Here is a 288,358-nt window from a genome sequence, read left to right as displayed (position 1 = left end):
GTTCCATAGAGTCGGAGCCGCATGACTAAAAGCTCGACCCCCAGATGAATTCCGGTAGATTCTAGGTACTGCTAAAAGTCCTTCATCTACAGATCGCAGTAATCGAGTGGGGCAGTATGGGGTCAGAAGCTGTTTCAGGTACCTTGGGCCCTGGTCATGTAATGCTTTGAAACTCAGTAAGCCAATCTTGAAGATGATTCGCCATCTTACAGGCAGCCAGTGATGGGAGTAGAGGATGGGTGTTATGTGGCTAGAACGGGGCCGGTTGGTTAACAGCCTGGCAGCTGTGTTTTGCACCAGCTGTAAGCGTTGCAATTCTTTTGCTGGGAGACCAAGGTAGAGGGCATTACAGTAGTCTAATCGAGATGATACAAATGCATGTATGACTTTTGGCATATCATCTGAGGGAATTGTTAGGATCTCCTGTTCTGTACTGCCACGTCGCCATGGCAACCGGGAGGCAAGTGTTAGCGGAGTAACCTGAGCGCAGCTGTTACTCCGGTCCGGGTTTTTACTGTGTAGTGGTTACAGGCTCTGTGCACGGCAGGGAATCCGGCGCTGGTTTTGTGCTCACAGTCTGTGAGGTCTGAGTGGGGCGTGGACAGCACCTGCTATATAAACCATCCTCTCAGGCTAGGCAAATGCTGCTGAATCTTTGTTTGTTAGTCAGTTCCAGAGAGTTATTTACTTGTTGCTTACTGCGAATAGGCCTTGGGATTCGGTACTTCATTCTGCCAATCCGGACCGAGCAGTAAGACTGGAGTCAGTTGTTTAACCTGCTGGGGTTCTTTTGCTATTCTGTGAACCCAGCAGGTTTGCGGCTGTACTCTCAGACCTGCTTGCTTAATCCTCCCTCACTGTGCGGGGCGTCCAGGTGTCAGTTTAGTGGCAGTAAGCTGAACCTGTGCCCTGCAAGTGGGGGTTAGGATTGTGGATACTCTCCTTGTGTCTATATTTCTATCTCTGACCAAGGAGTTTATTCCCACACCCGTTGGTAACCCTTTGGGGTTTTTCCTGTTGCTCTTAGCAACATCATTTTGGGTGCTCCACATGTTAAATCACTACATCTCGCTTCATTGTCCGCTCTATTCCATCTGAGCATTCCTGACACTAGGGAGACACCCAATTCCTGAGCCTTTGGGCTTCCCCGTTCATTTTGTGTTTATTAGTTATTCCATCACCTCCTGTGTATGTTGTGTTATACTGTCTGTGAGTTCGTTTTGCCTCGCATCACTCTCTGTTCATACACCGGTATACTCCTGTTAGCACTGGTGTGCGTAACATATTCAGCAGCCCTACTCATGTTGAAATTTTGTGGGAATATGGAGCATACCCCTCAAAATACTTTGCAACAGGTGGTCGATCAGGTGCAGGTCCTGACTTGACAATTTAATGAGATGTCCATTAAAATGAACACCCCGCAGGCCGCTAGCGGAGCTCCCGCAGCAGCAGCGGCAAGTTTAGGGGATAAGGAGCCGAAAGTAAATCTCCCGGATCGTTTTTCTGGAGATCGCTCGCAGTTCTTTTGTTTCAAGGAGAGCTGTAAGCTATATTTCAGGCTTAGGCCCCAGTCTTCTGGGTCGGAGATTCAGCGGGTGGGCATGGTGATTTCCTTGCTACAAGGAGACCCACAGGTCTGGGCATATGGGTTGCAGCCTGACTGTCCGTCGCTTAAAAGTGTTGATGCTTTCTTTACGGCACTGGGCATTTTGTATGATGACCCTGACAAGATGGCTTCAGCCGAGGCTCAGATTATGGTCCTTAAGCAAGGGCGACGGCCAGCTGAGGTTTATAGTACGGAGTTTCGGAGGTTGGCTCATGATACCCAGTGGAATGACCCAGCCCTGAGAAACCAGTACCGAAGGGGCCTTTCTGACCAGATAAAGGACCAACTGGTACAATATCCCTCGCCTGATAGCTAAGATCAGCTCATGCAGTTATCCATCCGGGTGGATAGACGGCTGAGAGAGCGTAGGCTTGAAAGGGAGACCGCAGTTTCCTTTTTTCCCAAGGGAACCTCAGACTCTGAGGAATATTCCGAGGAGCCTATGCAGATTGGGGCTACCCGCCTCTCCTCGCGTAAGAAGACGCGGAGGAGACAGCAGGGTTTGTGTTTGTACTGTGGGAATAAAGGTCATGTCGTAGTATCATGCCCAGAAAAGCCGGAAAACTTCAGGGCCTGAGGGTGATGGGAAATATCCTGTCAGGCCAGAAGTCAGATTTTCCCAAAAAGACTTTTCTCATTCCGGTGACTTTGGAGATCCTCGATCAAACTGTCAAGACTGAGGCCTTTGTTGACAGTGGGGCCGATGGGGTTTTCATGGACCGTCAATTCGCCCTGGAACACTCTGTTCCCTCAGTACCTTTGGCATCAGAGATTGAGATCTGTGGGTTAAACGGGGAACCATTGTCCCAGGGTAAAATTACCTCCTGCACCAGCCAAATTCCTTTGTTTATTGGAGCCACACACTCTGAAAAATTGTCTTTCTATGTGACTGTCTGTTCTTTTGCCCCATTGGTTTTGGGGTTACCCTGGTTAAGGGCCCATAACCCTCAATTTAACTGGGTCTCTGGGGAGATTCTTAGTTGGGGTAGTGATTGTTTCAGGAGTTGCTTGAGCCTTCCAGTCAGGCTCTCGCAGCTAAGTTTGCCAGGATTGCCAGGATGTTATGCAGATTTTGCGGATGTGTTCTCCAAAAAAGTTGCGGAGGTACTACCTCCCCATCGCCCCTATGACTGTGCCATTGATTTGTTGCCGGATGCTAAGCTTCCCAAGAGCAGGTTGAACTCCCTGTCACGTCCTGAGACTCAGGCTATGGCAGAGTACATTCAGGAGAACTTGGCTAAGGGATTTATCAGACCCTCACAGTCCCCAGTTGGGTCGGGGTTCTTCTTCGTGGGTAAAAAGGACGGTTCGTTGCGACCCTGCATCGACTTCAGGGAATTGAACCATATCACGATTAAAAACTCGTACCCACTGCCTCTCATTTCGGTTTTGTTTGACCAGCTTCGTACTGCCACCATTTTTTCTAAGATTGACCTACGCGGTGCTTACAATCTAATCCGAATAAGAGAGGGGGATGAATGGAAGACTGCCTTTAATACCCACTCAGGGAATTATGAATATTTGGTGATGCCTTTTGGGCTCTGTAATGCCCCGGCAGTCTTCCAGGAATTCATGAACGATGTGCTCAGGGAATATTTGGATAGATTTTTAGTTGTTTATCTAGATGACATCCTAATCTTCTCCCATTCCCTGGAGGAACATCGGAAGCATGTACGCTTAGTCCTCCAGAAACTCAGAGACCACCAGCTTGGGGCGAAGCTGGAGAAGTGCGAATTTGAAGTCCAGCAAATCGCATTTCTAGGGTATATTATCTCCTCAGAAGGTTTCCAAATGGAGGGTTCTAAGGTACAGGCAGTCCTGGATTGGGTGCAGCCCACTAGTTTGAAGGCGCTTCAGCGTTTTCTGGGCTTTGCGAATTTTTATAGACGGTTCATCGCTGGATTTTCGTCTATAGTGGCCCCCTTGGTGGCACTCACTAAGAAAGGGGCGGATGTTGCTCACTGGTCTTGTGAGGCCAAAGCGGCCTTTGCCCGTCTCAAAAGGGAATTTGTCTCGGCCAAGGTGCTGCGACACCCAGATCCAGAGCGTCCTTTTGTGGTAGAAGTGGATGCCTCTGAGATAGGTATTGGGGCAGTGCTCTCTCAGATGGGGGTGTCTGACAATCGCCTTCATCCCTGTGCTTACTTTTCCCGTAAATTTTTGTCTGCTGAGATGAATTATGATGTGGGTAACCGGGAATTGTTGGCTATAAAGGATGCACTCGGGGAGTGGAGACACTGGCTTGAGGGGGCTAAGTTTGTGGTCTCAATTCTCACCGACCATAAGAATCTGGCATATTTAGAGTCAGCAAGCGGCTCAATGCCAGGCAAGCACGATGGGCTTTGTTTTTTGCTCGCTTTAATTTTTTGATAACATATCGCCCTGGGTCAAAAAACATCAAGGCTGATGCGCTCTCGCGAAGTTTTGCCTCAGTCCAAGAGACCACCGAGGAGCCATTGCCCATTGTGTCCCCATCATGTATTAAAGTGGGCATTACCCAGGACCTCTTGTCATTAGTCCTTAGAGCACAGGAGCAGGCTCCTCCAGACCTTCCGGGAGGTCTCTTGTTTGTGCCTCCTAGGTTAAGACATCGAGTGTTCCTGGAATTCCATGCCAAGAGGTCAGCAGGGCATCCGGGTATTGCCAGAACTCGGGAGTTGCTGTCTAGGGCGGTGTGGTGGCCCTCGGTGGCTAGGGATGTGGATCAGTGGGTTCGGGCATGTGACGTTTGTGCCCGAAATAAAACTCCTAGAGGGGTTCCTGTCGGCCCATTACATCCACTCTCTATTCCATCTAAGCCATGGACCCACATTTCCATGGATTTTGTGGTGGACTTGCCCAAATCCTCGGGGATGACAGCCATTTGGGTTGTTGTTGACAGGTTTTCGAAGATGGCGCATTTCGTTCCACTGGTTGGGTTGCCATCGGCCAGACGCCTGTCTGAGTTATTTATGCAGCATGTTGTGCGCCTCCACGGGTTGCCACTTGATGTGGTCTCTGACTGTGGATCCCAGTTTGTGGCCAAATTCTGGAGGGCATTTTGTTCTGATCTCCAGATTTCTATGAGCTTGTCGTCAGGCTACCATCCACAGTCTAATGGGCAGACGGAGAGGGTGAACCAGTCCTTGGAGCAGTTCCTCAGGTGTTATGTCTCCAAGTGTCATACTGACTGGGTTGCTCATCTGTCCATGGCGGAGTTTGCCTATAACAACGCGGCTCACTCTGCTACAGGGATCTCTCCCTTCCTTTGTGTGTATGGGCATCATCCTAAGGCCAATTCTTTTGACCCCCTGGATTCCACCCCTGGCGGTTCCTCTGTGGTTTCGGCCCTTAGGGGTATTTGAAGGAAAGTTAAGAAAGCCCTTGTGTCTGTGTCATTAGTGACCAAAAGGGTTTTTGATAAGCGGAGAAGACCCTGCAGCTTTAAATTAGGAGACTTTGTCTGGTTGTCCACCAAGAATTTAAAGTTGAGACAGCCATCTCATAAGTTAGGCCCCCGGTTCATCGGCCCTTATAAGATCACCAGGGTTATCAATCCGGTGGCATTTCAGTTAGATCTGCCCCGTTCATTGGGTATCAATAAAATATTTAATTGTTCCCTTTTAAAACTGGCGGTTAGTAATCCTTCTTCCAGTGGAAGACCTTCTCTTCTGATACGGGGTCAGAGGGAGTTTGTGGTTGAAAGGGTTCTTGACTCCAAGATGGTTCGGGGTCGGCTGTCATTTTTGGTGCACTGGAAGGGGTATGGCCCGGAGGAGTGGTCGTGGGTGCGCAGTTGTGATCTTCATGCCCCCAGACTGATACGCTCTTTCTTCTCGCAGTTCCCCGATAAACCCGGTGGTAGGGGTTCTTTGACCCCTCGTCAGAGGGGGGGTACTGTTAGGATCTCCTGTTCTGTACTGCCACGTCGCCATGGCAACCGGGAGGCAAGTGTTAGCAGAGTAACCTGAGCGCAGCTGTTACTCCGTTCCGGGTTTTTACTGTGTAGTGGTTACAGGCTCTGTGCACGGCAGGGAATCTGGCGCTGGTCTTGTGCTCACAGTCTGTGAGGTCTGAGTGGGGCGTGGACAGCACCTGCTATATAAACCATCCTCTCAGGCTAGGCAAATGCTGCTGAATCTTTGTTTGTTAGTCAGTTCCAGAGAGTTAGCTAGTACTGTGTGACTTTGTATTTACTTGTTGCTTACTGCGAATAGGCCTTGGGATTCGGTACTTCATTCTGCCAATCCGGACCTAGCAGTAAGACTGGAGTCAGTTGTTTAACCTGCTGGGGTTCTTTTGCTATTCTGTGAACCCAGCAGGTTTGCGGCTGTACTCTCAGACCTGCTTGCTTAATCCTCCCTCACTGTGCGGGGCGTCCAGGTGTCAGTTTAGTGGCAGTAAGCTGAACCTGTGCCCTGCAAGTGGGGGTTAGGATTGTGGATACTCTCCTTGTGTCTATATTTCTATCTCTGACCAAGGAGTTTATTCCCACACCCGTTGGTAACCCTTTGGGGTTTTTCCTGTTGCTCTTAGCAACATCATTTTGGGTGCTCCACATGTTAAATCACTACATCTCGCTTCATTGTCCGCTCTATTCCATCTGAGCATTCCTGACACTAGGGAGACACCCAATTCCTGAGCCTTTGGGCTTCCCCGTTCATTTTGTGTTTATTAGTTATTCCATCACCTCCTGTGTATGTTGTGTTATACTGTCTGTGAGTTCGTTTTGCCTCGCATCCCTCTCTGTTCATACACCGGTATACTCCTGTTAGCACTGGTGTGCGTAACAGGAATGAAGTGCTTGATTCTGGCTATGTTCCTCAGGTGAAAGAATCTGATTGTGGCTGATATCTGATGTTTAAGTGTCAAGCCACCATCCAGGACAACGCCAAAATTCCGCACACGATCACTGGTCTGTAATTCTGAATCCCCGAGTGTAAGTCCAGTTGGTTGGCTATGCTGCAGTCTTGTCCTTTGATGTTGCGGTCATATCATAAGGACCTCTGTTTTATCTGGGTTCAGTCGCAGCCAACTGGCGCTCATCCACTCCTGTAGCTCAGCTAGACGGCCATTTAGGGTTGCTATTGGGTTATCAGTGCCCGGAGCAAAGGACAAGTACAGTTGTGTATCATCTGCATAGCAGTGGTAGACCAGGCCATGGCGCCTGATTATTTCGCTCAATGGGAGCATGTATACTGCAAAAAGCATGGGGGATAGTATAGAACCTTGTGGGACACCACATGACAATGGCACTGGTGGTGATGAGTATAATCCAGACGATACTCTCTGTGACCTGCCTGTGAGAAATGATTTGAACCAGCTTAGGACTGTGCCATCCAGACCACAGAAATGTATCAGTCGCTCAATCAGAAGCCCATGGTCCACTGTATCAAATGCTGCCGAGAGATCCAGAAGGATTAATATTGAACAGTCACCTCTGTCTCTTGCCATCAGAAGATCATTTAACACACACCAGGGCTGTTTCAGTGCTATGTCTTCTACTGAATCCTGATTGAAATGGATCATAAATATCATGGGTTGTCAGGCGGGTTTCCAGTTGATTTGCAACCACTTTCTCAATAACCTTTCCTAGGAAAGGAAGGTTTGATACCGGTCCTTAGTTGGTCAGGCAGTAGGGATCTAAATTAGGTTTTTCAAGAAGCGGTCTAACAATTGCTTCCTTTAGGTGTCCAGGAAAAATGCCTGTCTGCAAAGAGCATTGAACAAATTTTCTCCAATGTGTAGTAAGTCCTTTAAAAGTCAAAGGACTTACTACACATTTGAGAAAATTTGTTGTTTATCGGGGTCATTCCGAGTTGTTCGCTCGTTGCCAATTTTCGCTATGCTGCGATTTGTTGCAAATTGCGCATGCGCAAGGCACGCAGGGCGCATGCGCTTAGTTATTTAACACAAAACTTAGCAGTTTTGCTGTGGCTTTTGCGGCGCTTGTCAGTCGCACTGCTGTTCGGTAAATGATTGACAGGAAAGGGGCGTTTCTGGGCGGCAACTCAGCGTTTTCCCGGCGTTTGCAAAAAAACGCAGGCGTGTCAGGGAAAAACGCGGGAGTGGCTGGGGAAACGGGGGAGTGGCTGGCCGAACGCAGGGCGTGTTTGTGACGTCAAACCAGGAACTAAACAGACTGAGCTGATCGCAATCTGTGAGTAGGTCTGGAGCTACTCAGAAACTGCTAAGAATTATTTAGTAGCAGTTTTGCTAATCTTTCGTTCGCTATTCTGCTAAGCTAAGATACACTCCCAGAGGGCGGCGGCCTAGCGTGTGCAATACTGCTAAAAGCAGCTTGCGAGCGAACAACTCGGAATGAGGGCCTTTGTCTCTTTCATAGCGACGACCTGGTGTCACAAGAAAGCAGAGAAAAAAAGACAAGAGCGCCTGACCGTTTCATTGTGACTTTGAGCTCAAAGATAAATAATAGGATTTTAAATACCTACCGGTAAATCCTTTTCTATGAGTCCGTAGAGGATGTTGGGCACTCTCAAAAGACCATGGGTATAGACGGGATCCGCAGGAGACATGGGCACTTTAAGACTTTTAACTGGAACTGTGCCCGGCGAGACGGACATTACGAGGAAAGGACTTAACAAACAAGGTGAGCCAACACCAGCTCACGCCATAAGCATGCCGTATAACATGGCAGATAACTGAACACATGTCAATGGACATAGGCAAAACCTCAGCAACAAGCTGAAAAAAAAACAAAAAACACAACCTGTGTGTAACCAGAACTAAACTGCAGATACAGTGCGCACTGGGACGGGCGCCCAACATCCTCTACGGACTCATAGAAAAGGATTTACCGGTAGGTATTTAAAATCCTATTTTCTATTTCATCCTAGAGGATGTTGGGCACTCTCAAAAAACCATGGGGTTTATACCAAAGCTCAATAGCGGGCGGGAGAGTGCGGATGACTCTGCAGCACCGATTGACCAAATTTAAGGTCTTCATCGGCCAAGGTATCAAACTTGTAGAATTTAGCAAACGTGTTCGACCCTGACCAAGTAGCAGCTCGGCAAAGTTGCAATGCCGAGACACCCCGGGCAGCCGGCCAGGACGAACCCACCTTCCTAGTGGAATGGGCCTTCACTGATTTCGGCAACGGCAAGCCTGCCGTTGAATGAGCCTGCTGAATCGTCTGACATATCCAGTGGGCAATGGTCTGCTTGGAAGCAGGAACCCCAATCTTATTGGGAGCATACAAAATAAACAGAGACTCTGTTTTCCTCAATGGAGCCGTCCTGGCTACATAAATCTTTAAAGCTCTGACCACATCCAGAGACTTATTCTCAGCCAAAGCGCCAGTAGCCACTGGCACCACAATAGGTTGGTTGATATGAAAAGAGGAAACTACCTTTGGCAGAAATTGTTGCCGAGTTTGCAACTCTGCTCTATCTTCATGGAAAATTAAGTAAGGGCTCATGTGAGACAAGGCCGCCAACTCCGACACCCGCCTTGCGGATGCCAACGCCAACAACATGACAACTTTCCAAGTGAGGAATTTTAACTCCACTTTACGCAAAGGTTCAAACCAATGTGACTGAAGGAACGATAATACGACGTTAAGGTCCCAAGGTGCCACAGGGGGCACAAAAGGAGGTTGGATGTGCAACACCCCTTTCACAAAGGTCTGCACTTCAGGAAGTGAGGCCAATTGTTTCTGAAAGAAAATGGACAAGGCAGAAATCTGCACTTTAATGGAGCCTAATTTAAGGCCCGCATCCACTCCATTCTGTAGAAAATGGAGAAAACATCCAAGGTCAAATTTCTCCACTGGAGCTCTCTTGGACTCGCACCAGGAAATATATTTCCTCCAAATATGGTAATAGTGCTTTGACGTCACAGCCTTCCTGGCAAGAATAAGAGTAGGTATGACTTCACTGGGAATACCCTTCCGGGCTAAAATCTGGCGTTCAACCGCCATGCCGTCAAACGTAGCCGCTGTAAGTCTTGGTGGAGGAATGGCCCCTGCCGCAGCAGGTCCTCGCGAAGAGGAAGAGGCCAGGGATCGTCGACTAGTAACGTCTGAAGATCAGGGTACCACGTTCTCCTTGGCCAATCTGGGGCTACAAGGAGCGCTGGAATGTTTGTTCTTTTTAGAAGTCCCAACACCTTTGGGATGAGAGGAAGCGGAGGGAAAATGTACACCGACGAAAACACCCAGGGTGTTGTCAGCGCATCCACTGCCTCCGCCTGAGGGTCCCTGAACCTGGTACAAAACCTCAGAAGTTTTCTGTTGAGGCGAGACCCCATCATGTCTATATGGGGAACCCCCCATCGAACTGTTATCAGTGTGAAGACCTCCTGATGGAGGCTCCACTCTCATGGATGAATGTCCTGTCTGCTGAGGAAATCTGCTTCCCAGTTGTCCACTCCCGGAATGAATATTGCCAACAGAGCGCTTGTATGTTTTTCCGCCCAACGAAGAATTTTCGTGGCTTCTGCCATTGCTGCTCTGCTTCTCGTGCCGCCTTGGCGGTTGATGTAAGCCACTGCCGTGACATTGTCTGATTGGATCAGACCCGGCAGGTTCCGAAGAAGATGTTCCGCTTGTAGGAGGCCGTTGTAAATGGTTCTCAGTTCCAGAACGTTTATGTGAAGATGCGTTTCCGGACTCGACCATCTTCCTTGGAAGCTCACCCCCAGAGTGACTGCCCCCTCAACCTCGGAGACTTGCATCCGTGGTTACCAGGATCCAGTCCTGGATCCTGAACCGGCGTCCCGCAAGGAGGTGAGAGCTGTGGAGCCACCACAGAAGTGAGACTCTGGTGTTGGGAGATAGAATTATCCTCCGGTGCATATGAAGGTGGGATCCGGACCATTTGTCCAACAGGTCCCACTGCAACACTCTGGCATGGAACCTCCCAAACTGGAGGGCCTCTTATGCCGCCACCATTTTTCCCAGCAATTGAATGCATTGATGAATGGAGACCGTTTTCGGTTTTAGCAAGTGTCTTACCAGACTCTGAATTTCCCGAGCTTTCTCCATGGGGAGGAACACTCTCTGTTGGACCGTGTCCAGTATCATGCCCAAAAACGCCAACCGGGTTGTCGGGATTAACTGTGATTTCGGCAAGTTCAGGAGCCAGCCGTGCTGTTGTAGAATTGACAGGAATAGTGCAATGTCCTGCAACAATTTGTCCTTGGACCTCGCCTTTATCAGGAGATCGTCCAAGTACAGGATAATTGTAACTCCTTGCTTGCGCAGGAGAACCATAATTTCTACCATTACTTTGGTGAAAATCCTCGGAGCCGTGGATAGACCAAACGGCAACGTCTGAAACTGGTAGTGCATATCCTGGATAGCAAACCTCAGGAAACTTTGATGAGGAGGATAAATGGGGACATGAAGGTAGGCGTCCTTGATGTCCAAAGAGACCATGAATTCCCCCTCCTCCAGACTGGAGATCACCGCTCTGAGAGACTCCATCTTGAATTTGAATTTCACCAGGAAGAAATTGAGAGATTTCAAGTTGAGGATTGGTCTTACCGAGCCATCCGGCTTCGGCACCACAAACAGGCTTGAATAAAACCCCTGCCCCTGCTGCGCCAGGGGTACCGGGACCACAACCTGATTTTGACACAAGTGTGTCCGGAAGCAAAGCTGGTAAGGCTGATCTGAAAAAACTTTGAGGGGGAACGTCTTGAAACTCCAGTTTGTACCCTTGGGACACAATACTAAATACCCAAGGGTCTAGACCCGAGCGAACCCAGACCTGACTGAAAGGCTTTAGGCGTGTCCCCACCGGTGTGGGCCCCTGTAAGGGAGACCTGGCATCATGCGGAGGATTTGGCAGAAGCCGGGGAGGACTTCTGCTCCTGGGAACCCGAGGATGCGGGTACCCTCTTGCCTCTTCCTCTACCTCTGGTAGCCAGGAAGAAGTTTCCTCGGCCTCTTCTATACTTGTTGGGCCGAAAGGACTGCATTTGTTAATGTGGCGGTTTCTTCTGTTGTGTAGGAACAGAAGGTAAAAAGGTAGATTTACCCGCGGTAGCTGCTGATACTAAATCAGTAAGACCGTCACCGAAAAGTTCACCTCCCTTAAAAGGAAGAGACTCCATATTTCTCTTGGAATTGGCATCAGCATTCCACTGGTGAGTTCAGAGCGCTCGCCTAGCCGCAACGGACATAGCATTCGCCTTAGCACCTAGCAGGCCAGCATCCCTTGCAGCCTCTTTCAAGTATGCAGCTGCATCTCTGATATAACCAAGCGTTACCTGGATGTTATCTCTATCCAGAGTATCCCAATCAGAAGACAAAATGTCCGCCCACTTTTCAATAGCACTACTGACCCACGCAGATGCAATAAGAGGCCTGAGCAGCGTCCCTGTAGTAGTGAAAATAGCCGTTAGGGTAGCCTCCTGCTTACGGTCTGCCGGCTCCTTAAGGGCCATCGATTGGGCTGCAGGGAGGGCTACCTGTTTTGACAAATGCGCCAGGGCTTTGTCTACTGTGGGGGGATTTTCCCACGTATCCCTATCAGACTCGGGAAAGGGGTATGCCACTCTGATCCTTTTAGGAATCAGACATTTTTTATCAGGGCTGTTCCTAATGCTATCAAAGAGAGCGTTCAGTTCGAAACAAGGAGGAAAGGTAACCGAGCGCTTCTTTTCCTTGTAAATAAGGACCCTGATTTCAGGTGTAATAGGGTCCTCATTAATATTCAAGATATCTTTGACAGCAACAATCATATACTGAATACTCTTAGCCAATTTAGGGTCCAACCTAGAATCAGCATAATCGACATCGGCCTCCGAGTTCGTGTCGGTATCCCTGTCAACTAACTGGTCAAAACTACGCTTGTGCGACCCCGCAGGGTCTTGCATTTGTAATAAAGCGTCCTCCACTGATCTTTTCCACACCTGGGATTAAGATTCAGACTGATCAAATTTTTGATTTAATGACGTGACACTAGCATGCAAGGCATTCAATGTAGTTAACCAATCTGCAGTCGGCGGTGCCGACAGGGCCACCCCCAAAACATTCGGTGTCCCTGATAAATTATCCCCCGAAGAAGGATAATCTGCCTCCGACATGTCGACTACCCAGAGACAGCACACACGCCAAGTCCGTGAGGGAACAAAAAGGGAAATAGCCAGCTCACACCCCAGCGCCAAATAAGCAGGTCTGACCACACTAATAAATGTCCCAGAGCTGCTGCGCTTTATTTATAATAAATAAATATGCCCCCCTTCTGTTTAGAGCCCCCTGGTACTTGCTGCGGGTGAGGAAGGACCAGCGACTTCACTGAGGAGGAGGAAAATGGCGCCAGTGAGCAGTGAGGAAGAAGCCCCGCCCCCAACATGGCGCGCTTCGTCCCGCTTAATTTTATATATTTATTCTGGCGGGGGTATAGCGGACAGTGCCTGGGCACTGAATATCATTGCCAGACAGTTTATAGAGGTAACAGCTCCCCAGGGCGCCCCCCCCCCCCCCCAGTGCCCTGCACCCAGCGGTGTGACCTGAACGGCAGCCTGGCGCGCACTGAGCAAGCCACTGTGCGGTACCTCTTATATGCCGTATTTTTGAAGAAGATGTCTTTTCCTCAATACTCACCTGTCTTCTGACTTCTGGCTGAAGAGGGGGGACGGCAAGCTGTGGGAGGGAGCATCCAGGAGAGCCCGGCGTTCATCTCCCCTCAGGAGCTGAAGGCATCCTATCAGCAGCAGCAGAGCCCTGAAACTCATTAGAAGTGGGTCTAGACTGCTCTCCCCTCTTTCCCACGAAGCAGGGAGTCTGTAGCCAGCAGATCTCCCCAAAATAAAAAACCTAACATTAAGTCTTTTCAGAGAAACTCTAAGAGCTCCCCGAGTGCCCTGTGTCTCGTCCGGGCACATTTCTAAAACTGAGTCTGGGGAGGGATATAGAGGGAGGAGCCAGGTCACGCCCCTTTGAAAGTCTTAAAGTGCCCATGTCTCCTGCGGATCCCGTCTATACCCATGGTCTTTTGAGAGTGCCCAACATCCTCTAGGACAAAATAGGAATATAAATACCTGCACCCTTCTACTACCTAGCGCATATGATATCATTTTTATGATTGTGTACCTGTTCCTTCTAGTTTGATAACACTAGAAGATATAAGTTTGCTGCTTCATAATCCATTGCAAGGTTATATCCATTTATTCTCACCAATCAATTGTGAACCCTTCAATGGTCATCAAAAGATTTTAGACATGTGTCCCAATGGATAACGTGACCGAATACAGATGCATGGAGATCCATACAATCTCGATAGGCATTCCAGGGTGGTGAGTGGGGGGGCTGGCTCGAGATAGTGGGTGTGTTTGGGGGCATCCTGTTGTCAAGGACTGTGGTGGAAGACAAAGTTCCACTGACGGCCGCAGCCAAATATCGTTGGACATTCTGAATAACCTTAGGGTGGCTTAGAAGTCCACTCGCTGATGTGCCTTTGTGTGCACCAGTGCAGATTAGAACTGTAGGTAGAGTCTCAATAAACAGTTAATCGGCTGCGACAAAAGCTGCAGCTGCTACTGCTTAGAGCCCACCTCTGAATCAGACCCAGAGTCCCCAAATAGGGACTATTCCGGGGAAATCAAGACGACGCAATTTTTAATATATAAACAGATGAGTGCAGTCATGTTTTTTTTTCTTTTGTTTCTTACTATTACATTTTTATTATTTTAGTACGAGAAGTCCATTAATTACCTGTCGCCTGGTTGCTTCACTAACCCAATAAAGCACAGTTATATTTTTTGAACGGTTTCTCCAATATAGGAATTTGTATTCTTTGGCATTTTTGCTTCATTCTATTGTTTGTTGATATTGGATTGTTTTATTCTACACTGTTATTATGATCCAACAAAATGAAATTATCAGATTGCAAAGCTGCCTCTTGTACACTGACTCGCCGCTGACAGACGTAAGAGATAACAGCAGTCACTTACGTATATATATACCCTGTATCCTTCCCGTTTTCCTGATCTGTTTATTGCTCTACAAAGGAAGAAAAGCAGCATAAAAGGCATGAGAAATAGTATTCACATTCCAGTTTCATGCCTACGGTAAAATAGAACTAAAACATTTACAAAGCTGAAATGAAACTATTTTTTCATTTTACAAAATCTGTATTTTTATTATGGCTTTAAATTATCATCTAAAGCGAGACTACTAATTCTGAATTCTTGCAAATATCCCTGCACATTTTATGGGGAATATTTATTATCAGTGCCTCAATCATGTACTACTGTACTTTACAGCCACTTACGGTGGAGATATAAAATCACCCACTATGACGATTCCGCTGCCCACACAGGGATTGCACAGCAAGTATGTAGACAATGCTTTCGTTTCTTAAATATTGCCCGCTGGCCAGATAACGTCTCTTGCCTGCTACTCATTCCTAGCCCCGGCCCCTAGCCTCAGGATGGCCATAAACGACGGACTGCAGAGACATCTAGGCACCAGCCCAGTGGGAAACCCAGGCTGGTCGGGACATGCTTTGCATTCAAGGAATCAACATCCATCCAAACCCTGCATTGGATGGAGGGATAAAAAGGAGCTGCAGCAGAGACGCTGTGTTCTTTGTGTAACAAGGGGGTGCAGGTGGGGCACATGCCCTGGGCGCCATAGCAGGATCAGCAGAGGGGGGCATCGCAGGCCCGTGAATGGAGAGTGACGGCGCAATGAAGAAGCCTGCTTCAACGCTGTCAGGCAGTAGTAGCAGGAGGAGGTGGTCCAGCTGATCCAGGCCCTTTCTGACACTGCTTTTGCTGGGGCTCAACGTCATAATCTAGAGACTGGCCCAGGTGTGAAAATGAGAAGAAATGACCTGGCCTGCTGCCGACGCTGAAAGGGGTCCCGCCACTGCTGCCACTTGAAGGGGAGAGGGACTGATGCTTGGCTTGAAGGGGAGATCGGAGGAGCACAGTGTTGCTTGTGTTGCTGAGGGTATGGGGACAGAGCGAGATACACAGTGCCATCTGTACTGGGGGGGGGGGATAAGGTGGTACACAGTGATGCCTGTCTCAACCCTTTCGCATCTCCCTCTCTCTCACTATCTCTCGCCCTATGCCCCCTCTCTCTCAACCCCCCCTCTCTGTCTCTCCCCATGCCCCCCTCTCTCTCTTCCCATGCCTCACCTCTCTTCCCTCTCTATCTCCCTCCCCATGCTTCCCCTTCCCATGCCTACTGTATCTCTGTCTCACACAGTTACTCACCAAAAAAGTTAAATCATGCCCCTCCCCAGATGACTACGCCTCTTTTTCTGGAGCATGTGTGCCTACGGGTGGGGGCGCTGTTCTTCATCTTGCCCTGGATGACCCTAGCTACACCTCTGGTTCCTGGGGGAACGGTGTGAGCTAGTTCAGGAGTCTGCAGATCCTGCTAGACTCATAAGGCAGAGCTACCATCAAGCCTGCCCTTAAATCGCTGAATTTCACCCTCTCAACGACAGCTGGACTTACCCTCCACCCCACCTACTTGATGACAGAGATGAGAAACAGGAAAGGGCAGCGGATATCTTTGATACCTGTAATACCTTCAGACGATACTTACTGGACATTTTAAGGGTATCCCGATTTTTCATGTGATTTCCCACTAAATGTGTATAATAAATATGCCCCATAACAAAACTGTAACATGTGAGTGACTTTATGCAGAAGACCAAGAGACAGGATCCACCCATAGCTCACATGGCTGAGGCTGTGCATGGAAGGTAATGAGACTTTACAGGGTGCATTTTCAGCTGAATTCTGTTGGAGAAGGGGGAGGTCAGGGGCTGCCACAATAGAAGGGAGTGGGAGGACAAAGGGAAGCTGAGGTGAGTAATATATGAAGTGGAAGGTGAGAAGGGCACAGAGGTGGCCCTAGAGGAGGGCCCAGCCCACAGTAACTAGCCACACACTGTAGGGGCTGGAGCTGGATGCAGGGAATAGTAGGCCCTGGAGGCGGGCAGGGAAGAGCAGTTGGAAACATTTTTTTATTCATCCTGACACTGCCAGTATTAACTGTAGATGGTGGCCGCACTACAGCCCCCGACCTAGTACTTTGACTGTTACCTCTCAATTATTATTATTTTTTTTTTGGGGGGGAGCTGACCGATTGCCCTCCCCTACTCCAGTGTCTTTGTTTTGGACCCATCATTCACCAGCTCGCTAGATATTGTGCAGGGTTTAATCTTCTCTTCTCCAATGGCTTCCATCTTTCTCCCCACTTCCCCCTATTCCCCCCCCTCTCTCTCTCTCTCTATTATGCAAGGGTTTGTTTGTTTGTTTGTTTGTTTGTTTGGTTGGTTGTTGTTTTTTTCTGTCCTGTAATCCCTCCGCTCCGCCCTAGCATATTGTCCCTTCTCCTCTCTCTCTCCTGTGACCACTCCTTTGTGCCCTGCTGCTACCTTGTCACCTTGTCCTCTCCACCCCTCCACTCCACCCTGGCATCTTGTCCAGTCTCCAAGGGCAGGTAGGGCTAAGACTCCGGGGGTGGCGACCTTGACTAAGTGTTGGGGGGTGGCAGCTACGGATACCCACCCCCTCTAGTGCTTAACCCTAACCCCCCCTTCCCGACTACGAACACTAGTAGTAGTGATCATGTCAAACTAACTTAGTTAGCTTCTACGAGGAAGTGAGCGACAATCTTGACCAGGGAAAAGTAGTGGATGTGGTCTACTTAGATTTTGCAAAAGCCTTCGATACAGTGCCCTACAGGAGACTGATCATCAAATTAAAGGAGCTTGGCCTAGGAAAAACTGTTTGTACATGGATAAGTAACTGGCTGGATAACAGGGTACAGCGAGTATTGGTCAATGGGATGTCCTCCAGCTGGGCACCAGTAGTCAGCGGAATACCACAAGGGTCCGTACTCAGGCCACTACTGTTCAACATATTTATCAATGACCAGGGCCGGATCTAGACCTTGTGGCGCCCAGGGCGAAAAAATATGGGCGTGGCTTCACGGATAAGGGGCGTGGTCAGTTATCCCCCTGTAGTTGTGCCCCCTGTAGCTGTGCCCACAGTAATATTTCCCCCAGTACTGTGCCCCCTGTAGAGTTGTGCCCCCAGTAGTATTGTCCCCAGTACTGTGCCCCCTGTAGAGTTGTGCCCAGAGTTGTGCCCACAGTAGTATTGACCCCAGTACTGTCCCCCCTGTAGAGTTGTGCCCCCTAGTTGTGCCGATTACAAAAATAAAAATAAAAAAAAATAAACTAATACTCACAATCCCCGCTCCTGCTTTCCGACCGCTGCTGCCCTCCATCTCTGGCCGCCGGCGCCGCTCCACGGATCAATTATGACCTCTAGCATCTATGTGCCGCTCCCACAATGAAGTGCGGTGCGCTATGACTTCGTGCACCGCACACTGCACCAAGCATCTACACAGTAATGGATCTTGCCACAGCAGCGGCCCCCTTTGGACGGCGGCGGTGCCCACCGGAAGGCGGCGCCCTGGGCATAAATCCTGCTTGCCCGTAGCAAGATCCGCTACTGTCAATGACCTAGAAATGGGCCTTGAAAGCACAGTGTCAATCTTTACAGATGAAACTAAACTGTGTAGGGTAATTAATTCGGAAATAGATGTGGAGTCTCTGCAGAATGACTTATCTAAACTTTAAATCTGGGAGTCCCCTTTTCCACTAGCTCTAAAAACACGGGTAAATGCGCAGGAGAGAGGAGTGACAGGAACAGGACAGAGGTGACAGGGCAAGGTCAGAGAAGATAGGGACAAGACAGAAGGGACAGGAGAGAGGAGTGATAGTGCTGGGACAGAGGGGACAGGGATATGATAGTGGGGACTGGGACAATACAGTGTGCATAGGACAGAGGGTACAGGACTGTGACAGGACAAAGGTCATAGGACCAAGACAGGGGGGACAGGAGAGAGGGGTGACAGGTACAGGACAGAGGGGACAGGGACATGAGAGTGCATACAGAACAGAGAAGACAGGAACAGTAGAAAGGTATGGAGGAGGTGACGGTGCGGGCACACACTGCATATGGTAGGTGGCAGAGGTCAAAAACAGGACTGTAGTTTAGGATTGTAGTTTTATTATAAGTGAGTGCTGAGTTCACTACATGGAGATATATATATATATATATATATATGGACAGATAATCCTGGCACTCTTCTGTAGAGATGATGTCACTGCGGTGCCCTCCCAGAGGAATTACCTCATGTACATGTAGAAGAAATAAAGGTGGCACTCACGCAGATTTTTGCAAAGGTAAAACGGTCAGTTTTAATTTACCGACATGTTTCGGGGACTCGCCCTGTCCTCAGGGCCTTAACAACCCAAACTGATAACAAGACAAACATTTATACCCAACCCAGAACATACAATCATATGTGGATCAATCTCACCTGCTCACCGTCGCCACGAGAAGCGTCCGGACGCCCTGCAGCACTTCCGCGTCGCCCTCATCTGCCGTCATCCAGCCGCGCCTGGTCCGTCTCCATAGAAACGCAACGTCGCGCTTGCTGGGCTTCAGATGGTTCCCGGCGGTCCCGTGCTGCTGACCCGTGACGTCATCAAGCAGCGCAGAACCCGGCTGTTACCTAGGTGACAAAATAAACACAAAATACAATACAAAATACAAGTGTGTGTTAAACATATAAACATAACAATCATGGTATCTCTTACTGCCCAGATCTCAAGAACACTAAATCTAACACATTCAACATATATACCCTCCACTACAACGGAATATTTAATGTTTAATGTAATGACTAATGAAGCCCTGGTCAGAGGAAAACTAATTGTCTAAAGGTCAGCTGTATAGCCAAACTGGATCATAGCTTAGTATTAATACTTATTGGCCATGCTTAAATGGTACTCTGTCGCAAGGACAATAATACAATCACCACTTAACTTAGCTAAAATTATAAAAAAACACTGTAGACCTAGGTTTTCATTGAGGCCTCGAGGGGAGAGAGTCCCCAGCTTATATATCCACCTAGACTCTCGTTGCAAAAGTATCCTATCTCTATTGCCCCCCCTAAGGGTCTTTGGTACCTGATCAATCAATATTGCCCTAATGCTAGCAACCCCATGTTTGGACATCAAACAGTGTCTGGCAAAAGGTTGATCACTAAGTCCCTTTTCAAAAGCTTTTTTGATGGCACTCCTGTGGAGAGCCATACGTTCTCGAAATTGGCGTATGGTCTTGCCAACATATGCAAGACCACACGGACAGGTCAAGAGATACACAACATGCGAGGACGTGCACGTAAGGCGGTGTTTAATAGCTATTTTCTTCCCTGTATGTGGATGGTTAAACGTGTTGCCTGTCATCAAGGTGTTACATGTGGCACAACCAAGACACCTGAAGCAACCTGGTTTGGTTCTTAAAAAATGGGCATCCTGTTTACTGGTTAACTGGGTAACATCCAGTTTCACTAGGTGTTCCCCAATGTTACGGCCCCTGGTGTAGCTGGGGAGTAAAGCCGTCTGGGACAGTGATGATAATGCTCCATCCGTTTGGATAATGGGCCAAAGAGATTTGGCCTTTCTTACCCGATGTTTAGTAGCTGTAGTGTATCTATTGACCCAAGGCAACCGTGGACTATCACCCCTATTGGGACTAGTTGTGGGATTCAAAGTTTGCTCCCGTGGGACTTTTAAGGCCCTGGATTTCGCCTTCTCTAGTTCTCCTAGTGGGTATCCCCGTTCGGCAAACCTGTCGAACATCCTATCCATGGCTGCTACTGTTTCTACTGGGTCAGAGGTTATCCGGCGAACTCGCAAGAATTGCGAGTAGGGTAACCCTCTGCGGGTAGAGCTGGGGTGAAAACTCCGGTGATCTAAGAGCGTGTTTCTGTCGGTCTTTTTCGTAAATACTGACACCAGGGGGCGTAACATTGGGGAACACCTAGTGAAACTGGATGTTACCCAGTTAACCAGTAAACAGGATGCCCATTTTTTTAAGAACCAAACCAGGTTGCTTCAGGTGTCTTGGTTGTGCCACATGTAACACCTTGATGACAGGCAACACGTTTAACCATCCACATACAGGGAAGAAAATAGCTATTAAACACCGCCTTACGTGCACGTCCTCGCATGTTGTGTATCTCTTGTCCTGTCCGTGTGGTCTTGCATATGTTGGCAAGACCATACGCCAATTTCGAGAACGTATGGCTCTCCACAGGAGTGCCATCAAAAAAGCTTTTGAAAAGGGACTTAGTGATCAACCTTTTGCCAGACACTGTTTGATGTCCAAACATGGGGTTGCTAGCATTAGGGCAATATTGATTGATCAGGTACCAAAGACCCTTAGGGGGGGCAATAGAGATAGGATACTTTTGCAACGAGAGTCTAGGTGGATATATAAGCTGGGGACTCTCTCCCCTCGAGGCCTCAATGAAAACCTAGGTCTACAGTGTTTTTTATAATTTTAGCTAAGTTAAGTGGTGATTGTATTATTGTCCTTGCGACAGAGTACAATTTAAGCATGGCCAATAAGTATTAATACTAAGCTATGATCCAGTTTGGCTATACAGCTGACCTTTCGACAATTAGTTTTCCTCTGACCAGGGCTTCATTAGTCATTACATTAAACATTAAATATTCCGTTGTAGTGGAGGGTATATATGTTGAATGTGTTAGATTTAGTGCTCTTGAGATCTGGGCAGTAAGAGATACCATGATTGTTATGTTTATATGTTTAACACACACTTGTATTTTGTATTGTATTTTATGTTTATTTTGTCACCTAGGTAACAGCCGGGTTCTGCGCTGCTTGATGACGTCACGGGTCAGCAGCACGGGACCGCCGGGAACCATCTGAAGCCCAGCAAGCGCGACGTTGCGTTTCTATGGAGACGGACCAGGCGCGGCTGGATGACGGCAGATGAGGGCGACGCGGAAGTGCTGCAAGGCGTCCGGACGCTTCTCGTGGCGACGGTGAGCAGGTGAGATTGATCCACATATGATTGTATGTTCTGGGTTGGGTATAAATGTTTGTCTTGTTATCAGTTTGGGTTGTTAAGGCCCTGAGGACGGGGCGAGTCCCCGAAACATGTCGGTAAATTAAAACTTTTACCTTTGCAAAAATCTGCGTGAGTGCCACCTTTATTTCTTCTACATATATATATATATATATATCAAAACGGTGTATAAAAATCACAGCATAGTTACCAACGTTTCGGGACTGGCACGTCCCTTTGTCAAGGTGAGTAACCGTTTTGATATTGAAAAGTCTCTGAGTGCCGCTGAATGCCTATTGCTTCTACTTTACCTAATCTTTATCAGAGGGCACCGGGGCAGCTAGCTTCACTTGTGGGAGTGCCGGTCCACGAGATTCCTATATATATATATATATATATATATATATATATATGAGATGTGCACCGGAAATTTTTTGGGTTTTGGTTTTGAATTCGGTTCCGCATTTTGGCAAAACCTCCCTGAAAATGTTTTGTTGGATTCGGGTGTGTTTTGGATTTGGGTGTTTTTTTTCAAAAACCCCTCAAAAACAGCTTAAATCATATAAAGGATAATTAGATTTGTTTATAATAGCTGGAAACTTATGGAGAAGCCGCGCCCCCCGGAAGTGATGTATCGGAAATCGGTTCTCGAGATTGGAGGATTGCATCTCCATGGTAACCAAACCTGTGAAACAACAGCTGATTGTAATAGAGGATTAGGATTCCTATTGGTGGACTTTTGAATAAATATATGGATCAGAACACTGTCCCTTACTTCACCTTGAGAAAGACCCGCAGCATCGCGGGTAGAAACGCGTCGATAATTAAGGGACAGACCGGACTCCGAAGCTGCTGCTGTTTAAAGATCTGGAGAGCTGAATTGATTGACAAACATCGGTTCCAGTGGTCTTTTCCGGAGAGACGCTTGGTGACTGTATTACAAACTGCTATTTTTGAGATCTGACAAAAATCAGTTCTCAATAATTGCTGGTAATTATTCTGGCCTCCCATTCTCAGCAGAATCTTTGGGGAATATTCTTTTTGTGGATCGTGTTTATGTATAATGTGTGTTAGTGTTTACCATTAAATTGTGAATGTACTACACATGTTATTATTTCTTTTTTACATATTCTCCTGTATTCGTGAGGTATTGATAAGTGAAGAAGGAGTGCAACTGTGTCCTGGATTTCCTCTACCTATTAAGGAATGTATTACTCCTTTTAAAATATCTTTTTATTTGTTGTTGAGATGAGCGCCTGAGGGAATACTTTCTCTACCACCCGATTCTTTCTTGATTTAGATTTTGGGTACTTTGGAGGGGTACCTTGGGGATTGTGAGTACCTAGCAGGCTGCCTTGTGATTTTTGCGCAATTTAAAGATCCCAAAGGAGTTTTTTTGTATTTGAGCTTAAATCATATAATTTGGGGACAATTTTGATCCTATAGTGTTATTAACCTCAATAACCATAATTTCCACTCATTTCCAGTCTATAAAATGTCTATCATAGACTGTTCTTCATTCATGCGCATACACCAACATCCATAAAGAAATAACTGACACTGACACCAGGATATGTTTGCCAATAAAATTGTCAGCTTTTATTAACACAAATGGTATGGTGGCAAGGAGGGACGGCCTATTTAAATGTCCCTATTTATTCTAACCTTTTAACTGTGGCTGATCACAACACAAGAGGAGGCAAGGGCCCAACTTTAGCCCGGCCTCCATCGCATAACAAGGGGGGGGTTATTACGGGCCCAATTTCAGCCCATCCCCCATACATCCCAAGGGAAGGCTTTTAAGGGGCCCAATTTCAGCCCAGCCCCCCACTCTTCACAAGGGGCCACCATGGGCCATTTGCCACCCCTTGTGTTCTTTCTCTTTATCGGGAATACCGTGGCCAACTCTCCACTCAAGGTATTCCCCAACTTCCACCCAAAGGTGCTCAGGTGTGTACAAACTCCACCGGAGACCGAAGCCCACCTGGTCCGATGGAACTCCGGCCCCGTAATGTATCAAACTCCACCACCTTCACATCTCCTGAGCACCCATAAAACTCTTTAAATTACAGCCACAATTTCAGGCCGTCCCAACCCGCCACAGTTTCAACGAAACCCCCGCCACCATACCTCTACCTTACAAACTATCCTTAACTACTCCTAAACAAAACCTTCAACCTATCAATAAAACTCCTGAGTAAAAGCCGCTAACCACAAATCTTCCATAAAAATTTAAATACCCCTCAAATTCAGATGGACACCATCGGCCATATAAAGATAAGGAGCAGAAACTGAAATTGAGGGATGTGGGACCACAAACCCCCAATTTTCGCTAACAGCTTTGCCAACCACCGAATTGATCCGGCGCCGGATCAACTCAATGGCAGCTGGTCTGTCCGCACCCCTCCACACTAAACGAGGGATAATCTCCGACCATCCTACACAGAAAGCACAACCTGTTCTGTAGACTAACTAAATCCCTAACTATGGTTTTACGAAGATCTAAACCAGACCTCCTGGTCAGATCATTTCCGGCAACATGAAACACCACCCTCAGGGGGTATCCCGACCTCTCCAACTGCTGCCAAAAAAGCGGGATGACTTGCTCCCACCGAAGTCCCCTCACTCCAATCCATCTGACCAGATTAGCTTCCGGTGACTGAAGGCACTCCACACCAGACCTTTCACCATAATAAACGTATGAGTGCCCCATAATCCAAATCGGACACTCGTCCAAGCGCAAATCTGAAAATACAAAAGCATTCACAGAACTTATTGAACAAAAAACCCCTAACACCAAAAACTTGCAACAACATTACCCCGAAAAACATCCCTTTAAAATCTTGCTAAAATGGTTTATTATTTATTTATTAAATATTTAATTTGGCCTCTAATGTGATAATTTTTTGAAAAGAATGACTCTTCTTTAACAAAAGGAGTTAGATAAGGGGGGATCAGACTTGACGAGAGGCGAAAAACACACCTGTCAGGCGGGTATGAACCCCTAGGCTTAAGGCACCTGACAGGATAAAAAATTCCTCAAGACCCCCAAATATGGCGAGTGGCTGAAACCTCAAGTCTGATTTTTTTTTTTTTTAAAACAGGTCAAAACCTGATGTATTTCCGAAATACATCAGACTTCCACCTTCCCAAGGCTCTAATTTGCCCGCTCGAACAGCCTTCCGCAGATGCTGCTGTCGCCGCACCTATTCGAAACGAATGGGTACCATATCTCGATACCGGCAAACCCATCGTGCAAATACAACGTTCCATCACCCATCTAAATTGAAATTGAGTCACCGGCATACCATCCAAATGCTGCAACCATGGACCTGGCATATCAGACCTTGTTTTCACATAAATCCTCGCCAAGGACACAGGACAAATCTCTTTGTCATCCACACATCTCAAAACGACCCAACAACCTTTGCCCAATTGGTCCGTTTTGGAACGTTGTACTTTGCACCATAAGCCTCCCTCTTCCAATGACACGTGTTCACGAAGCATAGGTGACATTGTTGATTTCGAAGCAGCCACCAGTTCACTGACTCTAAAGGCCCCAAAAAAGGCCATAACGAAACACAATGTAAATAAAAGTGCTTCGTAATCAGATGTACAGACATCCCGCCATGCGCCGCAATATTGAAATGATTATTGGTCTACGTGCATCTTGTACAGGGGGCATAACTCGAGCCCAACCTTTAATAATCTTTGCTAGAAAGAAAGACTTAGTAAAATCATGCCGGCCATAAAGTCTCAAGAAATAAGAAAGAGCAGACAGTAAACGTGTTACGAACCCTCTTGATCTGCCTGCTCTAAAACATTCCCACACATAATCCAATAACATTGCGTAATCGGTCTTACCTTGTTCCTGATGCAGGCGCACATATCTTTCCCACTCTCCCATGGCATTTCTGTACCCTCGAAGAGTGGAGGGAGCCAGGGCTCGCAGAGCTAAGCCCTCCAATCCGGGCGAATAACCTGCCAGGCATAAGATGGGCAAGGGTCACCAGATACATTCGCATCCGGAGCTAGCACCCTAAACCTGCGCCACTCGAAACGCGATAGCGCATCTGCCACGCCGTTTTCAATGCCCGGAACATGCTTAGCGCAAAAACTTATATTTGATTGGAGGCAGCGCAATACTATCTGACCCAACAATCGCAGTGCTGGAAGGCCGGAGGCTCTCTGACTGTTGACCGACTGAACCACCCCCAAGTTATCACACCAAAAAACTACTGACAAGTTGGCTAGAAACTCGTGCCATAACTTCAGAGCCACCATTATAGGGAATAATTCTAATAATAACAAGTTACTAGTGAGACCCTCTTCCACCCAAGATTTTGGCCATGGGGAAGAACACCACCTACCCTCCAAAAATGCTCCAAACCCCGTGGAACCTGCTGCATCCGTGAATAATTGCAACTCAACATTGGAAATGGGTATGGACTGCCAAATGAGAACACCATTAAAGGTGGCCAGGAACTCTTCCCAAATGTGTAGATCCCTGCGAATTTCATTGGATAATCTTATGAAATGTCTGGGTTTCTTAACACCCGCTGTGGCTCTCTCCAACTTCCTGCTAAAAACTTTACCCATGGGTATAACTCGACAAGCGAAATTGAGAGACCCCAATAATGATTGGGCCTGTTTGAGCGTCAACTTGCCGTTTGCCAAAGCCACCATTATCTCTCCCCTTAATTTTTCTATTTTTTCTTTGGGTAAACGACAGCATCCTTCTATGGTATCAATCTCTATTCCCAAGAATGTCAACACCGCTGTGGGACCTACCGTCTTCTCCTCAGCCACTGGGACCCCAAATTCTTTCAATAATGACAACGCATTTGATAAAATATTCCCACAAATGCGGGCCGGCAGGACCCATGAACAAAGAATCATCTAAGTAATGAACAATTCCAAACTGACCTGTACTTTTGGAAATGCACCAATGCAGAAAACTACTGAATTTTTCAAAATATGAACAGGATATGGAGCAACCCATTGGAAGACACCTATCCACATAAAAACCGTCATCCAGCCGGAAACCTAGATAATGAAAAAATTCCGGATCAATGGGCAACAGCCGAAAGGCCGACTCTATATCAATTTTACTCATAAGAGCCCCTCTGCCGAATGATCTCACCTTGGCTAAAGCGTCCTCAAAGGACTGATACACTACCATGGACAAACTTTCAGGAATTGCATCATTCACTGAAGACCCTCTTGGAAATGATAAATGCTGAATTAACCTGAATTTACCTGGAGTCTTTTTTGGAACAACCCCAACTGGGGACAAAATTAAATCAGGCAATGGAGGGCAACTAAAAGGACCTACCATCCTGCCCAAAGCAACTTCCTTATCGACTTTTTCTTTTAACATAACTGGGAACTCCTGAGCCGAACGTAAATTGCAAACCCGACCACATTTAACTTGGCCTTTAATAGGCAACGGAAAACCTTTTGAGAAACCTAACCTTATAAACTCAGAATCGTCTTTATTTGGATAGTGATCCAACCAAAGCAATAATTTGTTCAACTTAACTTGAGTAGGTGCCCTACTTAGACACCGCCGCAGCTGGGATTCGTTGTTGCTGCTTGTGCCAACTACCTCTCCCACTAGCTGTTTGCTGGCAGTTTTTAATGGGATGGGTTCCTTCACAGCGGATACAAACATGCCGAAAACGACACTTGAACCCTAGGGTACATTGACTATTATTGAAGGCATAGCATTTGCCTGCCCGATTCTTACCCACCAACCATCTGTTACTGGAATTACCTCGTTTATCCCCCAGACCCTCTAGACCACTCTTAAGAGGCTGGGTAACATCTACAAAGATCTCCACATCTTTTTTACCAAAATCCATAATCTCCTTCCCATTTTGTTTTCTCCGAAACTCCTCATCATAGGCCCTCCATGCTGTTCCGCGCCCGGATCTGGCTAATTCGTGTAGCAAATACATATATTTAATAATGTTCATGTGCTCCTGAGGCCTGGATTCCAAATAACAGGCTGCAAAAATAAGCATGCCCTTCTGCCAGTTAGAGTAAGACTTATAAGCCTCCTCACCTATACCTGATTTCTTTTTAGCCGCTTCTAATGCTTTCCTCCCTTTGCTAGTTAAAGCAAATATATTAACAAATTTTCCTTGTCTAATACGCTCCCTAATTCTAGGTCGTACTCCTCTCAATACCGCAGTATTAGCGCATTGCAAAGAATCCTCAGGACCCTCCTCCGAGGACATGCTGGAGCTACTATGTCTGCGCCTTCTTTTATGTTTTGCATTGCAACCCCTGCATCTGCTATCACATGAACCTGAGGACTCAGAGGAAGAAGTAGATGAGTCCCTGTGACCTCTGCGCCTATGCTTACGCTTTTTTGACGCTTTTTTCCCACATACTTTATCTGTAACTGCGCCCCTGTTACCAGTATCCACCACTGCATAATTCTGGCGCGCTGCCGGGTGCACAACCGACTCACCATAAAGACCTCCCTCGTCCAGGGCAGACTCCACCACCGCAGCTGATTCCCCAGAATCGTCCTGCACTTCAGGAGCTGCAAAGGACTCCTCTGTAGAAATGCAAGGAGAAACATCTACCAAAAACTCATTAACATTCCTATTGCCCCTATTACTTCCACCCGATCTGGCCTGTAAAACAGCCGCCCCTGATTCACTAACAACATCCCTCTGCAAACCGACAGTATTCTCCTCCCTCAAAAAATTCCTTTCGGTGTTATTAGCGTTCAGCACCGGGACCAGCGCTGATATAACCGAGGTGCATATAGACACTACCTCAGACGAGTTGAATCCAGCGCCATTACTTCCAAAACGTACCGCATCAGCATAAGACCTCCCCGGTACTGTGCCCCTCATAGAACGTAGCTCCGGTGCTCCTTTCCTACGCCTAATATTACACGTGGCGGGCCTTCCTTGCTGTCTTCCAGCATTTCTAATACCCGATGTGCTCACGCCCTGGCCCGCTACAACCGTGTCAGCGCTATTACATATCGTACTAACCGAACCCATTGTAATACCACTGTTAGGTGCCCCCTCTCCTTGCACCGGCTCTTGTAACCTTGTACCTCTCCCATTGTGCTCACCTCTAGTAAGAACCGAACTGCGTCGACCACCTCTGGCAGCCACGGCCCCCCGCGGGCCCACGGGGCGACCGCGGCGTACCTCAGGCACATGCACTCCTGAGGTAACTCCCCGAGATGTTACCATTCTCCTAAACACCCCGTTCGCCGACTCCGCCATAGCCCCCACACTTCGCGACATGTTGTTCACGGAAACTGGTTTAGAGTAATTTCTCAAACTATTAGTCACCACAGCAGGTCGTGTCACAGACGCGCTACTGACCCGGCCTCTGCGTGACGCAGCTTCGCCCGCCAAAAGCCTCTCAGGCGGTCGAGCCCGACCCCTGGTGGCGGCATTACCAACATTATTCCTAGCCTGACTTCTTCTCTGTAAAGACCGCTGCTGCCCCCTCCCTGTTACTAAGACAGCAGCATCCCTTTCCCCGCTGTCAATAAAACGAACAGGGGGACGCACAGCACGACTGGGCCTCGGCATGTTAAAAGATAGAAAAGATAAATAAGAGAAAGTCCAAGAATAAAAGGATGATGAAAAGCTTAAAGATTAGTAAAGATAGAAAGGAAATGAGAAGAAAAACACCACAAAATCACAAATAGTACACAGTTCAGTACAAAACAAATGCAGAGCACTTCACTGTTCAATTTTCACTGAGGAAAAAGGGGGGGAACCTAATCAGTCCTTTCCTTATAAGGACCAAGCCCCTCCCATCACCAGACTCCTCAGTCAACTCATAGGCCCATCGTTACCATGGATACATCCACTTCTCCAGCTGTTTCATTCAGCCTGCTATTCAGAATTTTATGTCACTACAGCCATATAAAATGTCCTCCGTTCTCTTTCTGAACACCTCACACCTCACAATATTATTTTCAGTCCTAAAATTTGCACCGAGGTCGCTTGATGACTAAGCTAAGCGACCCAAGTGGGCGGCACAAACACCTGGCCCATCTAGGAGTGGCACTGCAGTGGCAGACACGATGGCACTTAAAAAAATAGTCCCCAAACAGCACATGATGCAAAGAAAAGAGAAAAAGAGGTGCACTGTGGTCGCTGGACGGCTAAGCTAAGCGACACAAACACCTCAATATCACAGGAATTATTTGTTCTAATCAATGGTATTATTGGTCCAAATCACTGGAAGAAAATTACAAAATCACAGGAAATTTTTGTTCTAATCAATGGTATTATTGGTCCAAATCACTGCAAGAAAATGACAAAATCACTGGAATCATTTGGCAAGATCACTGTAATTAATAATTCATTATAAATCACTGATATTAATTGGTAAAATCTCGCTATCGCCTGCCTAGTGAAGTGGAATCTAGATGGGATTTTGTACCGTGGACACAATAACTTCATCAATTGTCTAAATCCCTATGCACTAATGGCGGAAAACGGGCGCACGTCTAACAGCGCACTGATTATACCGAGAACTGATTATACTGATCAATCACTGATTGTACTGAGCACTGATTTTATTGAGCACTGATGATACTACAGAGAACTGACACTGAGCAGCGAGAACAGCACTGGACTATTGTACTGTAGTATACTGGTCACCACAATGCTGCACTGTACTACTATATATATACTACTCGCAACAATGCAGCACAGATATGGATACTTGAAGTGACACGGAGCTGCAAGATACAGCAATGGACTACTGTACTGTACAACTATATACTGTTGGTCACCAAAATGCTGCACTATACTACTATATATACTGCTCACAACAATGCAGCACAGATATGGATGGATACTTGCAGTGACACGGAGCTGCAAGATACAGCAATGGACTACTGTACTGTACTAATATACTGGTGGTCACCAAAATGCTGCACTGTACTACTATATATAATATATATATACTGGTCACACAACAATGTAGCAGATAATGAGCACTGATGTTCAGGATACTGTCTAGAACTGAGTCTGACACAGAGCTGCAAGATACAGCAATGGCCTACTGTACTGTACTACTATAATTATATACTGGTGGTCCCCACAATGCAGCACACTGAGCACAGATATTTGCAGCACACTGAGCACAGATATGGAGCTTTTCAGGGAGATAACTTAGCCACGTCCTCTCCGTTCAATCTCCAATGCACGAGTGAAAATGGCGGCGACGCGCGGGTCTTTATATAGAATACGAATCTTGCGAGAATCCGACATCGGGATGATGACGTTCGGCCTCGTTCGGGTTAACCGAGCAAGGCGGGAAGATCCGAGGCTGCCTCGGAACCGTGTAAAATAGGTAAAGTTCGGGGGGTTCGGATCTCAACGAACCGAACCTGCTCATCTCTAATATATATATATATATATATATATATATTTATATATACACACACACGCGCACACACACACATAGGGGGTAATTCAGAGTTGATCGCAGCAGCAAATTTGTTAGCTAATGGGCAAAACCATGTGCACTGCAGGGGGGGGGGGGGGGGGCAGATATAGCATGTGCAGAGAGAGTTAGATTTGGGTGGGGTGTGTTCAAACTGAAACCTAAATTGCAGTGTAAAAATAAAGCAGCCAGTATTTACCCTGCACAGAAACAAAATAACCCACCCAAATCTAACTCTCTGCAAATGTTATATCTGCCCCCCACCCTCCCTGCAGTGCACATGGTTTTGCCCAACTGCTAACAAATTTGCTGCTGCGATCAACTCTAAATTACCCCCAGAGTGTCCCTGATCTCCCATACAAGGTGGAATGCTGCGGTCTTACTTTTTGCACTTTATCAAGACCATGGAGTGCCGCCTCTTCTCTGGGATCAGGGACAAAGTATATAGATTGTTAGCCCTCAAAATGGCGCACTGGCTAGTGTTTTGATAATACAAGTGCCCTTCTACATGTGTGTGAGTTTATATATATATAATTTTATATATATATATATATATATATACACACATGTTGCCATAGTGATTGGCAACTTCCGTTGACCCATGTTACCACGGCAACTGGCTATCCGTGATGATGTCAGTACCCAGCGCCGGCGCCGCACACACGAACGGGACAGCAGCTGCTTGTGGCGGGTTCTTCTTTCTAGTGTTCCCCCTAGGATGAGGTAGGGGCAGGGCGCCGGAGTTCGGGGGCGCGGCCATGCAAATTAGGGGGCTACTATAGAGGGCGTCTGTGGGCAGTGACGTCACTTTTGGGGGCTTGCCCAGCACCTCCGTCGGTGCTGGGCTTCCCCCAGCTCTCTCCGAATGCGTGAATGGATGCCGCGCGCATGCGCACGGCATCTTTACACGCTGGGAGGGCAAGAAGCGGGCGGCTGTTCTAGCAGGGCGCCACAAAAGCGGCAGGGCGGGTTTTGCCTTCTAAAAAACGGGCAGGGTACGGCGCCCTGCTAAACCAGCCTAGAGTGAACACTACTTTCTTTCTATACACCTTGACAAAGGGGCTTGCATGCCCCGAAACGTTGGAGTTCTTTATGTCTATGTGACAATACATTTCTATATTTACGACGACCACCTGAATGCCGCTGTCTTTCCCTATATATATATATATATATATATATACAGTATATACACTATGCACATAGATAGATAGATAGATAGATAGATAGATAGATAGATAGATAGATAGACAGACATAAACACGCAGCCTACCAAAATTAAAAAGTGGACGCTGACACTGGATCATTTAAACTGCTTACTGTTTTCTGTTTTACACAAATATAGTACTGTGGTGGCGTAATAGTGGCATGCGCAGCAGTCCTACTCCCGATGCGGCAGCCATCTTTGTTAGGGGAAGCGGGCACTGCAATGCCCAGGCTGCCCTTCAACAGCTCCGTAGTCCGTACTCTGTAGCTGCAGGTACACTCTCCGGCGCTACCACATAAGAGCAGAGTCGCCGGCGGATGCCGAACATCGGGTGCCCCATAAACACCAATGGTTACTGAGCCGGCCACTTGGTGAAGGCAGATACCCTAGGCAATTGCCTAGTCTGCCTATAGCTAGGGCCGGCTCTGCAACCCATTAATTTTACTAATTAGCCAAGCTTGGGCTTGTTGGGAGAGCCTGGTGGGTGCCCGGGTCCGCCGTCTTCCCTCACTTCTCACATGCCAGCGGCTGTATCCTCTACCTGCATGATGTGGAGGAGGGGAGGGGGTGATTGCACCGATCGCTCCCCCCTAGATCTGACCCTGTGAATCGCACTGTGCTGTGCTCTGCGCCACATTTTATTTTTGTTATAGAATGTGGCCACACCTCCACAATTAGTCCCCGCCCACTACAGTACCTGTGCCCAGTCCTGCCTATGTGTGCACAGGCAACATTTCAGTCTTCCACACAGTATTCAGCATATCAGCATCATTAGGCTGTCCATCACAGTAGTCCTAGAAAGTTTTACTCTCTGCTGTCCCCTTCTGGTCTGTAGAAATTAAAGATGGGTGGGTTTTCCAACCCCGTCAGCCTAGCGTGTTACTGGGGCCTAAGGTGAATATCTGCAGAGATAAAAACTGCTGTTTTCCATGTATCCTAACAGTAAAAATCAATACATCTGTGCAAAACTGTGTCCACACACAATAAATAACATCAATATCCTCTTTATGGCTCTGTTCAAACATAAATATACATTCGGATGATGATGTCACTGGCAGCTCATTCCGCCTGTTCCTACATGTATGAGAAATGTTTGGTACTATACAAGCCTGCCTGGCTTACATATCTTATCAGAGCCGGATCCTGTTTCTAATCATCCCAAAGTCTGAAATTAAACGCAGCTGCCATCTGTGCCATTTTTATGAATTTATTTATTTTGCCTGGTTTATAGAGCAAATCCCCGCACTCACTGGGGCGTGTGTTTCCATTTGTTTAATCATTTTATGCTTGGCTGCCGCAGTGTGATGAGAAGGTAACTTTTTATGGGGACGACGCAGCCTCCCTGACAAATGTTAAACACACATCTTTCCGTACAAGTGCGTATAGCGAGGGAGAATGGTTTCCCACTGCTCCGTCTAGATCACTGGCGGATTTAGGTGTAGAGGTACCTGGGTCGCTCCAAGAGTTATTGTTGGAGAGATGTTAAGGATCTGTAAGAAACCAACAAACTACAGTACCACTTATAACCTGCAGGTGGCGATACAAAGGCCTTACGTTACCTCTATACCAATGGTTTCCAAACTTTTTTGAATACTGGCGCCCTAGAATATCTGAATATTTTTCACGGCACCCCTAGGCCAAAAATTTCTTATTGAGATATTTAGAAAGAAATATTACATTAAGTAGATCGCGTTTATATGTCATCCTTAGGGTCAGTTGTGTGGTGAGGGACAAGATTTGCTTCTGTTTGGCCACATATTTTATGACTGGCAGCCACCAGCACTGGTTTTGCCTATTATATTGACCATGAATAATTTGGATTGGTCCTGGACCACCAACCCAGAGCACCCCTGCAAGTGTCCCGAGGCACCCCAGGGAGCCATGGCACACAGTTTGGGAACCACTGCTCTATACTGTACATTTAGAATCTGGTTTAGGGGTCTATTTATTATGTGGAGAAATCCAAGGAAAACAGTTGGCGATAGAGCTTCTTGATTGTTAGAAGTATTGCAGAAAGACACAAATCAGTGAAATCCTCTTGTTACAATAGCCCATACTTGCCAAATTTTGTTGGGGGAGGGGGCACTATCACGACCTCCCAACAGTGTCGGCCAGTCTCCTGGTGCTACCCACTTGCCAACTGGAGGGTGCAACAAGGGTTTTGAATGATGTAGTTTGCATTGAATTGCATCCTCCTAGCCGTGCCCCTACCTCAAATTACCCCCATCCCTTTTACTAAAAAGCAATCCTCACGGTCTGCTCCCACCATGGTATTGTCTATTTAGTTGATACACTGTAGTACTTTTCTGGAAACGTATATGAGCTCATGTTTCTACTGTATATGTGATCCATGGTTTCCTTTGAACAGGCCAAGATGGAGTGGTAACAATATACTGAATTCCTTTAAATACATGAAAAGGGCAACAATCACGAAACTAAACAACAATTTATTGCAGCATAATAATAATAATAATAATAATAATAATAATAATAGTCATTATTTTATAGTTCAAAAGGAACAATGATATTTATAAGCATCTTACTCTGGCAGTATAACCGACTTTAGGGTTCCGACCAGGTCATTTACTGCTGTGATCATAGAAAATGTGAGAGGCAGGTTTTTTTTTTTTTCCATTTCATTTAAAGGGTTAATGCGTAATAATCTAATAAAATCCACATTGATTATTGTGATACCTTCCACAGGACAGCCGCTCTCGTATATACCCAAATTATAAGCACTTGAGTTTGGTCGAAACTTTGTCAGCTTCAGGGTATGACAAAAGATGCTGTATTATCACAATATACTTTCAGATAGTCCCCAGTTTATGATGAAAATAGTTATTTTGTCACATGATGGGTTGATTACTTTCATGAGCATTAATCTCCTTTACATGTCCAGTGCTAAGATGATAAGTTGCATTGTGTACTTACCAGCCAGATGTCATTAAGCATTGCGGAGGAAGAGCCACCTACCCATTCCATATTAGTGTAGCGCACATTGTGCTTGCAGTAATAGAGCCGCTTCCTGCTTTTCCTGTTACAATGATGAGACACAAAGCATCAGAGCGTTAGAATTCTTAGGGTGAAAGATGGAATTTATCAATAAACACCACAGTGTGACTTGGAGCTGGGCCAGGGTTTCATGCTGGTCATTTTTTTCCCACAGGACTAAAATAAAGGAAAATAGTATTGTATAAATCTGCTGCCATGGTATCTGTGTGTGTTGTCTACCACTGGATGCGACATTATTGTAACATAATATAATTAAAATGTCATACATTGGAAACTTTAATAGTCTACTGTGGTGGCACTTTGCAAACCATGAAATGGAAGGAGATAAGTTATACAAAGCTTAGTTTTGCAACTGGCTTTCTTATGGTGACCAAGGTATTCGGAGATGTACACACAGGGTTGGACTGGCCCACAGGCAGGATTGGACTGGCCCACAGGGGTACAGGGGAAACCACCGGTGGGCCCCACTGCCTGGGGGCCCACCTCCTGCTCTAGGGATCAGGTCTCAGACTATGCAATTGAATTAAACATTATACATATTTTGAGAATATACCGCGCAGAAAAATGGTATATTCTCTACAGTGCACTGCTGCGATTAATGTGGTGCCTTATCATGCATGCACTAGCAGTATTTAGTATATATATTTATCAATAGGCTCAGATCTAATGGTTAGACAAAGCAATGTGGTGGCTGGCCACACCCTCTCTGGAGACTGTCCACACCCCTAAGTATGGGCCCCTTCAACGTAATTTCCCCGGTGGGCCCTTCATGCTCCAGTCCGACACTGCCCACAGGGGAAACAACCAGTGGGCCCCACTGTCTGGTTCCCCACCCCTTCCTTAGAGATCAGGATCCAGATTGTGCACTTGAATTATACATTATACATATGTTACCTTATACTGCACAGGACTATGGTGCACAGATCTATGATGTATTCTCTACAGTACATTGCTGTTATTAATCTGGTACATTATCATGCATGCACTAGCATTAATTACTATATATATTTATCAAGGGGCCCAGTCCATGCACTAATGGTTAGCCAAGCCTCTAAACATGGGCCCCAACCATTGGCGTTTCTAAAATGGATGCAATGTGTGCAGTGCCCACGGGCCCCTTGGTCCTGGGGGGGGCCCAAATCGCACACATTGCATCCATTTTAATACTTACCTTGCCAGAGTCCAGCGTCGGGCGCTGCGATCGCACCGGAAATTGCGGTAGTAAAATTGGTCTCCGGATCATGACAGGCGCCATGTTTCCGGAGACCTGCGCATGCACAGTAGACTCTGGCACAATTCCAGAGTCTACAGCACCATACAGAGGAGGGGGCCCACCTGGAGGTGCACACGGGCCCCCTCCTCTGTTGAAACGCCTCTGCCACTGCATTTCCCCGGTAGGCCCTCCATGCCCCAGTCCGACACTGTGTAAACAAACCCGCTGCTTTCCGTACAACGATGGTGTGAGACCTGCGCACGTGCAGATGTCGTTCTGCGAGATCGCACGCACTGCCCTAAACGCTGCAGCCTGATTTTGCAAAACCAGAACCAAAACGATGTATATAGAACCAAAACTAAGGGGACTATTCATCAAGCAGTGAAAAGTGTGGAGAAGTGAGCCAGTGGAGAAGATGCCCATGGCAACCAATCAGCATTGAAGTAACATTTATAATTTGCATACTATTCAATTGTACGGAGCAGCCGATTGGTTGCCATGGGCAACTTCTCCACAGGCTCACTTCTCCACTCTTTTCACTGCTTCATGAATAGAGCCCTAAATCACGAGACATAGCGCACATCTCTATTCACACTCAGTATGTGTATATAACTTTCTAGTTATATTTAGTGATTTGTAGTTATATTATATTACAAAATTGTTAATAAATAAATTATTCATTGTAAGAGTGCGCACCATTTAATATAAAAAATACTTTTTTTTTCCCATAGAAAGTAAATAACGTTTCTAAAGCACTGATAAAGAAATATTGTATTTATTTTGTGTTTATATGACTTGATAAGAGTATTGTTGGAGAATACGTTCCTTGGTGCTGGTATATACAAACCATGATTACCTTATGGAAACAATTAAACAGTTTGCAAATCCATCTCTCTCTCTCTTCTAACAATACAAAGTGAATATTAGCAGCCAGTTACACTAAAGAGTCAAGAAAGGAATCTGTGTTTTATTGATAACAAAAACATGTTCAATAATTCTTAGCCTGTTCTGTCCATTACAAAGAAGATTAATCTTGAAGTTGTACATGTACTGTATAGACTAAGAGTACAGAGACCTGGTGGGGAGCCAGGTGTAACTCACGTCAGTTTTAACTGCTGCTGTCGCTGTAAATAATCTTTTGTTTTCCGTGTTACACATATAATCCCAAATGAGCCTGCAATTATACAATTAATTCCTATTTATGCCCCATTACGTTGTATAAATATACAGTTTAGGGATACAGAACCATTTAATTGAGTGAGTAAATCTTGCAGGACCTATTTATTTGTGAAGTGCCAAAACAACCTCAGCAATCCGAAATCCTAGATGTGTTCCAAAATATTTGTTTAAAAATTAAATCACACAAAGCATTAAAATAACCCCCCCCACCCACACACACACACATATTAAAATATTTAATTAGCAAAAGAGGATTAATTTACTATACAAAGAATGACTTAAATGTGTTAATCAGCACTGTTACCAATAGGCATATGTAGCATTTATCCGTGTTTATTATTATGTACTGATGTGTCCTTTCTCATCTACACAACTCGCCATAAGAAATAATGGGGTTTAGTTAGTATATTAGTCAATACTTGATTGACTGATCAATACATAAACTTAACCCCATTATTTCTTATGGTGAGTTACTGTAGTGAGTGTAGAGCCTCTGTGATTTGTATTTAAACAATGTGTTTACATACCATATTGCACCCCAAAGCTAGGAATATATATATATATATATTTATATACACACACATGATTGAGTCCCATTATTATAACCATCAGCTAATAGAGTAACCGCCGTGTGCAGCACAGACAGCGGCTAGACGGGCTGAACTGTCGTTTTAGACATACGCCTGGTAGCCCCCATATTCAAGTTGCCGGTGAGCTGTCCCACTGTAGCGTGTCGGTCATCCCTCACTCACCTTTGCAGCCGACGTTCACCTCTCACATCAATGGCACGGGGTGTTCCGCAGTTTCCACGTTGGTTATTCGCCCATGTCACTCTTGGCCGGAAAGCTGAAATCATCCCTTTTTGCAACTCAGATAAATCTCCCCTTTTACCCATGACAGCAACGAGTGATATGTGTGCAGACGGCCTATCGCACACCTTATATACCCACCAAGCCAGCGCACGACACGTGGCGTACTTCATGGACGTCAAATGTAGGAGGCGGTCATAATAATGTGAATCGACCATGTATATATGCACACAAATAGACTGGACCACTTTGCATTGGTTTCATCCCGATCGGTGCAGGAGTATCCGAATGCATAACCGGATAGACAAATAAAAATACCAATGAATTTTATTTATATATATATATATATATATATATATATATATATATATACACATATGTGTGTGTGTGACCGTGGCTCCAAGAGGGGTGGATTTTTTTTCATTTGAACCCTTCCAGCATTTTAAGTTGGATAATGAAGGTTATGTGTGTCAAGTTTGGTTCAGATCCATCGAGCCATGTAGTAGCCTGTGAAGAACAAATAGACATACATACATATTTTCACTTTTAATATATATACACGTATATATAGATAAAATTAAGGTGTATACAAATACACAGCTGAAAAAAAAAACTTTAACTTAATTGTAATGATAATATTGATGACTTAAAGAGCCCTAATATACCCATGGGGGGTACAGTTCTAAAAGTGTTCTTTGGTGAGAACATAATCCAATGTTATTTTAAATTGTTTTGAAATCAGACATCTTAACAGGAAATCACAAGAGAAATCTAAATAAAGTGTCAGCAGAAAAATGCCATAAAAGGGTCTCAGCGGGCGACAATACCCTTTACAGCTGTTTCACACACACAGGTTTTGTCCGGGCGGCAAAAAGACGGACAAAAGTCGTCCATTTTTTTACCGGCAGGCAAAGCCTTTCACACACAACGGCTTTGAGCCGTGCTTACTGCTGTGCGCATGTGCAGCAGCAGCAGCAGAAGAAAATAGCCGTTGTGTGTGAAAGCTTCCATTCACACACAGTCTACACTGCCTACAGCACGGCACGGCCCCGGCACGGCAGCCGGACTATTCAGTGGATAGATGCGACTGCAAAGCGGCAGCCGGTCCAGGGCCGTGTTGTGTGAAAGCCCCCAATGGCAACAATACTTCATTAAGAAACACACGGGGGGAAAAACGGGCAGCTTTTTGCCATCCGATCAAAACCTGTGTGGGTGAAACAACCCTTAGGGCTGTTTCACACTACCCTATTTTCACCGGATGGCAAAAAGCCGGACAAACTTTGTCCGGCTTTTTGCCATCCGTCAGTGCCTTACACACACAACGGTTTTGTGCCATGTTTAAGGCTGTGCGCATGCGTCGCAGCACCAGCACGGCACATAAAACCCGTTGTGTGTGAAAGCGACCATTCACACACTTAACTCACTGTCTGTAAGGACGGCACGGCACCGGCTCGACAGTGGATATTCAGTGGATATTTCCAGCTGCAACCCGGCAGCCGTGCCGGGCCATGCCGTGTGAATTGATACATTGCTCTGCATGTGTCTCAGCAGCACGGCCGCGGCAAAAAGCCGTCCGGCATTTTGGCAGCCGGCGCTGCCCGGAGCGTGTGTAATAGCCCTAAGGGAGCTGAAGCACAATTATTACAATAGCCTCCTATGACCAGACAAATGCTTTTAGGGGTCAATCCAATTAACCGTGAAGGGGGCAAGTTGCCATTGCTGCGGCATAGAAACACTGTCAACGGCACTGCAATTCACCCCCCTCGCGGCCCGGTCTCACCCCAGAATTGTGGAGTTTTGTACGCAGCCCTATACTATGTTACTGCTGGAATATTTCTGCATATTCTGTATAAATGATGCAACTACAGAAGGTTCTTGATCACATATGACAACACATAACAACACTTATTCTCGTAGGTAATATTTTCCAGTATAGACTATAGCTATTTTTTACTCATTTGAAAACGTGATTGATTTACGAATCTATGAACCAGTTGTCATGTATACAGTATTTTTACTTTTTACTTATATGGCGCCACTAGGGTTCTGTAGCGCCGTACAAAGTGATAAAGCTGACAACAGATTACAAAAGTTCAGACTAATACAGATATATTGCCGTTTCTATCATGGGTGTAATGTGAGCGGGGCCCCACACCGCACACATTGTACCCATATATTAGTACTCACCTCTCCAGGAGTCCAGCGTCGGGCGCTGCAGCCGCATCCATCACGCAAAAATTCCTTTCCAAAATGGCCGCAGCGCATGCGCAGTTTGAATTTTGTCTCCGGAACATGGCGGACGCCATGTTTCCGGAGACCTGCGCATGCGCAGTAGGCTCCGGCACAATGTCGGAGCCTACGGCGCCGTGTTGAGGAGGGGGCTTAAGATGCCCCTGACACAGATAATATATACATTCGCCTAGATACATAATTACAGTGTACAGTTACAGTAGAATACAGTAATTACAGTTTGTGTAGAAGACAAAGAGCACTGCCCACATAAGCTTACAATCTATAGTAGATATGGGTGGGCACAATGAAGAGAAGAGGGCACAGACCCAGCGCCATCTTAAAATCTACCACTGGTTATACCGTATTAACCCAGAGGAACTTTGAGTATTGAGTGGATTTACTTATACCTACTAATGTTTTCCATATGGGACTTTATACTGGATTTGTTTAGCTGGATTGTGCATGAAGGGATAATATGTGTTAAACTAAATAGTCGTCTTTACTGTTCATTTATTTGCTGATCTCACTGTTTATGCTTTTTCATTATGGAAAGCAGAATCCTTGAATTAGTTTTTTCATAATGGCTCTTAATGCCAAATTTAATCAGTTTTAAAACATAATATCGTTTTAACTGGATTTATTATATCGGCGTGATAGGGATGTAGAGAACATACTTTTGGAGACTGCATTTATTTTCACATTTAAATTTCACAGCTGTGATTGATTATTAAGATTGCTGGTGTGAGAGTTCTGTTGTACATCCGTAGCGGAGAAACGTGATAATCTATTGCTATTCTGCTACTGGGATATTACATAGGACTACATAGGATTGTCTCTGCTGGAAATCAAACTGTGGGGTCTATTTACTAAGCCTTGGACGAAGATAAAGTGGACGGACATAAAGTACCAGCCAACCAGCTCCTGTCATTTTTTTTAACACAGCCTGTCGCCTGACAGTTAGGAGCTGATTGTCTGGTACTTTATCTCCGTCCACTTTATTTCCATCCAAGGCTTAGTAAATAGACTCCTTTATCATTTATGAAACACTAGTTTCTGCATGCACATCTCCTAAGGACATATGATGTGGGGCTTTATGTTCATAATGTTTTGGCTCCAGTCGCTATCGTATTTTTTACTTGACATGTTGAAAATTTCAGTATGAATTTTCCATATTTTATCCTGCGATATTTTTCATTTAATAAATAGCAGAATTTTATATAGTGATATACTGGTTTAGCGGAAGGGGCATCTTCATGTTTTTGGTTCCAAGATTTTTTGACACACACGACTAGCATTTCCTCTAAACTGAGCAATCTACCAATGAAGCACTTCACAGCTTAATGTTATTGATTGCTCCGTCCTGTAGGGTTGCACTGAGAATTGCTGTTCAGTGCAACTCTGAAAAGTGGTAATAATTGGGTAAATGTATTACCCGTTGTTATGGGGGAGAAGCGTTATCAGCGCACGTTATGTGCGCTATTCCGCTTCTCCTTTCTCCCTCATGTATGATACCAGCGGTGATGGCTCAGTGACAGAGGCGCCCCTATCCATATCAGCACTGCTGTCTTTAAGATAGCAGGCCGATATGCTTGGGCAATGGATGATGCTGACCGTTCCGACACCTGCAGCTGTCGATATCGACAGCTGCATGATGGCGATGTCCATACACCACAGCAAGGACAGAGCTGTCCCTGTCTGTGGCGGGTGCCGGCTCCAGAGTGCGCAGCGGATCTCGTGTGAATAGCGAGATCCCGTGCATGCGTACAGGAGCCAGCCGACACTGAGCTGATGCGCTGTGTGCTCGGGGGACATCACCAGAAGGGGGAAACTTTCGTTCCCCGGCTTCAGCAGACAAGATGTTAGTACATCTTGTAGATGTCCCATTACCGAGGCGAAGCAGGAAGTGTTATAGCGGCACGATGCGTGGCGTTATAATACATTTGGGGGGACATTTACTAAGCAGTGATAAAAGTGGAGAAGTGGGTCAGTGGAGAAGTTGCCCATGGCAACCAATCAGCATTGACGTAACAGTTATAATTTGCATACTATAAACATATACAGAGCAGCTGATTGGGTGCCATGGGCAACTTCTCCACTGGCTCACTTCTCCACTTTTATCACTGCTTAGTACATGTCCCCCTTAAACATATGAGCTGAGTTTTTAACTCTATCACATCAGGTCGTTAAGCTTAGAGTAAACCCACGACCCTTAATAAAACCTTCAGTTTGAGGTGATATGGAGATCCACCATGATCTGTCCTTAAGCCGTCCATTGATTTTATTAACGGCCTCGCCGTCCGTTCCTCCCTACCACCTTTTCTCCCCAATAAACACTCGGACAACTGAATTGCGATTTAAAAGGTCACAGACAAATTTATTGATCAGATTAGAATTGGTACTCTATAAGTGGGTGGCGAGAAAGCAGTGCGTATCCCCGGCTACAGCCTCCATATTAATTTCTCCTAAATTAAACAACGGGGCGGAACCTAAGTCCCGCCCTTGCGCAAGTTAGCTGAGCGGTACCACTTCCCACCATTGGCATAGCACCGGTCCACCCTTAAGATGACGACCGTGTCGGCCCTTGAGGCCACGACAAACTCGCCGAGTATCTGGGGGAAGTGCCGGCCAACCGACGTTGCGCTACTACAGACTGCCGAGGAGCACTGCTTGCCGCGCCTGCTGGACCTCTTTTGCCAGACCATAATTAAAGACCGAATTGGGCTGACGGTGCCTCCACCGGACGTAAACTTAATTTCTCTATCGTCCTAGTGGATGCTGGGGTTCCTGAAAGGACCATGGGGAATAGCGGCTCCGCAGGAGACAGGGCACAAAAAGTAAAGCTTTAGGATCAGGTGGTGTGCACTGGCTCCTCCCCCTATGACCCTCCTCCAAGCCTCAGTTAGATTTTTGTGCCCGGCCGAGAAGGGTGCAATCTAGGTGGCTCTCCTAAAGAGCTGCTTAGAAAAGTTTAGCTTAGGTTTTTTATTTTACAGTGAGTCCTGCTGGCAACAGGATCACTGCAACGAGGGACTTAGGGGAGAAGAAGTGAACTCACCTGCGTGCAGGATGGATTGGCTTCTTTGGCTACTGGACATTAGCTCCAGAGGGACGATCACAGGTACAGCCTGGATGGTCACCGGAGCCTCGCCGCCGGCCCCCTTGCAGATGCTGAAAAGAGAAGAAGGTCCAGAATCGGCGGCAGAAGACTCCTCAGTCTTCTTAAGGTAGCGCACAGCACTGCAGCTGTGCGCCATTGCTCTCAGCACACTTCACACGGCAGTCACTGAGGGTGCAGGGCGCTGGGAGGGGGGCGCCCTGGGAGGCAATGTAAACCTATTTTTTGGCAAAAAATACCTCACATATAGCCTCCGGGGGCTATATGGAGATATTTAACCCCTGCCAGAATCCGTTGAAGAGCGGGAGACGAGCCCGCCGAAAAAGGGGCGGGGCCTATCTCCTCAGCACACAGCGCCATTTTCCCTCACAGAAAGGCTGGAGGGAAGGCTCCCAGGCTCTCCCCTGCACTGCACTACAGAAACAGGGTTAAAACAGAGAGGGGGGGCACTAATTTGGCGTTAGAAATATATAAAAAGATGCTATAAGGGAAAACACTTATATAAGGTTGTCCCTATATAATTATAGCGTTTTTTGGTGTGTGCTGGCAAACTCTCCCTCTGTCTCTCCAAAGGGCTAGTGGGTCCTGTCCTCTATCAGAGCATTCCCTGTGTGTGTGCTGTGTGTCGGTACGTGTGTGTCGACATGTATGAGGACGATGTTGGTGAGGAGGCGGAGCAATTGCCTGTAATGGTGATGTCACTCTCTAGGGAGTCGACACCGGAATGGATGGCTTATTTAGGGAATTACGTGATAATGTCAACACGCTGCAAGGTCGGTTGACGACATGAGACGGCCGAAAAACAATTAGTACTGGTCCAGACGTCTCAAAAACACCGTCAGGGGTTTTAAAACGCCCGTTTACCTTAGTCGGTCGACACAGACACGGACACTGAATCCAGTGTCGACGGTGAATAAACAAACGTATTCCTTATTAGGGCCACACGTTAAGGGCAATGAAGGAGGTGTTACATATTTCTGATACTACAAGTACCACAAAAGAGGGTATTATGTGGGATGTGAAAAAACTACCTGTAGTTTTTCCTGAATCAGATAAATTAAATGAAGTGTGTGATGATGCGTGGGTTCCCCCCGATAGAAAATTATTGGCGGTATACCCTTTCCCGCCAGAAGTTAGGGCGCGTTGGGAAACACCCCTTAGGGTGGATAAGGCGCTCACACGCTTATCAAAACAAGTGGCGGTACCGTCTATAGATAGGGCCGTCCTCAAGGAGCCAGCTGACAGGAGGCTGGAAAATATCATATAAAAGTATATACACACATACTGGTGTTATACTGCGACCAGCGATCGCCTCAGCCTGGATGTGCAGAGCTGGGGTGGCTTGGTCGGATTCCCTGACTAAAAATATTGATACCCTTGACAGGGACAGTATTTTATTGACTATAGAGCATTTAAAGGATGCATTTCTATATATGCGAGATGCACAGAGGGATATTTGCACTCTGGCATCAAGAGTAAGTGCGATGTCCATATCTGCCAGAAGATGTTTATGGACACGACAGTGGTCAGGTGATGCAGATTCCAAACGGCACAAAGGTGTATTGCCGTATAAAGGAAGAGGAGTTATTTGGGGTCGGTCCATCGGACCTGGTGGCAACGGCATACTGCTGGAAAATCCACCGTTTTTACCCTAAGTCACATCTCTGCAGAAAAAGACACCGTCTTTTCAGCCTCAGTCCTTTCGTCCCTATAAGAGTCATATTTGCCCAGGGATAGAGGAAAGGGAAGAAGACTGCAGCAGGCAGCCCATTCCCAGGAACAGAAGCCTTCCACCGCTTCTGCCAAGCTCTCAGCATGACGCTGGGACCGTACAGGACCCCTGGATCCTACAAGTAGTATCCCAGGGGTACAGATTGGAATGTCGAAACGTTTCCCCCTCGCAGGCTCCTGAAGTCTGCTTTACCAAGGTATCCCTCCGACAAGGAGGCAGTATGGGAAAAAAATTCACAAGCTGTATTCCCAGCAGGTGATAATCAAATTACCCCTCCTACAACAAGGAAAGGGGTATTATTCCACACTATATTGTGGTACTGAAGCCAGAAGGCTAGGTGAGACCTATTCTAAATCTAAAAAAATTTGAACACTTACAAAGGTTCAAATCAAGATGGAGTCACTCAGAGCAGTGATAACGAACCAGGAAGAAGGGGACTATATAGTGTCCCGGGACATCAGGGATGCTTACCTCCATGTCCCAAATTTGCCCTTCTCACTAAGGGTACCTCAGGTTCGTGGTATAGAACTGTCACTGTCAGTTTCAGACGCTGCCGTTTGGATTGTCCACGGCACCCCGGGTCTTTACCAAGGTAATGGCCGAAATGATGATTCTTCTTCGAAGAAAAGGCGTATTAATTACCCCTTACTTGGACGATCTCCTGATAAGGGCAAAGTCCAGGGAACAGTTGGAGGTCGGAGTAGCACTATCTCGGATACTGCTACAACAGCACGGATGGATTCTAAATATTCCAAAATCGCAGCTGATCCTGACGACACGTCTGCTGTGCCTAGGGATGATTCTGGACACAGTCCAGAAAAAGGTGTTTCTCCCGGAAGAGAAAGCCAGGGAGTTATCCGAGCTAGTCAAGAACCTCCTAAAACCAGGAAAAGTGTCAGTGCATCATTGCACAAGGGTCCTGGTAAAAATGGTGGCTTCCTATGAAGCAATTCCATTCGGCAGATTTCACACAAGAACTTTTCAGTGGGATCTGCTGGACAAATGGTCCGGATCGCATCTTCAGATGCATCAGCGGATAACCCTATATCCAAGGACAAGGGTGTCTCTCCTGTGGTGGTTACAGAGTGCTCATCTTCTAGAGGGCCGCAGATTCGGCATTCAGGATTGGATGCTGGTGACCACGGAGGCCAGCCCGAGAGGCTGGGGAGCAGTCACACAAGGAAAAAATTTCCAGGGAGTGTGATCAAGTCTGGAGACTTTTCTCCACATAAATATACTGGAGCTAAGGGTAAATTTATAATGCTCTAAGCTTAGCAAGACCTCTGCTTCAAGGTCAGCCGGTATTGATCCAGTGGGAAAAACATCACGGCAGTCGCCCACGTAAACAGACAGGGCGGCACAAGGAGCAGGAGGGAAATGACAAAAACTGCAAGGACTTTTCGCTGGGAGGAAAATCATGTGATAGCACTGTCAGCAGTGTTTCATTCCGGGAGTGGAAACTGGGAAGCAGACTTCCTCAGCAGGCACGACCTCCACCCGGGAGAGTGGAAACTTCATCGGGAAGTTTTTCCACATGATTGTGAACCGTTGGGAAATACCAAAGGTGGACATGATGGCGTCCCGTCTGAACAAAAAACGGGACAGGTATTGCGCCAGGTCAAGAGACCCTCAGGCAATAGCTGTGGACGTTCTGGTAACACCGTGGGTGTACCAGTCGGTGTATGTGTTCCCTCCTCTGCTTCTCATACCTAAGGTACTGAAAATTATAAGACGTAGAGGAGTAAGAACTATACTCATGGCTCCGGATTGGCCAAGAAGGACTTGGTACCCGGAACTTCAAGAGATGCTCACAGAGGACTTATGGCCTCTGCCACTAAGAAGGGACTTGCTTCAGCAAGTACCATGTCTGTTCCAAGACTTACCGCAGCTGCGTTTGACGGCATGGCGGTGGAACGCCGGATCCTAAGGGAAAAAGGCATTCCGGAAGAGGTCATTCCTACCCTGGTCAAAGCCAGGAAGGAGGTGACCGCACAACATTATCACCACATGTGGCGAAAATATGTTGCGTGGTGTGAGGCCAGGAAGGCCCCACGAAGAAATTTCAACTCGGTCGATTCCTGCATTTCCTGCAAACAGGAGTGTCTATGGGCCTCAAATTGGGGCCCATTAAGGTTAAAATTTCGGCCCTGTCGATTTTCTTCCAGAAAGAATTGGCTTCAGTTCCTGAAGTCCAGAAGTTTGTCAAGGGAGTATTGCATATACAACCCCCTTTTGTGCCTCCAGTGGCACTGTGGGATCTCAACGTAGTTCTGGGATTCCTCAAATCACATTGGTTTAAAACCAGTCAAATCTGTGGATTTGAAGCATCTCACATGAAAAGTGACCATGCTCTTGGCTCTGGCCTGGGCCAGGCGAGTGTCAAATTGGTGGGTTTTTTCTCAAAAAAGCCCATATCTATTTGTCCATTCGGACAGGGCAGAGCTGCGGACTCGTCCCCAGTTCTCTCCCTAAGGTGGTGTCAGTGTTTCACCTGAACCAGCTTATTGTGGTGCCTTGCGCCTACTAGGGACTTGGAGGACTCCAAGTTGCTGGATGTTGTCAGGGCCCTGAAAGTATAGGTTCCAGGACGGCTGGAGTCAGGAAAACTGACTTGCTGTTATCCTGTATGCACCCAACAAACTGGGTGCTCTTGCTTCTAAGCAGACTATTGCTAGTTGGATGTGTAATACAATTCAGCTTGCACATTCTGTGGCAGGCCTGCCACAGCCAAAATATGTAAATGCCCATTCCACAAGGAAGGTGGGCTCATCTTGGGCGGCTGCCCGAGGGGTCTCGGCTTTACAACTTTGCCGAGCGGCTATTTAGTCAGGGGCAAACACGTTTGTAAAATCCTACAAATTTGATACCCTGGCTAAGGAGGACCTGGAGTTCTCTCATTCGGTGCTGCAGAGTCATCCGCACTCTCCCGCCCGTTTGGGAGCTTTGGTATAATCCCCATGGTCCTTTCAGGAACCCCAGCATCCACTAGGACGATAGAGAAAATAAGAATTTACTTACCGATAATTCTATTTCTCGGAGTCCGTAGTGGATGCTGGGCGCCCATCCCAAGTGCGGATTATCTGCATTACTTGTACATAGTTACAAAAATCGGGTTATTATTGTTGTGAGCCATCTTTTCAGAGGCTCCGCTGTTATCATACTGTTAACTGGGTTCAGATCACAGGTTGTACAGTGTGATTGGTGTGGCTGGTATGAGTCTTACCCGGGATTCAAAATCCTTCCTTATTGTGTACGCTCGTCCGGGCACAGTATCCTAACTGAGGCTTGGAGGAGGGTCATAGGGGGAGGAGCCAGTGCACACCACCTGATCCTAAAGCTTTACTTTTTGTGCCCTGTCTCCTGCGGAGCCGCTATTCCCCATGGTCCTTTCAGGAACCCCAGCATCCACTACGGACTCCGAGAAATAGAATTATCGGTAAGTAAATTCTTATTTTCAAATTCCAGTTACCTCACCTTTTCCTTGGTGATAATGAAAACTCTGGATTGGCCTATCGGTGCCACCACCGAACATAAAGAATATTCAATTCCTAAATACCAGGGCCAATTGCCCTACTACTTGGGCGGGAGGGTGGGTGCCTTCTTGGATCCTTGATCAGCATGAAAGAGGGAGCCTGCCTGGCATTCCTGGTCTTTTGTATCTCCCAGGTAACTCTCCTCCCCTTTTTCCTATAGGATGCTGCTATGCTACCTGCTCTACCCCCCCCCCCCCCCTCCCCTCCCCTTTTCACCTATTCTCTGCCCCTGGCTCCTTCTTATAAAAAACCCAGGACGCTTATTTATTCTCGGGCCTAATTTGTAGAGATGAGCGCCGGAAATTTTTCGGGTTTTGTGTTTTGGTTTTGGGTTCGGTTCCGCGGCCGTGTTTTGGGTTCGACCGCGTTTTGGCAAAACCTCACCGAATTTTTTTTGTCGGATTCGGGTGTGTTTTGGATTCGGGTGTTTTTTTCAAAAAACCCTAAAAAACAGCTTAAATCATAGAATTTGGGGGTAATTTTGATCCCAAAGTATTATTAACCTCAAAAAACATAATTTACACTCATTTTCAGCCTATTCTGAACACATCACACCTCACAATATTATTTTTAGTCCTAAAATTTGCACCGAGGTCGCTGTGTGAGTAAGATAAGCGACCCTAGTGGCCGACACAAACACCGGGCCCATCTAGGAGTGGCACTGCAGTGTCACGCAGGATGTCCCTTCCAAAAAACCCTCCCCAAACAGCACATGACGCAAAGAAAAAAAGAGGCGCAATGAGGTAGCTGTGTGAGTAAGATTAGCGACCCTAGTGGCCGACACAAACACCGGGCCCATCTAGGAGTGGCACTGCAGTGTCACGCAGGATGTCCCTTCCAAAAAACCCTCCCCAAACAGCACATGACGCAAAGAAAAAAAGAGGCTTTTTACTGATATTTGGTGTTTTGGATTTGACATGCTCTGTACTATGACATTGGGCATCGGCCTTGGCAGACGACGTTGCTGGCATTTCATCGTCTCGGCCATGACTAGTGGCAGCAGCTTCAGCACGAGGTGGAAGTGGATCTTGATCTTTCCCTAATTTTGGAACCTCAACTTTTTTGTTCTCCATATTTTATAGGCAGAACTAAAAGGCACCTCAGGTAAACAATGGAGATGGATGGATTGGATACTAGTATACAATTATGGACGGACTGCCACGGTTAGGTGGTATAAAAAAACCACGGTTAGGTGGTATATATTATAATAATAATACAATTATGGATGGACGGACTGCCTGCCGACTGCCGACACAGAGGTAGCCACAGCCGTGAACTACCGCACTGTACACTGGTTGATAAAGAGATAGTAGTATACTCGTAACAACTAGTATGACACTATGACGACGGTATAAAGAATGAAAAAAAAACCACGGTTAGGTGGTATATATTATAATAATAATACAATTATGGATGGACGGACTGCCTGCCGACTGCCGACACAGAGGTAGCCACAGCCGTGAACTACCGCACTGTACACTGGTTGATAAAGAGATAGTAGTATACTCGTAACAACTAGTATGACACTATGACGACGGTATAAAGAATGCAAAAAAAACCACAGTTAGGTGGTATATATTATAATAATAATACAATTATGGATGGACGGACTGCCTGCCGACTGCCGACACAGAGGTAGCCACAGCCGTGAACTACCGCACTGTACACTGGTTGATAAAGAGATAGTAGTATACTCGTAACAATTAGGATGACACTATGACGGTATAAAGAATGAAAAAAAAACCACGGTTAGGTGGTAGGTATATAATAATAAATAATACAATTCTGGTCGGACGGACTGCCTGCCGTGTGCCGACACAGAGGTAGCCACAGCCGTGAACTACCGCACTGTACACTGGTTGATAAAGAGATAGTAGTATACTCGTAACAATTAGGATGACACTATGACGGTATAAAGAATGAAAAAAAAACCACGGTTAGGTGGTAGGTATATAATAATAAATAATACAATTCTGGTCGGACGGACTGCCTGCCGTGTGCCGACACAGAGGTAGCCACAGCCGTGAACTACCGCACTGTACACTGGTTGATAAAGAGATAGTAGTATACTCGTAACAATTAGGATGACACTATGACGGTATAAAGAATGAAAAAAAAACCACGGTTAGGTGGTAGGTATATAATAATAAATAATACAATTCTGGTCGGACGGACTGCCTGCCGTGTGCCGACACAGAGGTAGCCACAGCCGTGAACTACCGCACTGTACACTGGTTGATAAAGAGATAGTAGTATACTCGTAACAATTAGGATGACACTATGACGGTATAAAGAATGAAAAAAAAACCACGGTTAGGTGGTAGGTATATAATAATAAATAATACAATTCTGGTCGGACGGACTGCCTGCCGTGTGCCGACACAGAGGTAGCCACAGCCGTGAACTACCGCACTGTACACTGGTTGATAAAGAGATAGTAGTATACTCGTAACAATTAGGATGACACTATGACGGTATAAAGAATGAAAAAAAAACCACGGTTAGGTGGTAGGTATATAATAATAAATAATACAATTCTGGTCGGACGGACTGCCTGCCGTGTGCCGACACAGAGGTAGCCACAGCCGTGAACTACCGCACTGTACACTGGTTGATAAAGAGATAGTAGTATACTCGTAACAATTAGGATGACACTATGACGGTATAAAGAATGAAAAAAAAACCACGGTTAGGTGGTAGGTATATAATAATAAATAATACAATTCTGGTCGGACGGACTGCCTGCCGTGTGCCGACACAGAGGTAGCCACAGCCGTGAACTACCGCACTGTACTGTGTCTGCTGCTAATATAGACTGGTTGATATTTAAAGAGATATTAGTAGTATACAACAATACTATACTGGTGGTCAGGCACTGGTCACCACTCCTGCAGCAAAAGTGTGCACTGTTAATTAATATAATTGTACTCCTGGCTCCTGCTAACAACCTGCAGTGCTCCCCAGTCTCCCCCACAATTAATTATAAGCTTTTAATTTATACATTGATGACTGTGCAGCACACTGGGCTGAGCTGAGTGCACACAGACTGAGTCACACTGTGTGACTGACTGTGCTGTGTATCGTTTTTTTTTTCAGGCAGAGAACGGATATAGCAGAGAGAAGTGAACGGATATATTATATTAAATAAAAGTTAACTAGCAACTGCACTGGTCACTGACTGTGGTAAACTAACTCTGTCTGCGACTCTGCACAATCTCTCTCTATCTAATCTATCTATCTCTATTCTAATGGAGAGGACGCCAGACACGTCCTCTCCCTATCAATCTCAATGCACGAGTGAAAATGGCGGCGACGCGCGGCTCCTTATATAGAATCCGAGTCTCGCGATAGAATCCGAGCCTCGCGAGAATCCGACAGCGTCATGATGACGTTCGGGCGCGCTCGGGTTAACCGAGCAAGGCGGGAAGATCCGAGTCGCTCGGACCCGTGGAAAAAAAACATGAAGTTCGTGCGGGTTCGGATTCAGAGAAACCGAACCCGCTCATCTCTACTAATTTGTCCCTTGAATTCTTTAAGCCGTCCATTGATTTTATTAACGGCCTCGCCGTCCGTTCCTCCCTACCACCTTTTCTCCCCAATAAACACTCGGACAACTGAATTGCGATTTAAAAGGTCACAGCCAAATTTATTGATCAGATTAGAATTGGTACTCTATAAGTGGGTGGCGAGAAAGCAGTGCGTACCCCCGGCTACAGCCTCCATATTAATTTCTCCTAAATTAAACAACGGGGCGGAACCTAAGTCCCGCCCTTGCGCAAGTTAGCTGAGCGGTACCACTTCCCACCATTGGCATAGCACCGGTCCACCCTTAAGATGACGACCGTGTCGGCCCTTGAGGCCACGACAAACTCGCCGAGTATCTGGGGGAAGTGCCGGCCAACCGACGTTGCGCTACTACAGACTGCCGAGGAGCACTGCTTGCCGCCATAGCCTGGTTCCTAGAACCCAGGCCCGCCACCCGCTGCTACCTCCTGCCTCCCGCTGACGCTTTCTGCTATGTCGCCCAAGAATAAAGCTAAACCTTTCTCTGTGAGGTGTACCCCGTCTTGCCTGAACAGTCCCTCCTCTCCGAACCTCAACAACGGGTGCCTGGCGATTGTATCGCCTTCTCCCGTCAAGAGCCGGGCTACCGCCTTGTTCACCTTTCTTCTGACCCTTTCTAACCCCGGGCCCCCCTGCGCCCTTGGGACTATATCGGACCATGTGATCCCTGTATTAGGCCACCGGCCCTTCAGCCATTGTATGTCAGCTTTTATTGCCGTAATCAGCTCGCTCCCCTTGCTTTTTCCTAGATCGTTGCCCCCAAGATGTATTACGACCCTCCCTGGTATCCCCTGTGCCCTCTCGTTCCTTAGCAGCGTGTCCCGTAGCCCGTTCCACCTCAAACCCCTGATGCCTATCCATTCCACCTTTGCCCCCCACTTTTGTGCTAAGCCCCCTGCTGATTTGTGTCTGCTGGCCCAGTAAATATACGAGTGGCCGACCATCCAGACTCTCTCGTCCTTCTTTTCCCCTCCTGAAAAGTAGAATTACACATATCCGTTACCCCCTGCTGTATGCGGACCTATGTTGCGAACTTTCGCGCGACCCATATGAAGGTGAAAACCACAAAACCTCTTTTTGTTTGAGGGCAAAATTGGAAAAAGTCCTTCACTCCCCCATTTTATGGCGGGCAGCTTAAGGCCTTGGGTTTCGCGAAAGACGCCGCGCTGCCTTCTAGTCTTGCTTTTCCGCGCGTAAGTATACCTTGTACGCTCCTGATTTCCACCTGCCCAGCTTTTTGATCTCGCTTGCCGGCAACCCCTCGGCCTCCGCGCAAGTTGCCGCTCCTATCCTAAAGGAATGGGTACCGTACTGCCCCACGGGCAGCTGTAAGGCCCTCAGGCCTCTCTTGAATATGCTTTGGAACTGAAATTTTGTCAGGGGGGATCCGCTCTCATGCACTAGCCACTGCGGCCAGGGCCCTTACGGGCGTTTCCGCTCGTAATCACTTGCTAGCGCCACTGCGCATGTGCTTTTTTCCTCCTGTCTGCCTATCGCTACCCAGCGTCCCCGGCCTAACTGATCTGTTTTAGACTTGTGTATCTTGCAGAGCACCCTATCTTTTTCCACCGCTACGTTGCCTGACAGTAGGCCCGAATCTTTTGAACTCTTGGAGCTTGCTACCAGCTCGCCTACCCTGAAAGCTCCGAAGAATGCGAGGGAAAAAGCCAGGCGGAATAGCCCTGCTTCGTACTCATCCGCTGCGATGCGACTGACTACTTCTATTAAGTTACTAAGCATGGGGCGTCCTATGGGCCTGCGCGCGTCGCCTGGCGTTGCCTGCTCCCTTGCCCACCCTTTTAGCGCTTTTGATAACAAAAATGACTTTGTAGGGTCCTCCTCCCCTCTAAGCTTTGCGACGTACGCTATCCCTGCGAGTGTTGCGGACATTGCTGCCTTAGATCTCCCCTGGCTATACCCCTGCCACACGTACTCCAACAGTTCCTCGCGAGCGTTCTTACCCGCCTCTCCTTTTCCTATCCTGAACGCCTGCCATTCGCTGAAAGCCGCCTCGTACGTCCTCAGCGTCCGCGGTGCCACTGCCTTTCTTGCTAGCCTTGCTAGCCCGGCTTGATAATCTGCCAGATATAATCAGGACAGTGTAAACCCTCCGACCTGGCTTGTGGTGCGAGCGCCCTGAATCTATCCCACTGGAACCTGGAAAGCGCATCCGCAATCTCATTTTCCACCCCCGGGACGTGGCGCGCTATGAAGTCTATGTTCTTTTGCAAGCAGCGCAGCACTAGGTGCCTCAGTAGCCTGAGCGCTTGTGGCGATTCCGCTTTCTGGTTGCTTATCGCCTGTACCACCCCTAAGTTATCGCACCAGAATACTATGCTTTTGTTCGCCAACCTGTCTGCCCATAACTCCACCGCCACTATTATCGGGAAGAGCTCCAGCAGCAACATATTTTTTGTCCACCCGGCCTCTCGCCATGCCTCCGGCCAGGGCTGCGTGCACCATTCCCCCGCCAAGTAAGCCCCAAAGCCAACTGCCCCAGAGGCGTCGGTGTTAGAGATGAGCGGGTTCGGTTTCTCTGAATCCGAACCCGCCAGAACTTCATGGTTTTTTTCACGGGTCCGAGCGACTCGGATCTTCCCGCCTTGCTCGGTTAACCCGAGCGCGCCCGAACGTCATCATGACGCTGTCGGATTCTCGCGAGGCTCGGATTCTATCGCGAGACTCGGATTCTATATAAGGAGCCGCGCGTCGCCGCCATTTTCACACGTGCATTGAGATTGATAGGGAGAGGACGTGGCTGGCGTCCTCTCCGTTTAGAATAGATTAAAGAGACACTTGATTTACTAATTTTGGGGAGCATTAGGAGTACTCAGTACAGTGCAGAGTTTTGCTGATAGTGACCACCAGTTTTATTTATAATCCGTTCTCTGCCTGAAAAAAGCGATACACAGCACACAGTGACTCAGTCACATACCATATCTGTGTGCACTGCTCAGGCTCAGGCCAGTGTGCTGCATCATCTATTATCTATATATAATATTATATATATCTGTCTGACTGCTCAGCTCACACAGCTTATAATTGTGGGGGAGACTGGGGAGCACTACTGCAGTGCCAGTTATAGGTTATAGCAGGAGCCAGGAGTACATAATATATTATATAGTGAGTGACCACCAGACACACAGTGCAGTTTATTTAATATATCCGTTCTCTGCCTGAAAAAAGCGATACACACAGTGACTCAGTCAGTCACATACCATATCTGTGTGCACTGCTCAGGCTCAGGCCAGTGTGCTGCATCATCTATATATATTATATATCTGTCTGACTGCTCAGCTCACACAGCTTATAATTGTGGGGGAGACTGGGGAGCACTACTGCAGTGCCAGTTATAGGTTATAGCAGGAGCCAGGAGTACATAATATTATATTAAAATTAAACAGTGCACACTTTTGCTGCAGGAGTGCCACTGCCAGTGTGACTAGTGACCAGTGACCTGACCACCAGTATATATAATATTAGTAGTATACTATCTCTTTATCAACCAGTCTATATATTAGCAGCAGACACAGTACAGTGCGGTAGTTCACGGCTGTGGCTACCTCTGTGTCGGCACTCGGCAGCCCGTCCATAATTGTATATACCACCTAACCGTGGTTTTTTTTTCTTTCTTTATACATACATACTAGTTACGAGTATACTATCTCTTTATCAACCAGTCTATATTAGCAGCAGACACAGTACAGTGCGGTAGTTCACGGCTGTGGCTACCTCTGTGTCGGCACTCGGCAGCCCGTCCATAATTGTATATACCACCTAACCGTGGTTTTTTTTTCTTTCTTTATACATACATACTAGTTACGAGTATACTATCTCTTTATCAACCAGTCTATATATTAGCAGCAGACAAAGTACAGTGCGGTAGTTCACGGCTGTGGCTACCTCTGTGTCGGCACTCGGCAGCCCGTCCATAATTGTATATACCACCTAACCGTGGTTTTTTTTTCTTTCTTTATACATACATACTAGTTACGAGTATACTATCTCTTTATCAACCAGTCTATATTAGCAGCAGACACAGTACAGTGCGGTAGTTCACGGCTGTGGCTACCTCTGTGTCGGCACTCGGCAGCCCGTCCATAATTGTATATACCACCTAACCGTGGTTTTTTTTTCTTTCTTTATACATACATACTAGTTACGAGTATACTATCTCTTTATCAACCAGTCTATATATTAGCAGCAGACACAGTACAGTGCGGTAGTTCACGGCTGTGGCTACCTCTGTGTCGGCACTCGGCAGCCCGTCCATAATTGTATATACCACCTAACCGTGGTTTTTTTTTCTTTCTTTATACATACATACTAGTTACGAGTATACTATCTCTTTATCAACCAGTCTATATTAGCAGCAGACACAGTACAGTGCGGTAGTTCACGGCTGTGGCTACCTCTGTGTCGGCACTCGGCAGCCCGTCCATAATTGTATATACCACCTAACCGTGGTTTTTTTTTCTTTCTTTATACATACATACTAGTTACGAGTATACTATCTCTTTATCAACCAGTCTATATTAGCAGCAGACACAGTACAGTGCGGTAGTTCACGGCTGTGGCTACCTCTGTGTCGGCACTCGGCAGCCCGTCCATAATTGTATATACCACCTAACCGTGGTTTTTTTTTCTTTCTTTATACATACATACTAGTTACGAGTATACTATCTCTTTATCAACCAGTCTATATATTAGCAGCAGACACAGTACAGTGCGGTAGTTCACGGCTGTGGCTACCTCTGTGTCGGCACTCGGCAGCCCGTCCATAATTGTATACTAGTATCCAATCCATCCATCTCCATTGTTTACCTGAGGTGCCTTTTAGTTGTGCCTATTAAAATATGGAGAACAAAAATGTTGAGGTTCCAAAATTAGGGAAAGATCAAGATCCACTTCCACCTCGTGCTGAAGCTGCTGCCACTAGTCATGGCCGAGACGATGAAATGCCAGCAACGTCGTCTGCCAAGGCCGATGCCCAATGTCATAGTACAGAGCATGTCAAATCCAAAACACCAAATATCAGTAAAAAAAGGACTCCAAAACCTAAAATAAAATTGTCGGAGGAGAAGCGTAAACTTGCCAATATGCCATTTACCACACGGAGTGGCAAGGAACGGCTGAGGCCCTGGCCTATGTTCATGGCTAGTGGTTCAGCTTCACATGAGGATGGAAGCACTCAGCCTCTCGCTAGAAAAATGAAAAGACTCAAGCTGGCAAAAGCAGCACAGCAAAGAACTGTGCATTCTTCGAAATCCCAAATCCACAAGGAGAGTCCAATTGTGTCGGTTGCGATGCCTGACCTTCCCAACACTGGACGTGAAGAGCATGCGCCTTCCACCATTTGCACGCCCCCTGCAAGTGCTGGAAGGAGCACCCGCAGTCCAGTTCCTGATAGTCAGATTGAAGATGTCAGTGTTGAAGTACACCAGGATGAGGATATGGGTGTTGCTGGCGCTGGGGAGGAAATTGACCAGGAGGATTCTGATGGTGAGGTGGTTTGTTTAAGTCAGGCACCCGGGGAGACACCTGTTGTCCGTGGGAGGAATATGGCCGTTGACATGCCAGGTGAAAATACCCAAAAAATCAGCTCTTCGGTGTGGAGGTATTTCACCAGAAATGCGGACAACAGGTGTCAAGCCGTGTGTTCCCTTTGTCAAGCTGTAATAAGTAGGGGTAAGGACGTTAACCACCTCGGAACATCCTCCCTTATACGTCACCTGCAGCGCATTCATAATAAGTCAGTGACAAGTTCAAAAACTTTGGGTGACAGCGGAAGCAGTCCACTGACCAGTAAATCCCTTCCTCTTGTAACCAAGCTCACGCAAACCACCCCACCAACTCCCTCAGTGTCAATTTCCTCCTTCCCCAGGAATGCCAATAGTCCTGCAGGCCATGTCACTGGCAATTCTGACGAGTCCTCTCCTGCCTGGGATTCCTCCGATGCATCCTTGCGTGTAACGCCTACTGCTGCTGGCGCTGCTGTTGTTGCCGCTGGGAGTCGATGGTCATCCCAGAGGGGAAGTCGTAAGCCCACTTGTACTACTTCCAGTAAGCAATTGACTGTTCAACAGTCCTTTGCGAGGAAGATGAAATATCACAGCAGTCATCCTACTGCAAAGCGGATAACTGAGGCCTTGGCATCCTGGGTGGTGAGAAACGTGGTTCCGGTATCCATCATTACTGCAGAGCCAACTAGAGACTTGTTGGAGGTACTGTGTCCCCGGTACCAAATACCATCTAGGTTCCATTTCTCTAGGCAGGCGATACCGAAAATGTACACAGACCTCAGAAAAAGAGTCACCAGTGTCCTAAAAAATGCAGCTGTACCCAATGTCCACTTAACCACGGACATGTGGACAAGTGGAGCAGGGCAGGGTCAGGACTATATGACTGTGACAGCCCACTGGGTAGATGTATGGACTCCCGCCGCAAGAACAGCAGCGGCGGCACCAGTAGCAGCATCTCGCAAACGCCAACTCTTTCCTAGGCAGGCTACGCTTTGTATCACCGGTTTCCAGAATACGCACACAGCTGAAAACCTCTTACGGCAACTGAGGAAGATCATCGCGGAATGGCTTACCCCAATTGGACTCTCCTGTGGATTTGTGGAATCGGACAACGCCAGCAATATTGTGTGTGCATTAAATATGGGCAAATTCCAGCACGTCCCATGTTTTGCACATACCTTGAATTTGGTGGTGCAGAATTTTTTAAAAAACGACAGGGGCGTGCAAGAGATGCTGTCGGTGGCCAGAAGAATTGCGGGACACTTTCGGCGTACAGGCACCACGTACAGAAGACTGGAGCACCACCAAAAACTACTGAACCTGCCCTGCCATCATCTGAAGCAAGAAGTGGTAACGAGGTGGAATTCAACCCTCTATATGCTTCAGAGGTTGGAGGAGCAGCAAAAGGCCATTCAAGCCTATACAATTGAGCACGATATAGTAGGTGGAATGCACCTGTCTCAGGCGCAGTGGAGAATGATTTCAACGTTGTGCAAGGTTCTGATGCCCTTTGAACTTGCCACACGTGAAGTCAGTTCAGACACTGCCAGCCTGAGTCAGGTCATTCCCCTCATCAGGCTTTTGCAGAAGAAGCTGGAGGCATTGAAGAAGGAGCTAAAAGGGAGCGATTCCGCTAGGCATGTGGGACTTGTGTATGCAGCCCTTAATTCGCTTAACAAGGATTCACGGGTGGTCAATCTGTTGAAATCAGAGCACTACATTTTGGCCACCGTGCTCGATCCTAGATTTAAAGCCTACCTTGGATCTCTCTTTCCGGCAGACACAGGTCTGCTGGGGTTGAAAGACCTGCTGGTGACAAAATTGTCAAGTCAAGCGGAACGCGACCTGTCAACATCTCCTCCTTCACATTCTCCCGCAACTGGGGGTGCGAGGAAAAGGCTCAGAATTCCGAGCCCACCCGCTGGCGGTGATGCAGGGCAGTCTGGAGCGACTGCTGATGCTGACATCTGGTCCGGACTGAAGGACCTGACAACGATTACGGACATGTCGTCTACTGTCACTGCATATGATTCTCTCAACATTGATAGAATGGTGGAGGATTATATGAGTGACCGCATCCAAGTAGGCACGTCACACAGTCCGTACTTATACTGGCAGGAAAAAGAGGCAATTTGGAGGCCCTTGCACAAACTGGCTTTATTCTACCTAAGTTGCCCTCCCACAAGTGTGTACTCCGAAAGAGTGTTTAGTGCCGCCGCTCACCTTGTCAGCAATCGGCGTACGAGGTTACATCCAGAAAATGTGGAGAAGATGATGTTCATTAAAATGAATTATAATCAATTCCTCCGCGGAGACATTGACCAGCAGCAATTGCCTCCACAAAGTACACAGGGAGCTGAGATGGTGGATTCCAGTGGGGACGAATTGATAATCTGTGAGGAGGGGGATGTACACGGTGATATATCGGAGGGTGAAGATGAGGTGGACATCTTGCCTCTGTAGAGCCAGTTTGTGCAAGGAGAGATTAATTGCTTCTTTTTTGGGGGGGGTCCAAACCAACCCGTCATATCAGTCACAGTCGTGTGGCAGACCCTGTCACTGAAATGATGGGTTGGTTAAAGTGTGCATGTCCTGTTTTGTTTATACAACATAAGGGTGGGTGGGAGGGCCCAAGGACAATTCCATCTTGCACCTCTTTTTTCTTTTCTTTTTCTTTGCATCATGTGCTGATTGGGGAGGGTTTTTTGGAAGGGACATCCTGCGTGACACTGCAGTGCCACTCCTAGATGGGCCCGGTGTTTGTGTCGGCCACTAGGGTCGCTAATCTTACTCACACAGTCAGCTACCTCATTGCGCCTCTTTTTTTCTTTGCGTCATGTGCTGTTTGGGGAGGGTTTTTTGGAAGGGACATCCTGCGTGACACTGCAGTGCCACTCCTAGATGGGCCCGGTGTTTGTGTCGGCCACTAGGGTCGCTAATCTTACTCACACAGCTACCTCATTGCGCCTCTTTTTTTCTTTGCGTCATGTGCTGTTTGGGGAGGGTTTTTTGGAAGGGCCATCCTGCGTGACACTGCAGTGCCACTCCTAGATGGGCCCGGTGTTTGTGTCGGCCACTAGGGTCGCTAATCTTACTCACACAGCTACCTCATTGCGCCTCTTTTTTTCTTTGCGTCATGTGCTGTTTGGGGAGGGTTTTTTGGAAGGGACATCCTGCGTGACACTGCAGTGCCACTCCTAGATGGGCCCGGTGTTTGTGTCGGCCACTAGGGTCGCTTATCTTACTCACACAGCGACCTCGGTGCAAATTTTAGGACTAAAAATAATATTGTGAGGTGTGAGGTATTCAGAATAGACTGAAAATGAGTGTAAATTATGGTTTTTGAGGTTAATAATACTTTGGGATCAAAATGACCCCCAAATTCTATGATTTAAGCTGTTTTTTAGTGTTTTTTGAAAAAAACACCCGAATCCAAAACACACCCGAATCCGACAAAAAAAATTCTGTGAGGTTTTGCCAAAACGCGTTCGAACCCAAAACACGGCCGCGGAACCGAACCCAAAACCAAAACACAAAACCCGAAAAATTTCAGGCGCTCATCTCTAGTCGGTGTACAATTGTAGCCCTGTGCTGTGCACCGGCTCGGGCAGCCATACTCGGACCCCATTGAACTCCTTTAGGAATTCCAACCATACCCGCATGTCCTGCCTCAGCTCGCTTGATATGCGTATCTTATATCGCGCTTTCCTGACCCCGCAGGTCGCCCTCTCTAACCTGCGACAAAACACTTTGCCCATGGGAATGACCCTGCATGCAAAATTCAACAATCCTAACAGCGACTGCATCTGTTTTAGCGTGACTTTTTCCGCCCCTGCGCATTCCTGCAGCCTGCCCCTCAGTTTTTCTATCTTCTCTACCGGTAGTCTGCACAGGCCAAGCTCCGTGTCAATCTCTATGCCTAGAAATGTTAGCCTTGGTGTGGGCCCTTCCGTCTTCTCTGCTGCTATCGGGACCCCTAGCTGACTGAAAAGCGCCTGCGTCGAGAATAATAGCTCCTTGCACTCCTTGCTGCCCTTAGGGCCCATTAGCAGGAAGTCGTCTAAGTAATGTGTTACCCCGCTCGCGCCTGTCCCTGCCTTCACGCACCATTCTAGGAATGAGCTGAACCTCTCGAAGAAAGCGCATGAGATAGAGCAACCCATTGGTAGGCATTTGTCTATGTAGTATTGTTCGCCTAGCTTAAAACCCATGTACCTGAAGGAATTTGGGTGGAGTGGTAGCAGGCGAAACGCGGACTCGATATCCACTTTCGCCAGCAACGCCCCTTCGCCGCATCCCTGCACCATGGCTAGCGCCTGCTCGAACGATTGGTATGATACGCTACAAGCCTGGGGGTCTAGGGCATCGTTTATTGATTCGCCCTCTGGAAAAGATAGGTGCTGTATCAACCGGAACTTCCCTGCCTCCTTCTTAGGGACGACCCCTAGCGGTGAAACGCTCAGCCCTTCTAGGGGCGGCGAGGGGAATGGTCCAGCCATGCGCCCCAACTGGATTTCCCCGTCTATTTTGGCCCTGACCACCTCCGGGAAATCTCTTGCTGACTTTAAATTCCTCTTTGCTACTGCTGACACTGGCCTCTCTAGTGGCAACTTGAAACCCTCCCTGAACCCCTTTTCCAAAAAGGCCGCCTCCCCTCTTAGCGGGTAGCGGCCTAGCCAACGCTGTAGCGGTTCAGTATTTATTGGGGAGGGCGCCTTGCTTATCCCCCCCTTTACCTTGGGCGCGACTGCAGTCTTTGGCTGAATGATTTGCGTTGCAGCGCATGCATGTGTGCTTGTAACGGCAACCCGCTCCCCTGCTGCATGTGGCGGAATTAAACGCGTAGCATTTTCCTTTTGCTGCGGCGCTACCGCCTGCTTTTGGCAGAAAGGGCTGCCTGCGCTCTGTCGCTTGCGCCGCCTGATTTGTGACTTCCAGCCAAACTTCTACGTCTTTTACCCCAAAGCTAATGACCTTCAACCCTTCTTGCTTTTTTCTAAATTTCTCGTCATATTGCCTCCAAACCCATGCTCTGGCCGTCATGTACATGGTATGTATCATGTGCATGTAACGGAGGATGTTCAAGGCCTCGGCCGGCCTTGTTTCAATGTAGCATGCTGCGAAAACATACATACCCTCCGTCCAATGCGCGTAATCTCTCCGCGCCTCCTCTTCCCTTGCGCCCGCTGCCTTAGCCGCATCTAGACTGCGCTTCGCTTCCTCCATCATTGCGAAGACGTCCACGAACTTCCCCTTACGTATACCATCCTTTACCTTTGGCCTAACCCCCCTCAATATTGCTGTATTAGCGCAGTGCACCATGCTCTCTTGCGAATCTGGCCCTGCGTCCCCCTTCTTCCCCGCCTCCCTGCTGCGCTTCTTGCTACTCCTTTTGCGTTTAAAATATTTTCTGAACTGTCGCCGCCTTTCGGCGGAGCTAGATGAGTCGCTCGAGTCAGTGTATGATTCGCTACTGCTAGAAAAAGACTTTCGCTCACCTGTTCCTGAAGCCTCGGGTGTCCGATTGACCATCTCTGCCGCTCCGTTCTGTCCCTCGTCGCGCAGCGCGCCCGCCGTGACTTGATCCGATGATGACCCTGCTGCCGGCTGTCTATCTTCTATGGAGGCTGGAACCTGTAACCTCACAGAGGACATGTGTAACGTATCTGCTGGTTGCTCCGCTGGGTGCCGCTGCTGCCCCTCTAGCGGCTGGAGGGCCTGCGCCCCACTGTTCTGTCCGCGGTCTCCTGACTCCAAACTTCCGCTGATCCCTGTCCCCATTGCCTGACCCGGATGCTGCTGCAGGCCGCTGTCTAAGGTGAGGGGCAGCCCGCATGACTGGAGGGGGGTTGCCCTGTGGAGGGCTCCTCCCGGGTGTGTGTAATGGCTTGCTGCTGCGGGCTGCGACGGGGGTGGGTACCATGGGGTTTGGGCGGTGGTGGGCCAGCAGCTCGCCCATTGTGGGTAATGGGCCGGGGGAAGGTGCAGCCCTGCCTGCCACCAGGGGGGGGGGAGCGCTGTGTGCTGCTGCCCCCACCCCATCTGCTGCACCGTTGCGTATTGCGGCTGGCTGCACGCCGCTTGTTCTGCCTGTGCGTGCGGTGTGAGGGAGCCCCGCACCAATATTGGTGGGTACGGGTGGCTCATATGCAGCGTCGCTGGGGGTGTATGCAAGGGCTCCGGCGGTGGGGCCTGTCCCGCCGGAGGCGTGCTATGCGGCTGCTGCTGCTGGGCACGCCCCATCATGTGTGGGTACATGCTGCTAATGCATAGGGATGCGGGGGGGGGTACGTGTGGGCTCCGGCGGTGGTGCCTGTCCCGCCGGAGCCGGGATATGCTGTTGCTGGTTTGCACGCCCCAACATGTATGGGTACGTGCTATACATGTCCAGGGATGCGGGGGGTGTACATGCGGGCTCCGGCGGTGGGGCCTGTCCCTCCGGAGCCGCAATCTGCTGCTACCGCCGCTGGTTTGCACGCCCCATCATGTGTGGGTCCGTGCCAATGCCTAGGGATGCGGGGGGGGGGAGTCTGTGTGTGCTCCGGCGGTGGGGCCTGCACCGCCGAAGCCGGGGTTCCAGGCTGCCGCTGCTGTAGAGCGGCGCCGAGCGTGACGCGTTCGCTCGGCGCCGGAAGGGGAGGGGGTTGCGCGCCGAGCGACGGGATGTGCTGTATCACATCCCGCGACGGGCTGTGCGTTGGCGCGCCGGAGCCTGCCTCGAGCCCGCCGCGTGCCAGCCAAGTATGGAGGGGGGAAGCGGGTGGAGGTCTCGCCGACCCCGGCCGGGGCCCGTGGCAGCGTGCAGTACCGCGCGCTGGCGTGGACTTGGGTGCGTCTGTTTGTATGAGACGCCGGGGGGGGGGCTGCATTTCTCTTAGGCCTGGGCATGCTGCACGTGTGTGCTGGTTGTGCAGCGATGGGGCTTAAATGAACGTGAGCTAAACGGTGTATGAATGTTTGAATGTGGACTGCAGTGTGTGTATATACCTGCAGTTTGGGAGAGGGGGAGCGCAGGGAGGATTAGTAATGTAAATTGTACTTATTCTTTCCCTTGATTCCAGGAGCTGTGATGGTGGTGCCTTCTTGGCTCCTTGATCAGCATGAAAGAGGGAGCCTGCCTGGCATTCCTGGTCTTTTGTATCTCCCAGGTAACTCTCCTCCCCTTTTTCCTATAGGATGCTGCTATGCTACCTGCTCTACCCCCCCCCCCCCCCTCCCCTCCCCTTTTCACCTATTCTCTGCCCCTGGCTCCTTCTTATAAAAAACCCAGGACGCTTATTTATTCTCGGGCCTAATTTGTCCCTTGAATTCTTTTAAAAATGTCAAATTAAGCTTTCAAAAAGAAAATAACTTGTACCCAGTTATTTACCATCATATAAATTACCGTTAAAAAAAAGGTTTGTACCACATGATATAGGGGTCAGTGAAAAGAGTGGAGAAAAGGACCAGTGCAGATGTTGCCCATGGCAACCAATCCGCTTTGAAGGAAGCCTTTATCAAGTGCATTCTATAAAATGTAAGGGAGATGCTGATTGGTTGCCAAGGGCAACTTCTCCACTGTTTTCACTGCTTCATGAATAAACCCCTTAATGATTGAGGATTAGAGGTCATCAGCGAAATATCCAGGGAAGGAATCTCAATACAGAATGACATAGGCTCATGTGCAGTGTCGGGCTGGGGCATGTAGGGCCCACTGGGGGAATGCAGTGGCATGGGCCCATGTTTAAGGGTGTGGCCAGTCTGCTAAGGGGGTGTGGCTTGCCACCTCATTGGTTTGACAAACCATTAGAGAGTGCAACGTCTGGGCCCCTTCATAAATATATACAGTAAATTCAGCTGCTGCATGCATGATAATGTACCAGATTAATAATAGATTAATAGCAGCAATGCACTGTAGAAAATACACCATAGTCCAGTATAAGGTAAGATATATATAATGTATAATTCAAGTGCACTGTCTAGAACCTGATCCTTAGAGCAGGAGGTGGGCCCCCAGGCAGTGGCGCCCACCAGTGGTTTCCCCTGTATCCCTGTGAGCCAGTCCAAGCCTGCTCATGTGTTTTACTGGACACTTGTAGAAAACCAAAATGACACTGTACGGGGAATATGTATATATCCTCAGATTCGGTCTGCATTGTTATGTTGCTGCATATTTACTCTTTAGGTGGTGCTATGCTTTCCTTCGTGTAATCTGTCTCCTGGGCACGCAGAAGGCAGAACTCCATTGTGTGCTTAGCTTCCCGTTGGGGTTATAGAAGCCACAGCCGTCCTAGGTCCAGGGGAATTGCTAACATCAGTCATCTGCTTGTCTTGTGTGTGTTTTACACAATGGATGTAGAAGTGCACCATAAAACCTAACATTTCAAACATCTGTTTTTAAAGTTGTAAAGAATTACAGTGACATATTATAAAACACAGAGACTTCAGGCACTAAATTGTCCACATTTTAGAAAGTGTGATCTTTGTAGATGAAGCCGGATCATCTGTTATTGTCTAAAACAAAATCTAAGTCAGAGTTCCATTTCAGATGCTCACTACTGGCCCAGTGTTGTGTTGCTGGTGTAAGGTAGGCTTATTCAGCACATGTGAGCTGTAGTAGAACTATAATTCCATGCATGGCCTGCCAAAAGCTACCAAAGGCTTGTTCCACAAGAGGTGACTCTCACCGATGTTGCAGATCTTGTTTCCATGTTCATCTTCTAAAAATATAATTTTAATAAGCTAATAACAAGACCGACTGCATTAGTCTTATCAGGGATCTGACTGGTTACAGGTTGGTCCAGTCTTGTAAACACTCTGATTGGTTGATCTAGTCCTGTGAATGCCCTGATTGGTTGCAGATTAGTCCAGTCCTGTGAATACTCTAATTCAGTGGTTCCATAACACCATGGGGTGCAAGTTGGTACGTCAAGGGTGCCACGGATTGGTGGTGCAGCACCACATCAAATTATTTCAGGTGTATGTGAGAGGCAAAACCAGAGCTGGTGGCTGGCAAGTATGAAATAAGTGGACAAATAGAATCGCAACCTTATCTACCACCACATAACTGAACCTAAGGGTGATATAAGCACAATTTACTTAAATTAATAATTTGTGCAGAATTTCACAATAAGAAACTTTTCACAATAAGAAACTTTTGTCCAATGGGTATCATGAAAAAAATACTGATACTCTAGGTAGGGTGATTTCAAAAAAGGTTACAGGTTAGTCTAGTCCAATGAATGCACTGATTGGTTACAAGATGGACCAGTCCTGTGAATGCTCAGACTGGTTATTACTAGTTGGTCTAATCCTTTGAATGATCTGATTGGTTACAGGTTGGCCCAGTCCAGTGAATGCTGTAATTGGTTACATGCTGGTCCAGTTTTCTGAATGCACTGATTGGTTAAAGGTTGGTTTAGCCCTATGAATGTTCTGATTGGTTGCGAGTTGGTCACCAAATGCTCATAATAATATACAGTTTATGTTCAAATGCAATATGTAATGTTCTATACTACATTAATAAACATTAGAAAACAAAAATAGCTAATCCTTGAGTTTTAATGTCTTCATTTAAATTAACATCCTTTATGTGTGGGCATCACCCACCCATATTCTTATAAAGCTGTGGTTCTTCTATCCATTATTTTACATCTACATTTCTCTGAATTAAAGTGATTGCCCCGTAATCATCTTTGTGTTGTTTGGCAGCTGCACACGCTAGTACTGTACTGTATGACAGGTAATTTGTGGGTTTGGTGATGTCTGTTGAAGTAACATATCAAGCCTTGCATTTGGGGGCTGTTTTCCTTGTATTATATATAATTGAATTCCCATTTAATTAATTTGAAGTTGATTCATTTACTTCCTAGAACTTTCATTATGTTTCCTTACTGTAAATGACAATAACTATGAAATATATAAAGAAGACAATACCCTTATAGAATGCCAGGGGACACACATATGCCGGGAAATCATTTCTGCAAAAAGGCATACTTTCTCTTCAGAAATGAAATGTAAAACGTGAGTGATTCCTTAGACAGCGCTAGGATCAAATATTGTCACTTTCCTTTATGACATGTACTGTCCCTTTAAAACACAGAATCCAAAATCCTTGTTTTTTACAATAGAAATTTCATCAGTACTATGCCAAATGCCTTTCAATGATGTCTTATATTTTTTCAGTACATGTAAGAAAGAGTGAAAAAACGTATAGAATAATACGTTTTTTTTAATGATAAAAAAGCACACATTATACAATAAAATAAGTCCAAAGTTACATGTACATGTATACAACACTTAAGAATGGGATCAGACAGGCAGCGATTGCAAATAGGTAACTAATTACCAAAAATCTTGGAATTGGGTTTTAATCAGTTCCAAAAGGGCATAGAGAGGATGATATATCACCACGCGGTATCCGGGGTAGACTCGCAGGTAGAGCCGGCCCTAACCAATATGATGCCCTAGGCAAGATTTTGGCTGGTGCCCCCTAGCACCACCGCTAGTTCCGCCTCTGACCCTGCACCCCTTTCCCAGCACCATCACTCCTCACCCATAGCAGTCCTCATTTTGGTGTTCCTGTCCCCTATATTTTAAATAGGAACAGTGCGCACATTCAGCTCACAGCCCAAAAAGGGGCGTGTTCTTGCTGGAAAGGGGCATGGCCACACAACAATACCCCCAATTCAAATTACGCCGTAGTGCAACTTTATGCACATTTTATCATATGATAGTGTCCCTTATCCACGTTACATCACACAGTAGTACCACTTTACCTATTAATATACGTTACTCCTCACAGTAATGCCCCTTATTCACATTACATCACACTGACTTGCTCCTTATTCACATTACATCACACCATGGGGGTCATTCCGAGTTGTTCGCTCGTTATTTTTTTTCGCTACGGAGCGATTAGTCGCAAACTGCGCATGCGCAGTGTACGCAATTCTGCTATGCTAAGATACACTCCCAGAGGGCGGCGGCTTAGCATGTGCAATGCTGCTGAAAGCAGCTAGCGAGCGAACAACTTGGAATCACCCTCATATTGCTCTTTATTCACATTAGACCACACTGTAGTGCCATTTCTATACGTTACGACACACAGTAGAGCACCTTATACACATAAAGCCACACTAAGTAATGCATTTATACACATATTACCAGACAGCATTGCCCCTTACACATATGACACACATTATTAATGCCCTTATTCACAAAATGACACACATAGTGCCTCTTACACATTTGCCGCACATTATTAATGCATTTATACACATGACACCACGGTTGAACTGGCCCACAGGGATACAGGGGAAACTCCCATGGGCCCGAGTGCCTGGGGGTCCACCGCCTCCTCTAAGTATCAGGTTCCAGGCTGTGTACTTGAATTACACTTAATACATATGTTACCTTATACTGCACAGGACTGTGATGTATTTTCTACAGTGCATTGGTGTTATTAATCTGGTACATTGCTATATATACTGTACTTATCAAAGGGCCCAGACCATGAACTTTCTAATGATTATCCAAACCTTCGTGGAGACTTGCCACACCCTTACACATGGGGCCTACCACTGCATTCCCCTGGTGGGCCCTTCGTACTCCAGTCTGACACTGCATGATACACATAATGCCCCTTACACATACGCCGAACACAACTGCACAACCAACCCACCCGCACACAGCACCTCACATGGCCATTAGCACTGTGACCTCTGCCTCTGCTTGGATACAGATGTGTTCTCATACATCTTACCTCAATAAGCCATGTAGCAGTTGATGCCTGACGTGAGTCAGCTGGCAGCTCTGCTAACACCTGGCGCTTTTTGATGAAAATGCATTGCTATGTGACTAGGATGCACAAGCAGCTTCTGCTGATTAAAATGATATGTGGCATGTCTATATTCTGTGTGCGACTGTGGATGTATCTGCATACGAAATGCTACGTTACAGTGATTTCCAGGAATACACTGTAGCATAGCATTTCATATGCAGATACAGCTGCAGTCACATGCAGAATATAGACATGTCGCATATCATTTTAATCAGCAGAACCTGCTTGTGCCCCTAGGCATACCAAATGCCCTATGCATTTGACCAGTTTGCCTATGCCTGAGGCTGGCACTGCTCGCATGCACTCCGCTCCTTACGGTAATGTCATTCTTGCACTCTCCAGTCGCCTGATCCTCAGTAACGCGTTTCAAGGTAATGAGTTTTGCTAGTCTATCCAAACAATACTTATATACCCATAATATCCAATCCCTTCATTTCCCCTACTGAAAATACATAACAGCTGAGGCTGGTCTCTCTCCAGGGCAACAGTGTGTTTTTCTATTAACACTGATGTCACTTGATATTGGTCACATGTTCTGGCTGGCGTCTATCTGCTGCCATCTTTTATGCTTCTGGAATCTCCATCACTGTGTCTCCATTCTCCTGGAGATAGCGCTGTGACTGCTTCATATCCTCCCCGCCTGCTGTCTTGGTGATGGGTCGGGCACTCTGTATTTCCAGATTCGGGAAAGATGCATGCATGTTGCTATGGCGACAGAAGTGCCCTGTCATCGCTTCCATTAAACTTGGGATTTTATAGGTATTTTATCTGGGCAAATATTATATATACAGAATTGCTGACATTGTTCATTTATTCATTTTGTTCAGTTTTCTTTTCTTTTATTGCATGTTGCAATTACCTCTCTATCTGTCCCTACATCCCTGCTGCCTCTATATCTGTCCCTACATCCCTGCTGACTCTCTGTCTGTCTCTACGTCTCTGCTGCCTCTCTATCTATAACTACCCAGGGCCGGTGCTAGGGTGTTCGGCACCTCCCTGCAAACTCTAAATTTGCGCCCCTCTCTTCCAATTTTGATAAATGGATAATGCGCACCTTAGGCATGCACTGCAAGATGGGGTGTGGTCTCCCAAGTATGGGGCATGGCCATACAATAGTACCCCCAATTCAAATTACTCCACACAGTAGCACAATGTTATTTACATAGTGCCCCTGATTCATTTATACCACATAGTAGTGTCCCTAATTCACGTTGCGACACACAGTAGTGTCCCTTATACATAATGCCCACAGTAGTAGTGCTGCATATACACATAATGCCCACAGTAGTAATGTTAGGCATGCCACATGTTAGTAATATTATATATATCATATATATAGTAATATCATATATTTGATGCAGAAAAGTGAGGGTAAGTCTTAGCTGCATGGTGATCAAGCACCGTGGGCACATACTCCTCTGGGAGGGCATCATTGATATAGTTCATGACCAGGCAATTTTTGCTCACCACCCCATCTACTACCGCCACATAGTTTAGCATGTTCCAGTCTCATTCGCCATGGATCTTCATCATAAGGAGTCAGGCAAGGAAGAAAGCCAGGCCACACTGCACAACACTGCACACCCGGCATCCTCCCCAGCAGCAGCAGCAGCACAAATGACACAATGGTGGTGAGGGTGAGACTGGGGAGAGCAAAGTTTGTGCAGCGCATTACAGCGAACCATGGGACAGCAAAAAAGATCGCAGGTGGCAGGAATTATGTCAATAGTATGAAATACCTACAAACACATATACAATACATACAAAGAAAAATCTAATTAAGCAATTTACACACACACACACACACACACACACACACACACACACACACACACACACACACACACACACATATAGTAACCGTGGCAACAACGCTACCATTATGTCTAAACAGGTAACTATTTTAAAGGATCACTGAGTCCAGTTACTTGTGCAATAATCCATACAACAAATGGAAACAAACCTATACTCAATGAAAGCGGACAGCACACCAATTCAATTATAGTATTGTGTATACCAGTGGTTCTCAAACTCGGTCCTCAGTAGCCCACACAGTGCATGTTTTGCAGGTAACCCAGCAGGGGCACAGGTGTATTAATTACTCACTGACACATTTTAAAAGGTCCACAGGTGGAGCTAATTATTTCACTTGTGATTCTGTGAGGAGACCTGCAAAACATGCACTGTGTGGGGTCCTGAGGACCGAGTTTGAGAACCTGTGGTGTATACGATGGAAAAAGGAAAATACTGTAAACCATAGTTGCCTACCCTCCCTCATTCTGCAGGAGACTCCCTGAAATAGTAGCAATCTCCCTCACTCCCTGAATAGTCCCTCAATTTCCCATTTCCAAGACAGGAGAGTGCTTTCAACATGATGAATTCCATCTGAGCAGCACTATGAATGGATACAATTAGTTATATAAGGTCAATATGATAAAATGATTATATACCTATGAGATGTTGATTCATTTTTCATTTTTTTTATTATATTTATTTTTATTTTTTTATTTTTTGAGAGTTTTGTATACCTAAATATAAACTTTAAGATCTGAGTATAATGAGAAATATATTTATGAGGGAGGTATAAATTATTTTTAATCCACTGGGTCCCCCTCATCTTATTCTATTTGGTTCATATAATGATGTTTATATAATGTTGTATATGCATAGGTATTTTTAATGCTAAATATTTGATTCTAATCCTTGGTAACTATTTGGCTGTGAGACGCCTTTTTCTTTCTTTTTTGATTAGGGATTGTTTTTAATATGTTTTAATATGTTTGAATTTGTCCCTTTATAACATATGCTATCTGGAGTGATTCATGTGATAGCAGGTTTTGCACTGCTGTTTATAATTATGAGCCAGCTGCATTAGCAATTAAATGTGATTGGAAGAGTATAAAGGGTCAAGGAATTTCAAAGGCGGTACTTCTGAGGAAACAGCCCCTGTTCTGAGGCTGAGAAACGCGTTAAGTATCCTGCCATTCCTTTCTGCTGAATCATTGATGCTGGTGGCTCCATTTTTTGCTCCATTGATTGATCCACATACGGGAACCACAGTCGGAGCAAGGCAACCTTAAGCTCCGTGCAGATCCTTCACACCGAGTACAAGCCACGGGCAGCCGGCGCCCGCATTGGTGAATGAAACCTCGGCGGGTCCGGAACTAATAGAGACGGGGGTAAGCATATCATATGAACTGAATGCTGCTATAGAACGGGCCATGCTCTGATTCTAATTGAAACATCAAACGAATGTTTAATTATGCACCCCAGAAAAGTCTCTTAACTATTGGACCATCATAGTTCAGTGCTTGAACGGAGGTAAAAGAAATACATCATCTGATTTCATTTGTATTCTGCAGTGGACCCTTTTACAAATTATTTGTGTGGATCATTTAAAGATATAAAGGATCAATAGTGAACTTCTGCATTAGTGGTTCCACCTGAGGAGTGTGCACACTCTGGAGATTTCTACATTCACTTAAGTACATCCAAGGACTTTTTCAAAGAACTGTAACATCTTCTAAGTATAAATAAAGGAGCCTCCTAATATTAATAATATAAAGTTACCATTTTAACTATATTGCAGCTTTGCTAACATTTCAGCAGAAAGGGTTTCATTTGTTTTAATATATTGTGTGTTATAACGGTAATAAATATATTTTTAACATTCTTCACTATTGGTGACAGCGCTTCTTATTTTGTTTCTATATTTGTCTATATATTTTTTTTGAGGATCGGCACCTCAAATATAGAAGCTGCAGCCACCGAATAGTGTTTTTAAAGGTGTCTCACAGTCAATACACTAGCGCCCACTTTCTTGTTGTATATATTTCTCCTTTTTGTGCTGATTAAGTGGGCTGCTGAGTGGTTACCATGTCAGGTCTTAAATGTATTACTGAACGTCTTGAGAGACGTAATAAATATGTGGTTAATCCTGATGATAATTTAGATAGACCTGTTACAGAGGATAGTAATGATATGTTTAAGTTATTTAATAGATTGGAGTCATTATGTCTTGCAGAGACTCGCCACTGGTGGGATCAGGTCACTCTCCAGAAATATCTGGACAGGGACCTGATCCCAAGAGGTTTGAGGATTTTTAAAAATTCCTCATTTAAGGAGGATAAAATGTTTCTAGAAAGATGGAACAATGTCCTCGATGATTGTTCAAAAAATCTTATGAGGTTGTTAATTAAATATAGGACAGAGAAGGTAACTGAAATACAGAAGGAGATAGATCAAGTATACAATGATCTTAAAAAATATTCACAACACCCAGGATTTAATATGAGAGACGATAGAATCAATCATAGAGTTGAGGATTTTGAAAAATAATTAATTAATAGGAAAGATGAGAAACTACATAGAGATAGGGAAGATTATGACAAAGATCAGATTCGGACCTATAATAAAAAATTTAGAATACCCAATGAACAAAGGCCCTATAGGGATTTTTCCAATGCCCGACCCGATAGAAGGGGTCGTATCTATTCTTCTAATAGGAAAAATTATACATATGAACGGAGTCCCCAAAAGAGAATGTACAACTACAGACAGAATGATGAATCCCAAAGGGGTTGGAGGAATCATCAGACTAATAGAAGAGGTACCCCCTCGAAAGAGATCCCCACTTACAATAGATTTGAGACACTCAGGAATAGAGGAATACAAGGACATGGGTCATCCCCACCCCCCTCAGCTGAAGGTGGGATGAGGAAATCACCCCCAATACGTCAACATTTTTTAGACAGGGGACGACATACAAATCATTTAAGATCCCCACAATTTCAAAAAAGGGAGGATTATGGGATAAGAAAGAGGGGAAGAGAAGAGGAAGACGAAAGAGAGGATGTAGAGGGGGAAGGCTCAACAAGGGCTCCAAACAAAAGTACCAGGAGAAGGTAGGTCCCACTGGCATTTTTAATCTTTCAGATAAAATTATCTCTGCCGATGAATTAACATTACTTAAAAAGGGACTTAAATTTGCTCCTTCTGCCAAACCAGACTTGTTTGGACTTTTTGTTGATCTTAATCGATTTGTTAGGACTTTAAGTCGTAAAAGGTATTTTGCCATTAAAGATCTAAATAAAAAAGAGATAATGGGTACTCCCATTATTTTAGATAAGAATGACCAAATCCCGCTAGAAATACTAGAATCCCTCCTTTCTGAAAATACAGATCACCAAGAAGTACCATCTAAAATCTATGATATGAACGTAAATGGAAAAACTTTTAAGAAACTTTCGGAGTTTTATCCACTTCAATACCAGGGACCATTTGTGGAAAGCTTTTATTCTACCACAATGGAGGATTTTAGGAAACTGTGTCAAAAAGTGGAGTCTAGAGATAAAAAGAAAAAAACATTTGGAGATAATCTCAGTAAGAAGGAGAGACAGGCTTTGAAAAAGCTTACTGCAGATACAGATCTCATCTTCAGACAGGCCGATAAGGGGGGTGGACTTGTGATTCAAAATCGAAAAGACTATCTTATGGAAGCCACAAGACAATTAAATAATGAACTCTTTTATAAGAAGATCCCTAAGGATCCTACCCCAGTATTTCAGAAGGAGTTAAAAACTCTTTTGGACACAGCTCTCATTGATGGGATTATATCGAAAGAAATCTGGCACTTTCTGTTTTCCATGTATCCTATTATCCCAATATATTACCATTTACCCAAAATTCATAAACATATCACAACACCACCGGGTCGGCCTATAATTTCTGGTGGTGGGTCACTTACCACTAATTTATCTTTTTTGTTGCACATTTGCAGGGATATGTCACATCACTTCAATCTCATTTAAAAGACACCACAGATTTTTTGAATAAAATTAAGCAAATTGTCTGGAAGGACACATATAAATTGATAACATGTGATGTTGAAGCTTTGTATTCTAACATCCCACACCAAGAGGGGATGTTAGCAGTGGAACATTATTTAATTCTTGACACCAATGTACCAGAATCATTATGGAATTTTTTACTGTCCTCCATACAATTTATTTTATCACATAATTATTTTTTGTTTGAATCACAGTTTTATTTACAATCACAGGGCACAGCCATGGGGACCAAGTTCGCCCCAAGTTTCGCCAACCTCTATATGGGGCGGTTCGAGGAACGCTACATTTGGGGTGGCGGACACGGGGCGAACTTGGTCTTCTATGGGCGATTTATTGATGATTTATTTTTTATTTGGGATGGTGATGATAGCACAGTCACTGATTTAGTTCAACACCTTAATAATAATGAATATAATTTAAAGTTCACGCATAATGTTAGTGACACAACTATACATTTTTTGGATATTATGGTTAAAGTTGAGAATAAAAAATTACACACGGTTACTTACACGAAGAAGGTGGACTGTAATAAATATTTACATTATGGGAGCTGTCACAATAAGTGTTGAAAGAATAATATACCTAAGGGACAGTTCATGCGAATGCGCAGGAACTGCTCAAATGAGGAGGACTTTATGAAACAGGCAGAGGGAATGTTGGCATCTTTTCTTGAACAAGGCTATCCCAACAGCCTTCTAGAAAATACACTTTTAGAAGTAAAATCAATGGAAAGAGAAAGTTTACTTGAACCGGTGAAGAAAGCTGTCCCAAAAAAGGATAGTGATTTAAAAGGTCCATTAGCTTTTGTAACCAAATATAATTCATCAGCTCAAGAAATTAAAAGGATTATAAATAAAAACTATGGTTTGTTGAAGCAAGATAGATACTTGAAAAAGGATTTAGAGGGATCACGTAAGATAGTATTTAGGAAAGCTGATAGTCTCAAGCTCAAATTAGCCCCCAGTATGCTTAGATCAGTTACAGCTAAAGGTAACAGTGAAGGGAATTGGTTGAATCAAATACCTAAACCCAAGGGCTTTTTTCGTTGTAGCAAACCCCGGTGTCACACATGTGTTCATGCGGTACATAGGGGGGATACCATCACCTCTTTTGGGGATAAATCAACATATGAAATAAGTACATTTTTAAATTGTCAAACCTGTTATGTCATCTATGTTATAACGTGTGGATGTGGAGTCCAATATGTGGGTCGCACCACTAGGACACTTAATGTTTGATTTTTAGAACATCGAAGGTGTATCCTGAAAGAAAACAAAATGCACAGCCTACCAAGACACGTAAACCAATGCCCTAAGGGAAAGTTGAATGATATCAAAGTACAAGCTATTGAACATGTACCCCCTACAAAAAGAGGAGGAGATAGATTTAAGAATTTGTGTAGGAAAGAGGCATTTTGGATTTTTAAGCTTGGCACTATGACCCCAGTGGGTTTGAATGATACCATAGAATTAAATAACATCTAGGATATTAAAAGTTGATATAGATATTAAATAGGTGCCAATTAATTGAGTCTCAATGGGTTATATGTAGCTGAGGGTGATTTCTATTATCATGATTTTTATTATCATCATTTTTATTATTATTTTTATTTTTAAATCTAATGGTTATAGATATTAGGTGTCATGGGATGTAATCCTATGTGGGGTTGGGTATTCCAATATTTATAAGGGGTTTCTTATCCATAAAAATAATGTTATCATCATTTCCAAGACAGGAGAGTGCTTTCAACATGATGAATTCCATCTGAGCAGCACTATGAATGGATACAATTAGTTATATAGGGTCAATATGATAAAATGATTATATACCTATGAGATGTTGATTCATTTTTCATTTTTTTTATTATATTTATTTTTATTTTTATTTTTTTATTTTTTGAGAGTTTTGTATACCTAAATATAAACTTTAAGATCTGAGTATAATGAGAAATGTATTTATGAGGGAGGTATAAATTATTTTTAATCCACTGGGTCCCCCTCATCTTATTCTATTTGGTTCATATAATGATGTTTATATAATGTTGTATATGCATAGGTATTTTTAATGCTAAATATTTGATTCTAATCCTTGGTAACTATTTGGCTGTGAGACGCCTTTTTCTTTCTTTTTTGATTAAGGATTGTTTTTAATATGTTTTAATATGTTTTAATATGTTTGAATTTGTCCCTTTATAACATATGCTATCTGGAGTGATTCATGTGATAGCAGGTTTTGCACTGCTGTTTATAATTATGAGCCAGCTGCATTAGCAATTAAATGTGATTGGAAGAGTATAAAGGGTCAAGGAATTTCAAAGGCGGTACTTCTGAGGAAACAGCCCCTGTTCTGAGGCTGAGAAACGCGTTAAGTATCCTGCCATTCCTTTCTGCTGAATCATTGATGCTGGTGGCTCCATTTTTTGCTCCATTGATTGATCCACATACGGGAACCACAGTCGGAGCAAGGCAACCTTAAGCTCCGTGCAGATCCTTCACACCGAGTACAAGCCACGGGCAGCCGGCGCCCGCATCGGTGAATGAAACCTCGGCGGGTCCGGAACTAATAGAGACGGGGGTAAGCATATCATATGAACTGAACGCTGCTATAGAACGGGCCATGCTCTGATTCTAATTGAAACATCAAACGAATGTTTAATTATGCACCCCAGAAAAGTCTCTTAACTATTGGACCATCATAGTTCAGTGCTTGAACGGAGGTAAAAGAAATACATCATCTGATTTCATTTGTATTCTGCAGTGGACCCTTTTACAAATTATTTGTGTGGATCATTTAAAGATATAAAGGATCAATAGTGAACTTCTGCATTAGTGGTTCCACCTGAGGAGTGTGCACACTCTGGAGATTTCTACATTCACTTAAGTACATCCAATGACTTTTTCAAAGAACTGTAACATCTTCTAAGTATAAATAAAGGAGCCTCCTAATATTAATAATATAAAGTTACCATTTTAACTATATTGCAGCTTTGCTAACATTTCAGCAGAAAGGGTTTCATTTGTTTTAATATATTGTGTGTTATAGCGGTAATAAATATATTTTTAACATTCTTCACTATTGGTGACAGCGCTTCTTATTTTGTTTCTATATTTGTCTATATATTTTTTTTGAGGATCGGCACCTCAAATATAGAAGCTGCAGCCACCGAATAGTGTTTTTAAAGGTGTCTCACAGTCAATACACTAGCGCCCACTTTCTTGTTGTATATATTTCTCCTTTTTGTGCTGATTAAGTGGGCTGCTGAGTGGTTACCATGTCAGGTCTTAAATGTATTACTGAACGTCTTGAGAGACGTAATAAATATGTGGTTAATCCTGATGATAATTTAGATAGACCTGTTACAGAGGATAGTAATGATATGTTTAAGTTATTTAATAGATTGGAGTCATTATGTCTTGCAGAGACTCGCCACTGGTGGGATCAGGTCACTCTCCAGAAATATCTGGACAGGGACCTGATCCCAAGAGGTTTGAGGATTTTTAAAAATTCCTCATTTAAGGAGGATAAAATGTTTCAAAATGACACAATGGTGGTGAGGGTGAGACTGGGGAGAGCAAAGTTTGTGCAGCGCATTACAGCGAACCATGGGACAGCAAAAAAGATCGCAGGTGGCAGGAATTATGTCAATATTATGAAATACCTACAAACACATATACAATACATACAAAGAAAAATCTAATTAAGCAATTTACACACACACACATATAGTAACCGTGGCAACAACGCTACCATTATGTCTAAACAGGTAACTATTTTAAAGGATCACTGAGTCCAGTTACTTGTGCAATAATCCATACAACAAATGGAAACAAACCTATACTCAATGAAAGCGGACAGCACACCAATTCAATTATAGTATTGTGTATACCAGTGGTTCTCAAACTCGGTCCTCAGTAGCCCACACAGTGCATGTTTTGCAGGTAACCCAGCAGGGGCACAGGTGTATTAATTACTCACTGACACATTTTAAAAGGTCCACAGGTGGAGCTAATTATTTCACTTGTGATTCTGTGAGGAGACCTGCAAAACATGCACTGTGTGGGGTCCTAAGGACCGAGTTTGAGAACCTGTGGTGTATACGATGGAAAAAGGAAAATACTGTAAACCATAGTTGCCTACCCTCCCTCATTCTGCAGGAGACTCCCTGAAATAGTAGCAATCTCCCTCACTCCCTGAATAGTCCCTCAATTTCCCTGAAAAAAAAAAAAAAAAAGAGAAAATAAGAATTTACTTACCGATAATTCTATTTCTCGTAGTCCGTAGTGGATGCTGGGAACTCCGTAAGGACCATGGGGAATAGCGGCTCCGCAGGAGACTGGGCACAAAAGTAAAGCTTTAGGACTACCTGGTGTGCACTGGCTCCTCCCCCTATGACCCTCCTCCAAGCCTCAGGATACTGTGCCCGGACGAGCGTACACAATAAGGAAGGATTTATGAATCCCGGGTAAGACTCATACCAGCCACACCAATCACACCGTACAACCTGTGATCTGAACCCAGTTAACAGCATGATAACAGAGGAGCCTCTGGATAGATGGCTCACAACAACAATAACCCAATTTAGTTAACAATAACTATGTACAAGTATTGCAGACAATCCGCACTTGGGATGGGCGCCCAGCATCCACTACGGACTACGAGAAATAGAATTATCGGTAAGTAAATTCTTATTTTCTCTGACGTCCTAGTGGATGCTGGGAACTCCGTAAGGACCATGGGGATTATACCAAAGCTCCCAAACGGGCGGGAGAGTGCGGATGACTCTGCAGCACCGAATGAGAGAACTCCAGGTCCTCCTCAGCCAGGGTATCAATTTTGTAGAATTTTGCAAACGTGTTTGCCCCTGACCAAGTAGCTGCTCGGCAAAGTTGTAAAGCCGAGACCCCTCGGGCAGCCGCCCAAGATGAGCCCACCTTCCTTGTGGAATGGGCTTTTACAGATTTTGGCTGTGGCAGGCCTGCCACAGAATGTGCAAGCTGAATTGTATTACAAATCCAACGAGCAATAGTCTGCTTAGAAGCAGGAGCACCCAACTTGTTGGGTGCATACAGGATAAACAGCGAGTCAGATTTTCTGACTCCAGCCATCCTGGAAACATATATTTTCAGGGCCCTGACTATGTCCAACAACTTGGAGTCCTCCAAGTCACTAGTAGCCGCAGGTACCACATTAGGTTGGTTCAGATGAAACGCTGAAAACCACCTTAGGGAGAAAATGAGGACGAGTCCTCAATTCCGCCCTGTCTGAATGGAAAATCAGATAAGGGCTTTTACAGGATAAAGCCGCCAATTCTGACACGCGCCTGGCCGAGGCCAGGGCCAACAGCATGACCACTTTCCATGTGAGATATTTTAACTCCACAGATTCAAGTGGTTCAAACCATTGTGACTTTAGGAACCCCAAAACTACATTGAGATCCCAAGGTGCCACTGGAGGCAGAAAAAGGAGGCTGTATATGCAGTACCCCTTTTACAACCGTCTGAACTTCAGGAACTGAAGCTAGTTCTTTCTGGAAGAAAATTGACAGGGCCGAAATTTGAACCTTAATAGACCCCAATTTTAGGCCCATAGACACTCCTGTTTGCAGGAAATGCAGGAATCGACCTAGTTGAAATTCCTCCATCGGGGCCTTACTGGCCTCGCACCACGCAACATATTTTCGCCAAATGCGGTGATAATGCTTTGCGGTTACATCCTTCCTGGCTTTGATCAGGGTAGGGATGACTTCATCCGGAATGCCTTTTTCCTTCAGGATCCGGCGTTTAACCGCCCTGCCGTCAAACGCAGCCGCGGTAAGTCTTGGAATAGACAGGGTCCTTGCAGGAGCAGGTCCCTTCTTAGAGGTAGAGGCCACGGGTCCTCCGTGAGCATCTCTTGAAGTTCCGGGTACCAAGTCCTTCTTGGCCAATCCGGAGCCACGAGTATATTCTTACTCCCCTCCGTCTTATAATTCTCAGTACTTTTGGTAAGAGAGGAAGAGGAGGGAACACATACACTGACTGGTACACCCACGGTGTTACCAGCGCGTCCACAGCTATTGCCTGAGGGTCCCTTGACCTGGCGCAATACCTGTTCAATTTTTTTTTGTTTAGGCGGGACGCCATCATGTCCACCTTTGGTTTTTCCCAACGGTTTACAATCATGTGGAAGACTTCTGCTGAGGAAGTCTGTTTCCCAGTTGTTCACTCCCGGAATGAACACTGCTGATAATGCTATCCCATGATTTTCCGCCCAGCGAAAAATCCTTGCAGCTTCTACCATTTCCCTCCTGCTTCTTGTGCCGCCCTGTCTGTCTACGTGGGCGACTGCCGTGATGTTGTCCGACTGGATCAGCACCGGCTGACCTTAAAGCAGAGGTTTTGCTTGGCTTAGGGCATTGTAAATGGCCCTTAGCTCCAAGATATTTATGTGAAGTGATGTCTCCAGGCTTGACCACAAGCCCTGGAAATTTCTTCCCTGTGTGACTGCTCCCCAGCCTCGCAGGCTGGCATCCGTGGTCACCAGGACCCAGTCCTGAATGCCGAATCTGCGCCCTCTAGAAGATGAGCACTCTGCAACCACCACAGAAGAGACACCCTTGTCTTTGGTGACAGGGTTATCCGCTGATGCATCTGAAGATGCGATCCGGACCATTTTTCCAGCAGGTCCCACTGGAAAGTTCTTGCGTGGAATCTGCCGAATGGAATTGCTTCGTAGGAAGCCACCATTTTTCCCAGGACCCTTGTGCACTGATGCACTGACACTTGGCCTGGTTTTAGGAGGTTTCTGACTAGTTCGGATAACTCCCTGGCTTTCTCCTCCTGTGTCCAGGATCATCCTTAGGAATAGAAGACGTGTCGTCGGGATCAGCTGCGATTTTGGAATATTAAGAATCCAACCGTGCTGCCGCAACACTACTTGAGATAGTGCTACCCCGACTACCAACTGTTCCCTGGATCTTGCCCTTATCCGGAGATCGTCCAAGTAAGGGATAATTAAAACTCCCTTCCTTCGAAGGAGTATCATCATTTCGGCCTTTACTTTGGTAAAGACCCGGGGTGCCGTGGACAAACCAAACGGCAGCTTCTGAAACTGATAGTGACAGTTCTGTACCACAAACCTGAGGTACCCTTGGTGAGAAGGGTAAATTGGGACATGGAGATAAGCATCCTTGATGTCCAAAGACACCATATAATCCCCTTCTTCCAGGTTTGCAATCACCGCTCTGAGTGACTCCATCTTGAATTTGAACCTTTGTATGTAAGTGTTCAAGGATTTCAGATTTAAATTAGGTCTCACCGAGCCGTCCGGCTTCGGTACCACAAACAGCGTGGAATAATACCCCTTTCCCTGTTGTAGGAGGGGTACCTTGATTATCACCTGCTGGGAATACAGCTTGTGAATGGCTTCCAATACTGCCTCCCTGTCTGTGGGAGACGTCGGTAAAGCAGACTTTAGAAAACGGCGAGGGGGAGACGTCTCGAATTCCAATTTGTACCCCTGAGATACCACCTGAAGGATCCAGGGGTCCACCTGTGAGTGAGCCCACTGCACGCTGAAATATTTGAGACGGGCACCCACCGTGCCTGAGTCCGCTTGTAAAGCCCCAGCGTCATGCTGAGGACTTGGCAGAAAACGGGAGAGGGCTTCTGTTCCTGGGAACTGGCTGTTTGCTGCAGCCTTTTTCCTCTCCCTCTGCCACGGGGCAGAAATGAGGAGCCTTTTGCCCGCTTGCCCTTATGGGGCCCAAAGGACTGCGCCTGATAATACGGCGTCTTCTTATGTTGAGAGGCTACCTGGGGTAAAAATGTGGATTTCCCAGCCATTGCCGTGGCCACCAGGTCTGTTAGACCTACCCCAAATAACTCCTCCCTTTTATAAGGCGATACTTCCATATGCCTTTTGGAATCAGCATCACCTGACCACTGTCTTGTCCATAACCCTCTCTGGCAGAAATGGACAGCGCACTTACTCTTGATGCCAGTCGGCAAATATCCCTCTGTGCATCACGCATATATAGAACTGCATCTTTAGTCAGTAATATACTGTCCCTATCTAGGGTATCAATATTGTCAGTCAGGGAATCCGACCAAGCCACCCCAGCACTGCACATCCAGGCTGAGGCGATTGCTGGTCGTAGTATCACACCCGTGTGAGTGTATATACATTTTACTGCTTTCTGTCAGCAGGTTCCTTAAGGGCGGCCGTGCCTTTAGACAAGCGTGTGAGCGCTTTATTCACCCTAGGGGGTGTCTCCCAACGTGCCCTATCCTCTGGCGGGAAGGGGTATGATGCTAATAACTTTTTAGGAATTAACAGTTTTTATCGGGGGAAACCCATGCATCATCACACACTTTATTTAATTCCTCATATGCAGGAAAAACTACAGGCAGTTTTTTCTCACCCAACATAATACCCTTTTTAGTGGTACTGGTATTATCAGAAATGTGTAAAAACATTTTCCATAGCCTCAATCATGTAACGTGTGGCTCTACTGGAAGTCACATTCGTCTCTTAATCGTCGACACTGGAGTCAGTATCCGTGTCGGCGTCTGTATCTGCCATCTACGGTAACGGGCGTTTTAGAGCCCCTGATGGCTTTTGAGACCCCTGGACAGGCACAGGCTGAGTCGCCGGCTGTCTCATGTCATCAATCTTTTGTAAAGAGCTGACACTGTCACATATTCCTTCCATAAGCTCAACCACTCAGGTGTCGACTCCCTAGGGGGTGACATCTCCATTACAGGCCATTGCTCCGTCTCCACACCATTTTCCTCCTCATACATGTCGACACAACGTACCGACACACAGCACACACACAGGGAATGCTCTGATAGAGGACAGGACCCCACTAGCCCTTTGGGGAGACAGAGGGAGAGTATGCCAGCACACACCAGAGCGCTATATATATACAGGGATAACCTTATATAAGTGTTTTTCCCCTTATAGCTGCTGTTTTATTAATACTGCGCCTAATTAGTGCCCCCCTCTCTTTTTTAACCCTTTTCTGTAGTGTAGTAACTGCAGGGGAGAGCCAGGGAGCTTCCCTCCAACGGAGCTGTGAGAGAAAATGGCGCCAGTGTGCTGAAGAGATAGGCTCCGCCCCCTTCTCGGCGGCCTTTTCTCCCGCTTTTGGTGAGTTCTGGCAGGGGTTAAAATACATCCATATAGCCCTGGGGGTTATATGTGGTGTATTTATGCCAGCCAAGGTGTTTTACATTGCTGCTCAGGGCGCCCCCCCTAGCGCCCTGCACCCTCAGTGACCGGCGTGTGAAGTGTGCCTGAGTAACAATGGCGCACAGCTGCAGTGCTGTGCACTACCTTGTTGAAGACTGATGTCTTCTGCCGCCGATTTTTCCGGACCTCTTCACGCTTCTGGCTCTGTAAGGGGGCCGGCGGCGCGGCTCTGGGACCGAGCTCCGAGGCTGGGCCTGTGTTCGGTCCCTCTGGAGCTAATGGTGTCCAGTAGCCTAAGAAGCCCAATCCACTCTGCACGCAGGTGAGTTCGCTTCTTCTCCCCTTAGTCCCTCGATGCAGTGAGCCTGTTGCCAGCAGGTCTCACTGAAAATAAAAAACCTAAAACTAAACTTTCACTAAGAAGCTCAGGAGAGCCCCTAGTGTGCACCCTTCTCGGCCGGGCACAAAAATCTAACTGAGGCTTGGAGGAGGGTCATAGGGGGAGGAGCCAGTGCACACCAGGTAGTCCTAAAGCTTTACTTTTGTGCCCAGTCTCCTGCGGAGCCGCTATTCCCCATGGTCCTTACGGAGTTCCCAGCATCCACTAGGACGTCAGAGAAATCAGAGATACACACATTCAAATGGGATCATCAGTGCCATTTCACTGTATTGGTTATAAGGCACAAGGCATAAGGAAATGATAAACCAGTGATATGTGCAAGGTAATAAAGGCACCAGCCAATCAGCTCCAATATGTAAATTAACTGTTAGGATCTGATTGGCTGGTGCCTTTATCATCTTGCACATATCACTGGTTTATCACTTCCTTATGCCTTCTCCAGGTTAATACATCTGCCCCCTTTGTCCCTATGGCTACATGCATTTTAAAGGTTTCTTGTGGCCACTTACAGTATATGGAACCTCTTGTGAAACACAATACACAAAAAAATCCTGCAAAATATCAGTGTCTTTTCTTCAACAAGTAGATCTCACTAACTTTGGGGCTCATTTACATTTGGATGTAAGTTTTTTTCATGACATGCCTCTCAGATGTAGCAGTACGCACCCGCGCTGATAGGTGTCACTTTCATAATCTCCCTGAAATGCATTTTCAAAAGTAGGCAAGTATGCTGTAAACCAGGGGTGGGCAATTATTTCAGCTGAGGGGCCACTTGACACTTTCTTGTCAGTATCCGAGGGCCACACATAAAATAGCAGCTCCCCCCCCCACCCACGTGCCAAAAATATAGGGACGTGGCTTCATGTGGAAGGGGCATGGCCAAAAAATAATACAGATTCATATTAGGCTGCTCAATAGTCTCCATTACTCAAATTGGGCCACACAGTAGCGCCACTTACACACATTACACCAGGTAGAGCCCCTTTTACACACATTATGGCAGGTAGAGCTCCCTTATACACAGTATGGACGGTAGAGCCCCCTTTTTACACAGTACGGAAGGTAGAGCCCCCTTTTACACATTACAGCAGGTAGAGCCCCCTTTTACACATTAACATTTTATTCGGGATAATCATTGCGCAGCAAGCAAATTATCCAGTGTATTATGGCCCCTGGGGAAAGGTGTGACACAGTGATAGAACACGGGGGTGTGACACAGTGACAGAACATGGGGGGGGTGACACGGTGACAGAACACTGGGGTGACAGTGACAGAACATGGTGGGGGTGACACAGTGACAGAACACGGGGGGTGACACAGTGACAGAACACAGGGGGTGACACAGTGACAGAACACAGGGGGTGACACAGTGACAGAACACAGGGGGTGACACAGTGACAACACGGGGGGTGACACAGTGACAGAACACGGGGGGTGACAGTGACAGAACACGGGGGTGACAGTGACAGAACACGGGGGTGACAGTGACAGAACACGGGGGTGTGACACAGTGACAGAACACGGGGGGGGGGTGACATAGTGACAGAACATGGGGGGGTGACATGGTGACAGAACATGGGGGGTGAGACGGTGACAGAATACGGGGGTGTGAAACGGTGACAGAACACGGGGGGGTGACACGGTGACAGAACACGGGGGGGGTGACATGGTGACAGAACACGGTGGGGGTGACAGTGACAGAACACGGGAGGGGTTGGTACAGCGAGAGCTAAAGATCTCTACCCCCACCCTAAAAACCTGCAGGAGGTGGAGCCCCTGTGGTACAGTGTTCTCAGCTCAGTGCTCACTGATCCTGCTCAGTGTGATTGTGGGTGGCAAACTCCCTGGAGGCTAGATAGTGGATAATATAATAAATCCAAGCCCACCTAAAATCATCCAATTAGCAAAGTAAAAAAAAATGTTTTTATTTGGTTTAGTTACAGACTGAATGATGTGTTTCATGGCTGTTAAGCTTTCTCTCCACAACCAGAAGTAATGTCATATTCTATAACTAGTATGCAATAAGTGGTTATTAATAATATATCAACATAACAGTGAATCTATGTTAATACATTATTAACAATCAGTGCATAAGCAGCTGCCTCCCCCAGATACACTGTACAATCACTGCAGCTGAATAACTCCCTCCATGAGTCCAGCACTGATCTGCCAGCACTGGCAACTCACTGATTCATGTGCAGTCTCTGCAATACATTCCAATACAAATGAGTCATGACTCATGTGCCGAGACACTGACTCGAGACACTTCACTGAACTGAGTCATGTGTCTCAACTCAGTTAAGTGAATCACTTTGCCCATGACTAGATTGATCTGCAGCAGCCTGGCTCTTGTCCCATGTAGCTCCGCCCCCTGAGGCCCCGTGTTGCCCCGCCCCCTCATCGGCACGTAGCTCCGCCCCCTTTTCGGCTGAACACAGCCGTTGTCACTGGGGACTCTGGAGGCGGAAGGAGGAGGCTACAACGCAGGCGCCGTGCAGCAGCAGCAGCAGGGGAGACTGGCATCGGCAGCTTGGAGGTACTGCAAAGCAATGACAAGCAGCTCAGCCGGTCGGGCCGCTTGTCATTGCTCGCTGTTGGGAGGCAGTGGGCAGGGCAGGATTGGTTTGCGGGCCGCATCCGGCCCGCGGGCTGTATTTTGCCCACCCCTACTGTAAACACAGATGGCTGGTTTCATTACTACAACTTAAAGTAAATTAATCTAACAAATCACTGTTATAGTCGTATACCAGGGCCCATAACTTGCAAATTACAAACTATAAGTATGGGGAGAATGCGAATGCCTTATTTAATCTTCAGACTGAGGCATGAAGGGCCCACAGGGGGAATGCAATGGTAGGGACCCACAGATGGGAGGTGGTGCAAAGCTAAAGAGATGTTGCCAACTGATTGAAATGGTGTGTCAGAGAACGTTGCAATGTCCACCATTTTATAAAGAGAGTGTCACAGTGACCATGATGTAATACAAACAATGGCCCTCATTCCGAGTTATTCGCTCGCAAGCTGCTTTTAGCAGCATTGCACACGCTAAGCCGCCGCCTACTGGGAGTGAATCTTAGCTTATCAAAATTGCGAACAAAAGGTTCTCAAATTTGCGAAAAGACTTCTCTGTGCAGTTTCTGAGTAGCTCGAGACTTACTCTTCCAGTGCGATCAGTTCAGTGCTTGTCGTTCCTGGTTTGACGTCACAAACACACCCAGCGTTCGCCCAGACACTCCCCCGTTTCTCCAGCCACTCCCGCGTTTTTCCCAGAAAAGGTAGCGTTTTTCCAAACACTCCCATAAAACGGCCAGTTTCCGCCCAGAAACACCCACTTCCTGTCAATCACATTACGATCACCAGAACGAAGAAAAAACCTTGTAATGCCGTGAGTAAAATACCTAACTGCATAGCAAATTTACTTGGCGCAGTCGCACTGCGGACATTGCGCATGCGCATTAGCGACTAATCGCTCCGTTGCGAAAAAAAATAACGAGCGAACAACTCGGAATGACCCCCAATAGGGGGTATTCAATAAGCTCCGATCCTTTCGAAGCTATTGAATTGCGCCTCCTGCCTATTCAATTGTGGGCCATTTTCGGCTGTTTTTAAGGCATTTTCGCCAATACCTTTTCACTGATTTTTTTTGTTTTTTTTTTAAACCGAAAAGGCATTGTCGAAAAATGCCTCTAAATCTCCATTAGCCCTAAAAAATACACAAAAGTGCAGTTTTTTCAACTAGGTGAAAAATTCGTCCCTAATTGAATACCCCCAAATGCCTATAATACAGAAAGCAACGCAGTGACTGCCATGTAATAAAAGCGTTGCAGTGGCCACTATATAATGCAGAGAGCGTTGCAGTGACCAAATGCAGCACGGCCCCTTATGCCCCAATATACTGTATAACTGGGATGCGTTTGTGTGACCGGCGGTCAGGAGTCCGCTGGTTACAATACCGACTCTGGAATCCCGCCATCTGAATATCCCGTCAGTTGGCATGCCAACCAACAGGGACTATTCCCACGGCACCCATAGAGTGGGAATAGAACCTGTGGCGAGCCTGCTGCGTGGCCATCTCACTACTGGGATCCCGCTGTCGGTATTGAGACCTCCGCTCACACATACCCAACCCGGGTGTGGTTCATCAAATCGACAGTGTCTAGTGTTTAGGTCGACCACTATAGGTCGACAGTCACTAGGTCGACATGGATGGAAGGTCGACAGGGTTCCTAGGTCGACATGTGCTAGGTCGACAGGTCTAAAGGTCGACATGAGGATTTTTTTTGGTGTCGTTTTCTTCGTAGAGTGACCGGGATCCCAAATTAGTGCACCGCGTCCCCTCGCATGGCTCGCTTCGCTCGCCATGCTTCGGGCATGGTGCCTTCGCTCCGCTACCGCTTCGCTCGGCACACTTTACCGTTCCAATCGTAGTCCACGTGGATCGTTAAGTATGAAAAAATTCAAAAAAAGATAAAAAATGTGAAAAACTCATGTCGATCTTTAGACCTGTCGACCTAGCACATGTCGACCTAGAAACCCTGTCGACCTTCCATCCATGTCGACCTATAGTGGTCGACCTAAACATTGTCGACCTAGACACTGTCGATCTTCAGACCGGATCCCACCCAACCCATATAGCTACTACGTTCCAATATACAGTACCGACACCATCAGGGCCGGCTCTAGGCACATTCGACTAGAGCGGCCGCGCGGGGCGCCACCCTTAATGGGCGCCGCACGCTGGCGCCGCCATAGTCGTACCTGGAGCCGGCCCTGTACACTGCAGGCAGCTCTCCCCGCCGTCCCCGGCCTTTCACTGTGTGTGCGCTGTGCGGCGCCGGCGTCTGACGTCAGACGCCGGCGCCGCGCAGTGCGCATTGAGCGCTCAAGCGGCCGGGAACAGTCGGTGCCCTCAGGCTCAGACGGCAGCACTTCCCCTCCCAGCGCCGCCGCAGGTATTGTTGGGATCATCGGGCACTGTGTGGGTGCATATCTGTCCATGTGGGGTCATCTGCACTGTAGTGTCATCTGCACTGTGTGTGGGGGCATATCTGTCACTGTGGGGGCATATCTGTCACTGTGGGGGCATATCTGTCACTTTGGGGTCATCTGCACTGTGGGGTCATCTGCACTGTGGGGGCACTGGCACTGTGTGTGGGGCATATCTGTCACTGTGGGGTCATCTGCACTGTGGGGGCACTGGCACTGTGTGTGGGGGCATATCTGTCACTGTGGGGTCATCTGCACTGTGGGGGCACTGGCACTGTGTGTGGGGGCATATCTGTCACTGTGGGGGCACTGGCACTGTGTGGGGGCATATCTGCACTGTGGGGGCACTGGCACTGTGTGGGGGCATATCTGTCACTGTGGGGTCATATCTGCACTGTGGGGGCATTTATGTATCTGGCACTGTGGGGGCATTTATGTATCTGGCACTGTGGAGTCATTTATTTTTCTCTAACGTCCTAGTGGATGCTGGGGACTCCGTAAGGACCATGGGGAATAGCGGCTCCGCAGGAGACTGGGCACATCTAAAGAAAGCTTTAGGACTATCTGGTGTGCACTGGCTCCTCCCCCTATGACCCTCTTCCAAGCCTCAGTTAGATCTCTGTGCCCGAACGAGAAGGGTGCACACTAGGGGCTCTCCTGAGCTTCTTAGTGAAAGTTTTAGTTTAGGTTTTTTATTTTCAGTGAGACCTGCTGGCAACAGGCTCACTGCATCGAGGGACTAAGGGGAGAAGAAGCGAACTCACCTGCGTGCAGAGTGGATTGGGCTTCTTAGGCTACTGGACATTAGCTCCAGAGGGACGATCACAGGCCCAGCTTGGATGGGTCCCAGAGCCGCGCCGCCGGCCCCCTTACAGAGCCAGAAGGCAGAAGAGGTCCGGAAAATCGGCGGCAGAAGACGTCCTGTCTTCAACAAGGTAGCGTACAGCACTGCAGCTGTGCGCCATTGCTCTCAGCACACTTCACACTTCGGTCACTGAGGGTGCAGGGCGCTGGGTGGGGGCGCCCTGAGACGCAATAAAAACACCTTGGATGGCAAAAAAATGCATCACATATAGCTCCTGGGCTATATGGATGCATTTAACCCCTGCCAAAATACATAGAAAAACGGGGGATAAGGCCGCCGATAAGGGGGCGGAGCCTATCTCCTCAGCACACTGGCGCCATTTTCCCTCACAGCTCCGTTGGAGGGAAGCTCCCTGTCTCTCCCCTGCAGTCACTACACTACAGAAAGGGTTAAAAAAGAGAGGGGGGCGCTAATTAGGCGCAGTATTAACTATACAGCAGCTATAAGGGGAAAAACACTTATATAAGGTTATCCCTGTATATATATAGCGCTCTGGTGTGTGCTGGCAAACTCTCCCTCTGTCTCCCCAAAGGGCTAGTGGGGTCCTGTCCTCTATCAGAGCATTCCCTGTGTGTGTGCTGTATGTCGGTACTTTTGTGTCGACATGTATGAGGAGAAAAATGATGTGGAGACGGAGCAGATTGCCTGTAATAGTGATGTCACCCCCTAGGGGGTCGACACCTGTGTGGATGAACTGTTGGAAGGAATTAAGTGACAGTGTCAGCTCTGTATAAAAGACAGTGGTTGACATGAGACAGCCGGCTACTCAGCTTGTGCCTGTCCAGACGTCTCATAGGCCGTCAGGGGCTCTAAAGCGCCCGTTACCTTAGATGGCAGATATAGACGCCGACACGGATACTGACTCCAGTGTCGACGGTGAAGAGACGAATGTGACTTCCAGTAGGGCCACACGTTACATGATTGAGGCAATGAAAAATGTTTTACACATTTCTGATAATACGAGTACCACCAAAAAAAGGGGTATTATGTTCGGTGAGGAAAAACTACCTGTAGTTTTCCTGAATCTGAGAAATTAAATGAGGTGTGTGATGATGCGTGGGTTTCCCCCGATAACAACTGATAATTTCTAAATGTTATTGGCATTATATCCTTTCCCGCCAGAGGTTAGGGTGCGTTGGGAAACACCCCCTAGGGTGGATAAAGCGCTCACACGCTTGTAAGGGCTCTACCTTCGCCTGAGATGGCCGCCCTTAAGGATCCTGCTGATAGAAAGCAGGAGGGTATCCTAAAAGGTATTTACACTAGAGATGAGCGGGTTTGGTTTCTCTGAATCCGAACCCGCCCGAACTTCATGTTTTTTTTCACGGGTCCGAGCGACTCGGATCTTCCCGCCTTGCTCGGTTAACCCGAGCGCGCCCGAACGTCATCATGACGCTGTCGGATTCTCGCGAGGCTCGGATTCTATCGCAAGACTCGGATTCTATATAAGGAGCCGCGCGTCGCCGCCATTTTCACACGTGCATTGAGATTGATAGGGAGAGGACGTGGCTGGCGTCCTCTCCATTTAGATTAGAAGAGAGAGAGAGAGAGATTGACCTGATTTACTGGAGATTAGGAGTACTGTAGAACTGTGTAGAGAGTGCAGAGTTTACTAGTGACTGACCACAGTGACCACCAGACAGTGCAGTTTTATTTAATATATCCGTTCTCTGCCTGAAAAAAACGATACACAGTGACTCAGTCACATACCATCTGTGTGCACTGCTCAGCCCAGTGTGCTGCATCATCTATGTATATATCTGACTGTGCTCAGCTCACACATCTTATAATTGTGGGGGAGACTGGGGAGCACTGCAGTGCCAGTTATAGGTTATAGCAGGAGCCAGGAGTACATATTATTATTAAAATTAAACAGTGCACACTTTTGCTGCAGGAGTGCCACTGCCAGTGTGACTGAGACCAGTGACCTGACCACACTGACCACCAGTATAGTTAGTAGTATAGTATACTATATAATATTGTGATTGCCTGAAAAAGTTAAACACTCGTATCTGACTGTGCTCAGCTCACACATCTTATAATTGTGGGGGAGACTGGGGAGCACTGCAGTGCCAGTTATAGGTTATAGCAGGAGCCAGGAGTACATATTATTATTAAAATTAAACAGTGCACACTTTTGCTGCAGGAGTGCCACTGCCAGTGTGACTGACCAGTGACCTGACCACACTGACCACCAGTATAGTTAGTAGTATAGTATACTATATTGTGATTGCCTGAAAAAGTTAAACACTCGTATCTGACTGTGCTCAGCTCACACATCTTATAATTGTGGGGGAGACTGGGGAGCACTGCAGTGCCAGTTATAGGTTATAGCAGGAGCCAGGAGTACATATTATTATTAAAATTAAACAGTGCACACTTTTGCTGCAGGAGTGCCACTGCCAGTGTGACTGACCAGTGACCTGACCACACTGACCACCAGTATAGTTAGTAGTATAGTATACTATATTGTGATTGCCTGAAAAAGTTAAACACTCGTCGTGTGACTTCACTTGTGTGGTGTTTTTTTTTAATTCTATAAAAAACTCATTCTGCTGACAGACAGTGTCCAGCAGGTCCGTCATTATATAATATATACCTGTCCGGCTGCAGTAGTGATATATATATATTTTTTATATCATTATTTATCATCCAGTCGCAGCAGACACAGTACGGTAGTTCACGGCTGTAGCTACCTCTGTGTCGGCACTCGGCAGTCCGTCCATAATTGTATACCACCTACCCGTGGTTTTTTTTTCTTTCTTCTTTATACATACATACTACTACTACTACATCTCTTTATCAACCAGTCTATATTAGCAGCAGACACAGTACAGTACGGTAGTCCATGGCTGTAGCTACCTCTGTGTCGGCACTGGGCAGTCCGTCCATAATTGTATACCACCTACCCGTGTTTTTTTTTTCTTTCTTCTTTATACATACATACTACTACTACTACATCTCTTTATCAACCAGTCTATATTAGCAGCAGACACAGTACAGTACGGTAGTCCACGGCTGTAGCTACCTCTGTGTCGGCACTCAGCAGTCCATCCATAATTGTATACTAGTATCCATCCATCTCCATTGTTTACCTGAGGTGCCTTTTAGTTGTGCCTATTAAAATATGGAGAACAAAAATGTTGAGGTTCCAAAATTAGGGAAAGATCAAGATCCACTTCCACCTCGTGCTGAAGCTGCTGCCACTAGTCATGGCCGAGACGATGAAATGCCAGCAACGTCGTCTGCCAAGGCCGATGCCCAATGTCATAGTACAGAGCATGTCAAATCCAAAACACCAAATATCAGTAAAAAAAGGACTCCAAAACCTAAAATAAAATTGTCGGAGGAGAAGCGTAAACTTGCCAATATGCCATTTACCACACGGAGTGGCAAGGAACGGCTGAGGCCCTGGCCTATGTTCATGGCTAGTGGTTCAGCTTCACATGAGGATGGAGGCACTCAGCCTCTCGCTAGAAAAATGAAAAGACTCAAGCTAGCAAAAGCAGTAGCACCGCAAAGAACTGTGCGTTCTTCGAAATCCCAAATCCACCAGGAGAGTCCAATTGTGTCGGTTGCGATGCCTGACCTTCCCAACACTGGACGTGAAGAGCATGCGCCTTCCACCATTTGCACGCCCCCTGCAAGTGCTGGAAGGAGCACCCGCAGTCCAGTTCCTGATAGTCAGATTGAAGATGTCAGTGTTGAAGTACACCAGGATGAGGAGGATATGGGTGTTGCTGGCGCTGGGGAGGAAATTGACCAGGAGGATTCTGATGGTGAGGTGGTTTGTTTAAGTCAGGCACCCGGGGAGACACCTGTTGTCCGTGGGAGGAATAGGGCCGTTGACATGCCTGGTGAAAATACCAAAAAAATCAGCTCTTCGGTGTGGAAGTATTTCACCAGAAATGCGGACAACAGGTGTCAAGCCGTGTGTTCCCTTTGTCAAGCTGTAATAAGTAGGGGTAAGGACGTTAACCACCTCGGAACATCCTCCCTTATACGTCACCTGCAGCGCATTCATAATAAGTCAGTGACAAGTTCAAAAACTTGGGCCGACAGCGGAAGCAGTCCACTGACCAGTAAATCCCTTCCTCTTGTAACCAAGCTCACGCAAACCACCCCACCAACTCCCTCAGTGTCAATTTCCTCCTTCCCCAGGAATGCCAATAGTCCTGCAGGCCATGTCACTGGCAATTCTGACGAGTCCTCTCCTGCCTGGGATTCCTCCGATGCATCCTTGCGTGTAACGCCTACTGCTGCTGGCGCTGCTGTTGTTGCTGCTGGGAGTCGATGGTCATCCCAGAGGGGAAGTCGTAAGCCCACTTGTACTACTTCCAGTAAGCAATTGACTGTCCAACAGTCCTTTGCGAGGAAGATGAAATATCACAGCAGTCATCCTGTTGCAAAGCGGATAACTGAGTCCTTGACAACTATGTTGGTGTTAGACGTGCGTCCGGTATCCGCCGTTAGTTCACAGGGAACTAGACAATTTATTGAGGCAGTGTGCCCCCGTTACCAAATACCATCTAGGTTCCACTTCTGTAGGCAGGCGATACCGAGAATGTACACGGACGTCAGAAAAAGACTCACCAGTGTCCTAAAAAATGCAGTTGTACCCAATGTCCACTTAACCACGGACATGTGGACAAGTGGAGCAGGGCAGGGTCAGGACTATATGACTGTGACAGCCCACTGGGTAGATGTATGGACTCCCGCCGCAAGAACAGCAGCGGCGGCACCAGTAGCAGCATCTCGCAAACGCCAACTCTTTCCTAGGCAGGCTACGCTTTGTATCACCGCTTTCCAGAATACGCACACAGCTGAAAACCTCTTACGGCAACTGAGGAAGATCATCGCAGAATGGCTTACCCCAATTGGACTCTCCTGTGGATTTGTGGCATCGGACAACGCCAGCAATATTGTGTGTGCATTAAATATGGGCAAATTCCAGCACGTCCCATGTTTTGCACATACCTTGAATTTGGTGGTGCAGAATTTTTTAAAAAACGACAGGGGCGTGCAAGAGATGCTGTCGGTGGCCAGAAGAATTGCGGGACACTTTCGGCGTACAGGCACCACGTACAGAAGACTGGAGCACCACCAAAAACTACTGAACCTGCCCTGCCATCATCTGAAGCAAGAAGTGGTAACGAGGTGGAATTCAACCCTCTATATGCTTCAGAGGTTGGAGGAGCAGCAAAAGGCCATTCAAGCCTATACAATTGAGCACGATATAGGAGGTGGAATGCACCTGTCTCAAGTGCAGTGGAGAATGATTTTAACGTTGTGCAAGGTTCTGATGCCCTTTGAACTTGCCACACGTGAAGTCAGTTCAGACACTGCCAGCCTGAGTCAGGTCATTCCCCTCATCAGGCTTTTGCAGAAGAAGCTGGAGACATTGAAGGAGGAGCTAACACGGAGCGATTCCGCTAGGCATGTGGGACTTGTGGATGGAGCCCTTAATTCGCTTAACAAGGATTCACGGGTGGTCAATCTGTTGAAATCAGAGCACTACATTTTGGCCACCGTGCTCGATCCTAGATTTAAAACCTACCTTGGATCTCTCTTTCCGGCAGACACAAGTCTGCTGGGGTTGAAAGACCTGCTGGTGAGAAAATTGTCAAGTCAAGCGGAACGCGACCTGTCAACATCTCCTCCTTCACATTCTCCCGCAACTGGGGGTGCGAGGAAAAGGCTCAGAATTCCGAGCCCACCCGCTGGCGGTGATGCAGGGCAGTCTGGAGCGACTGCTGATGCTGACATCTGGTCCGGACTGAAGGACCTGACAACGATTACGGACATGTCGTCTACTGTCACTGCATATGATTCTCTCAACATTGAAAGAATGGTGGAGGATTATATGAGTGACCGCATCCAAGTAGGCACGTCACACAGTCCGTACTTATACTGGCAGGAAAAAGAGGCAATTTGGAGGCCCTTGCACAAACTGGCTTTATTCTACCTAAGTTGCCCTCCCACAAGTGTGTACTCCGAAAGAGTGTTTAGTGCCGCCGCTCACCTTGTCAGCAATCGGCGTACGAGGTTACATCCAGAAAATGTGGAGAAGATGATGTTCATTAAAATGAATTATAATCAATTCCTCCGCGGAGACATTGACCAGCAGCAATTGCCTCCACAAAGTACACAGGGAGCTGAGATGGTGGATTCCAGTGGGGACGAATTGATAATCTGTGAGGAGGGGGATGTACACGGTGATATATCGGAGGATGATGATGAGGTGGACATCTTGCCTCTGTAGAGCCAGTTTGTGCAAGGAGAGATTAATTGCTTCTTTTTTGGGGGGGGTCCAAACCAACCCGTCATATCAGTCACAGTCGTGTGGCAGACCCTGTCACTGAAATGATGGGTTGGTTAAAGTGTGCATGTCCTGTTTTGTTTATACAACATAAGGGTGGGTGGGAGGGCCCAAGGACAATTCCATCTTGCACCTCTTTTTTCTTTTATTTTTCTTTGCGTCATGTGCTGTTTGGGGAGTGTTTTTTGGAAGGGCCATCCTGCGTGACACTGCAGTGCCACTCCTAGATGGGCCCGGTGTTTGTGTCGGCCACTAGGGTCGCTAATCTTACTCACACAGTCAGCTACCTCATTGCCCCTCTTTTTTTCTTTGCGTCATGTGCTGTTTGGGGAGTGTTTTTTGGAAGGGCCATCCTGCGTGACACTGCAGTGCCACTCCTAGATGGGCCCGGTGTTTGTGTCGGCCACTAGGGTCGCTAATCTTACTCACACAGCTACCTCATTGCGCCTCTTTTTTTCTTTGCGTCATGTGCTGTTTGGGGAGGGTTTTTTGGAAGGGACATCCTGCGTGACACTGCAGTGCCACTCCTAAATGGGCCCGGTGTTTGTGTCGGCCACTAGGGTCGCTTATCTTACTCACACAGTCAGCTACCTCATTGCGCCTCTTTTTTTCTTTGCGTCATGTGCTGTTTGGGGAGTGTTTTTTGGAAGGGCCATCCTGCGTGACACTGCAGTGCCACTCCTAGATGGGCCCGGTGTTTGTGTCGGCCACTAGGGTCGCTAATCTTACTCACACAGCTACCTCATTGCGCCTCTTTTTTTCTTTGCGTCATGTGCTGTTTGGGGAGGGTTTTTTGGAAGGGACATCCTGCGTGACACTGCAGTGCCACTCCTAGATGGGCCAGGTGTTTGTGTCGGCCACTAGGGTCGCTTAGCTTAGTCATCCAGCGACCTCGGTGCAAATTTTAGGACTAAAAATAATATTGTGAGGTGTGAGGTATTCAGAATAGACTGAAAATGAGTGGAAATTATGGTTTTTGAGGTTAATAATAATATGGGATCAAAATGACCCCCAAATTCTATGATTTAAGCTGTTTTTTAGGGTTTTTTGAAAAAAACACCCGAATCCAAAACACACCCGAATCCGACAAAAAAAATTCGGTGAGGTTTTGCCAAAACGCGGTCGAACCCAAAACACGGCCGCGGAACCGAACCCAAAACCAAAACACAAAACCCGAAAAATTTCAGGCGCTCATCTCTAATTTACGCACATACTGGTGTTATACTGCGACCAGCAATCGCCTCAGCCTGGATGTGCAGTGCTGGGTTGGCGTGGTCGGATTCCCTGACTGAAAATATTGATACCCTAGATAGGGACAGTATATTTTTGCCTATAGAGCATTTAAAAGATGCATTTCTATATATGCGTGATGCACAGCGGAATAATTGCCGACTGGCATCAAGTCTAAACGCGTTGTCCATTTCTACCAGTAGAGGGTTATGGACACGTCAGTGGTCAGGTGATGCGTATTCCAAACGGCATTTGGAAGTATTGCTTTATTAAGAGGAGTTATTTGGGGTCGGTCTTTCAGACCTGGTGGCCACGGCAACAGCTGGGAATTCCACGTTTGTACCCCAGGTCGCCTCTCAACATGAGAAGACGCCGTATTATCAGGCGCAGTCTTTTCGTGGACAAGCGGGCAAAAGGTTCCTCATTTCTGCCCCGTGACAGAGGGAGAGGAAAAAGGCTGCAGAAATCAGCCAGTTCCCAGGAACAGAAACCCTCTCCCGCCTCTGCCAAGCCCTCAGTATACGCTGGGGCTTTACAAGCAGAATCAGGCACGGTGGGGGGCCCGTCTCAATGAATTTCAGCGCGCAGTGGGCTCACTCGCAAGTAGACCCCTGGATCCTTCAGGTGATATCTCAGGGGTACAAATTAGAATTTGAGACGTCTCCCCCTCGCCGTTTCCTAAAGTCGGCTTTACCGATGTCTCCTTCTGACAGGGAGACAGTTTTGGAAGCCATTCACAAGCTGTATTCCCAGCAGGTGATAATCAAGATACCCCTCCTGCAACAGGGAACGGGGTATTATTCCACACTGTTGTGGTACCGAAGCCAGACGGCTCGGTGAGACCGATTCTAAATCTAAAATCTTTGAACACTTACATACAGAGGTTCAAATTCAAGATTGAGTCACTCAGAGCAGTGATTGCGAACCTGGAAGAAGGGGACTACATGATGTCTCGGGACATCAAGGATGCTTACCTTCATGTCAATAATTTACCCTTCTCACCAAGGGTACCTCAGGTTTATGGTACAGAACTGTCACTATCAGTTCAGACGCCGCCGTATGGATGGTCCACGGCACCCCGGGTCTTTACCAAGGTAATGGCCGAAATAATGATATTCCTTCGAAGGAAGTGAATTTTAGTTATCCCTTACTTGGACAATTCCCTCATAAGGGTAAGATCCAGGGAACAGTTGGAGGTCGGTGTAGCACTATCTCAGGTAGTGTTGCGGCAGCACGATTGGATTCTCAATATTCCAAAATCGCACCTGGTTCCGACGACGTGTCTTCTGTTCCTAGGGATGATCCTGGACACAGTCCAGAAAAAGGTGTTTCTCCCGGAGGAGAAAGCCAGGGAGTTATCCGAGCTAGTCAGGAACCTCCTAAAACCGAGCCAAGTCTCAGTGCATCAATGCACAAGGGTTCTGAGTAAAATGGTGGCTTCCTACGAAGCAATCCCATTCGGCAGATTCCACGCAAGAACTTTCCAGTGGGACCTGCTGGACAATTGGTCCGGGTCGCATCTTCAGATGCATCAGCGGATAACCCTGTCACCAAGGACAAGGGTGTCCCTCCTGTGGTGGTTGCAGAGTGCTCATCTTCTAGAGGGCCGCAGATTAGGCATTCAGGACTGGGTCCTGGTGACCACGGATGACAGCCTGCGAGGCTGGGGAGCAGTCACACAGGGAAGGAATATCCAGGGCTTATGGTCAAGCCTGGAGACATCACTTCACATAAATATCCTGAAGCTAAGGGACATTTACAATGCTCTAAGCTTAGCAAGACCTCTGCTTCAAGGTCAGCCGGTGTTGATCCAGTCGGACAACATCACGGCAGTCACCCACGTAAACAGACAGGGTGGCACAAGAAGCAGGAGGGCAATGGCAGAAGCTGCAAGGTTTCTTCGCTGGGCGGAAAATCATGTGATAGCACTGTCAGCAGTATTCATTCCGGGAGTGGACAACTGGGAAGCAGACTTCCTCAGCACGACCTCCACCCGGGAGAGTGGGGACTTCACCCAGAAGTCTTCCACATGATTAAAAACTCGACAGGTATTGCGCCAGGTCCAGGGACCCTCAGGCAATAAGCTGTAGACGCTCTGGTAACACCGTGGGTGTACCAGTCAGGGTATGTGTTCCCTCCTCTGCCTCTCATACCCAAGGTACTGAGATTGATAAGATGGAGAGGAGTAAACACTATATTCGTGGTTCCGGATTGGCCAAGAAGGACTTGGTAACCGGAACTTCAAGAGATGCTCACGGAGGATCCGTGGCCTCTACCTCTAAGAAGGGACCTGCTCCAGCAAGGACCCTGTCTGTTCCAAGACTTACCGCGGCTGCGTTTGACGGCATGGCGGTTGAACGCCGGATCCTGAAGGAAAAAAGGCATTCCGGATGAAGTCATCCCTATCCTGATCAAAGCCAGGAAGGATGTAACCGCAAAAACATTATCACCGCAATTGGCGAAAATATGTTGCGTGGTGCGAGGCCAGTAAGGCCCGACGGAGGAAATTCAACTGGGTCGATTCCTACATTTCCTGCAAACAGGAGTGTCTATGGGCCTGAAATTGGGGTCCATTAAGGTTCAAATTTCGGCCCTGTCAATTTTCTTCCAAAAAAGAACTAGCTTCAGTCCCTGAAGTTCAGACGTTTGTAAAAGGGGTACTGCATATACAGCCTCCTTTTGTGCCTCCAGTGGCACTTTGGGATCTCAATGTAGTTTTGGGTTCCAAAAGTCACATTGGTTTGAACCACTTAAATCTGTGGAGTTAAAATATCTCACATGAAAAGTGGTCATGCTGTTGGCCCTGGCCTGGGCCAGGCGCGTGTCAGAATTGGCGGCTTTATCCTGAAAAAGCCCTTATCTGATTTTCCATTCGGACAGGGCGGAATTGAGGACTCGTCCTCAGTTTCTCCCCAAGGTGGTTTCAGCGTTTCACCTGAACCAACCTATTTGTGGTGCCTGCGGCTACTAGGGACTTGGAGGCCTCCAAGTTGCTTGACGTTGTCAGTACCCTGAAAATATATGTTTCCAGGACGGCTGGAGTCAGGAAATCTGCCTCGCTGTTTATCCTGTATGCACCCAACAAGCTGGGTGCTCCTGCTTCTAAGCAGACTATTGCTCGTTGGATTTGTAGTACAATTCAGCTTGCACATTCTGTGGCAGGCCTGCCACAGCCAAAAATCTGTAAATGCCCACTCCACAAGGAAGGTGGGCTCATCTTGGGCGGCTGCCCGAGGGGTCTCGGCTTTACAACTTTGCCGAGCAGCTACTTGGTCAGGAGCAAATACGTTTGTAAAATTCTACAAAATTGATATCCTGGCTGAGGAGGACCTGGAGTTCTCTCATTTGGTGCTGCAGAGTCATCCGCACTCTCCCGCCCGTTTGGGAGCTTTGGTATAATCCCCATGGTCCTTACGGAGTCCCCAGCATCCACTTAGGACGTTAGAGAAAATAAGAATTTACTTACCGATAATTCTATTTCTCATAGTCCGTAGTGGATGCTGGGCGCCCATCCCAAGTGAGGATTGTCTGCAATACTTGTACATAGTTATTGTTACAAAAATCAGGATATTATTGTTGTGAGCCATCTTTCAGAGGCTCCTCTGTTATCATGCTGTTAACTGGGTTCAGATCACAGGTTATACGGTGTGATTGGTGTGGCTGGTATGAGTCTTACCCGGGATTCAAAATCCTTCCTTATTGTGTACGCTCGTCCGGGCACAGTATCCTAACTGAGGCTTGGAGGAGGGTCATAGGGGGAGGAGCCAGTGCACACCAGATAGTCCTAAAGCTTTCTTTAGATGTGCCCAGTCTCCTGCGGAGCCGCTATTCCCCATGGTCCTTACGGAGTCCCCAGCATCCACTACGGACTATGAGAAATAGAATTATCGGTAAGTAAATTCTTATTATCTGGCACTGTGGGGGAATATCTGCACTGTGGGGGCATATATTTATCTGTCACTGGGGGCATTTATGTATCTGGCACTGTGGGGGCATTTATGTATCTGGCACTGTGGGGGCATTTATGTATCTGGCACTGTGGAGTCATTTATGTATCTGGCACTGGGGGCATTTATGTATCTGGCACTGTGGGGGAATATCTGCACTGTGGGGGCATATATTTATCTGGGACTGGGGCATTTATGTATCTGGCACTGTGGGGGAATATCTGCACTGTGGGGGCATATATTTATCTGGCACTGTGGGGGCATATATTTATCTGGCACTGTGGGGGCATTTATTTATCTGGCACTGGGGGGCATTTATGTATCTGGCACTGTGGGGGCATATTTGTGGAGGCATATATTTATCTGGCACTGTGGGGGCATTTATATGTATCTGGCACTGTGGGGGCATTTATTTATCTGGCACTGTGGGGGAATTTATTTATCTGGCACTGTGGGGGCATTTATTTATCTGGCACTGTGGGGGCATATCTGCAGTGTGGGGGCATTTATGTATCTGGCACTGTGGGGGCATTTATTTATCTGGCACTGTGAGGGCATCTATGTATCTGGCACTGCTGGGGGGCATATCGGCACTGTGAGGGCATTTATTTATCTTGCACTGTGGGGCATTTATTTGGCACTGTGGGGGCATTTATGTATCTGGCACTGCTGGGGGGGGCATGTCACGTGTATCTGGCACTGCTGGAGGGCATGTCACGTGTATCTGGCACTGCTGGGGGGCATGTCATGTGTAGCTGGCATGGCTGCGGGGCATGTCATATGTAGCTGGCACTGCTGCGGGGCATGTCATGTGTAGCTGGCACTGCTGGGGGGCATATCATATCTATCTGGCACTGCACATTATGTGTATATGCCAATATACTGGAGACATTGTGTGTAAGGAACACTACTGTGGCTGTTATGTGTAAGGCTGCTAATTGTGTGCATAGAGGGGGTGTGAAAATATATTTATAGTGTGATAATATATGAGGCCACGCCCACTTTTCCAGGAGGCCACACCCACTTTTCCTGGAGCGCGCGCGCATAGGGGTGTTTTTTTTTTTTTTTGGGGGGGGGGGGTGCTTTTATATTTTCTCGCTCAGGGTGCTAGTAGGCCTGGAGCCGGCCCTGGACACCATGCTCCAATATAAGGGATCCGATCAGGAGGTTAGGTTTAGGTTGTGGGGGAAGGGGGTCATGCTGCAAAAAAAGAGGGTTAGGAGGGTCGGGATGCTGCTGTCGGTATTATGACTGCCGGCATCTTAATCACCAGAATCCCGTTACCATCACCAATATACAGTACAGCTCTTGACCCCATATACAATATAGCCTCATACTCCAATGTACAGTGCAGAGCCATAGTTCAATATGTAGTAAAGTCTAATACTAAAATACATGATCTAATGTGACTGAATCTGTATCACAGCCTCAATGCTCTAATATGTACTACAGTGCCCATAATCCAATAAATAGCACATACTGTATCCCCCCCCCCCCCCCCTCAACCTTTCTTACTGCTCTCTACTTCTCCTGTCCTCAGTGCTGCCTCTCACAGGCTGGACGTGGGTCTCTTCCTGCTTGCTGGCTGCTCTTACTGGGTATGATGAGATGTCATCATGCTGTCTCATAGCCCTGTGCAAGCGACACCCACAGGAGGAGGGGACTCAGGCCAGGGAGGTGGGAGTAACAGTGAGGATGTCACCTTTGGGCCTGGGGTTGTTATGTGTAAGCGGCGATACTACTGGGGTCGACTGTGGCATTATGTGTAAGCTGTGCTACAACTGCGGTGTTATGTGTAAGCAGCGCCACTACTGGGGGCGTTTTAAATGGAGGTACAATTGTGTGGCCATGCCCCTTCCTTGTGAGACTACATCCCTTTTTCGACGTGCGCTGTCCCTTTGTAGAGTATGGGAGGATGCAAATTTATAGTTTGCAGGGGGGCGCCGAACACCCTAGCACCGCAGGCCCGGCGCTAACCGCTCAGCAAAGGGATGCAAAGCAGGTAGGCGCCTGATTGGAGAGGCGCCTTCTTGCTCTGCATCCCTGTGCTGCCCTGGGCCTGGCCTGTCCCCCTGCTGCTGCCGCCTGCAAATGCAAACTGACAGGCAGCAGCGCCGTCAGTTTAAAGCCCTCCCTCCTTACCTACAGAGGCATGATGATCGGACAGAGGCATGAGAGGCGGGCGAAAAGTGGGCGGAGCTACACGGACTAAATGGGCGGGACTACACGAGCGAAAAGGGGCGGGGCTACACAGGATCCCCAAGCTGAGGCAGATCCCTTCCAGCCAACCAACCAGACTGTATTACTGTGAGTGGATGGAAAAAAGGTGAGAGAAACTGTGATACTGTGTGTATGGACTGTCTGTATATATTATATGTGTGTATGTATGTATGTTAGAGATGAGCGCCGGAAATTTTTCGGGTTTTGTGTTTTGGTTTTGGGTTCGGTTCCGCGGCCGTGTTTTGGGTTCGACCGCGTTTTGGCAAAACCTCACCGAATTTTTTTTGTCGGATTCGGGTGTGTTTTGGATTCGGGTGTTTTTTTCAAAAAACCCTAAAAAACAGCTTAAATCATAGAATTTGGGGGTAATTTTGATCCCAAAGTATTATTAACCTCAAAAAACATAATTTACACTCATTTTCAGCCTATTCTGAACACATCACACCTCACAATATTATTTTTAGTCCTAAAATTTGCACCGAGGTCGCTGTGTGAGTAAGATAAGCGACCCTAGTGGCCGACACAAACACCGGGCCCATCTAGGAGTGGCACTGCAGTGTCACGCAGGATGGCCCTTCCAAAAAACCCTCCCCAAACAGCACATGACGCAAAGAAAAAAAGAGGCGCAATGAGGTAGCTGACTGTGTGAGTAAGATTAGCGACCCTAGTGGCCGACACAAACACCGGGCCCATCTAGGAGTGGCACTGCAGTGGCACGCAGGATGTCCCTTCCAAAAAACCCTCCCCAAACAGCACATGACGCAAAGAAAAAAAGAGGCTTTTTACTGATATTTGGTGTTTTGGATTTGACATGCTCTGTACTATGACATTGGGCATCGGCCTTGGCAGACGACGTTGCTGGCATTTCATCGTCTCGGCCATGACTAGTGGCAGCAGCTTCAGCACGAGGTGGAAGTGGATCTTGATCTTTCCCTAATTTTGGAACCTCAACTTTTTTGTTCTCCATATTTTATAGGCAGAACTAAAAGGCACCTCAGGTAAACAATGGAGATGGATGGATTGGATACTAGTATACAATTATGGACGGACTGCCACGGTTAGGTGGTATAAAAAAACCACGGTTAGGTGGTATATATTATAATAATAATACAATTATGGATGGACGGACTGCCTGCCGACTGCCGACACAGAGGTAGCCACAGCCGTGAACTACCGCACTGTACACTGGTTGATAAAGAGATAGTAGTATACTCGTAACAACTAGTATGACACTATGACGACGGTATAAAGAATGAAAAAAAAACCACGGTTAGGTGGTATATATTATAATAATAATACAATTATGGATGGACGGACTGCCTGCCGACTGCCGACACAGAGGTAGCCACAGCCGTGAACTACCGCACTGTACACTGGTTGATAAAGAGATAGTAGTATACTCGTAACAACTAGTATGACACTATGACGACGGTATAAAGAATGAAAAAAAAACCACGGTTAGGTGGTATATATTATAATAATAATACAATTATGGATGGACGGACTGCCTGCCGACTGCCGACACAGAGGTAGCCACAGCCGTGAACTACCGCACTGTACACTGGTTGATAAAGAGATAGTAGTATACTCGTAACAACTAGTATGACACTATGACGACGGTATAAAGAATGCAAAAAAAACCACAGTTAGGTGGTATATATTATAATAATAATACAATTATGGATGGACGGACTGCCTGCCGACTGCCGACACAGAGGTAGCCACAGCCGTGAACTACCGCACTGTACACTGGTTGATAAAGAGATAGTAGTATACTCGTAACAACTAGTATGACACTATGACGGTATAAAGAATGAAAAAAAAACCACGGTTAGGTGGTATATATTATAATAATAATACAATTATGGATGGACGGACTGCCTGCCGACTGCCGACACAGAGGTAGCCACAGCCGTGAACTACCGCACTGTACACTGGTTGATAAAGAGATAGTAGTATACTCGTAACAATTAGGATGACACTATGACGGTATAAAGAATGAAAAAAAAACCACGGTTAGGTGGTAGGTATATAATAATAAATAATACAATTCTGGTCGGACGGACTGCCTGCCGTGTGCCGACACAGAGGTAGCCACAGCCGTGAACTACCGCACTGTACACTGGTTGATAAAGAGATAGTAGTATACTCGTAACAATTAGGATGACACTATGACGGTATAAAGAATGAAAAAAAAACCACGGTTAGGTGGTAGGTATATAATAATAAATAATACAATTCTGGTCGGACGGACTGCCTGCCGTGTGCCGACACAGAGGTAGCCACAGCCGTGAACTACCGCACTGTACACTGGTTGATAAAGAGATAGTAGTATACTCGTAACAATTAGGATGACACTATGACGGTATAAAGAATGAAAAAAAAACCACGGTTAGGTGGTAGGTATATAATAATAAATAATACAATTCTGGTCGGACGGACTGCCTGCCGTGTGCCGACACAGAGGTAGCCACAGCCGTGAACTACCGCACTGTACACTGGTTGATAAAGAGATAGTAGTATACTCGTAACAATTAGGATGACACTATGACGGTATAAAGAATGAAAAAAAAACCACGGTTAGGTGGTAGGTATATAATAATAAATAATACAATTCTGGTCGGACGGACTGCCTGCCGTGTGCCGACACAGAGGTAGCCACAGCCGTGAACTACCGCACTGTACACTGGTTGATAAAGAGATAGTAGTATACTCGTAACAATTAGGATGACACTATGACGGTATAAAGAATGAAAAAAAAACCACGGTTAGGTGGTAGGTATATAATAATAAATAATACAATTCTGGTCGGACGGACTGCCTGCCGTGTGCCGACACAGAGGTAGCCACAGCCGTGAACTACCGCACTGTACTGTGTCTGCTGCTAATATAGACTGGTTGATATTTAAAGAGATATTAGTAGTATACAACAATACTATACTGGTGGTCAGGCACTGGTCACCACTCCTGCAGCAAAAGTGTGCACTGTTAATTAATATAATTGTACTCCTGGCTCCTGCTAACAACCTGCAGTGCTCCCCAGTCTCCCCCACAATTAATTATAAGCTTTTAATTTATACATTGATGACTGTGCAGCACACTGGGCTGAGCTGAGTGCACACAGACTGAGTCACACTGTGTGACTGACTGTGCTGTGTATCGTTTTTTTTTTCAGGCAGAGAACGGATATAGCAGAGAGAAGTGAACGGATATATTATATTAAATAAAAGTTAACTAGCAACTGCACTGGTCACTGACTGTGGTAAACTAACTCTGTCTGCGACTCTGCACAATCTCTCTCTATCTAATCTATCTATCTCTATTCTAATGGAGAGGACGCCAGACACGTCCTCTCCCTATCAATCTCAATGCACGAGTGAAAATGGCGGCGACGCGCGGCTCCTTATATAGAATCCGAGTCTCGCGAGAATCCGACAGCGTCATGATGACGTTCGGGCGCGCTCGGGTTAACCGAGCAAGGCGGGAAGATCCGAGTCGCTCGGACCCGTGGAAAAAAAAGTGAAGTTCGTGCGGGTTCGGATTCAAAGAAACCGAACCCGCTCATCTCTAATGTATGTATATGTGTTTGTGTGTGTATAAGATTCACTTCTGCAGGCATTAAGGGGGTCATTCCAACCCGTTCGCTCACTGCGTTTTAACGCAGCAGAGCGAACGGGCCCCTGCTGCACATGTGCAAGCGCCTTTGTGCGCCTGCGCCTGCAGGATGGCCGAAGGCTGTAGCAGGCTAGCGATCGCCTCTGCCTGATTGACAGGCAAAGGCGATCGATGGGCTGGAGGGGGCGAAACGGCGGCGTTTAGCCGCCATTTCGTAGGTGCAGGCCGGCCAATGCAGGCGTGGCCAGACCAAACGGGGGGCGGGCTGCAGTGGCTGCGTGATGTCATACGCAGCCACTGCAGCCCAGGGAGCGAGGAGTAGCTCCCAGCCAGCTCGCTAAAGCTGCGTTGGCCGGGAGCTACTCTTAAAGTGTAAAGGCATCGCCGCTGTGCGATGCCTTTGCACTTCTGTGGGAGGGGGGGGTGGACTGACATGCGGGGCGGACTAGCCCTGTGCTGGGCGTCCCCCCGCATGTCAGGAAAGATGATCGTAGCTGTGCAAAATTTTGCATGGCTACGATCAACTCGGAATGACCCCTAAGGGTAGATGGCAGAGGTGGAACTTTCGCCGCAGCAGACAGTGCAATGCATCGGGGCCCACAGCACTTGGGGAGCCCTCAACCAGCAGATCAGTCAGCAGGGCAGAACTAATAACGGTGCGCTGCTGCTAGCCATGGGCTACAAGGAGAAAGTAGGAGGTCTCTTCCCCTCCCTGACCTGCCCCTCCTGTCACCAGGCCCGGCGTAACACGCTCAGCAAAGGGATGCAAAGCACGGAGCACTGGGCTGGAGAGGCGCTCTCCCTGCTCTGCATCCCTGCTGCTGTGCGCTTGTCACACTGTAGCATCCTGGCGTTGGCTACCTTACTCCCTTTTCTCGTTGCGTCTCCGGCAATGAGAAGCGGCTCTTCTTCACCGGTCCACACGGCTCTCTTCTCTGGTGAGGTCACGGTCTCCCTCCCCTCTCCTCCCCACCCCTTAATTAATTGTTCAGCACCGCACTGCACCCGTCCCCTCCTGTGGACGGTATGTATAATGTATGTGTAATGCATGTATAATTTAGAGATGAGCGCCGGAAATTTTTCGGGTTTTGTGTTTTGGTTTTGGGTTCGGTTCCGCGGCCGTGTTTTGGGTTCGACCGCGTTTTGGCAAAACCTCACCGAATTTTTTTTGTCGGATTCGGGTGTGTTTTGGATTCGGGTGTTTTTTTCAAAAAACCCTAAAAAACAGCTTAAATCATAGAATTTGGGGGTCATTTTGATCCCAAAGTATTATTAACCTCAAAAACCATAATTTACACTCATTTTCAGTCTATTCTGAATACCTCACACCTCACAATATTATTTTTAGTCCTAAAATTTGCACCGAGGTCGCTGTGTGAGTAAGATAAGCGACGCTAGTGGCCGACACAAACACCGGGCCCATCTAGGAGTGGCACTGCAGTGTCACGCAGGATGTCCCTTCCAAAAAACCCTCCCCAAACAGCACATGACGCAAAGAAAAAAAGAGGCGCAATGAGGTAGCTGACTGTGTGAGTAAGATAAGCGACCCTAGTGGCCGACACAAACACCGGGCCCATCTAGGAGTGGCACTGCAGTGTCACGCAGGATGTCCCTTCCAAAAAACCCTCCCCAAACAGCACATGACGCAAAGAAAAAAAGAGGCGCAATGAGGTAGCTGACTGTGTGAGTAAGATAAGCGACCCTAGTGGCCGACACAAACACCGGGCCCATCTAGGAGTGGCACTGCAGTGTCACGCAGGATGGCCCTTCCAAAAAACCCTCCCCAAACAGCACATGACGCAAAGAAAAAAAGAGGCGCAATGAGGTAGCTGACTGTGTGAGTAAGATAAGCGACCCTAGTGGCCGACACAAACACCGGGCCCATCTAGGAGTGGCACTGCAGTGTCACGCAGGATGGCCCTTCCAAAAAACCCTCCCCAAACAGCACATGACGCAAAGAAAAAAAGAGGCGCAATGAGGTAGCTGACTGTGTGAGTAAGATAAGCGACCCTAGTGGCCGACACAAACACCGGGCCCATCTAGGAGTGGCACTGCAGTGTCACGCAGGATGGCCCTTCCAAAAAACCCTCCCCAAACAGCACATGACGCAAAGAAAAATAAAAGAAAAAAGAGGTGCAAGATGGAATTGTCCTTGGGCCCTCCCACCCACCCTTATGTTGTATAAACAGGACATGCACACTTTAACCAACCCATCATTTCAGTGACAGGGTCTGCCACACGACTGTGACTGATATGACGGGTTGGTTTGGACCCCCCCCAAAAAAGAAGCAATTAATCTCTCCTTGCACAAACTGGCTCTACAGAGGCAAGATGTCCACCTCATCATCATCCTCCGATATATCACCGTGTACATCCCCCTCCTCATAGATTATCAATTCGTCCCCACTGGAATCCACCATCTCAGCTCCCTGTGTACTTTGTGGAGGCAATTGCTGCTGGTCAATGTCTCCGCGGAGGAATTGATTATAATTCATTTTAATGAACATCATCTTCTCCACATTTTCTGGATGTAACCTCGTACGCCGATTGCTGACAAGGTGAGCGGCGGCACTAAACACTCTTTCGGAGTACACACTTGTGGGTGGGCAACTTAGGTAGAATAAAGCCAGTTTGTGCAAGGGCCTCCAAATTGCCTCTTTTTCCTGCCAGTATAAGTACGGACTGTGTGACGTGCCTACTTGGATGCGGTCACTCATATAATCCTCCACCATTCTTTCAATGTTGAGAGAATCATATGCAGTGACAGTAGACGACATGTCCGTAATCGTTGTCAGGTCCTTCAGTCCGGACCAGATGTCAGCATCAGCAGTCGCTCCAGACTGCCCTGCATCACCGCCAGCGGGTGGGCTCGGAATTCTGAGCCTTTTCCTCGCACCCCCAGTTGCGGGAGAATGTGAAGGAGGAGATGTTGACAGGTCGCGTTCCGCTTGACTTGACAATTTTCTCACCAGCAGGTCTTTCAACCCCAGCAGACTTGTGTCTGCCGGAAAGAGAGATCCAAGGTAGGTTTTAAATCTAGGATCGAGCACGGTGGCCAAAATGTAGTGCTCTGATTTCAACAGATTGACCACCCGTGAATCCTTGTTAAGCGAATTAAGGGCTCCATCCACAAGTCCCACATGCCTAGCGGAATCGCTCCGTGTTAGCTCCTCCTTCAATGTCTCCAGCTTCTTCTGCAAAAGCCTGATGAGGGGAATGACCTGACTCAGGCTGGCAGTGTCTGAACTGACTTCACGTGTGGCAAGTTCAAAGGGCATCAGAACCTTGCACAACGTTGAAATCATTCTCCACTGCACTTGAGACAGGTGCATTCCACCTCCTATATCGTGCTCAATTGTATAGGCTTGAATGGCCTTTTGCTGCTCCTCCAACCTCTGAAGCATATAGAGGGTTGAATTCCACCTCGTTACCACTTCTTGCTTCAGATGATGGCAGGGCAGGTTCAGTAGTTTTTGGTGGTGCTCCAGTCTTCTGTACGTGGTGCCTGTACGCCGAAAGTGTCCCGCAATTCTTCTGGCCACCGACAGCATCTCTTGCACGCCCCTGTCGTTTTTTAAAAAATTCTGCACCACCAAATTCAAGGTATGTGCAAAACATGGGACGTGCTGGAATTTGCCCATATTTAATGCACACACAATATTGCTGGCGTTGTCCGATGCCACAAATCCACAGGAGAGTCCAATTGGGGTAAGCCATTCTGCGATGATCTTCCTCAGTTGCCGTAAGAGGTTTTTAGCTGTGTGCGTATTCTGGAAAGCGGTGATACAAAGCGTAGCCTGCCTAGGAAAGAGTTGGCGTTTGCGAGATGCTGCTACTGGTGCCGCCGCTGCTGTTCTTGCGGCGGGAGTCCATACATCTACCCAGTGGGCTGTCACAGTCATATAGTCCTGACCCTGCCCTGCTCCACTTGTCCACATGTCCGTGGTTAAGTGGACATTGGGTACAACTGCATTTTTTAGGACACTGGTGAGTCTTTTTCTGACGTCCGTGTACATTCTCGGTATCGCCTGCCTACAGAAGTGGAACCTAGATGGTATTTGGTAACGGGGGCACACTGCCTCAATAAATTGTCTAGTTCCCTGTGAACTAACGGCGGATACCGGACGCACGTCTAACACCAACATAGTTGTCAAGGCCTCAGTTATCCGCTTTGCAGCAGGATGACTGCTGTGATATTTCATCTTCCTCGCAAAGGACTGTTGGACAGTCAATTGCTTACTGGAAGTAGTACAAGTGGGCTTACGACTTCCCCTCTGGGATGACCATCGACTCCCAGCAGCAACAACAGCAGCGCCAGCAGCAGTAGGCGTTACACGCAAGGATGCATCGGAGGAATCCCAGGCAGGAGAGGACTCGTCAGAATTGCCAGTGACATGGCCTGCAGGACTATTGGCATTCCTGGGGAAGGAGGAAATTGACACTGAGGGAGTTGGTGGGGTGGTTTGCGTGAGCTTGGTTACAAGAGGAAGGGATTTACTGGTCAGTGGACTGCTTCCGCTGTCGCCCAAAGTTTTTGAACTTGTCACTGACTTATTATGAATGCGCTGCAGGTGACGTATAAGGGAGGATGTTCCGAGGTGGTTAACGTCCTTACCCCTACTTATTACAGCTTGACAAAGGGAACACACGGCTTGACAAATGTTGTCCGCATTTCTGGTGAAATACTTCCACACCGAAGAGCTGATTTTTTTGGTATTTTCACCAGGCATGTCAACGGCCATATTCCTCCCACGGACAACAGGTGTCTCCCCGGGTCAGGAACTGGACTGCGGGTGCTCCTTCCAGCACTTGCAGGGGGCGTGCAAATGGTGGAAGGCGCATGCTCTTCACGTCCAGTGTTGGGAAGGTCAGGCATCGCAACCGACACAATTGGACTCTCCTTGTGGATTTGGGATTTCGAAGAACGCACAGTTCTTTGCGGTGCTTTTGCCAGCTTGAGTCTTTTCAGTTTTCTAGCGAGAGGCTGAGTGCTTCCATCCTCATGTGAAGCTGAACCACTAGCCATGAACATAGGCCAGGGCCTCAGCCGTTCCTTGCCACTCCGTGTGGTAAATGGCATATTGGCAAGTTTACGCTTCTCCTCCGACAATTTTATTTTAGGTTTTGGAGTCCTTTTTTTACTGATATTTGGTGTTTTGGATTTGACATGCTCTGTACTATGACATTGGGCATCGGCCTTGGCAGACGACGTTGCTGGCATTTCATCGTCTCGGCCATGACTAGTGGCAGCAGCTTCAGCACAAGGTGGAAGTGGATCTTGATCTTTCCCTAATTTTGGAACCTCAACATTTTTGTTCTCCATATTTTAATAGGCACAACTAAAAGGCACCCCAGGTAAACAATGGAGATGGATGGATACTAGTATACAATTATGGATGGACTGCCGAGTGCCGACACAGAGGTAGCTACAGCCGTGGACTATTGTACTGTACTGTGTCTGCTGCTAATATAGACTGGATGATAATGAGATGTAGTATGTATGTATAAAGAAGAAAGAAAAAAAAACCACGGGTAGGTGGTATACAATTATGGATGGACTGCCGAGTGCCGACACAGAGGTAGCTACAGCCGTGGACTACCGTACTGTGTCTGCTGCTAATATAGACTGGTTGATAATGAGATGTAGTATGTATAAAGAAGAAAGAAAAAAAAAACCACGGGTAGGTGGTATACAATTATGGACGGACTGCCGAGTGCCGACACAGAGGTAGCTACAGCTGTGGACTACCGTACTGTGTCTGCTGCTAATATAGATTGGTTGATAATGAGATGTAGTATGTATAAAGAAGAAAGAAAAAAAAACCACGGGTAGGTGGTATACAATTATGGACGGACTGCCGAGTGCCGACACAGAGGTAGCTACAGCCGTGGACTACCGTACTGTACTGTGTCTGCTGCTAATATAGACTGGATGATAATGAGATGTAGTATGTATAAAGAAGAAAGAAAAAAAAACCACGGGTAGGTGGTATACAATTATGGATGGACTGCCGAGTGCCGACACAGAGGTAGCTACAGCCGTGGACTACTGTACTGTGTCTGCTGCTAATATAGACTGGTTGATAAAGAGATGTAGTATGTATGTATAAAGAAGAAAGAAAAAAAAAACACGGGTAGGTGGTATACAATTATGGACGGACTGCCGAGTGCCGACACAGAGGTAGCTACAGCCGTGGACTACCGTACTGTACTGTGTCTGCTGCTAATATAGACTGGTTGATAAAGAGATGTAGTATGTATGTATAAAGAAGAAAGAAAAAAAAACCACGGGTAGGTGGTATACAATTATGGATGGACTGCCGAGTGCCGACACAGAGGTAGCTACAGCCGTGGACTACTGTACTGTGTCTGCTGCTAATATAGACTGGTTGATAAAGAGATGTAGTATGTATGTATAAAGAAGAAAGAAAGAAAAACCACGGGTAGGTGGTATACAATTATGGATGGACTGCCGAGTGCCGACACAGAGGTAGCTACAGCCGTGAACTACCGTACTGTGTCTGCTGCGACTGGATGATAAATAATGATATAAAAAATATATATATATCACTACTGCAGCCGGACAGGTATATATTATATAATGACGGACCTGCTGGACACTGTCTGTCAGCAGAATGAGTTTTTTATAGAATAAAAAAAAAAACACCACACAAGTCACACGACGAGTGTTTAACTTTTTCAGGCAATCACAATATAGTATACTACTAACTATACTGGTGGTCAGTGTGGTCAGGTCACTGGTCAGTCACACTGGCAGTGGCACTCCTGCAGCAAAAGTGTGCACTGTTTAATTTTAATAATATGTACTCCTGGCTCCTGCTATAACCTATAACTGGCACTGCTCCCCAGTCTCCCCCACAATTATAAGCTGTGTGAGCACAGTCAGATATATACATAGATGATGCAGCACACTGGGCTGAGCAGTGCACACAGATATGGTATGTGACTGAGTCACTGTGTATCGTTTTTTTCAGGCAGAGAACGGATTATATTAAATAAAACTGCACTGTCTGGTGGTCACTGTGGTCAGTCACTACTAAACTCTGCACTCTCTACAGTACTCCTAAGCTCCAGTAAATCAAGTGTCTCTGTCTCAAATCAATCTCACTCTCTCTCTTCTAATCTAAATGGAGAGGACGCCAGCCACGTCCTCTCCCTATCAATCTCAATGCACGTGTGAAAATGGCGGCGACGCGCGGCTCCTTATATAGAATCCGAGTCTCGCGAGAATCCGACAGCGTCATGATGACGTTCGGGCGCGCTCGGGTTAACCGAGCAAGGCGGGAAGATCCGAGTCACTCGGACCCGTGAAAAAAAACATGAAGTTCGGGCGGGTTCGGATTCCGAGGAACCGAACCCGCTCATCTCTAGTATAATTATGTATAATGTATATGTAATGTATGTATAATTATTTATAATGTATGTGTAATTTATGTATGGAAGTTTTTTGTTTTTATTTTACTAATAGCAGTGTGCAGACCATAGGCATCATGGCACCCCCCACTCACAAGCTTGCTGCCGGTTAATGTGTCCCCCCATGCTGCCGATTAATGTCACCCTCGAGGCGCCCGGTCTGGTCTCGTTCGTGTACCATGCAGTGTCTCCACGCTTCTCCTGTCGACTCCCCGGAATGAGACTCCTGGAGCACAGGAGAGCTTCTCTGTTGATGGGAGTTGTGAGGAGACGGAGGAGCAGGACACGGCGGGAGCTCTAGTCACACTTGCTCTGGCTATCTGTCTTAGCGCCACGGCTCCTGTGTGAGGCTGCTGCTACTGTCCACGGAGGGAACATCGGCGGTCGGGACCCGGGAGCTGTGCGGAGCAAGTGACATTCTTGTTTAACTTAACGAGCGAGAGCGAGTACCTTTCACTACCATCCTGTCCCCCCCCCCTGCTCCACACCACTACTCCCATCTTGCCCCCTCCTGCTCCTCACCACTGATCTTATCCTGCCCCCTCCTGATTGGCTGCAGGTCCACGGCGGATTTGAAATAGTGGCCCTGTTGTCATAGGAGCCGCAGTGCCACCAACCACAGCTTCCTCCTCTTTGCACCGCCACCGCCCTCCGCCTCCTCCTATGCTACACCGCCGCCACCCTCAGCCACCCTGCCGCTGCCCTCAGCTGCCCTGCCGCCGCCCTCAGTCCTTCTCTGCACTTCCGCACCATGCCGACCACAGCCTCCTAATACACCGAACCGCAGACCACAGCATCCTCAGCACCGCCGCTGCTAAATAGGTAATCTTACCCTGCTGCCTTTCTCTCTTCCTAGTCCCTACGGGTGGTATTCATGTGACCGCCGGTCAGCTGACCGACAGTCACATGACCTCCTCCGTGAGCCCGACAGCTCACTATCCCGATGGTCGGCATGCCGACCAACAGGGACTATTTCCACTCGTAGGTGTCCACGACACCCATAGAGTGGGAATAGAACCCGTGGCGACCGCAGGTCGCCACCGAGCCCGCAAGGGGCTTGCTGCACTCGCCCCTCCCCGCCGGGATCCCGGCGTCGGTATGCTGCCGGGATCCCGGCGTCGGTAAGGTGACCGGCGGTCAGGAGACCGCCGGTCACCAGTACTACACCCGTCCCTACAGCATGCCCTTGCTATCCCTCTCTCTGTCACTCTCTCTGTCCCTATGTCCCTGAGGTCCCTTTCCCTCTCTCTCTCCCTGTCCTTGTTGTCACTGTCCCTGAATTTTGTCTCCATGTGGCATAATTTGAATTTCTGCTCATTCTGTATGCTATAATGTGAATTTCGGCTCATTCCGTGTGCTATTATTTGAATTTCGGCTCATACCGTGTGGTATAATGTGAATTTTGTCTCATATTGTGTGGTATAATGTTAATTTCGGCTCATACCATGTGCTATAATGTGAATTTCGGCTCATTCTGTGTGCTATAATGTGAATTTCGTCTCATATTGTGTGGTATAATGTGAATTTCGGCTCATACCATGTGGTATAATGTGAATTTCGGCTCATTCTGTGGGCTATAATGTGAATTTCGGCTCATTCTATGGGGGAGAATCAATTCTTTTCAACCCTTTTCACACCCATTCTGTTTCTGCCCTCAGGGGCGTGGTATCATTATTTCAGCTTGCTACCTCCGGAGTATGGAGGCACCCAACCCTTTACACAGCTAAACCTGATTATTATGGGTGCAATATGCGCAATAACGGAGATCATTTTAGAAGGAAATTGGGCGTGATATGTCATTTGAATCTCACCCTATGTGCGGTGAAATGTGAATAAGATTGTGCTACTGTGTGACATCATTTAAATTGGGGGTACTGTTGTGTGGTCACACCCTGTTGGAAACCATAATCCTTTTTTGCGGCCTTCGGCGCACGCTCTCACTTTATTAACTACAGTATGAGAGGGAGGGCGCAAATTTATAGTTTGCAGGGAGGCGCCGAACACCCTAGCACCGGCCCTGTAGCACCGGCCCTGTCCAGTGATCCTGCCGTATAATTCCAGTGATCCTGCTGTATAATTCCAGTGATCCTGCTGTATAAATCCAGTGATCCTGCTGTATAAGTCCAGTGATCCTGCCGTATAATTACAGTGGTACTGGCGTATAAGTCCAGTCCAGTGATACTGCCGTATATATATATATATATATATACCCTGTTGCAAAGTGGATTACTGTGGCCATACCAACTATGCTGGTGTTAGACGTGCGTCCGGTATCCGCCATTAGTGCGGTGGGACTGCAGTGCCAACCCTAGAGGGGCCAGGTGTTTGTGTCGCACACTTGTGTCGCTTAGCTTAGTCATACAGCAACATCGGTGCACCTCATTTTCTTCTTTGTATCATGTGCTGTTTGGGGCCTATTTTTTAAATCTGCCATCCTGTCCGACACTGCAGTGCCACTCCTAGATGGGCCAGGTGTTTGTGCCGCACACTTGTGTCGCTTAGCTTAGTCATACAGCCACCTCGGTGCAACATTTTGGCCTTTAAACAATATTGTGAGGTGTGAGGTGTTCAGAATAGACTGGAAATGAGTGGAAATGAATGTTATTGAGGTTAATAATACCGTAGGATCAAAATTAACCCCAAATTCTGTGATTTTACCTGTTTTTATGGGGGTTTTTAAAAAAATCCTCCAGATCCAAAACCAGAACATGAATGAGTGGTTTTGGCAAAACCAACCCAAAACCAAAACACGAGCGGGAAATTAGAACCAAAACACAAAACACGAAAAGTGCCAGCCGCACATCTCTACAAGTATCAATTCATGTACTGTGCTGGATAAGTGACTGAAGATTGGGTGCTTTGGACATTTCCACTTTCTCTCTCTCTCTCTCTCTCTCTCTCTCTCTCTCTCTCTCTCTCTCTCTCTCTCCAAAGCTTGATACATCTCCCCAAGAATAGGAAATAGTGGAATAGTGGCTGCGCTAACTGGAGGAACAAGTAATAAAACCATATGGGCTATGCTGCTTGTGGAATGGAGGGAATCCCCTGGTCCCCTTAGGAGGTAACTATGTGTAGAGTGGTGTGTATTCCAGCAATGACCTTCTATGGTAACGGTGTAAGAATATTATAAAAAAAGGGATATATACAATTAAAGTATGGTCAAATAAAATTAATATAACACCAGTAGAGGGTCCACAAATAAATATATATATATATATATATATATATATACTAGAGTATAAGTCGACCCGAATATAAGCCGAGGCACCTAATTTTACCACAAAAACCTGGGAAAACTTATTGACTCGAGTATAAGCCTAGGGTGGGAAATGCAGCTCTACCCGTACACAGACCTCATAGTGCCAGATATGCCCCACAGTGCCAGATATGCCCCACAGTGCCAGATGTGCCAGATATGCCCCACAGTGCCAGATATGCCCCACAGTGCCAGATGTGCCAGATATGCCCCACAGTGCCAGATGTGCCAGATATGCCCCACAGTACCAGATATACCCCACAGTGCCAGATATGCCCCACAGTGCCAGATGTGCAAGATATGCCCCACAGTGCCAGCTATGCCCCACAGTGCCAGATATGCCCCACAGTGCCAGATGTGCCCCACAGTGCCAGATATGCCCCACATTGCCAGGTGTGCCAGATATGCCCCACAGTGCCAGATATGCCCCACAGTGCCAGGTGTGCCAGATATGCCCCACAGTGCCAGATGTGCCAGATATGCCCCACAGTGCTAGATACTTACCCTCCGTCGCTCCCGCGCTGTTTTCTGAAGGAGGGACACGGAGAGCGCAGCGCGCGGCTCTCCTGTGTCCCTCCTGCGTCTCCGGCGGTAGCGGCGTGTGTTAAAGGAAGTGCCGGTTCGTGCACTTCCTTTAACACACACACGCCGCTGCCGCCGGAGATGCAGGAGGGACACAGGAGAGCCGTGCGCTGTGCTCTCCGTGTCCCTCCTAACGCTGACTCGAGTATAAGCCGAGGTGGCTTTTTCAGCACAAAAAAAAGTGCTGAAAAAGTTGGCTTATACTCGAGTATATATACGGTATATATATAACAACATAAATCATAGAATTTGGGGGTAATTGTGATCCTATAGTATTATTAACCTCAATAACCATAATTTCCACTCATTTACAGTCTATTCTGAACACCTCACACCTCACAATATTATTTTTAGTCCTAAAATTTGTACCGAGGTCGCTGGATGACTAAGCTAAGCGACTTAAGTGGGCGGCACAAACACCTGGCCCATCTAGGAGTGGCACTGCAGTGTCAGACAGGATGGCACTAAAGAAAATAGTCCCCAAACAGCACATGATACAAAGATAAATAAAAAAAGAGGTGCAAGATGGAATTGTCCTTGGGCCCTCCCACCCATTCTTATGTTGTATAACCAGGACATGCACACTTTAACAAACCAATCATTTCAGCGACAGGGTCTGCCACACAACTGTGGCTGATATGACTGGTTGGTTTGGGCCCCCACCAAAAAAGAAGCAATCAATCTCTCCTTGCACAAACTGGCTCTACAGAGGCAAGATGTCCACCTCATCATCATCCTCCAATTTCTCACCCCTTTCACTGTGTACATCCTTCTCCTCAGAGTATTAATTCGTCCCCACTGGAATACACCATCACAGGTCCCTGTGTACTTTCTGGAGGCAATTGCTGGTAAATGTCTCCACGGAGGAATTTATAATCTCCACATTTTCTGGAAGTAATCTCCTACGCCGATCGCTGACAAAGTTACTGGCTGCACTAAACACTCTTTCGGAGTACACACTGGAGGGGGGGCAACTTAGGCAAAATAAAGCCAGTTTGTGCAAGGGCCTCCAAATTGCCTCTTTTTCCTGCCAGTATACGTACGGACTGTCTGAAATGCCTACTTGGATGCTGTCACTTATATAATCCTCCACCATTCTTTCAATGGTGACAGAATCATATGCAGTGACAGTAGACGACATGTCAGTAATCGTTGGCAGGTCCTTCAGTCCGGACCAGATGTTTTCGCTCCTGACTGCCCTGCATCACCGCCAGCGGGTGGTTTTGGAAATGTTATCCTTTTCCTGGCAGCTCCAGTGGCAGTAGAAAATGAAGGAGGAGCTGTTGGCGGGTCACGTTCCGCTTGACTTGACAAGTGTCTCACCAGCAGGTCTTTGAACATCTGCAGACTTGTGTCTGCCGGAAAGAGAGATGCAACTTAGTCTTTAAACCTAGGATCGAGCACGGTGGCCAAAATGTAGTGCTCTGATATCAACAGATTGACCATCCGTGAATAAGCGAATGAAGGGCTCCATCCACAAGTCCCACATGCCTAGCGGAATCGCTCCGTTTTAGCTCCTCCTTCAATCTCTCCAGATGCTTCTGCAAAAGCCTGATGAGGGGAATGACCTGACTTAGACTGGCAGTGTCTGAACTGACTTCACGTGTGGCAAGTTCGAAGGGTTGGAGAACCTTGCACAAAGTTGAAATCATTCTCCACTGCGCTTGAGTCAGGTGCATTCTCCCTCCTTTGCCTATATCATAGGCAGATGTATAGGCTTGAATGGCCTTTTGCTGCTCCTCCATCCTCTGAAGCATATAGAGGGTTAATTTCCACCTTGTTACCACCTCTTGCTTCAGCTGATGGCAGGGCATGTTCAGGAGTGTTTGCTGGTGCTCCAGTCTTCGGCATGCGGTGGCTGAATGCCGAAAGTGGCCCGCAATTCTTCGGGCCACCGACAGCATCTCCTGCATGCCCCTGGCGTTTAAAAAAAAATTCTGCACCACCAAATTCATTGTATGTGCAAAACATGGGACGTGCTGGAATTTGCCCACATGTAATGCACGCACAATATTGGTGGCGTTGTCCGATGTCACAAATCCCCAGGAGAGTCCAATTGGGGTAAGCCAATCTGCGATGATGTTCCTCAGTTTCCGTAAGAGGTTGTCAGCTGTGTGCCTCTTATGGAAAGCTTTGATACAAAGCGTAGCCTGCCTAGGAATGAGTTGGCATTTGCGAGATGCTGCTACTGGTGCTGCTGCTGTTGTTGCTGCGGGAGGCAATACATCTACTCAGTGGGCTGTCACAGTCATATAGTCCTTAGTCTGCCCTGCTCCACTTGTCCACATGATCGTGGTTAAGTGGACAGTGGGTACAACTGCATTTTTTAGGACACTGGTGACTCTTTTTCTGACATCTGTGTACATTTTCGGTATCCCCTGCCTAGAGAAGTGGAACCTAGATGGTATTTGGTACCGGGAACACACTACCTCAAGCAGTTCTCTAAGTCCCTGTGAACTAACGGCGGATACCAGATGCACCTCTAACACCAACATAGTTGTCAAGGCCTGAGTTATCCGCTTTGAAACAGGATGACTGCTGTGATATTTCATCTTCCTCGCAAAGGACTGTTGGACAGTCAGTTGCTTACTGGAAGTAGTACAAGCGGTCTTCCGACTTCCCCTCTGGGATGACGATCGACTCCCAGCAGCAACAACAGCAGTGCCAGCAGCAGTAGGTGTTACACTCAAGGATCCATCAAAGTAATCCCAGTTAGGAGAGAACTCGTCAGACTTGCCAGTGACATGGCCTGCAGGACTATTGGCGTTCCTAAGGAGGAAATTGACATTGAGGGAGTTGGTGGAGTGGTTTGCAGGAGCTTGGGTACAAGAGGAAGAAGGGATTTAGTTGTCAGTGAAATGCTTCTGCTGTCACCCAAAGTTTTTGAACTTGTCAATGACTTCTGATGAATGGGCTCCAGGTGACGTATAAGGGAGGATGTTCCTAGGTGGTTAACGTCCTTACCCCTACTTATTACAGCTTGACAAAGGCAACACACGGCTTGACACCTGTTGTCCGCATTTCTGTTGAAATAATTCCACACCGAAGAGGTGATTTTTTTGGTATTTTGACCAGGCATGTCAATGGCCTTAATCATCCCACGGACAACAGGTGTCTCTCCGGGGTGCATGACTTAAACAAACCACCTCACCATCAGAATCCTCCTTGTCAATTTACTCCTCAGCACCAGCCACACCCATATCCTCATCCTGGTATACTTCAATAGTGACATCTTCAATTTGAATATCAGGAACTTGACTGTAGGTGCTCCTTCCAGCACTTGCAGGGGGCGTTCAAATGGTGGAAGGAGCCACCTCTTCCCGTCCAGTGTTGGGAAGGTCAGGCATCGCAACCAACATAATTGGACTCTCCTTGGGGATTTGTGATTTAGAAGAACGCACAGTTCTTTACTGTGCTTTTGCCAGCTTAACTCTTTTCATTTTTCTAGCGGGAGGATGAGTGCTTCCATCCTAGTGTGAAGCTGAACCACTAGCCATGAACATAGGCCAGGGCCTCAGCCGTTCCTTGCCACTCCGTGTCGTAAATGGCATATTGGCAAGTTTACGCTTCTCCTCAGATGCTTTTAATTTAGATTTTTGGGTCATTTTACTTAACTTTTGTTTTTTGGATTTTACATGCTCTCTACTATGACATTGGGCATCGGCCTTGGCAGACGACGTTGATGCCATTGAATCGTCTCTGCCATGACTAGTGGCAGCAGCTTCAGCACTAGGAGGAAGTGGATCTTGATCTTTCCCTATTTAACCTCCAAATTTTTGTTCTCCATTTTTTAATGTGCGGAATTATATGCCAGTAATATATCTGGAATTAGACGGCAGCAATGTCTGGAATTAGATACCACTAGATAGATACCAGATACCACTGTGACTGGAATGATGATGACCTATGCACAGTGACAGGACACTACCACAGCACCCTCCAGCAGCAAGATGCAGCACAAGACACTGGACTTTTAGTAGTGTACTGTAGTATACTGGTCACCACAATGTAGCACAAGACAATGAGTAGTGATACTGAGCACTGATGAGGATACTAGAACTGACACTGGACAGTGAGAACAGCACTGGACTATTGTACTGTAGTATACTGGTCACCACAATGCAGCACAAGACAATGGCCCTCATTCCGAGTCGTTCGCTCGTTCTTTTTTTTCGCATCGCAGTGAAAATCAGCTTAGAGCGCATGCGCAATGTTCGCACTGCGACTGCGCTAAGTAATTCTGCTATGAAGAAAGGATTTTTACTCACGGCTTTTTGTTCGCACCGGCGAACGTAGTGTGATTGACAGGAAATGGGTGTTACTAGGCGGAAACACGGCGTTTTATGGGCGTGTGGCTGAAAACGCTACCGTTTCCGGAAAAAACGCAGGAGTGGCCGGAGAAACGGGGGAGTGTCTGGCCGAACGCTGGGAGTGTTTGTGACGTCAAACCAGGAACGACAAGCACTGAACTGATCGCACAGGCAGAGTAAGTCTGGAGCTACTCTAAAACTGCTAAGTTTTTTTTGTTCGCAATATTGCGTAAACTTCGTTCGCACTTTTAAGATGCTAAGATACACTCCCAGTAGGCGTAGACTAAGCGTGTGTAACTCTGCTAAATTCGCCTTGCGACCGATCAACTCGGAATGAGGGCCAATGAGTAGTGATACTGAGCACTGATGAGGCTACTAGAACTGACACTGGGCAATAAGATGCAGCATTGGACTATTGTACTGTAGTATACTGGTCACCACAATGCAGCACAAGACAATGAGTAGTGATACTTAGCACTGATGAGGATACTAGAACTGACACTGGGCAGCGAGAACAGCACTGGACTATTGTACTGTAGTATACTGGTCACCACAATGCAGCACAAGACAATGAGTAGTGATACTGAGCACTGATGAGGATACTAGAACTGACATTGAGCAGCGGGAACAGCACTGGACTATTGTACTGTAGTATACTGGTCCCCACAATGCAGCACAAGACAATGAGTAGTGATACTGAGCGCTGATGAGGATACTAGAACTGGCACTGGGCAGCGAGAACAGCACTGGACTATTGTACTGTAGTATACTGGTCACCACAATGCAGCACAAGACAATGAGTAGTGATACTGAGCACTGATGAGGATACTAGAACTAACACTGGGCAACGAGATGCAGTACTGGACTATTGTACTGTAGTATTCTGGTCACCACAATGCAGCACAAGACAATGAGTAGTGATAATGAGCACTGATGAGGATACTAGAACTACACTGGGCAGCGAGAACAGCACTGGACTATTGTACTGTAGTATACTGGTCACCACAATGCAGCACAAGACAATGAGTAGTGATACTGAGCACTGATGAGGATACTAGAACTGACAATGGGCAGCGAGAACAGCACTGGACTATTGTACTGTAGTATACTGGTCACCACAATGCAGCACAAGACAATGAGTAGTGATACTGAGCACTGATGAGGATACTAGAACTGACACTGGGCAGCGAGATCAGCACTGGACTATTGTACTGTAGTATAATGGTCACCACAATGCAGCACAAGACAATGAGTAGTGATACTGAGCACTGATGAGGATACTAGAACTGACACTGGGCAGCGAGAACAGCACTGGACTATAGTACTATAGTATACTGGTCACCACAATGCAGCACAAGACCATGAATAGTGATATTGAGCACTGATGAGGATACTAGAACTGACACTGGGCAGCGAGAACATCACTGGACTATTGTACTGTAGTATACTGGTCCCCACAATGCAGCACAAGACAGTGAGTAGTGATACTGAGCACTGATGAGGATACTAGAACTAACACTGGGCAACGAGATGCAGTACTGGACTATTGTACTGTAGTATTCTGGTCACCACAATGCAGCACAAGACAATGAGTAGTGATAATGAGCACTGATGAGGATACTAGAACTACACTGGGCAGCGAGAACAGCACTGGACTATTGTACTGTAGTATACTGGTCACCACAATGCAGCACAAGACAATGAGTAGTGATACTGAGCACTGATGAGGATACTAGAACTGACAATGGGCAGCGAGAACAGCACTGGACTATTGTACTGTAGTATACTGGTCACCACAATGCAGCACAAGACAATGAGTAGTGATACTGAGCACTGATGAGGATACTAGAACTGACACTGGGCAGCAAGATCAGCACTGGACTATTGTACTGTAGTATACTGGTCACCACAATGCAGCACAAGACAATGAGTAGTGATACTGAGCACTGATGAGGATACTAGAACTGACACTGGGCAGCGAGAACAGCACTGGACTATTGTACTGTAGTATACTGGTCACCACAATGCAGCACAAGACAATGAATAGTGATACTGAGCACTGATGAGGATACTAGAACTGACACTGGGCAGCGAGAACATCACTGGACTATTGTACTGTAGTATACTAGTCCCCACAATGCAGCACAAGACAATGAGTAGTGATACTGAGCACTCATGAGGATACTAGAACTGACACTGGGCAACGAGATGCAGCACTGGACTATTGTACTGTAGTATACTGGTCACTACAATGCAGCACAAGACAATGAGTAGTGATACTGAGCACTGATGAGGATACTAGAACTGACACTGGGCAGCGAGAACAGCATTGGCTATTGTACTGTAGTATAATGGTCACCACAATGCAGCAGCAAGACAATGAGCACTGATCCTGAGCACTGATGAGGATACTAGAACTGACACTGAGCAGCGAGATGCAGCACTGGACTATTGTACGGCAGTATACTGGTCACCACAATGCAGCACAGATACTGAGCACTGATATTGAGCTGATATTGAGCTTTCCACTCAGAGAACGTAGCCATGTCCTCTCGCTCTCTCGACAATGCGCGAGTGAAAATGGAGGTGACGCGCGGCTCTTTTATATGGAATCCGAATCTCGCGATAATCCGACAGCGGGATGATGACGTTTTCCCTCGTTCGGGTTTTCCGAGTAAGGTGGAAAGAACCGAGGCTGCCTCGGACCCGTGTAAACCACGTGAAGTTCGGGGGGGAGGGGGGGGGGGGGTCAGTTCTCGGAGAACCGAACCTGCTCATCTCTACTTGTTACAGCTCTATTTCACTACATTTATACCATTTTGTTCCATTTCATAATTTGGTTATTCTATGAAGGAGATGTATTAAACCCTGCAGAGTGATAAAGTGGAGAGAAAGGGCCTAATTCAGACCTGATCGCTCGCTAGCTATTTTTTGCAGCGCTGCGATCAGATAGTCGCCGGCCACCGGGTAGTGTATTTTTGCTTTGCAAGTGTGCAATCGCATGTGCAGCCGAACGGTACAAAAAAGTTTTGTGCAGTTTTTGAGTTGCCCAGAACTTACTCAGCCACTGCGATCACTTCAGCTTATTCGAGCCCAGGATTGACGTCAGACACCCGCCCTGCAAACGCTTGGACACGCCTGCGTTTTTCCAAACACTCCCAGAAAATGGTCAGTTGCCACCCACAAACGCCCTCTTTCTGTCAATCTCCTTGCGATCGCCCGTGTGAATGGATTCTTTGTTAAATCCATTGCTCAGCAACGAACCGCTTTGTTCCCGTACGACGCGCCTGCGTGCGATCAGGTCTGAATGACCCCCAAAGTTCCAGCCAATCTGCTCCTAACTGCCATGTTACAGGTGGTGTTTGAAAAATGACAAAGTAACTGATTGGTTGTTAGTTATTCTTTATCACTTTATCGCTCTTCCATGCTTAGTGTATCTGCCCCCAGTTCATTGATAAAAAGGTCAGCCATTCCACTATCTCCAGAGGAGCGGCTTATCCAATTTTGACATTAGGGGAAACGAACAGAGAAAAAAAGGCTCCCCACTACTATTGTGTGCATCATGTGTATAAGGTGCATTACTACTAGTAACATTATGCATATAAGGGGCACTACTGTGGGCATAATGTACATAAGCAGCACTACTACCGTGGGCATTATTTGTAAGGGGCATTGCTACCATGGGCATTATGTGTATAATGGGCACTATTGTGTAGCGTAATATGACTAGGGGTGCTACTGTGTGATGTAATGTGAAAAAGGGACACTACTATGTGGCATACTATAAATCAGGGGCACTATGTGTGGCCTAATGGGAATAACATTCTGCTATTTTGTGGCGTAATTTGAATTGGGAGTACTATTGTGTGCCCACACTCCTTCTTTGTGAGACCACACCTCTTTTTTCAGGCAGCTCGCTGTCACTTTACACAGTGTGAGAGAGCTCAAATTTATAGTTTTCAAGGGGGCAGCGAACACTCTAGCACCGCCCCTGCCCGTCCCACACATCTGTATGTCCTATACTGAGCTGCCCCCTTCTGCATGTTTTGTATTGTCCACACTCCCCCATCATACTGTAGTCTCTGTTTTGTACTGTACTCTCAATACCCCCCACCACACACACAATTACATAAGTATGGTAACTTACCTCCTGCATGTTATCCTCCAGTCCTTGCTGCCTCTGCGACCCCTCCTGTCATCTTCAACTGACACTTTGCAGATCTCTTTGCCGGTCACCCGACACTCTGCAAATCTCTTTGCCAGATGATGATCTAAACAACCAGAATTTCTTGATCAGACATACTATGTGTATAATTGTACTACTACATTTTGTTACATACTTTACATTTTTTTCATTTGCAATTTATCTATTTTATTAACTTTTTCATCTAAAACCAAGATCCTGTCTCATACAGACCCAAGTTATCTGCTCCAGATTTTATCTTCCCTAGTGCTAGGACCATGTTGGAATCATAAAATACCCACAGTGTGCAGGTTACAGTAATAATGATAGAGCTACTGTAACTATCCTTTAGATTAGAAATGGCATTATGTGTATAAGTGGCACTACTACTGTGGGCATTATGTGTATAAGGGACACTACTGCTGTGCGCATTATGTGTAAGGGGAACTACTACTAAGCACATCATGTGTATAAGGAGCATTACTACTGTTGATATTATGCATATAAGGGGCACTATTGTGGGCATAATGCGTATAAGCAGCACTACAACTGAGGGCATTATTTGTATGGGGCATTACTACTATCTGCATTATGTGTGTAATGGGCACCACTGTGTAGCATAATGTGACAGGGGGGGCTGCTGTGTGACGTACAGATGGAGTCACGCTAGTTGTGGCTCCTTCTGTGTCTAGGCACGCCCACCTAGGTGCGCCTAGGACTCAGCATCTCTGTCTCTGACAGGGCGTGCGCGCCCATGACAGAGACGCACTCCATTCACTAGACGGAGGCACGCTCCTATTTTATAAATGGGATAGCGTCTCTGTGCACTACTGGTGTGACTAGGTGGACGGATCGCCTAGTCACGCCGGGAGTGCTCGTTTGCGAAGGAGCCGCGTCAGATGATCGCGGCTCCATCTGTACTATGAATAAGGGACACTCTGGGGTGTACTATGAATCAGGGGCACTATGTGTGGTGTAATGTGAAAAAGATTGTGCTTTTTTGTGGTGTAATTTGAATTGGGAGTACTATCGCATGGCCATGTCCCTTCTTTGTGAGACCACACCACTTTTTCAGGCCGCTCGCTGTCACTTTACAAAGTATGGGAGAGCTCAAATTTATAGTTTGCAATGGGGCACCGAACACCCTAGCACTGCCCCTACCCATGCCACTACATCTGTATGTCCTATACTGAGCTGCCCCCTTCTGCATGTTTTGTATTGTCCGCTCTCCCCCACCATAGTCTCTGTTTTGTACTGTGTTTCCAATATCCCCCACCACACACAATTACATAAGTATGGTAACTTACCTACTGCATGCTATCCTCCAGTCCTTGCTGCCTCTGCGACCCCTCCCATCGTCTTCAACTGACACTTTGCAGATCTCTTTGCCGGTCACCCGACACTCTGCAAATCTCTTTGCCAGATGATCTAAAAAAACACAAAAGAGTATAATTAAGCATAGTACTAGTTTAAGTACAATAAAATGTCCATGAGTCAAACACTTTTCCAATTTTCCTTAAACTAAACATACTTTAAAATTGATCAATTTGCCATTTATCTATTTTTTTTACTTTTTCATCCCAAAGCAAGATCCTGTCTCATAGAGACTTATCTGCATCCCCTGTATGTGTGCTTGTCCTCCGTACTGCCCTCTTTATTTCTGTAACGCTACATTTTTATTCCAAAATATGTCATTCCTTCCTGAGCTTCTCCTAATTATGTGTCCTTGTACCTATATTCCCTGTTCTGTCTATCTTGTCTTGCCTTTCAGCTGACTATACTGCATGCACTCTGTCTTCCTTACCCCCCTCCATCATACCCTGCTATGTAGGACTCACCTCCTCCTACCTGTCTTCCTGCATGGTGACTGGAAACTTCAGCAGCTGTAGATAGAATGTTACAGGAAGAAGCATTGTGATATCACAGGCTAGTGATGTCACAGGCTAGGTGTGATGTCACAGTAACCAGCAGCAAAGCTACCAAGTTATAGCTATTTTACATATACATTTTATACTTATAACTGGATTTACATGAATTTTTTCTAGTTAAAAAAATTAGTCTAGTGTAGAAAAACTATAAGGCAATGTTGTACAGAGTGCCTCAATATATAAGTAAAGTGAAAATAGAAGTGAAAGGAATTTCTAGACTAAACCACCACTTATATTATTTTATAAATAAATAAAGCTAACATTCTAACAGGCTGAATTAATCATTTTTCCATTATGTGTGTGTGTGCGTATGTATGTATATAGGGTGTAGTATGGCTGACCGGCCGTCTCCTGACCGCCGGTCAGCTTACCGACGCCGGGATCCCGGCAGCATACCGACACCGGGATCCCGGCGGGGAGGGGCGAGTGCAGCAAGCCCCTTGCGGGCTCGCTGCGCTCGCCACACTGCGAGCTCGGTGGCGACCTGCAGTCGCCACGGGTTCTATTCCCACTCTATGGGTGTCGTGGACACCCACGAGTGGAAATAGTCCCTGTTGGTCGGCATGCCGACCATCGGGAAAGTGAGCCGTCGGGCTCGTGGAGAAGGTTCATGTGACTGTCGGTCAACTGACCGGCGGTCACATGAATACCACCCTGTATATATATATGGTGCCTTCAATAAATAATTATATAATGTAGATATCGGAGAGCGGCACTCATGGCAGTATTAAAAGAACAACCACAACTCGATAAGTTATCAAGTTGTGGTTGTCCTTTTAATACTGCCGTGAGTGCCGCTCTGTGATATCTACATTTTATATATATATATATATATATATATATATATATATATATATATATTTTAAATGCTGTGTGCTCGGCACTCACACTGATGAGATGGTATATGCTGCGGTGCCCTCCTGGAGGCGAAGACCTCTATGCGTGGGTAATAGAAGAAGGCGGCACTCAAGCAGACGTATATTGCAGTATAAAAATGGTCAGTTTATTCCGACATGTTTCGGGGTAATCACCCCGTCCTCAGGGTCATCATAGCCCAAACTGAACCAAACAACATACATAAATACACATAACAATTAACATCAATGCTCTAATCCTACTCACCTGCTTCCCCACGCCGTTCTGAACCGCCGGACGCTCAGCCACGCTTCCGCGTCGCTCCCCGGTGACGTCATCGAGTCGCGCCTGGATCCGGTTGCTATGGAGACCACCAAGCCGGCTCTCGGTACACTCAGGATGCGTAAGCAGACTCCACGCCGCCAGTCCGTTACGGCATCAGACTGCGCTGGTGCAGGAAGATGTCTAAAGCAACAAAAACAAACTTTATTCAATCAAAGACATTAACACATACAGTGCCACTAAAAACCAATGGAATCCCCACCCCCACCTGGCCAGAGTCATATACCTTGCTAATGACAATAGTATAAGCTAATGTGCAATAATATGCTGCACAATAGTAAGGTGCACAATACTGTGGTGCTAACCTAATCACTAACTAATGCTGTTGATAGCTATGGAAGGTTTACATAAAACAATGTAGCCCCAAGTTTTCATTAAGACCCCTAGGTGATAGAGTTCCCAACTTAAAGATCCATCTGGATTCTCTCTGTAGAAGAGCTCTATCACGGTTCCCCCCTCTCAGGCTCTTGGGGACATGGTCAATTAATATTGCCCTTATGCTAGGAACTCCATGTTTCAACAATAGACAATGTCGTGCAAAAGGATGATCACTATGACCCTTTTCAAGCGCCTTTTTTATGGCACTTCTATGTAGTGCCATGCGCTCACGAAACTGACTAACTGTTTTGCCCACATAGGCTAGGCCACATGGGCAGGTCAGTAAATACACTACATGAGTGGATGTGCAAGTTAATCGATGCCGGATGGGCAATTTCTTGCCCGTGTGAGGGTGGTTGAAAGTATTACCTGTCATAAGAGTGTTGCACGTGGCACACCCCAGGCATCTAAAGCACCCCAATTTAGTGCGTAAGAAGTGAGTTTCTTGTATAGCTGTCATGCTGTAGACATCTAATTTGACAATGTGATCACCAATATTGCGTCCCCTAGTGTGGCTAGGAAGAAGGGACGTATTTGCTAAAGATGACAATGCCCCCTCAGTCTGAATAATGGGCCATAGTGCTTTTGCCCGGCGTACCCTCCTGGTGCTAGCGACATTGTATCTGTTGACCCGAGGGAGTTTGGGGCCACTATTGGAGTGTCTACGAGTTAAAGGGTTAAGTGCCTCAGCTCTTGAGATACTAAGGGCCTTGGCCCTGGCCTGATGTAACACGCCTAGTGGATAGCCCCGTTCAGCAAATTTGACCTGCATGGCGTCCAACGCCACCTCGGTTTCCTTAGGGTCCGACGTTATGCGCCTAACACGCATAAACTGGGAAAAGGGTAAGCCCCTTCGCAAAGGGGCCGGATGAAAGCTAGAGTGGTCAAGCAACATATTCCTATCGGTGTTTTTGATATGTATGGAAGTGGACACTTGTCCCTCCAGGACAGTAATCTTAACATCCAAATAATTGATGGAAAAACTATCTACAGTATAAGTGAACTGCACTGGGTGTTGGGTGGCATTATGATCCTCCCACAAAGCTATCAGGTCATCTCGAGTCCCTGTCCAGTAAATCATCTATATACCTTCTATAGTAAAGTACCCTAGGCATGATAGCAGGATCAAGGTAAAACATGTGCTTTTCTAGCTGATACATGAAGGCGTTGGCATACGACGGGGCCACTGCGGACCCCATCGCACACCCCGCCAGTTGGAGCATGAAGCGACCATTGAAAACAAAATAATTGCGAGTGAGCACTTTTTCCAATAGTCTCAAAAAGATCGAGATCTCAGGCCCTTGGTAGGAATCATTACCCTCAAGCAAGCATCTGACCGATTCAATGCCTGCCACATGAGGAATACACGTGTACAAACTGGTGACATCAGAACTACACAGTAACGTGCCCACCGGTATATTACCTAAGAGTTGGAGCTGTTGTAGCAAGGAAGTGGTGTCCTTAAGGTAAGAGGGAAGGGATTGAATGCAAGGATTCAAGAAGGCATCAAGGTACACAGACACTGGATGGTACAGAGACCCCCTGGCAGACACAATGGGCCTGCCAGGAGGGTCCACCAGTGTCTTGTGGACCTTAGGGACTGTATAAAATAGTGGGGCCCTAGGATGTTCAATGGTGAGTGCTCGAACCACTTCACTGGATATAGTGCCTGCTGTATTAGCCTCTTGTAGCATTATGTCAAGCTCGATCTTATATTCTTTAGTGGGGTCCCTAGTGAGTTTTTTATAAACCTGAGTATCATTTAGCTGCCTTTCGCATTCTCTAACATAATCAGTTAAATTCAAAACCACAATGGCCCCACCCTTATCAGCCTTGCGTATGATAATATCAGTGCGAGCCGACAATGCTTTTAAAGTGGCTAATTCAACTTTAGATAAGTTAGGGTATACACAGTCCGATCTGGCGGTGTAGTCTTCTGCCTCCAGCATCCGTAGAAAAGTCCGTATGGATGGATTGAGGCTTGGGGGATCAAACTGGGACCGCGGGGCTATGCGCCGCAGCTGTGCAGGAACATCTGTGGTTGAACCATCTGACGTAGAGGTATTAAAGTGTTCCTGCCTTCTTAGTGATCGTCCCAAGCGGTGTACCTCAACTTTCCACTCCAAAGGGTCTGCCGGGACTGTGGGGACAAAAGAAAGGCCCCTCGCCAACAGTCGATACTCTTGATCCGTAAGGGGAACTGAAGACAGATTAAACACCAATTCTCTCAGGCTCTGGGCGGTTTTGGTGCGGGCAATTCTTTGATTCTGCAGCGACCTCCGCGTCCTCTCCCTCGTCTTGCATGGGGGGTGCGGTTTGAGCGAGTGCGAACGCCCGATGGGCCTTGGCCTAAAGGGAAATTACCATCTGATTGTGAAAGGGACCCAGATGCTCCTTCAGAATCACTTGCTGAGGTACTGACCCCTGACTGAGGTTCTCGTCTTCTCCGGGATTTAGAACGCCAATTGGGTTGTTGATGGTCCCTGGGTGTCCTTGTACCTCCTAACCAGGGGTACACCTCACGTTGTTGATAGTCTCTTTGGACTGTGGCCAGTTTCTCTTTCTTAAACCGTACCAGGTCTGGGCGGTATTGCTCAATCTGAGTGGTGAGTTTGATTACCCATTCATTCTGAGTATCCTGCTGTAACGTGGGTTTATGTATTGCCTCAAACTGTTGGATTTGCTCCCGCACCAAATTCAGCTCCCGTGTCGACTCCTCCACCACCAGGAGCAATAGGTCCATGGAGCATTTGTTGAGAATTGCTACCCAACGTCGACAGAAAGTGGTATTAAATCGGCCTATAGTTGGCGAATTCCGAATCCTAAATCCCCTAGGGATTAGGTTAGTCCGGTAATAGTCGGATAGAGAGATGCCATGGTAGAGGAAATCTACCTCCCTTTGTTTCATTCTCAACCACTTTCTGTAAAGTTCCTCATTGGTGTTAACTATAGGATCATCATCTAGTCGTTGTCCCACAAGTATGGCATTGGCTTCAAGATCAGAGAAACTGAGGCGTTCGCTGGCATCACGCTGGATCAGATCCAAGGTTACCTCACTGGCATTTATCGCTTCCATAGCAGAGTAACTCTATAACCTCATAAGATGGGGCAAGGTAATCATAACACCAGTCAAAAGGTGGAGATGGGGCGTGCTCAAAACACCATACACATAAGGCTAACAGTAAGTGCAGCTGTCGCCTTTAGAATGAGTCCTTGGTGATGTATTAAACAGCCGGTGCCTTAGCGTGGAGAGACCGTATAGTGCAGTGGTGCTGGCTGGGAGCCACCGACTGAACAGTCTGTCCAAAATACGTTTTAAATGCTGTGTGCTCGGCACTCACACTGATGAGATGGTATATGCTGCGGTGCCCTCCTGGAGGCGAAGACCTCTATGCGTGGGTAATAGAAGAAGGCGGCACTCAAGCAGACGTATATTGCAGTATAAAAAAGGTCAGTTTATTCCGACATGTTTCGGGGCAATCACCCCGTCCTCAGGGTCATCATAGCCCAAACTGAACCAAACAACATACATAAATACACATAACAATTAACATCAAGTCTCTAATCCTACTCACCTGCTTCCCCACGCCGTTCTGAACCGCCGGACGCTCAGCCACGCTTCCGCGTTGCTCCCCGGTGACGTCATCGAGTCACGCCTGGATCCGGTTGCTATGGAGACCACCAAGCCGGCTCTCGGTACACTCAGGATGCGAAAGCAGACTCCACGCCGCCAGTCCGTTACGGCATCAGACTGCGCTGGTGCAGGAAGATGTCTAAAGCAACAAAAACAAACTTTATTCAATCAAAGACATTAACACATACAGTGCCACTAAAAACCAATGGAATCCCCACCCCCACCTGGCCAGAGTCATATACCTTGCTAATGACAATATATACACAGACACACATACCTCCCAACTGTCACAATTTTTGCGAGGCAGCCCCGTTTTTTTGGGGATATCCTGCTGTCCCACCCGCGTGCCGCAGGGGTGGCGGGGCAGTTGGCAGGCTCCTGTCAGTCGCTGATCTTTTGTAGAGCAGCAGTGAATAGATGCTTCGCGCATTCGCATACAACATCTATTCACGGAGACAGAGGGACTTGGGGCATGCCAGCAGCTCACAGAGTGCTGGTCATGCCCCCACAGTGATGGGGAATGGGGCGTGGCTCACGATTGCGGCATTAATGCAAATCTGTGCCCCTTTTCTCTGAAGCCACACCCCCTTTTTCAGCAGTCGTGGCTTTGCCGTACAGAAGTCCCGCTTCATGCATTATCAAAGTTGGGAGGTAAGATATATATATATATATATATATATCCTTACCACACCATCCCATTAAACTGGGGCACTCATGAATTATACAGGTTCTGTGGCTGGCTGACTTCAGGCTGGCATTCCACCTGGTTGTAGTCAGACACAGAACCTGTGTAATCCACAAGCGTCCCAGTTTAAAGGGATAGCATGGTAAGATATATATATATATATGTGAGTGTTGTGTTGCGTGTGTGTATAATATATATATGTGTGTGTGTGTGTGTGTGTGTGTGTGTGTGTGTGTGTTGTGTTGTGTTGTGTTGTGTGTGTGTGTGTGTGTGTGTGTGTGTGTGTGTGTATAATATATATATATATACTGTATATATATATATATATATATATATAAATATAAAACATGGATAGCTGGTACTACATATATTCCAAATACATCCTGTCCTGGTGTCCTCCTGGGTATATTCAGTACCGGCGTATATGAAGCTGTAAGGTGGCACTCATTGGAGGGTCACTGAAGTGAAGGTCCCGTGAGTGCCACCTTAGTGTTTCATATATATATTTCTCTTCTCCTAACGTATTGTACATATTCAGATGAGTCCTTTCTCATCTGACCTGTTCATGGGATGGGACACATCTGTACCTCACACAGGAAACATTCCAGAGAACAGGGCAAGATGGCAGGAAATGCTGCACAGGTTACAGTATTTGCGGGTTGGATATGGAATCCCGGCAGCTGGGATCCCAGCCTCCAAACTGCTGGCAGCGGGGCGAGGGCTAGGAGTCTCCCTGTGGGTTCGCTGCGCTCACCGTGCTGCACTCGCGACAGGTTCTATTCCTATTCTGTGGGTGTCGTGGACACCCACAAGTGGGAACAGCCCTGGTGCAGCTGTCTGCAAACTCGGCGTTCAGGATCCCAGCGTCTGCATTCTGACCGCCAGGATATTAACTACATCCCGTATTTGCAGGTATTGATGCAGACAAATGAATGGAGCATTAAGAAGTGTGTTATGTACTAGTCACATTCAGGGCTGAATTAAGGGCCTTGAGGCTGAAAATGTTTATGGGTCTATTATGGGAAGCGGAGGTATGGCCAGTGCTGTGTGGGTGTGGCAAATGCCATGTGGGCGTGTACACCCCCTGCACTACCAGCCCAGTGTCTCCCTAAACACATGAAAATAGAAAAATTGCAGCAAGAAACATTTTGTGAGGAAAATATAAATCTTTTGTGTCGTTTAATATTCATCCGACAGGACAGGCCCATATATGCAGTGTGTACGCTTGTTCGATCGATATGCTTGCCGTTCTTGCAATAATACACCTTCAACAGGGCCGCCCATGTGGGCGTTTACTAGCTGCGTGGTCTCACCTACGGACGGAATCTTGACCGCATCCCCTACATTTAACCACCATCTTGTTAAAAATGTTCACACTTTTCCCGTTAATTAACAACGTGTATTCTATCAAAAGTAAACATGTAATATTTATTAACAGAATACACTGTATGCTTAAAAATAATCTTTTAAATATGTATACCTTCATTTACTGTAAATCTTCATTCCTATGGCATTCCTATAACGTTACATTTTAAGTAGCATACAGGCCCGGCGCTAACCACTCAGCAAAGGGATGCAGTGCAGGTAGGCGCCAGGGTGGTGCTCTCCCTGCCCTGCCTCCCTGTGCTGAGCCGCCTCTCCTCCCCTGCTGCTGCCAGCTGCTGTGCCTGTCACACTGTGACACACTGTGTCACACTGTGACAGGCAGCAGCGCGGGCAGCTTCAAGTGTCCTCTCCCCCTCCCTGACTGTGTGACAGCACGGCCACGCAGTGTGCACTGTGCAGGAACGGAAGTCCCAAAAAGGGGAGAAGCTACATGCAACGGAGGGGCGGAGCTACGCTGGACCAGACTGATCATGATGAGGAGGAACAGGAAGATGGACAGCTCTAGCCAGCCACACTTCCTTTGGTAAAGAGAGTGAGTGAGCTTGAGAAAGTGTGTGTGTATGTATGTGTGTGTTTATCTATATACTGTATGTGTGTATGTATGTGTGTGTGTGTGTTTGTGTATGTATGTATGTGTGTGTGTGTTTGTGTATGTGTGTGTGTGTGTGTATTTGTGACTGGGTGGGCAAAATGTGTGTAAGCGGCGCTACTACAGGGGGATTTTGTGTAAGCAGCACTATGCGGGTTTTTGTGTAAGTGGCACTACTACAGGTGGAATTTTGTGTAAGCGGCACTACTACATGGGGATTTTGTGTAAGCGGCACTACCACAGGTGGGATTTTGTGTAAGCGGCACTACTACAGGGGGATTTTGTGTAAGCGGCACTATTACAGGGGGCATTATGAGTATAAGTGGAACTACGACAGGGGGAATTTTGTGTATAAGAAGCACTACTAGGGGCGGTGTTATGTGAATAAGATTGTGCTACTGTGGTGTAATTTGAAATGGGGGTACTATTGTGTGGCCATGCCCCTTCCGTGTAAGACCACACCCCTTTTTCGGTGTGCACCAAAGATGTGCACTGTCCCTTTGTAAAGTATGGGAGGGCGCAAATTTATAGTTTGCAGGGGGGCGCCGAACACCCTAGCACCGGCCCTGGTAGCATATATTTAATATATCTGATAATAAAATAATCAACTCATATCTGTTTCTGCCATACTAATAATGATTTTATCCATGCTTCTACAAGGTATCTAAATAACTAGGTATGTGCCAGTGGTGCTTGGCCCACACCACATATGCACTGTGGGCACAGGACTGCTGGCAGAACCTGCAGGTCCGTGCCACACTGCTGTCTCCTTCCATGCCTGGCAGCCCCACAACCACCACCGCTAGCTACAGTGCTAGCAGCGGTAAGGTGCGCCCGGCTCTTGCTTTTGCTCCGGCGTTGCTCCGGCGTCTGGCCTTTCCCGGCTCTACCTTTTTCAGCCACAGTGAATCCTCCGCAATGCCTCCCCCTGTGAGGCAATGCATTCCCGCCTCTGATCCATCGCCGCCCGCAGCTGACAGATTTTTGTTATCCTTTGGGGGACGGAGGTCCGAACAGGAAGCTAAACCATGTGACGTGGCAGCTGCTTCTCGCATCTCCTCAGTGAGAGGGCAGGCAGAGAAGCTTGCTGCAGCGGCATCGTCGGCCAGTTCCCCTGGGACTCTGAGAGCTGTCCCACAATGCACTCTTCTTCAGTCCCCCGGTAAGACTTCTGGAACAAGCTGCACTGTATGTGTGGCAAATGTGCTGTAGTGTAGTGTGGTGGTGCTGCACTGCAGGGGGGGATATTTAGTACATGATGGTAGCGGTGTGTGTCAGAAGGGCCGTAACTAGGTGTGTGCCGAGAGTGCTTGGCGCCACAGCTCTCCTCATTACCCTGTGCACCAGTGCTCCTCTCAATGACTGTATGTAGTCATATACAGTGGGGTTCGAAAGTTTGGGCACCCCAGGCAAAAATTCATTTTAATGTGCAAAAAGAAGCCAAGGAAAGATGGAAAAATCTCCAAAAGGCATCAAATTACAGATTAGACATTTTTATAACATGTCAAAAAAAGTTTGATTTTATTTCCATCATTTACACTTTCAAAAGAACAGAAACCAAAAAATGGTGTCTGCAAAAGTTTGGCCACCCTGCAGAGGTAATACCTTGTACTGCCCCCTTTGGACAGCTGAGACCTAGCAGTGTCATGGATTGTTCTCAATCATCGTCTGGAAAGACCAGGTGATGTCATTCTCAAAGGTTTTAAAAGCCCAGACTCATCTGACCTTGATCCAACAATCAGCACCATGGGCTCCTCTGACCTTGATCCAACAATCAGCACCATGGGTTCCTCTAAGCAGTTGTGTAGAACACTGAAACTGAGAATAGTTGACGCTCACAAAGCAGAAGAAGGCTATAAGAAGATAGCAAAGCGTTATCAAAATGCCCATATCCTCTGTTCGGAATGTAATTAAGAAATGGCAGTCATCAGGAACAGTGGAAGTTAAAGCAAGATCTGGAAGACCAAGAAAAATTTCAGACAGAACAGCTCGCAGGATTGTGAGAAAAGCAAGTCAAAATCCACGTTTGACTGCACGATCCCTCCAGGAAGATCTGGCAGACACTGGAGTTGTGGTACACTATTCCACTATAAAGAGATACTTGTACAAATATGGTCTTCATGGAAGAGTCATCAGAAGAAAACCTCTTCTACGTCCTCACCACAAAAATCAGCATTTGAAGTTTGCAAATGAACATATAGACAAGCCTGATGCATTTTGGAATAAAGTTCTGTGGACCGATGAGGTTAAAATAGAACTTTTTGTCCGGAATGAGCAAAGGTACGTTTGGAGAAGGAAGGGCACATAATTTAATGAAAAGAACCTCTGTCCAACTGTTAAGCATGGGGGTGGATCAATCATGCTTTGGGGTTGTATTGCAGCCAGTGGCACAGGGAACATTTCACGAGTAGAAGGAAAAATGGATTCAATATGATTCCAGCAAATTTTGGACACTAACTTGATGCCATCTGTGAAAAAGCTGAAGTTGAAGAGTGGCTGGCTTCTACAAATGGATAATGATCCTAAACACACCTCAAAATCCATGGTGGATTACATCAAGAGGCGTAAACTGAAGGTTTTGCCATGGCCTTCACAATCTCCTGACCTCAACATAATTGAAAATCTATGGATAGACCTTAAAAGAGCAGTGCTTCACAGACAGCCCAGGAATCTCAAAGAACTTGAAGACTTTTGTAAGGAAGAATGGGCGAAGATACCTCAAAGAAGAATTGAAAGACTCTTGGCTGGCTACAAAAAGTGTTTACAAGCTGTGATACTTGCCAAAGGGGGCAGTACAAGGTATTAACTCTGCAGGGTGGCCAATCTTTTGCAGACACCATTTTTTGTTTTCTGTTCTTTTTAAAGTGTAAATGATGGAAATAAAATCAAACTTTTTTTGACATGTTATAAGAATGTCTAATCTGTAATTTGATGCCTTTTGGAGATTTTCCCATCTTTTCTTGGCTTCTTTTTGCACATTAAAATGAATTTTTGCCTGGGGTGCCCAAACTTTCTAACCCCACTGTATATGTGTATGAAACGGGTGAAATTCATGTGACCGGCGGTCTGGAGACCAACGGTCACATGACCTCCACCAATATCCCGCCCCCTCACTATCCCGATGGTCGGCATGCCGACCAACAGGGACTGTTTCCACTTGTGGGTGTCCACGACACACATAGAGTGGGAATAGAACCCGTGGCGACTGCAGGCCGCCACCGAGCCCGCAAGCAGGAGCTTGCTGCATTCGTCCTTCCCCGCCGGGATACCGGCGTCGGTATGCTGCTGGGATCCGCCGGTCAGCCATACTACACCCGTATGAAACTATTACAGAGCAGCAGCAAGTTTTTATTTTGCTTGTTTCTGGTGCTTGGAGCTTTCTGGATAGTGAACATCTGTATATGGGCTCGTGCATGGTTAGCCGTAGTGACACATGTGCATATACAGAAGTGTAAGCTTATAAAAAGGACAAGAGCTAAGTATTTAAATGCAAGAAAGTTAAAAAAAAAAAAAAAAAAACAGCAATATTTAAACAATTTGTGAAGTCTGACGCTCATCAAAATATTCCGCTGGGTAATAAAGAATGCAAATATGATCAACAGACTGAGATAAAATATGTCAGGGAAGAGACATCCATATAGACATTCTGTGTCACCAGGGACGTAATCATCATTCCAGGAAGAGAAATGTATCACAAGGGCAGAGAATGGGCAATTAGCAATACCAAAAGTGCAAACATAATTGCTGCAGAAATTATGAGCAGTGCTAAGACACTGATCCCGCAATGTCAAGTCCTGGGAACAAAAATAATTAGTGCAGAAATACTGTGTGGAGCGGAAAGCACTGGCCGAGGTCATAGGGCCTGATTTAGACCTGATTGCAACAGCAAACTTTTTCTCTAGTGGGCAAAACCATGGGCCTAATTCAGAACTGATCGTAGATGACAGCTACGATCAGGTACACTGACATGCGGGGGACGCCCAGCACAGGGCTAGTCCGCCCCGCATGTCAGGCCCGGCCTCACCGCACAAGTACAAAAGCATCGCACAGCGGCTACTTTCTACTGCGCTCTGGCAGGGAGTTACTCTTCGCTGTGATGGTCACTGAGGCTGCGTGTGACGTCACGCATCCGCTGCGCCCCCACATGGGCCGGCCACGCCTGCGTTGGCCGGACTGTGCCAACAAAACGGCGGCCAAGCGGTCAATCAGGCAGGTACTGCGGTGCCGGCGCATGCACACTTCTGACCTGATCGCTGCGCTGCGATGACCGGCAGCGTGCGATCAGGTCAGAATGACCCCCTATGTGCAGTGCAGGTGGGACAGATGTAACATGTGCAGAGAGAGTTAGATTTGGGTGGGGTGCGTTCAAACTGAATCTAAATTGCAGTGTAAAAATAAATCAGCCAGTATTTACCCTGCACAGAAACAATATAACCCACCCAAATCTAACTCTCTCTGCACATGTTATATCTGCCCCATCTGCAGTGCAACATGCATTTTTTCTGACACACCCAGAAAAAGGCAGGTTTCTGTCCAGAAATGCTGGCTTGCTGTCAAACAGCGGCTACATTGCGATTACGATCTGTACACAATTTCTGACGATATTATCCCTTGCGCGTGCTCAGTGCGGATGCTATATATGCACAGTGATTCGATAATCGCTCGATTTGTGAATTCTCTGAATAACGATCCATGCTGAATTAGGCCCCTAGTACATTATAAGGATTTTAGGCTGAGACTGAATGACAGCTTCAAGAACTCCAAGGAGCCTCCTAACATCCTTATTATAGCAGCAAGGGTGCAGCAAAGAGCCAGCACAGCCTACAACGAAACCTTCCTGTACCTAAATGAACTGCTGCAGGGATGTGGGTAGCATGCAACGGTGTGCGGCCAACATGCGTAACAGGTGTAACCAGAGCAGAAGTTGAACTGGAGGTCAGTGCCGTAACTAGACATTTTAGCGCTGTGTGCAAGAAACAGCATTGGCACCCCCCCATATCCAAAATATGATCAGTGCGCGCCAAAAATATACAGGCGTGACTTAATGGGAATGGGGCGTGACCACAAAATAATACAGCTTCATATTACGCTGCACAGTGGCCTCCATTATTCAAATGACGCCGCACAGTAGCGCCACTTACACACATTACACCAGGTAGAGCCCATTTTACACATTACGCCAGGTAGAGCCCCTGTCACACATTACGCCAGGTAGAGCTCCTATCAAACATTACGCCAGGTAGAGTCCCATTTTACACATTACTCCAGGTAGAGCCCCTGTCACACATTACGCCAGGTAGAGCTCCTATCAAACATTACGCCAGGTAGAGTCCCATTTTACACATTACTCCAGGTAGAGCCCCTGTCACACATTACGCCAGGTAGGGCTCCTATCAAACATTACGCCAGGTAGAGTCCCATTTTACACATTATGCCAGGTAGAGCCCCTGTCACACATTACGCCAGGTAGAGCTCCTGTCAAACATTACGCCAGCTAGAGACCCATTTTATACATTACGCCAGGTAGAGCCCCTGTCACACATTACGCCAGGTAGAGCTCCTGTCAAACATTACGCCAGCTAGAGACCCATTTTATACATTACGCCAGGTAGAGCCCCTATCACACATTACGCAAGGTAGAGCTCCCTTTTACACATTATGGCAGAGTTCTATTTTACACATTACGGCAGGTAGAGTCCCCTTTTACATATTAGGCGAGGTAGAGTCACAAGATAGGGTTGGGAGGGAGAGAGAAAAAAAGGTGACAGGTAGAGAGACACAAAATACAGAAAGCATCACAGTAACTGCTTTAATACAGAGGGCTTAAAAGCAATCATACAATACAGAGTATTTCTGATACCATACAAAGTAATTTCCTCATTAGCAATTAATTAACCCCTACTCAGAAAATTATTAACTACTACTGTATGGTTATAACATAAATAATTAAGTTTAATTACTTTCTGCTTTCTCCCCATTTTTTTGCATGTTTTTCCTCCCCTTTAACGATAACAAGCAACCATTTTGTTTTTTAGGTGTGTGGCTATTACATTAGTCAAGCATGAAATAAATGTGCATATATTTGTTAATACTGTATATATAGTTGGTAATTGTCCTAAACTGTTGTTTCCCCATCTCCTCCTCCTGGCCTGTCGCTTCTTCTATATCTTCTCATCCTGATCTGTCGCTTCCACATTTCCTACTCCCAACCTATCGCTTCTTCTATATCTTCTCCTCCCCACCTGTTGCTTCCCCATTTCCTCCTCGTCCTCCTGACCTGTCGCTACCGCATCCCCTTCTCTGGACCTGTCACTACCTCATCTCCTCCTCCTCCCCCCGACCTGTCACTACCCACACCTCCTTCTCCTTCAGACCTGTCACTACCCACACCTCCTTCTCCTTCAGACCTGTCGCTACCCCATCTCCTCCTCCTCCCGCCGACCTGTCACTACCCCATCTCATCCTCCTCCCCCAGACCTGTCACTACCCCACCTCCTTCTCCTTCAGACCTGTCGCTACCCCATCTCCTCCTCCTCCCGCCGACCTGTCACTACCCCATCTCATCCTCCTCCCCCAGACCTGTCACTACCCCACCTCCTTCTCCTTCAGACCTGTCGCTACCCCATCTCCCCCTCCTCCCGCCGACCTGTCACTACCCCATCTCATCCTCCTCCCCCAGACCTGTCACTACCCCACCTCCTTCTCCTCCAGACCTGTCGCTACCACATCTCCTCATCTGGACCTGTCGCTTCTATATTTTCTCCTCCCCACCTGTCGCTTTCCCATCTTTTCCACCTTCCGACCTATCGCTTCCCCATCTCCTCCTCTTGACCTGTCACTTTAATATCTTCTCCTCCCCACCTGTCGCTTCCCCATCTCCTCCTTCTCCCGACCTTTCTCTACCCCATTTCCTCCTCCTCCTCCTGACCTCTCGCTTCCCCATCTCCTCCTCCTCTTCCCCACCTGTCGCTTCATCATCTCCCTCTCCTTCCGACCTATTGCTATCCTATTTCCTACTCTTCCCGACCTGTCGCTACCTTATCTCCTCTCGCTTCCCCGTAATTTTCTCCCAACTTCATTTTACCCTCATACTAACAGTACTAGTAAATCTAACACACTCAGCAACCCCCCACACACACACTGACAGCTCTGTCACCCAAACATCTCCACTTCTCTGAGAGCACATATACAGTATATGCAAGCACCATCCTTCCTGCCCTCCCCCGACACTGACAACCCCTCCAGACACACACACACACACACACACACACACACACAGTCTCCCACTCTGACAGAAATCCTCACTTAGGGTACTGTGGTTCCAACAGGCGGCAAACTCTGTCTTCCAGCAGTCAGCACTGGGACCGTCCATCACACAGCAGCACACCGGTGTTTGTGGCCACTCTCAACGCCAAGATGCGCTACTGCGCTGTGCTGCTGGGGGCTCCTCTTCTCCGTTTTCCTGCTGCCGCTCCCAGAATGCCATGCGCATTCTGGTTTGGGATGCTGGGTGAAAACAGCAGCGCAGCACTGCTGTTCACAAATCTGCTTGGCAGCGAGGGGGGTGACAGCGCCTACATGGTAAATGCTATTACCCTGCTTGCCCACTTCATGTGTGTGCCAGCAGATGCGCCGTCAGTGCAGATGCACTGTGTGCAATGCACCACTGGCACACACCTAGTTACGGCCCTGCTGGAGGCTCTCTGGATGAATGGCCTGTTGAAGCTGGAAAACAATACTGTGCATACTCCATATTAGTAACTCCAGTGAGGCTTCAATCCCTTACCAAGATGGCCACTATCTGTAGTATGGCGCATGCGCATCGCCAACTTGTCACTGTATCAGAGCACCAAAGTGGGGACGTCTTCCACCTGGCTCTTCATTGCTCCTGATTCATCTTGCTAGAGACATCGGTATCACTTGCATCCTGCATGTATGTCCCCCTTAAGCTATTTTCCATGCAGCAAGTCTGCGTGCATAACTGTGAGTATGGCTGCACATTCACACTGCTACTACATAAACCACCCTACTGGTTTAAGTACTGGGCTGTTTGTTGTCTAAAGCATTTGCTGGTGTGTACACACACTCTGGTAAACCTCTGCCACCTGTACACACATATTCCAACAGGTTATGGGTTCAGGCAAGCAAGTTACAGTTACACAGATCCCAAGCTACTAGTAGAACACAGAAGTCATCTTAGACACCTGTAAACACAGTGAAGACAGCACAGAGTATTTTCAGCAGTGTGTCAGCGCAGAAGCTACTGTAATTAGTACACAGGTGCTATATAACCATATCAGTAAGAAGTAGGCACACAGGAGCAATACCCCTACTAGACTTTATCAAACTAAGATGTGCAGAGAATTACCCCACACAGAAGTTTACAATGGAGATGCAACTAAAGCGTGAAAGGTTGTGGTAAGTTACAGTGGATCCTGGTGACAGTCCAAACACAGATGATGCAGAGAAAACCAATTGTACAACTGGTTTGAGTGTAGAGCAACACGTATCATACATGAGAAAGTGTCAGCAAAATATATGTGGACAGCACTACAGGCAGCATATCAAGATGGGGGGCTAATGAGAAGAAATATGTGTAATGCATAATAATATGTAAGACACACATCTGGTAGCCCCCAGGTTCATTCTGATGGTGAGCTGCTCCACTGTAGTGTGTCGGTTGACCATCACGCACCATCGTAACTGACGTTCCCCTCTCACATCAATGGCAGGTTCCACGTCGGTTATTCGCGATGGTGCCATTTGTTCAGTCACTATACACCATCGCCACAGCAGCATGCAAACAGTTCACAAACTGTGCTGTGTGAGAAATACTGTCACCCTTGGCCTGAAAGCCGGTAATCCTCCCTTTTTGCAACTTGGATAAATGGCCCCTTTTACCTATGACAACAACGAGTGATGTGTGCAGACGGCCTATCGCACACCTTATATACCCACCAAGCCAGCGCACGACACGTGACATACTTCATGGGCTACGCGCTGCCGACATCAAATGTAGGAGGTGGTCATAATAATGTGACTTGGCCGAGTATGAACATACCAGTATGAGTGAGTACATTGACAAAATGATCTCTGTTTCTCAGCAACTATTGTCTGTGCAAGTAGATGATGAAGAGATCACTACAGCTATGCTACAAAACTTAATACCTGAATTGACAATTGCTACATATGTAACAATATAGGTCCCAAAGCATTTAAATGTAAGCAAAAAAATGTGAACGGTATGCAGAATAAGAAGTGCAACAACAGTGTTCTCTCCAGGCTTTTTTTTTTGGGTGGTGCGCCCTGCAAAAATCCCCTGCCATCCGGCACTCTCTCCTCCCGGCTGAATGGAGCTGCTCACTATGCCAGAGTGCAGCTCACAGCTTGGAGCTGCCCACCACTGGAAAGAGTAAGCCAGTCACCACGTCCCATGCTGTTGGAGCCGCCCCCTTCGCCTTTTCCCACCTGTGAGATTCTGCACTGTACAACAAACCCCGCCCCCCCCTCCAAATTAGTTCACGCTCGTGCCCTACCCAACCCCCCCCCCCCCCCAGTTCCCTTGTTCGGTATGCAACCACCCACCACAACACCTGGTTCCCTGGTTCAGTTGGCACGACCTTGTTCCCCCCACACTTTCACCATCATGCTGCCCAGCAATAAAAAAGTCTTGAGAGAACACTGAACATTAAAGATGAGTCGTCCATGAGTGTCACAGACTCGTTTTGGGGAGAACCGAAGAATCTGCTCCCCAGGGGGAAGCTTCATGCAACCTTGAGGAGATATGGGCAACCCCACGCCTCTGGGAGAAAGGGGCGAGTCCAAAGACCTTTTCTCCAGGGCTCAGAGATTCAAGTGGTCCCCCATAGCTTCTGCAAAGGGCAGCCGAAGATTCCCTTTTGCACTCAATGGGGTCTTTTGGCCCTGAGGAGATGGGTATGAGACCCAAGCGACAAACACAGATTTTGCACGACGCTGGATGAATTGGAGCTTACACCTCGGACTTCAATAACAATTTTCATGGTATGTTAATAGGGGAGTTGTGGAACAAGCCACACAATAATACTTCTAATAATATAAAGTATTTGTTGACAAGTAAGCTTACATATTACTGGTTAACGAGGGTCCAAATAATACTGTATATGGTAGTGCAGTAACATACTGTAATTCCATTTACACCTAAGACAAGTGTTGGCGTGCTTTTTCATCATGTCAGCACCTCTCACATGACTGGAAAACAATATTCCGCCATATGCCAATCGCCTGCCGGAGATCCGGTGCACATTAGGGATGGCCATCAGTGGGTTATCCATCGATGGTTGCCATCGGTTGATAAATTTGATGGTTGGAAACCATCTGAATGGGAACCATTGATTGTTTGCCCATCGATGGTCACCATTAAGTTAGTATTGAACTAGACACGGGCCAATCAGAGACCGGGGGCGTGGCTCTGTGGGTGCAGGGGGTGGAGCTATGCTCTGTGTCCCTGACAACTTAGAGCAAAAAATAATAATATTTGATAGCTCTTTACCATCGATGGTGGGAAACCATCTTGTTCTCCCCCATCAATGGTAAACGTAGTTACCATCGGTCATAGACCATAAATTATTTTGAATCATCGATGGTCGATGGCCATCCCTCGTGCACATACTGTACTGTAATGCTGTAATACTGTAATACTGTACTGTAATGCTGCTTTCTGGCTGTATCTGCTGTCCGCCACACAGGTTTTTTTTACTTTTTTAGCATGTGGTGAAAATGTGATGCATGATACTGACCGTATCTCAAGATTTGCTTCGGTCACCAAACGCACGATAGTACAATGCTTTTGTGTTCTTTGTTTAAACTAAATTATGCTCATTTCGCTACATACCACGCAACAGTGCCACAGCGTCAGATGTGTCCTTATTTCTCTTGCTTTGCTGTCTGATTCTTTACAAGGTATATTTTATATCATTCTCAGCAACTGTGCAAATTATTAATAAATCGGTTACTGTGTTACTGTGCGTTTGTATTATTTTCGGCACCTCTGTGTATTATATATTGTGTTTGACACTGACCACTCTCTGCCCTGCTCTTGGTTCCAATTTTACTTCCTAAATCTCTTTCGCAGTAACGCTTTCTCTGAATCCTCCTCCTTTCTGATTGCTCTATCAGTTGGAGTAATAAAAGGCTCAGTCTTCGGTCCATCTCTACCACTTCTCCTGCAAAACTAATAAGCTGCTTTGCAGATGATGCCCAGATGAATCTATCCTGTCTTCGCCCAGGTTACTGAATATCCTTCTGCAATTTCATCGTTGATATATTCTCAACACCTCTACGTGTGAAAAACCGAGCTAATAAAGGGGCAGATGTATTAGCCTGGAGAAGGCATAAGGAAGTGATAAACCAGTGATATGTGCAAGGTGATAAACACACCAGCCAATCAGCTTCTAACTGTTAATTTACATATTGGAGCTGATTGGCTGGTGCCTTTATCACCTTGCACATATCACTGGTTTATCACTTCCTTATGCCTTCACCAGGTTAATACATCTGCCCCAATATTCCCACCGGCCATCGCTGAGAGCAATGTGGGATGTGGTACTGGAACTATGTATTTACTGGGGATACAACCCATCCACCCTAACCCACCGCCCGCATAATACAACTAACAATATAAAAGGATAATACATAAGCATCCAGGAGCAATTTAGGAGCAATGACATGTGCCGTTGCTGGTACAACAGCACATCGTGGGCATCAAGCTCAGGGTTGCTCAGGGATGCAGCCCTCCAGCTGTGGTGGTACTGCACATCCCAGCATGCCCTTCCATAGATTTAGCATTTCCTAATAGCAAAACTGAGCAGGGCATGCTGGGAAGTGTGATTCTCCATCTGCTGGAGGGCCCCATGCTGTGCACCCCTGCTTCCCATCAAGCCTTTAATGTTGTGTTTGTTTTGTGGATTGGCTTACACCATCGTGGATTTGCACTGGCAAGTGCACAGCTGCATAATCACCACTGATGCCCTCAAGTGGATATGAGATATGGACTTGCTGGTGAAAGGCTCCCCGCTGTGCACCCAGATGTTGCCTGCTGGTGGTCACATAGAATGGTCATCAAGCTGGGACTGCGGATAAGGCAAAAGGATCACAAGGAGGAGAATGAAGAAGAGCTGGGTCAGAAATGAACAGAAATAGAATCAGGAGACATAAGGAACGTCAGAAGCAATCCTGGTCACAACTGTGGAGACAGGTTGGAAGCGGGATACTGGATACAGATAAACTGGAACCAGAGACGATGGAGCACAAATTATAGTATGGCAACATACTGCACCATATGCAAGACCAGGATTACACAATAGGCAAATTGAGGTTTAATCCTGCACCAAAAGTAACTAATATTCCAAATAGGTAGAGTTCATCTGACTGAGGAAGCCGCCGATGCCGATAGGCGGAGAAACGCGTCTTTTCTATCCGTCATACCTGTGATCACCACACTGCGAGACGATCATTATACTGGGAAGAAATCTATGATCTCCGGAGAAGGCTTTGTTTAAAGGTATTGGGCACCAGAAGCCGGGAGCATGGTAAAACGAAACCCAGTAGTGATTGCGGTAAAGACGGGATTTTAACATGGCCATGTTTTAAAAGTCTGCTGGGACACTATATCAACTCCGCTGCTTTAAGATAAGTTAGTCTATGCATGCATGTCTAACCAACTAATCAATTACTAACCGACTGTGGTTGTGCATGAATTCAGCATTGATTCCACAGGAGAAAGGAAACAGCTATTTGAACATCCTCACGTTATATGAACTGCTGGAAGCAAATAGTATCAATTTACAACTTGGTTCTAAACAAGTGACTTTTTTGCTACAAAAGTGTCAATGAAGTATCAAACCCCTATTTGGAGTGGAATAGAGACATTCTAACATCTGAATTATAGTTGGTATACTTTATATCATTGAAGTAAACATTAAGTTGTTACATTCGTAACATCCAAGTGAAATAGTGTGAGGTGATTGATTATAGTTGATGCTCTGTGTAGTAAGGGAGTATTAATTGGTTTCAGAGAGCATAGGATTATCACTAATTATGTTGTGATTGTTTTTATTAGGCCATTATTTTAGATATAAATACGTTTATAATTGCATGCAATTAGCTTTAGAGATGAAAATGTTGTTTATTTAGAGATAAGAATGAATGATAATAGATTAATTAATAAATTAGTATATTAATAAGAAATCTGCTAGCGCTGTCTGTTTCCCCCTTTTTTTTTGTGATAACTAAAAGAGTTCTATTTGCAGGCGTCCGGGATGCCGGTGGTTAGACAATGACCACGGAAGGTAAGTATGCTGGCCCCCCCGCAGCCTAAACCTAATCACCCCCCCCCCCCCCCCAGCATAAACCTAACCCCATCCCTACCCCACAGCCTAACCCTAACCCCCCCTCCCCTTCCCGCAGCCTAAATTACTGCATGGTTCTTGGCGTTACCCGAGGAGCACCCATAGAAGATACGGTATAAAGTGACAGGACCATTTTGTAGTTTATTAAATTCTACCCACTGGAGGTACAATCCAAATTTTGATCCGATTGTCCGTTTGGGTGTTACCGTTTCACGCAACACAAGCCACACATCGGTAATGACGTCATTAGGTCAACCCCCTGTTCATCCCCTTAGGAGAGGTTTATTACAATTCTAATTATGTAGTTTTCCTATTTCCCACCTGCAGAATACCTGTGTTGCATTTCATCTTCCTAACATATCAGGAAGTAAGAGAATTAGTGATGAGTCAGTCAGCGAGCGAGTGAGTTAGTGAGGGATTTTGCTTTTATTTATATATGTATATAGATAGATAGATAGATAGATAGATAGATAGATAGATAGATAGATGAATAAAAATAACTATAAAAATACACCTCCTGGGAGTAGAAATAAATATACGTACAACAGAATGCGATCGCAACGCGCATGCATACGCACACGCCCGCTATCATTTGCATATGAAAGCAGCCATGGCAGTGCGATGCATGTGATGCAATCGCATTGCGGAAACGCCACGCCATGGCTGTGAAATTGACAAAGATGTGTGAGGACTGAAGACACATCTGTACATGGATTATTAAGCACCATTTGGGTTTATCGTATACTTTTCTTCGTAGAGGCTGGCATACCTCATCCCCTTGCGGCTGCTGAAATACATCTTTAACCGCTGTAAATTTATTTCAGAAAAATATTCTTTAGAGATCCTTCGCTATGCTCACAAGTGAAAACATAAGTAAGTTTAAATATTAAAAGTATTTATTGTACATTAAGCAACCAGTTGCTACAAAACAAGCATCAAAATAAAATATCTCAGATCGATATTCGTCATACTGTAGCACTAGAAATAGTTTTGAAAAGATTCCAGAGGAGGAGGATCATATGCTGGAACATAGTATTCTAATACAGTACTACAGAATGCCCAGAAGCACATATCAACATCGAAGATCACTGTGTCCACACCTACAGTATATCAGAGTTCAGATTAAGGGAGTAACAATCCTATCTCCCTTTTGCTCCATGCTGGTCAAACAGTGTATTTGGAAAGGTCTTTGGGGCTAATTCAGACCTGATTGCTAGCAAGCGATTTTTGTAGCGCTGAGATCAGATAGTCGCCGCCTACAGGAGAGTGTATTTTAGTTATGCAAGTGTGCGATCGCATATGTAGCAGAGCTGTACAAACTGATCTTGTGCAGTCTCTGAGTAGCCCAGAACTTGCTCAGTCGCTGCGGTCACATCAGCCTGTCCAGGCCGGAATTGACTTCAGACACCCGCCCTGCAAATGCTTGGACACGCCTGCGTTTTTCCAACCACTCCCAGAAAATGGTCAGTTGCCACCAACAAATGCCCTCTTTCTGTCAATCTCCTTGCGATCGCCCGTGCGAATGCATCCTTCGCATAAACCCATCGCTGAGCGGCGATCAGCTTTGTACCCATGCGACGCACCTGCGGGTTGCGGTTGATAAAGCTAAATATTTATCGTGTATATAACCCTTTATGAGGTCTAAGAACACTGTACGCTATCTACGTAAGAAGTACCGTAAGGGTACGCAAGTTGCGTATCGATCGCTTAGCCGTGATCGAGACGCTCAGGCGTCACGTTCACTCACGGCCAAGTGATCGCAGGCAGGCAGACTATTGGCTGTTGACTTATCGTAATGATTCGCTATAGCGTAGCAGCGCTCGGGACCACGAGGAGATCACCAGCGATGCAGACGCTCACAACGTTAAACCTTTATATCTATACCTTTAGTAATGAAATACACAGTAAACCTTAGTGTAGAGACAAAGTGTAAGTGCAACCTTGTGTAACCTGATTAACTACAAAGCTGCTTGAGCGTCACCGATGCTCTGTGAACACTTAACACTATGAGAAAATACACAGATACTTGTTTAGGGTCCAAAGCCTATTAAATGTATTATAACTAATATACTTGTAAAAAGGAATCACAGTACAAATGATACACTACAATATAACAGAGACTTCCTAACCAAATAACTACACTATAAATACAATACAATACATTTAAAGGAAAATACGAGAGAAAGAGTAGAGAGAGAGAGGGAGAGAGAGAGAAATGGCTCACAGTAAGACAATATGATTACGGAGAAAACTTACGCACAAGGGGAACGATCGCATGCGCCTCGATATCCAGCTCCCGATTATCAGCAATGAGAACCGTTGAAGAGAGTGAAGTTGGATATGGTCGGCCCGCTATTTATGCCCCACACACAATACAATTCAATGGTCCCTACAATCTCATTGTTTATTGGACACAGGAATTCGGCTTCGCATTATAACAAAAGGTCATAGGTTGATTCATACAGGTGGGCTGTGACTATTTCCAACTGCTCAGGTGGGAGGGAAACTGGGTTTCCCGCCGCATGGGTAATAAAGTGCAAATAAAGTAAATGTTCATAAACTTCTTATGTCCATAACTATTCGCACGAGCGATTGATCTGCTTCAAACCAACACCGGAATATTTCTAATTAAATATTCTTCCGATGGATACTAAACACCACTGTATTACTCCTATCTGACCCTTCGTATCAAACAAAGAGGGATTCCTCTGTTCATAAACATTCTATATTAACCAAACTTTCAGAATCTATCAAAGGGACCATGATCTACAAAATACATTATTAGTGAAAATATGTAATAATTGAGTCGCACGCTACAACCACATAAACTCTACCGTAAATACGCATACCATGCGCCTGCGGGTGCCCGCGACTGTGAGTATGCGCACGTACGGGAGAGCGTACGCATGCGCAGCACGGACCTGTGTGAGGTGCAAATATGGTAGTGTGCATAGAGATATTTTTCTGACTTTGACAGTCCACCCTTTGGCAGTCAATAATAACTGCCACTTCCTGAAAACATTTCAAAAGGAGAAAAATATATGTTAGGGGTTAATTCATTTCCATGGTTGGGTGAGGGAGGAGAGAGGAGTAGGTGGGAAGAGGGTATGACCTAGTGAGATAGCAGAAGCATGTGTGTATGAGTCCATGTTTGGGGGGTCATGTATCATCGTGCCGTACGTGTTGTAAATCAAGCTTCGAGGTATTGCGAAGTATACATTTGAATTCCTTCTTATCCTGTGGTACAGGTCTGTGGATGGGCTGTCAAACTTTACCGAGCTCTTTTCGGATTTTGAACAAAATGGGGAGCACATTTTAGTTGATGATACATGAATGGGGGAATATGTGATTGCTGATATCTGTGCCTGTATTCCCTATACTATGTGTGTCATTACCTGAGGGTTGTAGAAATGAAGAAAAGACATAATTACGGTAAATGCGGTGGTATTCTATGTCAGGTTAATGTACATCTGTCGGTTGAAGTTTTTGTTCGGTATCAGTTGATAGTCGTCTTCTTTGCGCTGTTTTGCTCATTAAGCGTGAGCAATAAGCTTTGTCAATGCCATTAGATTTACAAAAAATGTTGGGCTAGCGTAATTTTAAGAATTCTAGGGAAACTGGGGATCCATGGCAAAGTTCATCAAGTGTCCATATCTCAAGTGGTCAAAACTTCTTCTTTGGTCTATCCGTTGTCTGTATAGCGTCTCATCAACTTCCTCGTCCAAGGGGGTCTTGTTATCTTGGAGAAAAACCAGAAAAACAGGTGAAAGAAACGGACCGTAGAAATCGCATTTTCATCACATCATTGTTTCTATCGTTGGGTCGTAAATCAAATCCAGGTTAATTACAGTTTCCTCACTCCTCAAACTCATCACTCTGGTACTTTGTTTGCACCTCATTAAAGCCTGCCCGCATCTAAATATCAATCCAATCGATATAACAACACCTAAGATACATAGTAGAAACTTCCCAACATCCATTATGACTCCTTGAGCCCAGTCTCCCAAACCGGAGAACCAATTTCGCGGGTTCAACCATGACACCCAACCAGTCAGCTCATTACCTACAGCAGCAAGAGTGAGATTGTGTTTTCGGCGAAATTCCCACTTTAATTGGAGAATATCGTCCATCTTTTGGTCTATGACCTCTACCGGATCCTCGGTGCTATTCGTGATGTACGTGCAACACTTCACGCCGTACTGTGTTGCCAATGTAACACAATATCCGCCTGTCACTGCTGTGAGGTAATTAAGAACCATTCTATGCTGTACCAGTTCTGTTTTATAAGCTTGGAGTTCTCTTCCAGTGTATCTAAACGTGTCATCATACATTTCAGTGATATTATCTAACAAATTGGCGAGTGCGGAAATGTATCTATAATTCATCACTCCTCGAGCGGTGCGAGTGAAATCTAACGCCACCAGAACCTGAATCCCGGTGGATTCATGGATCAGATCAGAGGCCGGATGCTCTAACCTTTCTGACAGTTGTCTTTTAACGAGGTGCTCGTAATGAGTGTGAGTATAAGGAGCTTGGGCACCACGGTGTATGTCTTTCATTTTATCATGTGTTACAGTCATTACTTCAGGCAATACTCTTCCAATATAACACAATCCTTCAGAGTTTGGGGCAAGCCACTTGTACGCCTTTCTCCCGCATATGAAATATGCATCATCGGGGAGAACATATGGGACGGAGAAAGACATTACCATATTACACACCTTCCAGGTGAAATCTCCTAGCCCTAATTCTTCCATCTGCTTAATGCACGTATCAGGTTGTACGATATGTGCACAGTATCCTGGTGATACTTCTCCAACTCTAGTAATCCTATTTCCTAAGGTGTATCTATACCGGAAAGATTTTCCTCTACTGGCTATGTGGCGTACAAGCTCTGTATCTGTAGGCATTCTATCTGCTCTATGTGAAAAGGTCATGGTGTGGTTACTCCATGATACTTCCCAATTTCCCGGCTTTCTGGGATTGGAGATGTTGAAACATAATAGGGACCTATCCACGTGGTATTGGTGGAGCTTCAAACTAGGAGGGCTGGAGATATTAAACCTCCGGTCCACCGGTCTCCCACCATTTAACTCAAGTACCTCCCCTATCGTTAAAGGAAATGGTACTAGCCCTGATTTGCTATGACCCTGAGGTACTTGAGAGCATACCCAACAATCTGTTTTGTTTAATACATTACCCACTAAGGAGTGATAGTCACTCAATGGATGCCGGTCCATATGGATATTAAAACTGGATTGGCATTTCTTAATGCACCCATCCTCAATGACATTGTTACAGAGCCTACAGATACAGTTTTCTTCAGCTAACAATCCGTCACAATTTCTTCTATGATCAATGCTATCGGATCATTTTCTGATACTCGCCTTTGCTTGTTGGTTAGGTTGATCTTGGAAAACTACGCCTCCATCTTTATCATCAGAACCCATTCCAGAACCTCTATCGACCTCCATGGTACTCTCGCCGGAACAGACTGCTCTGGTTAACATCATGGTCAACAGGAAAATCCGGATCACAGTCTCTTGGGGCAAGTCCATCTTTGAGGAGGAGACGAAGAAGAATGAGAAGGAGGAAAAATACATTTGAGGGAGAGGGGATGGGAAGTGGAAAAAAACAATAAAAGGGAGTGGGGAGTCGACAACAGCTCTCGGTCTTCAAGGCTCAGGTGCCGCCTCAGTCCTCCTGGAACAGACACTCCAGTGATACAACCTCTACCGTCTGTTCCTTATCACGGGACTTCTCTGGATCAGCAACCTTCTTGCAGTGGGATGAATGGACCCAAGTCTCTCTCTCAGCAACCTTCAATGCCGTAGTGCTAGTCAATAAGACCTGGTATGGTCCTTCCCATCTGTCAATAAGGCAACCTGAGCGTAGAAAATTTCGTATCATTACATAATCCCCAGGTTCAATGTCATGACAATTACTATCAGGTAGATCAGGAATCACCAACTTCAGATTATCATTTTGATTCCTTAACTGTTTACTCATGTTAATCAAGTACTTTACAGTCACTTCATTGTTACATTTCAAATCATCCTGAGGGTTAATCATGACATGCGGTTGTCGACCAAATAAGATTTCAAAGGAGGACAGATTAAGAGGGGACCTGGGAGTGGTTCTGATACTGTACAATACAATGGGTAAAGCTTCTGGCCATGTCAATCCTGTCTCTGCCATCACTTTACTCAATTTATTTTTAATAGTGCTGTTCACTCTTTCGACCTTCGCACTCGCCTGTGGACGGTACGGAGTGTGCAGCTTGCTATCAATTCCCATCAACTTACACATTCCTTGAAAAACATCACCTGTAAAATGGGTACCCCTATCACTTTCGATTATTCTAGGGATACCATATCTACATACAAATTCCTGCATAATTTTCATAGCTGTAAACATAGCGGTATTTGTAGCTGCAGGAAATGCTTCGACCCAATTCGAGAAAACATCTATACAAACAAGTACATATTTCAAATTCCGACAAGGGGGTAATTGTATGAAGTCAATTTGTATTACCTGGAAAGGGCCGCCGGCAGGTGGGATATGGGATGGTTCTGTAGGTATTGCCTTTCCAATATTCTTTCTCAGACAGGTAAGGCATGACATTGCTCTTTTACTCGCATGAGAGGAGAATCCTGGGGCGCACCAATAGGCTCTTACCAATTTGCACATCCCCTCCTTGCCTAGATGAGTCAGCCCGTGAGCTGCTTCAGCCAGACATGGAAGATATGCTCTGGGGGCCACTGGTTTACCATGTCCATCCGTCCAGAGTCCTGAGGACTCTTGGCCACATCCCTTTGCCTTCCAGACTGCCTTTTCCTGTGTGGAACACAAATTTTGCATTTCACACAACTTCTGTGTGTTGATGGTATTGAATACCATCAGTTGTGTGGTGTCTGTCTGTATGGGGGTAGCAGCTGCTAACTTAGCAGCTTCGTCTGCTCGGCTGTTACCAAGTGATACCGGGTCTTGGCTATATGTGTGTGCTTTACATTTGATAACAGCCACTCTGTCGGGTTCCTGTATCGCTGTTAGAAGCCTTTTTATGTGAGCTGCATGCGCTACCGGTGTACCAGCTGCCGTCATGAAATTTCTGAGGCGCCATAGGGCTCCGAAATCATGGACTACCCCGAATGCGTATCTAGAATCGGTGTAGATATTGGCTGACTTACCCTTAGCCAATTCACATGCTCTGGTTAGGGCGACCAGTTCAGCAACCTGGGCTGAGTGAGGTGGGCCTAGCGGTTCCGCTTCTATGGTGTCTTGGTCATCTACGACTGCGTATCCAGTACACAAGTCTCCCGAGTCTGACTGTCTGTGACAACTACCGTCCGTGTAGAACGTGAGTTCTGCATCTTCCAGTGGGTTGTCACTGATGTCAGGCCTTGCGGTAAAATTTTGGGTCAAATATTCCATACAATCATGTGTATCTTCCTTTGTATTAAATCCTCCTTCCCCAGCACTCTCACCTTCCACCCTTTGTGCCTGACCAGGCACACCTGGGAGATATGTTGCAGGATTTAATGCACTGCATCTCCTTATGGTGATGTTTACGGGGGCCATTAGTGCCAATTCCCATCTTGTAAACCTCGCTGATGAGACGTGTCTGGTTTGGGCAGAATTCAATAAGGCTGATACTGCATGTGGCGTATGGATTGTGAGGTTGTGGCCTAGCACGACGTCTTCGCTTTTTGTCACTAGCAATGCTATCGCAGCAACGCTTCGCAAGCATGTGGGGAGGGATCGCGCTACCGTGTCTAGCTGAGCGCTGTAGTATGCAACTGGCCTGCTGGCATCACCGTGTTTTTGGGTTAGTACACCTGCCGCGCAACCAGCACTTTCTGTTCCGTATAGTTCAAAGGGTTTCCCATAGTCTGGCATACCTAGTGCTGGTGCCTGCGTTAGGCACTGTTTGAGTCTCTCAAATGCTGTTTCGGACTCGTCTGTATGCGAAATCCTATCAGGTTTGTTTGAGGAGACCATTTCCTGCAAAGGTAACGCTAAAATGGAAAACCCTGGGATCCAATTACGGCAATACCCACACATTCCTAAAAACGTTCTGATCTGTTGCTGGGTTTGTGGTAGAGTCATGTCTCTAATTGCTTGGATTCTATCAGCGGTCAGGTGTCTCAGTCCTTGTGTTAGACAGTGTCCCAAATATTTTACCTTAGTTTGGCATAATTGCAACTTGTCTTTGGACACCTTGTGTCCGGTGTCTGAAAGATGAAACAGGAGCTGTTTCGTATCCTTCAGAGATGCTTCCAGTGAATCTGAACACAGTAATAAATCGTCCACATACTGTATCAATACTGATCCACTGTCTGGTTGAAAAGACTGTAAACAATCATGCAAAGCTTGAGAAAATATACTTGGACTATCTATGAAACCTTGGGGTAATCGAGTCCACGTGTATTGGACTCCTCTGTATGTGAATGCAAACAAATATTGGCTGTCAGGGTGCAGAGGTACCGAAAAGAAAGCGGAGCAGAGGTCAATAACAGTGAAAAATTTGGCAGTGGGAGGGATTTGCATTAGGATGACAGCTGGATTTGGCACTACGGGGAACTGACTCTCAACTATTTTGTTAATCCCCCTTAGATCCTGCACTAGCCTGTAACCCCTCCCCCCACTCTTCTTAACAGGGAAGATGGGACTATTGGCAGTGCTGGACGTTCTTACCAGAATGCCCTGTTGTAGCAAGCGCTCTATTACTGGGTAAACTCCTAACTCCACCTCTGGCTTCAGAGGATACTGTGGGATTTTTGGAGCTATCCTACCATCTTTTACTTGTACAACTACTGGAGCTACGTTTGCCATTAATCCAGTGTCTTGTCCGTCTTTTGTCCAAAGTGACTCTGGTATCTGAGATGTCATCTCTTCTATTTGGGATGGATTCCTATTTGTCATAATGGTATGTGACATTAATTTTGATGGGGAGTCTAACATGTCTCGCACTTCCTGAGCGTGTTTCTCAGGTATGTCCAAGAATACACCTTCAGGAGTACAATAAATGACGCACCCCATTTTACACAGTAAGTCTCTTCCCAGGAGATTGGTTGGTGCCGATGCAGCCAGCAAAAAGGAATGCTTGGTATGCAAAGGCCCTATTGTAATCTCGGCTGGTTTGCTAACAGGGTAGTGCTGGAGTACTCCTGTTACTCCCATGGCTGGAATTGTCCTACCAGTGGTTCTCATGCCCACTGTCGAATTTATCACTGACTTGGCCGCCCCTGTGTCTACAAGAAAGTTTAAAGTTTTACCAGCTACATTGATTGCGACCTCGGGTTCACTTTCAAGGTTGGCAATCAATTTCACTGGCTGCAGATTACAGGTATGGCCACACCCCTATTGGGTATGGTGACCTCCCTGAATCCCGCTGGCAGCAACTATTTGTGAGGGAGATAGTTGGGAACTACCAGAGGCATGCCAGTCTCTGTTTGGGGGATATCTTTTTGTTTCCCCTGTATGTGGCTCATAACTCCGTTTCTGCGGACCTTGCTCCCAATGTCGTGTGTCGTGTCGTTGTCTAGGGGGTTGGTATGTGTTTCGTGAATTCTTTACTCTACAATCTCGTGCCATGTGTCCCTGTTTGTGACAAGAATAACAAGTAACCATGCTTGACTTACCCACAGGATTTGGTGATACAAACAAAGGCTGCCTTGTGGTCAGAGCCTGTATACTTACTGACATTAATTTGTCACCTTGTTGTTCCCTGTGTCTGGTGATGTTTCTGTCGTGATCAATAGCAGCCTCTCTCAAAGTAGCCACAGACAGACCTCGCCAACATGGTTGCGTGGTCTGTACCCTAGTCTTCAATGACTCTTTTAAACCATCCATCAGTACCGATACTGCTACTTCCCGATGGTTTGTGTCTGTTTTAATGTCCTCTATACCTGTGTATTTTGCCATTTCTAATAATGCTCTGTGAAAATACTCTGCAGCTGTCTCTGACTCCTTCTGTTTAATGGAGAATATCTTATTCCATTTAGCTACAGCTGGGAAATACTCTTTTAGCTGCAAGTTTATTCTTTTCACATTATCTTGGTTGTACACATCTGTAAGAGGTACATCATGACCTAGTCCGCAATCAGCTAAAAATTGAGTTGCGTCGACATTTGAGGGTAAACATGCTCTCAGCAATATCTGCCAGTCTTTATTGTTGGGCTCTACAGTGTTACCTAAGTCTCTGATGTATTTTTGACTGGCAACTAAGTCTTTTCTAGGGTCAGGAAATTCAGACACTATGGTCCTTAATTCCATTCGGGAAAATGGAGTGTACATGGCAATGTTCCTAATGGGAGTGGCTCCTGATGCGTCTGTTTTCCCATTTGGCACTGCTATTACTCTAACAGGTGTAATTCTAACAACCTCATTTTGTGTAGATTCTACAGGCTGTGGTGAAATAGTTTCAGCATAATGCATGGTGCCGTACTTACCAGTTGATACGACCTCACCTATCCCTCCGCTAGGGGCCTTTACTAATCTCGTGGGTGGAGCTGTGCCTACTGTGGTCTCTGCTATGGTGGCTGCTAGAGAGAGCGCTGAAATCGTTGCCGCTTCGTCCTCTTGATCACACTCCTGAGGAAAGTTCAAAACAGGGTACAACTTGCACGGGTTAATACTTGTATGGGTTAATGGGTTAACATTATCATTAACATTTACACAGTTACTAAGTGACTTTGTGTTACACCTTAGTGCGTCTTTCTCCGTAATCAACTTCTCTCCTGATATATATGGTGGCGGCGGGGCCGTGGCAATCAGTTTTCTGTTAGAGCCAGATCCTGCCGCCTGAGCCAAACCTCTCTGTATCTCACCTTCCTGTTGCCACAACTGTAAATAATCATAATGCTGGATTCGTCTCTTTGTTGATTTTATGAGACATATCCTCCTCCTTAAATTTTGTAACACTTCTGAGCTGAAGCTCCCTATTCTTGGGAATTTCTCCCCGTCATGTACAGTCATTCTCTCCCATTCATCACATAAAGTTTCTGTGTGACTTCCATATTTCTCACACATTATATACCTGGCCGACCCAATTGGTCGGACCACTGAATCAACCCGAACCGAGGTTGATCGCCCCCTACCTGAACAAGTGGCCCCCATAGTTCGAAAGTGTTGCTTTATTTAGCCAACCCTTTACGAAAAACCAAATGCCAACAATAGGCTGACGGTGGCGGTTTACCGAGTACCCCACTCACTCGCCCACGCCGACCTATACGACCTGATCACACCGATATGGTGCTGGCGTACTCGACCTAGGGCCCCTGCGACCTGAACCTCTATTTACTGGAACCTGTGAGGGTTATCCGAAGAACACTTACTCTTTCCAGTAACTATTGGTTGCTGGATAGTTCCTGAGTGAGCAGCGAACTTCCCTTAAAATAAAAAAAATTACACAAATCACGTTAGAGTGTACAGATAGCGTTTGTGACCCCTTTACTCTAATGGTATTAGGTCAGATTACTAACTACTGCACACACTTACGTGCGGTCCAGTCGTTCAGTACACAAACAACTAAGCTTATGTACGGAAAGACCAATGGAATCGAAACTTACGACTGCGAATTCCTTCAGCCAGAGCTTATATGGCCTATATGGGTGTTGCACCAACCCTTTCTCGGTGTTGTGCCTGTGAACTGTATAGCGGACTTCCTTGTCGGCTGTACCTGGACCTCCTGGTCTGTTATGACCTCCTGGTCTTGTTACAGTGTGACCTCCTGGTCTTGTTAGTATGACCTCCTGGTCTGCTATACTCTAATGCTCAAAATTGTATTTAACCAGAGATGCCTCCCTAGCCACCGTGCACGTCACTTACACGCATGTACCTCACGAGTACTCGACTTTTCTTGTGGTTCAACCTTTAAAAATTGTAAAAACACTCACTCATCACATGTACACTTTTGTTTCTATTTCTATTTCTGCGCAGAAATTTTTCTTTAGCCCAGCTGTGTTACCAATTAGGAGCAGGATCTGTTAATTAAATTTCGGACACCAAAAATAGACTTGCGTTATTTACCGCGTCGCGTTATCTACCGCTGTGCGTTACTTATCGCCTTTGTGTTACTTCAACTTATCGTGACTTGAGCTACGTGGGCGTAACCGGACGCTCCGTTGCGTAATGTACGCTGCGTGCGTCCGCCTTTGGATTGCGTACACAAGTCTTTTGTTAGGGACACGTGTACGCAAAGCAAAGATCCACCGTAACACAATTTATATTTTTATCAATGTAGATGATCCCTGGTCATCTACCACACAACACACTGACTTCGCCTTATCTCCCAGGCAAAACTGTGTGTTTGTCTATACTTTAACTATTACCTCTATTCTTAAACTATGAAATAACAGCAAGTCTCTTTTAGCACTTTTCTATCAACTATAAAACTGGCAAACAGGATAGTGATATACGAAAATGAAAAAGAAAAAAGAAATGCAGATATATATGTGTGCGTGCGTGTGTACGCAAGACAGAAAAATACAGTTTTAAAAGACACTAGCGTTTTGTTCTTACCTCCGGTTCCCGGATTCCTTCAGCACTCTTTTATCTAAGCGAAGCAGACGCTTATCCCGTCAGCACTACGAGACAACCTCCCGCCCTTTGCTGAGGGATAATGTCTGCTGATCTACCTAGTGCAGATATGTGAAGGACAGGACGAGCCGCCAATTGATAAAGCTAAATATTTATCGTGTATATAACCCTTTATGAGGTCTAAGAACACTGTACGCTATCTACGTAAGAAGTACCGTAAGGGTACGCAAGTTGCGTATCGATCGCTTAGCCGTGATCGAGACGCTCAGGCGTCACGTTCACTCACGGCCAAGTGATCGCAGGCAGGCAGACTATTGGCTGTTGACTTATCGTAATGATTCGCTATAGCGTAGCAGCGCTCGGGACCACGAGGAGATCACCAGCGATGCAGACGCTCACAACGTTAAACCTTTATATCTATACCTTTAGTAATGAAATACACAGTAAACCTTAGTGTAGAGACAAAGTGTAAGTGCAACCTTGTGTAACCTGATTAACTACAAAGCTGCTTGAGCGTCACCGACGCTCTGTGAACACTTAACACTATGAGAAAATACACAGATACTTGTTTAGGGTCCAAAGCCTATTAAATGTATTATAACTAATATACTTGTAAAAAGGAATCACAGTACAAATGATACACTACAATATAACAGAGAATTCCTAACCAAATAACTACACTATAAATACAATACAATACATTTAAAGGAAAATACGAGAGAAAGAGTAGAGAGAGAGAGGGAGAGAGAGAGAAATGGCTCACAGTAAGACAATATGATTACGGAGAAAACTTACGCACAAGGGGAACGATCGCATGCGCCTCGATATCCAGCTCCCGATTATCAGCAATGAGAACCGTTGAAGAGAGTGAAGTTGGATATGGTCGGCCCGCTATTTATGCCCCACACACAATACAATTCAATGGTCCCTACAATCTCATTGTTTATTGGACACAGGAATTCGGCTTCGCATTATAACAAAAGGTCATAGGTTGATTCATACAGGTGGGCTGTGACTATTTCCAACTGCTCAGGTGGGAGGGAAACTGGGTTTCCCGCCGCATGGGTAATAAAGTGCAAATAAAGTAAATGTTCATAAACTTCTTATGTCCATAACTATTCGCACGAGCGATTGATCTGCTTCAAACCAACACCGGAATATTTCTAATTAAATATTCTTCCGATGGATACTAAACACCACTGTATTACTCCTATCTGACCCTTCGTATCAAACAAAGAGGGATTCCTCTGTTCATAAACATTCTATATTAACCAAACTTTCAGAATCTATCAAAGGGACCATGATCTACAAAATACATTATTAGTGAAAATATGTAATAATTGAGTCGCACGCTACAACCACATAAACTCTACCGTAAATACGCATACCATGCGCCTGCGGGTGCCCGCGACTGTGAGTATGCGCACGTACGGGAGAGCGTACGCATGCGCAGCACGGACCTGTGTGAGGTGCAAATATGGTAGTGTGCATAGAGATATTTTTCTGACTTTGACACGGTGCATATGCATGCGCAATTTAGACCTGATCGCCCACTGTACGAAAACGCAGCCTAGCGATCAGGTCAGAATTAGGTCCTTTATCCTCTGAATGGCTCAATAAGACCCAGTGCACACACTTGCTGGCAACTGCAGAGCGCAGGCAGAAACAGCATACCTTCCAACTGTCCCGACTTTTGCGGGACAGTCCCGTTTACTTTTTTGGGACTGTCCCATCCGCGGTGGAGAGGGGGCAGTTGGGAGGCACTGTCACCCACTGCTTTGCTTAGCAGAGCAGCGGTGACTAGACGCTGTGCACAGCATCTATTCATTGGAGACAGGGGGACTGAGGGCATACCAGCAGCTCACAAAGTGCTGCACTGCACTGTGACGGAAAAACGGGGGCATGGCTCCTGATTGCGGCACTGCCGTGAGGCCACACCCCCTTTCATACAGGCCACACCCCTTTCCGGATCGCACAGGAGTCCCGCATCATCACATGAAAATGTTGAGAGGTATGAGACAGTGAACTGGGATATCACATACCCCATCTCCACTGTGGGAGATCACTGCAGTAACTATCCACCTGGAGGTGTTTGCTCTGCTGGAGAGTGTGCGCTGTGGAATCAAGGCGGCAGCATCTGTCAAATTCCCCATTCTGGGAATTGTAGCTATGGCCGTAGACAGTGTGGCCGGGCCCAGGTAATGGGGGTGTGGCCTAATGTAAGGGGGCATGGCCACACCTCCTCACAAAAATAATTTTATTGAAAACAGTATTTATGGCGCTGAGAAGCCAAGAGCTCTATAGGGGGGCACTTTTGTGCAGCCCAGCCACGAGCAGATCATGAGGGAGGCACGATTAGTGCGATCACTACCCCCCCCCCCTCCGCCGCACAGACAGAGGGGACAGGTAAGTGGGGGGTATGTGGACAAGCAGCGAATTGGTACCCTCTACCTCTTTCTCGGTGCCACTGATTGTAGCATCTCTGTGCCAGGGTTCCAATTAGCGATCACCAGTGTGCAGTACCGGGTCAGCAGGGGTCCTCTAACTGGTTTCGCTCCTTGCAGGGAGCTATATCAAAGAGATAACACATGCCATTAAATAATCTAGGTGGTTCTGAAATTGGTTACGGCAATTTCCCCAAAATTACTCACCTTCCCCTTGTAATCAAACACAGAGGGGGCAAGATGTATCAAAGCTTGGAGAGAGATAAAGTTACAACAAATCTGTCATTTTTTAAATGACAGGTCATTTTACTTTATCTTTCTCCACTTTTTCTCTCCCCAAGCTTTGATACATCTCGCTTAAAGTCACACGCCCACTGCTATACAGAGCTGATATATGGCAGCACACATATAGGACCCCGTCACCATGAGGAAGAGGAATACCGCGCCGGAACGCGGACAGGGAAAGTGGCCACCAGCTCCGGGTCCAGCAGTGCTTAACACTAACTACTTGATTGCAAGCTAATGATACTAGAAGCCATTCTAGGCTCAGAGTGCTCCATGCCATGTCCTCCAGCAGAGTATGACAAGAAGCCTGTGTAGAAAATGCATTAGCTGAATAGCTGGATATCATCGAACCTGAGAACCGTTCCTACAGATGATTATATGCGGCAGAAATGATAAATAGCCTAAATGCTGAGAAGTGAGATCTGAGAAAAGGTGTGAATAGCTAAGAATATCATTAGAAAGGCAAATGTATTCCCCTCATTGACATATGCACTAGCTGTGAGGACAATATAAAACAGAGCAGCTTATTACACCCTGGCCGCACTCCAGATCTCATTTACATGACCTAGTGCAGTTGGTAATGTTCCCCTGTGTGATCTGTGCACTGAGATGTCTAATATCAAGATGAACAGAATGTTCCGTGGTGTCTGAGCGCATTGAACACAATCCAGCATCAAATCTGTTCACACTGCATTCTCACAGGTCAGCGTTTTCACCGGTCAGCATTCTCACTGATCAGCATTCTCACCAGTCAGCGTTCTCCTCAATCAACGCTCCCACCAGTCAGCATTATTACCAGTCAGCATTATTACCAGTCAGCATTAGTACCAGTCAGCATTCTGACTGGTCAGCATTTTCACCTGTCAGCGAATTCACCAGTCAGCATTTTCACTGGTCAGCGTTATTACCAGTCATCGATCTAACCAATCAGCATTCCAACCGGTCAGTGTTCTGCCAAGTCTGCGTTCTCACCGGTCAGCGTTATTACCAGTCAGTGTTCTCACCGGTCAGCGCTATTACCAGTCAGCAGTCTCACCAGTCAGCATTCACCCCAGTCAGCGTTCTCACCGGTCAGCGTTCGCACCAGTCAGCATTATCACCAGTCAGCATTATCACCAGTCAGCGTTCTCACTGGTAAGCGTTCCAACCAGTCAGCATTCTCACCAGTCAGCGTTCTCACCAGTCAGCGTTCTCCTCAATCAACGTTTCCACTAGTCAGCATTATTACCAGTCAGCATTATTACCAGTCAGTGTTTCCACCAGTTGGCGTTCTCACCATGAATTCAGCATTCTGACTGGTCAGCGTTCTTACCAGTCAGCGAATTCACCAGTCAGCGAATTCACCAGTCAGCGTTATTACCAGTCATCGATCTCACCAGTCAGCGTTCCAACCGGTCAGCGTTCTGCCAAGTCTGCGTTCTTACTGGTCAGCGTTATTACCAGTCAGTGTTATTACCAGTCAGCGTTCCCACCAGTCAGCATTCTCACCAGTCACCATTACCAGTCAGCGTTCCCACCAGTCAGAGTTCCCACCAGTCAGCATCATTACCAGTTAGCACTCCCACCGCTCAGCAATCTCACCGGTCAGCATTCTTAGCAGTCAGCGTTCCCACCGGTCAGCGTTATTACCAGTCATCGATACAACCGGTCAGCATTCTCACGAGTCAGAGTTCCCACCGGTTAGCGTTATTACCAGTCATCAATCTCACCAGTCAGCATTCCAACTGGTCAGCATTCTAACCAGTCAGCGTTCACCCCAGTCAGCGCTACCACCAGTCAGCATTATTACCAGTCAGCGTTCTCCCCGGTCAGCATTATCACCAGTCAGCGTTTCCACCGGTCAGCGTTATTACAAGTAAGCGTTCTCACGAGTCAGCGTTCTCACCAGTCAGTGTTCTCACCAGTCAGTGTTCTCACCAGTCAGCGTTCCCACTGGTCAGCGTTCTCACCAGTCAGCGTTCTCCCCAGTCAGCAATCTCACCAGTCAGCGTTCTCACCAGTCAGCGTTCTCACCAGTCAGCGTTTCCGTCGGTAAGCATTATTACAAGTCAGTATTCTCACCAGTCAGCATTATTACCAGTTAGCGTTCTCACCAGTCAGCGTTATTACCAGTCAGCGTTCTCACCAGTCAGCGTTCTCACCAGTCAGTGTTCTCACCAGTCAGCATTCCCACTGGTCAGCGTTCTCACCAGTCAGCGTTCTCCCCAGTCAGCAATCTCACCAGTCAGCAATCTCACCAGTCAGCGTTTCAGTCGGTAAGCATTATTACAAGCCAGCATTCTCACCAGTCAGCGTTCCCACCAGTCAGCGTTCCACACAGTCAGTGTTCCCACCAGTCTGCGTTCCCACCAGTCAGCGTTCTCCCTAGTCAGCATTCCCACCTGTCAGCATTATTAACAGTCAGCGTTCTCACCGGTCAGCGTTATTACCAGTCAGCATTCTCACCAGTCAGCGTTCTCACGGGTCAGCGATATTAGCAGTCAGCATTCTCACCGGTCAGCGCTCTCACCGGTCAGCGATCTCACCAGACAGCATTCCCACCAGTCAGCGTTTCCGACCAGTCAGCATTCTTACCGGTCAGCGTTCTCACCAGTCAGTGTTCTCACCAGTCAGCATTCCCACAAGTCAGCATTCCCACAAGTCAGCATTATTATCAGTCAGCGTTCTCACCAGTCAGTGTTCTCCTCGGTCAGCGTTCTCACCAGTCAGCATTCTCACCAGTCAGCATTCTCACCAGTCAGCGCTCTCCTCAGTCAGCATTCTCACCAGTCAGCATTCTCACCAGTCAGCATTCTCACCAGTCAGCACTCTCCTCAGTCAACGTTTCCACCAGTCAGTGTTATTACCAGTCATCGATCTCGCCAGTCAGCGTTCCCATTAGTCAGCATTCTCACTGGTCAGCGTTCCAACTGGTCAGCATTCTCACCAGTCAGCGTTCCCACCAATCAGCATTATTATCAGTAAGCGTTCTCACCAGTCAACGTTCTCACTGGTCAGCGTTCTCACCGGTCAGCGTTCTCACCGGTCAGCATTCTCACCGGTCAGCATTCTCACCGGTCAGCATTCTCACCAGTCAACATTCTCACCAGTAAGCGTTATTACCAGTCATCGATCTCACCAGTTAGCGTTCTCATCACTCAGCATTCTCACTGGTCAGCATTCCAACTGGTCAGCATTCTCACCAGTCAGCGTTCCCACCAGTCAGCGTTCTCACCAGTCACCATTATTACCAGCCAGTGTTCCAGCCAGTAGCTTTCCCACCAGTCAGCATTATTACCAGTCAGCTTTCCAACTGGTCAGCATTCTCAAAAGTCAGCATTCCCACCAGTCAGCGTTATTACCAGTCATCGATCTCACAAGTCAGCTTTCCCACCAGTCAGCATTATTACCAGTCAGCTTTCCAACTGGTCAGCATTCTCACCAGTCAGCGTTCCCACCAGTCAGCGCTATTACCATTCATCGATCTCACAAGTCAGCGTTCCAACCGGTCAGCGTTCTCACCAGTCACCGTTCCCATCGGCTAGCGTTATTACAAGTCATCAATCTCAACAGTCAGTGTTCCAACCAGTCAGCGTTCTCACCAGTCAGAGTTTTCACCAGTCAGCATTCCAACCGGTCAGCATTCTCATCAGTCAGCGTTCTCCCCAGTCAGCGTTCCCACCAGTCAGCGTTCTCCCCAATCAGCATTCCCACCAGTCAGCATTATTACCAGTCAGCGTTCTCCCCAGTCAGCATTCCCACCAGTCAGCATTCTTACCAGTCAGCGTTTCCACCGGTCAGCATTCCCACCAGTCAGCGTTCCCACCAATCAGCTATATTAAAGTCAGCATTCTCACCAGTCAGCGTTATTGCCAGTCAGCGTTATTACCAGTCAGCGTTATTACCAGTCAGCGTTCTCAGCAGTCAGCATTCTCACCAGTCAGCGTTCCCACCGGTCAGCATTCCCACCGGACAGCGTTCCCATCAGTCAGCGTTCCCACCGGCCAGCATTCCCACCAGTCAGCGTTCTCCCCAGTCAGCATTCCCACCTGTCAGCATTATTTACAGTCAGCGTTCTCACCGGTCAGCATTATTACCAGTCAGCGTTCTCATCAGTCAGCGTTCTCACCGGTCAGCGTTCTCACCGGTCAGCATTCTCACCGGTCAGCATTATTATCAGTCAGCTTTCACACCGGTCAGCGTTATTACCAGTCAGTGTTCTCACCAGTCAGCGTTCCCACAAGTCAGCATTCTCACCAGTGAGTGTTCTCACCAGTCAGTGTTCTCCCCGGTCAGCATCCCACCAGCCAGCGTTCTCACCAGTCAGCGTTCCCACCGGTCAGCGTTCTCACTGGTCAGTGCTCTCACAGGTCAGCGCTCTCACCAGTCAGCATTCCCACCAGTCAGCATTCCGACCAGTCTGCATTCTCACCGGTCAGCGTTCTCACCAGTCAGTGTTCTCACCGGTCAGCATTCCCACAAGTCAGCATTCCCACAAGTCAGCATTATTATCAGTCAGCGTTTTCACCAGTCAGCGTTCTCAACGGTCAGCGTTCTCACCAGTCAGCATTCTCACCAGTCAGCATTCTCACCAGTCAGCGTTCTCCTCAGTCAGCATTCTCACCAGTCAGCATTCTCACCAGTCAGCATTCTCCTCAGTCAACGTTCTCACCAGACAGCATTATTACCAGTCATCGATCTCGCCAGTCAGCGTTCTCATTATTCAGCATACTCACCGGTCAGCGTTCGAACTGGTCAGCATTCTCACCAGTCAGCGTTACCACCAGTCAGCATTCCGACCAGTCAGCATTCCCACAAGTCAGCATTCTCACCAGTCAGCATTATTATCAGTCAGCATTATTATCAGTCAGCGTTCTCACCGGTCAGCGTTCTCACCGGTCAGCATTCTCACCAGTCAGCGCTCTCACCAGTCAGCACTCTCACCGGTCAGCATTCTAACCAGTCAGCATTCTCACCAGTCAGCATTCTCACCAGTCAACATTCTCACCAGTCAGCGTTATTACCAGTCATCGATCTCACCAGTTAGCGTTCTCATCACTCAGCATTCTCACCGGTCAGCATTCTCACCAGTCAGCGTTCCCACCAGTCAGCACTATTACCAGTCAGCGTTCCCACCAGTCAGCGTTCTAACCAGTCACCATTATTACCAGCCAGTGTTCCAACCAGTAGCTTTCCCACCAGTCAGCATTATTACCAGTCAGCTTTCCAACTGGTCAGCATTCTCAAAAGTCAGCGTTCCCACCAGTCAGCGTTATTACCAGTCACCGATATCACAAGTCAGCTTTCCCACCAGTCAGCATTATTACCAGTCAGCTTTTCAACTAGTCAGCATTCTCACCAGTCAGCGTTCCCACCAGTCAGCGTTATTACCAGTCATCGATCTCACAAGTCAGCGTTCCAACCGGTCAGCATTCTCACCAGTCACCATTCCCATCAGTTAGCGTTATTACAAGTCATCAATCTCACCAGTCAGCATTCTCACCAGTCAGCGTTCTCCCCAGTCAGCGTTCCAACCAGTCAGCGTTCCCACCAGTCAGCGTTCTCCCCAATCAGCGTTCCCACCAGTCAGCATTATTACCAGTCAGCATTCTCACCAGTCAGCATTTCCACCGGTCAGCATTCCCACCAGTCAGCGTTCCCACCAATCAGCGTTATTAGTCAGCATTCTCACCAGTCAGCGCTATTGCCAGGCAGTGTTATTACCAGTCAGCGTTCTCAGCAGTCAGCGTTATTACCAGTCAGCGTTCTCAGCAGTCAGCGTTATTACCAGTCAGCGTTCCCACCGGTCAGCATTCCCACCAGTCAGCGTTCCCACCAGTCAGCATTCCCACCTGTCAGCATTATTTACAGTCAGCGTTCTCACCGGTCAGCATTATTACCAGTCAGCATTCTCATCAATCAGCGTTCTCACCGGTCTGCGTAATTATCAGTCAGCTTTCTCACCGGTCAGCATTATTACCAGTCAGTGTTCTCTCCAGTCAGTGTTCTCACCAGTCAGTGCTAGTCAGTGTTCCCACCAGTCAGCGTTCTCACCAGTCAGCGTTCTCACCAGTCAGTGTTCTCACCAGTCAGCGTTCTCACCAGTCACCATTTTTACCAGCCAGCCTTCCAACCAGTCAGCTTTACCACCACTCAGCATTATTACCAGTCAGCTTTCCAACTGGTCAGCATTCTCACCGGTCAGCGTTCTCCTCAGTCAGCATTCTCACCAGTCAGCATTCTCACCAGTCAGCATTCTCACCAGTCAGCGTTCTCCTCAGTCAACGTTCTCACCAGTCAGCGTTATTACCAGTCATCGATCTCATCAGTTAGCGTTCTCATCAGTCAGCATTCTCACCAGTCAGCGTTCCCACCAGTCAGTGTTCTCACCAGTCACCATTTTTATCAGCCAGCGTTCCAACCAGTCAGCTTTCCCACCAGTCAGCGTTCCCATCGGTTAGCGTTATTACAAGTCATCAATCTCACCAGTCAGTTTTCCAACCAGTCAGCATTCTCACCAGTCAGCGTTTTCACTAGTCAGCATTCCAACCGGTCAGCATTCTCACCAGTCAGCATTCTCCCCAGTCAGCGTTCCAACCAGTCAGCGTTCCAACCAGTCAGCGTACCCACCAGTCAGCGTTCCCAACAGTCAGCGTTCCCACCAATCAGCGTTCCCACCAGTCAGCATTATTACCAGTCAGCATTCTCACCAGTCAGCGTTTCCACCGGTCAGCATTCCCACCAGTCAGTGTTCCCATTAGTTAGCAATCCCACCAGTCAGTGTTCCCACCAGTCAGCGTTCCCACCAGTCAGCGTATTTACAAGTCAGCATTTCCACCAGTCAGCATTATTACAAGTCAGCGTTCTCACCAGTCAGCGTTCCCACCAGTCAGCATTCCCACCAGTCAGCGTTTTGCCCAGTCAGCGTTTATCCGCAGTCAGCGTTCTCCCCAGTCAGCGTTCCCACCTGTCAGCATTATTAGCAATCAGCGTTCTCACCGGTCAGCGTTATTACCTGTCAGCTTTATTACCTGTCAGCGTTCTCACTGGTCAGCGTTCTCACCGGTCAGCGATATTACCAGTCAGCATTCTCACCAGTAAGTGTTCCCACCAGTCAGCGTTCTCCCCAGTCAGCGTTCTCCCCAGTCAGCGTTTCCACCGATCAGCGTTATTACAAGTTAGCATTCTCACTAGTCAGCGTTATTACCAGTCAGCATTCTCACCAGTCATCGTTCCCACCAGTCAGCGTTCCCACCTGTCAGCATTATTAACAGTTAGCGTTCTCACCGCTCAGCGTTCTCACCAGTCAGCGTTCTCACCAGTCAGTGTTCTCACCAGTCAGCATTCTCACCGGTCAGCATTCTCACCGGTCAGCGTTCTCCTCAGTCAACGTTCTCACCAGTCAGCCTTATTACCAGTCATCGATCTCACCAGTCAGTGTTCTCATCAGTCAGCATTCTCACCGGTCAGCGTTCCAACTGGACAGCATTCTCACCAGTCAGCGTTCACACCAGTCAGCATTCCCAACAGTCAGCGTTCCCACCAATCAGCGTTCCCACCAGTCAGTATTATTACCAGTCAGCATTATTACCAGTCAGCGTTCCCACCAGTCAGCAATCCCACCTGTCAGCATTATTAACAGTCAGCATTCTCACTGGTCAGCGTTATTACCAGTCAGCATTCTCACCAGTCAGCGTTCTCACCAGTCAGTGTTCTCACCAGTCAGCATTATTATCAGTCAGCATTCTCCTCAGTCTGCATTCTCACCGGTCAGCGTTCTCCTCAGTCAACGTTCTCACCAGTCAGCGTTATTACCAGTCATCGATCTCACCAGTCAGCGTTCTCATCAGTCAGCATTCTCACCGGTCAGCGTTCCAACTGGTCAGCATTCTCACCAGTCAGCGTTCCCACCAGTCAGCATTCCCACAAGTGAGCATTCTCACCTGTCAGCATTATTATCAGTCAGCCTTCTCACCAGTCAGCGTTCTCACCGGTCAGCGTTCTCACCGGTCAGCATTCTCACCGGTCAGCGTTCTCACCAGTCAGCATTCTCACCAGTCAGCATTCCCACCAGTCAGCATTCTCACCAGTCAGCGTTCTCCTCAGCATTCTCACCAGTCAGCGTTCTCCTCAGTCAACGTTCTCACCAGTCAGCGTTATTACCAGTCATCGATCTCACCAGTCAGCATTCTCATCAGTCAGCATTCTCACCGGTCAGCGTTCCAACTGGTCAGCATTCTCACCAGTCAGCGTTCCCACCAGTCAGCATTCCCACAAGTCAGCATTCTCACCAGTCAGCATTATTATCAGTCAGCATTCTCACCAGTCAGCGTTCTCACCAGTCAGTGTTCTCACCAGTCAGCATTATTATCAGTCAGCATTCTCCTCAGTCTGCATTCTCACCGGTCAGCGTTCTCCTCAGTCAACGTTCTCACCAGTCAGCGTTATTACCAGTCATCGATCTCACCAGTCAGCGTTCTCATCAGTCAGCATTCTCACCGGTCAGCGTTCCAACTGGTCAGCATTCTCACCAGTCAGCGTTCCCACCAGTCAGCATTCCCACAAGTGAGCATTCTCACCTGTCAGCATTATTATCAGTCAGCCTTCTCACCAGTCAGCGTTCTCACCGGTCAGCGTTCTCACCGGTCAGCATTCTCACCGGTCAGCGTTCTCACCAGTCAGCATTCTCACCAGTCAGCATTCCCACCAGTCAGCATTCTCACCAGTCAGCGTTCTCCTCAGCATTCTCACCAGTCAGCGTTCTCCTCAGTCAACGTTCTCACCAGTCAGCGTTATTACCAGTCATCGATCTCACCAGTCAGCATTCTCATCAGTCAGCATTCTCACCGGTCAGCGTTCCAACTGGTCAGCATTCTCACCAGTCAGCGTTCCCACCAGTCAGCATTCCCACAAGTCAGCATTCTCACCAGTCAGCATTATTATCAGTCAGCGTTCTCACCAGTCAGCGTTCTCACCGGTCAGCGTTCTCACCGGTCAGCATTCTCACCGGTCAGCATTCTCACCGGTCAGCATTCTCACCGGTCAGCGTTCTCACCAGTCAGCATTCTCACCAGTCAGCATTCTCACCAGTCAGCATTCTCCTCAGCATTCTCACCAGTCAGCGTTCTCCTCAGTCAACGTTCTCACCAGTCAGCGTTGTTACCAGTCATCGATCTCACCAGTCAGCATTCTCATCAGTCAGCATTCTCACCGGTCAGCGTTCCAACTGGTCAGCATTCTCACCAGTCAGCGTTCCCACCAGTCAGCATTCTCAGCAGTCAGCGTTACCACCTGTCAGCATTATTACATTCAGCGTTCTCACCGGTCAGCGTTATTACCAGTCAGCGCTATTATCAGTCCGCATTCTCACCAGTCAGCATTATTATCAGTCAGCGTTCTTACCGGTCAGCGTTATTACCATTCAGCTTTCTCACCAGTCAGCGTTCCCACCTGTTAGCATTATTACCAGTCAGCGTTCCCATTCGTCTGCATTATTACAAGTCAGCGTTCTCACCAGTCAGCATTCTCACCAGTCAGCATTCTCACCAGTCGGCGTTCTCCCCGGTCAGCGTTCCAACAGTCAGCGTTCTCACCGGTCAGCATTCTCACCGGTCAGCGTTCTCACCAGACAGCGTTCTCACCAGTCAGCATTATTATCAGTCAGCGTTCTAACCAGTCAGCATTATTATTAGTCAGCGTCCTCACCAGTCATGTGCGTGCTCCCCTGCCCCATGCCTGTTTCCATGGAAATGGGGGCGTGGAGTGAGTCTACACCCCCTTGACTCACGGCATGCCCCCATCGCTAGTGTCCGCACGCCCCCTTTAGACCGATCAGCTTTATTACAAGTTAGCATTCTCACTAGTCAGCGTTATTACCAGTCAGCATTCTCACCAGTCAGCGTTCCCACCAGTCAGCGTTCCCACCTGTCAGCATTATTAACAGTCAGCGTTCTCACTGGTCAGCGTTATTACCAGTTAGCATTCTCACCAGTCAGCGTTCTCACCGCTCAGTGTTCTCACCAGTCAGCGTTCTCACCAGTCAGTGTTCTCACCAGTCAGCATTCTCACCGGTCAGCATTCTCCTCAGTCAGCATTCTCACCGGTCAGCGTTCTCCTCAGTCAACGTTCTCACCAGTCAGCGTTATTACCAGTCATCGATCTCACCAGTCACTGTTCTCATCAGTCAGCATTCTCACCGGTCAGCGTTCCAACTGGACAGCATTCTCACCAGTCAGCGTTTACACCAGTCAGCATTCCCACAAGTCAGCATTTTTACCAGTCAGCATTATTACCAGTCAACGTTATTACCAGCGTTCCCACCAGTCAGCAATCCCACCTGTCAGCATTATTAATAGTCAGCATTCTCACTGGTCAGCATTATTACAAGTCAGCATTCTCACCAGTCAGCGTTCTCACCAGTCAGCATTATTATCAGTCAGCGTTCTCCTCAGTCTGCATTCTCACCGGTCAGCGTTCTCCTCAGTCAACGTTCTCACCAGTCAGCGTTATTACTAGTCATCGATCTCACCAGTCAGCGTTCTTATCAGTCAGCATTCTCACCGGTCAGCGTTCCAACTGGTCAGCATTCTCACCAGTCAGCGTTCCCACCAGTCAACATTCCCACAAGTCAGCATTCTCACCAGTCAGCATTATTATCAGTCAGCGTTCTCACCAGTCAGCGTTCTCACCGGTCAGCGTTCTCACCGGTCAGCGTTATCACCGGTCAGCATTCTCACCGGTCAGCATTCTCACCGGTCAGCGTTCTCACCAGTCAGCATTCTCACCAGTCAGCATTCTCACCAGTCAGCATTCTCCTCAGCATTCTCACCAGTCAGCGTTCTCCTCAGTCAACGTTCTCACCAGTCAGCGTTATTACCAGTCATCGATCTCACCAGTCAGCATTCTCATCAGTCAGCATTCTCACCGGTCAGCGTTCCAACTGGTCAGCATTCTCACCAGTCAGCGTTCCCACAAGTCAGCATTATTATCAGTCAGCGTTTTCACCAGTCAGCGTTCTCAACGGTCAGCGTTCTCACCAGTCAGCATTCTCACCAGTCAGCATTCTCACCAGTCAGCGTTCTCCTCAGTCAGCATTCTCACCAGTCAGCATTCTCACCAGTCAGCATTCTCCTCAGTCAACGTTCTCACCAGACAGCATTATTACCAGTCATCGATCTCGCCAGTCAGCGTTCTCATTATTCAGCATACTCACCGGTCAGCGTTCGAACTGGTCAGCATTCTCACCAGTCAGCGTTACCACCAGTCAGCATTCCGACCAGTCAGCATTCCCACAAGTCAGCATTCTCACCAGTCAGCATTATTATCAGTCAGCATTATTATCAGTCAGCGTTCTCACCGGTCAGCGTTCTCACCGGTCAGCATTCTCACCAGTCAGCGCTCTCACCAGTCAGCACTCTCACCGGTCAGCATTCTAACCAGTCAGCATTCTCACCAGTCAGCATTCTCACCAGTCAACATTCTCACCAGTCAGCGTTATTACCAGTCATCGATCTCACCAGTTAGCGTTCTCATCACTCAGCATTCTCACCGGTCAGCATTCTCACCAGTCAGCGTTCCCACCAGTCAGCACTATTACCAGTCAGCGTTCCCACCAGTCAGCGTTCTAACCAGTCACCATTATTACCAGCCAGTGTTCCAACCAGTAGCTTTCCCACCAGTCAGCATTATTACCAGTCAGCTTTCCAACTGGTCAGCATTCTCAAAAGTCAGCGTTCCCACCAGTCAGCGTTATTACCAGTCACCGATATCACAAGTCAGCTTTCCCACCAGTCAGCATTATTACCAGTCAGCTTTTCAACTAGTCAGCATTCTCACCAGTCAGCGTTCCCACCAGTCAGCGTTATTACCAGTCATCGATCTCACAAGTCAGCGTTCCAACTGGTCAGCATTCTCACCAGTCACCATTCCCATCAGTTAGCGTTATTACAAGTCATCAATCTCACCAGTCAGCATTCTCACCAGTCAGCGTTCTCCCCAGTCAGCGTTCCAACCAGTCAGCGTTCCCACCAGTCAGCGTTCTCCCCAATCAGCGTTCCCACCAGTCAGCATTATTACCAGTCAGCATTCTCACCAGTCAGCATTTCCACCGGTCAGCATTCCCACCAGTCAGCGTTCCCACCAATCAGCGTTATTAGTCAGCATTCTCACCAGTCAGCGCTATTGCCAGGCAGTGTTATTACCAGTCAGCGTTCTCAGCAGTCAGCGTTATTACCAGTCAGCGTTCTCAGCAGTCAGCGTTATTACCAGTCAGCGTTCCCACCGGTCAGCATTCCCACCAGTCAGCGTTCCCACCAGTCAGCATTCCCACCTGTCAGCATTATTTACAGTCAGCGTTCTCACCGGTCAGCATTATTACCAGTCAGCATTCTCATCAATCAGCGTTCTCACCGGTCTGCGTAATTATCAGTCAGCTTTCTCACCGGTCAGCATTATTACCAGTCAGCGTTCTCTCCAGTCAGTGTTCTCACCAGTCAGTGCTAGTCAGTGTTCCCACCAGTCAGCGTTCTCACCAGTCAGCGTTCTCACCAGTCAGTGTTCTCACCAGTCAGCGTTCTCACCAGTCACCATTTTTACCAGCCAGCCTTCCAACCAGTCAGCTTTACCACCACTCAGCATTATTACCAGTCAGCTTTCCAACTGGTCAGCATTCTCACCGGTCAGCATTCTCCTCAGTCAGCATTCTCACCAGTCAGCATTCTCACCAGTCAGCATTCTCACCAGTCAGCGTTCTCCTCAGTCAACGTTCTCACCAGTCAGCGTTATTACCAGTCATCGATCTCATCAGTTAGCGTTCTCATCAGTCAGCATTCTCACCAGTCAGCGTTCCCACCAGTCAGTGTTCTCACCAGTCACCATTTTTATCAGCCAGCGTTCCAACCAGTCAGCTTTCCCACCAGTCAGCGTTCCCATCGGTTAGCGTTATTACAAGTCATCAATCTCACCAGTCAGTTTTCCAACCAGTCAGCATTCTCACCAGTCAGCGTTTTCACTAGTCAGCATTCCAACCGGTCAGCATTCTCACCAGTCAGCATTCTCCCCAGTCAGCGTTCCAACCAGTCAGCGTTCCAACCAGTCAGCGTACCCACCAGTCAGCGTTCCCAACAGTCAGCGTTCCCACCAATCAGCGTTCCCACCAGTCAGCATTATTACCAGTCAGCATTCTCACCAGTCAGCGTTTCCACCGGTCAGCATTCCCACCAGTCAGTGTTCCCATTAGTTAGCAATCCCACCAGTCAGTGTTCCCACCAGTCAGCGTTCCCACCAGTCAGCGTATTTACAAGTCAGCATTTCCACCAGTCAGCATTATTACAAGTCAGCGTTCTCACCAGTCAGCGTTCCCACCAGTCAGCATTCCCACCAGTCAGCGTTTTGCCCAGTCAGCGTTTATCCGCAGTCAGCGTTCTCCCCAGTCAGCGTTCCCACCTGTCAGCATTATTAGCAATCAGCGTTCTCACCGGTCAGCGTTATTACCTGTCAGCTTTATTACCTGTCAGCGTTCTCACTGGTCAGCGTTCTCACCGGTCAGCGATATTACCAGTCAGCATTCTCACCAGTAAGTGTTCCCACCAGTCAGCGTTCTCCCCAGTCAGCGTTCTCCCCAGTCAGCGTTTCCACCGATCAGCGTTATTACAAGTTAGCATTCTCACTAGTCAGCGTTATTACCAGTCAGCATTCTCACCAGTCATCGTTCCCACCAGTCAGCGTTCCCACCTGTCAGCATTATTAACAGTTAGCGTTCTCACCGCTCAGCGTTCTCACCAGTCAGCGTTCTCACCAGTCAGTGTTCTCACCAGTCAGCATTCTCACCGGTCAGCATTCTCCTCAGTCAGCATTCTCACCGGTCAGCGTTCTCCTCAGTCAACGTTCTCACCAGTCAGCCTTATTACCAGTCATCGATCTCACCAGTCAGTGTTCTCATCAGTCAGCATTCTCACCGGTCAGCGTTCCAACTGGACAGCATTCTCACCAGTCAGCGTTCACACCAGTCAGCATTCCCAACAGTCAGCGTTCCCACCAATCAGCGTTCCCACCAGTCAGTATTATTACCAGTCAGCATTATTACCAGTCAGCGTTCCCACCAGTCAGCAATCCCACCTGTCAGCATTATTAACAGTCAGCATTCTCACTGGTCAGCGTTATTACCAGTCAGCATTCTCACCAGTCAGCGTTCTCACCAGTCAGTGTTCTCACCAGTCAGCATTATTATCAGTCAGCATTCTCCTCAGTCTGCATTCTCACCGGTCAGCGTTCTCCTCAGTCAACGTTCTCACCAGTCAGCGTTATTACCAGTCATCGATCTCACCAGTCAGCGTTCTCATCAGTCAGCATTCTCACCGGTCAGCGTTCCAACTGGTCAGCATTCTCACCAGTCAGCGTTCCCACCAGTCAGCATTCCCACAAGTGAGCATTCTCACCTGTCAGCATTATTATCAGTCAGCCTTCTCACCAGTCAGCGTTCTCACCGGTCAGCGTTCTCACCGGTCAGCATTCTCACCGGTCAGCGTTCTCACCAGTCAGCATTCTCACCAGTCAGCATTCCCACCAGTCAGCATTCTCACCAGTCAGCGTTCTCCTCAGCATTCTCACCAGTCAGCGTTCTCCTCAGTCAACGTTCTCACCAGTCAGCGTTATTACCAGTCATCGATCTCACCAGTCAGCATTCTCATCAGTCAGCATTCTCACCGGTCAGCGTTCCAACTGGTCAGCATTCTCACCAGTCAGCGTTCCCACCAGTCAGCATTCCCACAAGTCAGCATTCTCACCAGTCAGCATTATTATCAGTCAGCGTTCTCACCAGTCAGCGTTCTCACCGGTCAGCGTTCTCACCGGTCAGCATTCTCACCGGTCAGCATTCTCACCGGTCAGCATTCTCACCGGTCAGCGTTCTCACCAGTCAGCATTCTCACCAGTCAGCATTCTCACCAGTCAGCATTCTCCTCAGCATTCTCACCAGTCAGCGTTCTCCTCAGTCAACGTTCTCACCAGTCAGCGTTGTTACCAGTCATCGATCTCACCAGTCAGCATTCTCATCAGTCAGCATTCTCACCGGTCAGCGTTCCAACTGGTCAGCATTCTCACCAGTCAGCGTTCCCACCAGTCAGCATTCTCAGCAGTCAGCGTTACCACCTGTCAGCATTATTACATTCAGCGTTCTCACCGGTCAGCGTTATTACCAGTCAGCGCTATTATCAGTCCGCATTCTCACCAGTCAGCATTATTATCAGTCAGCGTTCTTACCGGTCAGCGTTATTACCATTCAGCTTTCTCACCAGTCAGCGTTCCCACCTGTTAGCATTATTACCAGTCAGCGTTCCCATTCGTCTGCATTATTACAAGTCAGCGTTCTCACCAGTCAGCATTCTCACCAGTCAGCATTCTCACCAGTCGGCGTTCTCCCCGGTCAGCGTTCCAACAGTCAGCGTTCTCACCGGTCAGCATTCTCACCGGTCAGCGTTCTCACCAGACAGCGTTCTCACCAGTCAGCATTATTATCAGTCAGCGTTCTAACCAGTCAGCATTATTATTAGTCAGCGTCCTCACCAGTCATGTGCGTGCTCCCCTGCCCCATGCCTGTTTCCATGGAAATGGGGGCGTGGAGTGAGTCTACACCCCCTTGACTCACGGCATGCCCCCATCGCTAGTGTCCGCACGCCCCCTTTAGACCGATCAGCTTTATTACAAGTTAGCATTCTCACTAGTCAGCGTTATTACCAGTCAGCATTCTCACCAGTCAGCGTTCCCACCAGTCAGCGTTCCCACCTGTCAGCATTATTAACAGTCAGCGTTCTCACTGGTCAGCGTTATTACCAGTTAGCATTCTCACCAGTCAGCGTTCTCACCGCTCAGTGTTCTCACCAGTCAGCGTTCTCACCAGTCAGTGTTCTCACCAGTCAGCATTCTCACCGGTCAGCATTCTCCTCAGTCAGCATTCTCACCGGTCAGCGTTCTCCTCAGTCAACGTTCTCACCAGTCAGCGTTATTACCAGTCATCGATCTCACCAGTCACTGTTCTCATCAGTCAGCATTCTCACCGGTCAGCGTTCCAACTGGACAGCATTCTCACCAGTCAGCGTTTACACCAGTCAGCATTCCCACAAGTCAGCATTTTTACCAGTCAGCATTATTACCAGTCAACGTTATTACCAGCGTTCCCACCAGTCAGCAATCCCACCTGTCAGCATTATTAATAGTCAGCATTCTCACTGGTCAGCATTATTACAAGTCAGCATTCTCACCAGTCAGCGTTCTCACCAGTCAGCATTATTATCAGTCAGCGTTCTCCTCAGTCTGCATTCTCACCGGTCAGCGTTCTCCTCAGTCAACGTTCTCACCAGTCAGCGTTATTACTAGTCATCGATCTCACCAGTCAGCGTTCTTATCAGTCAGCATTCTCACCGGTCAGCGTTCCAACTGGTCAGCATTCTCACCAGTCAGCGTTCCCACCAGTCAACATTCCCACAAGTCAGCATTCTCACCAGTCAGCATTATTATCAGTCAGCGTTCTCACCAGTCAGCGTTCTCACCGGTCAGCGTTCTCACCGGTCAGCGTTATCACCGGTCAGCATTCTCACCGGTCAGCATTCTCACCGGTCAGCGTTCTCACCAGTCAGCATTCTCACCAGTCAGCATTCTCACCAGTCAGCATTCTCCTCAGCATTCTCACCAGTCAGCGTTCTCCTCAGTCAACGTTCTCACCAGTCAGCGTTATTACCAGTCATCGATCTCACCAGTCAGCATTCTCATCAGTCAGCATTCTCACCGGTCAGCGTTCCAACTGGTCAGCATTCTCACCAGTCAGCGTTCCCACCAGTCAGCATTCTCAGCAGTCAGCGTTCCCACCTGTCAGCATTATTACATTCAGCGTTCTCACCGGTCAGCGTTATTACCAGTCAGCGCTATTATCAGTCCGCATTCTCACCAGTCAGCATTATTATCAGTCAGTGTTCTTACCGGTCAGCGTTATTACCATTCAGCGTTCTCACCAGTCAGCGTTCCCACCTGTTAGCATTATTACCAGTCAGCGTTCCCATTCGTCTGCATTATTACTAGTCAGCGTTCTCACCAGTCAGCATTCTCACCAGTCAGCATTCTCACCAGTCGGCGTTCTCCCCGGTCAGCGTTCCAACAGTCAGCGTTCTCACCGGTCAGCATTCTCACCGGTCAGCATTCTCACCGGTCAGCGTTCTCCTCAGTCAGCATTCTCACCGGTCAGCGTTCTCCTCAGTCAACGTTCTCACCAGTCAGCGTTATTACCAGTCATCGATCTCACCAGTCACTGTTCTCATCAGTCAGCATTCTCACCGGTCAGCGTTCCAACTGGACAGCATTCTCACCAGTCAGCGTTTACACCAGTCAGCATTCCCACAAGTCAGCATTTTTACCAGTCAGCATTATTACCAGTCAACGTTATTACCAGCGTTCCCACCAGTCAGCAATCCCACCTGTCAGCATTATTAATAGTCAGCATTCTCACTGGTCAGCATTATTACAAGTCAGCATTCTCACCAGTCAGCGTTCTCACCAGTCAGCATTATTATCAGTCAGCGTTCTCCTCAGTCTGCATTCTCACCGGTCAGCGTTCTCCTCAGTCAACGTTCTCACCAGTCAGCGTTATTACTAGTCATCGATCTCACCAGTCAGCGTTCTTATCAGTCAGCATTCTCACCGGTCAGCGTTCCAACTGGTCAGCATTCTCACCAGTCAGCGTTCCCACCAGTCAACATTCCCACAAGTCAGCATTCTCACCAGTCAGCATTATTATCAGTCAGCGTTCTCACCAGTCAGCGTTCTCACCGGTCAGCGTTCTCACCGGTCAGCGTTATCACCGGTCAGCATTCTCACCGGTCAGCATTCTCACCGGTCAGCGTTCTCACCAGTCAGCATTCTCACCAGTCAGCATTCTCACCAGTCAGCATTCTCCTCAGCATTCTCACCAGTCAGCGTTCTCCTCAGTCAACGTTCTCACCAGTCAGCGTTATTACCAGTCATCGATCTCACCAGTCAGCATTCTCATCAGTCAGCATTCTCACCGGTCAGCGTTCCAACTGGTCAGCATTCTCACCAGTCAGCGTTCCCACCAGTCAGCATTCTCAGCAGTCAGCGTTCCCACCTGTCAGCATTATTACATTCAGCGTTCTCACCGGTCAGCGTTATTACCAGTCAGCGCTATTATCAGTCCGCATTCTCACCAGTCAGCATTATTATCAGTCAGTGTTCTTACCGGTCAGCGTTATTACCATTCAGCGTTCTCACCAGTCAGCGTTCCCACCTGTTAGCATTATTACCAGTCAGCGTTCCCATTCGTCTGCATTATTACTAGTCAGCGTTCTCACCAGTCAGCATTCTCACCAGTCAGCATTCTCACCAGTCGGCGTTCTCCCCGGTCAGCATTCTCACCAGTCGGCGTTCTCCCCGGTCAGCGTTCCAACAGTCAGCGTTCTCACCGGTCAGCATTCTCACCGGTCAGCATTCTCACCGGTCAGCGTTCTCACCGGACAGCGTTCTCACCAGTCAGCATTATTATCAGTCAGCGTTCTAACCAGTCAGCATTATTATTAGTCAGCGTCCTCACCAGTCATGTGCGTGCTCCCCCGCCCCATTCCTGTTTCCATGGAAATGGGGGCGTGGAGTGAGTCTACACCCCCTTGACTCATGGCATGCCCCCATCGCTAGTGTCCGCACGCCCCCTTTAGACCGATTTCGGCCGCCAGTCTATCCCTGCAGCAGGAGGTACAGAGGACCCACCAATCTTCAACGCAGAGGGATCCGGCCCTGTGCCGCTTCTGCCTATGCCACATTAAACCAGCTGCAACCGCTGCCTCATTGCACTCGCTGGGTCCTCCCCTGCCTAATAACCCCCGGAATTGGGAACTTACCTGTAGTTTGGACCCACCCCACTCAATCCCACCAGCAGCCTGCTTTACTGCCTCTCCAAACATCCCTGGAGCCACAGGCAACGGCTCTCTGTGGACCTCTGTTACAGCCTACTTCTGGGAATAAAGCAGCGGGCTGGATTTCTGCCCAATTTCCCACGTCATTACTAGTGAGCTCCACTGGCATTCGGAGGGAGATCATCTTCAACTCCCGCAGTGTTTCCAGCTGTACTCAGTCTGCCGCTGTGGATCCTGCCTACCTCCTGAAATGAATGTGTCTGCCGCTGAGGGGGATGGTCATCCCTAGCACTGGTTCCCCATCTAGCCTCTGGTACTGCCCTGGTCGTGGACCTGCTGCTCGCTAGCCTTAATGAGAGTGGTGGACTTTTAAGAACTTTTCGTTCACTTATATTTTTATTATGTTGGATTTTTTGTCCCTATGCTCATACTGCCTTGTTCCCCCCCCCCCCCCCCCCCCCCCCCCCCCCCACACACACACACACACACACACACACTGTATGCTATGCCTGTGTGTTGTATCACCAATGATTGCACGCCATGCCAGCAGCAACCTATGCAGTGCACCCCAGATGGCTGCCCTGGATGGTTCCTCTATGGGCAGCATGTGTTTCATGTGGGTCTATCCATACAGAGTATATCATACTATAGCACATGCGTCAGCTTTCCCATATATGCCTTGGGTCCCTGTGTGGTTTACCCCCACATTGCAACCTTAGTAGTGCACCCAACATGGCTGCCTCCCTTGGCATGCTCATGGATGGGAGGAAAAATACATATACCTGACTGTTGAGACTTCAAGTGTGAAGACATGGATACCACCCATTTTGTGTTATCTCTTCTGGGCATGACCTATTCCACCATGGGTAATCATACAGTACGTAGTGTGTCCAACATATCTGCCTCACCTGGTACTTTCCATGGGTGGAATATATAACCCATAGAAGCTGTTATCCAAAATGTTTGCACCGACCTTGTAGTATGCTTAATTTCTGTGTGGTCTATGATTATAATTATTATTATTCCTATAGAATTGTTTCATCCTATTCTGTGGCATGAGATGTCCCATATGTCTGTCTGCTCATGATGACCAGGAAGATTGGTACAGAATAGTAAGGGGGGACATGTAGGGTACTATAAAGTGAGAGGGCACAGGATGATGAAGAGAGGGATATATGGGGATACGCATCAGCAATATACAGATTATTCAGTAGTTCTGTGGAAATAAAGAGTGAAGGTACTGTAAGATGAGGTGCATCATTTTGTGACAGCTGCCTCATGTATTTGGATTATAAGAATCCTTGGGGTAGCCTCTTCTGCCAAGTGCTCCCTGCAGATCCGCCATTCCCAATATATATTGCACGCTGAATTTAAACAATCAAAATTATGAGATGGAGAAGAAAAAATAACAACCCCCAATCGGACATTTTTGCCTGAGGGAAAACATGACTGAAACTGTGATATAAAGGTTCCAGTAGAAACACACTTTTCCAGAGACAATTTAATCTCCGGTTTCGGATGCACTGGCTGGCGTGTGTTGGCTATGTGGCCTGTAGAAGAGGGGCCTGCAATGAAAACAGAATGGGGGTCTCTGGAAGCTATATTATCATCGAGACCCACACCCCCCAACTTTGCTATGTAGCCTTTTACACCACAGTGCAAGAAAGTACTTGGCATATTCCAGGAACTGGCCTGCTTCATCGGGTGGAGGGGGGGGGGGGTCAAAAAGTGAATAAGTTGCTCAAAAGTTGACATCCCCTTAAAGAGTGATTCTCTCCAACTGTTTGAGCTAACCCTGAACCTTGGTCATTTTATCACTCAACAGAACTAAGGCATCTGCCCCCATACAGACCATATGCACCTGCCCTATTATATGGTTGAGCAACCTTGGAAGGGGGGGCAGTTTAAAGAAGAGAATGAAGTTTTGTAAAACCAAGATCAGATCACATTTATACCCTAGACTGCCAATCATGCAAAGGTATACGAACAATGCTATGGATTCATGCTTTGTGGTGAGGAAATGGTTTCTTATGCAGGGCCTTTGCAAGGTTTCTCGGAACCCTAGGCAAAACTGCAACAATACCCACTCCCCAGCCCTTCAGATGAAAGTGTGACTTGTAAATTTCACAGCCAAGGATTTAAGAACAACAAGGATGTTTCTTTCAGGGACAGCCTTAATTTTGTGATAGACAGACCCAGTGGCGCCCCGCCCCCCATATCCCGGTGTCCTAGGCAGCTGCCTAATGGAAGAGCCTGCCCTGGGAAGGGGAGTGCAGACCGCACTCGGGTGTCACCAGCCAACGGGTGACACTAAAATGCTGGCTCACCCTCAGTGACAGGAGCCGGGTGCTGTGTTGTAACATAAAGTGCAGCACTCAACTCCTGTCGCAGTGTAGAATCCGGCACTGCAGACAGACCAGCATCTCCGGGACCCCCAGAGTGATGAAAACGGGGTTGGGTTGTGGGGCCACGCCATGGGGCACTTAGCCCGCACCGGGCGTCTTAGCGCTTAGTGACGCCCCTGCGCCTGAACATACAACATATGCATGTGCAGTGCCAGATTAAGGCCCACATGTGAGCCTGGAGCTTAAATTGCTAAAGGGCCTTTTGTGTACCGCCAAAGGGGTGTGACCAGTGCTGTGGCGGTGTGACTAGTGATGTGGGGGTGTGACCTGTGCTGTGGGGTGTGACTAGTGATGTGGGGGTGTGACCTGTGCTGTGGGGTGTGACTAGTGATGTGGGGGTGTGACCTGTGCTGTGGGGTGTGACTAGTGATGTGGGGGTGTGACCTGTGCTGTGGGGTTTAAAGTCATTCCAGTGGCAAGTTATAATTTGGAGCTCATGTGGTCCTCTATGTCTGTATGTACTTCTCTATGTCCACATGTGCCTATGTCTGTATGTGCTCTGCTATGTCCACATGTGCCTGTCTGTATGTGCTCCTCTGTCTGTATGTGCCTATGGGGTCTATTTACTAAGCCTTGGATGAAAAAAAAAAGTTAAAGTGGACGGAGATAAAGTACCAGCGAATTAGCTCCTAACTGCCATGTCACAGGCTGTGTTTGAAAAATGTCAGTTAGGAGCCGATTGGCTGGTACTTTATTTCCGGTCACTTTATCTCCACCCAAGGCTTAGTAAACAGACCCCTAAGTCTTTTATGTGCCTATGTCTGAATGTGCCCGTCTACGCTCGTACGTGCCTGTATCTGTATGTGTTCCTCTATGTCCATGTGTGCTGCCGTATGTCCGTATGTGCCTGTAGTATGCCTATATGTGCTCCGCTATGTCTTTATGCCTATGTCTGAATGTGCCCGTCTATGGGTTGGGTATGGGATTGTGGTACCCACGTTTGGGGTACCCCCTGTGAGTACCTTGTAGCAGCCCTAAACGGCAGCCAGTAATGCCCACCAGGCTAGTTAAGTGTCCCGTAAGGGTTAATTCCTTTCTTTATTCCGCTGCGCTGCCTAGCAACGTCTTGCTGGGAGGACGAGCATGGGGACACCGGAGAAGCCAGCCCTAGCAGGGAGAGCGGGAAACCAGGCTGGACGGGGATTGGAGGAAGAAGAAATGCGGGAAGAAAGGAGGAGGGACTGAGGAGAGAGAGGCAGGTGAGCGCGCGGCGTGGGTCTGAGCGGCTGAGAGACGCGCTGCAGAGAGAGACGGGCCAGGAGCCGCTGTGGCTGCAAGCGGAGACGCGCTGCCGGGAGGCCGCTGGCAGGGAGAGATAGCCGCTACCCAAGCGAGGGACAAAACTGCTGCCGCTGGCGGAGACCCGCTGTGAGAGCCGCGGTCGGAAGCAGAGTGGACAAGAGAGAGAGATAGTCGAGACCAAGAGCCGCTGGGGAACACCGGCCGGCAGGAGGGGACACACGCCACAGAGAGAAAGACGCGCAGCAGAGGATAAGAGCGCCCAGGCCAGCAAGAACCGTGCCCTGCCGTGTCAGCACAAATCAGTGGGGAGAGCACTGACATTCCGCAGGTACCCTTTCTATAGACTTGTATAGTCACCCCCCTCATTTCAGCAATGATATAGCAAAAAAAGGCTCCCACTGACAGTACCTCCTGGGTGAGAAGGGGGACGCCCCTAACCCTAAAGAGCCAATACAGATTAATTCCCAATCCCTTGTTTGCCTCACGCCGGTTGGAACTCTCGCTTCTCCCCAACAGTGTAAATAAGTGGGCATGTGAAGTTGGACACAGTGCTAAACCAGGAAGAGGGATAGTGACACTTATGCTGACCCCTGTATGAACACTGAAGCATGTAATCACCTTATCTTTCCATGGATATGAATACAGTTAGTACCGTTGGCTTTTGCTGCTGGGTTTTATTGCCAACAGATAATTCTGCACACTTTCCTATGAATACTTGCCTTACGTCCACTGACGCCTTCACCGGAATTCTCTGATAGAGTGCAAGTGTTCTGGTAAAGAGACACTGACAGCCAACGCCCACTGAGGTACTGGAACTGAACATTAGTGCCCGGCGTGTAACGCCATCTTATGGACAGGTTAGGAAGTGCTTCCAAATTATTGTCAGGACATTTCGTACCTCAAAATATTATTACATTCCAAATGATTGTTATTGTAAGTGTTATGTATGATTATTTGACCAAAGTATTGTCATACCTTTGAGATACCTAAGCTGTGAATACTGTTATAGACAGGGAAAGAATCAGAGTGTTATAATGATGTTCGACCTATACAATTGCTCATAATGGGAATTGAGTTACAGCGGTAGCTGATACTTTCAGTTAAATAAATGGTTGTCACCGTCTCCCTGTGTAGTGGTCCTTGAACACACTGTGTTTGGGTTATCCTCCCGGGGTTCTCCTGGCACTTCTGTCCCAGCGTTGCAGGTGCATTTAAAGAACAGTTGCTGGCTTCGACATCACTGAAGACGGGATACGTCCGATCAAGAAACGACTGAACTTCAGGTACGAACATATTACACCCACCTTATAGGGATATTACAGGATCCCAACAGTGAGGATGCTGGTGGTCAGAATACTGACACTACTTGGTAAGCAAACTAACCCTACACTTTACCCTCCTCCTAACCCTCTCCTCATGCAGTCTAACCCTAACCTCCCCCTTCCACTGCCTAATTCTAACCTTTCCCTCCCACAGCCTAACACTAACCTTCACCCTAGTTCCTAATCCTAACCCCCCCCCCTGCTATACTTATATTAGTGAAAGCGGAGAGAGAGGGGGGAGACAAAGAGAGCAGGGGGTAGACAGAGAGAGGGAGAGGGAGAAGGGGGATAGAGAAAAAGAGGGAAGAGAGGGGTGATGAGGGGGATAGAGAGGAGGGAGAGAGGGAAGAGAGAAGTGGGTAGACACAGATAGAGAAGGGTGGAGGGGGAGACACAGAGAGGAGTGAAGGGGTGAGACACAGAGAGAGAAGTGAAGGGGCGAGACACAGAGAAAGGAGTGAAGGGGGGAGACAGAGAGAGAGGAGTGAAGGGAGGAGACAGAGAGAGTAATGAAGGGGGAGACACAGAGAGAGTGAAGGGGGGAGACACAGAGAGAGAAGGGGGATACAGAGAGAGAGGAGGGGGGAGAGAGGGAGAAGGGGGAGACAGAGAGAGAAGGATGAGACAGCGAGAGAGAGAAAGGGGAGACAGAGAGAGAAGGGGGAGACAGAAAGAAAAGGGAGACAGAGAGAGAGAAGGGGGAGACAGAGAAGAGAGAGAAGGGGGAGAGAGGGAGAGAGAAGGGGGATACATAGAGAGAGAGAAAGAGAGAGAAAGGGTAGACAGAGAGAGAAGGGGAGAAGGTGCGAGACAGAGAGAGAATGGGGAGACAGAGAGAGAGAGAGAGATGGGGAGAGAGAGAGTGAGAGATGGGGAGACAGAGAGAGAGCGGGGGAGAGAGAGTAAAGTGGGGAGACAAGAAGAGAAAAGGGGGATACAGAGAGAGAGAGAAGGGGCGAGACACAGAGAAGTGGGAGACAGAGAGAAAGAAGGGGGGGGGAGAAGGGGGAGACAGAAAGAAAGAAGGGGGGACATGAGAGACAGAGAGAAAGAAGGCGGAGACAGAGAGAAAGAAGGGGGAAACAGAGAGAAAGAAGGGGGAGACAGAGAGAAAGAAGGGGGAGACAGGGGAGGCAGAGAAAGGGGGAGACAGAGAGAAAGAAGGGGGAGACAGAGAGAAGAGATAGAGGGGGGGGATAAGTGGGGGAGAGAGAAGGGGAGGGAAAGGGGAGAGAGAGGAGGTGGATACAGAGAGAGAGAGTAGGGGGAGACAGAGAGAAAAGAGGGGGAGACAAAAAGAGAAAGGGGAGACAGAATCGAAAAAAGGTGGAGACAGAGATAGAGGGGGGACATAGGGAGAGAGAGGGGGAGGGAGAGGAGGGGTGAGACAGAGAGAAAGGAGGGGGATACAGGGAGAGAAGGGGTGAGACACAAAGATAGAGAAGGGGGAGACACAGAGAGAGAAGAGGAAGACACAGAGAGAGAAGAGGAAGACACAGAGAGAAAGAGAGAAGCGGAGACAGAGAGAGAGCAGAGGAGACACAGAGAAAGAGAGCAGGGGAGACACAGAGAGAGAGAGAGAAAGAGAGAAGGGGAGACACAGAGAGAGAGAAGGGGAGACACAGAGAGAGAAAGAAGGGGGAGACACAGAGAGAAAGAAGGGAGGGACACAGAGAGAAAGAAGGGGGAGGACAGAGAGAGAAAGAAGGGGGAGACACAAAAGAAAGAAAGAAGGGGGAGACACAGAGAGAGAAGGGGGAGACAGCGAGAGAAGGGAGAGAAGTGGGAGAGAGAATGGAGGGATACACAGAGAGAGGAGAAGGGGGAAAAGTGGGAGAGAGAATGGGGGGATACACATAGAGGAGAAGGGGGGAAACACAGAGAGAGAGAAGGGGAGAAGTGGGGAGACAGAGAGAGAAAGAAGGGGGAGACACAGAGTGGAGTGAAAGAAAGGGGAGACACACAGAGAGAAGGGGAGAGAGAGAGGGGACACAGATAGAGAGGGAGAGAAGGGGGGGGACACAGAGAGAAAGATAAAGAGTGGGACAGAGAGAAAGAGAAGGGGAAGACACAGAGAGGAAGAGAAGGGTGGAGACACAGAGAGGAAGAGAAGGGGGGACACAGAGAGGAAGAGAAGAGGGGAGATACAGAGAGGAAGAGAAGGGGGGACACAGAGAGGAAGAGAAGAGGGGAGAGAGAGAGAGAGAGAGAGAGAGAGAAGGGGGGACAGAGAGAGTGGGTTGAGACAGGTAATCCCTAACCCCCCAATACAGGTGCACTTTGGTATCATGTAACCAGGCATTCAACCCTACCCCCCCCCCCCCCCCCCGCCGCCCCTCCCCGTACAGGCAGTACTTCGTACCTGCCATAGCAGTGCCAGTGGATCACAGTCCATAGCGGCGGCAGCAGCAGCGGATCCCCATCTTTATCGGTGGCAGCAGTGGGTCCCAGTCTTTGGCGGCGACAGCAGCGGGTCCCAGACTTTAGCGGCGGCATCAGCGGGTCACAGACATTAGCGGCGGCAGCAGTGTGTTCCCTTCATCAGCACCGGCAGCAGCCCCTATCATTTGGATCTTGCAGCGTTAAGCCGCAGCAGCACACACGGCAGAAAGGAGGTGGGGGTGGAAACATGAGTTGAGGGGAGGGCCGCCTCGTCCCACGGCCAGCCTCTTCCATATCCGCGCAGGAAGTGCATTCAACTGCGCTACATTACGTATAATGGCCCTCATTCCGAGTTGTTCGCTCGCTAGCTGCTTTTAGCAGCATTGCACACGCTAAGCCGCCGCCTACTGGGAGTGTATCTTAGCATAGCAGAATTGCGAACGAAAGATTAGCAGAATTGCGAATAGAAATTTCTTAGCAGTTTCTGAGTAGCTCCAGACTTACTCCTACACTGCAATCAGTTCAGTCAGTTTCGTTCCTGGTTTGACGTCACAAACACACCCAGCGTTCGCCCAGACACTCCCCCGTTTCTCCAGCCACTCCCGCGTTTTTCCCTGAAACATCTGCGTTTTTCCGCACACTCCCATAAAACGGCCAGTTTCCGCCCAGAAACACCCACTTCCTGTCAATCACACTCCGATCACCAGAACGATGAAAAATCTTCGTTAGGCCGTGAGTAAAATACCAAACTTTTGTGCTAATTTACTTGGCGCAGGCGCACTGCGAACATTGCGCATGCGCAGTTTGCGACTAATCGCTCCGTGCGAAAAAATCTAACAAGCGAACAACCCGGAATGAGGGCCAATGTGAGCACTCTGTGGGGTGGAGGGGGTGAGGGAGGCAGTGGGCGGGACTTAGGACGGCCACTGATGGTGGTAACAGAAAAGTATATATTTTTTCTTGTCACCAAAATCTACCAGTACTGTCAGGGCCTATTTTCATGGGGGGGGGGCTGGAGCTGCAGCTCCACCCGCACCATTGTTAATCCGGCCCTGTGCATGTGCTGAGTCACCTGATTAGGTGCAAAGTGCATACATGAATAAACTGCACAGTTTAAGCCTTATTAAGCATGACATGTTAGACCAGATGAATGTGATAGTAAAAATATTAAATAATAAAACACAAGAAAAATGTTTTAAAAACCCACAACAAGTAGTATTGTTTCATCGCACACAGAGGGATTCAATGCAAAATATTCATAAAGATTACTGGAAAATGCTATTATGTAATGTACTGGCCAAATTAATTTCCTTTGAATAGATCAACTAAATGTTTGTCGTAACATTAAACACAGCTCAACCTGGTTCCAATTTACAGAATTACAAACTCATTTTCGCTCATTGGGAAAGATTGAAATAAGTTCTCCAGGAACTTTGACATCACTGCGGACCTTTGTTTTATGTCTTAGTTTCAGCAGGCTTTGATAAACCCAGATGCATCCAGATAAATAGAGCATCGCTACCATGCATGAAAATTCCCTTTTATTACGGCCGTTCTCTCTGTTTTGAATCACAAATCTTTTCTTTGGCTTAAAATGTGTTTTTCTACCTGTCAGAAGTAGCTAAAACATGTCAGGATCCTGCTCTATTCTTAGGTTCTTCTGCAGCCGGATTCACTTTTGATTTATGAAAACAAACGTTCAGTAGATAAAACCTATAAAACATGATGAAATCAGAGCGGAATCATTCGCACCTACTTAACATTTAATACATCCGAGGATCAACTGGAAGCAATTATATATGTAGTACTATAGCGAGCCTGACCACCTCCCCCCATCCCAATTGGTGATTGGTCAATAACAAGTTCACACTTGCTCATCTACATAGGCTTGCAGTACAGCCAAGTGGCAGATCAGGGTGGCATTCTGTCATAAGTAATGCACAGTAAGGGCGTGCTCACCCGGATGCGTTGGAATCCAGAGTTTAGAAAAAGATGATAACACACCCTGAACAGGCAAGTGCGAAGTGTGGCAGCTGTCGGATCTAGCAGATCACTTGTGATTGGCCAACTGCGTTGGCCCCGCTTAAACTTATTGGTGCTCTCGTTGACTCCTGGACAATTAATAGACTTCTGTAAGTGCTCGTGTGATTTTTTTAGTTTTTCTTGGAAGATAGAACGGGTTTCTGCAGAGAGGCTTAAACATCGGAAATAATGTTGAAATGCGTGAGCTACATGTGTTAGCGCATTTCAGACAAATAGGAACCTGGCTCTTTATGCTACCCTCGCAGAGAGCCCTGCATCTTGATTGCAGGTGGAACTCATTGCATGGGTGCAGGGGCATAGCCAGAACTTTGTGGGCCCCACAGCAACATATTGAAGGGGCCCCTATTTCAGTGGTTCTATAGACACCTCTCCGCAACAGTTGTTAATTTTTACGTCCCATACTAGTGTCCTATTTTATTTTATAAACCATAGTAGTGCCCAAGTTCACATATGTCACTTTGTAGGACTTACAGTACACATTATGCCACACAGTATGCCCAATTCACATCGCGCAGTGTCTACAATTACGCCACATTACAGTGCTGCTCCCAGGTAATACAGTATTTTCTTATTGGTAGTAGAACAAAACCTTCCTTATAGTTTTGCAATGTATGTCTGTCCGCATTGTAGTTATTACATGGGTGCAGGCAGTATCAGTTGTATTGTAAATAACTACCCAAAAAGGCTAGTCACATAAAGTGATATAGCAACATCTCTGCCTTTATTTGCCCGTATTCAGGCAGCACATGAAGACAGCCAAATATAGCACCAACATTGCTGTATCACTAAACCTCACACGTCAGATGCATCCACGCGCCACTCAAGCATGCTTATCTTATAAAATAAAGATACCACAACTGTAGTTGGCGTGAAAGGGGTCAGCTTTTATTTTCTGACTGAGAGGGAGGCCTATTAAATACTAAAACTAAAATGCAGACTTCCCTCTCTAACTAAGGTGGCGGGGAGAAGAACGGTTAAACATAATAAACGTAACATGGGTGATCAACATTATAATACAGAAAAACAAGCAATAAAAAACATATGTGTGAGGGAGCCTCCTGCCCCAGATGTTCCGGGATCGGCCTCCTGCCTCTATCCCAGACATCGAAAAATCAAAAATCCAAGGACAGGGGTCGACCTTCTGCCACTACCCCTGTCCACCAACAGTTGCAGGGACGGAGGTACGCTCCGCCCCTACGGGATAAAAAATTGGGCCACCAGCCCCGCCATCCACATACGTTTTATACCAATTATATGGACCCACTTGGTAAAATGATGCCCGTAAACTAATTCTAAAAGCTATAAAATTACCTCAAAGTACACCCAAACTTACTAACCGTGAACTCATAATTAAATTTAAGTAACCGTTCAGAAAACCGGCCACCGAAAGCCGACACAATGAACCCAACAGTAGAACAAAACCAAGTTTTTTAGGGCGGGAGGGCGGGTTACGTGAAGAAACTGAAAGAGGCAGGAAGTACTAAGTTAGCAACCTATATCCATGGCAGTACAGCCCCTATCCACAATCCAGCCAATAGCCTCCCGGTCCTTCCATCTACGTTCCTCCCACTACAAAAAACCTTAACCCCTTCCAAGCCAAAGTGATGCACTGAGCGGCGCTCCGCAAGCCCAGACGGTGCGTTTATGCTGCTATGGTCATATTATATTCCCTACGCAGTCTTAAACCTCACACGTCAGATGCATCCACGCGCCACTCAAGCACACTTATCTTATAAAATAAAGACACCACAACTGTAGTTGGCGTGAAAGGGGTCAGCTTTTATTTTCTGACTGAGAGGAAGGCCTATTAAATACTAAAACTAAAATGCAGACTTCCCTCTCTAACTAAGGTGGCGGGGAGAAGAACGGTTAAACATAATAAACGTAACATGGGTGATCAACATTATAATACAGAAAAACAAGCAATAAAAAACATATGTGTGAGGGAGCCTCCTGCCCCAGATGTTCCGGGATCGGCCTCCTGCCTCCATCCCAGACATCGAAAAATCAAAAATCCAAGGACAGGGATCGACCTTCTGCCACTACCCCTGTCCACCAACAGTTGCAGGGACAGAGGTACGCTCCGCCCCTACGGGATAAAAAATTGGGCCACCAGCCCCGCCATCCACATATGTTTTATACCAATTATATGGACCCACTTGGTAAAATGATGCCCGTAAACTAATTCTAAAAGCTATAAAATGACCTCAAAGTACACCCAAACTTACTAACCGTGAACTCATAATTAAATTTAAGTAACCGTTCAGAAAACCGGCCAACTGCCAGGTTACCAACTTGCCACCGCCACCGAACTCAAAACCCACACAACAAAAACAGAAAACTAACTAAAGAGACCTAAGAAAGCACGAAAAAAAACGAAATGGACTATAAAAAGAGAAAACTATCTAAAGGGACCTAAAAACGTGAATAATGTCCCCCAGGAAGATCAGCATGCCAGCCGGCGACAAATGCACCCCGTCAGACCGGTATTGTGTCGGATCACGGTAGGAGATACCACCGTGCGGCACGACCAGCTCGCCATGCTGGAGGACAGCACGACCAACAACTGAATTGACCCGCCTCCGAACCAGGTCAATCGCCCCGGGGTTAAAGGCTCCGCGCCAAGACCGCCGAGGGACGATGTCTGACCAGAGGATCAGGCAAAACGGCCAGTCAGCCATAAGTTCCAGCAGCTGACGTCTGATCTCGAGGCGAATGTCGAGCCCAGTGTGACGCACCAGATCATTGCCACCCAGATGCAAGACCAAAATCAGTGGGTACCCAAAACGGCCAACTGCCGCCCGAAGCCAGTCCCGCAGGCCATCCCAGCGGAGGCCTCTACGCCCCAACCAGCGCACAGCCTGCAGCTCTGGAAACCGGGTGGTGTCGCAGGCCAGAGCTGACACGGACAGCCAATAGACGTAGGAATGGCCAACAAACCATATAAAGTGCGGATCTAACCGCCGTCCTGCAAAAGAAGGGTGTGACGATGGTTAGGAAACGAAATAAAGAAGGTATGTAAATGGATAACCTAACTGCGTCCCTAACGGGGGAGGGGGTGGGTCGCCCAATTTGACTTGAGGCAAAAACACAAAACTTCGTTAGCCGGCAAAAGCCGTAATTAAAACCACCAATAAAACAAAAATTCCTCAAGGCCCCCGCAATCACAATGTGCAACTGCGACGAGCGGCTAGTCCTCAAAGGGGCGCACTGGGAGGAAAATGCCTGATATAGCGTCTGACTGCACCAGACCTCCACCCTACCTAGTGCCCGGACTTCGACCTCGGACCAACCCGCCGCAGCGGCAGCTGAAGCAGCGCCGATGCGGAAAGAGTGAGTCCCATAGTCGGCCGGAGATAGACCCAGGTACAAAATACAACGCCCCAAAACCGACCGGAATTTATATCTGGTCAACGGGGAACCGTCACAATGGACGAGCCACCCGGTGGGCGTTGGAGGCCGTATGGACGAATAAGCCCGGGCCGCGGAAACTGGACAAATGCCCCGCGCACGAGCCGGACCCATTCGAACCCACTGCCCCCTGCCGGCTACGTCAGTCTTGGAGCACTGAATCCTGCACCACAAACCGTCGGGGCGGACGACGACGTGGGCCTCCAGCATGGGCGAGGCAGAAGCCCGAGAGACAGCCACCAGCTCACCCACCCTGAACGCACCGTGGAAGGCCATAGTAAAGGCCGCCCGGAAGAGGCGAACCTCGTATCCCGAAGAGCAAATGCTCTGTAGGGATCCCAAAATCCGCCTCAGCAAAGCACCAGTGATCGGCTGGCGAGCATCCGGGAGGGGCGGAGTCGCCCGAGCCCAACCTTTCAACACCCGCCAGAGGAAAAAGGACTTCGTAAAATCCGCATCCCCCCGAAGCTGCAGAAAGTAAGATATACCCGCCAGAACCCTGTTAACAGACGCCCGCGAAATCCCGTCGGAGTACAAAACCCAGATGTAGTCTAAAAGTAAATCATGAGAGGTCTTACCACACTGGCCTCTCTCCAGGAGGAAGCGACACCACCGCTCCCAGGCGGCCCGATAGGCCGCAAAAGTTGCAGGGGCCAATGACCTGTGGGCTAACGCCTCCAATCCGTGTGGATGACCTGCCACACAGAAGCAGGACATGATTCCCCATGGAGTAGAGCTGCAGGAGCCAAGCGCCTAAACCGCTGCAAATCGCCGCGAGACAGGGCATCTGCAATTTCGTTACGCACGCCAGAGACATGCTTGGCTCGCAACGTAATGTTGTTCACCAAGCATAACAAGACTATCTGCGCAATGACCCGCAGTACCAGCAAGGACGTGGATTTTTGGCAGTTGATGGCAAAAACCACGCCCAGATTGTCGCACCAGAAGACAACATGTTTGTTACGCAGGGCATCGCACCATAATTCCAAAGCAACCAGAATAGGAATAATTTCCAGCAACAGCATGTTCGTAGTGAGGCCCTTGCTAAGCCAGGCACGCGGCCAAGGAGACGCGCACCAACGGCCCGCGAAATAAGCGCCGAACCCGAAAGCGCCAGAGGCGTCCGTGAAAAGCTCGAGGGACGGGCTAGACACGACCGCCTCCTGCCAAATACATATGCCGTTGAAACGAACAAGAAAGTCGTCCCAAATACGTATATCCCGTCGGATTTCGAGGGACAACCTAAGGAAATGATGCGGGCGTCTAACCCCCACGGTAGCCCGTTCCAATTTTCTACAGAAAACCCTGCCCATGGGGATCACCTTGCAAGCGAAGTTAAACAGGCCCAATAGGGATTGAGCCTGCTTGAGAGTGAGCTTGCCCGCAGCCAGCGCATATAGGATACCGTCACGTAAACGCAACACCTTGTCCGAAGGAAGCCTACAGAGACCACCGACCGTATCAATCTGAATCCCGAGGTAAACCAATGAGGCGGAGGGACCCTCCGTCTTTTCTGGTGCAACCGGAACCCCGAAGCGTGCAAAGAGGGTCAGAGCCCCCTGCAGCAAGTTGATGCAGCGAGGTGAATCTGAGAATCTGAGGGGCCGATAAAAAGAAAATCATCCAAGTAGTGCGAAATTCCCCGTTCGCCCGTTGCCTGCTCGAGACACCAGTGGAGGAAAGAACTGAATCTCTCGAAGTAGGCGCAAGAGATAGAACAGCCCATAGGGAGGCACCAATCGATGTAATAGCCATCGTCCAGCTTAAAACCCATAAACCGGAAGGCGGAAGGGTGCAGCGGAAGGAGACGAAACGCTGACTGGATGTCCAATGTACACATCACTGCCCCCGGGCCAAAAGACCGGATGGTGTCTATGGCCGAATCAAAGGATAGGTAAACGACCCTACACTGGTCAGAAGGGATAGCATCATTAACCGAGGACCCCATAGGACAGGAAAGATGTTGGATGAGGCGAAATTTGCCCGCTGTCTTTTTGGGCACTAAGCCGGCAGTACGAGAGGCAGGTCGTTTTGCCCATCGTCTTGCCGTGCCGCCTTCATCAGTGCCGGCCGAACCCTGGGTCAGTTCAGAGCACAATTCCACATCTTTTTTACCGAAGTTATAGATCTGCCGCCCGTGTTGTTTGCGCCGGAAATCCTCGTCTTAACTCGTAACGCCGCCAGGCCGACCCTTTGTACTTATGGTACAGCACGTGTATGAGGAATTGATAGCGCACCACGTTCATGTGTTCGTCTGGGCGCGTCTCCAGGTAACACGCCGCAAAGATCAACATGCAGCGGACCCAATTCGGGTAGGACCGCAAAGCGTCCTCGCTACCCTGCCCCTTTTTCTTAGCTAAAAGCAAGGCTTTACGATCGTCGCTGGTAAGAGCAAAAATATTCACATATTGGCCCTTACGGATACGGTCCCGGACCCGGGGCCTGAGTCCACGTTGCACAACCGTATTGGCGCAGTGTACGGTGTCCGATTCCACCGATACTTGGGAGGCGGACGAGGTGGAATACCGACGCTCGCGTTATCTGCGAAGCTTCACCCTGTTCAAGCCATCCTCTGAGGAGGACAGACCCTCCGAGGACGTGGAGGCAAGGGAGGAATCTGTGCCCCGACGCCTGCGCCTGCTGCGCTTGCCGGAAATCCTACCCGCACTGCTGCCTACGCTAGAGGAGCTGGAGCGAGTACCCGAACCCAAGCCGCTACGGGTGTCACCGCGCTCCCCTTGGACCAGTCGGGGTCCGAGGAAGACTCACCTGCACGAGAGGGAACACCGTCCGTCCCACCGGCCACCGAACGACTCGTGGATGCACCGACTGACTCCATTGCCGACCCGACGTCCGTGGCTGGGGAGACAAAAGAGACATTGTTCCCCTGCTCCACCACTGGACCCGCAGCCGCCGGGAGCGGGGCAGGAGGGGGGATCGTCGCGCCAGAGGACAGAAGCGGGATAAGGGATTGCGCAATGCTATCCGCCAAAGAAGCAGTGGGCCGCCCCAGTCCCCCGGGGTACGGAGGATAACAAGGGAGCCACCGCCGACACAACAGCGGCACAAATGGCGGACAAGACGGTGGCGTCCACCAAGGGTGCAGCCGCAGTGGCAGGCGAAGTAAGAACGGACCCGCCACGCAAGTCGCGCGCCCCACGTGAGGTACGCAAACCACCCGTCAGGAGCAAGGACCCGGAGGATCCCTCACTATCGGGAATCACGGCACAACCGTCTTGCTGCGCTAAACCGCGGGTAGTCCACCGGCGCCGCGACCGTCTACCAACCCGTGCGTCGGCCACAGGAGGAGAAGTCGGAGAGTTGTCACATCTAGAAGGGGGCAGCGCGACGTCGGACTGAGAGCTGACCGCAGAAGCGTCGGCAGGAGACGACTGGACGCGGGGAGGGGGTGCTGGTTCGTGAGCCACCTGCGCACGCCGCCCCCTAATAAGGTGAGTGACCGGCAGGCGAGACCCCGGCCGGTGTCCGGCAGGAGCCGCGCGGCCACGGGCGGCGGCAGAACTACTCGCCAAGGGAGGCGCCCTGGAAGGGACCGGCGCCCCGGGCCCAACCACGGCAGTTGAGGTCGGGCGGGCCGCCCCACCGCGGACGGACGCGGCACGCTCCAGCACGACAGGCCTCGCACTATCCGTAACCGGCAACGCCCCATCTGCAGCTGCGGAGCGGGGGCGAGGCCCCACCCCGACGCGGGAGGGCGCTGACCGGACTGACAAAGGCAAGGGGGGTATTTGCACAGAGGGGGTAGGCCTCACCTGGGCCCCCCTGCTGCGTGGCTGGTCTGTGGCACTCGCGCGCTGGTCGGACTGCCTGCGTCCGGCAGCCGCACGACCCCCCACCCGCCCACTGTGAGACCCAGGAGGAAGGAGACTGGGGAGAGGCGCCGGGCCGCAGGGCGGGAGCTCCGTCCCCGCCCCACGTGACCCGTGCGGCCATCCGCCGCAACAAACGGCGGGGTCAGGAACGGCAGAACACCGTCCCTGGCAGGCCGCCTAAGACGCCCCCGGCTCCCCGGCGCTCCGTCCACCGCCGCTGACCGCAGCGGGGATGGAGACAGAGAGCGCGAACGCGGGGGAGCGCGGGCGGGCGGCCGAGCCCGGCCGCGCGCGCCCCTCGTCTCCCGTATGGCAGCCGCAGCAGGGCTACCCCGGCCCGGCAGGACATCAGAGGAGTCCAAAAGCCGGGCGGGGAGGCCAGCGCTGCAGGTCGGATGGGGTCGGGCAGACATAGTACAAAGGGAGGGAGGGCTGAGGAGTCTCGCAGCAAAGAATAAGACCCCAGGGGAGAGAGGAGACACAGTAAGAAATAAGATTAAAAGATAAGAAACGATGGAATGGGAGAGTGAAAGTAGCAGTAGGAATATGAAAGTAGAAGTGCAGAAAGAGCAAGGGAATGAAGTGGAATTACTGAAAGAAAAAATGGGTAGTACTTGCAGCCTCACGTGAAGAAACTGAAAGAGGCAGGAAGTACTAAGTTAGCAACCTATATTCATGGCCAGTGGCGTCACAATGTGGGTGCGGGGGGTGCGGCCCGCACCCGGGTGTTACCCTCTGAGGGGTGACACCAAAGTGCCGGCTCCTGCTCAGTGACAGGAGCTGGATGCTGCAACCCGGCTCCTGTCACAGTGCAGAAGCCAGCACTGCAGATTCAGCAGTCTCCGGGTGAAGGCAGTATCCCCCGACCCACAATGTGCCAAAAACGGGGGTCGGGACGCGAAGCCACGCCCCTTCCACGAAGCCACGCCCCCTTTCACCCGCGACCGCACCGGGTGTTATAAAAGTAAGTGACGCCTCTGTTCATGGCAGTACAGCCCCTATCCACAATCCAGCCAATAGCCTCCCGGTCCTTCCATCTACGTTCCTCCCAGTACAAAAAATCTTAACCCCTTCCAAGCCAAAGTGATGCACTGAGCGGCGCTCCGCAAGCCCAGACGGTGCGTTTATGCTGCTATGGTCAAATTATTTTCCCTACGCAGTGTTTTATGTGACTAGCCCCCACATTTGCTATGGAGACCACTGAGTGCTGTACTTTGGGACTGTGGGGGTTATTCAGACTTGATCAAAGATGTGCTAAATTTAGCACATCTACGATCACCTTTACAAACATGTGGGGGGACGCCCAGCACACGGCTAGTCCGCCCCGCATGTCTGACTTTGCCCCCCCCGCCCTGCACAGACACTAAAGCATCGCACAACGGCGATGCTTTTGTACTTGAAAAGTAGCTCCCTACCAGCGCAGCTTCTGCGTGCTGGCAGGGAGCTACCCCTCACTCTCCGGGTCGCAGCGGCAGCGTGTGACATCACGTAACCGCCACAGCCAGTCCCCCGCACAGTCCAGGCACACCTCCGTTGCCTAGACCGTGCCCCCAAAACGGAATCCCAACGCAGCCGCCCCACCCCCTCCCGCCCAGCGAACGCTTCTGCCTGTCAGGCAGAGGCAATCGCTCTGCTGAGATGACGATCGCATCTCTGGCATGCGCCGACGCACTGCGGCGCCTGAGCATGCGCAGTTCAGACCTGATCACCTGCTGTGTGAAAACGCACAGCAGCGATCAGGTCTGAATTAGCCCCTATGTATTGTGATGTGTAACATGCAACGTGGCATGCTTACTGGGGAAGATAAAGTGTTTTGGTTTTGGATTTGGTTTCGGTTCTGGTTCCATGCTCGTGTTTTATATCTGGATTGGTTTTACCAAAAACACCCTTTCAGGTTTTGGTTTTGGATCTGGATGATTTTTTTAAAAAACATAAAAACAGCTAAAATCACAGAATTCGGGGGTAATTTTGATCCTACTGTATTATTAACCTCAATAACATTCATTTCCACTCATTTCCAGTCTATTCTGAACACCTCACACCTCACAATATTGTTTATAGGCCTAAAAGTTGCACCGAGGTTGCTGTATGACTAAGCTAAGCGACACAAGTGTGTGGCACAAACACCTGGCCCATCTAGGAGTGGCAGTGCAGTGGCTGAATGTCGAAAGTGGGCCGCAATTCTTCGGGCAACCAACAGCATCTCCTGCACGCCCGTCATTTGTCAAAAAATTCTGCACCACCAAATTAATTGTATGTGCAAAACATGGGACATGCTGGAATTTGCCCAGATATAATGTACGCACAATGGCCCTCATTCCGAGGTGTTCGCTCGCAAGCTGCTTTTAGCAGCATTGCACACGCTAAGCCGCCGCCTACTGGGAGTGAATCTTAGCTTAGCAAAATTGCGAACGAAAGATTCTCAAAATTGCGAATAGAAATTTCTAAGCAGTTTCTGAGTAGCTCCACACTTACTCTGCCACTGCAAACAGTTCAGTCAGTTTCGTTCCTGGTTTGACGTCACAAACACACCCAGCATTCGCCCAGACACTCCCCCGTTTCTCCAGCCACTCCCGCGTTTTTCCCAGAAACGGCAGCGTTTTTTCACACACACCCATAAAACGGTCAGTTTCCGCCCAGAAACACCCACTTCCTGTCAATCACACTCCGATCACCAGAACGAAGAAAAAACCCTGTAATGCCGTGAGTAAAATACCAAACTTCTTAGCAAATTTACTTGGCGCAGCCGCAGTGCGAACATTGCGCATGCGCAGTTTGCGGAAAATCGCTGCGATGCGATGAAAAAGAACGAGCGAACAACTCGGAATGAGGGCCAATATTGGTGGCGTTGTCTGATATCACAAATCCCCAGGAGAGCCTAAGTGGAGTAAGCCAATGCGCGATGATGTCCCTCAGTTTCCGTAAGAGGTTGTCAGCTGTGTGCCTCTTACAGAAACAGGTGATACAAAGCGTAGCCTGCCTAGGAACGAGTTGGCGTTTGTGAGATGCTGCTACTGGTGCCGCTGCTGTTGTTGCTGCGGGAGGCAATACATCTACCCAGTGGGCTGTCACAGTCATGTAGTCCTTAGTTTGCCCTGCTCCACTTGTCCACATGTCCGTGGTTAAGTGGACACTGGGTACAACTGCATTTTTCAGGATACTGAGGACACTTTCTTAATGTCCCTGTACAGTCCGGGAATCGCTTTCCTAGTGAAGTGGAATCTAGATGTGATTTGGTACCGGGGACACACTACCTCCATCAATTGTCTAAATCCCACTGCACTAATGGCGGATACCAGACGCACGTCTAACACCAACATAGCTGTCAAGGCCTCAGTTATCCGCTTTGCAACAGGATGACTGCTGTGATATTTCATCTTCCTCACAAAGGACTGTTGGACAGTCATTTGCTTAGTTGAAGTATTACAAGTGTTCTTCTGACTTCCCCTCTGGGATGACGATCGACTCCCAGCAGCAACAACAGCAGCGGCAGCGACAGCAGTAGGAGGAAGTGGTTCTTGATCTTTCCCTATTTCTGCTGCGGGGTACACTGGGCTCCACAAGGAATGGACAATGGGGTGTAGAGTAGGATCTTGATCCGAGGCACCAACAGGCTCAAAGCTTTGACTGTTCCCAGAATGCATAGCGCCGCCTCCTGTATCACCACGCCTCCCTGCACAGGATCTCAGTTTTGTAGTTGGTGCTGCAGTAGCAGGCACTTAACAGAGGGGCTGCTCCAGGCAGCCCTAAGAAGAGCTTCTTTTCTGAGGAAAAAAGTGAAGACTTCAAGGGCAGCAGCAGTGTTACATGTCAGTGGACATTCACGGCTGCAGCTCCGGCTCTCCCCGACGTGGGCTCTCCGGGCTCGCGTGGCCGCGCTTCGGGAGGTGGTAAGTGGGTCCCGCTTGCGAGACCCGGTCTTTATCGCGATCTGGCGCGGTCAGTGGGAGGCGGGCCGCGCGCGCTGGCGGTGGACACTGTGGCAGTACAGGCGATCCCACTAGATCACCAGGGCATGGGACAGGTCAGTTTTTCTCTATAAACCGTTTTATTAGAGCCCGCAGTACCCGGTGGTTTTGCCAGCAGGGGGATAGAGCTTGGACCTGAAGCTCCTCCCCCAGCCCCAGGGCGCCATTTTCTGCAAATGTTCCCACCCTGGGGCTGCATATCTGTCTCTCCCTCACTCCCTGGCAGTGTCTGTGGCGCCATTATCCCTCAGCTCACTGTTCCTGGGAATGCTTGGGCAAATCCTCCTATGTAAAGCCGCCTGGTTGTCAGTGCTGTGACTTTACAAGACACTTAAGTATTCTACCTGCCTTTTTTTTAGTCAGTGTTAGTTAAGAAAGAGTGCATTTAGTCAGGGTTTCCTAGTACAATTACCCTGTGATATACATCCAGTTCTTACTGTGTACTGTTATATCTATTGTTATATAGCTGTGTAAGCTAGTCCAGTGCAGTATTATTGTTAGTAATAACCTCGGCATTGTACAGACTGTGACTATTTGTGTGTGCATTTGATAGCTGAGTGGTGTCCATTTCGTGTCTTTCACTCAACCTGCTATCCCTATATTCTATAACCTGAGGGGGCCTGGTGCGTCAGGTTTTATCTAATATAGGATTTTCACAAAGATATACTGTATTACGTATTTTTCTCTGTGGTTTAGTCACCATATCTCTCCTTTATCTCTGCTGGTGCTGACTACACTGCGCAGGGGTTTGGGCTAGAGGTATCGTGCTGCTGATAATTGTACTGTGTTACCTGATACTGCAAGTTATATCATGTCTGCTTCTGAGGGTAACGGTTCTGGGGCTGAACACACTGCTGGTTTTGCTGAAGCCGCAGATGACTATGAGGAGAATATAGCAGCTTTGGGCTCTGGTTCTGGGGCTCCTTGCCCCCCAGTGGGACGGTGGCAACGGGGGCAAATAATGACCCACCGTGGGCCGCTTTTTCCACGCTTCTACATACGCTAGTTCATAAACTAACACCCCCTATGAGACCCCCAATGCCGGTACAACCGTTTGTGGTCCCTGCAGCTAACCCGCCGTGGGCGGACGATTTATCTACTCAAATAAAGAAGTTGAACCAGTCCCTGACTACTAAAAAGTCTGACCGTCGCTCGCCTACGTCCAAGGGGTCCTCTAAGTGAGCGCTTGTCTCCTCACAATCCACTGCTGTCACTGACACCTCGTCGGATGAAGACGGCACTTACACTGACCCCACAGGTTCTGACTCATATACGGCTGATGGGGAGGGTGGTTCACATGTGGATGTTCCTGATCTTTTGGAGGCTATTAAGTTAATTTTACAGATTACGGATGATCCCGAGCCATCCGTTCCTCCTAAAAAAAACAGATAGGTTTAAGCGTCAGAAGGTGATTAAACAAGTTTTACCTCACTCTGAACACCTAATTGATAATATACCCGGGTACGAAGTTTGTGCCTCAAAAGAAGATGCTGGCTCGCTATCCCCTCGCGCCGGAGCTAAGAATTGGGAAACACCTCCTCCAGTGACTCACATGTGGCTAGGATGGGGGTTTCCTCAGCTCTACCGGTCACCACCGTCACGTTTCTAAAAATGCCTACGGATAAACGTGTGGAGGGTTGTCTGAAAGCGATTTACACCCTCACGGCTGCTGCACAAAGGCCCACTATTGCAGCTACATGGGCTGCAGAGGCCATTGAAGCATGGGCCTTGGAGTTAGATGCTGAAATCTCCTCTGACCATGCTAGACAATGCTTGTCATATATTGTCACAGCTTCTCATTATATTAAAGAGGCGGCTTCTGATGCCGGTATCCTGGCAGCCAAGGCCTCTACTACGTCAGTCCTGGCTCGCCGGATATTGTGGCTGAGATCCTGGTCTGTGGATCTGGACTCTAGAAAAACCCTGGAGGTACTCCCTTTTAAGGGAGATATTCTGTTTGGGGAGGATTTAAATAAGATTGTGGCTGACTTGGCTACTTTCAAAACTGCCTGTCTGCCAAGTACCGCTCCTTCTGTGTCGAAGGCTAAAGGTACTTCCTTTCGCCCCTTTCGTCCTTCAGGTAAAGCAAAAGGTCAGGCGTACAACAAGCAGGACCGTACTTCCAAACCTGGTAAGCCTAAGCCCAAAAGAGCCTGGGCGGCCCGTCAGCCAGCTTCCAAGACAGATAAGCCTGCCGCATGACGGGGCGGGCCTCCCTCTGAGGGATCCCAGGGTGGGGGGTCGGCTTCTAGGGTATACCCAGGAATGGTTGAAGACCACTTCAGATGCCTGGGTACGGGAAGTCGTCACTCGAGGTTACGCCATAGCCTTCGAAAACCAACCCCCTCATCGATTTTGCCAGACAGATGTCCCGTTGGACAAGACAAAGGCAAACACTCTACATTCGGTGGTACAGACCCTCCTGGATACAGGAGTCGTAGTACAGGTGCCTCTTGCGCAGAGGGGCCGGGGGTACTATTCTCCGCTGTTTCTAGTCCCGAAACCGAATGGGTCCTCCCGGCCCATTCTCAACCTCAAGGCATTGAACAGGTTTGTGAAGGTTTCCAAGTTCCGGATGGAAACCCTTCGCTCTATAGTTCTGGCCTTGGAACCTGCGGACTTCATGGTCTCCCTGGATATACAGGATGCTTATCTGCATATTCCAATAGCAGTGTCTCATCAGCAATACCTGAGATTTGCGATTGGCAACTGCCATTACCAGTTTCGGGCGTTACCTTTTGGTTTAACAACGGCTCCGCGAGTCTTTACAAAAGTCATGGCGGTGATGACGGTGGTACTCCGCCGTCAAGAGGTCAGGATACTGCCATTTCACAGTCCATATATCCATCAGACCGCAAGTATGTAGCAATAAATGGTAACACATATATAGCTGTTATTGTGACCAACAGAGGAAATTGGCTGAATACATCATAAATTTGTTTATATTTAAATAAATCAATCAATGAATCCTCACCCTGAAATGGTGCATATTGTGCTTAATCTTATGGTGCCCATACACTTGTGCGATGCCCCATGACAGGACATTGCAGGGCATTGCAGCGGCAGTTCAGGTGCGATTTGAAATGCCAAAGTGATTACCATGCGTTCATGCGATAGATCGCATGGTAATCACGTGATGGGCCCATCGCGCATCGCAGTGTGCGATATATTGCATGTGTTATAAAAAAACACAAGCGATCGCACTGCAATGAGAGAAGTATGTTCAGCACATACTATCATTAGACGCGACATTCGAGTGGTGTGCCCGCGCATTGCCTCTCATGGTACCTTAAATGTGCATACAATCCTTCGATTTCTCTCACAGTTGCGATCGAAATCGAAGGATAGCACCTAATATCTCACAAGTGTATGGGCACCATAAGATGCAAGTGTCTGAAGGAAATCACTTTACTTGTTTGTAGCACCTGTGTTGAACATGTCAATGGATTAGAAAGGTGTTTCAGCACAGGTGATGGCAATCATATATTAAGAGGGAAGTCCAGGAGCAGAGCATTCTGTCCCTCCTAGAGAGGGTCATGTTGGGAGGTATGTATATACTGTATAATCCACAGATGACCGTCACTCCACTAAAACATAGAGGTACCTGGGTGCCCTCCCACCGACCTTCGGATCCATGATAACTTCAAACTGTAAACGGACGGCACTCCCCGGATTTCAATAAAAGGAACGGCTACACAAGCTTATATGTAATATCTGCTCTGTTCCTCTTATTGAAACCCGGGGAGTGCCGTCCGTTTCCAGTTTGAATATAAAGTTGCTAGCTGCATGACTGCAAGATTAACCCTTGCCTGACCGTGCCCCATGGGGCTGCTGTGTAACATTTATAATTACCTGACTGGACGCTGTTCCCAAACTTTTTGAATCATGGCACCCTAGAGCAGTGGTTCTCAAACTCGGTCCTCAGGACCCCACACAGTGCATGTTTTGCAGTTAACCCAGCAGGTGCACAGGTGTATTAATTACTCACAGACATTTTAAAAGGTCCACAGGTGGAGCTAATTATTTCACTTGTGATTTTGTGAGGAGACCTGCAAAACATGCACCGTGTGGGGTCCTGAGGACCGAGTTTGAGAACCTGTGCCCTAGAGTATCAGCATTTTTTCATGGCAACCCTACTTCAGCAGTTTCGTATTGATGAATGCTTGAAAAAAATGCTTGAAAAAAAAAAATGTAATGATGCCTCCCAACATGACCCATTCCAGGAGGAACAAAATGCTCAGTTCCCGGACTTCCTTCTTAATTTATGATTGCCGTCATCTGTGTTGAACTAGTTAATGGGCCGCCCAGGTGAATCTACATTATAGGGGGGTCAGTGATGTAGTGTGGGGAGGTAGTGTAGTGATGGAGTGCAGTGTAGTACAGGGTATAGAGGGTATAGAGGGGTTAGTGATGTAGTGTGGGGAGGTAGTGTAGTGATGGAGTACAGTGTTTGTGTAGAGCGGTCAGTGATGTAGTATGAGGAGGTAGTGTAGTGATGGAGTGCAGTGTAGTACAGGGTATAGAGGGGTCGGTGATACAGTGTGGGGAGGTAGTGTAGTGATGGAGTGCAGTGTAGTACAGGGTATGGAGGGGTCAGTGATACAGTGTGGGGAGATAGTGTAGTGATGGAGTGCAGTGTAGTACAGGGTATAGAGGGGTCAGTGATGTAGTGTATGGAGGTAGTGTAGTGATGGAGTGCAGTGTAGTACAGGGTATAGAAGGGTCAGTGATGTAGTGTGGGGAGGTAGTGTAGTGATGGAGTGCAGTGTAGTACAGGGTATAGAGGGGTCAGTGATGTAGTGTATGGAGGTAGTGTAGTGATGGAGTGCAGTGTAGTACAGGGTATAGAGGGGTCAGTGATGTAGTGTATGGAGGTAGTGTAGTGATGGATTGCAGTGTAGTACAGTACAGTGTATAGAGGGGTCAGGGATGTAGTGTGGGGAGGTAGTGTAGTGATGTAGTACAGGATATAGAGGGGTCAGTGATGTAGTGTATGGAGGTAGTGTAGTGATGGATTGCAGTGTAGTACAGGGTATAGATAGAGGGGTCAGTGATGTAGTGTGGGGAGGTAGTGTAGTGATGGAGTGCAGTGTAGTACAGGGTATAGATAGAGGGGTCAGTGATGTAGTGTATGGAGGTAGTGTAGTGATGGATTGCAGTGTAGTACAGTACAGTGTATAGAGGGGTCAGTGATGTAGTGTGGGGAGGTAGTGTAGTGATGGAGTGCAGTGTAGTACAGGGTATAGAGGGGTCAGTGATGTAGTGTATGGAGGTAGTGTAGTGATGGATTGCAGTGTAGTACAGTACAGTGTATAGAGGGGTCAGTGATGTAGTGTGGGGAGGTAGTGTAGTGATGTAGTACAGGATATAGAGGGGTCAGTGATGTAGTGTATGGAGGTAGTGTAGTGATGGATTGCAGTGTAGTACAGGGTATAGATAGAGGGGTCAGTGATGTAGTGTGGGGAGGTAGTGTAGTGATGGAGTGCAGTGTAGTACAGGGTATAGAGGGGTCAGTGATGTAGTATATGGAGGTAGTGTAGTGATGGAGTGCAGTGTAGTACAGTGTATAGAGGGGTCAGTGATGTAGTGTGGGGAGGTAGTGTAGTGATGGATTGCAGTGTAGTACAGTACAGTGTATAGAGGGGTCAGTGATGTAGTGTGGGGAGGTAGTGTAGTGATGGATTGCAGTGTAGTACAGTACAGTGTATAGAGGGGTCAGTGATGTAGTGTGGGGAGGTAGTGTAGTGATGGAGTGCAGTGTAGTACAGGGTATAGAGGGGTCAGTGATGTAGTGTATGGAGGTAGTGTAGTGATGGAGTGCAGTGTAGTACAGTGTATAGAGGGGTCAGTGATGTAGTGTGTGGAGGTAGTGTAGTGATGGAGTGCAGTGTAGTACAGGGTATAGAGGGGTCAGTGATGTAGTGTGGGGAGGTAGTATAGTGATGTAGTACAGGATATCAATATTAGATCTAATTCTTACAAATGGTGATAGGATATCTGATATATATGTGGGTGAGCACCTGGGATCCAGTGATCATCAAGCAGTATGGTTTAGTATAAAGACAGGATCCAACTCCTGTCACACAAAAACAAAGGTGTTGGATTTTAGAAATGCTGACTTTGCAAAAAATGGGGAGATGTTTAAGTGATTCATTGGCAGACTGGAGGAACTTGGGAGGAGTGCAGGAGAGGTGGAAAAAACTGAAAAGTGCAATACTAAGTGCAACAGACCTTTGTATCAAAATGGTTAGCAAAAGCACCAGGAAAAGGAAGCCAGTGTGGTTCACAAAAGAAGTATCAACTAGTGTGAAAGCAAAAAAGATGGCTTTTAGGAAATACAAACAGACTCAAAATAATAACGACAAAGAGGTGTATCTGGACAGACGGAAGGATGCTAAGAAAGTGATCAGACGTGCAAAGGCAGAAGCTGATGAGAAAATGGCCCAGTCAGTAGATAAAGGGGGCAAAACTTTTTTTAAGTATATAAGTGAAAGGAGAATATCAAATGGAGGAATAATAAGACTTAAGACAGAGAGTGAGCATTTGGTGGAGGGAGACAAGGCAATAGCAGATCACCTAAATAATTATTTTTGCTCAGTATTTACTACAGAAGAAGGGATGGGGCCACAGTTAAGTTGCAAGGACATTCATAAAAATAAGGTAGATGAAAATACATTTACAGAGGAGAAGGTCCTAACAGAACTTTCAAAACTAAAAGTGGATAAATCAATGGGACCAGATGGGATACACCAAAGGATACTCAAAGAGCTAAAAGATGTGCTGGTTACACCTTTATCAGAATTATTTAGCCAGTCACTAAATACAGGTGCTATTCCAGAGGACTGGAAAAGAGCAAATGTAGTTCCACTGCACAAAAGTGGAAGCAAGGAAGAAGCAAGTAACTACAGACCAGTAAGCCTTACATCAGTAGTAGGGAAAGTAATGGAAAAACTATTAAAAGAAAGAGTAGTGGAATATCTTAAATCAAACAACTTACAGGATCCAAAACAGCATGGATTTACTGGTGGGAGATCATGCCAAACAAATCTTATTGACTTTTTTGACTCTGTGATGAAAATAATAGATCAAGGGGGAGCTGTAGATGTAGCATATCTAGACTTTAGTAAGGCATTTGACACTGTCCCACATCGCAGACTGCTAAATAAACTTGAAAGCCTGGGGGTGGATTATAAATCAGTTAAATGGATAAAAACCTGGTTGCAGGATAGGAAACAGACAGTCGTAGTTAATGGAGTGCAATATATGGAGTGCAATATATGGAGGGAAATGTTACCAGTGGAGTACCCCAGGGATCTGTACTTGGTCCAGTTCTCTTTAATATCTTTGTTGGTGACATTGCAGATGATATTGAAGGGAAGATATGCCTTTTTGCAGATGATACAAAGATATGCAACAGGGTAGACACACCGGGAGGGGTCAAACAAATGATTAATGACCTAGGTAGGCTTGAGAAATGGTCAAGAACGTGGCAACTACAGTTTAATGCTAAAAAATGCAAAATCATGCACTTGGGTCTCAAAAACCCAAAGGCTAAGTATAGTATCAAGGGTACTATAATGGAAACTACTGAGGAGGAAAGAGATTTAGGAGTCACTATTTCAAGTGACTTGAAGGCAGGAAAGCAATGCAACAAAGCAATGAGAAAGGCAAGTCAGATGCTTGGTTGCATAGGGAGAGGAATCAGTAGCAGGAAAAAAGAAGTGATAATGCCACTGTATAGGTCATTGGTACGGCCCCATCTGGAATACTGTGTCCAGTTCTGGAGACCATATCTCCAGAAGGATATAAATACATTAGAGAGTGTACAAAGAAGGGCAACTAAAATGGTGCATGGCCTACATCACAAAACTTACCCGGAAAGGCTAAAAGATCTTAACATGTATAGTTTGGAGGAGAGAAGGGAAAGGGGGGACATGATAGAAACTTTCAAATATATCAAGGGTCTTAACAAAGTTCAGGAGGGAAACATTCTTCAAAGGAAAAGAAGTATTAGAACTCGAGGGCATACATTGAGACTGGAGGGGGGGGGGGTTCAGGGGAAATTTAAGGAAAAATTACTTCACAGAAAGGGTAGTGGATAAGTGGAATAGCCTCCCATCAGAGGTGGTAGAGGCTAAGACTGTAGGGCAATTTAAACATGCTTGGGATAGACATATGAATATCATTACAAAGAATTAAGGTTAAAAAAGGGTTGAGATTGCCTAAAGGATAAAATAAAAAAGGGGCAGACTAGATGGGCCAAGTGGTTCTTATCTGCCGTCAAATTCTATGTTTCTATGTTTCTATGATATAGAGGGGTCAGTGATGTAGTGTGGGGAGGTAGTGTAGTGATGGAGTACAGTGTAGTACAAGATATAGAGGGGTCAGTGATGTAGTGTGGGGAGGTAGTGTAGTGATGGAGTACAGTGTAGTACAGATTATAGAGGGGTCAGTGATGTAGTGTTGGGAGGTAGTGTAGTGATGGAGTGCAGTGTAGTACAGGGTATAGAAGGTTCAGTGATGTAGTGTGGGGAGGTAGTGTAGTGATGGAGTACAGTGTAGTACAGGGTATAGAAGGGTCAGTGATGCAGTGTGTGGAGGTAGTGTAGTGATGGAGTACAGTGTAGTACAGGGTACAGAGGGGTCAGTGATGTTGTGTGGGGAGGTAGTGTAGTGATGGAGTACAGTGTAGTACAGGGTATAGAGAGGTCAGTGATGTAGTGTGGGGAGTTAGTGCATTGCATCAGGTAGAGCCTGTTATACAAATTATCCCAGGTAGAGCCTCTTACACACGTTACGCCAGGTAGAGTCCCTTATACACATTGCACCAGGTAGAGCTCCTTATACACTTTCAGCCAGGTAGAGCCCTTTATACTTTTTGCGCCAGGTAGAGCCTCATACACTTTGCGCCAGGTAGACGGTCATTCCATGGTAACAAACGTTACATTTTGAAATATATTTCATGTGAAATAAAAAATTTTGATCATGTGTTTTTAATATTTTGTGCAAAGTAAATGTTTGTGTGGTACATGATATGCTTTAATTTTTGATGCACAGCTTGTTATGAAAACTGGTAACAAACGTTACATAAAAAGGACATTTTCATGAAGTGACCCCAGAGCCTCTTATACACATTGCGCCAGGTAGCCTCGTATGCACTTTGCGCCAGGTAGAGCCTATTATACACATTGTGCTAGATAGAGCTCCTTATACACATCGCACCAGTTAGAGCCCCATATGCATGTTACACCATGCAGAGCCCCTTCTACACGTTATGCCAGATAGAGCCCCAATGCACATTGCGTCAGGTAGAGCCCCTCGAGAGTGTGTGAGAGAGTGTGTGTAAGTGCATGTGTCTCGGTTGTCACTCACCAGCCCCCTGCCTGGGTCCTGCGTAAAAAATGGGGACATGGCCCGAGATTGCTTCACTTCCCACAAAGCCCCTACCCGTGAGGTCACACACCCTAATTTTAAGTGCTGGGGCTGAGGCGGCCAGCATGTTGCAGGCAGCGGGCGCAGGGTGACTGGAGCAGCGCCCTGGGTGGCTGCCCTGCTAGCCCGCACCTAAAACCACCAATGGTGGTAACTCTAACTTCTTCCTGTCACCTACTACATTACCATTTGCCTCACCCCATATGTGGAGCCTAGGAACAACACTGCTGACATCAGATGTCAGTAAGTTTACCTGCACTTGCTGCTGACCTCTCGGTGGATCTCAGTTCCTGTACAGGATGTCTGTAGACTGCAGGGCCACAGCTTGGGGTTACTACTTTAGACTCCTTCTTTATAGTAATTTCTCTCTAATATCAGAATTTTATATTATTACCTTCTCAGCTTTGCTGGCTATGACAACCTCTACTTCCCTACAGATATATGGTATCTGATTGCCATTCACGTGATTGCTCGATGTACTGTTTGGCAGGCACTGGGATGCTCTCTGTACTGTTTGGCAGGCACTGGGATGCTCTCTGTACTGTTTGGAAGGGACTGGGATGCTCTCTGTACTGTTTGGCAGGCACTGGGTTGCTCTCTGTACTGTTTGGCAGGCACTGGGATGCTCTGTGCTGTTTGGAAGGGACTGGGATGCTCTCTGTACTGTATGGCAGGAGCTGGGATGCTCTCTGTACTGTTTGGCAGGCACTAGGATGCTCTCTGTACTGTTTGGAAGGGACTGGGATGCTCTCTGTACTGTTTGGCAGGCACTGGGTTGCTCTCTGTACTTTTTGGCAGGCACTGGGATGCTCGCTATACTGTTTTGAAGGGACTGGGATGCTCTCTGTACTGTTTGGCAGGGACTGGGATGCTCTCTATACTGTTTGGCAGGCACTAGGATGCTCTCTGTACTGTTTGCCAGGCACTAGGTTGCTCTCTGTACTGGTTGGCAGGCACTGGGTTGCTCTTAATACTGTTTGGCAGTCACAAGGCACACAACTGTGTGGCATATTATAAACTCAAGTTGGGGCAGAGTAGGGGGGCCAAAACCATACTTTTGCACCTGGGCTCAGCACTCACAAACATTTCACAAAGTCTGCCACTGCCGGCAATGGTCAATAACAGGTGAACTCTGGAGGTGTAGGGGCTGTTTGCAGCTAACAGCTGTGTATCCAGTCAAAGTAGAGGTGCAGGGCCTGCTGATATGCTCACTGCTTGTAAGGTGAGAGTCGTGGCAGCTGGGCAATAGCAGGCAGCAAAGAAGAAACTGCCCTCACTGAGGGGCAGATTTATTAAGCCTGCTGAAGTGATAAAGTGGAAGGTGATAACCAGCCAATCAGATCCTAACTGTCATTTTTCAAACCCAGCCTGTAAAATAGAAGTTAGGAACTGATTGGCTGGTGCGTTATCACCCTCCACTTCATCACTTCACCAGGCTTAATAAATCTGCCCCTGAATGCTGTACGTAACAATGTATTATTGGTGCCTAGCAAGGAGGCAATGAGACTGTACTGTATGTCCTGTGGCGTGTTTCACCCACAAGCTGATTTCCTGCCTATTTTGTGTCAGGGGCATAGTAGTGCTCTAGTTCATATTAGATTACATAGTAGGGCTGCCAATTCATATTATGTAACACAGTACAATTCACATTATGCCATACAGAGTCCCCAGTTCATGTTACGCCACATTACAGTGCCCCCAGTTTACATTATGCCACAGTACAGTGTACCCACTTCCTATTATGCCACACCATAGTGCCTCCACTTCATATTGTGCTACATTAGAGTGACCCAGGTCATGTTATGTAACATTATAATGCCCTCCAGTTCATTTTATACCACATTACAATGAGCAGGTCCAGGGACATAACTATACTGTAGGCCCCAAGGCAAAAAAAAAGTGGTGAAAAATGTTTATAACACTTGTAACAATGACAAAGAAGGTAGGCCCCTATAAGCTCTGGGCCCCATAGCGACTGCACTCCCTGGACCTATGGTATCTACGCCCTGTATATAACACATGTAACTGTGACAGGGAATGGGTTCTTTTCAGCTCTGGGTCCCATAGCAGCTGCACTCCCTGCACCTATGGCCTGCACTTATGGTAGCTACACCCCTGTATATAACACATGTAACTGTGACAGGGAAGGTGGCCCCTCTCAGCTCTGGGCCCCATAGCAGCTGCACTCCCTGCACCTATGGTAGCTACGCTATTGTATATAACACATGTAACTGTGACAGGGAAGGTGGCCCCTCTCAGCTCTGGGCCCCATAGCAGCTGCACTCCCTGCACCTATGGTAGCTACGCTATTGTATATAACACATGTAACTGTGACAGGGAAGGTGGCCCCTCTCAGCTCTGGGCCCCATAGCAGCTGCACTCCCTGCACCTACGGTAGCTACGCTATTGTATATAACACATGTAACTGTGACAGGGAAGGTGGCCCCTCTCAGCTCTGGGCCCCATAGCAGCTGCACTCCCTGCACCTATGGTAGCTACACCCTGTATATATATAACACATGTAACTGTGACAGGGAAGGTGGCCCCTCTCAGCTCTGAGCCCCATAGCAGCTGCACTGCCTGCACCTATGGTAGCTACGCTATTGTATATAACACATGTAACTGTGACAGGGAAGGTGGGCCCCTCTCAGCTCTGGGCCCCATAGCAGCTGCACTCCCTGCACCTATGGTAGCTACGCTATTGTATATAACACATGTAACTGTGACAGGAAAGGTGGCCCCTCTCAGCTCTGGGCCCCATAGCAGCTGCACTCCCTGCACATATTGTAGCTACGAGAATATGCTCAGTTTGAGTGTGTACCATACACTCATTTTAAGGCTGACTCAGAATCATCCGCTAACTCATGTGAATGCATATGGCATTTCTTTACTTTTTTTTTCTGTTTACTAATTTGACGTTTCACGCATACCATCCACATTTGGTAAATGCTCCCATTCATATGCTCCATACGAATCTCAATATAAAAAAAGTAATGGGAACATTTAGACATATGAAACTGACACATGGGAGAGGAACCCTGACATCTCCTTGTTCTTGTGGCCTATTTTAGATGTACTGAAACTAGCAGAACTTCTGAAGAATTATCTACCATCTGATTTAGGGCCTAATTCAGATCTGATCATAGATGTGCTAAATTTAGTACATCTACGATCAGCTTCACAGACATGCGGGGGGACGCCCAGCACAGAGCTAGTCCGCCCCGCATGTCAGTCCCGACCCCCCGCACAGGTGCAAAAGCATCACACGGTGGCAATGCTTTTGTACCTGACGAGTAGCTCCCTGCCAGCGCAGCTCCTGCGCATTGGCAGGCCACTACTTGCCGCGTCCTGTGATGTCACTCAGCCATCGTGGTCAGCCCCCCCAACGGTCCGGACATGCCTCCGTTGTCCGGACCGCGCCCAGCCAATGGCGTTCTAACGCCATTGGCATGCCCCCTTCCGCCTCTGCCTGTCAATCAGGCAGAGGCGATCGCACCAGTGAGATGCTGATGCCATGACACTGGGCTCCCGGGGGTGCTTGCGCAGTGCGGCCGCTGCGGGTGCGCACTCCACAAAGTAATTCAGACTGTGATCGCTGCCGCGATGCAGTCTGAATTACCCCCTTAGTTACAGTGGTGGAACTAACACCTTTGTAGGACATGAGGCCACTGAAGGTCCTGGATTTTAGGGGGGCCAGTCATGCTGGCACAGTCTCCTGTAATTCCTGTTCAACACGTCTGAGCATGCACGTGGCGGGATTCCAGAGGGTGGTCTGGCAGTGAATTTTCCTATGAGGCCCACTAATACCATGTTATGCTCAGGAGTGGTCCTAAAGGAGGCTGGATTTGATATTAGCTAAAAAATAAAATATCAATATATAGCACCTTTTTAACCCACCCCTATAGCTCACACATACATGATATTGTCTTTTGGAAACTTTTCCAAACATTTTCTGCATTGTCTTCTGAGGACTACGGGCTAAACACTTTGCCTTTCCTATGCCTTTAAGCCTATAGGAAATAGCCATCAGTCCCTCAATGTCTACGTGTTATGTAAGTGCCGACCGACATTTTCCATATTCCCCCGGTCTTTGTGCCTCCCTCTTTATGCTACAGAGGTACAGTCAGGTCGTTAGAAAATGGACCTTTGTCAGTCTGAGACTTGGACTCGTGCCCCTCATTATAATGTTCTGCAGAGCTATGTCTGAGACTTAATAAGCTGCATTTTCAGCCTTCCCAGATTCTCAGTAGGAAGTTGTACGTGTCTTAAGGTGCAAACCAAGCGTATAACATCCACATGTGTGCATGGGAAAGCAATCGCCTATAACCAGAAGCAAGAGCACAGGAAGAGGGGCGTTGTGTTGCACTTCTGTGGAGGCACAAATTGTTCTTCAGTGTCTGTTAACGTTTCTCAATTACACTAATTATATTACTACTAGTCAACCGCGTTGCTCCAAATCGAGCAAAAAGCAAATTGTGTGTTCTACAAAGCATTCAACTAAAGTTTACTGTATCCCAACATTTTCTGTATCCGACAGTTTACTGTATCCCAACATTTTACTGCATCCGACAGTTTACTGTATCCCAACATTTTACTGTATCAGACAGTTTACTGTATCCCAACAGTTTACTGTATCCCAACATTTTACTGTATCCGACAGTTTACTGTATCCCAACATTTTACTGCATCCGACAGTTTACTGTATCCCAACATTTTACTGCATCAGATAGTTTACTGTATCCCAACAGTTTACTGTATCCGATTCTTTACTGTATCCAAGTTTACTGTATCTGACTCTTTACTGTATCCTGACAGTTTACTGCATCCGTCTCTTTACTGTATCCGATTCTTTACTGTATCCCGACAGTTTACTGTATCCAACATTTGACTGTATCAGTATCCGACTCTTTACTGTATCCCAACAGTTTACTGTATCCGATTCTTTACTGTATCCCGACAGTTTACTGTATCCAACATTTGACTGTATCAGTATCCGACTCTTTACTGTATCCCAACAGTTTACTGTATCCGATTCTTTACTGTATCCCGACAGTTTACTGTATCCAACAGTTTACTGTATCCGACTCTTTACTGTATCCCGACAGTTTACTGTATCTAACTCTTTACTGTGTCCTGACAGTTTACTGTATATGCAAAGTGTTAGAAATAATTCTTTATAGTAAGTGAATTTAGGGCATAACAGAATTGGTAAGGGATTTCTCTATGGGGGATAAAAATCACAACTTTGATACATTATTCCCAAGGGCGGATTGGGTTGGAAAAGCAGGCCGGGAAATTTATGGAAGCAGCCCTAAAGGGGCTGTGGTCTGTTGAGGGGGGGTGGGATCTCTCCTCATAGGGCCTGACTGTACACAATTGCGGACTCCATTGAATCTTTTGCTGCAGAGACCAGGGACGGATTGGGAACTAAAAGTGGCCCTATAAAATGTTGTAGAAGTGGCCCGACATGGGCAGCACAAGAGGTATAACATACCGTGTAGTCATGGCAGCATCACCGGATGGCAGGGGATGTAGTTAATTTACCAAAGGACGGGATCCTGGCGGTCGAAATAACTATGCTGGAATCCTGAAGAATGGCATAAGACCGGCGTCTAAATCCTGACGGAGGTCAGGATGCCACCGTCAACAGTCCGATGCCCGTAATCCCGATCGTTCAGACAGCGGGACGTAGAGGGGTGGAGGTTAGGTTTAGGCACTAGAAGGGGGGTTAGGGTGTAGGGACGGCAAGGTTTTGGTGAGGTACCGGGGAGGGGGGTTAGGGTTAGGCACTAAGAAGTCAACAGGGAAGAGAGGGTTAGGCACCACCGGTGATAGTTAGGGTTAGGCACCCTCAAGGGATGGTTAGGGTAGGGAACAGATGAGGGTTATGGTAATTTCTGGGGGGCTATTAGGATTCTGATGGCCGGGATGCCGCCGTCAGTGTTCTGTGCGGTGGGCTGACTGTCATGTGGGGGTGGGGGCACATAACAACACACAAAACAGGCCCCGCAGATACATCAACCTACCAGGAATCTTCCTGGTGACCCCAATGGGAAATCTGCCTCTGGTTATTCCTCAACAACCTGACCACTTATCAGCATTCTGCGACCTTATTGCACATCTACATCACACACCCTATCAAATGACACCTGAACCAATCAAGATCGGTGGATCATTGCGGAGTAGTTGCTCTCACAATACAATTATGGCGCGTAGTCCCAGAGGTGCTGTTGCGATCAGGTCAGACAATGCTGCAGCAGAGCGACAGGCGGTGACTGGGAGGTGGCTAGTAGTATATGCAAAAATTGTCCATTTGGTGGGCAAGTTCTGGGAGTGGCATGCTTGCGTCAGTGCAAGCGACTGCATCCCCAGGTGCACAGATGCCAGCATAGCAGGTCATGGTCAGACGGAGATACTGCACCTGCCGCAGGGCTGGTGCAATTCTCAATGCTTGCACACTTGGCTGCCCGGATGTACTGTACACAAGGGAAGGAGTCACTCAAGTAAGTCCCTGCATCGCTAGATGCTCCTATGATGCCAGGTAGGGCGGGCTCTGCACCAGGAAGCAGGAAGCAGCTGCACTCATGTCAGACTATGAAGGGGGGGGGGGGAGATGTATCAAGTCTTCTACAGAGTGGAGAAGTGGGCAAGTATAGAATTTGCCCATAGCAACCAAACAGCTTATATAATTTTATACAATGTAGTGTACTGGCTAAATGATAGCTATAAGCTGACTGGTTGCTATGGGTCACTACCAATTTTCCCCAGCCCACCATCCTTCCATTCATTATTTGATAGTGGGATCCTATTTTATTCTCAACTTCTCCTGGCTAGCTCCAATTGGCTTCCCTCTGTAAAGTAACCCTAACCCTAAATCAGTGCTGTGTGGGTGTGGCCAACGATGTGTGGGTGTGGCCAGTAGCCCGTAGAAGAGACACCGCAGGACACTTTAGGGGGTGGGACAGGGCTGTCTTGTTCCTAAGCCCACGGCACAATTATGTAAGTTTGCTAAATTGAGCCTCGCCCCATTTGCCCTTCATGTTCACGGGAGGAATCTACCATCCCAGTCAAACTTCCAACGGGTCTGGGACTCCAGGTCGACAACAAAAAGGTCGACACACCTTAGGTCGACGCCAATTGGTCAACACACCTTAGGTCGACATGGACAAAAGGTCGACAGGAACAAGGTCGACATGGAAAAAAGGTCGACATGAGTTTTTTATAGATTTTTGGTGTTGTTTTCTTCATAGAGTGACCGGGAACCCCAATTGGTGCACCGCGTCCCCTCGCTTCGGGCATGGTGCCTTCGCTCTGCTCCGCATCTCTCGGCACAGATTACCATTCCAATCGTAGTCCACGTGGATCGTTAAGTATGAAAAGGTTCCACAAAAAATTGAAAAACTCATGTCGACCTTTTTCCATGTCGACCTTGTTGTCGACCTGGAGTCCGGATACCGTCAGTATACCGGCAGCGGCATCCCGTCCATCAAAATTCCAACAGGCCACCAGGAAGCCCCCTAACCCTCACCTTTGCCCTACCCTAACCCTCCCTTGTGGGTGACTAACCCTCCCAGGTGATGCCTAACCCTAACCCTCCCCTTCTAAGTGCCTAAACCTAACCCTCATTCCCTGGTTCCTAACCCTAACCTTCCCGTCCCTGCTCCCTAACCCCCCTTCTCTTGCCTAAGCCTAAACCTAACCCTCCCCGCTTGATGCCTAACCCTAACCTCCCCTTCTATGTGCCTAACCGTAACCCATTCTCCCCGATCCCTAACCTTGCCAGCCCTGCATTCTAACCCTAACTCCCCTTCTCCTGCCTAAACCTAACCTCTCCCCACCCCCTCCCCCCACGACGCCAGCACGTCCCGCTGTGAGAATGATCGGCATCGGTATGTAGATGCCGGCATTGCATCCTACTTCAGGATCCCGGCGTCGGTATATCGACCGGCGGGATCCCATCTGTCGGGAAGCTACCTGTTTCCCCTAGTTTTTAACAAACCCATTTTGGATTCCCAGGGGTCATGAGAGTCCCAGAAAAATTGTGGAGGTCTTTATGACTGGTTGTAACCAGCCAAATACATGTGAGACTGAATCCCCCTCACACACACCTTCGCGCGCGCACACATATATACACTTACTCTGAGTGGTTGCTAGAACGAGCAGCAATGGTCATTTGTAGCAGGGTGGAGCCCGAGATGTTCTGTAACCACAACAATCCTGTGGTTTTCCTTCCAATCACCATCAGCTCATTCCCGTCTCGCGGGCTCTTCTAATATGTCAGTGCACAGTACAAATTCAACATTTGCGGCCTATTAATATGTCTTCTTCTATTTAATCACTGAAAAATGAATTTATTCCATTGCAATTAATCAAATCAACAAGTAAATTATAAGCATGAAATGCTCGGGCTGATGCTATTATTTTACCCTGAGCACTAATTTATATTAAACGTCATTGGACTGTAAACATACTAAGTTGTGACCCACTGTTTTTTTTCCCAGAAAGTGAATTAGACTGTAAGCTCTCGGGGCGGAATGTATTAATATATATCGCCGCCCCTCGCCGGTTACCACAGCGATGTTGATCGCATATGTACTAACATATGCGATCAACATCGCGATGCGGTGACGGAGGCCCCCCGCGATACCTGTTAGGTGGTCTGCGGGGGGTCTCCGTCACCTCCCAGGGGTCCCCACACTGGCTAGATGCCCCCGGCGCCTCCTCCTCCCCCCTGCAGCCGGAAGGACCTCCGGCTGCGTTGCAAGGGGGAGGAGGAGATTACCTTTCCGGGTCCAGGGCAGCCTGGAGGAAGGTAAGCCGGGGGGAGGGGGGTCGGCGTCTGCGGCGGTGTCGGCTGTGTCGGCGGGTTGCGGCGGTCAGCGAAAAGAAGCCCATAGGCTTCTATAGAGTATCGCCATCCAGAGATGGCGATACCCTGGACGCCGAAAACGCGGCGGTAGGGTGTTAGTAAATATGAAAATGCGGTAAAAACCCTGTTTTCGGGGGTTTTACCGCATTTTTGCTTTAGTACATCCCGCCCTGGGTGAGGAACCAGCTTCTCCGGCTTATTAAGCCTCTTCTTTGCCTGGCAATGATGCTGTATGTATTTATGTGTATTGCATGCTACTCCTTGTTCTGCATATAGGAAATGCTATTGATTATTGCTATGCCAGTAGCACTATATAACTAACCTTGTACAATCATTCATACATCCATACAGAGAGGGACGTCCTATCCCATGGTTGTGGAATCCGCTCACAGACCATAATAAACCTGCAGGGATTACACTCAAGGGTGGATCTAGACTCTCCGGTAGGGCGAGCAGTTCAGCAAAATCCCCTTTATTAATTAGAGATGTGCACCGGAAATTTTTCGGGTTTTGTGTTTTGGTTTTGGGTTCGGTTCCGTGGCCGTGTTTTGGGTTCGAACGCGTTTTGGCAAAACATCAACGAATATTTTTTGTCGGATTCGGGTGTGTTTTGGATTCGGGTGTTTTTTTTTTAAAAAGCCCTAAAAAAACAGCTTAAATCATAGAATTTGGGGGTCATTTTGATCCCAAAGTATTATTAACCTCAATAACCATAATTTCCACTCATTTTCAGTCTATTCTGAACACCTCACACCTCACAATATTATTTTTAGTCCTAAAATTTGCACCGAGGTCGCTGGATGACTAAGCTCAGCGACCCAAGTGGCCGACACACACACCTGGCCCATCTAGGAGTGGCACTGCAGTGTCACGCAGAATGGCCCTTCCAAAAAACACTCCCCAAACAGCACATGACGCAAAGAAAAATGAAAGAAAAAAGAGGTGCAAGATGGAATTGTCCTTGGGCCCTCCCACCCACCCTTATGTTGTATAAACAGGACATGCACACTTTAACCAACCCATCATTTCAGTGACAGGGTCTGCCACACGACTGTGACTGAAATGACGGGTTGGTTTGGACCCCCACCAAAAAAGAAGCAATTAATCTCTCCTTGCACAAACTGGCTCTACAGAGGCAAGATGTCCACCTCATCATCATCCTCCGATTCATCACCGTGTACATCCCCCTCCTCACAGATTATCAATTCGTCCCCACTGGAATCCACCATCACAGCTCCCTGTGTACTTTGTGGAGGCAATTGCTGCTGGTGAATGTCTTCACGGAGGAATTGATTATAATTCATTTTAATGAACATCATCTTCTCCACATTTTCTGGAAGTAACCTCGTACGCCGATTGCTGACAAGGTGAGCGGCGGCACTAAACACTCTTTCGGAGTACACACTTGTGGGAGGGCAACTTAGGTAGAATAAAGCCAGTTTGTGCAAGGGCCTCCAAATTGCCTCTTTTTCCTGCCAGTATACGTACGTGCCTACTTGGATGCGGTCACTCATATAATCCTCCACCATTCTTTCAATGGAGAGAGAATCATATGCAGTGCCAGTAGACGACATGTCCGTAATCGCTGGCAGGTCCTTCAGTCCGGACCAGATGTCAGCATCAGCAGTCGCTCCAGACTGCCCTGCATCACCGCCAGCGGGTGGGCTCAGAATTCTGAGCCTTTTCCTCGCACCCCCAGTTGCGGGAGAATGTGAAGGAGGAGATGTTGACAGGTCGCATTCCGCTTGACTTGACAATTTTCTCACCAGCAGTTCTTTGAACCCCTGCAGACTTGTGTCTGCCGGAAAGAGAGATCCAAGGTAGGTTTTAAATCTAGGATCGAGCACGGTGGCCAAAATGTAGTGCTCTGATTTCAACAGATTGACCACCCGTGAATCCTTGTTAAGCGAATTAAGGGCTCCATCCACAAGTCCCAGATGCCTAGCGGAATCGCTCAGTGTTAGCTCCTCCTTCAATGTCTCCAGCTTCTTCTGCAAAAGCCTGATGAGGGGAATGACCTGACTCAGGCTGGCAGTGTCTGAACTGACTTCACGTGTGGCAAGTTCAAAAGGTTGCAGAACCTTGCACAACGTTGAAATCATTCTCCACTGCGCTTGAGACAGGTGCATTCCACCTCCTATATCGTGGTCAGTTGTATAGGCTTGAATGGCCTTTTGCTGCTCCTCCAACCTCTGAAGCATATAGAGGGTTGAATTCCACCTCGTTACCACTTCTTGCTTCAGATGATGGCAGGGCAGGTTCAGGCGTTTTTGGTGTTGCTCCAGTCTTCTGTACGTGGTGCCTGTACGCCGAAAGTGTCCCGCAATTCTTCTGGCCACTGACAGCATCTCTTGCACGCCCCTGTCGTTTTTTAAATAATTCTGCACCACCAAATTCAAGGTATGTGCAAAACATGGGACGTGCTGGAATTTGCCCAGATTTAATGTACACACAATATTGCTGGCGTTGTCCGATGCCACAAATCCACAGGAGAGTCCAATTGGGGTAAGCCATTCTGCGATGATCTTCCTCAGTTGCCGTAAGAGGTTTTCAGCTGTGTGCGTATTCTGGAAAGCGGTGATACAAAGCGTAGCCTGCCTAGGAAAGAGTTGGCGTTTGCGAGATGCTGCTACTGGTGCCGCCGCTGCTGTTCTTGCGGCGGGAGTCAATACATCTACCCAGTGGGCTGTCACAGTCATATAGTCCTGAGTCTGCCCTGCTCCACTTGTCCACATGTCCGTGGTTAAGTGGACATTGGGTACAACTGCATATTTTAGGACACTGGTGAGTCTTTTTCTGAGGTCTGTGTACATTTTCGGTATCGCCTGCCTTGAGAAATGGAACCTAGATGGTATTTGGTACCGGGGACACAGTACCTCAAACAAGTCTATAGTTGGCTCTGCAGTAATGATGGATACTGGAACCACGTTTCTCACCGCCCAGGATGCCAAGGCCTCAGTTATCCGCTTTGCAGCAGGATGACTGCTGTGATATTTCATCTTCCTCGCAAAGGACTGTTGGACAGTCAATTGCTTGGTGGAAGTAGTAAAAGTGGTCTTACGACTTCCCCTCTGGGATGACCATCGACTCCCAGCAGCAACAACAGCAGCGCCAGCAGCAGTAGGCGTTACACGCAAGGATGCATCGGAGGAATCCCAGGCAGGAGAGGACTCGTCAGAATTGCCAGTGACATGGCCTGCAGGACTATTGGCATTCCTGGGGAAGGAGGAAATTGACACTGAGGGAGTTGGTGGGGTGGTTTGCGTGAGCTTGGTTACAAGAGGAAGGGATTTACTGGTCAGTGGACTGCTTCCGCTGTCGCCCAAAGTTTTTGAACTTGTCACTGACTTATGATGAATGCGCTGCAGGTGACGTATAAGGGAGGATGTTCCGAGGTGGTTAACGTCCTTACCCCTACTTATTACAGCTTGACAAAGGCAACACATGGCTTGACACCTGTTGTCCGCATTTCTGTTGAAATATTTCCACACCGAAGAGCTGATTTTTTTGGTATTTTCACCAGGCATGTCAATGGCCATATTCCTCCCACGGACAACAGGTGTCTCCCCGGGTGCCTGACTTAAACAAACCACCTCACCATCAGAATCCTCCTTGTCAATTTCCTCCCCAGTGCCAGCAACACCCATATCCTCCTCATCCTGGTGTACTTCAACACTGACATCTTCAATCTGACTATCAGGAACTGGACTGCGGGTGCTCCTTCCAGCACTTGCAGGGGGTGTGCAAATGGTGGAAGGCGCATGCTCTTCACGTCCAGTGTTGGGAAGGTCAGGCATCGCAACCGACACAATTGGACTCTCCTTGTGGATTTGTGATTTCGAAGAACGCACAGTTCTTTGCTGTGCTTTTGCCAGCTTAAGTCTTTTCATTTTTCTAGCGAGAGGCTGAGTGCTTCCATCCTCATGTGAAGCTGAACCACTAGCCATGAACATAGGCCAGGGCCTCAGCCGTTCCTTGCCACTCCGTGTGGTAAATGGCATATTGGCAAGTTTACGCTTCTCCTCCGACGATTTTATTTTAGATTTTTGAGTCCTTTTTTTACTGATATTTTGTGTTTTGGATTTTACATGCTCTGTACTATGACATTGGGCATCGGCCTTGGCAGACGACGTTGATGGAATTTCATCGTCTCGGCCATGACTAGTGGCAGCAGCTTCAGCACGAGGTGGAAGTGTATCTTGATCTTTCCCTATTTTTGGAACCTCAACATTTTTGTTCTCCATATTTTAATAGGCACAACTAAAAGGCACCTCAGGTAAACAATGGAGATGGATGGATACTAGTATACTTATGGATGACGAGTGACTGACGACACAGAGGTAGCTACAGCCGTGGACTACCGTACTGCGTCTGCTAGTATAGAGATGATAATGATGTAAAAAATATATATATATCACTACTGCAGGTATATATAATATAATGACGGACCTGCTGGACACTGTCAGCAGACTCATAAACTACTAGTATGAAGAAGATAGAAAAATAAACCCCACCACAGGTAGGTATACAATTATGGACGAGCACTGATGACACAGAGGTAGCCACAGCCGTGGACTACCGTACTGCGTCTGCTAGTATAGAGATGATAATGATATAAAAAATATATATATATCACTACTGCAGGTATATATAATATAATGACGGACCTGCTGGACACTGTCAGCAGACTCCTAAACTACTAGTATGAAGAAGATAGAAAAAAAACCCCCACCACAGGTAGGTATACAATTATGGACGAGCACTGACGACACAGAGGTAGCCACAGCCGTGGACTACCGTACTGCGTCTGCTAGTATAGAGATGATAATGATATAAAAAATATATATATATCACTACTGCAGGTATATATAATATAATGACGGACCTGCTGGACACTGTCAGCAGACTCCTAAACTACTAGTATGAAGAAGATAGAAAAAAAACCCACCACAGGTAGGTATACAATTATGGACGAGCACTGACGACACAGAGGTAGCCACAGCCGTGGACTACCGTACTGCGTCTGCTAGTATAGAGATGATAATGATATAAAAAATATATATATATCACTACTGCAGGTATATATAATATAATGACGGACCTGCTGGACACCGTCAGCAGACTCCTAAACTACTAGTATGAAGAAGATAGAAAAATAAACCCCACCACAGGTAGGTATACAATTATGGACGAGCACTGACGACACAGAGGTAGCTACAGCCGTGGACTACCGTACTGCGTCTGCTAGTATAGAGATGATAATGATATAAAAAATATAAATATATCACTACTGCAGGTATATATAATATAATGACGGACCTGCTGGACACTGTCAGCAGACTCCTAAACTACTAGTATGAAGAAGATAGAAAAAAAAACCCCACCACAGGTAGGTATACAATTATGGACGAGCACTGACGACACAGAGGTAGCTACAGCCGTGGACTACCGTACTGCGTCTGCTAGTATAGAGATGATAATGATATAAAAAATATATATATATCACTACTGCAGGTATATATAATATAATGACGGACCTGCTGGACACTGTCAGCAGACTCCTAAACTACTAGTATGAAGAAGATAGAAAAAAAAACCCCACCACAGGTAGGTATACAATTATGGACGAGCACTGACGACACAGAGGTAGCTACAGCCGTGGACTACCGTACTGCGTCTGCTAGTATAGAGATGATAATGATATAAAAAATATATATATATCACTACTGCAGGTATATATAATATAATGATGGACCTGCTAGACACTGTCAGCAGACTCCTAAACTACTAGTATGAAGAAGATAGAAAAAAAAAACCCACCACAGGTAGGTATACAATTATGGACGAGCACTGACGACACAGAGGTAGCTACAGCCGTGGACTACCGTACTGCGTCTGCTAGTATAGAGATGATAATGATATAAAAAATATATATATATCACTACTGCAGGTATATATAATATAATGACGGACCTGCTGGACACTGTCAGCAGACTCCTAAACTACTAGTATGAAGAAGATAGAAAAATAAACCCCACCACAGGTAGGTATACAATTATGGACGAGCACTGACGACACAGAGGTAGCCACAGCCGTGGACTACCGTACTGCGTCTGCTAATATAGAGATGATAAAGATGATAGAGATGAACAAAAAAAATATAACACTACTGCAGGTAAATATTTATATAATATAATGAATGACGGACCTGCTGGACACTGTCAGCAGAATGCGTTTATAGAATAAAAAAAAAAACACCACAGGAGTGTTTAACTTTTTCAGGCAGACAATATACTGGTGGTCACTGGTCAGTCACACTGGCAGCAAAAGTGTGCACTGTACTCCTGCTATAACTGCACCCCAGTCTCCTCCACAATTCAGCTGTGTGAGCAGTGAGCACTCAGCACAGTCAGATATACATAGATGATATTATCATGCAGCACACTGAGGCTGAGCACAGATATGGTATGTGACTGTGTATCGTTTTTTTTCAGGCAGAGAACGGATTATATTAAATAATAAATAAAACTGGTGGTGGTCACTAGTAACTATCAGCAAAACTCTGCACTCTGAGTACTCCTAATGCTCCCCAAAATTACTAAGTTAGTAGTAAATCAACTCAAGTGTCTCTATCTATTCTAACGGAGAGGACGCCAGCCACGTCCTCTCCCTATCAATCTCAATGCACGTGTGAAAATGGCTGCGACGCGCGGCTCCTTATATAGAATCCGAGTCTCGCGATAGAATACGAGCCTCGCGAGAATCCGACAGCGGGATGATGACGTTCGGGCGCGCTCGGGTTAACCGAGCAAGGCGGGAAGATCCGAGTCTGCCTCGGACCCGTGTAAAAAGGCTGAAGTTCGGGGGGGTTCGGATTCCGAGGAACCGAACCCGCTCATCTCTATTATTAATCCCCGTTGTAATTAACAATCAGACCCCAGATCTCTGATAGCTTTAGAACAGAGAAGCCAAAATGTTATTTTATTTAACAAATGTTTTTAGTGAATCCGTTGCTAAATTATGCTTAATGTACACTCCATATGAATTGAAAAGTGTATCTTTATACAGTATTATAGGGATGTCTGTGTTACTCTAAATACAATTTACCAACCTAGAAAATAAAGACTTGTGTTTCTAGGGTTGTGGTCTAAATGTCAACATTTAAAAGCATGTATGTAAGGTAGCCACGTGTTCGCAAAAAATTGCAACTAACTGTTCTTTATTTGCTGCAGCTTCCGTTCAGTCCATCTGAAACAGATTATTGAATCCTAGGTTGCAGCAAAGAAAGTGGGATCGGTGTCGTGTCAACCCATTTAGAAAGAATGGTCTTCTTGGATGCCGCAACCAGTCTGTTAAGCAATAGTCGAGCCCCTTTAGATAAGACCATACCATCTTCCTCTGTATAAATATTCCAGAAACCCAATCTTTAGTTATGCGAAACTTAATATGGCGTGTGGTAGCAATGTAACCCTGTAAGTCAGTCCAAAATCATGTGACTATCGGTCAGTCCCATAAACAATGCATGATGTCCGCATTTGGAGTACAGCACTTAAAACAATTAGAGTCTGCAGAACATCCTATTAGGAAGCGCAATTTAGGCGTATAATATGCCCTGTGGGGTATCCGGACTCTGGGTCGACACCCATTGGTCGACAGTGAATAGGTCAACAGTAGAAATAGGTTGACACGAAAATGAGGTTGACGTGCAAAAAAGGTCGACATGCAAAAAAGGTCGACATGGGTTTTTCACTTTTTTCCTATTTTTTAACTTTTTCATACTTTACGATCCACGTGGACTACGATCGGGAATAGTAACATGTACTGAGCGCAGCGGTAGCAGAGCGAGGCGCCTTGCCCGAAGCGCGAGCCATGCGAGGGGACACGGTGCACTAATTGGCGTTCCCGGTCACTTTACGAAGAAAACGACACCAAAAAACATTAAAAAAACTCATGTCGTCCTTTTTTCATGTCGACCATGTTCATGTCAACCTAGTGGCAGTGTCGACCTATTTCTAGTGTCTACCTAGCCACTGTCAACCAAGAGATATCGATCTAATGGGTGTCGACCTAGACACTGTCGACCCTGAGTCCCATACCCCCCTGTGGAGAATAATTGGTGCATTTCAGTGTATGTGATCGTCACCAGCTGCTTATTCATCTGTACATAGGATGAGAGATTCTTTTTCGTGGAGAGATTAGGGAAGTCTATCTGCCATTTTAACAACCCAACAAAGGGGGTCATTCCGAGTCGATCACACGTAGCAACTTTTTGCTGCTCGTGCGATCAACTAGACGCCGCCTATGGGGGAGTGTATTTTAGCATAGCAGGGCTGCGATCGCTTGTGCACCCTGCTATGCTAAAAAAGTTTCCTGCAAAACAAGACCAGGGTCAGACCTACTTACCCTGTGCGACGGATCCAGTGACGAAGGTCCCGGAATTGACGTCAGACATCCGCCCTCCAAACGCCTGGACACGCCTGCGTTTGCCTCACCACACCTGGAAAACAGTGAGTTGACGCCTCGGAATGCCTCCTGCCTCTCAGTCTTCTTGTGATCACCGCTGCGATCACTTTTACTGCTGGTGGTACCGGGCAACGACGCACGTGCGAAATGCGTCCGCCGCACATGTGCATTTACGACCCATTTGCGCCGCAACGATGAACCGCTGCGTGCGAACGAGTCGGAATGACCCCCAGTGCTGGACTCTATATTAAGTGTTTTCCTGAAATGGGAATAAATGTGTGAAGTAGTAAAGATCATTGTGTCTCTTCTTACTGCGTCATCCAAATTATTATGTTTGGCTCTTACTGTTAAGCCATGCAGTAGTTTAGTAATAAAGCTAAAGGCCTAGAGATATTGGAACAGTGGAAATGATAGCTCTGGAAATGTAGCCTGCAAACGAGAGCGGGTAAGATGTTGAAGCTGTATAGGGTCCAGAAATTGATACAATAACATAATCCCCTCTGATACCAATTGCGAAAGCATAGGTGCGTGGTATGTGGTAAATAGTTAGGGTGTCCCCATAATGGTACAAAGAGAGAGGAAAACTTTTGTAATTTCTGACTGGAGCGTAGGAGTCTCCATGCTTTTCATGTGGTGTTTAAAATAATTTTTTCTTTGAGGTCCAGTTCTAGAGCTCTAGGGTATGTGTGTAAAAGTGAAATCAACTCTCTGTGGGCACTAAAAGCCTGTTCCCTTGACTTCTGGGTATAAACGTTGTTGCCACCAATCCAGTCTAAAGCGATTCTATAGTTCGCTGCAATGGCATATTTCCAAAGACACGGTAGATTGAACACACCCAATTCCTTGAGTTGCTGCAGTTTAAACAGTGACAATCTAGGTTTCTTACCAGCCCAGATGAACTTACTAAGGACAGTCTTAAACAGTTTGAGATCTTGTTTAGAGGGCAACAAGGGCAACATTTGTACCAAATATAAGAACCGAGGAAATGCTATAATCTTATATAGGTGACATCTCCCTATGGTGGTCATTCCGAGTTGATCGCTAGCTGCATTCATTCACTGCAAAAAAAGGCACTTCTGCGCATGCATTGGCGGCGCACTGCGCATGCACGACATACTATTACAACGAACGATGTAGTTTCACACAGGATCTAGCGAAGCTTTTCAGTCGCACTGCTGGCCGCAGAGTGATTGACATGAAGTGGGCGTTTCTGGGTGTCAACTGACCGTTTTCAGGGAGTGTTAGAAAAAACGCAGGCGTGCCAGGAAAAACGCAGGCGTTTGCTGGGCGAACGCAGGGCATGTCCGTAACGTCAAAACAGGAACTGAACAGTCTGCAGTCATCGCAAACGCTGAGTAGGTATTGAGCTACTCTAAAACTGCACATAAAAAGTTTGCCGCCGCTCTGTGATCCTTTCGTTCGCACTTCTGCTAAGCTAAAATACACTCCCAGTGGGAGGCGGCATAGCGTTTGCATGGCTGCTAAAAACTGCTAGCAAGCGAACAACTCGGAATGACCCCCTATATACGATAAAGGTAAGTTTTTCCATCTGCAAACATCAGAATACATCCTAGTAAACAATGGGGTGTAGTTAATGTCATACCAGGTTTTAAGATCCGAGGAGATGTTAACTCCCAGGTATTTAATGGAGGTCTGTGCCCACGAAAAGGGAAAGCTGTCACCCCAACCTATTTTAGCATCTGTTCCCAAAGCTAAGGCCACTATTTTCAAGTAATTCAGTTTAAAACCGGTGATACGGTCCAACTTGTCCAGTGTAGATATTAGCAAGGGAACAGCTTGTTTGGGTTTAAGAAATAAAGTAACAGGTCGCCCGCAAAAGCAGACCCTTTAATTTGTTCAGTGCCTACAGTAATACCGCTCCAGTCCGTCATCGTATCAAAATATCTCAAAATCGGATCTAATGTTAAATTTAACAAAAGCGGGGATAGTGGACATCCCTGTCTAGTACCACGGTATAGCAAAAAAGCAGGGGAGTTTAAAGAGTTAGTGGTGAGAAAGGATTTAGGTTCTCTATAGAGCATATTAAAAACATGTTAAAAACCTTTGATAATCAAAGATTCGGGTTAAGTGGGCCCAGGGCACTCTATCAAAGGCCTTGCTGGTGTTGCAACTGAGAACAATACTATTTCTGTCTTTCGTGGATCGGGTATGTATGATGGCCGCCAACAAAGCTCGGATATTGGTCACTGAGTGTCGGCCTTTAACGAAACCTGTTTGTGCTTGGTGCAACAATTTACGTAATAGCATTTGCAATCTCAGTGCCATGAATTTTGAAAAAATATTAAAATCCTGGTGTAACAGGGAGATTGGCCTATAGGAGGAAACCAATCTAGGTTCTTTGTCAGCCTTTGGAAGTAATATGATGTGGGCTTCATTGAAACGGTCTGGAGCAATATTACCACTGATAATAGAGTTATAAAGGGTATGTAAGTGTGGGGTCACAAAAGGGGACAGTCATTTATAATAAGCTGCCGAATATCCATCCGGACCCGGCGACTTCCCTGACGGAAGTGAGGCAATTACAGTAGAAATTTCAGATATCGTTATAGGCGCTAACAATTGTTCCTTATCCGATGGCGTTAATTTAACAGATTAAGCCTGAAATAAGAATTCAACTCCATCTTGTGACTCATCAGGTGAGGCTGTATATAGAGATTTAAAATATTTCAAAAAAGCATTCTCAATTTCATCTGGGAGATGTGGTGTAATCACCCGATGGCAATTTAATCGAGGTGATATGTTTGAGGTCTGTAGCAGCTTTAGACATAGGGGTGTATTCAATAAGTGTCGGATCCATTCTGACATGCATTTGTCGAATGGATCCGACAAGGGCTATTCAATGAATGGCCACATCCGACTGCCGGGTGCGCTGACAGCGGCGGTGGGGGGAGCAGGGCGGCGGTGGGGGGAGCAGGGCGGCGGCGGTTGGCTGGGGGAGCTGGGCGGCGGTGTGCGAGCTGGACGGCGGCAGGCGGAACTGGACGGCAGCAGGCGGCGGGGGGAGCTGCCAGCGGCGGGTGGCAGAGGTGACATCTGCGGCGGTGGGGAGAGGCGCTGCAGGGAGAGAGGTGCCTGACCGGGGGACGGCCATCAAGGTACCTCTCACCCCCGATCCCCGTAGCTCGCCACACCGCTCCCTGTCTCCTCACCTCAATCCGACTTGTTTTCAAGTCGGATTGAGTTTGTCGGAAAGGGGGCCAAAACCTGTCGGATTTGGCCCCATTTCCGACAGAAGCACGTGGATCGGCGCCCAGGGAACACCCCAGTTAACAAAGGGTGTCTTGAGGAGGTAGCAAAGAGCTCATAAAATGTGACCTGGTACCAGGTCCGCCCACCGGAAGTCCAATCTTCAGTATTTTAGAATCTAAATGATGTTGTATTATTTTATTATGTGTCAATGATGACGTAAATTTTGTTGCATTGATGGTTACCAGATATTACTGACTGCCACTTATGCACAAAAATGGTGCAATTTATTGTGCGCAAAACTGCTGCATGCAAAAGTAGGCACTCACCTGTACAGCAATTAATTACAAGTATTACATTTTTTAATCACGTACGCTGGTTGAGAATGTATTGACTTTATAATAAGAATGATGGAATATCGGGGCCGTGGAAGCTGCCCCAAAGGTTTATTTTCCACCCCTTAACAGGTACAATGGAGAGCAAACATGTCTTACTATGGAAAGGGCCTCTGACGGAACTGATGGGAAAACAGCCCAGAAATATTAAAATGAAAATATAGTAACCTTAATGTTAATATGCCAGGCTCCAGGACATCTCCCTGCAGCGCTGCTGGGTTACAATAGACATCACAGCAAGAAGTGGATAAGACGTTTTTGACACAAGTAGAGGTTTAGCTGCCTCCGGAGACATGAGACGCAGTTTGCGCTGCCTAGTTTATGAAGTGGACCGAGCGATGGAAAGCACTGCTTCCCCTCTACAACATTCATGTCAGACGCATATCTTTCTATCCACCAGAAGATCTATGTGACTGAAGTGGGGGATGAAATATCGTTTTCTTACATGAAGGGGCCTCTCAGGAATATGGAAGAATGTGGTATATTTTGATTTGAAAATATTCCACTGCAGACTCCTCTTAACATAACCTAGAACGATGACGGAAGTGCAGTTATGTCAACAGAAAAATAAACTCATTACCACACAACCGAGCTACGGGGCTACTCACAGGACAATGAGTTTGAGACCTAAATGATGTGGAAAACCAAGTTCTGAGTCTCTCCAAGGCTCGATACAACTCCCCCAGGGTCATGATGTCTTTTGATTTTACAGCAGCTAAAGTGTCCTGCTATTACGTGTGCACTAAATTTACTAAGATGGGAGTTCTATTTAAGATGGGATGTTAGCAACCAATCAGATTCCATGTATTATATTCTAGAAGGTGCCAGATAAATGAGAAATAGAATCCGATTGGTTGCTATGGGCAACATCCCATATTAAACAGAACTCCCATCTTAGTAAATTTACCCCTTAGAGAGGCAATAATCACTGCGGTTATGTGGTTTGTCTGTTGGTCAAGTAGAAAAACTTTACATTTAGTTTAATATACAATTTGAAATGAAGCCAGAGAAATAACAATGTATCTATCTTACAGTAGGAGCAAGAATGTATACAGAGAGCGGCTGATGCTGAGATTGAACGCATTTGAGTCTGTATCATGTAAAACGCGTTAACTAAAAAAATAAAAAAGTTCACGTTTGTGCAAAGCTGAAAGAATGACACATCAAATGCAGCTTTGTGCTTCATGTCACACATACATTGCATACACTTACACCTACGTTTTTCAAAACATTTGTTGTGATAGCGAAATGCGCAATAACTGTTTATAGAACAAATACACCTATGTAACACTGTAGGTACAATCATTCTTCTTGCGTACAAATGAAAAATAAAAAGAAACCTTTTGCTTTACACAATTTATGTGATGGTTTTATGTGTTTTAGACTTTTTTTTTACACATACAGTTTATTTGTTATATGGTTGCTTCACACCATAGTACTTTTTTGTAATTCTACAGTATAAAAACTTTTCTGTAATATAGTATAGCGTGATTTAAAATTTTTTAATAAAACACAAAATCAGTATTGTATTATCAATATTTAAAATATAACATAAAAGGAAAACAAAAAGATAAGGCAATCAGTTGTTTTAGTGGTACTCATTCCTCGAAGGCTATTTATTTATTATTACTTATTACCAATTATTTATATAGCGCACACATATTCCGCAGCACTTTACAGAAAATATTTGGCCATTCACATCAGTCTCTGCCCCAGTGGAGCTTACAATCTATGGGGGTAATTCCAAGTTGATCGCAGCATGATTTTTGTTAGCAGTTGGGCAAAACCATGTGCACTGCAGGGGTGGCAGATATAACATGTGCAGAGAGAGTTAGATTTGGGTGGGTTATTTTGTTTCTGTGCAGGGTAAATAATGGCTACTTTATTTTTACACTGCCCCCCTGCAGTGCACATGGTTTTGCCCAACAGCTAACAAAAATCCTGCTGCGATCAACTTGAAATTACCCCCTGTATTCCCTATCACATATATACACGCACACACATTCACACTAGAGTTCATTTTGTTGGGAGCCAATTAACCTACCAGTATATTTTTGGATTGTGGGTGGAAACTGGAGGACACCCACACAAGCACGGGGAGAATATGCAAACTCCACACAGTTAGGGCCATGATGGGAATCAAACCCATGACCTCAGTGCTGTGAGGCAGCAATACTAACCACTACACCATCCGTGCTGCCCAAAGTGGTCATCAACATTTTTTTTAGGGTCTTAGTAATTAGCAAGCAATCTGTAAACCATTGCAGGGAACGTAACAATCATTTCATTGTACAATAGAAATCTGGTTTGACAATAGTTATCAAGTATACGATGGAGACATCAGTTTATCAAACGTGATTAGAGCTTGCAGTAAACAGAAAGAACAGAAAGCCCATTAAGTCTCCCAATTAGATGGGAAAAAAATATTATTTCAATAGCACTGTCATATTTAACATTCCCATGCCTGGATTTGCTAACATATCCCTGCTCAAAGGAAAAGCTTCAGTATTCATTACCCGAATGTGCTGATTTGCTATCTCCGTCATGAGCGCTACAAGCCTGGCCGCCTTTGGGAAGTTTATTTTTTTAAGTTGGAACTGAGTTTATCCCAAATTCAAATGGTTGTTTTTGCAAACTCACTGTATCTACAAACGAAATTAGCATGCATGGTGTATGTGTTTAGCTTGTGTAATTTGGACTGTTTTGATTAAACTAACACATATGAGAAACTATAAACATTCGGGAATGTCTAATAATAAATAGAGGGATTCTGAAGTCAGGATACTGGCTCTGGGACTCCCAGAAAGGAGCCAGTACTGGTGGACTACAGTAAAGCTTGGATTAATTCTACCAAATCTCCTAACATGGCTTTACATTCCCAAAATCTGGAATTAGTTATAGATTGAAACATTTAATCGAACACAGCATATATGCAATAAACTATCTTCCACTAATGCATGTATGATTCATGAGTTGGCATCTTTAAATATAACATTGAGCTAAATTTGGTTCTCACATTTTTTCAGTCTATCAGAAAAAAAAGTACACACAGAAAAAAAAATACACACAGAAAAAAAGTACACACAGGGAAAAAAATACACACAGAAAAAAAGTACAGACAGAAAAAAAGTACACACAGGAAAAAAAACACAGAAAAAAAAATACACAGAAAAAAAGTACACAGAAAAAAAAATACACACAGAAAAAAGTACACACAGGAAAAAAATACACACTGAAAAAAGTACACCAAAAATAAAAATGAAGGGCACTTTTGTTCCTTACTTGCTTTGCTTAAATGTTTGATTTGCTAACGTTATAAATAGGTTTATATGCAATGTAAATGACATGATTTATTTGAAATTCAATTTTATGTTACATTTTATTATTACAGGGTTGTGCTGTTGTTTTTGTACGCTTCTATTAGAATTTCAATTTCCTTTTTAAATGTTTTAGTTCTTTAATTTATTTTATTTATTTTTTGCCTTTTTCACCGAAGTTACACTGTAAGCTAAATTGCAGGCAATGGTTCCAGAGCCAAAAAAACGCTGCCAATATATACAGTATATTTAGTTTTTAGTTTTTTTTAAAAAGGATATCAATAGATTAATTAAATTTTAAACACAAAACTAATTCAACTACACAATACACAGCAGACACACAAGTACATTGCACAGCCCGACATATGGAGCTGAATGATCAAGATCACGATGTTAAAAAACTCAGAGATTCCGTCCAAACTTGTACGTTTTTTTAAAGCGGCAATCGTTTACAAGGCAAAACCAACCTGGGTTTGCCTTGTAAGTTGGATTTGCCTTGTAAATGATGGCCGCTTTAAAAAAACATATGAGTATGGCCGGAATCTTGAAGCTCTGTCTGTCTTGCACTGCATTGCATCCCATAGGCAAACGCAGGGGGGTTTCCGGTTGCCCAGAAACCCCCATCCTCTTGGCCAGCAGTTCAAATTATGACAATGGGGGTCATTCCGAGTTGTTCGCTCGTTGCCGATTTTCACAACGGAGCGATTAAGGCAAATTGCGCATGCGCATGGTACGCAGTGCGCATGCGCTAAGTATTTTAGCACAAAACTTAGTAGATTTACTCACGTCCGAATGAAGAATTTTCATCGTTGAAGTGATCAGAGTGTGATTGACAGGAAGTGGGTGTTTCTGGGCGGAAACTGACCGTTTTCTGGGAGTGTGCGGAAAAACGCAAATCATTGGGTTAATCTGCCTTATACAGATGTGCCTACACCTTTAAGCAATGCAGTGTGAGATGCGTGGTGCAACTGCGGCACTCCCAGATGTGTAGACTAGAGTACTGTCTTTTTCTTAAAACATTGCATCTTATTATCATCACATATGCAGCGAAACACCACTGATAGTCAGGGCCAGATTAACAATGGGGCGGATGGAGCTGCAGCTCCAGGCCACTACATTAAAATAGGCCCACCATCATGGCAGCATGCTCAGGATCAGCTGCCTAGCTGGTCACACAGTCAACCATAAATCACATGTATTAAAATTCTATGTTTAGTTTTTGTACAAAAATTAAACAATTTAAATAATTTCATTTATTAAGGGAGGCAGTGGGGCTGATAGCAGGGGCGGATCCAGAAGAAAATAATAGGGGGGGCACCATGGAAGGGGCAAGTACATTTGCGTGCGGCTTCGGTGCATGTGAGGTGGCGCTTCTTATACAATGCCCACAGTTGTAGTGCTCATTATGCAATGTCCACTGTACTGGTAGTGCCCCTTATATAGACCCCCAAGTAGTGGTGCCCCTTTTGCAATGCCCGTATTGCCCCCAGTAGTAATGTTGCCTGTAGTAATGCCCCCAGTCATTATGCCCCCAGTGGTAATTCCCCTGCAGTCATGACCCCAGTAGTTTACCCCTGCCCCCTTTAGTTTAGCCTCCCAGTGGTAATGCCCCCAGTAGTTTAGCCACCAGTAGTAATGCCCCCCTGTAGTTTGCCCCATTGTAGTTTAGTCCCTGTAGTTATGCCCCCTTGTAGCTTAGCCTTCAGTAGTAATGCCCCATGTAGTTTGGCCCTTGTAGTTATCCCCCAGTAGTTTGGCCCCTGTAGTTTGGCCCCCCTGTAGTTTAGCCCCCAAGTAGTAATGCCCCTGTAGTTAAGCCGCCAGTAGTAATGCCCCTGTAGTTACACCGCCAGTAGTTGGCCCCCAGTAATAGTCCCCCAGTAGTTTGCCCCCAGTAGATGCCACCCAGTAATAATGTCCCCCAGCAGTTTGCCCCCAGTAGATACCCCCCAGTAATAATGTCCTCCAGTAGTTTGCCCCCAGTAGTAATGCCCCTTATAAGTTTGCCCCCAATAGATGACCTCCCAGTAGTAATGCCCCCAGTAGATGCCCCCCAGTAATAATGCCCCCAGTAGATGCCCCCAGTAAAAATGTCCCCCAGTAGCTGCCCCCAATAGATGACCCCCCAGTAGTAATGCCCCCAGTAGATGCCCCCCAGTAATAATGCCCCAGTAGCTGCCCCCAATAGATGACCCCCCCAGTAATAATGCCCCCTACGAGTTTGCCCCAATAGATGACCGCCCTGTAGTAATGCCCCCAGTAGATGGCCCCCAGTAAAAATGTCCCCCAGTAGCTGCCCCCAATAGATGACCCCTCAGTAGTGATGCCCCCAGTAGATGCCCCCCAGTTATAATGCCCCCAGTAGTTTGCCCCCCCAGTAGTAATGCCCCTTGTTGATGCCCCCCAGTAGTAATGTCCCCCGTAGTTTGCCCCCAGGAGATGCCCCCGCTGCATTAAGGAAGAAAAAAACATACTTACCGAGCCCCGTTCCCGCGCCGCTGCAGTCCTCCTCCTCCCTGGGCGTCCGCTCCTCAGCACTATGAGAGAGACGTCATGACTGACGTCTCTCCCATAGCGCACGGCGCACAGTGACAGCGCCAGAAGCCGGAGCTCAGTACTGAGCTCCTGCCTCCGACTACCGCTGTGCAGGGAGAGGAGCGCCCGCTGGTAACACAATCTCAGCGGGCGCCCGTCATCTCCCTGTGCGGTGCTGGGGGAGAACGGGGGAGCGCAGGGGGAGAACGGGGGACGGAGGCCAGAAATGACAGGGGGGGCACGGGCCCGAGTGCCCCCCCCCCTGGATCCGCCACTGGCTGATAGTATAGTGGGTGTACAGTTGTACACACCCACGTGGCTCTGGCCACATCCACACAGTACTGGTTACAGCTCCTCAACTTCTCAGTATAGGCCCTTGAACATTTTCAGCCCCAGGCCCATTTGGCCTTTAGGGGGTCATTCCGAGTTGTTCGCTCTTTGCCGATTTTTGCAACAGAGCGATTAAGGCAAAAATGCGCATGGTACGCAGCGCGCATGCGCTAAGTATTTTAGCACAAAACTTAGTAGATTTACTCACGTCCGAACGAAGAATTTCCATCGTTGAAGTGATCAGAGTGTGATTGACAGGAAGTGGGTGTTTCTGGGCGGAAACTGACCGTTTTCTGGGAGTGTGCGGAAAAACGCAGGCGTGCCAGGATAAAACGCGGGAGTGTCTGGGGAAACGGGGGAGTGGCTGGCTGAACGCAGGGCGTGTTTGTGACGTCAAACCAGGAACGAAACGGGCTGAGCTGATCGCAGTGTAGCAGTAAGTCTCAAGCTACTCAGAAACTGCTAAGAATTATTTATTCGCAATTCTGCTAATCTTTCGTTCGCTATTCTGCTATGCTAAGATACACTCCCAGAGGGCGGCGGCCTAGCGTGTGCAATGCTGCTAAAATCTGCTAGCGAGCGAACAACTCGGAATGACCCCCTTAATCCGGCACTGCTGATAGTGTTCCAGAGATGCTGTGCTGGGACTTTAACAGCACAGGAATTGGTTTTAAACACGTACAGAGTCACAGATGAAGCACAACAGAACTCGGGGTAAGAAAAAGCTCCGGCATATAGATTCAGACTCCCACACAGATGTACCAATATAGCGCACATTACATTGATCAGTGCAATCTAGCAAAATAGTTTTATAACTCCCAGTTAGTTTATAATGCACATTTTTAGTGGGAAAGACGATTGGCGCAACCAAATTGCACAGGACCTGCTGCGCTGAGGGGCGCTGTTTGAGCAACAGTATGTGAGGACATTCCATATTTAATGATGCTAGATTTCAAACAGCTAAAGACTGTAAAAGAAGAGTGCAACTTGCAATGAATGCGGCTGTTACTAGAGTCTGGTATGTAGCGTTTATGGAATATATTATTAACTGTCTTCCTCTGATGAGAGCGGCAGTAGTTAATACAGAAACGCATCAGAACTATATTTATTGCAAGGTCCTTTTTTAATTAATTCCTAGGAGGAGCTTCAAACTATTATAAGATGGATCTCCACAAGAACTAGCAGGGTGCTGTGGCCATTTATTTGTTACTTAAGGATTCTGAAAGGGGTGTGTGTGTGTGTGTGTGTGTGTGTGTGTGTGTGTGTGTGTGTGTGTGTGTGTGTGTGTGTGTGTGTGTGTGTGTGTTTTCTGGATATCTTTATTACACAAGCACCAGTTTAATAGGAGCCTCACATCTAGAGGTACCGAGTGGGGGGGAGGGTACTCTTTACCCAGGGCTGTTCTTGTTGAAGGGGCCCAGGTCAGATGCTGAGGTAATGTACCCCTTTGCAGTGTTGCTGAGGGGGACAAATGTCCCCATTCGCAGCGTACGGCACTCATCGCCATGGCCCAGGTCAGTTGCTGATGCAGTGCGTCAAATGTCCCCCTTTCCAGTTTGCGGTGCCCTTCTTTGTGGCACACAGCGGACCCCTTTGCTGCGCTCAGTTCTGCTCATAGTATGTCTTTCATTTTATGAGTGTTGGGGTGTGGCCACACCTACTGGATTTGACCACGCCCCCTAAGAACCTGGGCCCATCTAAGCACTCGATGGCCCTGCTCAAATACAGTGGTTTCTCTGATCTGTCAGAGTTTTTTGTTCCTCTGTTTAGAGCGATTGTCGCCAGGAAGTATGTATAATTTGCATGTAACAAGCCATAGTCTGCCCCAGAGTCCAGTTTATGCACACTTGCATAATCTCTGGGATCTGCCAGGAGGCTCCTGAAAGTCGTGCGACTCTCCCAGCCCTCAGGAAGGATATGCAAGTCTCCCGATATTCACCCCCCCCCCCCTCCCACCAACCCAGTCAACCTCTTTGCGAGAAAAGTGGTCAGTCCAGGTGGTCGATGACGTGAATCTTGTTGAATTGCGTCATCATAGCCATGCCCCCCGCTGTATAATGCTGCTAATCCCAGCATTATATAATAGAGGTGCGGCTACAATGACTTGTCTCAGCCACCACGCCCATGCACCACTCCCCCTCGTCTCCACCCCGCCTCCATTGACACGTCATCAGCCCCGTACGGCATGCCCTCGCTGAGCTGACCTTGCTGCCCTGATCCACAGACACTCACACAGCATTTTTGGTAGGAAAATCTGCTGCCACTGGCCGCTTGTCAGGCTGTGGGAGGCTGTGCGGAAGGAGGGTTTCTGGGCAACTGGAAAGACCCCCCCCCACCACCCCATCCCGAGTTTGTCTATGAATGGGCCCTGCATCTCTGACACATAGGTGGTAACCGAAATTCCCTACTCCTACACCCAACCTCAACCTATCCTATTGACATAGCTACTGTTTTTGCTTTATCTTTCAATTTTACCATTATTGTTAAAGTTCAGATCCTTTGCTGTACTTACCGCTACACACTTGTGCAATGGTTTTTGAAAAATAAATAAAAAGTTATACAAATTAGGTAATTGACCCTTATAAAGAATTGGGGGGGGGGGGGGGGGGAGGCATGCAAATTACAGCTTAATTGTCTATTTTGACTAGTAATATGTCCTTAACAGGTTTTATATCACAAATACATGAACATTCACTTACTGTATTTACCGTCCACATGGAATACGTTTAATTTGCCAGCTTTCAGGATCCCAGCGGTCAGGACACCATCGCCGGAATCCCGACAGCCGACAATGGCACCAGCCGGAATCCCAGCGCAACAAGGCTATTCCCGTGACACCCAAAAGAGTGGGACTAGATCCTGTGGCAAGCGCAGCGAGTCACTGAGCCCTCAAGGTGACTCTTAGCGCTAGCTGTTGGTATTCTGGCGGTTGGGATGCCGCTGTCAGAATTTTGACAGCTGGCATCCCATTTGCCGGTAATCCATACAGAACCCGTCCACACAGTTGTTTTGATCATATTTAAATATTATTGCTGCAATATATGGAAACAGTTTCCTTGATGTTACCTTGTGACGGAAGGATTACAGTAGATTAAAACTATTAAAAGAGGGGGGGTGGACAAAAAATATTTTCTAGGCCCAGGAATCGAATTCCGTCCATTCTCTATTTTTTTCTGCTCTGAAACCATCGATAGTAATCCTTACACTGTAGATTTTTTTTTTTTTTCTGACCCCTGAGAACCGCTCTATCGGTTGCAGGATATTTCCACCTTCTCTTGCCTTCCCCTTCGTGAACATTCGTTAGGGTTCATAGACCATCTAAGATGCAATATTTTTTGTATATTCAGTTTGAATATTCGCCGATAAAGCCAAGATAATTAGTCAGGATTCCCAGTAATCTCCCCACCCGGCCACAAACTGTTTTCATAAGGAGCTGATTTACATATCTCCGTGCCAACAAATATTTTTTTCTGACACTTACTGGCGTCAATAGTTCTTGGCTTCTTATTCAGCTTAAATGTGTTTGCTCTGATTTTCCTCCTTTACTTCTTCATTTAAACCCTCTGGGCCGTAGGATTGTACGCAGTGGGCAATTATTATGCAACGGAGCGATTATCGTCAGACTGCTCACGTGCTGCGATCGCAATGCACATGCGTGAAGGTGGCGCTGTAATCTCGCTGGCAGTGAGGATTTCATAGGAATGTGACTGACAGGAAGTGACCGGGGAGTGGTAGGGAAACAGGGCGGCAGCTTCTCTTGCTAATGCTAGCAGCTCCGCAACCTAGACAATCGTAACTGCATTTGCGTACAAGCATAAATTTGGCCCTCTGTACAGTTTGATGGTTCTGCTCTTGGACTGGAACATTGCTATAACAGTAAGGATTTAGGGGCCAATGTACTAAGCTTTGAAGAGCGTTAAACTGCAAACCAATCAGCTCCTAACTGTCATTTTTCAAACACAGGATATAACATGGCAGTAAGGGGCTGACTAGCTGGTACTTTATCTCTTCCCACTTTGGGATCTATTTACTAAGCCTCGGAAAGAGATAAAGTGGACGGAGATAAAATACCAACCAATCAGCACCTAACTGCCATGTTACAGGCTGTGTTTAAAAAATGACAGTTTGGAGCGGATTGGCTGGTATTTTATCTCTGTCCTCTTTTTCGCTCTCCAAGGCTTAGTAAATAGACCCTATCTCTCTCTATGGCTTAATATATAGGCTCCTTTGTGCCCTTCTTCCAGTATACCAAGTGTAATTTGCAAACCTGCCCCCCTAGAATGCCAATTCCGTTCCCTGAAGTCATGCTGCAGTCAGACATCCTCAGAGCCAGATCTGCCATAGGTCACACACAGAGTTATGCCAGTAGCCATCTTGGTGATGCCTGAAGCATCCTCTCCCGCTTATTATGGGAAACAGACAGACATATATGTATTATTGATATAACCTATTGGTAGAACCTGGGTATCAGCAAAATGTGGAATGGAGATTAGTCCACTCAGAAGATCCTTAACCAGGCTTGCAGGTTTATTAGTAACACCCTGTGACACACAGGGTTAATAGCAGTAACAGCGCTGACACACAGGGTTAATAGCAGTAACAGCGCTGACACACAGGGTTAATAGCAGTAACAGCGCTGACACACAGGGTTAATAGCAGTAACAGCGCTGACACACAGGGTTAATAGCAGTAACAGCGCTGACACACAGAATTAATAGCAGTAACAGCGCTGACACACAGGGTTAATAGCAGTAACAGAGCTGACACACAGGGTTAATAGCAGTAACAGCCGTGACACAAAGGGTTAATAGCCGTAAAAGCGCTGACACACAGGATTAATAGCAGTAACAGTGCTGACACACAGGATTAATAGCAGTAAAAGCGCTGACACGTACTGTAGAAGTAATTGGGGGTAACAGCAGTACACATAGTAGTGATTGGGGGTAACAGCGGTACACATAGTAGTGATTGGGGGTAACAACAGTAAACAGTAGTGATTGGGGGTAACAGCAGTACACATAGTAGTGATTGGGGTAACAGCAGTACACATAGTAGTGATTGGGGTAACAGCAGTACACATAGTAGTGATTGGAGGTAACAGCAGTACACATAGTAGTGATTGGGGGTAACAGCAGTACACATAGTAGTGATTGGGGGTAACAGCAGTACACATAATAGTGATTGGGGGTAACAGCAGTACACATAATAGTGATTGGGGGTAACAGCAGTACACATAATAGTGATTGGGGGTAACAGCAGTACACATAATAGTGATTGGGGTAACAGCAGTACACATAGTAGTGATTGGGGGTAACAGCAGTACACATAATAGTGATTGGGGGTAACAGCAGTACACATAATAGTGATTGGGGGTAACAGCAGTACACATAATAGTGATTGGGGGTAACAGCAGTACACATAATAGTGATTGGGGTAACAGCAGTACACATAGTAGTGATTGGGGGTAACAGCAGTACACATAGTAGTGATTGGGGGTAACAGCGGTACACATAGTAGTGATTGGGGGTAACAACAGTACACAGTAGTGATTGGGGGTAACAGCAGTACACATAATAGTGATTGGGGGTAACAGCAGTACACATAGTAGTGACTGGGGTAACAGCAGTACACATAGTAGTGATTGGGGTAACAGCAGTACATATAGTAGTGATTGGGGGTAACAACAGTACACATAGTAGTGATTGGAGGTAACAGCAGTACACATAGTAGTGATTGGGGGTAACAGCAGTACACATAGTAGTGATTGGGGGTAACAGCAGTACACATAATAGTGATTGGGGGTAACAGCAGTACACATAATAGTGATTGGGGGTAACAGCAGTACACATAATAGTGATTGGGGGTAACAGCAGTACACATAGTAGTGATTGGGGTAACAGCAGTACACATAGTAGTGATTGGGGGTAACAACAGTACACATAGTAGTGATTGGAGGTAACAGCAGTACACATAGTAGTGTTAGGGGTAACAGCGGTACACATAGTAGTGATTGGGGGCAACAGCTGTACACATTGTAGTACACATCAGCAGTACACATAGTAGTGATTGGGGGTAACATCAGTACACATAGTAGAAATTTGGGGTAACAACGGTACACATAATAGTAATTGGGAAAACAGCAGTACACATAATAGTGATTGGGGGAAACAGCAGTACACAGTAGTGATTGGGGGTAACAGTGGTGACATATAGTAGTGATTGTGGGTAACAGCAGTACACATAGTAGTGATTGGAGGTAAGAGCAGTACACGTAATAGTGATTGGGGGTAACAGCAGTACACGTAGTAGTGATTGGAGGTAAGAGCAGTACACATAATAGTGATTGGGGGTAACAGCAGTACACATAATAGTGATTGAAGGTAGCAGCAGTACACAGTTGTGATTGGGAGTAACAGCGGTACACATAGTAGTGATTGGGGGTAACAGCAGTACACATAGTAGTGATTGAAGGTAACAGCAGTACACATAATAGTGATTGGGGTAACAGAAGTACACATAATAGTGATTGGGGGTAACAGAAGTACACATAATAGTGATTGGGGGTAACAGCAGTACACATAATAGTGATTGGGGTAACAGCAGTACACATAGTAGTGATTGGGGGTAACAGCAGTAAACATAGAGGTGATTGGGGGTAACAGCAGTACACATAGAAATGATTGAAGGTAACAGCAGTACACATAGTAGTGATTGAGGGTAACAGCAGTACACGTAGTAGTGATTGGAGGTAACAGCAGTACATATAATAGTGATTGGGGGTAACAGCAGTACACATAGTAGTGATTGAAGGTAGTAGCAGTACACAGTTGTGATTGGGGGTAACAGCGGTACACATAGTAGTAATTGAAGGTAACAGCAGTACACATAACAGTGATTGGGTGTAACAGCAGTACACAGTAGTGATTGGGGGTAACAGTGGTGACATATAGTAGTGATTGTGGGTAACAGCAGTACACATAGTAGTGATTGGAAGTAAGAGCAGTACACATAATAGTGATTGGGGGTAACAGCAGTACACGTAGTAGTGATTGGAGGTAAGAGCAGTACACATAATAGTGATTGGGGGTAACAGCAGTACACATAATAGTGATTGAAGGTAGCAGCAGTACACAGTTGTGATTGGGAGTAACAGCGGTACACATAGTAGTGATTAGGGGTAACATCAGTACACATAGTAGTGATTGAAGGTAACAGCAGTACACATAATAGTGATTGGGGTAACAGGAGTACACATAATAGTGATTGGGGGTAACAGAAGTACACATAATAGTGATTGGGGGTAACAGCAGTACACATAATAGTGATTGGGGTAACAGCAGTACACATAGTAGTGATTGGGGGTAACAGCAGTAAACATAGAGGTGATTGGGGGTAACAGCAGTACACATAGAAATGATTGAAGGTAACAGCAGTACACATAGTAGTGATTGAGGGTAACAGCAGTACACGTAGTAGTGATTGGAGGTAACAGCAGTACACATAATAGTGATTGGGGGTAACAGCAGTACACATAGTAGTGATTAAAGGTAGTAGCAGTACACAGTTGTGATTGGGGGTAACAGCGGTACACATAGTAGTGATTGAAGGTAACAGCAGTACACATAACAGTGATTGGGGGTAACAGCAGTACACAGTAGTGATTGGGGGTAACAGTGGTGACATATAGTAGTGATTGGGGGTAACAGCAGTACACATAGTAGTGATTGGGGGTTACAGCAGTACACGTAGTAGTGATTGGGGGTAACATCAGTGCACATAATAGTGATTGGGGGTGACAGTAGTACACATAATAGTGATTGGGAGTAACAGTGGTGACACATAGTAGTGATTGGGGGTAACAGCGGTACACATAGTAGTCATTGGGAGTAACAGTAGTGACACATAGTAGTGGTTGGGGGTAACAGCGGTACACATAATAGTGATTGGGGGTAATAGCAGTACACATAGTAGTGATTGGGGGTAACAGCAGTACACATAATAGTGATTGGGGGTAACAGCAGCAGTGCCGTAACTAGCCATTTTAGCGCTGTGTGCAAGAAACGACAGTGGGCCCCCCCCCCCATGCAAGACAGGGGCAGTGCGCGCCGCAGGCGCGCGAAAATTTATAGGGGCGTGGCTTCACGGGGAAGGGGCGTGGCCACAAAATAACAGCAATTCATACTACGGTGCACAGTAGTCTACATTATTCAAATTACGCTGCACAGTAGCGCCACTACACCACGTAGAGCCCCTTTTATACATTACAGCAGACAGCGTCCCCCTTTTTACACATTACGGCAGCCAGTCCCCCTCTTTACACATTGCGGCAGCCAGGCCCCCTCTTTACACATTGCGGCAGCCAGGCACCCTTTTTATACATTGTGGCAGCCAGTCCCCCTTTTTACACATTGCGGCAGCCAGGACCCCATTTTACACATTGCGGCAGCCAGGACCCCATTTTACACATTGCGGCAGCCAGGACCCCCCCTTTTTACACATTACGGCAGCCAGTCCCCCTCTTTACACATTGCGGCAGCCAGGCCCCCTCTTTACACATTGCGGCAGCCAGGCCCCCTCTTTACACATTGCGGCAGCCAGGCACCCTTTTTACACATTGCGGCAGCCAGGCACCCTTTTTACACATTGCGGCAGCCAGACCCCCTTTTTATACATTGTGGCAGCCAGTCCCCCTTTTTACACATTGCGGCAGCCAGGACCCCATTTTACACATTGCGGCAGCCAGTCCCCCTTTTTACACATTGCGGCAGCCAGGACCCCATTTTACACATTGCGGCAGCCAGTCCCCCTTTTTACACATTGCGGCAGCCAGGACCCCATTTTACACATTGCGGCAGCCAGTCCCCCTTTTTACACATTGCGGCAGCCAGGACCCCATTTTACACATTGCGGCAGCCAGGCCCCCTTTTTACACATTGCGGCAGCCAGACCCCCTTTTTATACATTGCGGCAGCCAGGACCCCATTTTACACATTGCGGCAGCCAGGCCCCCTTTTTACACATTGCGGCAGCCAGTCCCCCTTTTTACACATTGCGGCAGCCAGGACCCCATTTTACACATTGCGGCAGCCAGGCCCCCTTTTTACACATTGCGGCAGCCAGACCCCCTTTTTATACATTGCGGCAGCCAGGGCCCCTTTTTACACATTGCGGCAGACGGTGTCCCCCTGAGAGAGAGAGAGAGAGAGAGAGAGAGAGAGAGACATACTTACCTTCTCCCCGCTGACAGGCTCCTCGTGCAGCTCCCTCTCGGTGCAGGCTGTGTGAGGTGAGAAGGAGGTGGAGGGAGGGGGAGCAGGGAGCCGCAGCAGCGCTATTTGATTGGTAGTAAGCGCCGCTGCAGCATCCCCCTCTCCTTCTGTATTGGTTGCCTGGCGCTGCTGTGGATGCTGGGATGAAGGAACCGCATCCCAGCATCCATAGCAGCGCCGGGCAGCCAATACAGAAGGAGAGGGGGATGCTGCAGCGGCGCTTACTACCAATCAAATAGCGCTGCTGCGGCTCACTGCTCCCCCTCCCTCCTCCTCCTTGAACCCGGCGCTGGTCTCTCTCCTCCAGCGCGGCGCACAGCGCACACAGAGGCGGCATGTAATGAGTCAATTTGACTCATTACATGCCGCTGGCCGTTGCGCCCCCAGGGCAACTGCGCTGTGTGCCAAGCCCCCTTGGCACACACGTAGTTACGGCCCTGAACAGCAGTACACATAATAGTGACTGGGGGTAAAAGCAGTACACATAATAGTGATTGGGGGTAACAGCAGTACACATAATAGTGATTGGGGGTAACAGCAGTACACATAGTAGTGATTGGGGGTAACAGCAGTACACATAGTAGTGATTGGGGGTAACAGCAGTACACATAATAGTGATTGGGGGTAACAGCAGTACACATAATAGTGATTGGGGGAAACAGCAGTACACATAATAGTGATTGGGGGTAACAGCAGTACACATAATAGTGATTGGGGGTAACAGCAGTACACATAATAGTGATTGGGGGTAACAGCAGTACACATAATAGTGATTGGGGGTAACAGCAGTACACATAATAGTGATTGGGGGTAACAGCAGTACACATAATAGTGATTGGGGGTAACAGCAGTACACACCGGGGATTACAGTTGGCAGTAGGAAAACAGGTAATAAACGGTCTCACCTGAAGAGCTAAGTACTACCCAGTGACACTCTTACACAGTGGCGTGCCCATGGTGGCACATGTGCAGTGCCGTCAACCCACTGAGATCACTGTACAGAGCAGTGACGTGCGGTGAGATTAGTGGCTGGGGAGGCACTGGCGTTATCTCTCTCCACTTTATCTCTCTCCAAGGCTTAAGCCGGGTACACATTGGAGTGATACTGGGACAATATGCCGTTTCCGGACGAATCAGAATGACATACTGGGCATATCTCTTAATTAGTGTGTATACCCAATATCTGGGTACCCATGGTTGCTAGCGACATCGCCCGATAGGCTATGCTGCTCGGCCGTCCGGGTGATAATGCTAGCAACCTAGTTTTATATAATATGTCCCTCCATTCTTCATACATTGGCCCTCATTCTGAGTTGATCGCTAGCTGCCGTTGTTAGCTTTGTAGCGATCGTTTAAAAAATGGCAAAACTACGCATGTGTAGGGGCTGCAATTCTCACGCGCGGCGTAGGAGTACAAAGAGCATCGTTGTTTTGCACAGGTTCTAGCGACGCTTTCAGTCGCACAGCCGATCGCAAGGAGATTGACAGGAAGAAGGCGTTACTGGGTGTCAACTGACCGTTTTCTGAGAGTGTTTGGAAGAACGCAGGCGTGGCCAGGCGTTTGCTGGGCGGGTATCTGACGTCATTACCGTGTCACTCGTCGCTGCAATCATCGCACAGAATAAGTAATTACAGGGCTGGTCTTGTTCTGCACAAAATATTTTCGTACCGCTCGGCTGCACAGGCGTTCACACTCCTGCAAAGCGAAAATACACTCCCCCGTGGGCGGCGACTATGTGTTTGCACAGCTGCTGAAAGGGGCCATTGGGGGTCATTCCGACCTGCAGTTTATCGCAGTGCAGCGATCGGATCGGAACTGCGCATGCGCCGGTGCTGCAGTGCACCGGCGCATGCCAGCCGTCGTTGCCTAGCGATTGTCTCTGAGGCAGAGGCGGTCGCTGGGCGGGAGCGGGCTGGACAGTGGCGTTAAGCAGCCATTTAGGGGGCGCGGCCTGGCCAACGCAGGCGTGGCCGGACCGTTGGGGGGGCGGGCCGCAGCTGGCTACATGGCGTCACACGCAGCGGCTGCGACCCTGAGCTGCGAAGAGGTTCTCCCGGCCAGCCGCAGGAGCTGCGCTGGCCGGGAGTAACTCCTGAGATGCAAAAGCATCGCCGCTGTGCAATGCTTTTGCATTTCTGCGGGGGGGAGGCACTGACATGCGGGACAGACTAGCCCTGTGCTGGGCGTCCCCCCGCATGTCAATGTGAATTTAGCACAGCTATGGTCAACTCAGAATGACCCCCTATAGGTCCAGGCCTCCTCATAAAAATAGGTCTATCATCATGACAGCATGATGCTGACCACCTGTCTACCTGGCCTCACAATTGGCCATGAATCATAAGCATTTAAATCATTTTCTAGTTTTCTCACAAAATGATGCTATTGATAGTGTAAGGAATGTACACACCCATATGGCTCTGGCCACACCCACATGGCTCTGGCCACACCCACACAGCATAGGTCACAGCTCCTCCCCTAATCAGAGTAGGCACATGAACATTTTCAACCACAGGTCAATGTGGCCCTTAATCCGGCCTGGCATTATGAAAATACCAAGGGCCTGTTTTAGAGCCATACATAAAGCAGCTGAGGCCAATTCCAGTATCGGGAATCCAAGCAAACATCCGCCCGCTGCGCTCGGCACAGGTTACTATTCCCAATCGTAGTCCACGTGGATTGTAAGGTAAGAAAAAGTTAAAAAATGAAAACGGTTTTAAAAACTCATGTCAACCTTTTTAATGCGTCGACCTTTACCTGGTCGACCTACTGATCAAGTCGACCTAATGACTGTTGACCTAAGTGAGGTCGGCCTAAAGACCGGATACCAATTCTGTGTACAGTAGATTTCTCAGTACAGCCCTCAGGACACTTATTCTACGCGCGCAGTAACGCCCATTCAGCTGTAAGGGAGATGCAACCAGGATGTGCACATACAAAGTTGGGGGGGATATTGCAAATGTGACATTTTCAGCCTTTCTTTGAATCAATAAAGATCACTTGAAATCGCCAGGAAAAATTCTTAGTCACAATTAACACGCGACGCAGTGATATCAAACAATTTCCATTGAGAAGAAGAAGTAACATTTCTGATGGATCTTTGAAAATCTCTGAGACTTATGCTCAGCGCCACTCCTCTTCTGTATAATGAATGTCATTCTCAGTATCTGTTCTTATCCTGTATGTATGAACGTGTGCACAGCACCACTCCTCTTCTGTATAATGAATGTCATTCTCAGTATCTGTTCTTATCCTGTATGTATGTACCTGTGCTCAGCACCACTCCTCTTCTGTATAATGAATGTCATTCTCAGTATCTGTTCTTATCCTGTATGTATGTACCTGTGCTCAGCACCACTCCTCTTCTGTATAATGAATGTCATTCTCAGTATCTGTTCTTATCCTGTATGTATGGACTTATGCTCAGCACCACTCCTCTTCTGTATAATGAATGTCATTCTCAGTATCTGTTCTTATCCTGTATGTATGGACCTGTGCTCAGCACCACTCCTCTTCTGTATAATGAATGTCATTCTCAGTATCTGTTCTTATCCTGTATGTATGGACTTATGCTCAGCACCACTCCTCTTCTGTATAATGAATGTCATTCTCAGTATCTGTTCTTATCCTGTATGTATGGACTTATGCTCAGCACCACTCCTCTTCTGTATAATGAATGTCATTCTCAGTATCTGTTCTTATCCTGTATGTATGGACTTATGCTCAGCGCCACTCCTCTTCTGTATAATGAATGTCATTCTCAGTATCTGTTCTTATCCTGTATGTATGGACCTGTGCTCAGCACCACTCCTATATAAATACCATTCTCAGTATCTGTTCTTATCCTGTATGTATGAACGTGTGCACAGCACCACTCCTCTTCTATATAATGAATGTCATTCTCAGTATCTGTTCTTATCCTGTATGTATGAACGTGTGCTCAGCGCCACTCCTCTTCTGTATAATGAATGTCATTCTCAGTATCTGTTCTTATCCTGTATGTATGAACGTGTGCACAGCACCACTCCTCGTCTATATAATGAATGTCATTCTCAGTATCTGTTCTTATCCTGTATGTATGAACGTGTGCTCAGCGCCACTCCTCTTCTGTATAATGAATGTCATTCTCAGTATCTGTTCTTATCCTGTATGTATGAACGTGTGCACAGCACCACTCCTCTTCTACATAATGAATGTCATTCTCAGTATCTGTTCTTATCCTGTATGTATGGACCTGTGCTCAGCACCACTCCTATATAAATGCCATTCTCAGTATCTGTTCTTATCCTGTATGTATGGACCTGTGCTCAGCACCACTCCTATATAAATACCATTCTCAGTATCTGTTCTTATCCTGTATGTATGGACCTGTGCTCAGCACCACTCCTATATAAATACCATTCTCAGTATCTGTTCTTATCCTGTATGTATGAACGTGTGCACAGCACCACTCCTCTTCTATATAATGAATGTCATTCTCAGTATCTGTTCTTATCCTGTATGTATGAACGTGTGCTCAGCGCCACTCCTCTTCTGTATAATGAATGTCATTCTCAGTATCTGTTCTTATCCTGTATGTATGAACGTGTGCACAGCACCACTCCTCTTCTACATAATGAATGTCATTCTCAGTATCTGTTCTTATCCTGTATGTATGGACCTGTGCTCAGCACCACTCCTATATAAATGCCATTCTCAGTATCTGTTCTTATCCTGTATGTATGAACGTGTGCACAGCACCACTCCTCTTCTATATAATGAATGTCATTCTCAGTATCTGTTCTTATCCTGTATGTATGAACGTGTGCTCAGCGCCACTCCTCTTCTATATAATGAATGTCATTCTCAGTATCTGTTCTTATCCTGAATGTATGAACGTGTGCACAGCACCACTCCTCTTCTATATAATGAATGTCATTCTCAGTATCTGTTCTTATCCTGTATGTATGGACCTGTGCTCAGCGCCACTCCTCTTCTATATAATGGATGTCATTCTCAGTATCTGTTCTTATCCTGTATGTATGAACGTGTGCTCAGCGCCACTCCTCTTCTGTATAATGAAAGTCATTCTCAGTATCTGTTCTTATCCTGAATGTATGAACGTGTGCACAGCACCACTCCTCGTCTATATAATGAATGTCATTCTCAGTATCTGTTGTCATTCTCAGTATCTGTTCTTATCCTGTATGTATGGACCTGTGCTCAGCACCACTCCTCTTCTGTATAATGAATGTCATTCTCAGTATCTGTTCTTATCCTGTATGTATGAACGTGTGCTCAGCGCCACTCCTCTTCTGTATAATGAATGTCATTCTCAGTATCTGTTCTTATCCTGTATGTATGGACCTGTGCTCAGCACCACTCGTATATAAATGCCATTCTCAGGATCTGTTCTTATCCTGTATATATGGACCTGTGCTCAGCACCACTCCTACATAAATGCCATTCTCAGTATCTGTTCTTATCCTGTATGTATGAACGTGTACTCAGCACCACTCCTCTTCTGTATAATGAATGTCATTCTCAGTATCTGTTCTTATCCTGTATGTATGAACGTGTACTCAGCACCACTCCTCTTCTATATAATGAATGTCATTCTCAGTATCTGTTCTTATCCTGTATGTATGGACCTGTGCTCAGCGACACTCCTCTTCTATATAATGGATGTCATTCTCAGTATCTGTTCTTATCCTGTATGTATGAACGTGTGCACAGCACCACTCCTCTTCTATATAATGAATGTCATTCTCAGTATCTGTTCTTATCCTGTATGTATGGACCTGTGCTCAGCACCACTCCTATATAAATGCCATTCTCAGTATCTGTTCTTATCCTGTATGTATGAACGTGTACTCAGCACCACTCCTCTTCTGTATAATGAATGTCATTCTCAGTATCTGTTCTTATCCTGTATGTATGGACGTGTACTCAGCACCACTCCTCTTCTGTATAATGAATGTCATTCTCAGTATCTGTTCTTATCCTGTATGTATGAACCTGTGCTCAGCGCCACTCCTCTTCTGTATAATGAATGTCATTCTCAGTATCTGTTCTTATCCTGTATGTATGAACGTGTGCTCAGCGCCACTCCTATATAAATGCCATTCTCAGTATCTGTTCTTATCCTGTATGTATGAACGTGTGCACAGCACCACTCCTCTTCTATATAATGAATGTCATTCTCAGTATCTGTTCTTATCCTGTATGTATGAACGTGTGCACAGCACCACTCCTCTTCTATATAATGAATGTCATTCTCAGTATCTGTTCTTATCCTGTATGTATGAACGTGTGCTCAGCACCACTCCTCTTCTTTATAATGAATGTCATTCTCAGTATCTGTTCTTATCCTGTATGTATGAACCTGTGCTCAGCACCACTCCTCTTCTATATAATGAATGTCATTCTCAGTATCTGTTCTTATCCTGTATGTTTGAACGTGTGCACAGCACCACTCCTCTTCTATATAATGGATGTCATTCTCAGTATCTGTACTTATCCTGTATGTATGGACCTGTGCTCAGCACCACTCCTATATAAATGCCATTCTCAGTATCTGTTCTTATCCTGTATGTATGAACGTGTGCTCAGCACCACTCCTCTTCTGTATAATGAATGTCATTCTCAGTATCTGTTCTTATCCTGTATGTATGAACGTGTGCTCAGCACCACTCCTCTTCTGTATAATGATTGTCATTCTCAGTATCTGTTCTTATACATTAGGTATGGACTCATATACTACACAGCATCATTCCTCTTTTATTTCAAGATTGTTATTCTCAGTAAGATTAGCTGAAGGCTGCATAAGCCTGAGGCCATATAAGAGCCCAATTTTTTGTGATTGGTTGTTTATGACTAAGCAGTTGCTAGGTAGATTAGTGTTTTTCTCTGGTAATTTTCCTATAGGATTATAGGGCTGTCCGTCAAGGGTTAATGGGTTGGTCTTGGAATAATATATAAGCCGTAGTCATGTGCCTCAGACTTCCTCTTGCCATTTTGGAATGGCCCAGGAAGGCTGAGTACAGATTGCATGTATATATTGTTTTAAGTAATTTCTTTTGGTGTCTCCTTTTGGCCCTGTTTTTGCCCCCCCTTCTCTCCCTACGTGTTTTTTATTAATTTCAATATGGTCCTTGTGTCCCTGTCCCCCGCGCTCCTCTGCCTGCATACCTGCTGGTCCTCCCCCCGCCCCTTCGTTTGGCTGCAGCCGCGGGCTTTCGGCCCTGTCGTCCCCGGAGCGGGGCCTCCCCTGTCTCTGTCCCGGCATCTGACTGTGCGCGGCAGGGTCGTGCCGCTGCGGCCCCCGCTCTTCCCCCTGCTGCTTCGCTGGACGGGGTGGTGTGGTGCCCCTACCGCGGCGGGCTCTGGCGCTGTGCGGCCGCGTTCGCGGGGGTCATCCCCGGCGACTGTTTGGGCTGCAAGCGGCTCTCTCATCCGGCCCGGCTGCTCCGGGTGCGTCCCCTGCCCCCTCCCCGTTTCCGGCCCTGTGAGCCCACGTAGTGCCGGTCGGCCCAGGGCTGGCTGCGCGGGGGGGGGGGGGGGCGAGCGGCGTGTCCTATGGCCGGGGTGGGGATGGGGCAGCGGCGGTTTCAACGCGCCATGGTTTCTGCTGCACTAGGTGATGCTGGGGTGTGCCACCAGGCTGGGGGGCTGGTTGTGGGGTCCCTCAGTGGGGTGGGTGGGGGATCATGGCCCAGGCACCCTGGTTTTGGGGATGGGTTTGCGGTTTGGGGGTGCCGTTCCGCGGGTGGCCCCTTTAGCAGGGGTCACCTGCCGCAGGGCTCGCAGCGGAGGTCTATCCCGCGTAGCCCCCCCCCCCCCTTCTAGCACGGGGCTGTTCCGTCCCCCGTGTCGCGGCTTGCAGGTGTCCCCGTAGTGCCGGGCTGCGATGGTGCGGATGGTGGCGGCGCAGTCGCCTGTGGTGGCATCGTTCCACCTGCCTGGCCCTGTCCCTTGTTTCTCCAGCGGCTGGGTTTGCCGGGGGTCGGTTCCAGCAGTTTTTACCCGGAGCTCGTCCCTGCCCCATGGCGCGGACGGTTTCCACATCTTCCGTGGCGCGCCACCCGGGTCTGCTGGCTCCTACCCCCTGCAACTTTTCACCTTATTGGCTCAGTTTTGGCCCCAGGGGTTCAGCCCGCGTGGTCGGTCACCTGCCCTGGGGCGCCACCCCTCCCGACTGTGTCTCCTGCTTTCGTCGTCGAATCGCGGGTGCTTCCTGCGCTTGTTGTCCCCTCTATTTTTGTCTGCGCAGGTATCTGCGAGTCCGGGGGAGTCAGGGCGTCAGCACGGAGGAACCGGAGGCCGAGGAGGGATGCAGCGACAGCGGAAGACGCACTGCCGAGACCGGTGGTGGTGGCGGCAGCTGATGGGGTTCCAGGACCCTCAGGCACCGGTGAGCATGCTGTTGTTTCTCCTTATTGTTACAGTACTTTGTAACCTTCTGTAGGGTTCCTCTGGTTCTCCTTGGCGCCCGCGTTAGTTGGCTAGGCTCAATGCGCGGCGCATGGCGTTAGGCGTCTCGGAAAGGCAGGGCGCCGGTGGCTGCTGTTCCCTCCGCCCCCTCTGGTTCACGGAGAAGGCAGACGGGGGGGGGCATTGGGGAAACGGCTTTCCGTACTTTCATCTGTGGTTACGGTTTTGGATTTTACGGATTGTGGCACCGGGTCGCGCCCTGCCGCGTATCCTCACATGGTGCAGTTTTGTGTCAGGCACGCAATTTAAATCCTAGGTTCCCGCTTGGGGAGATTACGAAGTGAAGTCCATCGTGATCGGGGTGGGAACGTCGTTTTTTCCTTGGGTTTGTGGTTGGGGGTCACCCGGCAGGCCGGCCGCACAGTGGGGTCCCAGGTCGCAGGCCCCTCGAAGTTGGCGCTTCTGTTTTGCGCTCCTTGGTAGGGGGAAGTTTCGCTTGTGGCAGGGGCTAGTACACCACAGGCGTCTACTCCCGTGTTCGTCACTCATGCAAATTTGTGAGGCCTGTCACCCGTCCAGTGACGGTGCCCGAGCCACGAGCGGGTAACCTGCCCATGGTGGCGCGCCGGCGTTTTATGTCCGCTCACGCTGTCCCGCATCAGGTCCGGCGGAAGGTGGACGCAGAACCGGCTTGGGGCTCGTGTGGGCTCTATGCCGTTTTTTCCTCTCTTCACGACTTGTGCATCTTCCCTGTGGGGTTGGTGCCCAAGGACCCTGGGCCAGTTCCACCTTATCCTACATTTGTCTTATCCTCATGGGGTTTCTTTTCATGCTCCGTTTCCGAGACCGTGCGCAGGGTGAGTATTAGTCTTTTAGGGACTCTGCGTTTTGTTATGTGAATATGGGCCGGGTACCTCCTTTTTGGCTAACTTATACGTTGGGTCGTGTTTTCGCCTCTTCCCCTGCGGCCCCATCCCCTGCGAGTTTTCAGGCCTCGATTAGGTGCCAGTTTTCTGCGGATAGGTGCGTGTCCCTGGGGTTTCTGTCTCATGTGCCTCTTTGAGAAATGTGGCACTTTCTTGCGTTGGTGCATACTGTCCGTCTCCGGAACCCCCCCCCCCCCCCAGGTGTTGCTCGCTACCGGGACTATTTTCTCTTCATGGGTCTGGGAGGCATTTCGGTTTGCAGCTATCCTTCTGTAGGTTGCCAGGTCTTGTTCGGGGTCCTGGGTGTTTCCCGTTGCCCCGGTGCGCTGCTAGGGCCCTACCTGTTGCCTGAGTTTTCAGGGGTTGGCCCTGGGCACAATGGCGGGTTGCTGTCGCCTCCCCGCTGACAAGTTACCGACACTTTTGGTTTTTGTTAATCACTGCTTGGGGCAAAGTGAAGTTTGGTTTTAGCGGGTGCAGTCGTCGTTCAGCTCCCCCCCTTTTTGCGAGCAGGTTTATCCCCATGGGTGGCATAGTTTGCAGGAAACCTACGGAACGCTGCGGGGTCGGCCAGGTAGCACCACGCAGTTTCCCTTACCGCGAGATCAGAGATGTTTTCGTGGATTCGGTCTTCAGTCCTATAGTCTTGTTACGGGGAGGTTTTTCGGGCCTCCTCCTCCTTGTTCTCTCCGGTCCCCCTAGGCTTTGCGGCTGTTGCGACATCTGTTTGTCTGCTTGCGGCGCAGTTTTATCATTGCGCACCCGGAGTCGGATTGGGTTTGCGGATGCTTTGTCTCATTTCAGTTTGATAAGTGCAGTGAGTGGGTTCCGGGGATAGCGACATAGGTTTTCTCATGCCCGTCTTCTGTCGGGCGGATTGTACGGGTGGCTACTCTGATAATGTCGGTATTATCTTAGACCGCAAAGCTATACCCCTTTGTACACTATTACCGTTGAGCCGCTATGGCCGCTAGACTACGTGCGCGTGCTACGCACTTTGTACGCTATTTGCGTACAGAGTCCTCCACGTGGTACGCACTTGGCGTATACAGGCCGCGCTGAGTGTACAGAGAACACACAGCGAGCGCACACACAATTAATAACCTTTAAACCTTGTTAACGATATAATGTAATGATATGCTTATACCTTAAACCCTTAACAGCAAAGTACTGTAATGATGTAATACCTTTCAACCTTAAGTAGCACTGGCGATACAAAGTATCCGCAGTGCGTACACCTTAACAATGCTTATACACCTTACACAGGTTAAACTACTTTAAAGCCCAGGCAGGAAAGTGAAAACACAACACTGTTTTGTAGTTGAAACCACAGGGTTCTAAGGCCTCCGTGGATTTGTTCCAAAAAGGTAAAAACAATACAATTTATACACTACAGGCTAACAAGTAAATCTAAACAGAATAATGGCTACAGAGAATGTACGTACGTGAGAATATTCGCAAGCGCTTCCCGGATCCGGTTCTCCACTCATCAGGTAGATAGCGTTCAGAGTCTTTGATAGTGACCTGGCCTGCAGCTCGCTCTTTATTCAGTAGATCAAGGCATAATACAATAGACACTGTGTGCTCTTCTTCCATTGGTTAGGGGGTGGGACATGTCCTTAACAATGTTCTTATTCCCACCAGATTAATGTTCACGTGACTCTGAACAATATGATCCCACACATGATATTACTATCTATTTCAATCTTCAAGATATTCATATATCCACATATTCATATATATATATATATATATATATATACATATATATACATACATACACACATACTCCTGCTATTACAATTTGTTAGGAATTATATATTTATTCATTTATATATATATATATATATAAAGAAATAGTATATCTCTGTGGAGCGCACTTAATGACTGAAATAAATATATTTATGTATAATACAATTTAATATGGTTATATTGGTTTCTGACAAAGAGAGGATGACATCACACAAACACCCTTTAAACTTTAAAACATCTGTTGCTTTTTATTGCTAAAATAATTAAATTTCAATACTGATAAAAAATGATGTACACTTTTACAATGTGTTATTGTTCATTACAGCCAAAAAATTGAATAACAACTTTTCCAAACAATAAAAGATTTTTTCACTCAACGCGTTTCGTCGTATGTCGACTTCATCAGGAGTGTTTTTTATGAAAAGGTAATTAATTAGTTTGAAACAGCTGTATTTTCACAAAATTATAATCCATATTTTACTAAGAATTATTATGTATAATTAACTTCCATAGTTTTGTAGTATTTAATGAATCTTCCTATTTGCGACCATCTGATGGTTAATATTAATCTTCCAAAGGCTTGTAATTAATTTGTCCAAATTTTTATTTAATTTACCTACAATACTTTCATATGTCCAAAAAATATATATGAGGATCCGGCAATGGGATAAATAATATTAAGCTTCTTTTATTTCCCAGCAGCTCTCCTTGTGTGTCCTCATACACAGAGATCCAAAAGTGGAATATATATATATATATATATATAAATGAATACCTCTATCTCCATGGATTTTGGACTAGGAATGTTAGTATCCCAAAATTCCTATCTGTCTGGTTTTGTTTTGGTTAGCTATTGTTTCTGATCTTCCAAACATACTTGGCTCCTGGGCATTGTTCACCCTTGTTTGTCCCTTACTTTCAGGTGAGACAATGACAACTCAGCACTCATTATTCTGAAGAGAAACCTGACCATCTTAGTAAACAAAGGTGTATGCCCTCTTCATAGAATCCCAAAGCTTAGTGTAAATAAGGCCATTGTATCTCAGTCTGTGGGAGAGTTAATTTCTGTGTGACTGGGTTCCATTCTCATTCCCTCCACATTCTTAATATATTTTAAATACAATTTATATCTATATTCTACTTCTGCACATAACTATACGCAGGAACATGCGATTTTTCTCTAACCAACACCAGTATGTTTCCCTTAAAATACCCTACAGCTGGATACTAGACATCACCTTCCAACCTTTATCTGACCCTTCCTATCATGCAAAGACGAATCTCTCTGTCCAGGAACTGTTTAAACTAATAATACTCGCTGACATGGTCTAGGGGAACTATATCTAAAATGTACGCTATATGGGTTAAATATGCAATGTTCTAATAACACGCTACGCGCTCACAAACTCCGCCGTAAATACCCATATCATGCGCACGATCGCCGGAGCGATCCTACGCAAATTGCGGATATGTGCACGCACGGCGGACTGAGTGCACGAGCAGCGGGCATGTGCATGGGGTTAGTACAAGGCATATGCATTATGATATTTTTCGACTTTGACAGTCCACCCTTTGGCAGTCAACAATAACTGCCACTATCTAAACATTAAACGGAAAAATATACAATACAATCTACAAAATAATTGGATGGTAAGAGGAGAGGAGTAGGCGGGAAATGTATGGCCTAGTGGGATAGTAAAAGTATGTATGTATGAAATCCGTGTCTGAGGGGCATGTATCATCGTGCCGTACATGTTCTAGATAAGCTTCGAGGTATTGCGAAGTATACATTAAATCCTTCTTATCCCGTATTAAGGGTCTGTAAGTGGGCTAACAAACACTACCAAGCTCTTTTCGGCTTCTTGTTCCAACAAATGGGGTGCACATTTAGTTGATGATACATGGAGGGGGAACATATGTGAATGCTACTATGTGGATATCACCTGTCGACTATGTGTGATACTACCTGAAGATTGTAGAGATGAAGATAAGACACGTATCACACATACATTCACATAACATTTTGTGCAATCGTCCTTGGGTGTTGATTGAAGTCTTGTCCGTATGGGTGTATCCTTGCTGTGGGTGTTAATCAAAGTCTTTAGAGTGTCCATAAAAAGTCTTTAGAGTGTCCATTAAAGTCTTTAGAGTGTCCATTAAAGTCTTTGGAGTGTCCATTAAAGTCTTTTCCGGATGGATGTATTTTCGCTGAGGGAAAACAAAGGAGAAACAGGTGAAAGAAACGGACCGTGGAATCACGTCTTATCACAACATTGTCTCTATTGAAGGGTCATAAATTAAATCAGTTGTTGTAACAATGCCCTCGCTCCTCAAACTCATCACTTTGGTACTGCGCTTGCATCGCATTAGAACTCGAACACACCTAAATATCAAACCAATCATTATGACAACTCCCAGGATACAAAGGAGAAACTTTCCTACATTCACGATAACATTTTGAGCCCATTCTCCTAAACCTGAGAACCAATTGCGTGGGTTCAACCATGAAACCCAGCCGGTCAGTTCATTACTCACAGCAGTCAGGGTAAGGTTGTGTCTCCTTCGGAATTCCCATTTCAATTGCAAGATATCGTCCATCTTTTGATCTATGACCTCGGTTGGGTCATCAGTGCTGTTTGTAATGTACGTGCAACACTTCACACCATACTGAGTTGCTAGGGTGACACAATACCCGCCTGTCACCGCTGTGATGTAATTGAGAATTATCCTGTGCTGGATCAGTTCCGTTTTGTAAGCTTGCAATTCCCTCCCAGTATACCTGAAGGTGTCATCATACATCTCGGTGATATTATCTATCAGGATCGCTAGCGCATGAATATACCTAAAATGTATAATTCCTCTGGCGGTACGGGTGATATCTAACGCGAGTAGGAATTTGTTATGCACACCAGTGCCTGCAGGAATGTACTGGTGTCAGAACTGTTATGCACTCCAGTGCCTGCAGGAATGTACTGGTGTTTGAACTGTTATGCACACCAGTGCCTGCAGGAATGTACTGGTGTCTGAACGGATAGGTATGCAAAGCAAATGAACTCACAGACAGATACAGAAGGTGATAGGGTAACAAAATACACACAAAGTGAACAGAGAAGCCCAGAGGCTAAGGAACTGGGTGTCTCCCTAGTATTAGTAATGCTCAGATGAGAAAAGCAAGATGTTGTGTTTTAATACGTAGAGAACCCGAAATGCTGTTGCTAAGGGCAACAGCAAAACCCTAAAGGGTTACCAACGGGTGTGGCAGTAAACTCCTTGGTCAGAGATGGAATGATAGACACAAGGAGAGTCTCCACAATCCTAATTCTCACTTGCAGTGCACAGGTTCAGCTTACTGCCACTAAACTGACACCTGACACCTTGCACAGTGAGACAGGATTTAGGCAGGCAAGTCTTAGAATACAGCCGCAAACTTGCTAAGTTCACAGAGTAGTAAAAGAACCCCAGCAAGCTAAACGACTGACTCCAGTCTTACTGCTAGGTCTGGATTGGCAGAGTGTAGTACCAAATCCCCAGGCCTATTTGCAGTAAGCAACAACAAATACAAAGCTACACAGTACTAGCTAACTTTCAGGAACTGACTAACCAACAAAGATTCAGCAGCATCTGCTTAACCTGAGAAGAGGACTTATAAAGCAGGTGCTGTCCACGCTCCACTCAGACCTCACAGACTGTGGGTACAAAAACCAGCACCGGATCCCCTGCCGTGCACAGAGCCTGTAACCACTGCACAGCAAAAGACCCGAACCGGAGTATCAGCTGCGCTCAGGTTACTCCGCTAGCACTTGTCTCCCGGTTGCCATGACGACGTGGCAGCACAGGGCAGGAGACCCTAACAGTACCCCCCCTCTGACTAGGGGTCAAAGAACCCCTACCACCGGGTTTATCGGGGAACTGCGAGAAGAAAGAGCGTATCAGTCTGGGAGCATGAAGATCACAACTGCGCACCCACGACCGCTCCTCCGGGCCATACCCCTTCCAGTGCACCAAAAATGACAGCCGACCCCGAACCATCTTGGAGTCAAGAATCCTTTCAACAACAAACTCCCTCTGGCCACGTATCAGAAGAGGGGAAGGTCTTCCACTGGAAGAAGGATTACTAATCGCCCGTTTTAAAAGGGAACAATGAAATGTTTTATTGATACCCAAAGAACGGGGCAGATCTAACTGAAATGCCACCGGATTGATAACCCTGGTGATCTTATAAGGGCCGATGAACCGGGGGCCTAACTTATGAGATGGCTGTCTCAACTTCAAATTCTTGGTAGACAACCAGACGAAGTCTCCTAATTTGAAGCTGCAGGGTCTTTTCCGCTTATCAAAAACCCTTTTGGTCACTAATGACACAGACACAAGGGCTTTCTTTACTTTCCGCCAAATACCTCTAAGGACCGAAACCACAGAGGAACCACCAGGCGGGGAGTCCAGGGGGTCAAAAGAATTGGCCTTAGGATGATGCCCATACACACAAAGGAAGGGAGAGATCCCTGTAGCAGAGTGAGCCGCGTTGTTATAGGCAAACTCCGCCATGGACAGATGAGCAACCCAGTCAGTCTGACACTTGGAGACATAACACCTGAGGAACTGCTCCAAGGACTGGTTCACCCTTTCAGTCTGCCCATTAGACTGCGGATGGTAGCCTGACGACAAGCTGACAGAAATCTGGAGATCGGAACAAAATGCCCTCCAGAATTTGGCCACAAACTGGGATCCGCGGTCAGAGACCACATCAAGTGGCAACCCGTGGAGACGCACAACATGCAGCATACATAATTCAGACAGGCGTCTGGCCGATGGCAGCCCAACCAGTGGAACGAAGTGCGCCATCTTCGAAAACCTGTCAACGACAACCCAGATGGCTGTCATCCCCGAGGATTTGGGCAAGTCCACCACAAAATCCATTGAAATGTGGGTCCATGGCTTAGATGGGATAGAGAGTGGATGTAATGGGCCAACAGGAACCCCTCTAGGAGTCTTATTTCGGGCACAGATGTCACATGCCCGAACCCACTGATCCACATCCTTAGCCACCGAAGGCCACCACACCGCCCTAGATAGCAACTCCCGAGTTCTGGCAATACCCGGGTGACCTGCCGACTTCTTGGCATGGAATTCCAGGAACACTCGCTGTCTTAACCTAGGAGGCACAAACAAAAGACCTACCGGAAGGTCTGGAGGAGCCTGCTCCTGTGCTCTAAGGACTAATGATAAGAGGTCCTGGGTAATGCCCACTTTAATACATGATGGGGACACAATGGGCAACGGCTCCTCGGTGGTCTCCTGGATTGGAGCAAAACTCCGCGAGAGCGCATCAGCCTTGATGTTTTTTGACCCAGGGCGATATGTTATCAAAAAATTAAAGCGAGCAAAAAACAAAGCCCATCGTGCCTGCCTGGCATTGAGACGCTTCGCTGACTCTAAATATGCCAGATTCTTATGGTCGGTGAGAATTGAGACCACAAACTTAGCCCCCTCAAGCCAGTGTCTCCACTCCTCGAGTGCATCCTTAATAGCCAACAATTCCCGGTTACCCACGTCATAATTCATCTCGGCAGGCGAAAATTTACGGGAAAAGTAAGCACAGGGATGAAGGCGATTATCAGACACTCCCATCTGAGAAAGCACTGCCCCAATACCCATCTCAGAGGCATCCACCTCCACCACAAAAGGACGCTCTGGATCTGGGTGTGGCAGCACCTTGGCCGATACAAATGCCCTTTTGAGACGGGCAAAAGCCGCTTTAGCCTCACAAGACCAGTGAGCAACATCCGCCCCTTTCTTAGTGAGTGCCACCAAAGGCGCCACTATAGACGAAAATCCAGCGATAAATCGTCTATAAAAATTCGCAAAGCCCAGGAAACGCTGAAGCGCCTTCAAACTAGTGGGCTGCACCCAATCCAGGACTGCCTGTACCTTGGAACCCTCCATTTGGAAACCTTCTGGGGAGATAATATATCCTAGAAATGCGATTTGCTGAACTTCAAATTCGCACTTCTCCAGCTTCGCCCCAAGCCGGTGGTCTCTGAGTTTCTGGAGGACTAAGCGTACATGCTTCCGATGTTCCTCCAGGGAATGGGAGAAGATTAGGATGTCATCTAAGTATACAACTAAGAATCTATCCAAATATTCCCTGAGCACATCATTCATGAAATCCTGGAAGACTGCCGGGGCATTACAGAGCCCAAAAGGCATCACCAAATATTCATAATGCCCTGAGTGGGTATTAAAGGCAGTCTTCCATTCATCCCCCTCTCTTATTTGGATTAGATTGTACGCACCGCGTAGGTCAATCTTAGAAAAAATGGTGGCAGTACGAAGCTGGTCAAACAAGACCGAAATGAGAGGCAGTGGGTATGAGTTTTTAATCGTGATACGGTTCAATTCCCTGAAGTCGATGCAGGGTCGCAACGAACCGTCCTTTTTACCCACGAAGAAGAACCCCGACCCAACTGGAGACTGTGAAGGTCTGATAAATCCCTTAGCCAAGTTCTCCTGAATGTACTCTGCCATAGCCTGAGTCTCAGGACGTGACAGGGAGTACAACCTGCTCTTGGGAAGCTTAGGATTTGGCAACAAATCAATGGCACAGTCATAGGGGCGATGGGGAGGTAGTACCTCTGCAACTTTTTTGGAGAACACGTCCGCAAAATCTGCATAACACCCTGGCAATCCTGGCAAACTTAGCTGCGAGAGCCTGACTGGAAGGCTCAAGCAACTCCTGAAACAATCAGTACCCCAACTAAGAATCTCCCCAGAGACCCAGTCAAATTGAGGATAGTGGGCCCTTAACCAGGGTAACCCCAACACCAATGGGGCAAAAGTACAGACAGTCACATAAAAGGACAATTTTTCAGAGTGTGTGGCTCCAATAAACAAAGAAATCTGGCTAGTGCAAGAGGTAATTTTACCTTGGGATAATGGTTCCCCGTTTAACCCACAAATCTCAATTTCTGATGCCAAGGGTACTAAGGGAACAGAGTGTTTCAGGGCGAATTGGCGGTCCATAAAAACCCCGTCGGCCCCACTGTCCACAAAGGCCTCAGTCTTGACAGTTTGACCGAGGATCTTCAAGGTCACCGGAATGATAAAAGTCTTCTTGGGAAATTCTGACTTCTGGCCTGACAGGATATTTCCCATCACCCTCAGGCCCTGAAGTTTTCCGGCTTTTCTGGGCATGATACTACCACATGACCTTTATTCCCACAGTACAAACACAACCCCTGCTGTCTCCTCCGCGTCTTCTCACGCGAGGAGAGGCGGGTAGCCCCAATCTGCATAGGCTCCTCGGAAAATTCCTCAGAGTCTGAGGTTCCCTTGGGAAAGAAGGAAACCTCAGTCTCCCTTTCAAGCCTACGCTCTCTCAGCCGTCTATCCACCCGGATGGATAACTGCATGAGCTGATCCAAGCTATCAGGCAAGGGATATTGTACCAGTTGGTCCTTTATCTGGTTAGAAAGACCTCTTCGGTACTGGTGTCTCAGGGCTGGGTCATTCCACTGGGTATCATGGGCCAACCTCCGAAACTCCGTACAGTAAACCTCAACTGGCCTTCGCCCTTGCTTAAGGATCGAAATCTGAGCCTCGGCTGAGGCCGTCTTGTCAGGGTCATCATACAACATGCCCAGTGCCGTAAAAAAAGCATCAACACTTTTAAGCGACGGACAGTCAGGCTGCAACCCATATGCCCAGACCTGTGGGTCTCCTTGTAGCAAGGAAATCACTATGCCCACCCGCTGAATCTCCGACCCAGAAGACTGAGGCCTAAGCCGGAAGTATAGCTTGCAGCTCTCCTTGAAACAAAAGAACTGCGAGCGATCTCCAGAAAAACGATCCGGGAGATTTACTTTCGGCTCCTTAACCCCTGAAGGTGCTGCTGCTGCGGGAGCTCTGCCAGCGGCCTGGGAGGTGTGCATTTTAATGGACAAATCATTAAATTGTCGAGTCAGGACCTGCACCTGATCGACCACCTGTTGCAACGTATTTTGAGGGGTATGCTCCATATTCCCACAAAATTTCAACAGGAGTATTAGGCTGCTGAATATGTTATGCACACCAGTGCCTGCAGGAATGTACTGGTGTCAGAACTGTTATGCACTCCAGTGCCTGCAGGAATGTACTGGTGTTTGAACTGTTATGCACACCAGTGCCTGCAGGAATGTACTGGTGTCTGAACGGATAGGTATGCAAAGCAAATGAACTCACAGACAGATACAGAAGGTGATAGGGTAACAAAATACACACAAAGTGAACAGAGAAGCCCAGAGGCTAAGGAACTGGGTGTCTCCCTAGTATTAGTAATGCTCAGATGGGAAAAGCAAGATGTTGTGTTTTAATACGTAGAGAACCCGAAATGCTGTTGCTAAGGGCAACAGCAAAACCCTAAAGGGTTACCAACGGGTGTGGCAGTAAACTCCTTGGTCAGAGATGGAATGATAGACACAAGGAGAGTCTCCACAATCCTAATTCTCACTTGCAGTGCACAGGTTCAGCTTACTGCCACTAAACTGACACCTGACACCTTGCACAGTGAGACAGGATTTAGGCAGGCAAGTCTTAGAATACAGCCGCAAACTTGCTAAGTTCACAGAGTAGTAAAAGAACCCCAGCAAGCTAAACGACTGACTCCAGTCTTACTGCTAGGTCTGGATTGGCAGAGTGTAGTACCAAATCCCCAGGCCTATTTGCAGTAAGCAACAACAAATACAAAGCTACACAGTACTGGCTAACTTTCAGGAACTGACTTACCAACAAAGATTCAGCAGCATCTGCTTAACCTGAGAAGAGGCCTTATAAAGCAGGTGCTGTCCACGCCCCACTCAGACTTCACAGACTGTGGGCACAAAAACCAGCACCGGATCCCCTGCCGTGCACAGAGCCTGTAACCACTGCACAGCAAAAGACCCGAACCGGAGTATCAGCTGCGCTCAGGTTACTCCGCTAGCACTTGTCTCCCGGTTGCCATGACGACGTGGCAGCACAGGGCAGGAGACCCTAACAGAATTTAATCCCGGTGGATTTGTGGATCAAATCAGAGGCTGCGTGCTCTGTCCTACCTATAAGGTGTCTCTTAACGATGTGTTCATAGTGAGTGTGAGTGTAAGGAGCTTGAGCATTGCGGTGAATGTCTTTCATCTTATTATGGGTTATGGTCATTACTTCTGGCAACACTCTTCCAATGTAACACAATCCCTCTGAGTTTGGGGCAAGCCACTTATACGCCTTCCTCCCGCATATGAAATATGCATCATCGGGGAGAACATATGGGACAGAATATGACATTACCATATTGCAAACCTTCCAGGTGAAAAAACCTATCCCTAACTCTCTCATCTGTTCAGTACACGTATCAGGCTGTATGATATACGCACAGTACCCTGGAGATACTTCTCCAACCCGCATGGTCCTACTTCCTAGAGTATACCTGTACCGAAAATACCTCCCACCGTCGGCTATTTGGCGTATAAGTTCTGAGTTTACGGGCATCCTATCAGCTCTGTGTGAAAATGCCATGGTTTGGTTATTCCATGTCACTTCCCAATTTCCCGGCTTTCGGGGATTGCAAATGTTGAAACATACTAAGGATCTATCCACATGATATTGGTGGAGCTTCAAACTAGGGGGCCTAGAAATATTAAATTTCTTGTCCGCCGGTCTCCCACCCCTTAATTCAAGTACCTCATCTATTGTTAAGGGATACGGTACTAGTCCTGACTTGCTCTGACCTTGAGGTACTTGTGAGCACACCCAGCATTCTGTTTGGTTTAAAACCTTACCCACTAATGAGTGATAGTCACTCAATGGATGACGGTCCATGTTGATATTAAGGCTGGACTGACATCTCTGGATGCACCTGTCCTCAACTATGTTTTCACAATTTCTACAGATACAATTCTCTTCAGCCAATAACCCTTCACAATGTCTCCTAGTTTCTTGACTACTAGATCGTTTTCTGATACTCGCCTTTGCTCGGTGAATGTGTTGCTCTTGGAATTCTACAAATCCGTCCTTGCCATCAGAACCCATTCCAGATCCTTTCTCGACCTCTCTGGTACTCTCACCGAAACAGACTGCTCTGGTCAACAACAGGGTCAACAGGAAAACCCGGAATGCAGCCTCTTGCGGTAAGTCCATCTTGTTAAGGGAAGAGGAAAAGAATGAGAAGGGGGGAGGAAAGGAGGGTGATGGGGGGTGGAGAAAATAATAAAAGGGAAATAGAAAAACTGGTGCGACAACCGCCTCTGGTCTTATTGTTCTCAGTGCTCAGGTGCCGTCTCAACCTTCCCGGAACAGACACTCCAGTGATATGATTTACTCTACCGAGTCAGCGACCTTTCTGTAGGGAACCCAAATCTTGCATTACCATGTGTTTAACTGTTGTGTATTATCGGTTGTGTGAAGTAAACCATCCGTGAAAAATGAAAAGGAGGGAGAGAGAGAGAATAATAAAAAGAAAAAATTGTCAGATTTCCGTTCACCATCAGGCTGTCACACCAACATGTCTATCGGTATCTCTGCACAGTCTCCCTCCACCAGTATTTCCACTCTCCACCCTCTGTGCATGGCCAGGCACAATGATGCTGGTGAGATATACCAGGGTTGGGCAGACCTCTGAAAAGACCGAGTAGACATGTGACGTTTGAGCTGTAGTTCTGTCGGTGAACGTCAGAGATGAAAAGGAAACTTTAAAGATAAATCACAGAATTTACCTGGCCGCTCCTGTATCTACAAGGAATGATCTACCAACTGCATCAACTGTGACCTCAGGTTCACTTCCAAGGCTAGCAATTAACTTCACTGGCTGCAGACTACAGGTGCGGCCCAAAATTTTTCATATGTTATCCCTGATCCCAATTACGTGTGTCATACTGTGAGTCATGTTCTGGTCTAGGGGGTCGATATACCTTATGTGGGTCTTTAACATTACAGTTCCGTGTGTAATGTCCTTCCCTCTGACATTTAAAACATTTTACCACATACGACTTACCATCAGGGGTCTGGGGTTTAGGCTGATGTGGCTTCGTTGTCAGGGCTTTTATACTTACTGTCATCAGCTTATCCCCCTATGACTCCCTGTGCCTAATGATGTTCCGATCATGCTCAATAGCAGACTCTCTTAATGCAGCCACCGAGATACCTCTCCAGCTAGGTTGAGTGGTCTGTACCCTTGTTCTCAACGTTTCCTTTAAGCCGTCCATTAATACGGACACCGCTACCTCCCTATGATGCACATTTTCCTTAATGTCCGCGACCCCAGTGTATCTAGCCATTTCCTGCAGTGCTCGATGGAAATAGTCAGAAGCAGTTTCACCTTTTTTTTGTCTAATGGAGAAGATTTTATTCCACTTGACAACAGTTGGGAAATATACTCCTAACTGCAGATTGATCTGTTTTACGTTCTCCTGATTGTATTCATCAGTGAGAGGTACCTCTGCATCTAATTTACAGTCAGCAATGAATTTCACAGGGTCAATATTAGAGGGCAAACATGCCCGTTGCACTGTCTGCCAATCTTTGTTATTGGGTTCGGTGGCGTTACCTAGTTCTCTAATAAACCTCTGACATGCCGCTAGATCTTTCCTGGGATCGGGAAATTCAGACATAATTGTCCTCAATTCTGTCCGGGACCAGGGGCAATGCATAGCAATGTTCCTGACGGGAGTGATTCCCAGAGCGTCAGTCTTCCCATTGGGGACTGCGATCACCCTGACAGGATTTACTTCAATTATATCATTCTGGGTTGCTTCTACAATGTGAGGTGCAATTGTCTCTGCATAATGTACTGTACCGTACTTACTTGTGGACACAACCTCACCTGTCCCTCCGCTAGGGGCCTTTGCTACTGCTCTTACTGGTTGGGCCGTGCCCACTTGTGTGTCTTGTATGGTGGCTGCTAGAGAGAGTGCCGATATCGTGGTGGGCTCATCTTCTTGGTCGCAGTCCTGAGGGAAGTTTAAGATGGGATACAACTTGCACGGGTTAGTATTAATACATTTATTAAGTTCACTCTTATCATATATTAGTATGCCATTCTCTGTAGCCACTTTCTCTCCTGTAATGTACGGTGGTGGTGGTGGTGCAGTTGCTATCAGTTTCCTGCTAGGGTTGGAACCAGCCGCTTGAGCTAATCCCCTTTGCATATCACCCTCCTGTTGCCATAAATGTAAACAATCATAACGTCTAATCCTTTGTTTTCTGGATCTTATTAGACATATCCTTCTCCCTAAATTTTGCAACACCTCAGGACTAAAACTGCCTACCCTAGGGAACGGTTCCCTATCTTCCGCAGTCATACGTTCCAATTCATTGCATAAAACCTCTGCGTGTGATCCATATTTCTCACACATTATGTACCTCGCCGACCCTTTGGGCCGCGGAATATCAACCTGAACCCTGGTTGATCGTCCCTTACTTGAGCAACTGGCCCCCATTCTTTGCAGGTATTGCCTTCTCAGCTAATTCCTACAAAAACCAAATTACTCAGTGGTAAGGCGACGGTAAAAGTTCTCAGAGCGCTCTCACCCACTCACGCCCACATTGGCCAATACACCTACACACTGTCCTCAGCGCTGGTCGTACCGAACCTAGGGCCCTACGTAACCTCTATTTACTGAGAGTGTGTGGGAGTGACTTACCCTTCCCAGTAAATATCAGTCGTTGGAGATTTCCTGAGTGACCAGCGAAACTCCCTTAAAATAAAAAAACTGTTACACAAATCACGTTGCGTGTACAATTAGCGTCTATGATCCCGCGATTTTACGCAAATGGCGTAATGGGTATCAAGTTGAACTAACTATTGCACAAACGAACGCGCGGTACAATCGCACGGCGTATAAGTAACTGTTACTTATCCGCTGTACGACCAATGGAATCATTTTTCAGGCTGCGAAACCTCAGCCGGAGCGTATCTGAACAGGCCTATATGGGTACTACGCAACCCCCGGGGCTGCGCTCTCACTGCTGACCTTTTTCAGGCCACGGTATTCAGAGCTTTGCTTGACTTAGTCAGCGGATTTCTGACTTCGCTGACCTCTTGGTCTGCTGTTATACTAATTGCTCCTTTATACCTTAATCAATGTTAACGTGAGAAAGCCACTCCCACGCCACCAAGTGTCCACTCACCTGATGTGGTCTCCTACGGGATCCCGAATTCTGGGTTCACAAAACCTTTATTTGCACACTCACGCTCGTTCACTCATATACACTTTGATTTTTTTTCTGTACAGAAAATTAACTTTCATTCAGATAAAACAGCCTAGTCCTAGAGGTGACACAGTAAGAGAAGGTTCTTTTAAACTAAATATTGGAAACTGAACAAATTTGTGCTATTATCGCGTGGCTACCGTATCGCCTAAACTGAAACAATGCTATTGTGTGATTTGTATTTAGTGGGCGTACCTGTACGCACGTTGCGTAAACACACCACGTGTGTACTCCTTTACGTTGTGTACGCAGTCCCGAACGCTGTCCGAGACAGGTGTACAACTACAAAGGCCGTACGTCCGCAGTGCTACAAATCCCACACTTCTATAAATGTAAGCGATATTTAACTATAATCACTTACTTAACACACACACAGTTTCTACTGTATCAACCTTTACAACTAGGCCAGGCTGTGTGTGCGTCTTACACTTACTCCCTTAAATATTAACTCTATATGTTAACTAAATAGCAACAAATTTTCCAGTACAGGTCAAAATAAACCTAGTAATCAGTGATTATGGCAACGGTGTGAGCAGATATGCAAAGTACAAAATACAGGTGTGTGCGTATGATGTGTGCGCATTTGGCACCAAAACAGAAATTTACAGATTTTAAAAAGAAAAATAGCTTTTGCGTTCTTACCTTACGGATCCCTCCAGCATCCCCTCAAACTATGCAGGGCAGACGCTTATCTAATCAGCACTTATATATCCCCTGACCAAGGGAAGGTTCACAGGGGATACTCCGCCCTTTGCTGATAGATAAAGTCTGCGAAAACTCTGCTAGGCTGCGGGTATGAGAAGGAACCGGACGAGCACTCAATTGATAATGTCGGTATTATCTTAGACCGCAAAGCTATACCCCTTTGTACACTATTACCGTTGAGCCGCTATGGCCGCTAGACTACGTGCGCGTGCTACGCACTTTGTACGCTATTTGCGTACAGAGTCCTTCACGTGGTACGCACTTGGCGTATACAGGCCGCGCTGAGTGTACAGAGAACACACAGCGAGCGCACACACAATTAATAACCTTTAAACCTTGTTAATGATATAATGTAATGATATGCTTATACCTTAAACCCTTAACAGCAAAGTACTGTAATGATGTATTACCTTTCAACCTTAAGTAGCACTGGCGATACAAAGTATCCGCAGTGCGTACACCTTAACAATGCTTATACACCTTACACAGGTTAAACTACTTTAAAGCCCAGGCAGGAAAGTGAAAACACAACACTGTTTTGTAGTTGAAACCACAGGGTTCTAAGGCCTCCGTGGATTTGTTCCAAAAAGGTAAAAACAATATAATTTATACACTACAGGCTAACAAGTAAATCTAAACAGAATAATGGCTACAGAGAATGTACGTACGTGAGAATATTCTCAAGCGCTTCCCGGATCCGGTCCTCCGCTCATCAGGTAGATAGCGTTCAGAGTCATTGATAGTGACCTGGCCTGCAGCTCGCTCTTTATTGAGTAGATCAAGGCATAATACAATAGACACTGTGTGCTCTTCTTCCATTGGTTAGGGGGTGGGACATGTCCTGCACCGGGGACCATTGGTTAGTTCAAGAAGTGGGCGATGGCTAGGACTTGGGATGTGGTTTCTGTTGTTTACATCTGAGTTCCCGCCCCACGATCAGTTAAACCCATCACATTAAACATAAATCTGGTATTATTAATATCTTAATGAGGTAAGTTTTAACAATGTTCTTATTCCCATCAGATTAATGTTCACGTGACTCTGAACAATATGATCCCACACATGATATTACTATCTATTTCAATCTTCAAGATATTCATATATCCACATATTCATATATATATATACATACATACACACATACTCCTGCTATTACAATTTGTTAGGAATTATATATTTATTCATTTATATATATATATATATATATATATATATACATATATAATATATATAAATGAATACCTCTATCTCCATGGATTTTGGACTAGGAATGTTAGTATCCTAAATTCCTATCTGTCTGGTTTTGTTGTGGTTAGCTATTGTTTCTGATCTTCCAAACATACTTGGCTCCTGGGCATTGTTCACCCTTGTTTGTCCCTTACTTTCAGGTGAGACAATGACAACTCAGCACTCATTATTCTGAAGAGAAACCTGGCCATCTTAGTAAACAAAGGTGTATGCCCTCTTCATAGAATCCCAAAGCTTAGTGTAAATAAGGCCATTGTATCTCAGTCTGTGGGAGAGTTAATTTCTGTGTGACTGGGTTCCATTCTCGTTCCCTCCACATTCTTAATATATTTTAAATACAATTTATATCTATATTCTACTACTGCACATAATTATACGGAGGAACATGCAATTTTTCTCTAACCAACACCAGTATGTTTCCCTTAAAATACCCTACAGCTGGATACTAGACATCACCTTCCAACCTTTATCTGACCCTTCCTATCATGCAAAGGCGAATCTCTCTGTCCAGGAACTGTTTAAACTAATAATACTCGCTGACATGGTCTAGGGGAACTATATCTAAAATGTACGCTATATGGGTTAAATATGCAATGTTCTAATAACACGCTACGCGCTCACAAACTCCGCCGTAAATACCCATATCATGCGCACGATCGCCGGAGCGATCCTACGCAAATTGCGGATATGTGCACGCACGGCGGACTGAGTGCACGAGCAGCGGGCATGTGCATGGGGTTAGTACAAGGCATATGCATTATGATATTTTTCGACTTTGACAACTCGGACTAGGCATGCGTTGGCTCCTTCCTCGTTTGGGCGTCTGCTGCGTCCTGGTGTTTTTTCAGTAGTTTGGATACAGCGGGTGTGTCCCTGGTAGACGGTTTGATGGTTTTCGTGTTCGAGCGTTATCTGGGAGGTAGGTCCAAGGCAGCCATGTATCCTGCCCTTGCGGGCATTTCTTTCCGTTCTAGGCTGCGCAGTCTGGTGGACCCCACCTGGTCTTTCGCCCCTTTCGTGGGCGCTTAAGGGTTGGGGTTAGGGTGCGCCCCGCGCCTGCTGATACCCGTAGGCCTGCTACGTGGCAATTTTTGGCGGATTTGCTGGATGTGCTGCCTCCTGTCGGCGAGGCAGTGTTGGAGGTGGCCCCCCGGTTTTAGATTAGCCCTTGCTTGGCTTTCCTCTGGGTTTGGTGGGTAAGCGAGTAGTGGCGAGCAGCAGGCATTTCGGGATTCCGGGGCCTTTTCTGTAACGCGTGTTGCAGGATGGTCGGTGGCTCTGCGGGATGGTGTGATCCAAATCAGATCAAGCAGCTTGGGGTCGCTGGGTGTCCTTGGAGGCCCAGTAGGAGGTGGGTGTCTGCCCGCTGCGGTTGGCGCATGAGTATAGATGGGCCTCCGGGGGGGGGCGACCAGTTGCTGATACAGGCGCTCGCTGGTCCTCTCTCTAATTTACAGTTTGCTGCTGTGTTTGGGGTCGGGACCCTTTCCTTGCGGAATGGGGCGGCTCAACATGCGGCGGCCACGGGGTTCGCCACGGCAGCTGTTCAGGAGCTGGGTCATTGGGGGTGTACTTTTAGGCCCTATTCCTTGCGGTTTGGGGTGGCTACCATGGGCAGCCACGGGGTCCTCCACGGCTGCTGTTCAGGAGCTGGGCCGTTGGCGGTATATTTTTTAGGTCCTATTCCTTGCGGATTGGGGAGGCTGCCATGCGGCAGCCACGGGGTCCTCCACAGCAGCTATGCCGGAGCTGGGCCATTGGAGATATACTTCTTAGGTCCTATTCCTTGCGGATTGGGGCGGCTGACCATGCGGCAGCCACTAGGTCCACCACGGCGGCTATTCAGGAGCGGGCCGTTGGAGGTATACTTCTTAGGTCCTGTTTCTTGCGGATTGGAGAGGCTGCCATGCGGCGGCCATAGGGTCCTCCACGGCAGCCGTTTCAGGAACTGGGCGTTGGAGGTAGACTTCTTAGGTCCTATTCCTTGCGGATGGGGGTGGCTACCATGCGGCAAACACAGGGTCCTCCACGGCGGCTATTCAGAAGGTGGTCCATTGGAGGTATACTTTTTAGGTCCTATTCCTTGCGGATGGGGGTGGCTACCGTGTGGCAGCCACAGGGTCCTCCATGGCAGCTATTCAGGAGGTGGTCTGCGGAGGTATGCTTACTATACGCCTTCTGCATGTGGATAATGTTTAGTTGCGCCTGTTGCGCTAACCCAAAAACTTGTTTACCCGTCGGTTTTTGAACAGGTAGCGTTCAGGAATCGAGGGTGTGAAGTGAATTTTTAAATTTTCCTCCGAGGGGGCCTAATTACAATTGGCTCCTCAAAGGTCCACGGGAGTTTTTTTGAGTTTTCTCCTTCACTTGGGTTAATTCTGTTCTCTGTCACTTGGTTTTCCTAGGTGATGTATGTCAGTGTGATATGTTAGGGTGTTTTTCTTTTGCAGCCGTCGATGGTTTGAACAGGAGTGGCTGGTTGGCCACTCTTACAATTTTTGGGCGGCAGGGCATTCCTTGGCGCGTAGGTCAGCTGATGTTTTGGTCAGGGTGGTTTGTTGGTTGGGTGTCCGTGGTTAAGGGATACTGAGGGGTATTTGTACAGCTCCTTTGCCACCGTGAGCATAGTTGGGGTCATCCTGGTGGTATTGTCCTGCGTTTTGGGCGGCGCAGATAGGGGTCGCGTTGACAGCATCTACCTCAATTTGTTCATTAAGGCTGATTTCATGGGCCACGTTGTCACTGGCCGGAGATCCGTTTTGGGTGGTCAATTAATCCAGCGTTTTTTCATGGGAGGGGGCGGTGCTTTTCTCAGCTATTGAGAAAGCCTGCCAGATGGTAATTCTGCTGTTTCGTTGTTGTTACGGCTTTTAGGTGGAGTAGTTGTCAGGCATCCTCTGCTTGTACTGCGTCAGCGGCAGTTCTACAAGGAGGATGGGGTTCGTCTTCTCCGGCTGGAGTTTTCGGGTTTTCTTAAATGGGGTTTTGGTTCTTTCCGTTAGCGATCTTGTTTTCCTGGTTTTTATTGGTTTGGATGGCGGGGCGGTTTTGTTAAACCTTTGTGGCGGGAAGTCGCTACCAACCAGCGGTCAGATGGGCATAAGTGGTCATTGTGGGGCACCCTCTTTAGAAGGACGGCAGGTGTGTCCTTACCTTGCGGTTGGACATTTAGACGTTCCCCTGCGGGAACCGAACGTTTGCCAGAGAAAAGAGTGGTGAGTCCTGCACAATACGGGTTATGCAGGGAGGAGGCGGTGTTGTGGTTTAGTCCCCTCCTCAGTTTTTGTGTTTCAATCTAAATGACTGGAGCTGGTGTCTGGTAGCGACTTTTCCTTTGCCATCCTCCAATATAAAATCAATTCAATTACAATTATACAAACAAAAAATGAGACAGCGCTACTAACCCTGGTTTTGAGATTTTAATTTATATTTATATGGTATACATACACAAAGATGACAAAAAATATTAAATATAGACAAAAAGATACCGGCCAGTATCACACTAATATAATTAATAAAATTTCATCATAAAATACAATTCTTAATTAATTGCACATCTATTTGAAAGAATTATTTTTATGATATTAGCTTACCATTCAATAATGATGCCAATAATAATTCATGCATAAAATTGCCCTAGCGAATTAATAACAAAAATATATATACTCTGAACTTTAAAATGAATGCTGTACTAACAGTCCCGGTATTTAGCACAATGAATTAATATGTCCCAATGAACAAGCATATATTTCCTTATCCAGGCAGCCTTTCAATCATCCATATATGGCAAGGTTAGTATTATTATATAGCCACACAAGATTCACTTAGCCAAAATAGAAGAAGCAGTCCTGTGAGACTTGCAAGAAAAAACAGCCAATAGCCAGAAATGGAAGCAGAGTTAGTAGATTAGGTTAGCCCCTGTTGTGCATTACTCCAGGATTAGAGCACATTATGCCAAAGCACTCAAAATAGATGTTATCCTTTCTGGCTGCACAAGCTGGCAGCATAAGATTGTTGGGGTCACCAAAGCTTCACAGCACTCATAACCCTGTGCACTAAGGTATGAGTGATAACAGTTCACCGGCCGGTAAATGAAAGTTGTGAGCCACACACCCGATATTGCAGGGGGTGAGAGACTGTCTCTTGACTCACAGTACTTGTCTTTATCCCTCTCAAACGCGTTTCTCCGCCTCAGGGTCCGTTTTCAGCGGCTTCATCAGTGTCAGAACAGGTCAGCGATCAATAAATATCGTCTGACCTTTAACTACAGCTAACCGTGTCCGTGTCGTTATTTTAGTGTGTCGTTATTTTAGTGGTAAACTAGCTTAAAGAAGTGTTTATGTCAATCGCAATAAAATTATGGGCGCCTTATTGTTTTTATCCTCTATGTTTAGATACATTTTGTAATTATTGTTACATTTTAGTACTTTCGGGTGTGCTCAAATTATTACAAAACTTATCGCGTTTTAGTAAAACTGTCCCCATTTATTTATTTTTTTACTTAGAATGTACTTAAATTACCTTCAGTGATCAAATAAAAAAAAAAACATACACGCAACATTCTTGGACAAATACAGTATTACAACTAGTTTAGTGAAATGATCTGCAGAAACTTTATTTTGAATAACTAAATGTATTCTTACTTGTGATCAAGATGTCAGAGAATGTAATGCTCTATGGGGGTCATTCCGAGTTGATCGCTCACTGCCGTTTTTCGCAGCGCAGCGAACAGGTTACTACTGCGCATGCGTATGCACCGCAATGTACAGGCGAGTCATACGGGTACAAAGCGAATCGTTGCTGGGCGATGGCTTTAACAAAGAATCCATTCGCACAGCCGATCGCAAGGAGATTGACAGGAAGAGGGCGTTTATGGGTGGCAACTGACCGTTTTCAGGGTGTATTTGAGAAAACGCAGGCGTGTCCAAGCGTTTGCAGGGCACGGTGTCTGACGTCAATTCCGGGACCAAAAAGACTGAAGTGATCGCAAGGGCTGAGTAAGTACAGAGCTACGTATAGATTGGTAAATGCTCAATTAGCTTAGTGATATCATTCAGGTGCTCGAAAGGAAGGGGTATTTCTGAGCAAGAAAAAAAGCAATTGTTTCCCCAGCACACTGAATGGATAACAGTAACCAGATATAAATCCCACATGATAATAGAATTCAGAGATCTTCGTTACACATATTTGCGCAAATGTGTGGTTAAGCCCCAAAGCCGCATCAAGGCCTCTCTGTATATTTGGGGTCCCTAGCGCTATATCTAGGTGCAGGGTGTGGCACCCCAAAACACCAGAATGAGCCAGAAAGCACAGCATGACATACCAGTGTAAAAGTTTTTTACACTGGTATGTCATGCTGTGCTTTCTGGCTCATTCTGGTGTTTTGGGGTGCCACACCCTGCACCTAGATATAGCGCTAGGGACCCCAAATATACAGAGAGGCCTTGATGCGGCTTTGGGGCTTAACCACACATTTGCGCAAATATGTGTAACGAAGATCTCTGAATTCTATTATCATGTGGGATTTATATCTGGTTACTGTTATCCATTCAGTGTGCTGGGGAAACAATTGCTTTTTTTCTTGCTAAGTACAGAGCTACTCAGAAACCGCAACAAACTTTTTCGTCCCGCTCGGCTGCACACGTGTTCGCACACTTGCAAAGCGAAAATACACTCCCCCGTGGGCGGCGACTATGCGTTTGCACGGCTGCTAAAAGTAGCTAGCGTGCGATTGTAAGAGGGTGACGGCGGTGCGTGTAGTGCCTGCTGCCGTGCAGGTGTAGGTTCACCACTTACCAGGCGCCGCACTCTCTCACCTTCAGGTACCGGAACCTTCAACGGACCTGGAATTCTTCAGTCGGACCCGGACACGATGACCTAGGAGGAAGGAGATTGCTGAGTGCCGTCCTCCTGACTGTGGACCGAAACGCCCTCCGGAACCCAGAAAAATAACGCTTTCGGGCTAGGTGAGGGTCATCCCAGGCGTACGCCTCAGAGCCCGAATTTCACCTATTGGCACTCTCGCACCAGGTGGAAATTCTACCTTGCACCGGCGTGCAAGGCTCACCGTTCGCCCTGAAGGAAGGGAGACAGATAGGGACACACACAGAAGGAATACACAGACCGATGTTACTCACCGTCCTACGTCTTGTACTCCGATCTTCTCCACTTACAGGTCCCTGTAAGGAGGCAAAGAGAGAAACAGCCGTGCAGGGCCTAACTCTAACCTAGTGTGCATCCGCTACACTAGCTACATAAACAAAGCCCTCAAACTGGCTCAAGTGTGGGTGGTGCAACATAAACTCTGCACAAACTCTAAAACAACAATTTGCCCTGCACGGTAACAACACACATATCAGAGTACAACATCAAACGGTGCTGTTCCTTAAGATCCCTACCTGCACTCTGGAAGGGGGTGGGCGCCACACAGCCTGCCCACCTCCTGTACACTCCCTTCTATGGGGCTCAGGCCAAGCGGACCTGCCTACCTAAACACCTCAGGGTGGCACTTATTCACTGGGCCTAGCGCCCCCTGACTGCACACAGGCCGTCGGCCTGACTTCGCCCACGGGCCTAGCGCCCGCCTAACTTGTCGCCCGTTGGGTGACCTGGGCCTAGTACCCAGAGTCACCTTATTTTCACCTAATTGGCCAAAATACACTAGGGCCTAATGCCCTCTAATGCCCCACAGGCCTATTGCCTGATGTGCCCCCGGGCCTAGTGCCCACCTACCGCGATGCCGAGGTGGCTTGGGCCTAACGCCCAAACCACCTAATCGGAATGTTGACCCCAACCTCCTATCTGCGCCCCAGGCCTAGTGCCTGAATTGTGCCCCCGGGCCTAATGCCCATCCATGATGGTCTAGGGAGGAAAAGGGAGGGGGGTGAAAGTTGCCTCACTGAGGCCTCACTTGATCCGGGGGTCTCCGGCGCCCTCTCCTGCCGCTGACCCGTCCTGGCCAGCGGCGCCGCCTCTGCTCCTCCGCATCCAGCCGCCGCTGGACATCTTCTTTCCTCTGGAGCTCGACGTCTTCTGGCCTCTTCAACGGCCACCGGAGCTCTTCTTCCCGTGGCCGACGTCTTCTCCTCCGCGCCGGTCTCTCTTCTGCGCTCCTGCGCGCCGACTTCCCTCCCCGGGTCCCGGCCGCTTGTTCTTCGGCGCTCTTCCGCGCACTTCTCCTCTTCGGCTCCCGCCCGGCGTCTGACGTCAGACGCCGGGGGCGGGGCCCGTGACGCAGCGAGCGCCGATTGGCTCGCCGCGCCCACTTCTGCTTGGCCGGCGCCCCGTGAGCCGCGATTGGCTCGCGGACGGCGACGGATTTCAAATCCCGCCGCCACTGTAAGTCTGGTGCAGGGAAAAGTCTAATCCCTGCACCGGACACCCGCCACCGTTGTACACCCAGTGCTGGTGACAGACAAGCTGCCCCAGCGCTGTCCACCCGTGCGCTCTGCAGTAGACACAGATACCCTGCTGTGCTGATGTGCCCTGGGACACAGGGCACATCTCCACACGATCAACTCGGAATGACCCTCTATGTTAACACAGGGGGCACCATGCATGACGCGTATAGATTTTACCCCATCCATAAGTTCTACGCTTCCAGAAACCATATTAAATATTGGCAAATAAGTTATTTTAGGATTATGCTTGCAGACTGGATAAATGAGGGATAATGAAAGTCCCCTGTCGCCTGTGGATTATTCACCTTGAATTATCTGCCTCCCCATAAGCGCAGTGATTCCTGCGGCTCGCAGATTGTTGCAGATGGCTACATTTGCAGGAAACACTCCTCCTTCCTTAATGGAGCTCTTGGGAGAACAGGATGCTGAAACCAAAGCTCTCTTTTCCTTCCAAACCTCCTGTCTAACCTGCCATACTCATTCCGAACAATCTACAAAGACAGACCTGACCCCCCCGGCCACAATAGGAAATTAACCATTTACTTTCTTCCTAAATAAATGTTTTAAAAATTGCGGCAAGTGGTTTATTTTTAATGTCTTGGATAAAAACCTGCCAGCCTATTAAAGTGCCATTCGGCTCAAACCAGAATGGGCCATTTATTAAATATACAATTTTAAATAAATGAAAACAGCTTCAACTCTCCAAATAGAAACATATTTTCACACATAAAAACAATATAGAATGTATAATATTTTATTACAACTTTCCACATGGCTGGGATTCGAATGGTGTGTCATATAAATAATAACCAGTTTTCCCTATGTTTGACATACTATATATACCGGGGGTTTTCTCTCCTAATTCTGGATAATGGTATATGAAATGAACCTTTCGTTGTCAGGGGTGCTGACTGTGTACAGCTCAAATGAGCCCGCCACATTTTTGTAATTTAAAAAAAAAAAACATTAATAAACTTAGCCTACAGTTGGTGTAAATTATACTCCCAGTGGCGCAGCGGGGAGGGGGGAGCGGGTACTTTTTACCTGGGCCCGGTTCTGTTGAGGGGAATCGCTGACCAGGGCCGGATTAAGGTCCACATGGGCCTGGGACTGAAAATGATCAAGGGCCTATTGTGAGAAGTTGAAGAGGTGTGGCTAATGGTCAGGGCTTCAAACAGGTCATTCCTTCTGCCACACAAAACAGTGGTCACACTCTTGATCTTGTCTTACAGATTGTATTAGAAGTCACTGACCTAAAAATAAACCCAGTCATCTGGTCAGACCACCACTCTCTTTGGTTCTCAGTTGCAACCCCTCAAATAAGATCTCTGCCCGTGGAGTTGACCAGGTATCGTCCAAGGAGGGGTATGACTCCCCAGGCTCTTGCAGCAAATCTGGATCTCTCTGCTATACTGGGTGCCTGTGAAGATCCCTGTTCCCTAGTCCGTTATTATAATAGGGATGTTATGGCTGCAATTGATATTATCGCCCCTGTGCGTATAAGACCTCGTAAAACACAACATCGAGCTCCCTAGTTCGACAACAGTGTTAGTAAGCTCAAGAAAAGGGGGCGTAGACTGGAAAGACGATGGAGGAAGACTAACCTAGTGGATGACAAAATAAAACTAATAAAGCATAACGAAGAATATCAATCGACAATCACCCGTAAGAAAGCACAGTTCCTGTCAAATGAGATCACAGCAGCAAACAATAGGCCAGCTCAACTTTTCCGCACAGTGGAGATGCTTTGCAAGCCAACATACCTGCAGACTGATGAAACCCTCTCCCAGGCAACAGCAAGATGAAACGAGTTTGCAAACTTCTTTGCATATAAAATATCCACCATCCGCGCTGGAATCTCCACAGTGCCATGAAAGGAGTGTCAAACTACAAAGCCTGCCAATATAAGCCACCTGCCTTCATGGACCAGCTTTGACCCAGTGGATGTAAAGGACATTGCTGAAATTGCTCGGATTTTGCATCCCACCACCTGTGATCTGGACCCGGCCTCAACCAAGCTTCTAATAGGTTGTATGGATATAATTGGTCTTGTTTTTGCAAAAATTGTTCAATGCTCTTTGCAGACAGGCATTTTTCCTGGACCTCTAAAGGAAGCAATTGTTAGACCTCTTCTTAAAAAACCTAATATAGATCCCGACTGCATGACCAACTACAGACTAGAGATGAGCGGGTTCGGTTTTACTCGGATTTACTCGGTTCTCAAAACGGCATCTTATTGGCTCACGGACGTCACGTGTTTTGGATAGCCAATAAGAAACATCCGGATAAAACCAAACTGGCGTTAATTCTGGCGTTACATTCGAACCCGCTCATCTCTACTACAGACCAGTATCAAACCTTCCTTTTCTAGGAAAGGTTATTGAGAAAGTGGTTGCAAATCAACTGGAAACCCGCCTGACAACCCATGATATTTATGATCCATTCCAATCAGGATTCAGGAGAAGACATAGCACTGAAACAGCCCATAGGGTAAATTTACTAAGATGGGAGTTCTATTTAAGATGGGATGTTGCCCATAGCAACCAATACGATTCTACTTCTCATTTATCTAGCTCAGGCTTTTTCAACCAGTGTGCCTTGGCACACTAGTGTGCCGCGACCAGTTGCAAGGTGTGCCGCGGAGCCAGAACAGCTTCCGGCACCTTCAGAGTGGACTGTTGGCCCGAGCTCTTCTTAGAGGATCAGTC

Source organism: Pseudophryne corroboree, chromosome 5 (genome assembly GCF_028390025.1).
Source record: "Pseudophryne corroboree isolate aPseCor3 chromosome 5, aPseCor3.hap2, whole genome shotgun sequence".
NCBI lineage: Eukaryota > Metazoa > Chordata > Amphibia > Anura > Myobatrachidae > Pseudophryne > Pseudophryne corroboree.
The sequence above is the reverse complement of the archived record's forward strand: the minus strand, read 5'-3'. Positions refer to the sequence as shown.